Source organism: Aedes aegypti, chromosome 1, assembly GCF_002204515.2.
Source record: "Aedes aegypti strain LVP_AGWG chromosome 1, AaegL5.0 Primary Assembly, whole genome shotgun sequence".
NCBI classification, from domain to species: Eukaryota; Metazoa; Arthropoda; class Insecta; order Diptera; family Culicidae; genus Aedes; species Aedes aegypti.
This window is the reverse complement of record NC_035107.1, coordinates 173,701,035-173,989,392: the sequence shown is the minus strand read 5'-3', so window position 1 is coordinate 173,989,392 and position 288,358 is coordinate 173,701,035. Positions and strand designations below refer to the sequence as shown.

At 38.4% G+C, this 288,358-nt stretch overlaps 2 protein-coding genes across 4 annotated transcripts in view; both read left to right on the top strand.

The window, feature by feature from the left end:
- LOC5570605 overlaps window positions 1–22,287 on the top strand; it is a 291,060-nt gene extending 268,773 nt beyond the window's left edge. The window contains exons 7-8 of the mRNA XM_021853699.1: window positions 11,352–12,302; window positions 19,615–22,287. Coding sequence (XP_021709391.1) covers window positions 11,352–12,302; window positions 19,615–21,126 — 2,463 coding nt within the window. The 3' untranslated portion in view covers window positions 21,127–22,287. The remainder of the gene's footprint in view (window positions 1–11,351; window positions 12,303–19,614) is intronic.
- Window positions 22,288–86,730: 64,443 nt separating this feature from the next.
- Window positions 86,731–277,268, top strand: LOC5570610 (proline-rich protein 36). Of its 3 annotated transcripts, XM_021853685.1 has the most exons (4): window positions 86,731–87,966; window positions 148,386–148,438; window positions 229,395–229,433; window positions 272,003–277,268. In XM_021853685.1, exon 4 carries the CDS (start codon window positions 272,021–272,023, stop codon window positions 276,146–276,148), a length of 4,128 nt encoding a protein of 1,375 aa, XP_021709377.1. In that variant the 5' UTR covers window positions 86,731–87,966; window positions 148,386–148,438; window positions 229,395–229,433; window positions 272,003–272,020; the 3' UTR covers window positions 276,149–277,268. The 3 variants fall into 3 exon arrangements, with proteins under 3 accessions (XP_021709377.1, XP_021709382.1, XP_001653274.2); XM_021853690.1 differs by lacking the exon at window positions 229,395–229,433; XM_001653224.2 differs by lacking the exons at window positions 86,731–87,966; window positions 148,386–148,438; window positions 229,395–229,433 and adding an exon at window positions 271,760–271,877.
- The last annotated feature ends 11,090 nt before the right edge of the window (window positions 277,269–288,358 follow it).

Genomic DNA, 288,358 nt, shown 5'->3' with positions numbered 1-288,358 from the left:
GAATTAGTACTGCTAGATATACAATATAATAAACTTCATTTGTCTAGTAACAAACTGTACTACTGGTAGCACTTTTATTACCATTGCATGTCCCTTTATCATAGATGTACTGGAAAAAATATTTCCTACATCTCATAATAGACCGGACTGCCAGAAGGACTGAAATGGATCTCCTACATCTGGTCTTCTCAATTGCAGACTGGAATTTTTCGTTTATTTGGTGTAGAACATACTTTTCTATTATTTTTATCGTTTTCTTTATAAAGATACGGACCGGATGACACGTTTCATTCCTACTGTTCTCTTTCGAACAGGGCCGAATTTTCACGACCTCTCTGCGTTCTTTTACCGAAAATGGACCAGGATTATTTCATCCTCTTCATTTCGTATGGAGAAGTAGACCAGAATCATTCAAAATGTTCTCTTTACTCTCTTCTTTTTCTCTAAGAGCGGACCGGACGATTTGTTTTGTCCCTTCATTTATTTTTAGAAATGGGCTGAATTTCAACAATCTCCTTACGTATTTGTTACAGAAATGGACCAGGATTTTTCATCCTCTTCATTTCTTATGGAGAAGTAGACCAGAATCATTCTTAATGTTCTCTTTACTCTCTTCTTTTTCTCCAAGAGCGGACCGGATGATTTGTTTTATTCCTTCATTACTTTTCAGAAATGGGCCGAATTTCAACAAACTCCCTACGTTCTTGTTACAGAAACGGACCAGGTTTATCCTCTTCGTTTCATAAGGAGATGTAGACCGGAATTACTTAATGTATTCCCTTTACTCTCTGCTTATCAATATAAATAACTTGCTCGTGTATTATATTCCTTCATTTTATTCTTGAAATGGAACGAATATTTTCTTCCAATCTTTCATTTCGTTTTCAAAAATGGACTAAGTTCATAATATATATGTAGCCTTGAACTACATTTCAAATCATATATGTTGCAGTAATCTTTTAATTCTTAACAATTTGTTATTGTTTTCTAATTTTGTTTGACCATAGACAGCATAATTATTCCGTTGTCAAACTAATTTACATCTGTCTCGTCATGCTCTGTATTCGCAGGCTAGTTCACTTTTTTTTAACGCCAATTTGCGAGTCAAATTTATTTTACATTTTTAGAAATCAACTTTCTTTAAATTCTTAATTTTTAAATTTGTTCTTGGTAGTCTCATGCACCTTCTTAACGTATTCACGCGTTTACGAACTATTTATAATCACATGATTTGTTCATGTACATTTCTGTTAATTGCATTTAAGTTTATTTCAATTATGGTCCCAATTAATACCTTCAGTAGATTTGATAAAAATTGTAAGCCATTTTAAATATTAAACTTTCCTTCCTTGAATGACGCAAGAGTAATATAATGAAAACTATTGAGGATTTTGCCCTCAAATAGACTTACACCTAAATAATTTTGTCAAATCAAAATATTCTCCCACCATGTTAGCCATATATTGGATGGCGCCGTAGCTACCAAAACAAACATATAACGCATTTGTGACGCACACTGTTGGATTGTGCATTGAATTCAATGTGCTTCTGCTAAACTGCCATATAAACAGACGTGTGAATATTTATTTTGATGTTTTCCTTAGTCAACAGATTTTTTTTACAGAAATGCTGTTACTGGCAATCAGACTATTGGTTTTTTTTCTACTGCTTCATTTACTTCTAAATGCAAATGATTAAATGCTTTAAATAATTAGTCGTGTTGTTTTCTTTTATTCTGATGTAATTCCAGATGCATATTTTTATAACAACTCATATTTTCTTCGGAACACACATGAATTTTAATGAAATAATAATAAAGCTCATGATTGAAATGTAAATAACATTGCTTTAATTTAATAAAATATATAAATACTTCTTCACCAAATAAGTGACGCTAAAACACGCAATAATGGTTACTATGCAAAAACTGTGTTGCATGAAAAACTTCCATGAGGAATGCTTTAAATTGATGCAAAATCATAAATCACACATTGAAAATATTCTTTCGTTGTTTCATGAGTTTATCGTCGCAGAAGAAGTAACGTTCAAATGAAACTGGTGCCTTTTCATTACTTTTATGTTCATATCAAAACCATTCAAGTGTTTTCAACGTATCATACTACAAAAACCTCCTTCTTTGTTTATTTATCGAATTGATTCATTTTACATTTTTAAATTGAATTTTGATTAATGGCTATTATACGCCATTCTCTATGGCTTTGCTTTATCTATTTCAAAGCCATACAAATGTTGTTTGTACGAATTTTTCAATTATTAACTAAATTTGCTAGATTTCAAGATAAAAAGCACAAACCAAATAGTTTGTCTTTATTAATATAAGAAACCCAAAAACAAGGAATAATCAAGTAATTTTTCATGAAATTTAAAACTAGATATTGCTTGAAAATTTGTATATTTTGTTAATTTTTTTCTCTCTCTCCCTTCACTTTTTAAAAATGTAAATTTTGAATTGGATAACTTCGTGATACATTGAATAAAGCTTTCTTAAACAAACCTGGACTATTTTTTTTAGTTGAATTGATGAAATTAACTGTAATTGTGATCGCAAATCACGACAGGAAAATCATTCAAAATAAACTGTCTGAGTGTTTTTAAACTACCGCCGGCTGTCGAAACCACTCAAAAGTTAACACGGAATAAACAAAACTGTGTCTACCTACATGTATTTCCGGTTCCAGATACGTTCCGATCATAGGCAGCACCAAAATCTGTATCGCAATAATTTTCCTCTTTCCTTTTTCCGTCATTTCGTCAGGCGTTTTTCCGAATAGCATACAGCCAATTTTTAAGATTTTTGTACACAAATCTATGAACCGCGTACTCGAGTCAAAATGGGATCCGTTCCAACAATCGTCGCCAATGTAGCAAAGTGAAAATACATCCTCCATCTTCAGAGTGATGAATTACAATGTTTTAAGGCCTTTTGGTGCGTCATCACAAAATGGCTTCTTCCAAAATCATTAACATATTGTTATGATAGTATTGGTATTTGCAACATCGATGAAATATAACTGCTTATCACCTGATTAAATGGATAATTTAAGGTACCGTGGGGCAAGTGGGTAATGGAATTCGCATAGTTGAGATTCTTACAATTCTAGAGACATTAAATTGAAACAAATGAGGATGTGTATATTTTTTTAGCTTGACTCCCACCATATATAAGCAGCATGCTGAAATTGATTTTTATGAAAAATCAAAGAAAAAAATACAGAAAAGTTTTTGAAAAATGTCTCCTTACTTTTCACTTGCCCCAAAAGTGGGGCAAGTGAAAAGTTTACCGTTTTGAACAATAAATTCAAAAACAAACAGTTATATTCACTAGTTCTATTAGCTTTAACACTTGTTTAGGCTTCCCAATGAACAATAACATAAGTAACAAGTAAACAAAGAAAATGTTATTCTTTTAACTTCAATTTACTTCTGTTCAGTTATGTTAGTTGAAATGATTCGACAACATTATAACTGCAAAATTTCCAATGTTAGTTCTTACATTATAGGACAGCAATTGCATTTCTGCTCTGTAGAATTTCCACCGCTCGTTATTTGTTTTTGAGAAAGTCGGATATGACGTCGGATAACTCTTCGGGATAAATCAAACGGAATCCTTCAATAACGTATTTAGGGTCTTTTTTATGTGGATAGACCTATACCCCATTTTTATGTTTTGAACTAGCTTTACATAGACATTCCATGAGATTTCCGTGTGTTCTCTAATATTGCAACTTTTCAGTCAACGTCTTCCTTTTAATTGGCTGCCAGAAGTAGACATATTGATATTGTAATGTTTGGCAACATCTTTCAGAGAATTTCCATGATTTCTAATAGCTTTTAACGCTTGAGTATAGTGTTTCTTGAATTATCAGCACGTTATGTTTTTCTATGATAATTCCGAACCATGTTTATTTATGGCTACTTAAAGAGAAAACACAAATTCAATCTCTAATGATAAACTTTTCACTTGCCCCACCTGATAAGAAAATTGACGGTGTTTAAATTTAGTTATTTTTAGGTCTACGTCGAATTAATTCTAAAACTTTTTTTATTGCAGTTTGAAACTGTCACAGAGGGGACAACTAAGAAGTGGTATAGGAAATTATTTTCCGCAACTTTTTTCCACTGAAAATATTAATATAAGATTGTACGCCGCCAACTTGCTACGGAGTAACAGTTGACAGGTTAACAATTTTTCACTCTATTATGCAATAATGGCTGAAAAATTTCAGAAATCTCTTACCTATCGTAATGTTCTCAATGACCTCAAAGGTCTACGCATGAGTTTAAAACGTTAATTCACATATTCAGTAAAATATATCTATTGTTTTCACTTACCCCATTTACCCACTTGCCCCGCGGTACCTTATGCGAAGAAAAATGCTTCAGGTGGTATTTCAATATTTAATCAACACTTTCAGATACAGCATTATCAATTTAGCGACAATATACATGAGATTTATATTCTCAAAAAAAAATCTCCGATTTCATGCCGCATTTCATTGCCTCACACAACTACACTTGTAAATAGAAGGTGCTTACCTTTTCAATTGTAATTCAGGGGCAAGCATTTGTGTTTTGGATTCCATATTGCGTTCACTACACTTCCACTAAACAAATCTTTTATTCACTTTCCTTAAAGGAACACATTTCCACCGGAATTTCAATATTTATAAAGTTTTATCAACCGCATCACTCAAAACAATTATGGCGATGGTTTTCACTTGTTGCGAATCGACGCCGCCGCCGCACACTGAGACATGCCTGTGTTTATAGTCTAAAATATTCAACTTTTTTTCTGTTGTATTAATTTTCAGTGCGGAAAGGTTGGGCAAAGCATAGAAACTTGAAACTCATACGTTGTTTGTTTTTCGATTCTCTCAAATTACAGAAACCATCTATCTCTACGAGGCATAAAATCATACCAAGTGTTTATCAATTTGGACCACCCAAAATAATTGAAAAGCTCCACAGTGTGATGCGTCGGGACGCGTCTATCGTGTGTGCACAATCATCGCGATCGTTGAGCGCAGTGCTGTCAGAGTTGCTTTCTGTAAAATCATAGCATTTAATGTGGATTGATCACAAAAATCATTACAACTTTATTAAATCAGTGATCTTGTGATGGCAAACTATTTGCAAAATGATAAGTTTTTATAATATGTAGCAAATGTTCCGAAAACAAGCATATAACAATTGCTAGAAAAATCTGTCACCAATCACCTGGCAACACCGTCATCCCTTGCAAACATAAACCATACCGATGCATAACAAAAATATGCGATAAATCCAATAAAAAACAGAGAAATTCCATTGCCTTTCATTAAATTGTAATGTTTCCTTTTGATATGTACTATTGAACAGTTGATTTTGATTTCCAGTACTCGTCAATCTACTAAATTTTCCATGTGTTTACATAAAAATATGCTTAACACAAATGTTATATTTTTTATTTGTTTGTTTTGAAAATATACATGGAAAGGCGACACTACTACTGCTGCATCAATGATGATTCTAGTGATTCTTTGAGTTACACGCCGCTTCACCTTAATCTGAACCTTCCTGTCACAATTCTCAAGCATGGCCTACTCTAATCTAATCCATTAGCACAATACTACAAGATAGTCATGTGTGATAGAACATGAATGTCATGAGACTGAAAGAAGAAATTTGATAGAAGAAATCTTGCTCCCCAAAATATGGATTCGAGGCTCCTCTGCTTGTCGCAAGCTCACTTGAATGTTTTTTTTTTAACAAGTGAGTCAGCAACAGGCGGGGCGCCGCAAATCCATAATTTGGGAAGCCCGGGATTAGCATATTTCATTTTATTCGAAGCTGAAAGCAAGGAAAATCTGTTAGTGGAATCCGATTTTTCTCTAACACCATACATTATATCCAACGCTGGTAGTAATGCATTTTATTTATAGAAAATTAGAATGAACTTCTCATATTCACTCGGGCATCTTCACTAATAGAAAAAAAAAAACGAATCCGCAAATTTTCCTCTAACACTTCCAGCTTCAGAATTTGCCTCTTCTCTTTGGAACATAATGATGACTGTCGTTCGACACTAGGTCCATCCGCAATTTAGTTCGCTATGGGTTGATCACTAATAATTTAGAAATTTGGAACACGGAAATTGACAGCAAGCTCATCGATTTCAAATCGACCAACTTGAACATGATGATCATGACACAAGATAATCATAAGTTAAACACACTGAATCCGTGTTGGGTGATGGTCCATAGCACCCATAGGTTGACGTATACGAATTTGAAATGGAAAACTTTAGGAACTTATGTGGAAAACTATGGAATTCATGTTGTCGGTTGATGAATCAGTCCATGCAGCAAAACTAAAGAATTGATTGTGTAATACACACGAAGTTTGTAAGAAAATCACAACAAATCGACATAGACGTTCATGCATCGATCCATAATTTTAAACACACGGATCAAGCGTGTGGATTTTTTTCAGTGTACCGAACGTTCACACTTAAACGGTTTCGCCGAGAACCCAACAGCTGACATCTCGGTAATAATTTGACGATTCTCGGTAAAAAATTTACCGAGATCTCGGTAAATGTTTACCGAATTTCGGTAACGTTCGCCGAGATCTCGGCAAAAAAATTGGTTTACCGAAATCTCGGTAAAATAAGTACCGACAGCCGTGGGCCCAGATAGCCGTAATGGTAAACGCGCAGCTATTCAGCAAGACCAAGCTGAGGGTCGTGGGTTCGAATCCCACCAGTCGAGGATCTTTTCGGTCGTTCTGGTTTTTCTTTTCCTTTTTCCGGATATCAGCCTCAGCAGGTTAATTCGGGACTTCCATGCCGACCGGACATTAATCAAGTGGGCTTTAAAAGAGAGATGCCGATCTAAGGTGACGCCAAGGATCTTAACGGTTTTCTTGTTTGACATGGCAGTACCGTTGATCGTGATCGGTTTTTTGGTTGATGATTCGAATTGCAGATGTGGAGTCTTGCAATAGAAAAATCAGAGCTCACTCGCTTGTAGTTGTGAAACATTTTGCACCGTACACGGATGTTACGAACACTAAATGTATATAAGGTATATACAGGCTTCTTCCTTGCTCTTGACTTATCCTCTTTCTCCCCCTTTTAATGATCAACTACAAAAGAGAAGCGATTTTACCCACACACAAACTGAGCGTACGAGCTCTGCGAGATGAAGAGTTGACACGTTTGTGGTTGGTTATTTTCATTCCCACAGTGGTTAAGAGTTTGTTTTGACAACCTCAGTGCTTAACAGAGAAAGAGATTATTTTCTCCCTTTCTCAGTTAGAGGGAGAGCATGTTTTCCCATTTCTCAGTTCGGGGAAGAGCATTTCCAGACAACTCTTCGTTGTCTCTTTGTAGCTCTTTGCCCAAAAGGGCAAAGAGGAAAGCGAAATCATGCTCTTGCGTTGACGGAGAAACCAACCTCAGTTCATCCCAAAAGCAATGATGATGTGTTTGCAGAGCCTCGCAGTAAGCTAGAGCTGTCAAATGGAAGATGTGCGTTTGGATAGAGCCAACGTTTCTCTCCACTCTCTCAGCCACGGATTATTCAACCAACATCGAATGCTGACTCATAATTGTTGTGAGCGTACGAGGTCGCTCCATCTATCAGATCAAGATGAGCAAAATAAAGCCTGGGTATATATTCTCATTGGGCAGGCTCTTTACTGGTGTAAACATCAAGTTTGATTGTAAACATGTGACGTCACTCCTATCGTACCATATACCAACCGGACCACTAGATCATTTTTGTCGAAAATTTGGTCGAGGTGGATAGGAATGACGGCGTCAAGTCGCTGTCAGTTTTCGGAATATATCACCGTGTTCGGGTGAACCCCTGTGGCTAGCAGCAAGATGTCGTCGGCGTTGACTAGCACATATACAGCTTTCGGCAAGGATTGGAAGACACCATTCATTCCAACCAGAAAAAGCGTTACGGCGATAACCGATAACAGCGGAACACCATTTTTTCGATGATTTCTTTAGATTGATGATTCCCGATGCTGACCCGGAAACAACGGTTGGTTAGAAAGTTTTTTCACGAAACTGGCAAGATTCCCGGTAACACCCCAGTCCATAAGACACTTCAGTATCTCCGGAGTCCAGGCTCGGTTGTAGGCCTTCGCTAAGTCCAAGGAGGCCATTTCAACGTGTTTAATGCTTACTAATGCCCCATTGAGGATGTCCCCAAGAGCCGCGAAATAGGTTATAGGTGCCGAAACCTGCCCGAAAAGCGTGTTGACGGTTGTCCAGAAAATCGTTTTTCTCGAGGTACTCCACCAATCTGCGATTTGCCATGCGCCCCATCATTTTTGCCAAGCAACTTTTTAAGGCTATTGGGCAAAAATCGCTGGAATCGTAGTTTGTACCACAAGCCTTCGGGATGGACACTACCAGGCTGCATTTCCAGATGTCGGGTAGGGTCCCAACTAACCATTCGCTGTTGATTAGGTCTAGCGCCTTTCTTTTTCCTATCGGGGGTAATTTTTTCAACATTGGGCAGCCAATCTGGTCCGGGCCGGCAGATTTTCCTTTAGCCTTGATTAAGACAAAAAGGAGTTCGTCCCTGTTGAATTCCTTGTTGAAATTTTGAAGGGGAAACCTGGCACTTGTGTCATAGCCAAAGCGGCGTTGGTGGGTTGATTTTTTTCGGAAGTCAAGCGGGTATCGATAAAAGGACGAGAGGTCTCCAAAGTAGTCGGCCAGGGCATCAACGACCGTGGTTGGATCCTGGGCAGTGCTGGAAAAGTTCGCATCACGAAGCAGCTCACGAGTGTATACCAACGCATAACAAACATCACAGACTCGGGATCTGGCTAGGTGTGAGTAAGCCCGCACCCGTCTGCTCGGGAGAACATGTCAAAAGAAGTAGCAACAAGCTCGCGAGCGTTTACTCGCGAGTAGCCGAGCAAGGTGTGATTTATTATGGTTTTGACAGACAAATTAATTGTATAACCATCATATCGACAGTAAACTACTAGTTTGTAGTCAAAAGCCCTTGAAAACCATACATCTCGGAGGGTAAACAGCTTTTTTCCCAAAAGCACAATATGACTCTGAGCAGCTCCGAACACGTTCGCGAATCACTTTTAGCTTCAGTTACTCGGGAGTCGACAGATGCGAGTAAGCCAGCGCTCTGACGCTCGGGAGCGTTTGGTTTTGTTTTTGTTCCAGTTCAGATGAAGCGTTCGCCACTTTCCATCACTGATCCTGGGTCGTTTGTTTGCCGTGTTTGAGTGAAAGACCTCAAGTTCCGCGCGAACCCTGGATGTCGTTCACCCTGCTGTATAGTTCCGCGGAGGACTGGTTATCGTTGATTTCGCCGAGGAAAATGGTTCACGATTTCTCCTTGGCTTCCCGGCTGATCAACTTGCATCTATTGTTCGCGTTTTCTCCGGATCGCCGGACGGAATGCGATGTTCGATGACTTACTGAGGCTGCTTCTTCCGACGGGTCTTGAGATTGTTGGCTTCGCCGACCATATCGCCTTAGTGAATGGATGGAGGAAGTAAAGTTGACAGCAGCACTCTCTATGTCCATAGCTTAGGAATGGAAGAAGCCTAGGAAACTAGGACTGGCCCGTCACAAGACTGAGGTGATGGTGGTCAACAGTCGTAAGTTCGAGAAACGAGCGCTTATCTCGGTAGGTGATTGCACCATAGATTTCAAGCGATCCCTTAGGTATCTTGGGGTAATGATCGATGACAAGCTCAACTTCGCTAGCCACGTAGAATATGCCTGTAAAAGGGCATCTACGGCAGTATCGGCGCTTTCGAGGATGATGTCTAACAGCTCTGCTATGATCGCCAGTAAACGCAAGCTCCTGGCAAGCGTGGCACTATCCATACTAAGGTATGGAGGACCAATCTGGTCAAAACGCTTAGAACGAGCAATAACCTAAAGCGGTTAGAAAGCACGTACAGGATCATGTGCTTAAGAGTAGCAAGTGCATACCGAACGGTATCTGAAGAGGCCATGTACATCATAGCAGGGATGACGCCCATCGGGCTCATCATTCCGGAAGATGTTCAATGCTTCAACCAAAGAGGTACCAGAGGAGTTCGCAACGCGCGTAAAGAGGCAACGCTCAGAGGTTGGTAGCAGGAATGGGATAACTCTACTAAAGGTAGTCCATTATTCCATATCCATTATCCATATTCCAAGTGATAAATCTTATTTTTTATCACCACACTTAATGGTTTACATTTTGACATTGCAACAGAATTTAAAATTTTAAAAATATCAGCCTACCAGATGCATTTGATGTCACCGTAACCTTAATCCTCTAATACCCAACCCCGCCTTTAGACGGGGTACACTTTGGAATTTTGTGTATTTTTTCGTAGCTCGGAAATCAAAATTATTTTATTTTTGGCTTAAAGCTTGACTCATAACACGCATATGAGAAAAGTTTTTTATGACTTTTGAAACTTTTTTGTATTTTTGAAAATTGTTTGAAAAATTGTATTCTTATATAACTTATAAATGCCCGGGGTTAATTTAACGTGTAATATAAAAAATCGTACCTTTTATATTTTTATACGATCGACCTATCACAAAAGAAGAGCCAGGAGGTATCAAAATAATTTCAAACCTGTTTTTCCGTTAGTTACACGGAAAATAAAATACGCTCCGAAAAAAAATTAAAAATGTAATATTTTTAAAAGTACCACAAAAATTTAAATTTTTATTATTGCCAAAAATCAACAACCAGAAAAGGCTTCAAGAAAAAGTGAAAAAAGTTAGGGATGTTCAAAAATAAAAATTATAAAAATCAAAAACCAAAATTCAAAAATTTGCGAATAAAAATGAATAATTGCCCAGAACGTGTTTTATAACGATTTTAGATAACGAAAAATAATATTTAAATCGAAAATAAAAATTTGGGTATTAGAGGGTTAAGTGTTCGGAATATGAGTCAAAACGGTACTTGCTTTCGACCTAAATATTTCCTTTCATGGAATTTAAATCGATATAAAAGCAATCACTGTTTTACTCGATTTTTTTCCTCACAAATGCGCAAATTTGGTTCTAGAAGCACAAAATATGGTGCGCACACTTATGGACAAAACAATTTTGTATATTTTTAGGGGGTAACCCTAAAATTTTGCATGAGAGTGTAAGCTGACCAATAGTGAAACTATTGATTACCAATCAAGTAATTATTAACTTCATTTTGATTTATTTCGAAAAGCTAAGCGTATTGCCAACAACTTTTATTCAAGCATATTCTATAGACATGCTTTTTCAAAAGTCGGAAATTCGAACAAAGCCGTGTAGTAACATTCAAATTCATTTATATTATTTTTCGTTTCAGTATGATCCAAAGAGTCGCCCCACGTTTACCGAGTGCGTCAAAAAGTGCACGTTGTTGTCAGACGTGTGTGAAGACAGTTATAATCAACAGCAGCATAGGCATAGTATAAGCAATGGCACTAACTCTAACACCGTCCTATCCTCGTCATCACCCGCTAACGGCAATGGTCAACCCACACTAGTGACCTCTTCCCCTGTACATATTAGTAGCAACAGTAGTAATGCGAATGGTACCAGTTGTAACAGTAGCATTAGCGGTACCTCGACGGCACCGATTGTAAAAAGTGTAATTGGAAAGCGAAATTCAATAGATGTAACCAACATCAGTCCTACGAGTGAAGCAGCTCAACTGGGCAAGGAAAATCTTAGCCGTGAAAATAGCTTAAATGGAGACCGCGACGGGGATAACCCTCTTCACCATCGGAGATCCTTATCCGAAAACGTTATCGTGTTTCCACCTCATACTACGCCTAGCGATAAGGCGCGCTACCACATGTATCAACGAGCAAGTAGTAAATTGGCTGAATCCGTCATTCCTGAGTCGCCTACGTATTCGAATCAAACGCTGCGGAAAGTGGCAGAGACGATGCTGCTGAAAGATCCACAGTACAAGCTTCGAGCTAAAACAGACCAAGGTGGAATTCCCAAAGCGAATCCATTCAGTGCGCTGTCGCAGCTAAAGGGCGTTAAGAAGATTCTTGGGCCTAATCCGGCGGTCACGACATACAGTTCGGGAGATTTATTCAGTTCCTGTTTCGAAATTTCTGCACCCTTATTGCGGGAATGGAACATAGTACAAAATCGGAACGCAAAAAATCGTGATGGTTTGAGCAGCGGAGGTAGCAGCATCGAGGGCCAGCCAAAAAGCTTACCAAGCTCACCGACATCGCCGCGCAAAGAATACTGCGATGAAGAGGAAGAGGACAGCGTAACGATGAAAGCTAAAGGACCGGTGAGTATCCTTCATTGTTATGTGGGGTTCCTTTGAAACACAAACCGCAAATGCAGCTAGAAAACTTTGGTCCGTGGTCGCTACTCCAGTATCGCCACATCAGCTGTACTTACACAAATTGACGGCTTGGGACTAACAGACACCTTCAGTGTATAAGGTGAAACAGTTTGAAATCAGCTTCTATGATCGCACTGAAATTTCAAAGGCACAAATCTCGCGAAGGAAGTTTCCAACAACAGTGCACTTTTTATTTTGGCTTTGTGAACTAGCAGAAAATTTAAAATAAGAAGATCAGAAACGTTTGCTAATTATTTCTCCAATAAACGCGATAGGAAAAAATAAAATATTTCTCCAGTTTAGTGCTGTTGAAAACGTGAGTAGGGGCATTGTGACGGCCATCTTTGTATTTCGAGATGTTTCACCATAAGTGATGGTGATCTTCTATTTTTAGGCAACAATGGCGCCTGTCACATCAAACCGATCTGATTAGGGTAATAATTGATGATGCATTTTAACGAGATTATCACAGATGTTCGAATCACAAAAGGTCGAAGACATACTAGCCTACCACAAAAGGCCGAATTACAGAAGGTCGAATCACAGAAGGCCCAATCACAAAAGGCCGAATCACAAATGCCGAATCGCAAAAGGCCGAATTGTAGCTGAAAATTACTAACAAGACGATTTCTTTTTAAATGCGGTTATGCCAGTAAATAGTGCAAAATTGAGGATAGAGGAACTGAGGCGGCAGAAGGTCGCTGAAGTCTCCGATATCGGTGTGCAGAGCATCGAATCGGTGTCATGCACACTACAAACCGAGACTTTTGCAAACAGAGGATATTGTTTCCCTTTTTAGGAAAGTAAGCGTTTGCCCGGTATAATGCCAACATAGTCTTTTACGCAACAAGTAAGGAGAAAGGTTGCTGCTGGAGTAGGGTGTAACAAATGTTCAAGTGCTCATAAAATCACTAAACTTACTAGGAATACTTTTCATTGTATATTTACCCTTCCAGTTGTTGCGAGGTGTCTTCATCTGTATTTTGCAAAATACAACAGCGTAACTACTTAAGTATTTGATAGGATAGCAAAATGTTCCATTTATAGGAAATTATGAGGGTCTTTTCTTAGACGACACACCCAAAAAACACAAAGCATATTTCAGCTGGATAAACTTTTATTCAGCTAATAATATTACTTGAGTATCTTGTCCCGCCTTACCCTCCTGTAAAAATGTTCTAAATATTGTACTGAATGTTTGCGGTTTACAATACAATCTGCCGTTATACGTATAATTGTCCCATGTTACTTTTTGTGCGTTTTGACTTTTTGTCATAAAACAGTTTATTTTTACGTATATTTTTAGAAAACACTTACCAACAATTAGCTTTGTTCGGGAACTCAATGAAAAGCAAGCCAAGTCAATTTGTCCCAATGTTAAATTTCCACGCATAACTGTCTCACTGCTGTATTTCTACGCATAACTGTCACACTATACAATTCGCTGCGCTGATCTCGAACAAAATATTCAGTAGGCAGTTTTGATTTAGCTGGTCTTTGGGATAATCGTTTTGAACATCTTCTTACGTTGGCTTTACATCCCATGTAGAACACAACCTGTTTTATGTGTTATGTCCCAGAATGTATGAGCACGACTTCGACATACTTCCATTTCAAGACTAGTTAAGATAAAAATCTGATTTTTATACATTTGATTACTGTGCCCAACAATAGGTGATTGCAATTTTTTAATGAATAATTTAATTATCAATGTGTTGATTACGTAACATTTCTTTGAATCATCTCTTATCAATCTTGCAGAAATCGCATTATTTTTGAGCGACTTCGTTTAACAAAATTTGTTCTATGTCAGAAAGTGCGTATAACAAAAATCTGAAAAACAAAATATCAGCGATGATATGATAATTGATCGGTCTATCACTTATTCAAATTGAAATTTTAAACTTAAGCATGTAAATTTTTATTGGATCTAAAAATCAGATTCCATCCGTGGTCGATTTGAAAATGGTCAAAAAACAAATCCTTATGTTTACATAAAAACATGAGTAAATCAAAAATTAAAGTTGTCTATTCAAGAGAATAGGGGTTGACCTTTCGTAAATCTAAAATGTATTATTTGAATTACTATTCAAAATGCCTGCCGAGTTATAACTTCGTTGTTGTGATGTTGTCTCATGTGGAGGGAAAAGTTCGTGATTTTTCGAGTTCACCATGGTTTCAAGTGTTCTTTAACAAAGCCAAATAAAATTTCAAACAAATTATGTGGAACATTCTCGATACAATGTACTTGAACTCATCATGATGAAAGATTCTGATGAAAACATTTTTTACTAGTTATTTTTCAACAAAAATAAAATGTAGGGTGTGTGCTGACCAGATAAGAATTGATTTTCTTAAATCAAAATTTTCAATGTAAACGATTATAAAATCAAACAAATTTATTGCAGATGCTGGTTTAGCCTATAGACAATACAAACATATAAAAATAATTGATTGTTTGGAAAAGTACTGTGATTTTCATTATCAAAGTCGTGCCCATACTTTCTGGGGCACCCTATATTATTTCTCATCTGTTTTTCAATTAAATTCAGTTGAATTTTCAGGGTCCATCACAAAAGTTTGAGGAACCGCGGTCATCGATTAGAAATTTACCGTAATTTTGGTTTCATCACGGGGAGTACTGAAATACTCCCACTTGAAGAATCAGTAACCACTTTAATTTCGAGTCCATGGCTTGTGACAAATCAACTTCATGATTTTGCAAACCAAGTCTAAATAAAAATAGTTCGACCGTTTTTGGATGACTTGGCCACATGCTAGGTTATTCACCATTTCACTGGTGGAAGTGGCCGTTATACGAATCTAAAACCTGGCTTGCAACATATCAATTTTCATGAATTTGCAAATCAAGTCTAAGGGTGGTTTAAATGTATTTGAATGACTTGACAAAAGTCGGATTGTTTCGAATTCCCGGTTCCCTGGGGGAAATGACCTCTAAACTGTCGGTTCTGAAACCTAGCAGGCAACATTAAACTTCATAAATTCCCAAATCAAGGCTAAAGAAGGGTAATTCAAAGGTTCTTGGATGACTTGATAACATGCCAGGTTGTTTTGGATACCCTGTTCCCCAGAGGAATTGGCCATTATATTGGCGGTCCTGAGACCTATCTTATAAACTCTCTAACTTACTCATCAACTCTTTCTTTCATCACTTATACATTTTCTCATCACACATACAGAAAACTTTGCTTTCTATCCCAAAATATAAAATCGTATTTTTTTTCAGTTCCCACGCGTGGCTCCGTTTGGCACATGTCACTTGAGCCTTCATTAGGTGCCTTAACATAGTCTTGAGGATATACGTCCTCTACATTCGGTACAATCTAAACGTAGAACGGTCATCAACAGCAGGATGCTTAGCACCAGATTGGTCACTACTATCAGTGGGACTGTTATGCGTAGAAATTCACCAAAAACCCCGTATTTCTAGGCGTAACATTCCCCCTTTGAGTTTCGTAGCTAAATTTACTTTATTCCCTCAATACAAACACTTGACTCTAATAAACACGGTATTCTTTATACTATTGAAAAGATTTCAATTTAATTTACCACACACCTGTTCAATACGAGGCCTAAATGTGTTAAAATCTTTAAACGCGCTTTTCTCGATTGCATATTTTGGAACATGGGACAATTATAACGACAGACAATTGATTCTAAAATTCCTTTAAGGGCTGTTTGGGCACATCAGGAGTTAATCATCAATGTTAACTTCCTTTTCCCGATCAGCCTAGATAGCCGTGTAGTGTCGGTAGCGGTTGTTTCAATTGGCTAAGAATTAACACTACGGACTGCCTGTTCCGGTGGTAAAAGTCCACCTCACAGGTGACCTCTAATTCATGCAGCTTTAAGCTTACCGTGCCTAAGAATGAATGGTTAGGGGGGTCTAAATAAAACCTAATCGCAAACGGAGCCTGTGGAGTACCAGGGCGCCCTCTACAGTATAATGCCCTTCCTGTGCTACCAGGAGCAATGGTGCAGGTGACCTTGTGTTTCTCCGAGATAATCGGCTGCCCTTCTTCAGTCTCAAGCCTGAGGCAAAATAAGGGTGGGATTATTAATACGTTGTACTTTAGTTTAAATTTTCACCTTTATGGTTCCGCATTATGCGTTTTACACAGTGTATTCTGTGCTTTTTGCCTTTGGCGACTTTTAAGAGATACCGATCAGTTTTTTTTCGCTGCTGGTCTTTTTCGTTCTGAGATTGCGAAAAGCTTAATCCTGCCTAGTTTGGGTAGTGGCTACGGTTAGGATAGCTTAGTTAGACCAATCTTCAGCATAAAATATCAGAAACGATTAATCTTTTTAGACTCATGTAAATGGTACAGCTCAAGTAGCGCTAGTTCAAAAACCTTACTTTTGTGAACTTTTATCTAGGTAACCTAGTGGACCCAGTTTTTGTTACTTTCAGAAACATTAAATGGCAAACTCGCGTACCATACCTTGTGCATGCGTGCTCGTAAATAGCGCTGACGTTGCTACACTCATTTCTGAGTTAACAACCAGAGATGTATGTGCTGTCACAATTGATATTTCTGTTGGTGACCTCAATAGGAAATACGTCTTTCGTTTTGTGGTGTATTTACCACATGATGAACCATCCCAATGGATGATTTCAAACGAGTTGTTGTTTACTCCCAATAAAAGGCGTTCTGCTGATTGTGGGCAGTGATGCTGATACTCATCACATCATCTGGAGCAGCTTAGATATCAATTTGAGAAGCTCCAGTCTGATGGAATGCTTAAGTATTTCAAATCTTGGATTACTTATAAAAAATCGCCCAACCTTCATGGTATCTGCTAGAGAAGAAGTGTCAGACATAATGCTCTGCTCGAACAGAATCAGTCACGAGTTGACGAATTGGCATGTATCAGATGATGAATTATTATCTGATCATCGCTACATCTCTATATGAACATATGAATGTAAATTCGCAGACTTTGCATTTGTTATACTCCATAAACTGGGAATTGGTTGTGACCAAATTCCATGGATTCTCTCCGTCCATTGGAAATCCTAGTGATTTGGATGTTTCCACTTCCGGTGAATTGAGACACAATTGTCCTTGCTTCGAGTGTTCTCACAATGGCTTGTTACTTTGCTTATAGGTAATGTTCCTCACAACTCCCTTCGCGGGACGATGTCTGGCTATTTGTAAAGGAATATGCCAGATAGTCAGGCTGATTTTAAAGCTTTTGCTTCGGCTATCTCAAGGTCGAAGCTTGTTATCGCATGTCGAACTCAAATTGAGGAACTGAATTCAGTCAACTCTGTGAACCTTGTGTGGGTACCTGGTCATTCTTCCATCGCTGGAAATGAATTGGCTGATAAGCTAGTTCGCGATGGAGCATCGCATGACTTCATTGGCCCTGAGCCGGCTATTCCAATTTCGAAGTGCTGGGTAAAGCTTCAGATAAACTCTTGGGCGGCAACTCAGCACTAGCAATATTTGAATAGTTTGAAGTCAAACAAAATTGTACATTACTGAGCCATCTCCAAGGGTGGCGAAGTATTTAACAAATCTGTCAAAGCAGAATTGCAGTCTCTTGGTCAGAGCGTTGACAGGCCACTGCCGACTCAACTATCACATGGCAAATATTCAGCGTGCTGACTCATTTGTGTGTGATAGTTGTGACTCCGATTATGGAACTTCGTATCACCTGATATGTAACTGTCCAGTTTTTGCGCGAATGCGATTCCAATTACTTGGTAAACACTTATTAAGTGAAACTGAATTCAGAAGCCTGAATCTTCAGGAAATTCTGTTATTCTTAACCCGCTGTGGTAATGATCTATAGGCTCTCTTTACGCTCATGCGTTTTACAGTGCCCTTTTTAGGGCGCTGTTCGAACCCATTGTGGTATGGAGCTACATGCTCTCATTTCGCTTTTGCGATCTTCCCTCATCAAGGGAACCCACTCCTATTTCCTCCCATCTTTCCCTTCCCTTTCCTTTCCCATCGGGTAGATGATGAAATAGGCTCAAATATGGCGATGGCACAAATCTCCCAACTGGTGGGGAACGTGCCTTTGGAGTCGGCCTTCTGATACCTGATAATACGACCTAAATGTGTTAAAATCTTTAAACGCGCTTTACTCGATTGCTTATTTTGGAACATGGGACAATTATAACGGCAGACAATTGATTCTAAAATTCCGGCCGTCTGTGATTCGGCCTTTTATGATTAGGCCTTTTGTGGTTCGGCCTTCTGTGATTAAGCCTTTTGTGTTTCGGCCTTTTGTGATTCGGCCTTTTGTGGTAGACCCTTTTCAACTTGCTCTCAGTAGACCGAATATACCCCTGTATCTGCGCCAGTTCATGTGGGAAGGTATATTCGATATTGTCATCGAACTTTCAACAGCTAATCAGTGCGTTAAAACTTTAGTGTGTAATTGTGTGATCAAATCGTTATTTTCTAAAATGCAGAATATGTGTGTTTAAATATGTTCATTTTAGCTTTAAATAAAGAACCCTTTCGACTTACAACTACACAATGATCGACTTGCTCCCCTTATTACTTCTTCAAAGTAACTAAATTAAAGAAATGTTAAGCTTTCTGCTTTATTATTTTTGTATTGATGTGTGCTTGTAAAGCCAAAGTGTGCGAGACTTACAGTGAAGCCGTCGCCCTCGTCCGGATTATCTGCTGAATCTATTATTAATATTTCTTTTATAAGCGGTTTCTTCACCACCGCTTAGCCTTAAACCTAGTTTAACCATATTGGTAAACGTGGTTTACGGCTTAAGCGAAGGTGAAGAAATTGGCCCTTAATAGTGCTACTATAGGAACAATTGCTCCACAATAGGTGCAAGGAAGTTTAAATTTTATGCGAAACTATATATTTAGATCATTATTTGAACAAAATCGAGCTGTGAATCAGATACATAGCTCCTGACCTTCATGACAGAAAATATGTTGCAATAATTTATAGCAAAACGGTAGTAAAAACCCAGAATTCCACTATAGGGGATTTTCTATTAAGGGAACACCAAACCTACTACTTAAAACGACTGATCATATATGTGATAAGTTGGATAACTTTCTAGCTTCTTCTAAAAATATGTTTGAACAGTAAATAAAAGCTGTTGATTTGATTTCTCTTGCTATTGTTGTTGCCATAATTTTGAAACTTTCAAATGAACTGAATAACGTGCAATATGCGGCGGAAGGAATCTTACATTTACATACTTTGTAATCTAAGGATTGTATTGATATTTCTTTTCCAATTCCAGTGTAAATCCAAACCAACTGACCAAAACGAAAACTGTTCAACGGATGAAATGGTCAACCAACCAAGTTGCACGTTCTCTCGTAAAGTGTCCCTCGGAGGTGGTTCCGGAGTCAAGAAATATCGCGCTAATTTCACCGAACTCTCTAGTCATCCGCTTTATAAAAGTGGAGCGATTGAGACTGAATCGAATAGTCTGGGCGAATGTGTTGTAAATGGCGGAAGCTCTGCTGGCAACAACACAGACAGTGGCACCGAGGAAGGTGGAAACGATTTGATACCATCGTTGATAAACAGTGGCACAGGAAGTATTAAAAAATCGTCGTCTAGCGTGATTGGGGATGGTATTTTAGAAACTCCTAGAATATTGACAAGGAGAGGTTCGACTGAAAGTGGGTTCTTTTCTTGTTTGAACGAGGACTTCAGCACGTACAAATCATCCCAGTGTTGTTGCTTGGAAAAAGTAAATTTTGAATCGGCAGATCGATTATCCGTTTGTAGATGCGTTTACGGAGGTGTAAATAACATTGCTGGCAAACTGGATGATTTGGAGGTAGCCTCCAACCAAACCTTGAACGATAGCTCAAGTATTCTACTATATGACGAGTCATCGACGAATGTTAGCTCTTTGAGAAGTATGGATGATCTTGAGCTATCGGACTCAATCAGGAAAAAGTTCAATTACCGACACCAAGTGCTGAGTAACGTGGACATCGATGCACGATCAATCGATATGGGGCTAATCAATAGGCTTGCATTGGACTCGGAAATCAATAATATGATTCAAAAGAATCAATTTGCCAATCAGCTGTTGTACTGTAAAAATAGATCATCGTCAATTTTCACTGATAGTTCAGATGATATTAGTTCGCTGGCCGGTTCGGATTCGTTACTCTGGGATGATCGGTCGTTTACAACGATACCGAATGCACGGTCGGCACAAATTGCCAAAATAGTTGAGTATTTCGAACGCAAAGGTCAAACCTTCAAACCATTCACCGTACCTGATTCGGCTCTCGGATTCTCCGCGGGTCAAACCGGCTCATCCGCTTCGTCAACGTCGTCGTCGTCAGCTTCCGGTTCTCATCACCCATATCAGTATCCCCTTCTACACAGAGGCAACGCAGTTTCTGCCACCGACTCGGCCCGGAAGTCATCTAACGGATATTGCAAATATAGTCCTGCGGAAATCCGGCAACGAACAGAGTATGAAGCGTTTTGCTTGGACTTAGAACGAAAGACCTCGTTGACTGGCGTGCAACAGCAGCAGCAGTTTCTACATCAGCAGCAACCCCAACAACATCATAGACTGAATAACATTTGCGAAGGAAACGTTAGATCGAAGCTTCAATTGTTCGATAAGATGAAGCAACAAAACGGTAATGCGGCGGTTGCATCGCAGACCACAAATTCAGGAAGTAATAGCAGTATAAACAGTGTCAATGGAGTGACGGCATTGGTTAGCAGTGGAAGCAGTTCCAATAGTGGTATCAATACTAGTAATAGTGGACCATAATGGTCCCCGGTGTGAGCATAAATGTTTGAAATCAATATATGGCCAACGAATTCTTCACCACGATTCGGTTTCCCTTTTCACCTTTTAATTTAGACTTCCACGTTATAAATGCTAATCAGTTGCAGATTTAGCAATCAAACTGATTATTTTTTATTTCCCATAAGCAGTGCTGGTAGCAGGTCTCTTTTTGAGACTTGGTCACGATTTTGATGCGAACATGTAAAAAGTTTCTAGTGTCTGATGAATAGCCTTCAAAATTTCTTCAGGAAATCCAGCAGGGTTGTATCTTGATTTTTCCATGAATTTATATAATGTCTTAAAAAAATCCATTCACAATTTCTTGGAGACAGCCTTAAGAGAATCCCTGAATATTTTTTTTTTTTAAGGAGTGAGTACTGAAACTTGAGATATTCCTCAAATTGTTTTTGGATAAATTACTGAAGAAATTTGAGAAGAAGTCGTCGGAGTAATTTTTGCAGGTATCTTTAGAGAAATCTCTGATAGAAATCTAAACCCTCTTTTTTCCATGGTATCTCCAGAGCGCCATTGATTTCTGACGAATTTGAGGCAAACCGAATCAGATGAATACTAGGCAATAGTTACTAGAATAGGAACCAAATGTATGAGATCAATCCATGGGTCAACTAACTGTTTTAATAGTAAAATTATTGAAAAACAACCAACAATTTTAAAACTGATTTCAAAAAATTTTTCTTCAAAGTCGTGGGAAAGAAAGATTTAAAGAAATCCTGAATGGCAGTGTTGGTAGAAAATCCCTAGAAATCCCGGATGCATCGCTGGAGAAATTACTGGTTGAATTCTTAAAGGTGGCCTTAATAAAAATGTTGAAGCAAATCCTAGGGAGATCGATGGAAGAATTACTGGATAAATTCATGGAGGACATGGAAATTTCGGAAAAAAAATTCTTGAGAAGTTTCTGAAAAAAAAACTTGGATGGAGTCTCTGATGTAATTTCTGGACTTATCCTTAACTTCTGGTTGAATTCATTAAGGAAACTTGAACGAAACAGATGGAAGAAATAATAAAATGGACTCCTCCTCGCTTCGGAATTAATTTCTGATGAAATTTTTGGAGGAAATCTTTAAAAAATACATACAGTAAAACATTGTCTAACGCCACACGGAATTGAAAAAAAAAAAACAAAATAAATATCCTTAATGCAACCTGGTCACCGCCTGGTCGGATTCTCTGACAAATCCTTACGAAAACTTTTATCTCCTAATCAGTCTTGGGAACTGTGACCACAATTCACCACAGTTCATCGATTCTGCCATTCAACCAAAACACAAAGCAGCAGCAGCAGCAATACCATCAGGCGTTGCGCTGCCAACGGTTCACACACTGCTTGACTGTTATTGTCTCTCCACTATGTCCGTTTTCGGGCAGCCATTCCAAGGTGAATGATTGAAAAAAGTATTAAATCATTCAATCGCTAATATTTCGCTAGTGTTTTCAACCAATTGAAATCTATTAGCTCTAACAGAAAGAGCACAATCATTCCGTTGCAATACATATAAACAAGTTCAATTTCATGCTACCTTTATCGAGCAAAAATGCAAAACCCCGAAAACCGCAAAAATCGTGTCACCACTGTGCTCGAGTCATTTCGCATTCGGAGTTGAAAAACGTTAGGAAGAAGAAGATTACACTTTTGAAGAGCCGTGACATTTTTTGGTTTCGAACGGTCATGGTTTGCTCTGGATTTTGATGGTCGTGTAGAAAGATGTAAATGTAGAGGCGGTAAATGTTTGCTCCAGTACTTTTCTCATCACTGCTCCTAATTTGGTATCGTTTGGTTTCTTCTTATTGTCTTGGCTCCTGTTTGGTCTATTCTTTCTGGCATTAGGTCTCGAATGTTCCTATTTTTCAGACACTTAGTCGCTACCAGCCCTGAAATGAATTAATTGTACCGTGATTTATTCGCGATTTTTCATGCTTATGACATTATAACACACGCATTATAATTATAATGCAACTTTTATTCTATTCTATTCCAAGGCAATTTCAATCATTAAAACATTATTCTCCATAAAAAAGAATATGTATGATGAGGTGCCATAATCTAACGCTACTAATGCCAAACTGAAGCATAGATTCACAGCTTGACATAATGAAATCACGCTGAACAATAATGTTCGAGAAATTTTATTGATTTCTATTTTTTTTTCTAAAGGTGAAGAAATTCAACTCGGATAAAAAACGAAAAATGACCAAAAGTACTGAAAGTTGTAGTTCAAAAAATTGACTTCAAAAATTAATATTTGGATAAAAGTAATCTACCCTAAATATTGATTTTGACTGTTTAAAGAAAGTTAATGTATGAGCAATAAAGCATTCAGTCAAGTATAAACTGTTAATCGTATTACAATTTTGACTTGTAAATGCACAAAAGAATCATTTCATTGTGTAATCTCCATCATCATCAATAAAAAAAAGCAGATGTAAAAGATCCTACACCACGAACATTTTACCAGCCAGGAATACTAATCTGCTAGTGTTTTACTACTAAATTGCAAGAAAAATGTTGGGGAAATCGTACATAACATTAAAGGCCTTATATTTTTTCAAGAAACTACAAATATTGAATTGAAACACACCATAGAAATGAAACTCACATGTTTACTAAAGTGCAAATAAACACAAACCACACGGTGTACATTGTAGATAAAATATACATTTATCGGTTAGGAAAACAGTTTTGTTTTCTTTTGTAGACAAAATTATACACATTAACACAATCGGAAGCAAGTAACGATAGAAGGAATAATTTATCACTCAATTATTAGAGTACGATACCAACAAACATATGAACATACGTTTGAAACTTTTTGACGTCCATTTAATAAGTAAAAAATAAATATAATGATCATGTAACATCTAGTGATAAGTTAGTTGAAAATGATAAATGTAGTTGCAGCAAGTTAATTGAAACAATCGAAAAAAGCAACTAAAGCCAAAAAATTCTACCCAGAAAGTTCACATCCAGTTTTAAATCATCCAATCGTCTTCCCCATCCTTCACAACTAAAAGGAAGCCAAGTCTTGTATTGATTAAGCTGTTAAATCAAGTTATCTTCTTCCATTTCCAGATGCCAATTTTCAGTATGACTTTAGCAAACTACCAACCTTATCGCGTGAAAAATTATCATCAGGAACATACAAACCTTGAATAGCTTTAACAGTATTTTACGTTCCTAGATTTTCGTATCATAGAACCATCTCACTATTAGTAGTAAAGAAAATCAAACGGCTCACAACGACGTTAATCACAATCAGTGAACTAAACTCATACAGTTCTATACAATAACACAGAAACGCAGCTTTGTTCATCATTATCAAGTGAGTCTAGAAATATTTCAGTATCACAACCGTATTTTTAATCTTATCGCGTAATATTCTTCATCGTTTATGTTCTAGTTGACTAATTAGGTCTACATTAGGTAGATGCACTTGAGAGTCGTGGGTTCGAAACCCACCGGTCGAGGATCTTTTCGGGTTGGAAATTTTCTCGACTTCCCAGCGCATAAAGTATCTTCGTACCTGCCACACGAAATACGCATGCAAAAATGGTCATTGGCATAGTAAGCTCTCAGTTAATAACTGTGGAAGTGCTCATAAGAACACTAAGCTGAGAAGCAGGCGCTGTCCCAGTGGGGACGTAACGCCAGAAAGAAGAAGAAAGAAGAAGGTAGATGCACTAGTTTTGGCCATAGCATATGCTGCTGAAGTGGATTTACAGCAATTCACGAAAAGATTCGAATTAGAATAAAAGTAATTAATTTTTCCTTTTTTTGCATCTAATTTTCTTAATTGTTGCTATATTTTATGGAATTAAGGTGATTGGTCGATTTAAATACCACACACAGGTATTTCGATATTAACTATTACAATTTTATTCCCCTAAGCAGGTCGAAACTGGTGCATCTACCTTACTATAAATGTGGTTAATAATTTGTGTGGAAACTTGGTCAAAATTCATCGAGGCATTTGTGTGCCCAAAATGCAAGGTATTATATAGAGTAAAATTCTACATGCACACATGTTTAGTAAAATGAATCATCATTTTAACCGTGCCTAGTTCCTTTCACGTAATTTGTAATTGTGACAGATTGAAGAGTTGTCGAAAGGGTGAATGGAATCAGGGCACATCTAGAAAAGGGTTCGATGCAGATAAATAATCCGTTTGCATCCGAGGGTTTATTTAGTCATTTTCATTTTTTTTTTTTCCAAGAGGAAAGTTAATTGCACTATTGTTGAGAGGTTGGCGGGGCCCATATGATGTAAAGTCGCATGGAATAAGGTCATTTGGCATATAGGCATTTGGCAAAAATCCATTTGGTATATATATATATATATATATATATATATATATATATATATATATATATATATATATATATATATATATATATATATATATATATATATATATATATATATATATTTATATTAGACACTGGCCGTTTGGCATAATAACTGTGATTAAAACATTGTTATGCTCCTCTTGTTACATAGAAATGGCCTTATGTCATTTGGGGTATCCCCATTCTCAATTATCTCCGTTCAAGTGCACAGTAGTGTATTCAACAATGACTGAATATTTTTTTTTAAAGAAGCCATATTTTTGGCTATGCAGATTTCTGGGTCTGGGTCATTTGGCATAACGCCGTTTGACATAAATTACATTTGGCATAACAGTTATTTGGGTTGAAGAAATTTCATCAAGAACAGGCATATTTTGAAAGAAGGGATATAATTCTAGTTATGTCAAATAATCATTATGCCAAATGACCCGCTCTCCAGATTTCTACGAAGCGATGCAAAAACAATAAGACTTCACAAATATAATTTAATAAGCCGAACAAAATGTTGAAGGCACTAGAACCAATTGACATAAACCATTTGTTATTATCTTTATTAACGAGATTTGCAGCCCGAGGCTGGCTCATCTCGGACATAAACCATATTGCCTTTGTATAAGATCCTAATTGTAAAATAAATCATTTCACAATCACAGAAAAAAAACTTAGGCTCACTCCCTAATTCGTTGCTAAACGGGAATTGATCTATCGGTGATTATTTTCCCATGTTTTTGGTATTTAAAAACATCTTTTTTACGAAAATTGTGTTTTTTTAAGGATTTACTATGAAATAATAATGAAAAGGGATAGTGAATCATATGAAATGAAAAAGATGCTGGATTTTGATAAGGCACTGATTTTCTTTTCTGCAATGTCTCAATTGGAAAAATGTCTTGAAATTCATTTGGAATATTCACATATCTTGCTTAGACATGTAGACCACAAGAAAACCAACAATACCGCTTTTTCCATTCTTTTCTCCCTTCTTCAAATCAGTTGGCTTTCAATATCTAATCTTGCAAATAGGTACCACCTCAACTTTCCCTTGCCGCATGATAAAATAGAAACAAAAAGGGCATATTTGCAATACTAGTTTTACCTGTATTAATTTTACAATTAGATTACTAGCGTTATGCTGTTTAGGATGTTTTCTTGTTGTAAGCATATCTTCCACTGAGATTAATTTTGCTGTCAACTAGACTATTGCTTATAGGCATAGTACAAGCGTGCTTGTCATTTAGTAGTATATTTTAAAATGTATCATCTAAAAATCTAAGTAGCTATTTATTTTTTACAATCACTGAAGTGTGAGTCCTGATTACCATAATTGACTTCTGTAAAATAATCTTTGTTTTTTATGTATTATTTACGATGGCAAAATTAAGGTAAATCGCACAAAACAGTTTGGAAAAGCAATTCATTAAATACTTTAAGCGTTCAAGTCTCAGTGATTCCTATTTATTTTTTTCCTAGATTCTCCTATGTTATTACCAACCTGAGCAAACGAGAGTAGTAAAAAACAATTATGCCAAGTAAAAAATATCTGCATTTTAACTGTAAAAAGAGATGAAAACTGTAATTCAAGCCAAAAAAGTGAACTATCTATTTCTATTTCTTCATCCCTTTCCATAGTTCGCGGGAAGGGAATATTATTTTTGCCAATGACGTAAATAAAGGTAACATGTTTCATTCTTCAAATCTGAGCTGTGTCCTTCCTTCTTTATTCATTAAAAGTGAACTTTCTCTGTTGCCAATAAAAAAACAACAACAAAACTTGCAGTCTTTTTTTGTACAATTGAAAAGCAAAACTTACTAATAAGAGACATTGTCACTCATGCTAATGACGGTTTGACTGAGCAAATAATATAACGGAACAGATGAATTGTATATGTACATAGAACTATATAAACGCGATGGTTGATATACGGAGAAATATGGAAAATATTTATAATTTGAGAAACGAAATATAAAGAATAAAAATGATTAATTTGTTTATTATTTAATATCACATTTCGTACATGCGTTAAATTGTTGTGTTAAAGCCTGAAGAGCTATTATTATTATTTATATTTATTTAAGTGGCTTTTCGCCCTTGACCAGATCGCCACTTTACGCCTGCAGATCCAACAAGTACTCTTGTATCCATTTACTTTTAGTCTACAACTGAATAAAAAGCAACAGAAAAAAAACAGAGTACATGGAGTAAAAATACCTGAATTTTGTGTTTACTATATTTAAAATTCAGTACAGGTATGTTCCGTTTTTATCACGTTCCGATTTTGTCACGCTCCGATTTTGTCACGTTCCGATTTCGTCAACAAATTATTCCGTTTTTATCAACACACAAAAAAATTTATATTTTTATTTTTTAAATTACTTAAAATACAAACTTAAAACTTATTCTGATGCAAATCAAATGTTTTACAATAGCCTCACGGTTGAATTTTCGACATTATGTTAGTGTTGAGCACCTACGATACATGGTAGGTGTCAAGTCATGTACGATTTAATAAGGTTTGACATCTTCCTATCCGAAAATTGATTAGAGTTTTCAAACTAAGCATTGACTGTTGGACAGAACTGGCACATGCTTCAACAGTCTAGAGTTGCTCTGGCCACGTCCAAGCAACAATTTGAATTTATGACTAGTTGAATACCTATTTAAGAGAGTTGCTTCTCCTATTTAAGAGAGAGACTTCTCTTTCTTATATCACATGGCATCATAGAATTTTCTATATGAATGTTATAGACATATCTGTTAAGTTCTTTGTTGTAAGGTGCACCTGGGAATGCACTCAAGAATGTTTGGGCAACGACAAGGGACAGGATCTAGTTTATTTTATTTTTTTATAAGACTGTCGACCCCCTAATATTTTGAACATTCACCCTCATTCTTGTTTACGGAGGATCCAATTTTCGATTGAATCCTATTTGTGTAAATCCATCGTCAACTTGATTTTGCTGGCGTAAACGGGAATGCAAAACGGTTTTCGATCTAAAGCGCATTCAAACGTAAACAAGAATAGGGGTGATTATCTTCAATATCTCAATAGCATTGTAGAGATTATAGCAAACAGCTATTAGGTCCTGTTCAAAGCTATTAAGTCCTGTTCAAAGAGGTACGGGGAGAAATCCAGCAAATCTTAGCAGCAAATCTACTGAAAATTTTGGAATCTCAATACAATAAATTTGCATCCAGGAGGAGAGAAGAGGGTGAAAATTGCTGACAATTCGAGAAACTGTTGATACTGGACTTTACAACGTCACGCACGTTCCTATCCCAAATGTGCTAGGATCTTTATCTTTGAGCAGACACGTATCCCTTTTCTCCATGCAGGCCAAAAGGTCAATTAAGAGTCTAATACCAACTGTCATACGCTTGTTCATGAAACTTGACAAAAATTTCTGACCTTTGATGCTTGTTTTGGGGCTTTTACACATTTATTATTTTGATGAACTTATTTAATATTAGTGATACTTAACAAAAAAAAATTGAACTTTAGCTGGCAGCTTATTCATGATCTAACGCAAAGCTAAAGGCGAAGGTGGCGCTGTTCTAGAATGGTATATGGTGCAATCCCAGTCGTAGATGATAGTGATAACTTTAGAAGGAAAACCCTCACAATCATTTTACTGATTAGTTTTGGCAATTCAAAGCACAGGAAACCGCAAATATTCATTTGAGTTTGCAAAACTTTCGCGACATACATTTAATCGCCAATCGGGTGTGGCCAAAAATTCAAAAAATGTATTTTTACAAAAAAAAAAACTCTAAGCTTTCGGACTACTAAGCTAAAAAGAAGGCTCTTTCTCAGTTGGGATGTAATGCCATAAGAAAAAAAAAAGAAACAGAAGGATGAGGATGAAGAGATGAAAATAAAGTTGTTTCTTGCACAAGATTTCACAAAAAAAAAGCAATAGTCAGCTTGACCTACTTCCTTATAGTAATTTTTACAAATATAACCCATCTCATGATACATTTATTTGAGTATCGTGTTAATATTCCATATTCCATTTATTGAAATTCTGACCAAGAAAACTATGTATAACAATTAATGACTAATCGCAGAATCATATTGATTGATTGGAATCTGCAATCAACATTCATTACCCATACGAATGAACAATCTAAATGCTCCTCAAAGCTCCAAATCATCAATACTGTGCATTTATATGATAAAAATGTGTAATATCCTGACGAAACTGCAATTTTCTTTTCAAATTTGTAAAATATTTTGTCTAAGATAAATTATTCCGTTTTTGTCACGGTTCCGTTTTTGTCAACTGAAAATTGCAGATCGTTTTGATAAAAACGGAACATACCTGTATATCGATTTAATGGGGGTGCTTTGGCTCAATAATCCAAATTTGGGTAAGTGCAACTTTTCTTATGCTTGGGTTAATATATTTTTATAATGGAATTAAAGGCTAACTACCTAGTAAAATTTGGTCAAACTTGTGTAACTGGGCTCAACTACTACGGCCATCTTGCTAGATTCTTCAAGGGGCCTGATAGAGGTAGTTTATGCAGAAGGTGCGGAGAAGAAGGCCATAAGGCGCAAGCCTGCCGGAAGCCTCCAAAGTGCATGATCTGCACTAACGGAGAGAATAACAACCACGTTACAGGAGGCTTGCGATGCCCGGCCTTCATAAAGGCGACTGCTACCAAACCACAGTGGAGGTAATTCAAATTAACCTCAACCACTGTGACACAGCAGAATGGGGCAGTCGCTTCACCAAATCAAGAGGGAGCAGTCTACTGGAGGCCTTGGCAAGGCTAAACGTCGATGTTGCCAACGATGATACCACCAGCACATGCCGTCGGGATGGTCGAGAGTCAATTATTGACGTAACTCTCTGTAGCCCTGAGCTGTCAGGAAGTTTGAACTGGCGAGTGAGTGAGGAGTATACGCACAGTGACCACCAAGCGCTTCGATACAATATTGGTAGCGGACGACAGATGGAAGCGCGTGCGATTCCATCAAAGCAGTGGAGGTGGAAAACGTCGCAGTTTGACAAGGAGGTGTTTGTTGAAGCGTTGAGATTGGAGCGCAATGCTCAGCACTTTACTGCGAATTAGTTGACAGCGGCATTAGCACGAGCGTGCGATGCAACTCGACGATTGCCGATCTGCGTACAAGCTGCTTACGGGCTAGGAGAATGATGCAGAGATCCCGCAACGACGCTGAAAGAGCAGATCGAAGACCAACGTACAAAGCGGCAAAAACCGCTCTCAACAGGGAAATCCGGCTCAGCAAGAAAGTCTGTCTGGAAGAGCTCTGTCGCAACGCCAATTTAAACCCGTGGGGTGACGCCTACAGAGTTGCAATGGCAAAGTTGAGGGGTTCAGCTGTACCACCCGATAGGTGTCCGGAGAAGATGAGGACCATCATTGAAGCGCTGTTCCCCCGGCTCATCCACATCTTACGGAGCACAAGATGATGACGAAGAAGAAGCCCAGGTAATGAACGATGAGCTGATCGCGGTGGCAAAAGCCTTAAAAACCAGGAAGACTCCGGGACCAGATGGTATCCCCAACTTAGCTCTGAAAGCAGCTGTTCGTGATATTCGGCAGTCTCGAAGCAAAGTCGTTCGTTTTGAATTCTGGACAGCTCAAGCTACAAATTTATTAATTAATTAATTCACGCTCTCTTAGCATATTGCATCACTTACAATTTAGTGTCCGAACAGATTTATCAGCGAACAAAAACGGTTAAATCAATTTCCTGGTTATAATATTTACAGCCGATAACTAATTCAATTTGGCTAGTTCATAAAAGTGTACTTCATTTAGTTTTAGGTAGTATTGTATTGAGTTAGAAAGTGACGTTAAACTAATTCATCTCTCTCCTCTGACGTTCGCCGTATTGGTGATTTTTGGGTCTCAGTTTTGGCTCTCTAACCGAGGGGCTTGCTGTTAAAGCAGCAATCCAAGAAAACCCGGATATGTTCAGGACCAGTGCCGGATTTGGGCTTCGGGGGCCCGGGTCAGATCTCATAAAGGGGGCCCTTTTATACGAAATTCAGCACGATTTTCCACTAACCAACGTGATGAAGTTGAGTTTTGAGCAAGATGGTCGGTCCAAAGATATGAAGGGCCCAAATGCAAAGTGGGTTATAAGCTATATACATTAAAAAATTCAACTGTTTTCAAGTTTTCCAATAGTGTTTAGTTGATTTTTCCGTTTAATGGGAAAAATATTACATTTCATAGAAGACTGTCTCGTTTTTTGTCTTCTACATAATTTATATATGGTGAAAAATTGCTGGAAATCTACAAAGTCGTTTTTCTCTGCAGCTCCTCCTGATTCTATTCATTACAAGTTTCTAGTATGTCTCCGGTACCAATGCCATGAAACGATAATTAAGCTACCCCGATATATCTCCTAGATGAACAGCAGAGAACCCTGCCATGTCCTCTCTTCAAAAATTGTGACCACTATCCTCGAGTTGGCATGATTACCCTGGCTCCATCCTGTATTATTAATAGATTGCAAAAGTCAATGAACTGTATACAATAAAAATGAATTTCGGCTCCATAAAGCGTTAAGGCCCAAACGCAATGATCGCGGAACGGCAACGGAATGCGGAACCGGTTCGCCAGTATGAACTACAACAAGCTTGTCAACTCAGTGTTGGTTCAATTTCATTCGTTGTCAGCTCAGTCGAGATGGTGTGATTCATGCTGGCGAACCGGTTCCGCATTCCGTTGCCGTTCCGCTATCATTGCGTTTGGGGCTTTAATCGTGATTGAGCCTCAAATAAACGAACTAGTAATGTAAAAAAAGTATTCACAGTACTGGCAAGAATGAAGTACACAAAGGTTGATTTTCTTCCAAAATGTTCAAGTTTGGCGACTTCTGCTTCTAGCAAATCTGAAATTTGAACTGCATGTTGAAAATAACTTCAAATAAGATATGTGAATAAATCATCAAATTATATGCAATAGCATCAAAGTTTTAAAAATTCACCCATTTTGCCAAAAATGTTCAAATTTTGATACTGAGATATTTTGAAAACAATAAATTTTCGATAAGTATAATCTTCTACATAGTTTTGCATTGCATCTAAGTGAAAAAAATTGCAGAGACATGCCTACTTCTAAATATTTATAAACTATGACATACAAAATAGAATAGAGCGTCACAAATGAATTTCCTTTACACTTCAAGTTTCTGATAGAATTGCATCTGCCGCCTCAGCAACCCCGACCCTCTGGAACGCTATGTATGATAGAGTGTTGAAGCTGAGCTTCCCTCGGGGTGTGAAGATCGTCGGTTTCGCGGATGACGTGGTGCTCGTAGTAATCGGCGAATAACTAAAGGAAGTAGAGATACTTGCTAGTGAAGCAGTAGACACCGTGGAAGAATGGATGCGAGGGAAGAAGCTTGTGTTAGCCCATCACAAAACCGAAATTGTAATAATAAGTAACCAAAAGGCACTGCAGAAGGCGAGAATATCGGTTGGACAGAGTACCATCGAATCAAAGCGGGACGTCAGACACCTGGGAGTGATGATCGATGATCGGCTGAGCTTCAACAGCCATGTCGATTATGCATATCGTACGATATCATCGGAGGCAGTTTGTGTGATTGCAGGATTGATCCCTATAAGCCTTCAACTCGAAGAGGACAGCGAATGCTACAGGGATCGACACACGCGGGGAATTCGGCAAAGAGCCCGGGATGAAACCATGAGGAAATGGAAACAGCAGTGGGATAGTGCTGAGAACGGTAGATGGACCCACCGACCAGAGTCTATGAATGGAGAGTTGCGCGAAGAGGCTTCTTTGAATGGTTGTTCTTCTTCGTCTTCGAAAATAGCCCCTATCTGTTTTGCTGGTCTGCTCGATAGGTAGACGGTTTGACAGTTCGATAGGTAGATTTGGTTTCACTCTTCGCGCAACTCTCCATTCATAGACTCTGCCACCGACTAATTCCGTGCCTGTCGATGTGGGTAAACAGAAAACACGGAGAAGTGAATTTCCACTTGACGCAGTTTTTGTCTGGTCATGGCTGTTTCAAGAAATACTTCAATAGGTTTGGACACGCAAGATCGCCGTCCGGTGCATGGTGCGGCGATGTTGACAAAACCCCTGAGCACGTGGTCTTCGAATGTCCGCGCTTCGAGCATGAGCGAGCCGAGATGACATCCGTCGTCGGCAATGACGTTAATGTGCACAATATAGTCCAACGAATGTGTGCTGACGAAGAGAAATGGGATGCGGTAAACAGGACAATCGTCCAGATGATGTCTCTTCGTCTCTTCGCTGTAAAGAAGATGGCGAGAGGAGCAGCGGCACTCAACACAGTGGACAGCACATGGCTCTGAATCATTGGGGCAGCCAGAATCGTCGGACCCACCTTGGAGCTTGACAAGTCAGCCTGTTGAAGCGAGTATATGAAGGAGACCAACGGACGCGACCGGAGTAGGCAAGCACTTACCGACCAACATCGCGTCGGAGTAGGCTATGTCCTTCCGCCAGGGGCTAGCCGAGTAGATCGCGAAACAGCTCCGGAAAATGGTCGTCGGGGCGCCTGTGAACCGGAAGTTTTCCTCGCCCGGAATCGCAGGACCGACCTCGGCATCTGCCAGGTCAGCTTCGGAGTAGGTTAAGTTCACCGTCGGGGACTAATTGAGTAGAACGCGTAGTTGCACCGGCAAATGGTCGTCGGGGCGCCTAAGAACCGGAAGTTTCCCTCCACCGGAATCGCAGAACCGATCTCGGCATCAGCCCGGAAAGCATCGGTTCGGGAGATCTTTCGCCGTCGGGGAAATCTTCGTCGGAGTAGGATAGATCCACCGTCGGGGACTATTCTGAGTAGTCCGTAGCGAGTCACCGGCTTAAGTCGTCGGGGCGCCATTGAACCGGAAGCTACCCTCCAACCGGAATCGCTGGACCGACCTCGGCTTCCAACTGGTCCAACCTGGAGAACTCGAGAATCGGCGGATTAGCAGGAGGCGCAGGACTCTGGCGAGATGCCAGCCTCAAACACGTAGCAGCAGAGCAACGAAGCATAGCATTGACAGAAGCGGCAGGAAAACATGGCCCTGGCGCGATGCCAGCAGTACGAAGAGAGCAAGGGAAGTACAGGAGCGTAAGATGCACGTGATTCACACGCAGAAAGCGAAGCAAGGAGCAGTGCAGCGGTTAGCACAATAGCCTCCCCCATGAAGTAATGCCAAGAGGCAGTTCCGGGGGGAATGGCTCGTGGGCGAAGGTGGATTTTAGTCGGTATGGATTCGAGACCGACACTTTGGCGCACACGATGGACGAATTCGATATGACTAGCCTCCATATCGTACGTGAAACGCTGGGTTAGTTCGTAAATTTAATTTACCACGTTCTAAAACCAAAAAAAAAACACACACGCACACACAAATTCAAGCTTTCCGAACCGCGATGCAACGCTGCATAGATCAAGGAATCTTGCCGGATGTATGGAGGCGAAAGAAATTGGTACTATTGCCAAAGGCGGGGAAACCACCAGGTGACCCGTCTACGTATAGACATATCTGTCTACAAGACTCGACGGACAAGTTTTTGGATAGGTTAATTCTCAACATAAGGGGCCTTCCTTAGCCGAGTGGTTAGAGTCCGCGGCTATAAAGCAAAGCCATGCTGAAGGTGTCTGTGTTAGATTCCCGGTCGGTCCAGGATCTTTTCGTAATGGAAATTGCCTTGACTACTCTGGGCATTGAGCATCATCGTGCCTGCCACAAGATATACGAATGCGAAAATGGCAACATTGGCAAAGAAAGCTCTCAGTTAATAACTGTGGAAGTGCTCATAAGAACACTAAGCTGAGAAGCAGGCGCTGTCCCAGTGAGGACAGGAGAAGAAGAGTTCTCAACATACTAGTACCGTATATGGAAGGTGCGAACGGTCTGTCTAACAACCACTTTGGATTCAGGAGCGATAAATCAACTCTGGACGCTATCCAGTCGGTCGTTTAGACAGCTGAGGTAGAAATCGAGTATAAAGGACCGGCATCCGATCCTGAGCGGTTGTCACTCTGGTATTGAAGGATGCGTTCAATAGCGCAAGCTGGGAGGCGACGCATTTCACTGCCAATTTGTTCCATGCTAGTCCGTTGTCTAGTGTGGTGTTTCCTTCCAGGGCAAATACGCCACTGGAAACATTAACGTGCCGGTGTTCATTTTCTAATGTAATAAAATTACTTTGAAAAAAGTATTTTTTACGAGGGAGAAATCTGCAAACAGACGCCTGAGAAGGTAACTCAGGGAGTGTGGGGCATTAGAGACGACCCACTAAAACCAGCCCATGCACTGTACATGAGCAATTCTCGATGAACTGCTAAAGTGGTGTACAGAGTGCACCGATATGACCCTTAGCCTTAGACTCTCATCTTCCCGGAACCACCTTACGGTATTTTTTTCGGAGAAGGGCCAGTGCATATAGCATATGTAAAAGAAGTAGCCTAGGCAAACTGCTGCAATTCTAACATAATGCAAATGACAGCCGTTGCTACTGCATTCCAGCGCTCGGCACCCGTATAGACCTGTGCGCCGAAATATTTTCGATCAGCGGCGGCGTCAGGGCATTTTTGCACCGGCGGCGGCGGCGTCATCGGCGTCACGCCGTTGACCATTTTCGGCGGCGGCGGCGGCGTACATCGGCGTGGGGAAAATTGAACAAAACAATTTTCATATGGGTCGAACAACAAAAAACCAGAGGCGTCGCGTCCGCATGTGCAACATGTGCACTGCACAGGTGGCAATTCGTTCATCCAAACCACCTACAATATGTACTGCTTTTATAATAATTCTTCCAACGAAATTTACCCCATTACATGTTTTTTCTATTGCTGTTAGGTTGCAACACAATTTTCACCTATCAATTATTAAATTTTTGCTAAGCAAATGAAACCTAATTTTCCTAACGCGCTTCGCGCGATGTAGGTAGTCGATGCCGGTTATGGACCCTTTGCGTATTATGGACCCCCTACAGAAAAACATAAAATTAACACTCAAAGCAACTTTATTCCTATGAAAATCCACCGGGGGAACTTCGATTACATTGTTAATCAGCAGTTTCAGGCAAAATATTTGGTTTGAGACACATAAATATTTGATATTTGAACAGTTTTGTAAATGAAACCACACAAGAGGGTCCATAATACGCATTTCCAGGTGGGTCCATAATAGGCTAGTCGGCAGCGAGCCGGATTACATGGGAATCAAATGGAGGGTCCATAATACGCAACGTCAAATTTGTAAACAATCCTATAATGGACCCAGGGAGGGTCCATAATAGGCATTCGGACAACAGTTTTTCAAATGCATATTTCGCTGGAAAAATCGAATGATTTTGTATGTTTCATAGACGTACTATGAAGTAAAGACATTGAATCATTGCGGAAAAGCGTCTAGAATGAATTTCAGCTACTAAGGGGTCCATTACTAGCATTGAAACCCTATGCTCCGCAACATTTTGTTCCATGCTACAGTTTGCTGCTGTGACGATGGAAACCAACGCGTGCACTCTCATCGGGAAACGCGCTGCCTTGTATCGTACACGCAATCCTGCATATGTGGTAGAAAGCTTTTTGAACTACAAATGCCAATGTGTTAGTAGCCAATGCGTCAACTCTGGCCGGTGCACAGTTTTGCTACATCAACAAATTTGATCAGTTCGAGCGTGCGGATGGCGAGACAAGAGAGAAATCAGTCCACGAGAGAGATCCATTTTGCTTGCTCTCACGCTTGTGGTGTGAAGTGCTGGCGTGGTTTTTCTGGCGGCTGGCGGTAGGAAGTTTTTGCTAGTTGGCTTGGCACTCAGTACTCACGCTGTTGCTTTTTGTTGTATACAGGTTAAAACCCGCGCTGATAACATGCAGCATTAGCACGGTGGTACTTACGGTGGCCAATCAGATGACAACCAGAAAACTAACTCAAGAGCGGTCGCGTCCTTCGTTGACGCGTTGGCAGCATCTTCACGCTTGTATTATGTTTTAAAAGTCAGCATATTTCATGATGCGTGCACTAAGTAGGGTAAGGAGGGGCAATATGGTCTTGTATTGTATTGTATTGTATTGTATTGTATTGTATTGTATTTCAAATAATCCATCTGACATATTGTAGTCTTAATGAATAAACTAACATAAACTAGTTATAAATAACACAAACATAAACAGTCAGTTTTCACCAAAGTACTGCACAAAACGATTCCGAAGTGTTGTAATCGAAACGTTGAAATCAAACAGATGAAAGACTTCGTTGAACTTTGCACTCATGAATCTTACAGGATCATGCTGTCCATAAAGAGTACTCCGACTTCCTAGACTAATGAAGTGACGCCTACACAATGTTCGTTCTGGTGCATAGACATTTACATCAGCCAATAGGGAAGGAGAGTCGATTTCACCTTTCAACAGTTTGGAAACAAATGCTGTTTGAGCAACATGTCGCCTGTTCTCCAAGGTCTCGATTCCAATTCGGCGGCAACGGTCGTGGTACGGTGGCAAGTTTCTTGGATCGCGCCATGGTAGGTTTCTGAGAGCTCGGCGTATAAATTTCCTTTGGACAGATTCGATTCGCGTGATCCAGCTAGTGTGAAAAGGGCACCACACAACTGCAGCAAATTCCAAAATAGGACGTACTAGAGCACCGTACAACGACTTTAGGCAGAGCGGGTCCCTGAACCCATCAGACACCTTCAACACAAAACCAAGTTGTCTATTTGCTCTGGAGATGACATCGTCATAGTGGTAGTTAAAGGTTAGTTCCTCGTCTAGAACGACACCTAAGTCACGAACTCGTTGTACACGTTCAAGTGTCGTCCCTGAAAGCTTATACGGAAATCTGATTGGGTTAAGCTTTCTACCGTACGAGATGACCTGACACTTCTCAATGCTCAGCGTTAGGAAGTTTCTAACACACCATGCTTCGAATAAGTCCAACATACTCTGCAGTCTAATACAGTCACTCAAGCCATTCACGATCATATAGATTTTAGCATCGTCCGCATAGAAAAGCCTGGTTCCGGGTGGTAAAATCAGTGAAGCATCATTGATGAACAAAGAGAACAACAAGGGTCCAAGGTTGCTGCCTTGTGGCACTCCAGAGATATTCGTTAACGATGCTGATTCGCATGAGCCTATCTTTACACAAAGCGATCGATCCGTAAGGTAAGAATCGAACCAATTACTGAAACCGGTGGAAACTCCGCATTTTCTAAGTTTCTGGAGAAGTATTCGATGATCGACACGGTCAAATGCCGCTTTGAGGTCCAAATAAACAGCGTCTACTTGTTTCCGGCTGTCGGGGTGTATGTGGGGCCTACCAGCCAAACGCTTCCGATTCCAGGTAGAATTCCAATCGCCCTTCCTGCGATCTAATGGGTTTGATGTGGACTGTATGAGGATACACAGTCCCGACACTGGCGAATTTTCCACAAAACCGGCTCTTCCTTTCTCAAGATTAAATATAACTTCACACGCGACGTACAGCAATTACACCATTTATTTGGACGGAAACAACACTCTACAGTTCACTTTTATTGCAACTTAAACTCTAACATTGAAACTTACGACTAACAGTTTAAAACTTAGACTCTAACATCAAGTTTATGTGACCGCGCGATCGGACTATATGGAGCTAACTAACTGCCTCTACATCTCCCATCAACCCACTACCTATTTGCACAACCTCGATCCTAACTCCGACACCCGAACTATTGACCCGACGTCATTGATTTGAAACGGTTCAGGTACCGAAGTAGTTGTCTCGAAGTAGCTTCTCCACATCTCTCAACTACGTAGGTCCAAAGATCTCTCTCAGCAGACCCAGTTTCATAGGCGTAGCTAGGCATCTGATTCCTCTTTAACATGCTCGCCTATCCTGAAAGCGCGGTGATTTCTGAAAATATGAAACCTCTTCGACCAGAATTGCTGCGAGTTGCGTAAGTAACTTATGGTTGGACTGCGACGTCTTGGTTTGGTAACGGGAGTAGGCAAATCCTTCCAACAGGACGTTTCAAATAGCCATTGCTAGTCTTGAGAGTGACTACCCTAACTACCCCATCATCACTAGAGTGAAGCTGATGAATCCTAGCCATCTTCCAACGTAAAGGGGGTTGATTATCATCTTGGATAATGACTAGTTTTCCAGTCTCGATCTCTACAGGTGCTTTCCACCTTTTCATCCTGCCTTGCAATTGAGCTAAATACTCCTTCTTCCATCTTCTCCAGAAATGTTGAAATTTTTATTGGACAGCGTGCCATTGTTTAAGTCGGTTAAAGGGGATTTCAGTGTAGTCATACTCGGGAAGGCCTTGTAGTGATGACCCAACGAGGAAATGAGCTGGCGTTAAAGGAGTTAAATCTTCAGGATCTTCGGTTAACTGTGTTAAAGGCCGTGAGTTCAAACAACTCTCTATTTGAACAATGAGAGTGTTCATATCTTCGAAGGTCAAAACGTTTTCGCCAACCACCTTGAGCAGATGTTTTTTCGCGGAACGTACTGCGGCTTCCCAGAGGCCGCCAAAATGTGGCCCACTGGGGGGACTAAAATGCCACTGTATACCCTCTGCGTTGCATTCCTTGGATATCTTCTTGTGGCAGTCTCGATTCTTCAGCGAAGCCATCAATTCGGTCAGCTGATTTCTCGCTCCAACGAAATTGGTTCCGTTATCGGAGAAAATGTCGCTTGGTTTCCCTCTGCGTGAAATAAATCGTCTCAAGGCCTGGAGAAACCTCTCCGTGGACAAATCTGTCACCAATTCCATATGGATGGCCTTGGTGCAAAAACATACAAAAAGAGCCACGTATGCCTTTTCAGCGGGTCGCCTTGGACCAGGTCTTACATAGACAGGGCCAAAATAGTCCACTCCAACCCGAGAAAATGGTCGCGATACAGTCACCCTTGACGATGGTAAATCTCCCATAAATTGTTGGACAGTCGATGGTTGCGACCGATAGCATCTAAGGCATTTATGTACCAACTGACGAGCAAGACTTCTTCCACCTAAAGGCCAATAATGAAGCCTTACTGTTGCTAACAACAACTGAGGCCCAGCGTGCAAAAGTCTCTCATGGAACGACTGAAGTAGTTTCCGAGTAAACACATGACGGGCCGGAAGAATTGGTGGGTGCTTCTTATTTTCAGGCTCTTGTGAATGGTTGAGTTTTCCTCCAATGCGCAGAAGTCCATCCTCTTTGGAGATGTAGGGGTGGAACCATCTTAACGGTGATTTTGCAGATACAGACAACTCTTTCGACAACGCCACTTGAACACGACGAATGAGAACTTGTTCGGTCCTTTTCCTTTCGACGATAGTCAAAAACTCCCCGTTTTTCCTAAATCTTTCGATTGCTTGAGTAGTTCCATCATTCTCAACCAATAAGCGGTACGCCGAATCAAATCGTCGTACGAATCAAACTTAGCAATGTACCACTGGTTGAACTCATCACACGTTGACACGGTATTAGCTGTAGCACATCGACGTCGTTCTTCCTCTCCTTCTTCGTTGGTTCCCGCATCTCTTACCGGCCACTGTTCCTGGGGATATTGAAGCCAGAAAGGTCCTGACCACCACAGAGCATTATCGATGATATTGGAGGCGTTCAGCCCGCGGGAAATCAGGTCCGCAGGATTCTCGGTACCTTTCACATGTCCCCAATGACATCCATCAGATAGAGCTTGAATTTTGGACACCCTATTAGCCACAAATGTTGTCCATATCGCCGGAGTTGCGGCTATCCAGCGCAAAACACATGTTGAGTCGGTCCAAAAGAAAATCTCTCCTTTGAAACGAATTGCTTCACGCACCTTCTGACAGAGTTGAGTTCCAAGTAGCGCCCCACAAAGTTCTAACCTTGGTAGAGATTGGGTTTTTAAAGGTGCCACCTTGGAACGTGATGCCAACAGCCGTACAAGAATATTTCCTGACGAATCTTGACTCCGCAAATATATGCAAGCCCCATAAGCCTTCCAATGAACCTCTACAATGACTGCAGCTGGTATGATTACACACCGATGGACTTCGACCTCTTGCAACCGTGGTAGATGTTCATAGAATTTGCACCATTCCTCGCCCACCTTCGGCGGTACCGGCTGATCCCAATCCAGTCTTTGACAGTGCGCATCGTACCTTCGTGCTGTGCGTACACGAATTCTCTCTGCTCTTGGAAGTTTTCTTAAAAACTACCTAAAGCAATAAAACAGTACTTTTCAGTGCTACACAAACAGTACTTTTCAGTGCTAAAATTAAAAACGGTACTTTTCAGTGCTACTTAAACAGTACTTTTCAGTACTATTTTTTCTACTATTGATCCCTTTACGATCCTTGTTTGGACCCGTGCCTTCGATTTTTCGTTGGACCCGTTGGCGAAAGCTAGCGGTGGTAATCCTTCTTGGACACCGTCTAGGGAAAAAACCTCTCGAAGGTCACGTCTTTCTCGTTTATTAACTAAACATGGTATCAACAACTAACAAAAGGAAGGGTGAATCTCTGACTTCACTACTTCCTTCCAAAAAAGTGGGTTTTAAAACTGTCACTACACGTGGCAAGAATGGAAGAAAGGACGCTTCCCCGGAATGCGAAGTTTCTTCCAAGGGTGAAATGAATAATTGTATTGAAATGAGCAATCAGTTCGATGCTCTAGACAAATTTTCCGAACACCAAATCGAAGCAGCCTCTAGCCCAGGCTCTTTGATTCAAGTGAGGAAGCAAAGAGTGCCGCCTATCGTGGTCAGTTGTTCCGAATTTGGGGGATTTAGGCAGGAGATCTTGAACTCCATTAGGGGAATCAAGGTTTCCTTCCAAATCGCAAAGAAAGGAGACTGTCGCGTTTTGCCGGAAACTCTTAAAGTTCGCGAACTTCTTCTCAGATATCTTGAAGAGAAGAAGCACAAATTTTTTACTTATGACGACAAAACTGAACGTTTGTTCAAAGTCGTCTTGAAAGGTCTCTCAAGTGACTATAAGTCACCTGAAGAGATCAAAAATGGAATAAATGATTTACTTGGATTTTCCCCAGTCCAAGTAATCATTATGAAAAAGAGAACCCAATCTGGCATTGTTCGGAAAGGGCTTTCTCAAGAATATTATTTAGTTCACTTTAACAAAAAAGAACTAAATAATATTAAAGCTTTAGAAAAAGCTAAACTTATGTTCGATGTCCGTGTGACGTGGGAACATTTCCAGAAACCTGGAGGAAATTACCAGAACCCCACTCAGTGCCGTCGGTGCCAAAAGTGGGGTCATGGTACAAAAAATTGTCGCATGGATGCTAAATGCATGATTTGCGGAGGTTCTTCTCACGCTAAGGACGACTGTCCTGTGAAAGAAGATACCAGAAAATTTCAATGCGCCAATTGCAAGGGCCCTCACAAAGCTAACTTTTGGGAATGCATTTCACGCAAAAGAGTCGTTGAGGCTCGTGCCAAGCAGATGAAGGATAATATCCGTTACGATAACGGTCGTTTCCGGAATTTGCCTGGTAGAGTATCGAACAATGCTCATTTTTCAGTTAACGATCGCTTGATTAGGAATCATACCCACCAGCAAGATCATAATCATGCTCATTCACAAACAAATTTTAATCCGTCGGGTAGCCGTTCGAATCTTTCAATTTCGAATGTATCTACCCACGGTAAATCCTTTGCCGATATCGTAGCAGGTAATTTGAACTCTTCCCCTGTTCGTTCCATGAGTACCCATTCTACTTGTTTCAAATCAAATGGAAAAAACCATACCGCCACAGGTAACTCCTACCCCGCTTCTTCGTCTACCGAAAATTCCAATGGGAAATCATCAGATGATATGTCTGCCTCTGATTTCAATTTTCTAACTGAACAATTGAATCTAATGATTGATGCAATGTTCAAAGCCACCACTATGACTGAAGCAGTCCAAGTAGGTGTAAAATTTACAAATAAAATTGTTATTGGATTACGTTTTTCTAATGGATCCAAATAATAATTTAAATATTTTAAATTGGAATGCTCGTTCTCTGAGTGGTAAAGAGGACGAGCTGTTTAATTTTCTTACAGCTAATAACGTGCATATAGCAGTTACTACCGAAACTTATTTAAAACCTGGATCCAAATTTAAAAAAGATCCTAACTTTTTTGTTTATCGTAATGATCGACTTTATGGGGCATGTGGGGGAGTTGCAATCATCATTCATAGGCGTATAAAACATCAACTGTTTTCGTCATTTGAAACTAAAGTTTTTGAAACTTTAAGTGTTTCTGTTGAAACACAGTTTGGTAAATATACTTTCATAGCTGCCTATTTGCCTTTTCAATGCTCTGGACAGCAAGTTAATTGGCTTCAAACTGACTTGCGAAAATTAACTCGCAATAAGTCAAAATTTTTTGTCATTGGTGACTTTAATGCCAAACATCGGTCATGGAATAATTCTCAAAGTAATTCCAACGGCAGAATTTTATTTGATGAGTGCTCTTCAGGATATTTCTCAATTCAATACCCTGATAGCCCTACATGTTTTTCCTCTTCTAGAAATCCATCTACGATTGACTTGGTCTTAACCGACTCTAGTCATCTTTGTAGCCAATTAGTTACTCATGCTGATTTTGATTCTGATCATGTCCCTGTTACATTTCAAATATCGCATGAAGCGATTCTCAATCCTATCAGCTCCACTTTCAATTATTTACGAGCCGACTGGAATATATATGAAACGTATTGTAAATACTCGACAATCCCAAATAGGGAGACTGTCAGCCATCTTATAACAGTGTGGAAGAATCACCCGGAATGTGACTTACTTCACCGGAGATCTAACACTGACTGATTGAGGAGGCGATTGGAAGACTGACGGCCACATCACGCACACACTAATATTGCGATCATAGCATACGCATGCATTACCGTCTCAGCTGTCAGCCAGTAAGGGGAAAGGATTAAACATACGCATGTAAGGGGAAAGGTATTAAGGACATATAGGAAGGAATCCCTGTCATGGCAGTGAAAATGGCTTCCTCACATATACAAACACATTTCTGGAAGTCCACATTATTTCTCAAAATATTTCACTTACCTACACTAAGTTCACCCCCAAATTGCTAACGAGACATCAGAACACTATTGCCTCACGATTTCCGTAGTTTTAACACTAGTAGCTGGTGGAAATTTCATGAACCGTGCTAATTTCCAACGCGGACGTTTAATTTTGCTACTATTGTTTACACTTATCCGCCTGCGAACGAAGAACACTTTTCGCCGAATTTTACCACTTTCACTAAACGTAGAACCTCCAACACAGTTTACTTTTACTACCTGTTAATTGAAGAACAATTACTGGTGGACTTCTGATGAAAACAACTTAAAATTTCACCAAACCGTGCTAAAAACAATCACTTGATCACAGCATTTCGCTTTTTTTATTTTTCTAATTTTACGCCGGCTGCTCGCTTGCAGGGCTGTCAGATACGTTGATGGTTACGTACGACATCAAGCAATCTTATTTAGTCGAAGGGGAAAAGACTCAAATTGAGGTAGCGATTACTGGCAACAACATCTTATCAATTATAATTTCACTATCACCAACAAATAGGAGAATATTTTTTGTGTACCACTACTTTTGTACAGTTATTAGTGGATTTAAAGGAGTTTCACCTTAAACATACACACCCCACATTCTCCTTCCTTTTCGAAAAAAAAATCATTGGCGCCGTTCTAGTGTTACCAATATTTATATTCCAATGCGGTTAATTATATAGTTATGTTCTGATTTATTTGTTTTACCTCTTTCACGATATCCTATTATTGTATATTTTGCTAGGTTCTTCTTTCTTTCTTCATTAAGCACATTATCTGCCAAAAACAATATCTTCAAAATCTCCACAACTTTTGTTTTGGCATTGGAAAATGTTTCTTGGTCAAAATGATCTGAACTCAAGCAATGCATCCATATTTGGAGTATTTGACTGTAAACTTCCATTTAAAGTACAACACTAAGAATGCTGTTTCGCCTATGAAAAGTGAGTTTCCCTGACAGCCCAACTAACATTTAGTGCAAATGTAAACATTCTCTAAGCTCTCTTTTTACGGCTTTATGCTGAGTGAAGGCGCTGTACATACGAACAAAAGCTTCTATGCGATCCTTTTACCAAAAAAACTGGCGAATCTACTCAGCTATTTTTAAGCTGTGTTGGCAGGTCTTATTCAAACCTATAATTGGCTTGTTTAAGGGTATCCTGTTTTTTTTACATATTCTGATTCTACGTTAAAAACTGAGCCAAAATTCAAAGTTTCATAATTTTACGTGCCCTGGAACTATTTTTAAAACACGTTTGAATTTAGTATGGAAATCACGTTTGAATCACCCCTCGGCAAATTTTACTTCGGAACGAACTGTCATTATGTAAATTGAAATGTCATTGAGTCGATGGAATGAAATCTTTTTTGATCGTTTATTATATTAAAATTAAGATGTGCTCTTTTGATCAAACTACAAAAAACTGTGAATTTTGCATCACTAAACAACCCAATTGCTCTATCTCTTCAGTTGTACGACAAGTAGCCTGGTAACATCTTCGGAAGGCGCTTTCTCAACCATTTCGCAACTGTTTAATAATTTTTATACAGTTTTGCTGCATTATCGATTAAATATTATTTCAAGCTGTTCCACAGCTTCCGGAATTAATGTCATAAGTATCTGAATTTATTGTTCCCAACGTTACACAATTAAAGTACCTGCCACCGCTTTCGATCGAACTCACGATCTCTGCATCCACAAGTCTCGACGCTATCCTTCCTGCCACCACAGTATATATCGAAAGGCAAAGAAAATACACCGTTTTCTTCTACATGGAAAACAATACATACAATATTTTATGATGATCTTAAAAGATGTTATAGCCATGCTTATACCACATCATCAGGCTGTAAAAAGGGGTGTGAAGCTTCAAAACGCAATGTTTACATCCAGCAAGCTGTGTAGATGCGCCACAAGTCGTTGTTTTACAGCTTACTGCTGTATGCTCTCTGTATAACTGACAACAAAGCGCTTTTTAATTATATATTCAGCAGCATAACAAATCATATTGTATAAAAGCAGCCGGATTAATGATGAAGAGTTTTATTCCAAATCAATAGGTTGCTATATTTTACGGTGTTGAGTTACAGCTGAGTGAAAGCACCAAAGCGATAACCTACGACATTTTTTTTTCAGCTTAGATATGCAGCTGCAAAACGTTTGCGTTACAGCTGTAGTAACGCTGTTTGTTCTATTTTTGACAGCTTTTCATTTTTTTTTGCTGCGTTCGCTACTTCAATTCAACTGTTATACAGCACAAAGCAGCGCTAAATTGTTACTTGGGAGAAATGTTCAAAAAATTTTCTACAGCGAGTAAGGTGTGAAGCGCCATACTTTCTCAACGGCGTACTGTGATTTAATAAAAATTGATTTTCTTGACCATTTCTTGCAAGGAATTTCCCACGCATGAAGGAAGGCGACTATTTTTGTTTTCAGATACATAGTTCCCATTATTATACATTCTTAAGGAGATTTTCACGCTTTTAACTGGTTCATCTCCGAACTGCTATTAACTTTGAGCTCTATAGTTAACACAAACTTTCAACACTTTTTGGTCACTTTTTTGTATTCTGTACAACATATGAGGGATAAAAACCAACACTTTTCATGCACAACTTCAACGTGGCGATGGTCATTCACGTGACAGACGTGTATCTTCCATTTTTATGTTCACCTGTTATTGATGTTGTAATATTCCATATTCAATAGGTAGTAGTAGAGTATTCACATCAGCAGCCGTTGAAATATATTTAAACATTCCCGCCTTTAAATGGGAAGTTGTCTGACTCCATGGCCGGCTCTCCTAATTGGACAATCACTTCATCCTTAAAAATATTTTCACGAGTTACATCTCCAGATGCCCGAGCTGTGTCATCAAATACTTGTACTCGAATGATCTTAACTTGAGAAACGATCTTTCGTTGTATCTGCAACTTATTCAAGATTAACTATGGTAGTATCAAATAAAAACCGAACTCTAACCAACTTTCAGGATCACAACAATTTCTCGTATATTTCTAGATACTCATCTTTTATAATCCATTCAATTCAAAATTCAACAAAATATTACTTGCTTCTCTTTTCATTAACGTGATAACTCTGGCCTTATTTATCTCGAGTTTAATGCCCTAATTTCACTTCCGAAGTAAGTCGATCATGTAACCTTAGTTATCTCAGCTGAAAGTCTCTTCAATAAAAATAATAATAACTGTAACCTTAACGTCATAAGTGACTATACCGGGGTTGGAATACAATCCTAGATTTTTGGTATGAGAGATATGTGCTCTAACCACTACACCAGGCCAGTCCCCAAAGATCACTGTTCCGTATTTCTGATCCGTTTTATATGTATTGTTTACTTAGCCAGTTTCTGAGATCGAATTTCGTTAATACTCTAGATGAACAAAATAAACTTCTGGGTGGGTTTTCTTAAACACTACAGATTCCAACCTTTCCTGTTGTCCCGACATACCATTTCACTCTATCCACACGATTCTCATTACGCATCAGATAACATTATAGACTTTTCTCAGACAATTTTCATTACCTGTCTCTGGGGGTTGTCCCGACGTACCATTTTCTTTAGAGGTTTTCATTACACATCCATTTTCCATTTTTTTACACATATTTTTTCAGGAGGTATCCTTACACCATTTTTTTCGTGATTTGCATTATTTCTCTCAGGAGGTCATTACCACACCCAATTATTCTCAGGTAGGTTTTCATTATAAACCATATTTTCCCGAGTGGTTTCTATTACAAACGCATCCTATTTCGTTCCGGGTTATCTTGTAGTACATACCCTTCTTCTTCTTTCTGGAATTACGTCCCAACTAGGACAAAGCCTGCTTCTTAGCTTAATGTTCTTATGAGCACTTCCACAGTTATTAACTGAGAGCTTTCTTTGTCGATTGACCATTTTTGCATGTGTATATCGTGTGGTAGGTATGAAGATACTCTATACCCTGAGAATCGAAAAAAAAAAATCCTTTACGAAAAGATCCTCGACCAGCGGGATTCGAACCCACGACCCTCAGCTTGGTCATGCTGAATAGCTGCGCGTTAACCGCTACGGCTATTATTTTCGAATAGTTTCCATTACACACCGTTTTTTTTTTCAGAGGGTTTCCAATACACACCTTATTTTATCAGGTGGTTTTTACTACATACCCTATTTTCCGAGGGTTTGTCATTACACACCCTGTTTTGCATCCGGTGGTTTTCTCCACTTTTTTCTGGGTGGTTTTCATTACACACTCTTTTCTTATCAGGTGTTTTTCATCACACTCCATATATTTTTTTCGGGTGGTATATTACTACACCCCATTTTTCCCGGGTGGTTTTCATAACGCACCCTATTTTATCTGGTGGTTTACATTACCCACAATATTTATTTTCCCGGGTGGTTTTCATTACGCACCCCTTTTTCAGGTGGTTTTTATTACACACCCTATTTTTCCTTGGGAGGTTTTCATTACACACCCTATTTTTCACCGGGTGGTCTTCATTACACACCCTATTTTCCCCCCGGGTGGTTTTCATTACACACCCAATTTTTTCCGGGTGGTTTTCATTACGCACCCTATTTTTCCTCGGGTGGTTTTCATTACACACCCTATTTTCCCCCCGGGTGGTTTTCATTACACACCCAATTTTTTTCCGGGTGGTTTTCATTACGCACTCTATTTTTCCTTGGGTGGTTTTCATTACGCACCCTATTTTTTCCGGGTGGTTTTCATTACACACCCAATTTTTGCTTGGAAGGTTTTCATTACGCTTCCATTTACTCTACCAGGGTGGTTTTCTCTACGCACCACAGGTTTTCTCATACACTTTTCCATCGGTCGTTTTCGTTGCACACTGCACCTTACACACTCAATCACAATTTGCTAGCTGTATCACCATTTTTCTGAACCGCTCCTTCAATTGATCTGCCATTCCGAGTGATTCTTCACACCTGGCTTACCAATAAGCAAAGTCAATACTAAGCTCCTGGCAGGATCGCCAATGTACAGTCGACTCTCCATAACTCGATATTCAAGGGACCATCGACTTATAGAATTATTGAGTTATAGAATGTACCGAAACAAAAAGTCACAAAATCGATGAAACAAAATCCTGTATTTCTAATGCATAAATGATCACCTCTGTAAGAAAATAATATTATTTTGTTGATTGTACTTTACAAACTATTATTTGATTTTTTTTTCGAAATGCTCAAAAAATCATATTATTTTGACTGACAATATATTTTTTTATTTTCATGTTTTTCAACTTTTATTACAACTTGCATGTGTTTTTTCATCTCCAAACAAGAATTGGACCACGTTTCCCAAAATAAAAAAGATTTTAAAATAGATATCGAGTTATGGAGAGAAATTTCCCTCTCACGTGACATCGACTAGTGGAGATATTGAGTTATAGAAATATCGACTTATGGAGAGCACGATGTATGGAAAATTGAAGGGACCGAAAAATCCATCGAGTTATAGAGTATATCGAGTTATAGAACATCGAGTTGTGGAGAGTCGACTGTAAATACTCGACAATCCCAAATAGGGAGACTGTCAGCCATCTTATAACAGTGTGGAAGAATCACCCGGAATGTGACTTACTTCACCGGAGATCTAACACTGACTGATTGAGGAGGCGATTGGAAGACTGACGGCCACATCACGCACACACTAATATTGCGATCATAGCATACGCATGCATTACCGTCTCAGCTGTCAGCCAGTAAGGGGAAAGGTATTAAACATACGCATGTAAGGGATAAGGTATTAAACATACACACCCCACACGTATGTTGACTCTAATCTTGATGTTAACATTTCTTTAGAAACTAAAATTGATATTGACAATGCTCTTGAAACTTTAACAAATTCCATTGTTGAAGCCAGAAACATTGCAATTCCAAAATGTGAAGTAAAATTTGAATCCGTGATTATAGACGATGATCTTAAACTCTTGATCCGTCTTAAAAACGTGAGGAGAAGGCAATTTCAACGCACTCGTGATCCTGCTATGAAAATTATATGGCAGGATTTGCAGAAAGAAATCAAGAAACGTTTTGCAGATTTAAGAAACAAAAATTTTGAAAATAAAATTTCTCAATAGGGTCCTAAAGCCCTCTCTCAATTTTAGTACCAAACGCTTAAGTTTAGGGCAGAAACACATGTTTACTCAATTTTTAATTGATTTTCATTGGTTTAAGTACAAAAAACATTTTTTTATGATTTTGTCACACCTTTTGGTTTAAACTCAAATGTTGGGTATATTTTGTTTTCCGTGTCCCTTCCGAAATGTCAGATAGGAACAACCCCAGTGTTCAAACTATATGCCCTGTGGCATTTTTGTCGAAAAAGTGAATGTCAAACAAGATCACAAGTGTCAAGGTTCATATTCGAAACCATTTTTAAAATTGAAGTTTAAAAATGTTATAGCCGTTATTTGAGCTGGAAAACTTGCTAAAGTAGTTGCAATAACATGCTCTTTCGTATTATTAAATAAAAACAAGAATTCATTAAACATTTTAGGACCCAATTGGACCCCGGCTCTAAGCCCTTTTGGAAATTATCTAAAATCTTGAAAAAACCTCAGAAGCCTATACCGGCATTGAAAGAGGAAAACAAATTATTACTAACTAATTGCGAAAAAGCTCAAAAACTTGCTATGCAGTTTGAAAGTGCGCACAATTTCAATTTAGGACTTACTAGTCCAATTGAAAATGAAGTTACTCAGGAGTTCGAAAATATTCTCAATCAAGAGAACGTTTTCGAAAATGCCTGGGAGACTGATTTGGAAGAAGTGAGAACTATTATTAAAAAATTCAAAAATATGAAAGCTCCTGGCGATGATGGAATTTTCTACATCCTCATCAAGAAACTTCCAGAAAGTAGCTTATCATTTTTAGTTGATATATTTAACAAATGTTTTCAATTAACATATTTTCCTGACAAATGGAAAAATGCTAAGGTTGTTCCAATTTTAAAACCAGACAAAAATCCTGCAGAAGCTTCTAGCTATCGTCCAATCAGTTTCCTTTCCTCCATCAGTAAACTTTTTGAAAAGGTTATTTTGAACAGAATGATGGCCCACATCAACGAGAATTCAATTTTTGCCAATGAACAGTTCGGATTCCGCCATGGACATTCGACCACTCATCAACTTTTACGTGTAACAAATTTGATCCGTTCCAACAAATCTGAAGGCTACTCTACTGGTCTTGCTCTTCTAGACATAGAAAAAGCATTCGACAGTGTTTGGCATGAAGGTTTGATTGTAAAATTGAAAAATTTTAATTTTCCAACATACATTGTTAGAATAATTCAAAGTTATCTGTCAAATCGTACACTTCAGGTTAATTATCAGAACTCCAGATCTGAAAGACTTCCTGTAAGAGCTGGTGTTCCCCAAGGCAGCATTTTGGGACCAATATTATACAATATTTTCACATCTGACTTACCTGAGTTACCTCAGGGATGTCAAAAATCTTTGTTTGCGGATGACACAGGCCTCTCCGCCAAAGGACGAAGCCTGCGTGTCATCTATAGTCGATTGCAAAAAAGTTTGGATATTTTTTCTTCATACTTGCAAAAATGGAAGATTTCTCCTAATGCTTCCAAAACTCAACTAATAATATTCCCACATAAACCAAAAGCTCTTTATTTGAAACCTTCAAGTAGACATGTTGTCACGATGAGAGGGGTTCCAATAAATTGGTCAGATGAAGTTAAGTATCTAGGACTCATGCTAGATAAGAATTTAACTTTCAAAAATCACATTGAGGGCATTCAAGCCAAATGTAACAAATATGTAAAATGTCTCTATCCCCTTATTAATAGAAAATCAAAACTTTGTCTTAAGAACAAGCTTTTGATATTCAAACAAATTTTCAGGCCAGCCATGTTGTATGCTGTACCAATATGGACTAGCTGTTGTAATACCAGGAAGAAAGCTCTGCAGAGAATTCAAAATAAAATTTTGAAAATGATTCTGAGGCTTCCTCCCTGGTATAGTACCAATGAGTTACATAGGATATCCAATGTTGAAACATTGGAACAAATGTCAAATAAAATAATCAATAATTTCAGGCAAAAATCGTTACAATCTTCTATTGCCACGATTAATGCGTTATATGTTTAGGTTAAGTTAGGTTAAGTATATTAAAAACTTTTTTTTTCTCTTATAAGCAGGTGAAATCAACTCACCTGTAAAAAATCTGAACTGCTACGGCAAATGAAATGTAATATGTTGTTAACAAAATGTTAATAAAATCTTAGATTTGTTTTACCAAATTAGGATGATAGTGTTGTCTAATAACACAGAACACCTAGATATAAGAAATAATGAATGTAATGTTTGGAATGATACTGGCACCCACACCAGGCCAAGTGTAGTAACCGATGGATTCGACTCGAGAGTGATTTCTTCGGTGTTGGGAATAGCCAAATTTTCGACGGGGACGCCCTCTAACACCTTTGAACAATTGGACGCCCATTTTCGGAGATGAAAACCACCTGCTTCCATCATATCTTGTAGTTCGCAACGCAATCTTGTTGCATCCTCCACGTTATCCGCTCCAGTGATTACATCGTCCATGTAAGTGTCTTCTCTCACAGCGACTGCTGCCGATGGAAACCGACGACCTTCGTCGGTGGCAAGTTGCTGTAGAGTCCTCATAGCCAGAAATGGAGCAGGTTTGGTTCCGTAGGTAACCGTATTTAGCTCATAGGTTCTGACGTCTTCCATGGGTGAAGAACGCCAAAGAATGCATTGAAGATGCCTATCTTCCGGACGTATCCAAATTTGGCGGAACATCTTCTCCACGTCTGCCACAACCATGATCTGCCGAGTTCGCCCACGAATGATGATCGCTCGTAAATCCTCCTGAATAACCGGACCAGCATAGAGCGCATCGTTGAGTGATATGCCATTGGACGTCCTACAGGATGCGTCAAACACGACCCGTACCTTGGTTGTCGTGGACGCCTCCTTCACTACAGGATGGTGTGCTAGGTAACACCGTTTGCTACCTTCGCTTGCTATTTCCTGAACCTCCTTCATATGTCGTAGCTGTAGGTATTCGTCCATGAATGCTACATATTGCTGACGTAAATTGGAATCCCTATCCAATCTTCGTTCCGTACTATAGAAACGACGCAAGGCGATGTCCCTTGACTCGCCAAGTCGCTGCAGTTTAACACCGTCCATGGGAAGACCAACGATGTATCTACTGTCTTCAGCTCTTTTGACTGATTCCTGATATTGTTCCTCGCAAAGCGTCTCTTCAGGTGAAGATTTGATTTGATCTGCGACCTCTTCGCATTCCCAAAACCGTGTAAGTAAGTTTTCAAGACGATCCTTCACCGAAAGATTACAGTTGACCTGGGATATCGCCTTGGGCATTACCATGGTGTCGCACACCACCCAACCAAACACCGAATCGATCAACGTGGGCATATTGTCGACCGAGCGAATGATGAAACCCTTGATCGAACCTTGATCTGGACCTGATGTTTCACCAGTGATGTAGTTTGACCGATTCCTTGTACCCTGACGTCAGTCTTTGATCGAACCACCTTGAGAAGCTGACAAAGCCTTTCCGAAACAAAGTTGCATTCGGATCCAGAGTCCAAAAGCGCACACGCTCCATATTGGTTGCCTTCGTTGTCCTCGATAAGTATTAACGTTGTAGCCAAGAAAACTTGCGATGCTGCCCCTGCCGCATTGCATACAGATATCTCCGAAGTCGCCACGCTCGCTACCGTATTCGTTCCAGGACATGATGGCTCTCCGTTATCTGGAGGACAATTTGAAGCACTATTTCCAACCGTAGAAACAGTGTCCGCATTTTGCTTGGAGCAAACGAGTGTATCATGTCGCCCCTTACATGTTCGACAGGAGTACTTCGACCGACAATCCTTCCCTTGGTGTCCAAATCTGAAGCAGTTTCGGCATAACGAGTGCTTCCGTAGCACACCCTCGCGATCCCTAACTGACAGCCCTTGGAATTCCGGACAGCTATACAAAAAATGGTTCTCCGAACAGCATACGCAACTGGTAAATGATTGTGACGCAGAATTGAAGCTAGCCTTCACCACGGCCCTCTGCCGTGATGCATTGGTTGATGAAACCTTGGAGTCCGATGATCGTGCCGGTATCGATGCCAATACTTGTATACGACGTTGCAAGAAATCAACTAAATCCTTGAACGTATCCTTGTCCTTTGTAGAAGACTGTCCTTCCCATGATCGACGAGTAATAGGGTCTAATCGACTAGACAGCATATTGACCAAAAGTAAATCCTTGTATTCCGCTACCTCAACAACCTGGTAACGTTTAGTGATCAGGTTCTAAGCAACGTCGTAATTGGCTGCGGTAATTGCTAGAGGGTCGATTAATCCTTTGGGTTCACCCATCAAGCACCCCTTCAAATAATGTAACTTCTCGGCATCAGGTAAATCCGTACGAGAATGAATGAGCGAAATGAATAAATCTCGAAAACTTATCCATTCGTCTATATCTCCCTTAAAGATTTGCAATTTGATCTGCGGTAACCTAACGTGTTCCGATATGTTCAACGTAGAGCTGTCATGGACATTAGTTGAATGATCCATTGCCGCTCGTTGGATCTGCTCTAATTTATCCAAAAGGAATGCCTTAATGTTATAATACTGAGCGCTAAACTGCTGTCTTTCCTTAGCATACTTTTCCTCATCTGCTACATAATCCTCATGCGACATAATCTCAACCAAGGTATCGCTAAACATTCTCCACAACTCATCTACCTTGCTTAATCTAACCTGAATCTGAACTGCGCTAGTATCTGCTCTATATTTAGAGACGAAATGCTGAATATCATTGAACATCAGCAGGACCTCCTTGAGCTTGAGCTGCAATGCTCGTAGGCTCGGCGACTTCCCAGCTCCAAGCATGATGATTGTTGGTTCTCACACGTTCGGGGTAAATCGAAAAAAGATTCAGGTGTAGTAGCAAAATAAATGTCTAGCCTCGGCTAGACATATACTCAGTAAGACTGACCTGACGGAACAGTCACTTCGACCAAAAGGTTTCGAAATGCTGAAGAAAATCCAAGTCCAATTCCAAAATATATCCAAATCGCATTAGCAGTCCAACCGATCGGTCAAGTGTCGCATCCACGGTGACGACTCGAACAGCAGTGATCAAAGATTGCAAAATAAGCAATGTAGTATCCAAAATAAACCTAACTTCGGCAGGCCATATACTGTAGCACAAACCTTCACAAAAGCTACGGTGCGCTGTTGGCCTTCTCACGAAGTATAGTGCAGCAGTATGGTAGGTAAAATCAGTCCAAATCCAATATAATCTCGATCAAGCAAACATGTGTAAGGGGAAGATTCATGTAGTATCAAAATGAGTCGGCCTCGGCTGGCCATATACTGCAGTAACTAACCTTACAGGAAAGTTGTCTGCAAAATAGCAGAATAGGTACCGAATCTAGATCCAGACGTAAACAAGTTCTTTGTTCTCAGGGCTCATGCAGTGTGCAAACGGTCAACAACAATACCGATCGAAGAGGATTATATAATTAAAATGTGTATATAGTCTGCAATGTCCAGGCTGGCTGAACACATACTATTGTTCATTAACCTGACAGACCATTTACGCTGGCCTCCTTCTCGATCGATGTGTTGTGCAGGCCTTCCGTATGGTGTTTCACTCGCCCGACACCAATAGCAAGCGATATCTCGATAGTCCGACGAAGCCGTTGCCGATGTAGATGATATGCCAGAGAGCCTCTCTCGGTGACCACGTTGTAATGATGACGTCGTACCAAACGCACGTGCTCGATGTCCCGAAGTAGTCGAATGTTGTTGTCTTCGATGACGAATGATGATTATGCAAGGGTATCACCGATGACGTAATCCTTGTTGCTTCCAGTGGTTCTCAACGCATAGGAAAATCGAAGTGTGGTGTTAGTACTTGCGCGAATTGCTCCGGCTGGACATATACATAGTACATTCATGCAGTTACCTTAGAAAATGTTACTGCCAACAGGTCCAGCGCAAGTCCGAAGTCCAATGATGTCTTCAAAGCGGTCGAATGTGAACCTTCCAATCCGAAAGAGTGTGTTCCAGGGCATAGGGTTGTTTCCGATGCAATGAATATTCCAGGGGATTTCCAGGTGCTTGTACGTCGTTGTCGTTGGATTCCGTATTACCAATAGAGAATAGTGTTAGAAGGAGTCCGGAATGTCCAGCTTCGGCAGGACATATATAGTAGCTATACTGACCTACACAATAGCCAACGGTGCTGATGTCCAAGCCAGATGTAGCGTCCAAGATGGTGACACCGTCCTATGTTCCTTACAGATGATGGCGTTATCCTTTGTATCCAACGACAATAGGCGACAATTGATGCGACAATTTGGCGGTTGCAAATGGCGTTCCAGCGGATGGCGTTTTAGTGATAATGAGCGGGTTTGTGGGTTCCAAAGTCCTACCGGGGGTCCCTAATCCGGCTCGAAGGACCAAATGTCAGGGTGTATGTGGGGCCTACCAACCAAACGCTTCCGATTCCAGGTAGAATTCCAATCGCCCTTCCTGCGATCTAATGGGTTTGATGTGGACTGTATGAGTCCCGACACTGGCGAATTTTCCACAAAACCGGCTCTTCCTTTCTCAAGATTAAATATAACTTCACACGCGACGTACAGCAATTACACCATTTATTTGGACGGAAACAACACTCTACAGTTCACTTTTATTGTAACTTAAACTCTAACATTGAAACTTACGACTAACAGTTTAAAACTTAGACTCTAACATCAAGTTTATGTGACCGCGCGATCGGACTATATGGAGCTAACTAACTGCCTCTACATCTCCCATCAACCCACTACCTATTTGCACAACCTCGATCCTAACTCCGACACCCGAACTATTGACACGACGTCATTGATTTGAAACGGTTCAGGTACCGAAGTAGTTGTCTCGAAGTAGCTTCTCCACATCTCTCAACTACGTAGGTCCAAAGATTTCTCTCAGCAGACCCAGTTTCATAGGCGTAGCTAGGCATCTGATTCCTCTTTAACACCGGCGTCAATAGCTTTAATGCAAAGCGTCGTGAATTCAACGAGATTTGATTCGACGGATCTTCTCGGAAAAAATCCATGTTGATCGGTGGAGATATAATTTTTGCAGCAATCGAACAAGGAATCATTAATAATTATTTCGAATACTTTTGAACAAGCGCATAACGAAGTTATTCCACGGTAGTTGCTCACACATCGTTTGTCACCCTTCTTGTGAACCGGGAAAAGAAAAGATTTTTTCCAGGATGCGGGAAACTGTTGTAGTCGAAGTGATTGATTCAGAAGCTTAGGACGCAGGAGTGTAGCGGAGCATCGCTTCAGCAGCGCAGGTGGTATACCATCCGGTCCAGGATTATACGAAAGTTTAAGCTTTGAAATTGCTCTAGTTACTTCCTGTTCTGTTACGTAGAACATTTCGTAACTAAAGACGTCATGAGGGGTGTCTTGTAAGGCATGATCGGCTTGATTTTGTTGAGAGATACTGTAATTGAAGGCGCGCCTGAATTGCATAGCAAATAGCTCACATTTATCACCAGCAGATTCAGCAGACAAATCGCCAAGGTACATTGATGTTGGAAGTCCATCCTCATTTCGTTTGGCGTTGACGAATGACCAAAACTGTTTTGGATTTGTTCGGAGATTCTGCTCAGTTCGACGCTTATAGCGAGCATACAGGTATGCATTATAGCTCCTGTACTCGCTGCTGGATCGGTTGAAGTGCAGTTTCGATTCTTGTGAACGATGAGAACGATACAATCGGAGGGCAGCAGAGCGGTGGCGCTTAAGAAAACGCAACCGATTATTTGACCATGGCGGTTTGCTAGGCGGCCTGCGTAGCGGAACATGTTCTGCAACTACTTGCATCACGGAGTTGGTGAAAAATGCAACAGATTCGTTAACATCATCTATACAATCGAGATGGCTCCAGTCAATTAAGTACAGGGCAGAATTCAGTGACTCGAAGTTTGCTTTCTTGTAGTCAAATCCAGTATGATCGAATAATGCTTCATAGGTTACGGGTAGTGAACATGAAACAATTAATTCAATCGGAGGGTGATGAATGTCGATTACCGTAAGAGCTTCTATTGCTTCAAACAATGAAAAATTTTGCATAACGACGTCATTAACGAGAACAAGGTCGAGAGTACGATCACCTCCATTAACTAATGTGTTTACCTGCGAGAGACCGTGAAAGCAGAAGCCATCCAAAAGAGTAGAACTGGCGGGATTCAGGCGTGAGCGAGTTAGATCGATGGAAACATTGTTGTTCCCATTCGAAGACCAAAACACATTCGACAGATTGTAATCGCCGAACTGCAGTGCCATATCGTTTTCTTGAAGAAGACTTTGAACGGCTCCAACAGAGTCAATGTGGCGATGAATGACGCCAATGTCGTTTTTCTTATCAGGCGGTAGATACATCACTCCTATGCTCACATTATTACGAGGCAAAACGATTTTCACCCAGAGCTGTTCAAGCTCGTTACTAATGATTGCAGAATCCAAAGAGCAGTTTAATCGCGATGATACAGCTATTAACACACCTCCCCCACTTCTTTTGTCACTATTCAGAGCACTTCGATCCGTTCTGAACACTGAGTAGAGGTTTCCGAATAACTGTGATGATAGGATGCGATCATCTAACCAGGTCTCACAGAGTACGATGACGTCATAGTCCGAATCGCTGACAGCAAGGAAAAGTGAGTCGATTTATGCACGCAAACCACGAACATTCTGGTAGTAGATGCGCAGACTGGAAGGTGTAGAGATGTCAGGAAGTAAACAGTCAGCATTTTTAACGTACTTGCCTGATTGCACAGGCTGGAAGACCCCTTCACCACACCCTACAACAGGATCGGGACGGCTGAAGAACGCTGGCTGGAGAAACTCGACTGTCGAGGGGGGCGTTGGGGCTTCCATTGTGCTAGATGCTGTGCGTCCCGAGTGAGGAGAAAACGTTGGTCGCATGTTCGAAGGATGATCCCAGAGCACCGAGGGCGTTGTTTGTGGAGGTCGATTGCACGTGCGAAGTTCGTTTGAAGCCGAAAGGTCAACATCATAAGCGCTATCAAACGAGACAACTTCAGTGCAGGAATCACAATCAACTTGAAGGTACTTGCCTGAGTGTAAACGGTGGAAGACCCCCTCGCCAGAACGGGGGTTTTACGGGGTAATATGAGCCACCTTTCATTTGAACTTAAAAACCCGATTTTGATCCTGATAACTTCAGGACCTCTTAAAGTATACTTCAATTAGTCATCAACGTAAAAACCGTGTGAAAATCTGATTTTGTACTGTTACTACGAAAATCTTATATGATTTTGGATGTATAAATAAGCTTTGTATAAAGTTTTGTTTATTGTTTCTAATTAAATAAACAGAAGAAGCAGGGCGAATAGAAAAAAGCGACCTATAGTTAGGAATGCTACTATTATGTTAAAACAATCTTAAAAAAAACCCTGAAATATTTTTGTTTGATAGAAAAAAAAGTATGGTTAATTTTCAAAATGAAAATTTTACTATATTTCTTATACAAAGCAAGAAGAAAATAATAAAATTTGAAGTATGTTTGAAAGATCAAACATTTTTTTGAGTATCTTATTTATTTATTTATTTTTTCACATTTGAAATGTGAAAACACATGACTTTTCTTCGGGATGCACTTAAAAAGTGTTTATTTTTGAATTGAAATGAACAAAAAAAAATACTGATCGTTACTGAACAGTAATTCTATTCGTCAGTGCTGCTGAAATCGTTACTGATGACCCGCATAATTAAAATTATTTTTATGTTCAAAATTACAATTTGCCCATAATTATAAAAATTGGTAAAATAGAAAAACTATTGGTGTAATTGATAAATCAAACTCAACAACCCGAATTGCATATGTTATCTTGAACGTTTTCAAACAACTGAAAAATTAGAAGAAAATTATATTTGAACACACATTTTTATTAAAAATAGTTTGAATCCAAGGTATACCTAATAATGACAGAAATAAAATGATACTAATTTAGAAGTGCACAGGTTGACAATGAGGCCACGTGACGCCTCTGCAAAAAACTATGAAAACCAGATTTCCATTTCTTTACGAAATAATTTATTAAAAAGGTTTGGACATTTTAGTAAGAAATCAAAGGTGGCATTCATGATTTCTTTATAATGAATCTTCGGCTATATTCAACTATAAATTTATCTAAAAAAGATACATTACAAAACCTTAATACTCAATATTTTATAAGCAGAGCTGCTGAATGAATAATTTTATATTGTGCAAATTTTGTAAAGGATTTTGTAAAAGAATTTTACATGATTTTTTTTAGAGTTTGCATTATATTTTGCGTTTCTTTAAGAATCGCCATATAATGGCAATGGTCAATCCCTACACAAAACGTCAAATTTATGTTCTCGTTTTTCCAACTTTTCCGGTGAGTTTTTCGCAATTATTATTCCACACATTCACGTCGCAACCCTTGAGAAACGCAATTTCGGAGGAATCACGTAAATCGGTTGGCCAGTTCTCAAGCCATTTCGTGACATACAAACACCACTTAGTTTTTATTCATATAGATAGAAGATTAGGAATTCAGGCTAATTTTCTTATTAAATTTCTCAGTCTAACCTTATGAAAACTGCTCATGTTGTAAAAAACGCACTAATAGAGTTTTGCAACTAGACCAATACAAACATTTTTACACATGTGAAAATATTTTCCACTTATTTTCCTTCTTTCATAATGTTTTTCTGTTTTATCGAATAAAGTTTGAGCAAGAGAAAAAAAATCATTGTTTAGCAGTAAAATTTGATGGTTTTCGTAAAATTTTACATTCATCTCGGGAAACCCGGGATTCCCGGGATATAAATTTTGTCATCCCGGGAATCCCGGGTTTCCCGAGATGAATGTAAAATTTTACGAAAACCATCAAATTTTTCTGCAAAACAATGATATTTTTCTCTTGCTCAAACTTTATTCGATAAAACAGAAAAACATCATGAAAAAAAGAAAATAAAGAAAATCCTGAAATTTCTCAAACCCCGGAATTTTTTGTCCCGGGATGGACACTCTAATGGTGAGGAAGGAATTATAGATAGAATTTGAGGAGATATCTATTAACGAATGCTTGAACATTTGATTTGTAGAAATCGCTTAAGAATTATTTGTTAGAATACTTGTAAAAACTATAAACTGTAAAACTGTAAAACAATAATGAAAACATTCTTTCTGAATTTCTTCAGTTTTCTGAAGATTCCAAGAGGTGCTTTTTTTCCACAAAAATTCTTTGAAGAAATTGAATAATCCTTCATTCAAGTCATACTTGGAGGAATTTGAAGTTTAGAAATTGACGTCTACCCAAGAGCTTGCTAGGAATTTCAAGGACTTTGCTCAGAGATTTAAGATTCTGCAGCGATAATGCTGAAAATTCTCAATAGTTTCCAGGACTTCCCAGACTACGAATAGCAATCTCCACATTCCGCTGGAAACCTATTCAGAATCCTCAAGATTTTGCTAGAAATGTTCAGAATACAACTAGAAAATTACAACATTCCGCTAGAAACTTACAGGACGTTTGAGGCCTTAGGAATTTACAAAGAATCGACCGATTTTGCACAGCGTCTAATTATATCTCTTAAGGATCCCGCATGAAACCTTTAATGATTCCACTGGAAATTCCCAGAATCTCACTATAATTATCCCGTTAGGATTCTCCAGAATACAGTTAGAAAACTTCCAGACCTAGCTAAGGATCACCAGGACAGCATTAGGAACCGACTTTTTACTTGGCTTGCTTCTATTGTTATGGCTGCTTTTACAAACGCTATGCATGTAATTCCACAATTAAAGGAACAGTCTGCTGAAGAGGCGAGACGAAATTTATTATAGAAACTCATAGACATTTTGTTGCTCTTGTGTCGATGCTTCTGCTTTGTTCAAAAGAGCTTTTCCAAATTCACCGATTTAATCGAATCCTCTGAATCGATGTTTTTGAATCGATTCGAATCGAATTCATATTGAAAATTATGAAGTTTAAAATTAGACCAAGTGCATTTGCTTTCGATTTTAACATCCTTTAATTTAATCAGTTTTGAAATATTATAGAAAAGATTTACTACAGCATGACTAGTTTAAAATTAGATTTATTTCCATCAGCTCGTTAATAGATAATATCCTTCAAGTTCAACAAAATGAAACGAATTAAAAAATCGAATGAAAATAATCGATTCATCCGATTTCAGATGCTTCAAACATCGATTCAAAAAATCGATTAATCGGAATGAAAACATCGATTTTTGGAACATCGATTCAAAATCGCCCAATGCTAATTGAGATTGCAATGCGCACGCACAGAAGCACAAAGCGAAGGACGCAGTGAAGTATTCAGAGAAGCAAAGTTAGCTCTCAAAAAGGAAATCAAGAGTCGAAAACGGGCATGCTTTGATAGTCTATGCCAGAGTGCCAACTCGAGTCCGTGGGGTGATGCCTACAGAGTGGTAATGGCTAAGACCAAAGGTGCCATAGCACCCCAAGAGAAGTCGCCCAAGTTGCTGCGATCGATAATCGATGTACTCTTCCGGCATCACCCCACAAGCCCCGTAAGCGGCAGATGAAGGAGAAGAAGTGTCGATGGTGACGAACGAAGAGCTGGTAGAAATCGTAAAATCATTCGCGTCAAACAAGACACCGGGACTAGCGTTGGGGGCTTGACGCAATAGGTCATATGAATAAAACCGAGTACTTGCTCATGCTCAACCCCATTCGGCCAAAGTAAAGTCTCTGAGCATTTACTTGAAACCGTATGAATAAAACGATATTTTGCTCAGAGTAAGTTCGAATTTCGAACTTAGCTTTTACTCTGTCAAAAAATGTTGTTTATGTTTTGGCTAGCTGATTTTTGCGAGGGAGCAGAATCCGAGTGGTGCAAAAAGTATTGGTTTTGCAGATCTTAAGGGTTCATTCATTTATTTCATAACGCTGAAATTGGCCATTTTGGGCACCCACCCACCCCCTTGTAACGCTTTTTGTATGAATGTTATTCAGTTTTTGTAAATCCAATTGATAATCAGTGTAGGCTGCCCATGGTTTCGTGCAGCTTTCAATATTGTTGGAATTTTACCACAGTGGAAACACTACACAACAGTGGGACGAGAAAGGAATTTACGGACCGGAGTAGAAGCAAACACTTGTGTTCTCTTTAACGACACTCGAACGAATAAATTTATTCAAACAAAATATAAACAATAGGCCTATTCAAATGACGTCTCAAATCAGCTGATCGGGAAGCACTTTGACATTTCTTCTATGAAAATGACAGGCCCGTGTTAGCACCGGTCCTCCACCGATGTAAACAAATGCATAGACGGACCTGTTAAATGAAAAGGCCTATACCATCGACAACAGACAACATGACCATGGTGTGTCCACTATACATAAATGTTGTCTCGAGTGCGAGAGGTGTCAATTGAACACACTGAAACAAATATATTCAACACCCCCTCTCAAGTCGACAACTCGAGTATCACAGATAAACGTATCACAGATCCTATCATCGATAGTCCACATAACAATCGTTGTCGTAACATTCTCAAAAAAAAAAAAAAAAATCTGCTCTTACAACAGATCGCCAAATCTTGGCACAATGACTTTTCTACACGCAAAAAAATTGTGCGGTAAAAACTACCATTTTAGGGGGTTAACCTAAGCGCTCGCACTGGCAATTTTCAGCAGACCAGAAATGCGCTTGATTTTACCATGTCTGTAGTCGAAATCAGATTGTTGTAAATTATTTCTGTCAAACGTACCAGTAATGTGGTGGGATGAACCGTAAACATAGTGTCGAGGAATGAATCAAAATACCCATCCACTTTCCCCCCGTTGATACTATTTGGAGCTGTGGATCATATTCAGCTACCACGGTGTGATATGGTTACCAAACACACCAATACTGATAACAACGACGAATAGTGTAGAAGTAGCAGGAGAAATACACTTTTTGAGGTCGATACCCGCCAATGAAAACCTTAGTTCAGTATAGAGAGAAGACGATCAATAGGCAGATCGATAGGTGGTCAGAGACCAAAATTGTATTTTAGTTTTTAAGAGTTAATAAAGTGTTTTATGTCTGTAAAATAATAATGTGATTAGTGCAATAAACTGTTTGTGTCGTGTTGTGCCAAAAGGAAACTTTTCACTTACCCGTGCCGAAGAAGACCAAAGGAGGGTTGCCCATCTTTTCCCGAGGAAGTCTACAGCCCACTCCAAAGGCTATCCAATGGGAAGAACCAGTCGCCAGGTACAACATTTGGTCCTTCGAACCGGATGACTTAAGGATAGTTGTCCAGAAAAGGTGAAATTCGGGTCCAAGCTCATCGAAGAAATCCGCCATTGGAGGCATTATCGGACCGCCGGATTGCGCCATCACGATATAATTCATTGTCTCGATTACTATTCTGTGGAATCAACCGCCATCATCACCAATTTCCATCCGTACCGATCGCCATCACATTGACTCGTCCATTTGGCAATTATCTCCCACTTGGATGAGCTGGGATTAACCATCAGCCTACAATACGAAAAAGGGTTTCGTTAGAAGGAATTCGTTTCGCGCTGGATAGGAATCATCAAATGGTCCCACAGGTGGGTACACATTAGTATAATGTCCAGCCGAAGCTAGGATTTATGACACTGCTAACACTATTCATTCTCTGCACGAGCACTACACGTATACGCTATCGACATCAGCAATCGGAAAGGATAAGGATCCGTTCTATCATCATTTCCATCGAGAGGCACCAAAACAGTCGATTGACCACCGGGCAGGCCGCCCTGGTTCGTCCAGGTAACTTAATGAACAGATATGTGTCCAGTTGTCGCTAGGTTTACCGGACAATCTACACACCGAATTCTTCTCGTATTATCTATTGCATCCCATTCGACATCGGAGAACAACCAAAACAAGCCGCTGAGATCATTAATCGCGATCAGCAGTATAGTCGCCTACCAATACCAATCAAACGAGCGCCATCCGCAACCACGTGACGTCACCACAGAAATCAACTTATCCAATGGACATCGAATTGCACATCACAGTTGTTAACACTATTTTACCGATTCTCACCCGCGTTTGAATACATCACGCTGCATCTCTGGTCATCGAAGGACGTAATTAGTCGCACAGGTTAGTGAACAAAAACACTTTTCACGCTATTTAGTATATGACCAGCCAATGCTGGATTTTTCGGATACTACATGTGTCACTTTATACCTCTTTGAACACTGATGTATGACTGGCGTCCGTATGGACTGATCGATACCATTTGATTTTGTGGAACGTGTTTCCGAGGGGCTGACCTAAGCATTCTCTACACGTTTCACGTATTAAGAAGGAACAGTTGTGATTACCGTGAACAGCCGGCACTATGTTCTTTGGAATACCAGTACCATAAATTGGTCTCTCAGGTCAGTTTAAGACAGTATATGCTCTGCCGAGGCCTTGGATTTTTTGAATACTACATAAATGCTTTTCCCTCATGTGAACCCATGGTACTGGCAACCTTATGAATGAGATTTTCACCTATGCAAATTGATATCAACCGTTGATTGGAAGCCGTACATACCTGTAGAGGAGAAAGTGATATTTTTTCGTGAAGGTCAGTAGCTCTACAGTGTATGTCTAGCCGAAGCTAGACAGAAATACGGAATATTACACCTGTTTTCTCTCATTCATTACTGGAACACGCCCTGCCGTACAATGCCGCCGAAGACAACCGCCTCGACGAAGAAGGAGCAATCACTACGGGTTTTGCAAACTCGTCTCAATTCATCACTGGCAATGTTCGACGAGATTATCAAATTTTCTCAGTCAATGAATGAAGATACCACAGCAATTCAGGTGTCAGTAAGGGTTGATAAGTTAGAGGAGTTATGGGAAACTATCAGTGAGGCCATTATTGAAGTAGAATCTTATGAAGATTATGCAGATGACGATGAAGAATGCACAAAGGTTAGGGCAAAGTTTGTACAACGTTATTTTTTGGTGAAAACGTCGTTGCTGGAGAAGGCCAAGGAACTGGAAGATGCCGCCTTGGACCAATCACGTGTATTGGACGCCTCGCAATCGCAATCAACGCTGGATCACGTGCGACTCCCACACATCAAATTGCAAACTTTCAGTGGCAATATTGACGAGTGGTTGAGCTTTCGGGATCTCTACACATCGCTGATCCACTGGAAAACCGATCTTCCCGATGTTGAGAAATTCCATTATTTAAAGGGATGTCTCACCGGTGAAGCGAAAGCCCTGATAGATCCATTGGCCATCACTAAGGCAAATTATTTAGTGGCATGGGATACACTAACAAAACGTTACAACGATAGCAAATTGCTAAAACGTCGACAAGTTCAAGCTCTATTCAAGTTACCTGCGTTGAAAAGGGAATCAGCTTCGGATCTTCAGTCATTACTGGAAGGATTTAAGAGAATTATCCAAAACCTTGATCAGCTTGTCCAGCCTCAAGATTATAAGGATCTGTTATTACTGGATATCATAGGTTCCCGCCTTGACCCAGTAACACGCCGTGGATGGGAAGAATACTCCGCATCGAAAGAGCAGGATTCCATCAGAGACCTCACCGAGTTTCTTCAAAAGCGGATTACAGTTCTAGGATCACTACCATCTAAACCAGTCGATCTTAAGGGAAATTTGGCCGGTATTTCCAAGAAAAGGTTCTCAATCCCACGAACGAGTCACAGTGCAGTTCAGGCTTCTGGGGTTCGCTGCGCAGCTTGATCAGAATCTCATCCACTATCAATGTCCATCCTTTCAACGTCTTACAGTTTCTGCTCGAGATAAGCTGCTTCGCAACCATTCGCTGTGTCGCAATTGCTTCCGACGTGGACATCAGGCCTCCGAGTGTTCTTCTTGCTTCGTTTGCCGGAATTGTAAGGCGAAGCATCACACCATGGTCTGTTTCCGTTCGGACAAGAATGATGGAGCTAAGGGCAGCACATCGCAAAACCGAACGCAACCTGAATCGACTAATGCAGCTACAGTGGTGGACCGTAATACTCAGCCAAGTACATCCGCAACCACAGATTCGGTTTCCTCAAATACGGCATTCCAACGTGCGTCTTCGGTGCTGTTAGCTACAGCGGTGGTTTTGGTAGAAGATGAGACAGGTATCAGTTTTCCAGCTCGGGCCTTGTTGGATTCGAGTGTAATTTTATGACAGAAGGTTTGTGTCAGCGGTTGAATATCCAACGAAGGCGTTCGGATGTATCCGTTCTGGGGATTGGACAAGCAAATACGCGAGTTAAACACAAGGTTACGGCAAGGATCAAATCACGGGTGTCGAAATTTTCTCGTGATATGGAATTCCTCATTCTGCCAAAGGTTACGGCAGATCTACCCACCACAAGTATTCAAACGGCATGTTGGGAGATTCCTGAGGGTGTGGAATTAGCGGACCCAGCATTTTTCAACTCCAAGGCGGTGGATATGGTTCTCGGAATCCAATATTTCTTTGCATTTTTCAAAACCGGCAAGGAAATAGGTTTAGGAATTGGACTTCCAATGTTGACAGAGTCAGTATTCGGCTGGGTGGTATCCGGTTTGGTGAATGCTGATCGGCCTGGGTCAACAATTTCCTGTAACAAGGCGGTTACAGACAATCTGGATGAAATATTATCTCGTTTCTGGGCCTGCGAAGAAATCGAGTCAACCAACAATTACTCACCATCGGAAGCAAGGTGCGAAGAGCACTATAGTTGCACGGTGAAGCGTGGTACGGATGGACGGTCTCTCTTCCGAAGGATGACATCGTTCTAGCAGGGTTAGGCGAATCGAGGGATATCGCTTTCCGACGCCTTCAAGGAATAGAAAGGCGATTACTACGGGAACCACAGCTACGAGAACAGTACGATCAATTCATGGAGGAATATTTGGAGCTGGGCCACATGCGCAGGGTGAATGTGAGCTCAGACGAGGAAGACAATAGGTGTTATCTTCCCCATCATCCCGTTGTTAAGGAAAGTAGCACGACCACCAAGGTCAGGATGGTGTTCGATGCGTCCTGTAAGGCGAGTACTGGAGTGTCGCTAAATGATGTATTACTGGTTGGGCCAGTGATTCAGGATGATTTGCGTGCTATTATAATGAGGGCAAGAACCAAACAAATCCTCATTGTGGCTGATGTCGAAAAGATGTTCCGTCAGATTTGGGTGGACCAGAAGGATCAGGTTCTTCAGAATATTCTGTGGCGTAAGGATTTCAATGGAAAGGCTGAAATCTACGAGCTCCGTACTGTCACGTACGGCACCAAACCGGCTCCATATTTAGCGACCAGGACACTAAAGCAGTTGGCACTGGATGAAAAACAACGGTTTCCCATGGCGGCAAGGGCAGTCATGGAAGATGTCTACATGGATGACGTTCTGACGGGTGAGGATGAAACCGATACTGCAAAACAATTGCGAATCCAACTTGATCAAATGATGGAAAGCGGAGGATTTCATCTGAGAAAATGGGCCTCAAATTCTGCAGCAGTATTGGAAGGAATTTCAAGCGAGAATCTGGCGTTGACAAGAGACGAAGGAGTACAACTCGATCCAGATCCAGCCGTGAAGACCTTGGGATTGTATTGGTTTCCAACAAGCGATATTCTGAAGTTTCAGTTCAAGATTGGCGGAATTGGTCCGAATGAAACCTTCACAAAGCGGAAGCTTCTGTCAATGGTAGCAAGCAATGTTTGATCCGCTTGGATTGATTGGTGCGGTGATTGTCACTGCCAAAATTTTAATGCAGCGTCTGTGGTGCTGGACCGATGGTGAAGGAAGGAAATTAGATTGGGATCAACCCATTGAGACGAATGAGTGTCAAAATTGGATGGAACTCTATCAACAGATCCCACTTCTAAATAAAATAAGCATTCCACGTTGTGTTGTAGCCCCAGGAGCAACAAGCACTCAAATCCACTTCTTTTCCGACGCATCTAAGATGGCCTACGGATCTTGTGCTTACGTTCGGAGTATTGATGCCTCTGGACGATGTTGCGTTGCACTGCTGACCTCGAAGTCTAAGGTTGCACCATTAAAAACACAATCGATTCCGAGACTAGAGCTTTGTGGAGCACTATTAGCAGCACAATTGAAGGAAAAGGTTTTCAAATCCTTGAAAATGGAGGCGGAAGCATTCTTTTGGGTTGACTCCACTTGCGTACTCCAATGGCTGAAAGCTACCCCTACTACTTGGAACGTGTTTGTCGCTAATAGAGTAGCTTAAATTCAACGGGCGACAGAGGACTGTGTATGGAACCATGTCCCAGGAGTTCAGAACCCAGCTGATTTGATATCAAGAGGATTGCTACCCCAGGAAATTCGGGAAAATCAGCTTTGGTGGGAAGGCCCACCGTGGTTAAAGCTGAAACAAATTCATTGGCCAAATCAATTACCAGAGGTGCAATTGGAGGAAATAGAGGAAGAAATACGAAAATCCGTCGCTCATAGTGCAGCACCTGAAGCAGAAAATTTCGGAAAATGGTACGTTAAAAGGTTTTCGTCGTTAACCGATCTGATTTGTCGCTCAGCATACATTTTACGCTTTATGGAGATATTGAGGAATCCCAGGAAAAGGCCTAAATTTCCAGCATTCCTTACGACAGAAGAACGTCACAAGGCAGAAATCGCAATTATTCGTTGTGTGCAGAGGGAGGAATTCGATAAGGAGTGGTTGGCGCTAGTCAAAAGGGAACCGGTGGCTAGAAATTCGCCGCTTCGTTGGTTTAATCCACAGATGTCAACTGACCATGTGCTTCGTGTTGGCGGGAGGTTGAAATTTTCACTGGAGTCGGATAGCACTAAACATCCACTGGTGCTGCCAGCAAGGCATCCACTGACAAGACTAGTGCTACAACACTACCATCAGAAACTTCTGCATGCTGGACCTCAACTTATTCTAGCAAGTGTAAGGCAACGGTACTGGCCATTAGGAGGCAGAAACGTAGCTCGTCAAGTTGTGCATGAATGCATGCGATGTTTCCGAACTAAACCGAAAACTGTTGAGCAGTTCATGGGAGAATTGCCATCCGCTCGGGTGACAGTAGCCAGGCCGTTCTCAAAAACAGGAGTCGACTATTTTGGTCCCGTGTACTTTCGACCAGGTCCTCGGGGAACTGCGATCAAGGCATACGTTGCACTTTTCGTTTGTATGTGTACAAAAGCAGTCCACTTGGAACTAGTGACTGACCTGTCGACTGATCGATTCCTGCAAGCGATGAGAAGGTTTATCGCTAGACGAGGACGCTGTACAGACATATTCTCCGACAATGGAACCAACTTTGTAGGTGCTCGGAACCATCTTAGATAACTGTTGGACCTTCTACGCAGCGACGTCCATAAAAGGGAGATGATAAAGAAATGTGCCGAGGAGGGTATAAATTGGCATTTTAATCCGCCCAGTGCCCCGCACTTTGGTGGACTTTGGGACCTGTCGGATCTAGAGCCGCTTACACCCGGTCATTTTCTTATCGGCGCACCTATTCAGCAACTTCCAGATCACGATTACACCGATGTACCCATGAACAGGTTGCGTATGTTCCAACTGATCCAGAAAAAGCTGCAGTTGTTTTGGAATCGTTGGAGGACGGAATATCTTTCCCAACTGCAAGGGAGGGTAAAACGATGGAAACCGGCTGTTCTGATATCAATTGGAAAACTCGTTGTAATCAAGGAGGATAATACGCCGCCGCTTCGGTGGAAAATGGGTAGAATTCAGGAGGTCCATCCGGGGGCAGACGGAGTTTTTAGGGTCGTTACACTGAAGACCGCTTCAGGATTGTCAAAACGCGCAGTTGAAAAAATATGCCCTTTGTCCCCTTCGTCCCAGCCTTCTGAAGTACCCATCCACATTAGGTCCATCACATGCCACCCATCCTGTGTTCGAAGAGGTTTTATTTCATTTCAGAAATTCCGGAATTTCAGGGAGGGGGAGTATGTCGAGGAATGAATCAAAATACCCATCCACTTTCCCCCCGTTGATACTATTTGGAGCTGTGGATCATATTCAGCTACCACGGTGTGATATGGTTACCACACACACCAATGATAGCTCCACACCATCAATACTGATAACAACGACGAATAGTGTAGAAGTAGCAGGAGAAATGCACTTTTTGAGGTCGATACCCGCCAATGTAAACCTTAGTGCAGTATAGAGAGAAGACGATCAATAGGCAGATCGATAGGTGGTCAGAGACCAAAATTGTATTTTAGTTTTTAAGAGAATAAATGTAGTGTAGTGTGTTGTTAATAAAGTGTTTTATGTCTGTAAAATAATAATGTGATTAGTGCAATAAACTGTTTGTGTCGTATTGTGCCAAAAGGAAACCTTTCACTTACCCGTGCCGAAGAAGACCCAAGGAGGGTTGCCCATCTTTTCCCGAGGAAGTCTACAGCCCACTCCAAAGGCTATCCAATGGGAAGAACCAGTCGCCAGGTACAACACATAGTAAATAGGTATAAAATTCCATGGTGGTTTCAAGAATGGGCGTAGTCAGCTAAAATAGTAATTTTAACCACGGATTTTTTATCCGTGTACACGCTCACAACGTCAAACAACAGTCACTCCAAAACAATTCATTTCTGACTAGCACATCAAGATAAACATCTCTAAATCGTCAACTACATTGTCTACACACACTTCTTCTTACGACGATTCCTTCTTCGCCTTCCTTTCGCTCGAGTTCTTGCATCAGTCTTGCTCTGCATAATCTGTTCTACAAATTTACCTAACTTCATCGCATTTTTCTCATTTTCTTCTCCGTTGAATGGTAGCTCCGGACTCCTCGCCGCCATGTTGCATCACTCCGCTCTTGCATTTCTTCCAGCCAGCATGGCCTCTACCACTTTTCGTCGGTTACATTTACACCAAGCCTCCAACTCACACAGTCTTCCTGTGTAGTGCCCGACAGCCATTATTGCCCCATTTTTCAAAATTTCAGCTTTATCACCGGCGAAGTTCACCTGCATACCTGATCTCGCCACACGGCTCATCGAAAACAGTACATTCCTTACTTCACATTTCTTCAACTTTTCGTCAGGTCAGACTGATTGACCTAAAACTTTTCGCTTCTTCATACGACGCACGTCTTCTTTTTGGGGATAAACTTAACAGTAATATCTCGCCAGGATCTGGGAATATACGCGGTAGCAAAACTGCTTACAAGTAGCTTTTTCAAAACATGTTTGATAAAATCAAATCTCTTCTGGAACAGCACAGAATAAATCTCATCTGCTCCTGGAGATTTGAAGGCTATTGAGTGCTAATTGAATTAATTCAGTAGTTACGATACTGTGAGCCTGAGCCAGAGACTCATAAGGACTGTTCATTAAAGAAAGTGGACACCTGATTGTTAACATTTTGGTGTGAAAATTTCAAGGAAAAAATTCAAATTTTGTTGCAGTGTGTACTCAAGTGTTTATTTTGACAGCAGAAGAAACTTGACATCGAACAGTTGTAAATTCCAAGCGATAGGTCGGTTTAACATGGCGACACGCAGATTTATTCTGCACAAATGGTGTTCAGAAAAGCTGTCGTTCCGAGGTTTGGCTTAAATCGCGAAGTATCCAAATTCCAATTTTTCAACACTGTATCGAAAACAGATGCTTATGACGACGTGCAATACATCCGAACAGAAAAAAATGGGAAAAAAGTTTTTTTATGGCAAGCAATTTGCTCCTGCGGTATGAAAATTACTACATTTTTCACAACGGGTTCAATCAACAGCGAAAATTACATAACTGAATGTATTTAAAAACGTCTTCTGCCCATCTACCGAAAGTATAACAAGCCTCCATTGTTTTGGCCAGGGCTGGCATCGGCTCACTATGCTTCAGCTACTTTGGAGATGTTCAAGAAGGAAAAAGTCGAATTTGTTAAAACATGGCAGATTCTACCGAATTGCCCATAACTACGCCCCATTTGGAAATATTGGGCAATAATCAAACAACATCTTAAGAAAGATGGAAGATAAGCAAGTTCCATGGATTTTTTTAAAGAAAATGTGGTAAGCAACACAAAGAAAAGTTACGAAGAAAGTTGTGCAGAATTCGATGGGAGGCATCAAGAGAAAAGTCAGATCATTATCCAGGAATGCTCAATAAATGTTCAAACTTATGTGAATTTGGTCGAGATTACTTTGATTTCCATATATTTTAAAACAACTCATGAATTTGTTCGAAAATAAACAGTTTGCTTTAAAAAATACGTGTCCACTTTCTTAAATGAACAGTCCTTAACTACATGAAAAGACATTTGGTTCATTCGTATTTGCTATGTCCATCCAGGGAAGTGTGTATTGAATAATCCTCCTAAACCTTCTTTATCAGAAAAAGTAAAGCCCCATTCAGATGAGCGAATTTTGTTCACTTGGAAATCTTTAGATTTTGCAAGAATTTTATTCAGTCGACTGACCTTACTCACACTGGAAACATTTGTACAAAGATTTTTCCAGCCGGATCGTTCAGCAGATCGAAGAGCCTTCTTATAAGCCTTGCCAACTGCTTCTACATTGTTTCCTTCACCATGGGGTCCCTCTTGTAGTCTTCCTAGACCGCTGAGGACATACTTCTTCAATAGCTTTCATAATGTAGGATGTTGTAGTTTCAACGGCATCATTCAAATCACTTGGATTTTTAGTATATAGAGAGATGCCCACAATCAGCAGAAGGCCTTTTGTTACGCAGTGTACGTCAACTCGCTAGTTTGCTATTTCAAGTTTGCTGAATGTGGCAAAAGTTCCCCTTACGAAAGTGAGGTTCTTCGAAGATGAGACAATTGTTTTGCCGAAAAAAGTGCTGAAAATCACGATGCTTTCAGTACCGCTGCAACACATTCATAGCATCGAAGCACAACAAGATTCCTTGTTGAAGGTAAAAATGTACTAATTAAACATAAAGTTGCCCATTATATTATAATATATAGTAAACGTATGTATACCATTACCGGAAAAATCATTTTATAATTGATTTCAATGAATTTTGTATTGATATGGTCAATTCAAATAAAGTTGTACGGGTTTTGATTCATTATAGTGTTCGGCATATTGATTCATGTGTCCGGGTTTAACGACAAGACATGTTACATTATTTTCCACGATTTCCATGTTATTTTTCTAATTTTTATTGCAATATTCTTCGTTTTTTTCAAGATATGAGCCTACACTGCCGTTCTACGCATATTTGTCCCGTGGTCCATAAGCTTTACATAAAACATGGGACAAGTAGGCGTAGAAGGGCAATTGTATAAAAATCACTCTATAATTATATTAGAAAATAAGGTGGTGAAAATATAGCTTGAACATTTGGTGCCTCTTAATCGTCCGGATATCAATGCAACACGGTAGTCCTTATAGGGTATAGACCTTATAAAGCGAGTTGAGCCTAATTGGGATAGTGTGCTACATCAATCAATGTCTATCACAGGGGTTTTCAGCCTTTTTGGCTCGTGGAGCACTTTTTGACATGAAATTGCTGCGCGGAGCACTTGTTCGTCATAATCACTTCGTTTGAAATCTGGACTTATTTTCACGCTTTAATCAACCCTATAACTCCTACGAAAACCGTGTAATAAGATTTATGTTTGGTCAAAAATTATGGAATCTGGAGATTCAAACGATCATTTAAGCTGCAATCTTGATCGATTAGTCACTTGCTAATGGTGACTAATTGATCAACTCAAACGGAAAATTTGGTGAAAACCAAATATATGTTTGAAAAAATTTGAGGTTTGACATCTTCTCCTTTTATTTTATTTTGATCTTTCAATTCTTATCTAAAACTATTTATTCTACTTGTTTTAATTATGAATCGTGGTTTACGGCTAACCAGCCGGTAGTTGTTAATTATTCTATTTGTTGCTTTTTTATTAACTAGTGACAATTAGACATCTTAGCGAAACTGTATTTGATTTTTCGTCATATATTTCAGAATTCGTGCCTTGAAAACGACAGAATCGGTTTGGTTCGAGCAACTGAGCAAGTTTCTGTAACGAAATATTTCTTTTTGAAGCCTTCACCAATGTGTTTGAATGGATTAACTACAAGTTCAACACACACGGAAATATTTTTAAATTTGGATAGATCTTGTGAAATATTCTTATATTTTTGATCACGGTATCAACATTTTATAATTATTGAAGTTGTATGTTACTCAGAGTTTTTTTGGCGTGTAAAAGTATTCCGACAATACTTTCAAATCTTGAAAATGTCTAAATATCTTGTGAGGGGATTTCTGAAACTTAAAGAGTTGTTTTTCATCCATCCATTTCCAGAAAACCCAATGTATGGAAAAATTTTCCCGTACAGAATTTTATGAACTTTCCAATTACAAAATCTTCGCCCAAATTTTGAACGTTTTCGTTAAAAAAAAAACAATAATGATCGAAATCCATCATAACGTCGAAAACATCCAAAGGTAAAGATGAGTTAAGACCAACTCTAAATTTTAAATAACACAAACTTAAAGAAAAAATCGGTTCTTTTATTCTGTAAAATTGTAAGGTGCAGCATTGCTTGAATACTTCCATAATTCACTTTGGCGTGGGATTTTTTGTTTTTGCTCGGCTGAATTGAAATTTTGCTTTTAGAAGAGCTTCAATATGACTCATAATGTAGAAAAATAAATAAATAAAAAAACTGCCGTAGTGAATCAAAAGTGACAAAAATAGGATCCTTTAGGTCTCCTTAATCTTGAAAATTTGAGGCATGGCTTGGGTTGGTATAATTAAAAGCGAATTGATAAGCAAAATTCGAGATATTTCAAGACATTTCAACCAATTTTAAAAACTGTCGCGGAGCACCTGTTGAGGCGTGGCGGAGCACCAAGTGCTCCGCGGAGCACGATATGAAAACCAGTGGTCTATCACATCTCAATTGTGAGAGGATATAAAACGAGGAGAAAATAGTAGTTTACGCAACAAATTGCAGAATGATAATTATTACAGCACGAGTCGTATATCTATCCAACGAGGCTTGCCGAGTTAGATAATTACGAGAGCTGTAAAAATCGAGTTCCGCAACGAGTTGCGTACAACGTTTTTTGAAAGATCACATCACTTAAAGGTACCAGAAACCATATCGGAATGCATTTGCCATTATTTTACAATTTCTGAAAAAAATGTTGTGTAATGATTTATTACGCAACCCAAAACAGTTGCGTAATGAGAAAGTTTTGCGTAATGAATCATTACAGCACTGGTTTCAGTTGCGTAATGACTATTACTACACTGCAAAATTCAGTGGTGGAAAGTAGGCCATTTCATGACAGATTATCGGGATGAAAAACAGTCTATTAGGATGAGAAATTGCAAAAAAAAAAATACACTAAATACCGCCCAGTTTTCCGAAAACATCATTGCTCAATAGAGATTTAAAAAGCATGCCTTGAAAATTTTCATTTGCTTATGATGAATTTGAATCCTTGCAGTACATTTCTTCTATGATCATTTGATCTAAAATATTGCATCATTTATGCACATCATTTCAGCTGCTTTGGATTCGAATATTTCTGACGTTGGGATATTGCTATAGTAAAACGATTGATTATTGATTTAAGTGATTCAGTAAATGAGGGTAATGATATTTGTTGATGTCCGTATATCAATCCCATACAAAGAATTAACTACTTATTGGTTAACAATTGACCTCCAGGAAGATGCTCTTACTGTTATCTTTAGGAAGGTCTCCAGAAGGAAGAATTTTAAGAATGATAAATAAAAAATGAATAAGAAGGGGGAAGAGGTTCCCAAACAACACAAATCTTATAATAGAGAAATTACAAGCATTAGCGTAAGTTGACCTCAAATCTAGAGGGAGCTATAGTCATTAATTAAAAAACCCGTAAGCCAAGTGCATACTCATCACAAGAGTTTAAAGTTTCTGGTAGAGTCTTAAACTTTTCTAGGGAGGCTAAGACCTTACTAGCACCTTTCTGTTTCCGCCAATGGTTACAAGTTAGTTAGCTGAGATACAGTTAAGCCTTATAAAAATGATATTCGGTGATAATGTCCCCGTAATAAGTGAACTGTTCCCTGGAACGATGCATAAATAGAAAATTGATGCCAGGATAGATGTTACTCGTCAGAAAGAGCTTTATACTGCATGACCTAATCGTATTCAGTTTGGCTTATGCTGCGAGTCTGGTGAGGTGAGACGAGCCAGAAGTGATATATGTCAACTCGCTCTCGTGTAATTGAAGGTTCTTTAAGGTGTGCATAAAACAAAGCCAATTTTTAAATTTTTAAGTGCACAAGTCTGCAGAATCATTTTGTTTGAATATTCTTAAAATTTTGTATAACACCTTCATGACACCCACCCATAAGTCGTCTTATGTCACCCGAGGTGCAATCAAATTGCCAACCTAATGAAATTGAAATATGTATTATCATAGCCTCGTTTATCGTTCGCTTGTGTATTACATAACTTGGGAATGGTAGTATCAGGATGTATTACGGTCATCCCTCCATGAGTCGATGTTCCATTACTCGATATCGACTCATGGAACCATACTTAAAAAGTGCTGTTTTAGTAGCACTGAAAAGTACCATTTTTAATTTTAGCACTGAAAAGTACTGTTTATGTAGCACTGAAAAGTACTGTTTTATTGCTTTAGGTAGTTTTTAAGAAAACTTCCAAGAGTAGAGAGAATTCGTGTACGCACAGCACGAAGGTACGATGCGCACTGATTGAACTGACATTTCTTTTCAACTGCGTACTGCGATCAGAAAAAAGCGCTTACAGGAACTTTCCATGCAACAATATAGGGCAGTAAATTTATTTTCAGCAGCAAATCAGGCTTAATTTATTATTCAAACCAACGCGATGCAAAGGATATTTTTAAGACTAGGTAGTACCGCGTTGCGGGGTGACATTGGGCCTAGGGTGTGACTTTGAGCGCCCTTTTTGATGCAAAAAACTAATCCATTACCACAAACTGGCTATTTATAACGTGTTCTTGAAGCTTGCCACATTGTGTTCATTATTCTGGTTTTAATAAATCTTCGAGCTGTTTAGTGGAATACCTATGAGTAGTAGTACACGACATTGAAGACGGCCTTACAGTTGAGGTCGAAATGCGCATATCTGTCAAAAGATACAAACTATAGTGAAATTAAATGGTATAGTACTAAATTCGTGTTTTTCATCTACTTATTCTGGTTTTAGTTTGCTGTAAACATGTTGGCCCAAATTCACCGTTATAGCCCAATGTCACCCCACATGACGGTATATGATTGTTTTAGCCAGGCTTATTCCTTGCTCTTGATTTAACTTCTTTCTCCCCTTTTCAACGATCAACTACAAAAGAGAAATGATTTTACCCACACACTCAAACTGAGCGTCCGTACTCTGCGGGATGAAGAGTTTACACGTTTGTGCTTGCTTATTTTCATTCCCACAGTTGTGAAGAGTTTGTTTTGACAACCTCAGTGCTCCAAAGAGAAAGAGATTGTTTTTCCTCTTTCTCAGTTTGGGGGAGAGCATTTTTTCTCATTTCTCAGTTCGGGGAAGAGCATTTCCAGACAGCTCTCTTCGTCGTCTCTTTCCAGCTCTTTGCCCAAAAGGGCAAAGTGAAGCGAAAGCATGCTCTTGCGTTGACGGAGCAACCAATCTCAGTTCATCCAAAAAGCAATGATGATGTGTTTCCAGAGCTTCTCAGTATGCAAGAGCAGTCAAATGAAAAATGTGTATGCCAGCATTCCTCTCCACTCTCTCAACCACGGATTATACAATGCACATCGAATGCTGACTCATAATTGTTGCGAGCGTACGAGTTTGCTCCATCTATCCGATCAACATGAGCAAAATAAAGTCTGGTTTTAGCGGTATAGGGCGTAGGTAGAAAAGGGGAGGGGTGATAAAAGAGGGGTGGTTTTACACATTTAAGTTTGATATTACGTAAGATAGGTTTTCGGGGCTGCTCCACATATATAATTTCAATTATTAATTGCAAACGATATAAATTATGCATTCAAATGACATTGTATTTCAATGTTTGTATATACGGTCAATTAATTCCTCTACCACCAGCTTCATTTTTCACCGCAAAAAAAAAAAAAAAAAATAATCACGATAACTTTCTTGGTTTTCATTATGTTTCTACCATTTTTTCAGAAGTTCTCAAAAAAATCTCCTAGTTTAAGTATCCGTGTCGATAATTATTATTGGTGGTCTGGTTTTGAAGATACTCCGATATTTATTGGGGGACCTCTTCATATAAAATGACTGTGGCGGCCGTATTGTTTTTGTTCAATTTATCAAAAAAAATAAAATGTAGATTACGCAATGCCACAGGTAATAAGGAGCTACTCTGAAAGTCATACAAATCGGTTAAATTTTTTTGGAGATATCTGAAAATTACGATATGAGATTCTCATTTGATCTGCATTGTACCAGAAACCTAAATGCTCATTACTCAATAACCGCTACACCAAATGCCTTTTTTTATTTACACTTGTCATTAATGTATTGTTCCGAAGAGTGAATATCCGACAAAACTCTGTAGCCTAATAAATTTACGTGGGTTATGGCTACGCATCGGTCCCCAAGGAATTTTGTAATATATCCGGATTCAGATGAAAATGATCAATATCGTCACAGATTTTTAAGCTTGAAGAGTTTTTTGAGAACTTGTGAGAAAATGGTGCAAAAATGTCAAGCAACAAAAAAGTTATCGCAATTTGAGAATTTTGTTAGAGGTAAAAAAATGATGCTGCTAGTAAAGGGGTTAACCCTTCTACCGGCAGCTTCATTTTTTCACCACAAAAAATATTCAAACAGCGATAACTTTTTCGTCTTTCAATGCTTTTGCACCATTTTATCTCAAGCACTCAAAAAACTCTTCTATATTGAGAATCTGTGTCGATATTGATCATAAGTCATCTAGATCCTGAGATATTCCGAAATTCCTTGGGGGACAGACTTTTTTTTATAATCTACGTAAATATCTCAGGCTACAGATTATTGTCATGTTCGGTCATTCGCTGTTCGAAACAATACTTCAATGGGAGTTTGTTGTGAAAAAATGAAGCAAATTGGGGCAACCGTTTTGGAGTAATGAACATTTATGTGTCTGGTACCAACTTCAAAAAACATCTTTTTGTAATTTTCAGATTTCTTGAAGACTACTCAACCGATTTGTATGATTTTTTTAGTGAAGCTCCTTATAACCTGATATTGTATAGCCCTCATTTTAGTTTTTTGATAAATAGAATAAAAGAATTTTTGCATGGGAAATGTCGGTCCCCAAGGAACTTCTGAATATCTTCAAAACTATATGACCAATGATCAATATTGATACCGACTCTTAAAATAGAAGAAATTTTTGAGGGCTTGTGAAAAAATGGTGCAAAAATATCGAAAAACAAAAAAGTTATCGCTGTTTGAATATTTTTTGTGGTGAAAAAATGAAGCTGCCGGTAGAGGGGTTAAGCAAATATGAACGTAACAGCGGCTTTTGTAATCGTTTTAGCTGGCGGCGTTTATTATGACATTAATTAATATTCTCTCAATATATCCGCCAAAGATTGAAAAACGAACAATTTAAAAATATTGACTAAGAAGTGAAGTGATAATACTAGGGAATTGCTAGCTTTGCTTTGATATGCTAGGGATTTCGAAAAAAATTGATCATCTTAGAATTTTGAGTGGAAAACATCAATGAATACTCATAACCACCACTAATGGTTTCGTCATTGTTGATTGTTGATAAATCAAAAGAATAAGCTTATAATTTCTGAAGTAACAGTTTATAATTCCCAGGGTTCTGAATTTTCGTATCAATGATACGAAATCTACGATTTTTTGCACGTAAGAAGAATACTTTTTTCGCTTCCTCACGTGAACATCTTTTATCGCTCACACTAATTTTCCCTGGAGCTACGATGGTGGATAACCGAAAATCACTCCACTCCGGGGATAATATATTTTTCACTCCATCATATTTTCGCTCACCAACTGCTCCCGAGAATTATCACTATGTGGATAAACAAAAACTAGTGCCGGCGATGGGATTCGAACCTAGAACATTGCTAAAAACAACCGCGATGCGTGCATGCTAACCATACTACCACACCAACTTGACGAAAGGAGTGGTTAATTTGGTGCATAAAAGCAACTGCTGCTTGTGGCGATGCATACAGGAAAAGTTCACCATGGATCGGAGAAAGAGAAAACAAACTTCTCACAGCTGCGGAAATGTGCAATTATCTATTTTCGCTTTGTTCTGTGGCCGGATAAAATCGTAAGGCAGCTAATCGCTGAAAATTACTGTGAAGGATAAATCCATTATCGTGAGAGTGAGTGAGAATTCGGAGGCCTGAATGTCTCAAGTAACTTCCCACAAATACGTCATGGATTTGACTAGAAGCTTAACAAGGGATATCCCACAAGGATCTTATGACTGATACCTGCTGAGGAATCCGCAAAAGACTTTTCATTAGATTTAGAAGTTGGCACAAGCGGAAAACATTCCACGCAAAAAACTTTCCGGGCTGAGGCGGAAATCGAACCTATCCTCTTTTATGCATGAATGCCTACCCGAGCAAAGCTTGAGATCATGTTGAAAACTAATTTTGATGTTGTGATGTCGCGAATTTTGATAACTCAGTTTGCTGTCATTTTGGTCGTTTTAACGGTTAAAATATCAAAACTGAGAGCAGAAAAATGTTCCTATGAAATGAAATTGAAAACTAATTTTGTTATCAGTTACTGCAAGTTGAAAACTGTTTCTGCTATCATGGAGTAAAATGAGAACTCATTGAGATGTAAATATTTTCGATTGATATTGAAACGAGTATGCGACTAATAAATGCTTCATTTTTATATTCTCATAGTGTTTATACATGTAGCATGAATAAATTTATAATTATATAAAATGAAAACATTACCAAAAATTTTAAATGATAGCAGAACGAAAACAAAATATGTTATCTAATATTTCAATCATAAATTGATATCAAATTATGATATCAACTCGATGCTGAAAACATGATATTTTTTCGACTTTCTTTTTTTTTTTGGTGTTGGGCTTTGCTCGGGTAGTGACCATAAGGCCTGGAAGGCCATCCGAAAAGCATTGTATAAGGCAATGCTCATAAATTGCTATGATTGTATTCGACACAAAAAAAATATGAGAGAACGTTCGTAAAAAAACCGTTCTTCATGTGACACACTTTTTGTATGGATTGGATACTACGATATATTTTTTAGATTATCACGTTCCCATGGATTCCTCTCCCCTTCGCCTTAGTGATGTGATTTACTCTATGGACGATCCCTTAGTTTAACCCGAATAGGCCTGAGTGCATGCAAAAATTCTTAAAAACAAATTCTAAACCTAAATTCTAAAGCCTAAATTCTAAAGTTTTTTTTTGTCAGTATACTGGCACACATATCTAGTTTCTAGAAGTGGACAGAGAAACGCGGAAATATTCTTGTGGCCAGAGTTATTTCTATGGGTCACTGGGTCAGGTCAGGGGAAAAGGGTAATGTTCGTTTGTGCCCCTAGAGGTAGGCAAATTTTAAGTCACTGACAATTTCCAGAATCGGATATAATGTGGTCACTCAGTGCCGGATTTGGGCTTCGGGGGGCCCGGGTCAGATCTCTTTACGGGGGCCCTTGGTACAAAATGATCGGGAAAGCTTAGTATTACGAAAATAAGATATTTGGAAAGCATGTACATGAACCCCGTGCGTAAATCGAGCTTGCTGCTCTAGTGCACGCTACATGGGTATAAACAGCCACTAGTTACACATTCTCCTGTGCGCGTTGATAGTCATCATAAAAGTATATTTCCTTTGTAATTGTGAATGTTATATCAACTATCTTTGTTCAATAGATTTTTATTGTTTAAAACAAGTTATTAGTTTGGCCAGTACCACGTAGTAGGGTAAATGTTGACAATAAAGAAAAATAAGGTTATTTTTACCTGATTTGACAAATTGACAGGAACTTACTTACTAAAATAATATTTTATACTTTGTACATCTTTATTACAGTGCACGCTGACATAAAATCAACAACTACAAAGAAAACAAACGTAGTCACGAAGCGTACACTAGAGCAGCGAGCTCGATTTGCGCACGGGGTTCATGTACACCTGATACCTTTAAGGCCTTTGGGGGACTACTTAGCGTCCACGTAGGGACTTCAAAATTTTACCTGATTTTTTTTTCTTACCAAAACGAGCACTTTACAATAACGAACTGAAAACATTTCGCATTTTCGAAAAATAAGGGATGGCCTAGTGCCCAAGGCTAAAGTCTGCTTTATAATTTTAATGTTCCCAATATTAACAACAGTTTGGAAGAACTATGGACACTTAGATAACTTGCAGATGATGCTCTAGTATCTGTAAATAGCCTATCAAGCGAAAATCCTGCAAAGACCATAGCAAAATTACCTTGATAATCTATAAGCTAATAATTTAAGAATCGGGGAAAATATAATTGTATAAAAATTCTGTAGATTATGGCCAAAATTATGATATATTCTAAACTCTTAGTGAATATTGCTATATTCAAACGAAATATGTGGATTTGGGTCAAAACTGTAGTTAATTCTAAGCTTTTAGTAAAATTTGATATATTACAAGAAAACAAAGAAAATATTAATACAAATATATACAAGTACAAATGGAAAAGACTACAGAAGAATATGGAAATATCGAAATTCCGGTAGGATTTCAGATAGAATAGCTGCTTCAGTATCGTGATAGCGTAATTTTGTAATTTTGACAGTTTCTCTCCAAATAGTTGCGACAGCTTGCTATTATTAACCCGCGAAAAGTTTTAAAGTTTTTGATATAACCTTGATGATTTTCATCAAAAGGATTTTCATTGGAACTGGAAAAATGAGACAAACATCGTATTGAATTAGCTACTCACTTAAAAAAAAAAACATAATCTCATGTCATAATATCTCTGTTAGAAATGTAATCGGATTTGTATTTTCAATTTAAAATTTTTAATCATTAATGTAAAAATAATTCATTGAACAGTATTCACTTCTCGGGGGGGCCCCTTCATCGGGGGGCCCGGGGCATTTGCTCCCTCGGCACCCCCCCAAATCCGGGCCTGTATATGACGGAATTTTGAGAAAATTGCATCAGTGTAAACCTTTTGAGAAACGATTGAATTTGATAACTATGAGTTTTGCATTTGATTTATGATTCAAATGACCATTTTCGGGTCCCGGGACGCCTCAAACTTACGATAAAGTGGCCAATTTGTATCTGAACATCTGTGCCAAGCTTATGAGTACGCATTTTAGTGCACAATTATGTTTGATTTCTTCTTTTCAAGAATTGAAACGGTTCAGTATCCAACAAATCTATAGCCGGATCTTCCGGGCATTACATCCGGTATATTTTAAACGGTGCAAAACTCTTCATTTATTTTGTTCAATATCTGATCTTAATAATTTATGCAAATTAAAATGATTGTCATTGCAAATAAATAAAGATAACTTGGCATGTCCCAAAAAAATATCCTTTTTTACCAGACTTGACCCAGTAACCCACCGGAATAACTCCGGGCACAGGAATATTTCCAAGTTCCTCTGACCACTTCTAGAAACCAGATATGTGGGTCAGTATACAGACATAAAATAATTTGAATCCGCTTAGAATTCACTTAGCGGTGAGGGTTTTGGTACTTTTGCTTTCACTCAGGCCTATACGGGTTAACAGAGCTTGTAAAGTGTAAGTCAATTTGAACTGTACATAATATATTTATTTTCTATGCGGGTCGACATTTGTTTCATGATTAATTCCTGACGTGCCCAAGCAGCCATCAAAAATCTAAATCGATCAATTAAAAACTTCAAAAAAAAAAATTATGGCAAAGTTACTTGAAATTGAATTGTTTACAACTTCGCTAAAACATGCATATTATAATTTTCACAAATAAGGAAGTTGATAATTTCATTTCTATGAAAATGTGAACCACACTAATTTTGAATACCGTTTTGATTCATATTACGGACACTTAAGGCCTCAGTAAAGTATTACTCATCAAAAGCATACACAATAAATTAGTTAGTATTATTTTTACGCGTTATCGAGCCTTGAAAACTCTTAGTTCTCGAATGGTATGTGAAGATTTTGATTCCGCAACATGAATAATTTTAAATAAATGAAAATGTGTGGACTTCCCGTGATTCTTATTCTAGGCACTTCCTTACCTTTGCCTCGAATTCCGGACAGCTCATGAAAACCATGAAAAGAGAATTCAAATAATCCATTGAAATTGCCAAACAACTAAAGAGACGTCTAAGGCAGATGGGCAATGTATATTTCCCCAGATGCTTATTAAAACAAGCTTTGAAAGTGCGAACTTTTGAAAGGCAAAAATTGAAACATTTCGTGTGAAATGTTTCCCATACAAAGAAGAGTGTCCGGAATCAAAAGCTGTCCAGAATATGAATCAAAACGGTAACACCAAACAAAGGGGCTTAACACAAACAATTTTGTAGAAGACAGTTTTTATCTTAAGTTTCATTCTAAAGCACTGAATGCATATTTCCGTATAAATCTACATTATGAACCATTAGTGCATTGTAGTTTACCTTATAGAACAAGATTATTGGAGGTGCAGTTAACAATTAATTATTTTGTTAAATGTTTGTTGGTTGATTTATGGACATAAATTGGATTGTAATATGTTCAAAAAAAAATCAAAGATGGCCAAATCGCGTACACGGAGGAATTGCTGTATTCAATTATTTTTCAACTGTTCACTGAATGAATTTTATGCAACCACAATGTTTCTCTTTTACCTCAACTCACCAAACGGATCTAATTCACTCAATATACCAGCTGAGTGAATTTTTATTAAGCCCCAAGCAACATCACCGTGAGCATATCTACATCGTGTTATCATCTTTCAGAGGTTTATCTAAGCCCAGCTAGGAGAATCTTGGTGGCTGATCGCTCGAATGTCATTACTCTCCATCTACTTCATAAGATAATATACGCACGCGCCAGGCACGCCGATTGTACTGTACGATCGTGACCATTGAAACGGAGAGGTTCACCGCGCGCGAGAGAGGCCCCAAAAACTTTCTTTCTCAAGATTTGCTGCGCTAACCGACCACGTTTGTGGGGAAAAGGTGGACCTCAGGAATTTCTTCGCCTTCATTCTGTCTAGTGCCGTTGAGTAGGACGGACGTGGAAGGTCTTAGCTGTTGTGGACCCTATAAGGTGTCTCATTAGGTGTTGTTTGGAGAAATCCTCAAGCGGAAGAGTGTATCCCAGCGAAAGCAGTCTCGAACAGGAGGAGATACTAAAAGCAGCCGACGAAGAAGAGGAAGCGTAAGAAAATCAAGAAGGTTGTGATCTGAAGAAATCAAAAGCAACTCTTGGAAATTTCTTCCAATCTCTTGTGGTCTCTCGGTGTAGTGTGACTCTCAAGCTTTGGATGGTGTGGCTAAGTGTGAGTTAGGGAAACAGTGGACACACTTCGGAGGGTGAAAGAAAGTACGATAAGCTCCCCTTCTTTGGTCCGGAGTTTGGAGTGGCGCATTTCGAAGATCAGGCAATGGAGAGTGAGAGATGAAATCGTGGCAGCACAGGTTTTGTTTTTAAGGAAAATAAAATATTGGTTAATGTGTGTCAGTTGGTTGATAACTATCAAAACGGAATCTTTCTCTGCACGGCGCCTTTCATTTGGCTCGAGAAACTGATGAATTTTATATAAGATTTCGAAAATTAAATCAGTAGAAACGAAGCGGAAGGTGAAATCGAATAAGTCGATAACGACCGTGAAGTGACAATTGGAAGGATCCGGACTAAATGAATTGGCATTGGCAAATTTACGAGATTTCACTGAAACATAAAGTTTGTCATATAAATATTCCAGAAAGACTATTCCATAAGTCTTCCAGCATCCCGGTTTGAAGTAAAAGCGAAAATATAAAACAGGAAGTGCTAAGTAGTGACGACAAAACTCGTACAGGTTGGAAAATCAGTGAAAGCCTATCCTTCTATCAATCGACTCTAAAGAAATCGAAAACGCACCACACCGAAGAAAACAAGTTGACCGAGAAAACAAGAACAGGTTCGTCGCTTACTGCTGGATGACAAATTAAAGTCTCTCTCACTGTGTCGCGTTTCGCTTGGGTGGATCTGTGCAAACATACCACTGCCTGTAGACATTGAGCCGTGCAGGGCAGTTGGTCAAGCGTAAGGCCTGGAGATTTCCCCTTTTCGGATGAAAAGAAACGACTAACGTCAGCAAACGACATCTTCAGACTCAACGGCGGATGGCAGAGGGCTCATTTGCTGCGACGAATAAACCTTGAAAAGGTAAGAAAACTTGACCGTACCAACTGAGTGATTAGTGATGTTTTTTATCTATTGCTGAATGGAATTCAAATAGACGTTCGATAATTTCTCTGCATCTGGAAATGAGGTGTTGGGAAAAGTTATTTTTTGTCGATTAGAATGTTGTTTTTAATTTGGATATCAGCATTACCTAAACTAATAATCGTGTTATAATGACTGTCAATTAAGGTGATTATAGAACGAAGCCACACCTCAAATTTTCAAGAGCACAAGACTTGAGAACCAAACAGCGCTCCGCATTGAAAATTTATCCCATTGGTCACCACAAGTAAGCAAGTAATTTGATTGATTTTCTACGCCAACTGTTGTCAGATTATCCAGTCTTGTGCACTTTAAAATTCAAAGTTTGGCTTCGTTTTATAATCACCTTAAGGAAGCCACAACACAAGTTTTCGACAAATCTCGTGATAAATCCGATATTTACGATGTACGTGTTTTCCGATATGACTGTAGTAAAATCAGTAGATCATTAGAACTCGGACTCCTGGACAATTATTATCCCTTCAATATTAGATCTTATGTAGTTGACATGCCTGTTGAGGTTTTGCAAATGCAGTAAAATGTAGCCTCTACATGCTTTAGAAGTATTCATGAACTTATGTAGATTCTGAAATTCTGGGAGGCATTAGAACTAATCAAGTTTAATCATACATTTCTTAATCCCCTAGTTTATCGTAATTTATCATAAATCACAGGTATGCTTACTTTTTGTGCTTACCTTTTGTGCGAAAATAACAATTGAATTCATTGAAACATGCACGTAATTATCGAAAGAGAGTCCCTCTTTTGCCTCTCATTTGACTTGTTCATACTAAAAGCACATCTCGTTTTTTTATATAATACTCTAATTTAAAAATATTTTTGAATGATTTTCGAAGATTGTTTGTGTTTGCCCCAGCAGAGATGTTAAAAAAAATTGTAAGTATGTTTCAGAAAAACTTCAATTACTCTCAATGATTTGACTCAAAGACTCAATGATATCAGAATTTCTGTGAAAATGTGAACCATCTTCATTTTGAAGATCAGCAAACAAAAGGCCTAACTAATATAAACAATTTTGTAAAAGATAGTTTGACAAATTTCCCCGTTTTAAAACAAAAGATCGACTTAATTCGCAAGTCATTTGGAAAGATAGGACTGTTTCCTGTTTGCATCAATCGTTTGTAATAAGACAATGTCTTTTTGTCCAAATGTACTTCACTACATCTGAACATCATCAGCAATCAAATAGAGCATTTAAATTTAGTTTGAATGTTGTACGTTTGAATTTTGGTAGGTGTACGAATATGGAATTGGGTGAATTTTAGACATAAATTCAATACTTTTCCATCAATCCAAAGATGAATGTAAATGGAAACATTTTGTGATTGCCAAATAATAGATGACACCTTTTACCTTCAATGTGTTCAAAGTATTTGAACTCAATACATCATTTAATAGTTTTTTACTAACTTGATGTGAAAACAGTATCCTGTACGAATATGAAATTGGGCCACTGTATTTGAAAAGTTTTGATAACTTCTGATAGTTCCGAGGATGAGTGCAGGAATTTGAACGATAGCGACCGACGATAAGGATGGCTGTGACAATGCTGATGGCGACGGCAGCTTTCAGTTTCCACCGAAGACGTACCCTGGGCATTGGGTAAGCTATTTGAAATCGTTAGAGGACACTGAATATGTGACGGACTCAGACGGGCGTTTTACGACCGTTGATGAATTCTCCAAAAACGCAAGAGGACAAAAAAAAAAATTGAAAGCGAGATACAAAGCCAAGAAGCGCCGTTTATCGCATCAAGAAAAGCTTGTCGTTTATGGGTGTATAGTGAACTGCGGACTTAAAATCTTGAAGGAAGACCGTATTCGTCTTAACACGGTGTTCTGGGCATTGGATTCACGAGAGCAAACGAGTACGAGGAATACGATCTAAAGAAATCCAATGGGCTTCTATTTTATCTGGCTGAATCGAACGGTTCTTCCGTCAAAGAGCGTCGGAGATTTTTTCTGAACACTCTGGGTAACGGCAATAATGGTGGATGAGTATATTTCCTTTACTTTTCTTCCTTGTCAACACAATTTGCCGCAAGTCCTTATCATACAACTCGCGACCCTGACATGCGTTTATTAGTAACGTGGGACAGACCAAGTTCGATATTGTTTTTAACATTTGTAGAACAAACGTATTATTTTCTTATAATACTATGAAAGTTCATACAATTTGATGACGTTTCCCGTAATTAACTAAAAATTGACGAAAACTCACGTGGGACTATTATGCATTTATAGGCAGTATAGGTTAGACCCAAAGTAGATTTAAATAAGAGTGGCGTCAAAATTGGAACAGCGGTGAACTGTCAGTTCCATACAAATCCACGTTCCAATCGAGCAGGAGACCTGTCAAACTTGGAATATGACGTCAATCTTGTTTACAGGCACTCTAGTTAGACTAGGCCTGCCCAACCTTTTCGAACCGCGGGCCAAATGTCAGCAACGAAATTTGGTGGAGGGCCTAACTTTTTGTAGTCCACAAAAAATCCTTTCAATATTATCGAACATAATCAGCCAAAGCAGTTATTTTAATTTGAAAAACACAGCTGAAAATATGTTGTAAATAAACCGATAAACCGCTTATTTTTCAATCAAACGCGTTTTAAATTTACACGATCATGTAACATTCAAGCATCTTTGGTTGAAAACTAAACGGAATTCCGTTACAATAGATGAATTTGGTTTACTTTTACTCTATACCTCAGTTTACACTACATTGGAATTTAAATATTTTATCTGTGAAGATACTTACAGCCTGCCACCATTGTTATAGGACAACTACTCTGATTTGTTTCAGAATTCAACTTGTCCCTGGTAGTCCTGAACAGGATTCTGCAAAAATGGGTACTGGATTTTTCGAGAAAGCTGCCCAAGATTTTGCCTAGGATTTAATGAGAGCCCTGCGCAGGATTTTGTAAAAATTTTACATAGTATTACGCTGCCCATAAAAGCATAACTGTCCCATAGTGATTTTCGAGCCAACACCTTTTTTCGTCGCAACATCCATGTTTTAATGCATATTTTACTACGCATATAAAAATTAACAAACTTTGTTTGAAAATTTTGTGGAAAAATATGAAGTTGATGCAGTCCCATATTGAAAAATAAAGGCATAATAGTCTCTATATGAACTTTCAACCGAAATAACAACCACAAAACGTGAATTTTGTTCAAGTTTATATTTTTCGCTAATAAATAGAAGCAAAATGAGCTGTCTGTGCGGTTGTGTTATTCATTTATGTAGAAATGTACTAGAAAATTCTGAATATTTGTATGAGAAGGCAAAATTCAACCTTTGAGTGTCATTTTCTCAATGCCTACTTTTTTCCATATGGGACAGTTATGCCTTTATGGGCAGTACGTCAGAATATTGTTTAAGATTTGTTTTGTAATCCTGTCCATGAATATGTTAAACTGCGTTCTACTATTTTATGTGATACCTACTCAGAATCCCATGAATATGTTTATTCAGTGTTTATTTTAACGAGGATACTGCTAAAGATTCTGTATGAGCCCTGTCCAACACACATGAAAAATTTATTAACTCATTACGCGTGGTAAAGATGGACAAATTATGGGTGAAATTATGAAAAAAATCCACGTGCTCGGCTGGGATTTGAACCCAGGACTCTTGTATGCTAGACGAGCGCTTTACCAACTAAGCTACCGAGTTGGTAAAGCGCTCGTCTAGCATACAAGAGTCCTGGGTTCAAATCCCAGCCGAGCACGTAGATTTTTTTTCATAATTTCACCCATAATTTGCCCATCTTTGCCACGCGTAATGAGTTAATTAATTTAATAACCATGCGGATTGGATTACCGAACAGCTCAATATAAGCGTCAATTTACACATGAGAATCTTGCACAAGTTTTCCATACAATTCATGTCAATGATTTTATAAGAATCATGCCTAATTTTTTTTCGAAAAATCTCTCTAATATTTTCAATAATTATGCCCAGGTTTCTGCTTGATTTTTTAAAGAATTATATAAAATTAACGCCCAGAATTTTGTGAGAGTTTAAAACTTATGTTAAAGTTTAAAACTTATTTTTTCAAAAAGTTTACTAATAGTGGAAAGCTCGGAAAGTTGATTGGACGATTGCTGGAAGCTTCTGCAGGATTTTTAGTCTGGCTTCAAAATTGGAATACTAAGCCTTATTTTTTTGTAAAAATAAGTTAGAAAAAGTACATTTTTGTTTGAGGGTTTACTATTCACGTACTTTACGCATATAACTTTCAATATTTATTAACTAAAAAAGGGCGTTTTTCATAAAGCTGCATATGTACGCTCCGTAATTTATTAGTGTCTTCAAACTTGCACTGTAAATACAACATAGGTATAATTGTTTTACTTAAACAGAGTTAAACAGAAAACAACGTCTGTGATCATTATCATGATCATATTTCAGTTTGCCCTAATTGGGTCAAATAAGAAAATCGAGAACCCGAATCTGAGAGAGAGAGTGAACATTTGTGTATTTTAATCATTTGCACATATTAATTCCGGAAAAATTGGAGACGTTCCAGCTGACGAAGGCTGTGCCGTGAAGCGCGTCAAAACGATCGGCTGTCCGTCCGGTCCCGGAGGTCGCGCGCATGTCTCGGGTTTCGCGCATATATGTTTATTTATTAATCATCGCATTGGAATTAAGAGAAAGTGCCGCGCGGATGGTCGTCGCCGTCGTCGTCGTGTGTGAAACGAGAGTGTAACTTAGCTCTTTCCGCCAACTTCTGAACGTTGTTGAAGAGTTGCTGCGCTTGGAACCACAAGCTGTTGGTCAGTGGTTCGGATCAGACATTCCGTTGTCACGGGAATCGTCATCGTGTGGTGGTGATAACAGGAGTCGGAATGTGCTGCTACTACGCGGTAGTAGCAAAGCACCGGCAGCGGAAGATAGCCAAGCAGCAGACGTGGTGATCGTACGCCACACGCTGTGTCAGAAAGGGGGTTTTATGCAACTTGCATGTAGCTCAGATATAATTTTGCAGCAATTTGCTTTTGATCATAAAAAAAACTAGTAAAAACTGCAAAATATTATACCTTAAATTGTTTGAGAAAACGTCTTTTTAATCAATCCATCTACGATTGATTTGGTCTTAACCGACACTAGTCATGTTTGTAGCCAATTAGTTACTCATGCTGATTTTAATCCTGATCATGTCCCTGTTACATTTCAAATAATCTCATCTCATTTTGAGAAGCGATTCTTTCAATTATTTTCGAGCTGACTGGAATATATATGAAACATTTCTTTACAAACAAAACTTGATATTCACAATGCTCTTGAAACGTTAACAAATCCTATTTTTGAAGCCAGGAGCATTGCAATTCCAAAATGTGAAGTAAAATTTGAATCCGTGATTATAGACGATGATCTTAAACTCTTGATCCGCCTTAAAAACGTGAGGAGAAGGCAATTTCAACGCATTCTCGATCCTGCTATGAAAATTATATGGCAGGATTTGCAGAAATAAATTAAAAAACGATTTTCACAACTAAGAAACAAAAATTTTGAAAATAAAATTTCTCAATTGGACCCTGGTTCTGAGCCCTTTTGGAAATTATCTAAAATTTTGAAAAAAAAAACCTCAGAAGCCAATACCGGCATTGAAAGAGGAAAACAAATTATTTCTATCTAATTGCAAAAAAGCTCAAAAACTTGCTATGCAGTTTGAAAGCGCGCACAATTTCAATTTAGGACTTACTAGTCAAATTGAAAATCAAGTTACTCAGGACTTTGAAAATATTCAAGAGAACATTTTCGAAAATTCCTGGGATACTGATTTGGAAGAAGTGAGAACTATTATTAAAAAAATCAAAAATATGAAAGCTCCTGGCGATGATGGAATTTTCTACATCCTCATCAAGAAACTTCCAGAAAGTAGCTTATCAATTTTAGTTGATATATTTAACAAATGTTTTCAATTAGCATATTGGTTGTACCAATATTAAAACCAGACAAAAATCCTGCAGAAGCTTCTAGCTACCGTCCAATCAGTTTGCTTTTTGAAAAGGTCATTTTGAACAAAATGATCCAATGTTGAAACGTTGGAACGAATGTCAAATAAAATAATTAATAATTTCAGGCAAAAAATCGTTACAATCCTCTATTACCGAGATTAATGCGTTATATGTTTAGGTAAAGTTAGGTTAAGTAAATTGAAAACATGTTTTTTTCTCTTATAAGTAGGTGAAATCAATTGACTTGTAAAAAATCTAAACTGCTATGGCAAATGAAATGTAATATGTTGTTTAGAAAATGTTAATAAAATCTTAAATTTGGTTTACTAAATTAGGATGATAGTGTTGTGTAATAACACAGAACACCTAGATGTAAGAAATGAATTTAATGTTTGACATGATACTAAAAAAACGTCTTTTGAATTTTTTCATAGTTGCCCATAGAAGCTTATATATGGAAAACGACGAAAATTATTACAACTGTTATAAACACAGATTTTGTTAGTGTTAATATGAAATTTAAACCATGATTCATAATTTTTTTAGTAATCTTATCCACCAAGCATATATAATAGGACTTGAGCTTTTATGTGGGGTATAGTTTGATTCAAACTGAACGATTAAACTTTCATTGAATCGATTTTTCAAGCAAATTGGTAGTCTCCATACAAAACTCTTCATTTTATATGGCAAGATAGAATACCCAAATTGCGATATCTTCGCGAAATTCAAACGAATTTTCGATACCGTATTCCGGAGTAACATTGATCAGCGGGGTAACATTGACCGCAATGACCCTCATCGTAAAAAGTTCGAATCAACGTTTGTCGATGCAATATTTTTGAATCATAAGCTAATAAACATTAAGATTTTTGCAAAAATTGAGATGTTTAATGCCGAGTTTTTTCAACTTTTGGAAAAAATGAATTTCATGATTATGGATGACGCGATCAAGGAATGTATCATGTATAACATGAGTTCTGAAAACGATATGAGCAAGAGAAATGCGGTTGTTACTAAAAATGACATCAACTAAAATGATTCCATTGTCAAAGCTTCCATAAATATGATCAGTAAAGCATTATTCACTAACTACTATTAGAAGATATAATTTCTTTAGGAAATTGCATACATTTAGGCGTATTTCAGAAGTAAAACTGTTTTAAGTTTTAATCAACTCAAAAAGTAAATGACTTGTAAGAGTTTTGCCTTCATATTCGGCTTCAGGGATCATGATTTTAGTAAAAAAATATATTTTAATATTACCGAACGTTGTTTTCATGGGTGATCAATGTTACCCCATATCAGCTTAATAAGAAAATCACTTTATTTTTTTTACAAGCTTTAAACATTCAGAAAAAAGTATATGGACATGAGCAATGGGTGTCTGTACTTGTTTTAAAAATATAACATTTGCAACAAATGCATGTTCAAATGAAATTTTAAAGAAATTTAAAAAATATCAATATGTGAGGGGTTATAGTGAAAAAAGTTCCAAAAACAGCAATTTTTTGAAACTTTAGACGCTACTAATATCTTACAGTTCTACATAAAATCATACTTTGTTCGGTGAAGATTTGCTACAGGGAAAGGGCAGTTTGTTGAGTTAAGCAGCCATGTGGCCTTTCATCATTCTTTTCCTTTCATCATTACCGAACGCCTACTACTGGAGTTCTAGCACAACTACTGGAACATATGTACCAATAGTGGCTCATGCGATTTTATGCTCAAGAATTAATTTGATAACTCTTTTTATATTTTTACTTTATGGTAGAGGTTGAAATCTTTCAATTGATGCCAAAATATCGCAATTTGAATTTTTCGTGATTATGTTATGATTGTTTTTGTTCAGGTAATCCACTATTGGCACCGGTACCCTACAGATTCAAAAATAGATTAAATATCCGTTTTTCTCAATTTATAAGCTTCTATGGGCAACTATGGAAAAATTCAAAAGACTTTCAAGATCCATGGTAGAATATATTTCGGATTTTCTGTAAGAAATGCTGAGCCACGTGGAAGTTGCATAAAAACCCCCTTTAGACAAAGCGTGCGCGCCACCATGAACGATCGAATGGATACAGATGGAAGAAACTGACGACGGTTGAGCACGGCTCGTCAGACAACACAAGATCGGCGAAAAGGTGAATGTTCGCTTACTTGTGCTTCAGGCGCTCAACCACCAGCCAGCCACCATGACGAAGACAATTTTTCGGAAATATTTTGTGTAACTGGTCAAAATTTGTAAGGCTGTATTTAGATGGGGTCTATTCAAATGAAGTTTCAAGCGAATCAATGTTGTGTTTTCACTCCTTTTTGGGTATCGATTGTCTTTCTGTAGGCGGCGGCTAGCGTCACAAATGTCGTTGATCTCAGCAGGAAATTGAAATACGCAAAATGACGGCGCAAAAGATAATCGAAATTTTCAGCGGCGTCCGATGTATGAATGGCATTGTTTTGGATTGTATAATCCAAAATAATTAAATCGTTTTTACCTGATAACGAACGGTTGAATAAGCAATTGATGATGGTAACCTTCAATCTTTGTTCGCTGTGATGGAATGATCCGTCAATATTTTTGGCATTAAATTTCAAGGCAGAGGAAATTTACGAACATCAGCTCAACAGTTATCAGATTGAAAATTTTAATGCTCTGTGAGGCACTGCCTGTCTAAACAATTTAAAATATATCGAGAACTTGTATTGGAGTTTATTTTATTTATGTATTTAACAACAATGTGGATAATGGATAGATCTTTTTGAATGTTTTTCACTCGAAATGTTTCTCAAAGAAGCATAAAACTTTTCATATTTTTATAAACGTTAAATCTGAAGAGCGTAGAACCAAGAAGCAGGATTGGGAAAGTAGCCAAGTAAAGCAAATCACAGTCAGTCACACAGTCGCCCATCGCTTCTGTAGGCAAAAAGCCTTGAAAATAGCAAAACAAATGTTGCTAAGGGCAACCCAAAATTACTGTAGAAAAATATTCTATTTCCCGCATTTTAGAGCCTTCAATGACTCTAATGATTTAGAAAATTCATACACCCAATATGGATCAATGCACGAGTTCATTATTTGACGTTTGAGCGGTGCCGTGTTGTTTATGTGGCCATAGTAACCAGTGAATTTGGCACCGCTCAAACGTCAAATTAATGAACACGTGCATCGGTCCATAGTCTACTTGATGAGATTCACAAGTTTGAAATTCACGCCTACTACTATTACCATTCTCAGCACTGCTAGGAAGCCGCTTTCCACAAAAAGAAATATTGTTTTATAATGTGCATAGCTAAGAACAAATATTCGTATAAAATCGAAAAATAACGCTAGCGTCATTATTTTTATATCATTTGAAAGCTTTTTATCTTGGTTTTGAGGGAAAAATATGAAAACTACGAAAACTCATATGTTTGTATTTATTATCGTTTGTGCCACTGTTTATAGTAGGGGAAGTGGTGGTAAAATTAACAGGGGTGGTAAAATGAACACCGTGCGTTTTACCGAGAAAAAACAAATTTCGATGAATTTTTATCACGCAAGGACGATTTAGATCATAAATCTTAGTGTTCAAGTTGATACGTAGGTCAATTGAAGTGAAAATATCAACGAAAACTAAGATTTAAGACAACCACGTTTGAAAATCAGAACTGACGTAACTTTTAGCTCGGAAGACTTGAGGTTTTTCAGTGAGGTGAATATCGTTATGATATGATGTCAAATCTTATACTTTTAGAATTATACCTTTTTGAATGGGTTACAATCATTATTGGATGTATTTTCGGTGGGGCAATGAAAATTTACAGAAATTATTGTTTTGCTCACGTGTTTTGTATGGTGTTCATTTTACCACCAACCGCTGTTCATTTTACCCACATAGGGCAGGTAAAATGAACAATTACATCGCTATTTGATAGCGATGAAAATATGTGAAAATTTAGCCATTTTAGTCTGATTTTATGTAGCTGCTATAGATTACATCCCTATTTTTTATGTTGTGCGATTGAACTATACAAATTCCTCATTTTTCTATCAGAATAAAGATGATTTCCTTAAGGTGTTCATTTTACCACCCCTTCCCCTAGTACTATTTCTAATTTCTGTTCCTATAGTAGCACTAGCATCATGGCGTTGGCAAAATACTAATCAAAATAATTATATCGATCATTTTTTGAACAAAATCAAGCTGTGTATCAATGGTACTTAGAAAAATAACTCCTGACCTCCATGTCAAAAAATATTTTGAAACGATTTATAGCAAAAAGCCACTAGTGCGACTATAGGGGACTGTCCACTAAGGGATCATTGACCCTACTACTTTTTGATGCACGAATGACTTCTACTAGCAAGGCAAACATATCTTTCGATATATAATACCTTATTGTGATAATGCCGACATTCAGCAGGTGGAAATAACCCAATCTAATAGGACACTACACATTGATATGGCATGAACAAAGGCTTGAACGAAAGCAAATCGCAATAGATCATCAGACCAAAGATTAGTTATAATGATATTCATCATAAAAAAAGCTTAAATCTGAAAAAAAGAAGAAGCACATAATGAAGTACCCAAGTAACCATGGAGCATTATATCATTGCTTATATAAAGCAGCTGCAAAAAGACCCTGATATAGTCGAACTAATGCAAGAATGTTTATAAAGCAACCAAGCAATTCATAAAGTAATATTAGTGCATTGATACATTTGTAATGTAGCGTTAATGCTCTTTTGCTTGACAGTGTCATGTAAGTTGAATCTAATGCACGATACTGAAGATAGCCTTACAGCCTGAAGACTGCGAGTGGTAGTAGACATACGCTTAGGGGGAGTAGGAGCAGTGGCGTCGCTAGGGTGAACGTTGTTTAAATGTAAGGCGCCGCTAATGTAAAATCGACTGTTGAAATAAACGATGAACAAATAACTTTTATAGAATTACTGAAGTGATGGAACTTACGTTGATATGCAGAGTAGCTTAATATCAACCATATCAGCTGATGGCTGATGCTCTAAAACTATCAATATCACTTGCGAGCTATCGATATCACTTTGATTTGACCAGCAACAGCAGTGATGCGACAGCGCACTCTAGATCATAATGACTGCAGAATGAGTGATCACGTGGTAATTTTCCACGCTAATAATGTTTTTCAATGACCAACATATAGTTTCAATCTATCTGCAGCACTGTCAAAAATATCGTACTGATAAATTACCATTTTATTTGCTTTATTTAAGGCTAAACTTAATCCATCAGTGATATCCATTGTCTATCGCCATCAATGCACTGGTGGTGGAGTAGACAGCATGATGTTGATGTGATATAGATTGATCCGAATTGTATCGCAGTCGGCCTGTACAAATCAGCAAATTTTAAGCGTTGATAGTGACAGTAAGCAACTCTGTTGATATGTTGTGTAAGTAGCTTACTGGCATAAATGTCAATTAATGAGCCTACAGTTCTTCTTTCCTACATTATTGTTCATAAATACATAAGTTTTCTGAAAATTATCGAGAGGGCTTCCAGTGAATTACCATAGAAGTAGAAATATACACTGGCGAAGTAGCTCTGGAAATCTATGATTCGCATACAGCGTATTCTAGGAATATTTTGACATTTCCTAAATTTTGTGTTTTTGAAACGAGATTGATTTTGACATTCTTGACGAAAGAAATGCCTTAAGAATTAATAAATTTGCCCAAAGCCGCTTCAAATAAAATTCAAACAAACTCCAAACATTTTTTTAGAAGTTCATTCTGTAATTTTTTCGAACTTCCTAAGAATTCTGTTGAAAAATTAAACGCAGAAGTTACCTTATGAATTCTTTCAAAGATTCTTTCACATTTTTTTTTTCAAGAAAATCATAAGTACTCCAAGATTGTACTCAATTTAAGATTGTAAAGAGATTACAAGATTGTACTCGATTTACCACAGTTTTCTTAAAATTTATACCAAAGTCCTGTTTACAGCATCTTCAAGACTTCAACAAGTATTTTCTCCAAGGGTTTTCTAGAATTTCATTCAAAATTATCGTTCAGATTTTATTCAGAGAATTCCTTCAGGATTTACTCCAGAAATTGTTCCTAAGATTGCTTCAGGAATTATTCTAGAAGTTCTTAAATAAATTTCCCAAAGATGTCATCGAAGAATTTTCCCAATTATTTTCCCAGGAATATCTCCAGAAAAAGAAGATTTTTTTCAGGAATCACTTTGAAATTTTTCAAAAATTCAGGAGATATTTTAAAATAAATCCTAAAGTACACAAAAGAAATGGGCTGTAAAAACTACCATTGAAGAGGGTTAACTTAAGCGTTCGCACCGGCAATTTTAAGCAGATTTCAAATTCGCTTGATTTTACCATGTCTGTAGTCGAAAGTAACCCTTGATGAACTTCCACAAAGTTGTCTGAAGTTACTTCAGGGCTCTTGAGGAAGTCTTGCAGGATTTCGAAGATAAATTTCTTAGATGATAGAAATTACTTGATTATTTACTATAGCTGGTTCCATCTGTGGTTCCAGTTGAACTTTTAAAGAAAATGAAGATTTTACTCGAAAAAGTACACGAGAACTTGTTTGAAAGAACTGCTGGAGTAATTTCGCATGAAATGTTAGAGGAAGCTTTAGATAAATATCTGAAAGAGCTTCATGAAAAATCCAAATTATCAATTAAAGAAGTCAAATCAAATCAAATTTAAAACGGAATCCTGAAAGAGTATTAAATATATTTTCTCGGATAATCCCTCGAAGAATTTCAGGATCAATTACTAGGGTAAATTTGAATGAAATCATAAGGGAATCCAAATAAAACTGCTGAAAGGATAACTAGATAAACTGAATTTTTATCTACTTGTTAATGTTTTCTAGTTTTCTTGCTAGTTTTCTAGAAATCAAATTCATAATATAAAATGAAATTCTTTTCATTTGGGGGCCCCCATGTGCTCGGGGCCCGGTACGGACCGCATCTACCGCGTCCCCTAGCTATGCTACTGAGTAGGAGCATAATGATCACACGGGACTAAATGGATACCCGCTTCTCTAAGAACATGTATATTCCATAAAAGTTTTATACAATGTATGAAATCTTTGTTGTACATGTACTGTTTCACAGAATAAAAGTGTTTTCCTCTCAGCTTGAAATTTAAATATAAGCAAAGCGATGGGAGAATCTAATTTTTGAGGGAATTAGGGAGCCCATAGAAGTTTTGCTGGTGTATGAGAAAAGGCCCTTTTACATATCAGAACGATTTAAACATATTTACGAACCAATGTTTACGAAACAATTTGCTATCTCGTTTTTCTGAAATTTGATATAATTGAATCGATGAATGCAGCCCGTCTTACTTATACAGAACTTAAAAACTATCCGCGGGTAACTGGAAAGTATTGTTATTTTCTTTTTCTTTTTCTTCATCCTGACATTACGTCCTCACTGGGACAAAGCCTGCTTCTCAGCTAAGTGTTCTTATGAGCACTTCCATAGTTATTAACTGAGAGCTTACTTTGCCAAAGTTACCATTTTCGCATTAGTATATCGTGTGGCAGGTACGATGATACTTTATGTCCAGAGATGTCAAGGAAATTTCCATTACGAAAAGATCCTGGACCGAACGGGAATCGAACCCAGACACCTTCAGCATGACTTTGCTTTGTAGCCGCGGACTCATACCACTCGGTTATTTTTACAAGTCGCTTGATTCGTACACATGCACCTATAGTTTACGGTTCCACGTTGACAATTCGTAGCAAAACAGACAAAAAATATCACTAGTATGACTATAGGGGCCCGTTCACCAATCCTCATGAAATAAAACATAGTGGGCTTCAAAGAAAACGTGGATCAAAATTGATCAAGGTCACGCATATCTTTGTAACTTCGCGTTATATTTTTCTGGCAACATTCTTTGCTTTAATGCTTTAGAGAACTTTTTTTGATGTGTTCGAATCCTCTGAGCAGAATCTCAATAGAGAAACAAAAAAAAAAGGTAGCTTGGAGTATCTTGTGCCTTTTAATTTCGTCCTAACTGCTTATCTTTGACAGATACGCGTATTTCGACTACCACTTGTGGCCTTCTTCAGTGTCAGTCGCTCGTATACACTGAGAGAAGTAAAAGTGGATTCGCATCCACCACTAGACTGTTATGAGTCATCAGTTGCCAAAATCCTTTTATAAATATGAATATCATAATCGATGTTGTAATTGAAAAAGCTTCCCACATATCTCTAAAATGTCTTGCAACAGTGTCACGAAATCATGAGACATAAATTAATGATTCGGACCCAAAATGCCTGAAGCTCATAAAGCAGCTAGGATAGTAGTAATTTTTGCACTAATGATGTGCCGTACTGATAAAATTTGCTCGCTTCGCTGACCATGCGCGTGAAAAGTAATCTTTCTTTTCCGACAATGTCCCCCGCACAATGTGAAAAGGAAAAGATAAAAACGTAGTAATTACGGAAAGGTCTCATTAAATCTGCCGTTTGGCGCGTGTTTCACCAAGTTGGCCTCAAAGTCTGAATATGGAGGATGGAAACAGGCATTGGTAGCTGCAGTCTCTCACTAAATGCACCGGGTCAACACCATTTTATCACAAGTGATGACTTGCGAACATACTCAAAAGTTGACGAATAGAAAACGAATCCCATACTGGAAAAAATGTGGCATAACATAGGAAACTGTTTTTTTTTTTTTGTAGTTATAATTTATATAGTGGATTGAGTATTTCCTTTTCCTTACATAAAATCTAAATTTTACCTATTTATTAGTAAAATGTTTATACCTATTCGTTCGTAAACATAATACAAACATAGTTTGTAATTTTCTCCAAGAGGAAGCTAACTTATTTATTCTTTCAGTCATCAAATGTTTCGAGTAGTTTTGATCTAAAATTGTAAAGTTGCTCTAAGTTCGTAGTCACCGTGGGGAAAAAGTTCGCATTTGAGGTAAAATGACAAATGTCGCTATGCTCATGTTATTCATCATCATTCGGGATGTTAGCTACACACGGTTGATTCGAACTGGTAATGTTCACCCGTTTCAATGATATTCACGCAAATTTCTTTTTTTGTTTACAATCTTTACGGCAACATGCTACACTAGTATCGCCGAAAACTAAGTATTGTCGCAATACAAGCGGTAAAGCAACGAGCGACCGTTTTTTCCGAAAGTTGGTGTCCGTTGACGCATAAAAGTGAAACCCCAAACGACCAGCTGATCTTGTTGTCGCACTTTCGTTGTCGTCTATTCCTTGCTTTGAACTTTCATCGCTGCTATCTTAAACTTTATTTCGTATGTTGTTTTCCGAACACAATAAACGTTGCATCTCCAGTGCCATTTAATGTCAGTTGGGTACTCCACCATTCGTGTATGCATATGCTACCGTAAGTGAAATGTTGGAAAAACCTCAACTTAGGTGCAGCATGGCTACGTACGATCAAACAATTAAGTATTTACCACAATGCATGGCGTGATGTACAACCATATCTGTTTTGTGTAGTGCATAAACCAGATACACCATTCCTAATTCCTCCATATAAGTATACTACTTTGGTTTGGTCAACCTAGCAGTCAGAATCAAATAATACCCATATAGGGTAACCCCCAGTACCGGACACCTAAGCCATAAGGCACTAAATTTATAGCTGCAAAATTACTATTTTCTTGCTATCATATTACCATAGGGCAAGTGTACCATTAGTGATGTACCTAAGGTTTCGGCCAGGGTAGACGCGTCACGCGAAGCGATTCTACCCCATTATCCCGAATCCCATTTCCCCGAATGCCATTAACCCGAACGCCATTATGTCGAATACCAAAACCCCGAATGACCCATCACCCGAATGCCATTATCATGGGGAAATGTCATCAATATCATCATGTCAAGATAATTGTAAATTCGAAGAAATAGCATTCGGGGTGATGGCAATCGGGGTAATAGGGTAGAATCGCAATTTTCGCTTCGCTACGCAATTCGCGTCTACTCTGGCCGCGCCGTAAGGGAAACATACTGATCAAGTCATAAAACATGTGATTTTAACTTATCAGTCGATTGATCTCAAATCCTGCTATCATTCAAATGTAGGATGTTCATTGATGTATGTACGGTTTATTTGAAATTTATCTGCAAAAACGCTTGTAACAATAATAATAGGAACGCTGTTCTTTTAGTGGATGTAAGTTTTAGCCTGGTTCCTTTAATGGCGCAATCCATTGACTTCCTATGGGAGCCTCAACAATTGCGACAAGTCTAACATCAAAACCAAAGCAAGTCGAAAACATATCCTGTTTTCAGCATCTAGTCCATATCTACCTACATTGTACCTTGATGGCTATAGCGTAGCGTCTCGCCATTGCCAGGCGTTTTGTAGAACTCCATCGCCGCGTCGTCGGCGATACTTTTTCAGTTGCCCCGAACTTTTAGAGTCGGCAGGTCCCCTTCCACTACGTACAGCCAGCGTATTCGTGGTCTTCCATGAAGCGTATCCGTGGTCTTCCATACTTTTTCCATTATCTAGTTTCCCACTGAGTATGTCTGCAGCACTTTAAGGTCGAGACACCGGTCGTGCCTGTAGAGAGCCACCTGAAGAATCAATATTTTATACAGGGTAAATTTTGTTTCCGTTTGCAAGTTGCGGGACCTAAGCTTGTTACGTAATAGGTAATTACGTAATAGGTCACATGTGACAAATGTTCCATGGTAAACAAATTATTCAACAACTTTAAGGTGAAGATGAATCGAAGCCAAAGTTCAAATTTTCAAGAGCACGGATCTGGAGAACCAAACATCCGTTTGAGCTGAAAACCTAATCGATTGGTCACCACCAGCTAGTGACCCTTAAGGCTAAGTAGCCCGTCTTTCGTTTTGGCAACAATAATGACTTTTCAGCTTGCATTTCAAAGTGATAAAACTCAGTCTTGATAGTTTATATTGACTAGAAAAAGTATCACTGTACGCGCTAACACGCATAAAGTATGCTGATACTTTTTCAGCTGTGTCAGTGCAAAACCAACTGATTTTCTTTGATTCGAAGTCGTAAGATGAATTAGCAACAATCATTATCGACGCGTACAAATTTCAATGACGGCCTACTTCGCCTTAACGCAAAAAATCTTTACAACACGCAATTCGACAATAGTAACATAGATATTTGTACTCCATTAAGAATAAATAGAACCGTGTGATACGGTGATCAATTTGACCCGAATTAACGGTACATTTCGGATTCAGTAAGTACAGCAGTCGGTTTTCCTCTAGTGGCAAGCCACCTTAGATAATTAGTGGGATTAGATGGTATTAATCCTTATGGAGTGTGTTACCAATCGAGTTTGCCATGATTTTAATTGTTGATGCATCAAGGACATAAGACATTATTCATACAGGAAAAAAAATAGAACGAGGACGAACGCCGATAAGCACCGCACAATGGTCGGTATAAAGTGAAGTTTGGCCAAAACTAGTTGTATCGCCTTAATCGATGAAATATGTAATCTGAATATGTTGTTTGGCGTTTTTATTGTTTCAGAAGGGGTTATTCACATATTACGTAACTTTAGAAAAACAAGTTTGTTTTTATTAAAAATGTTATCAAACTGGGCATACAGCACAAATATTGTATGTATTTGTACAAGTTTGATCAATTTGAAGTGATTTGGAAGAAATTTGGTTGCACACAGGCCATTTGAAGTTTCTATGGAAATTACTATGGAAAAGACCAACCTTTTGTGTTCAGTCCTCTAACTGCTCGTAATGATAATTTATGAAAAAATGAACATACTCCACTCATGTGAAATCTTTCCAGCTACAACTTTGCTGAAGACCACATTTTGGTGGGACGTAAGGATAATTTGTTATTAGTGATAACAAAGTCTAAACCATGCTGAGATGATCATTCAACTACTTTCAGAGCAACACTGCTGTTTTTCTGTAGAACATAGTAGCCTGGATTACTTTGATCTATTCTACCCGCCAGGAGCACCACTGTTGCCTGCTGAGCAGTTGGTTAAGCATGCAAAATGCAAACCCAGTTTATGATTAAGAATAGAAATTTATCCTAAATTCCTATCAAAATGTGGCATTGAGCAAAGTTGTAGCTAAAAGGATTTCACATGAGCAGAGGTTGTTCATTTTTCCATAAAATATTATGTGGAATAGATAGAGGCCTGAACACAAAAACTTGGCGTTTTCTATAGTTATCCCCATATAAACTTCAAATGGCTTGTGCACAGTCAAATTTCTTCCGAATCATTTCAAACTTTGGGAGGATGCAATTCACCATAAAATAAATCGTTTAAGCATAGGGGAGCTGACATTTCAAAATTTGCACCACTCTAATGCGACATATTTAAAAAAATAACTACAATGAAGTGCGTCAAGCTGATCATTGTTTTTTTTTTTGTCAAGAAAGATTGAACAAGAAACAACTTCTTTCTACTGTTCCTCATCTATCTGCTATTTCTTCTTCTTTTTTGCATTACATCCCTACTGAGAAAGAGCCGTCTCAGCTCAGTGTTCTTATAAACGCTTCCACAGTTATCAACTGAGAGTTTTTTTTGCCAAGGTACATTTTTTTGCATTTTTGGCCATACCCGATTGGCGATTAAATGTGGAGTTATTTTGCGGAAGTTTTTCAAACTGAAATGAATATTTACGGTTTCCTGTGCTTTGAATTACCAAAATCTTTTCAGTAAAATGATTGTGGTGGTATTTTTTTTTTTTTTTAAGGCAACGACATGTTAATGCTTCCAGTGGACGAGTTGTCCTTTTCTTCTAAAGTTATTACCACCAACTTCGCCAGGGATGCACTGAATTGCCAATCTAGAATAGCACCACTTTTAGATTTACGTTAGTTCACAAATAGATTTGCAATAAACTAACCTAAAATTCTAGGTTTTTGTTAAGCAAAAATAATATTGAATACTAGTGGTCCCGTCAAACTTCGTTTCGCCATCAAGTAATCTGATGCAATCTCTCATATAAAACGACAAGAGTTTTCAGTTGTGTTACCAGTTGTTGCAGAGAATTTTCCGAATCGTTTATTTTATTCAAACACGTCGGAACACTTGACCAATGCAACAATGACATAATCATATAAGTCTATTAGCCATATGTGTGTGTGTGTGTGTGTGTACAATCCATCTCCCACTGACCGGCAGTGCTTTTTTTGGAAGAAAATTGTATGCATGTATTTTTGATACCCTTCGATATCTTTATATCTGCAGACAATTTTAGCCCGGGAGATGAAAGGTGATAGCTCTACTGAAATTCCAACGACCCATTTCAAGAATGGCAGTAAATACACACACATTCTGAGGTCATTTTCATATACAGTAAGCCCCGCATAAAAACACCCAGATATCAAATGGATATATGAAATGTTTTTACACTTCCCGAATCGAAAATTAAATTTTCGACCCTGGCACGTATTTAGTTTCAAATGGTAAAAGGTGAGTAAATAATAATAATGAACGATTTTACCTGGATGTAATGCTCCTTTTTTTTTTCGTCGCCACACTGAGCTATACACTAAAGCTATACGCCAAATACTATACACTTTTTCACTCCATATAAGTCTATTAGCCATATTCATCAAAAATACAAAAGTGTACGAACTATAGAACAAGCATACCCATATTAGAACTATAGGCAAGAAACTCTTTTGTAAAGTTTTTTGAATATTATATGGAGATTCCAAAATTTTCTATAGGTTGTTTAGTTTTGCTGAACCACTTCCCCTACGTAGGCCTACCTTTTTGAACAGAATCTAATCAATGACTGTTTGCCATAATTAGTGAAATGTTATCGAGTTTGAGAGATAGAAGATGATATTCAAAATATGACGGGGTCGACATTTTAATCAATAATAAAATAAAATCGATCATGTGTCTTGCCGTTGCCCAAACATTCATGAGTTCAATCCTAAGTGCAATTCTTATAAAAAAAAGAACAGAACATATGTGAGATCGTCCATCAATCACATAAGCGGTTATGAGAGGAGGGGGGGGGGGGTTGAAACGTGCCATACAAATTATTTTTTATGTTCATACAAAAAATCATAACATAGCTAGAAAGGGGTCGAAAAACTGCCAAAAATGTTTTACGTAATTAATGGACAGCAATCAAATTTACATAGAAAGTTCTTTGACGCTATTTCATATAAGAAAATGGAAAGTTCTCTGCAACTCTCTTAAGCAAGTATTCAACTAATCACAAATTCCAGTTGTTACTAGGACGTGGCCAGAGCAACTCTCGATTGTTGAAGGATGGGTCAATTTTGTCCAACACACTATGCTAAGTTTGGAAACTCCAAGTGATTACTGGACAAGAAGGAGTCAAACCTTATTGAAGCGTATATGAGTTGATACACCCACATTAACATAATGTCGAAAATTCAACTCAGATGCTATTGAAAAGCATTTCAATTGCTTCAAAATAAGTATTTAGTTAAAAAAACAATTTTTGTGTGTTGATAAAAACGGAATAATATGTTGACGAAATCGGAGCGTGACAAAATTGGAACGTGATAAAAACGGAACATACCTGTATATGCAAAATATTGAATTATTCTAAAAGCTCTAACTTGCAAATCAGCAAAATTTCTGCAAAAAATTTAAACGTTTTTTGTAAGATCTAAGGATGCTTTTTGATGTGCAATACTCGAAATGGCGGCGACATGACGCGACAAGAGTTGTTTTCCATGTTCAAAATCATAAAAGTTACTAAAGTGTAATGTTGAATAGTTTTAAAACTTCAACCAAATATTTTTTTCCATCTTTTTATTATCACTGCGTCGGTATATCGACATTTTCAGATAATCGCATTACGTGGATTTATCATGCAGAGCACAATATTTTAAAAATTTTAAAACTGCGTAAGCTTTAAAGGAAGGTTTTCAAATTGTTAACATCTGACAGTTGACCAATCCAAGATTCCTTGAGACGTTCTAGCAACTGTCATAAAAGATAAACAATCATAATTCCAATTAAGGAAAACACAAAGTTGTTGGAATTCTTGTTTCGTGTATTTAAACTATGTTTTTATCAGACATGGTAAACAACCGAAAAGTGATCCTGAAAAGAGGATTTTTCACAGATTCGAGAGCCCTTTCGAAAGCGGCATAAGAGTAGTAACTTTTACAACATTTTAGAGAGTGGTAGTTCTTCAAGAACAAGAAGTTTGGAATCTTCCTCCAGTTTATTTTCTGACAGGCAAGATGTGTTATTTATTCCGGATATTTATTACCCTGTTCAACTCACAGTGACGAAAGAAAGATATCATTTGGTGACAGAATGATTCTTCTAAATTCCTACACAAATATGTGCAAATAAAGATTATTCATCAATTGTTCTTATTCTGTGCGGCGTGTGAGGTGAGACTAGTCGAATGAGGTGACAATTGTTGACTCGCTTCCATTGGATTAACATTAATCGTCTAACGTCACTCGAGGTGAGAGTGGCTCGTCTCACCTCACACGCCGCACAGAGTAAGCAATGATCAAATTGAATGCAATAAATTACGAGTCCGACAGAATTCTATCGAATTTGATTCAGTCAGTGGAGGCAATCCGCCTTTGTCCATTTGAGTAGGGTAACAGTCGTATTTTGGACCCCCTAAGGAAGTGATTTTAGTTTTTTGTCCCAATGAATTAATTGCACAGCGTAACCAAGTCAAAGAACATGCCAAAATGTAGAGAAAAACTTACTCTACGAGATAAAAATGCCCATACGGCCATGTAGGATTAAAAAAACGTCGAATATAATCAAATTGTGAAACACTGTTTTTCATTATTTTGGACACACCAATACATTTTGGACCCTCAAAGTATATATTTTGGACCTCCGGCATTTTTTATTGTTTGACGATAAAGTCCACGACACTGGTTGTATAATATACTTGGCCATAGTCTAATCAATCGATTAATAATGGAAAACCGAAGAAATTCTACGCCTTTAGTTCAGAAATTTGAAAAAAAGTTTTTGTTTACATTTGTAATATTTCTGACGGCTTCGATTTCTGTGTGTAACGTGTTGTAACGGTTGCATGGATTGACCGAATAAATTAAATTAATTTCAGATAAAATAAACACATGTTCTATGTACAAATGGTTGATGCTAGTGCGGAATAGTTATATCTTTACAAATGGCATGCGAATTGAGTTGGTCTTTCGATTTAAACTGGTAAATTTGCAGGAAAATGCCCCAGGGGGTCCAAAATATATAGGGGTCCAATATAGGGTAACCAATATATTTTGGACCTCTATATATTTTGGACCCCCTGGGCCATTTTCCTGCAAATTTTCCAGTTTAAATCGAAAGACCAATATAATCCGCATGCCATATGGAAAGATAGGACCATTCCGCACTTGCATCAAGCGTTTGTGCATGGAAAATGTGTTTATTTTATCTGGAATTAATTTAATTTAATCGGTTCATCCATGCAACCGTTACAACACGTTACACACAGAAATTGAAGATGTCAGAAATTTTTCAAATGTAAACAAAAACTTTTTTCTAATTTCTGAACTAAAAGCGTAGAATTTCCTCGCTTTTCCATTGTCAATCGATTGATTAGACTATGGGCAAGCATATTATACAACCAGTGCCGTGGACTTTGTCGCCAAACGATAAAAAATTGCCGGGGGTCCAAAATATATACTTTGAGGGTCCAAAATGTATTGGTGTGTCCAAAATAATGAAAAACAGTGCATCACAATTCAATTATTTTCGACGCCTTTTGAATCCTACATGAACATATGGGCATTTTTATCTCGTAGAGGAAGTTTTTCTCTACATTTTGGTATGTTATTTGACTTGGTTACGCTGTGCAATTAATTAATTGGGACAAAAATGTAAAATCACTTCCTTAGGAGGTCCAAAATACGACCGTTACCCTATATTGGTTCATTCTAAAGCTAAGTATGCTATTTTGCTCAAGTAAAGTAAAGAATTTCCTTGACTGAATTGGACAAGAAATTTCCTACAGAGAGCCCCATTTGAAATGACATTTCTTCTCAGCTGCGTACTGCGATCAGAAAAATGAGATTTTCTGGACCATTTCTGGAAGAAATTTTCCACGCATCGAGATAGGCGATTCCTTTTCTTGTCAGTAGCAAACCAGCCTTAAACGTGTAAAACACCTGATTTTGAAAAACTTTTAGTCGCCGCCGAGAAACAGACCACGCAACAGACACTTTCTATTAACGATAACTTGCAGATTTAGTAGCTCTTTCAAGTTTAGAACAAATTTTCAATCATTGGTTATGAAGCGGGAACGATTCTGGGTACCGTGAAGAAAATGGTTAGGCAATTTTCAAGCGAGCTGCACCAAATGAAGCCAAAATTGTGTACTCTGACGTTATTATTGGCTAACTAGATCATTGCATTGAACCAGAATAGGTATATTTAATTTGAAAGCTGTAATTTTACGCAGCCTCAAGTGAATACCCCTAATATAATGTTGATACATATGTAATTATACCGTTACTGTCAATGACGAAATCCATATGTCTATCACACTCGAGTCATGTGGTTATCCTTGCTGCGCAAATCAGTAAGTAAAACACATGACCTTTAAATATGGTTTACTTTCAGTGTTTTATTCTGAACTTTACCAAACTTTTGCTATATTTTCTGGACGGTTTAAACTGAATTGTGAATCCATGAAAATAATACTTCGAAGAGTTGAATCATTTATTAAACTCACCAAGGCCTCCAAAATTTGAACTTTTCAACATCAGTTTGAAGCAGAGTTGCCTAATATCAATCATATCAGCTGATGGCTGATGGTCTAAAACTATTAATTTCACTTGCGAACAATCAATATCACTTTGATTTGACAACCAACAGCAGTGATACGACATCGCACTCTAGATCAAAATCACTGCAGAATGAGTGATCACGTGGTCATTATCCATGCTATTAATGTTTTTCAGTGACCGACACTGGTGATGGAGTAGACAGCATGATGTTGATGTGATATGGAATGATCCGATTTGTATCGCAGTCGGCCTGTACAAATCAGCAAATTTAAAGCATTGTTAGTGACATCGAGCAACTCTGGTTTGAAGACATTTTATGCGAAATGTTTACAAATACATACATACAAAATAGAGTGTCAGGAATTTAATCCTGTCCGATTGCTTTCGTACACGTTTGTTCTTAAGATTTGATTTTTTTTTATTTTGCGTAGATATTCCAACTTTCAATCGATATGGCAATTGCATTAAACAACATTTGTTGATTAGTGACGTGAGTTTTTTTTTGTCAAGAATGTGTCCATGCACTGAGAACAGCGTTGCGGTTGAAAATACTATATTAGAGGGTTAAATTAAATACACAACGCCACTTTATTTGTGCAGACTAAATTTGCATTTATATAAAATATTTTGTGCATTTAATTTTACCATGGTACCATTTCGACAGTAAAATTTACTATATCATGGTTAAAAACTTGCAGCAAGCCAGAATCGAACCGAAGATCTCGCGATTGTCAAGCGTGAACGCTTACCGCTCGGCTATCGATGCGGTTTAATCGAGAGGGACCAAAACGCAAATAAAAAGCGTTATTGGTAGCTCAATCGTGATCAGAATAGTAAATTTAAAAACTTGTTCATGGTTCTCATTACTTCAACGCTTGTTTCAGTGTGTGCTCAATGGCGCATAACCTCGCTGATCAATTATTTACATTTCACTTTTTGATACAGGAAATACTTCACCAGCGAAAGCTGAAGTTGGCGTAGGTTGGACAGAATGGGCTAAGTGGGTCAGCACGATCACACCTGAGTGCGTGATGAAATTTGAGTCATCGTTTACTTTTCGGGTGATTCGTTCGTCAGCTAATAAAATAAAAATCCGGTTGTGAATTTCGGCCGATTAACGTGACTGCAATCGACTGCTGGAACCCAATAGGTAGCTTTTGATTTGTTTTAATTTCAATTTTAAAATCAAGTTAGGACACAACTTTTCTAAAGAGCAAGACGACTTTTGTGATAAGGCAGCGTTCATAAATCACGTAGCATTTTTTGACCAATTTTTGCCACCCCCTCCCCCCTAAAATGTTACGTCATTTATGGACGGCCCCTAAGGCAGTGTCCATAAATGACGTAGTATTTTTTTGCAGATGGTTAAAAGGAAAAAGATAAACGATTCTTTATTTTGCCATATATTTTACCGGCGACACGCTATTCAAGTAACACTATTGCCATCTGTTGAGTGAAAAGTGCGTAAACATTATTTTCGGCTACATTCAAATAATCGTGCTATTCAAAAACGATGATGAAAGAGGAAGAAATCAAAACAAACACTTTTAAAAAAGTCACACAAAATTAAGAATGACTTACAAAAAATCAGGCTCTTATGAACCAACACAAAATTTGTGTTATTTTACACATGTGTGCTCCTGTGCTGATTTCTTATTTTTTTCTAACATGTTATGGCATTTAATATCGAACAAACCCGTGTTAGCCGTGTATCTTTTTTTAAGCGTGAATGTCATAAACGAACATTTAGCCATCTAATTTTTGTCACGCCCCTTCCCCGTCGTTGCCTTTTACCCATATCTAATAGATGGCTTGTCACAAAGTCGTAGACTCCCTCCTAAAATGCTGCGTAATTTATGGATGGTCCCTACAGGTCCGTCCCACTTGGGCTCAGATTGGGTACCACTTCTAGTACTGCATTTGGTCCCTCGGTAGTGCAAAAGGTACCCAAGTTTGACAGATCGCAGTACACTTTTTACGGCATTCTAGATTACTTTAAGAGCCATACAATTTTGGGCAACTGCAAGGGACATGGAGGTCTTCAATTGGTCTTTGGTCCATATGCAGCTGTAAAACGCCATTGGGTCAATTCATTTGCATAAGAACATGTGTCACTTTTTCTAAACGCCTTAAACATATAAAAAGTATTACTATATGCCATTAAAAGAACGAAATTTAGAGTATTTCAACGCAATTTATAACCTTTGAAAGTAAGGCCATTTTTAATTGTCACTTCCAGGTTTCATATAAAATTTCACTTTGCTTGCATACTAGTTCATCGTATGAAATTTTCAAAATTGTTCGAAATGTCAAACGGTTTTATTTTCTTGTAGTTTAAAAAAAAAATCAGAAATTTAGTCCCTTCTCTTTTTTTTTTCGAAATTTTATATTTCGATCTTCTGTTCTTTCGACATTTTGTCTTTGACCTTTTTGTCCTAGCTCATCATATAAAATATTCAAAATTGTTTGAAATGTCAAACGGTTTTATTTTCTTCTAGTTTAAAAAAAACGCACTTTTGTCTTTTTTTTTTCGACATTTTATATTTCGATCTTCTGTTCTCTCGACATCTTGTCTTTGATATTTTTGTCCTAGTTTCGTCGCATGGTATTGTTTGTACTTCTTCTCTTCTTCTTGGCATTAACGTCCTCATTGGGACAGAGTCTACTTCTCAGCTTAGTGTTCTTATGAGCACTTCCACAGTTATTAACTGAGAGCTTTCTTCGCCAATGTTGCCATTTTCGCATTCGTAATCGTGTGGCAGGTACGATTATACTCTATGCCCAGGGAAGTCAAAAAAATTTTCATTATGAAAAGATACTGGACCGACCGGGAATCGAACGCAGACACCTTCAGCATGGCTGTGCTTTGTAGCCGCGGACTCTAACCACTTGGCTACGCAAGACCCCTTGTTTGTACTTATAAAGTTTATATCTCTTGATAGCGTGAGAACCGATACCCGGGAATCTGGAACTGGCTACAATAGTTTCAGGTGATCCGAAAGATTCCAATTAGGGTCGTCGGGATCGAGGATGGATCATATTTTGATTGTTGGATAATTCTAATAATTTGACTTGATGATATACTTGATATATTGATATAAAGTTTTGCAGTAGTAATGCTTTCTTAGTAATCGCATCATATACATCATTCTTACTAATAAACACATAAGGGTAAAATATATTAATTTTAAATTAGTTTAATTTTTATTGAGCTTTTTAAAATTGAATTAGAATAAAGATGACATCAAATATATGGAGCTGAGGACAGCAAAGTGTAGAGTAGTTGGTTGTGAATTAACAAACTTGGTCATTTTGAATCTAAGTACAGAATTACATCTGAAGTTATACCAATACAGTTATCTAAAATTAAGAATGCTTGTGATTTTTGTAAATGGAATTCATTTCAATGTGTTAGATAAGGGGGCCCAGATAGCCGTAGCGGTAAACGCGCAGCTATTCAGCAAGACCAACCTGAGGGTCGTGGGTTCGAATCCCACCGGTCGAGGATCTTTTCGGGTTGGAAATTTTCTCGACTTCCCAGGGCATAGAGTATCTTCGTACCTGCCTCACGATATACACATGCAAAAATGGTCAATCGGCAAAGTAAGCTCTCTGTTAATAACTGTGGAAGTGCTCATAAGAACACTAAGCTGAGTAGCAGGCTCTGTCCCAGTAGGGACGTAACGCCAGAAAGAAGAAGAAGAAGGTAAAGCTGGGCAAAAGTTTGACCTTAGTGGAATAATCAATGTTTCATGAAAACAGTGCCCTATATGAATGCGAAATTTAATCCAAAAGCGACTAATCGATTTAATTAAATATATAAATGTTGTTTGTTTGTTTATTCATTAGGCAGCGTAAGGAAAGCCCTTTTCAAATACTACCTCCGTGTCGTAAAACGTTCCATTACATACAATACTTATGTCTACATGTTGTGATGTGTAAATATTACATTGGAAGCGGTTGAAATATCCCGACCAACCAGTCTTCAGAATTTTTTATAGATCTTTGACCAACGATGGCGATCGCTAACGGTTCAAAACGAATCTATATCGATCGCTATCGAAAATCACTGACTGGTTGACCGGGATTAGATCCAATTCACACTTAGATTTTTTCTGGTTGTTCGGTAAATTATCTTACCGAAACGTACTGTAATAATTTAACTGAGGTTTCGGTAATGCAGACGAGATTTACCGAAAAACCTTAAATGTATAAAAAATCAAAACAATATTCCACTATTTTTACCGAAATCATCGTTTCATTACCGAAAAAAACTGTAACTCATTTAGATTCGCCGTAGACTGTAAGTTTTTACCGTACTTCAGTTCAATATGCTCAATGCTTTACCGAACAAATGGTAATTTGAAAATTTTGAGGCCACCATGTTTGTCTCTAAGTGCTAATCAACAAGATCAGATAGCATCTATTTTTTTTAACTACAGCATCGCGATTAGCGTCCGGTACGTATTTTACGTGAGTATGACCAGAGTGTTTCTATGAAAAAGCTTATTATTAAGATGTAAATAAATGTTTTCGTTGTAGTATACAATCGCCAATTTACGTTCCCGGATTGCAGCATCGCATTACGAGCTCAACTACACATGACGGAATCTCACCGGCAGCGCTTTTCTTCATAGGAAGTAAACAGCCAGGATAGTTGTCCAATGTTCCACCAGATCCCGCTGACAGTATTCAACAGCAGAATTCGCGAAATAAATCGATTCATTACATTTGATTCCAATATAAATTCCTTTGTTTTTCTATGATTCTATTCTATTTCGCCTGCTGTTACGAACAAAGCGTTCGGTAAATTATTTAACATTTCGTTCGGTAATATTTACCGAACATACTGTAAATTTTTGACAGCTGTGTGTCGATTAAAGTTACAGATTATTCGGTAATTCTCAACTTTACCGAAAGCATTACCAAGCGCTCAGCGGTTTATATTTCGGTAAAAAAAATTACCGAAGTCGATGATATTTTCTAAGTGTGAAAACAGTACAAAAACTTAGTTGAAGACAATTCGTCAGAGTCGCAAAAGTTAATATTGCTGAAGTTATTTCTGTAACTGGGTGTGATCCGCAACTCGATGCAGCATGATTTAGTCGAATTCCAGGAAATTATGTGGCAACCATGGATTTTACTTTCACAATGATACACTGCCCATATAAAAAAGACGAGAAACAACTTTCGCTGATCGCACCCACACTCGAGAAGACATTTCGTACGGTTCGTCTCTCGATTGTGGCATTGAAAAAAAAAACAGAAAAGATGCTGTGCGAGTTCAGGTCGTTATTGTTGTGTAGCCAATTCCTTGCCGTGACTGCCAACATGCACTAGTACTGTGTAGGCATGACTAACCTTATGCCACGGTGAAGTCATGAACTTTGCGAGGCGAATTTTTACCCGATCAAAACACAAAGATGCGCCTCTTCGTAACCGAAGATGTCCCACGACGTCATATAGCATTACGAATGAAATTAATCACTATTTATTAGCAAAGACGTATATAAAGGCCTTTGCAACAGAATTGTACTGCAACCATCGCATCGTCGGCTTAGAGGAAATGATAATGAAAGAGTAGGCACTAGAAAAAAAACTTTCCTCTTTGAAGCATCCAATTGCCGGCGTTTTATTTTCTCTCATGCTATGTCTGCACATAAAGCACATAAGCCGTCTAGTCGTTATGAGTAGGTGTTTTGTTTTCCCTTTCAATTGAGTCTTTCAGAATTAGTTTGATGATATGGTATAACAATTTATAAATTTATAACTTTTTCCGTCGATTTCCGCCTAATTTTTTTGAACTTAACGAAGCACAGAGACGCTTAGTACTGTGAAGCTTTTTTATTGTGTCATAAATTATGGTAAAAAAAAGAAGAAATCGTCTCTGGATAAACAGGATAGGAGACTGGTCCATTTTTTTTGTTTCTATAAATGTTTTCGTGGTCTCGAAAGATAATTATTGTTAGTGATTGTCGCACCGCCACCAAACCGGATCGCGCCAGATTTTGAAATCAGTTTTTTTTAGTGTGGCGCTGTATTCTTACGATTTTTATGAACACAGCGCACTATTCACATATTAGCTGCGACGCACGGGGCCCGAGAAAACAATAATTATAAATAAATGTTGGTCTTGATTTCTACCGGATACATAATATATCCATGAATAACGAATTGTTGCACGAATTGCACAAATCACAACAAAAAATGTATTACCAAAATCTAACGGAAAAACAGTTAAGACATAACCTGCGTATGAATGTAACGCCAACAAACTGAACAACTATGAACATGTCTTCCCAGTTTCTCGATCGCCCCACACTTTCAAGATTCCGCTTCCCTCCGAACCACCTAGCTCGTTGCGCTTCTTATTGTCTTGAACCGGCCGGATTTGAGGTGAACACCATTTTTGCGGGATTGTTGTCTGGCATTCTCACAACGTACCTCATCCATCGTAACCTGCCAGCTTTGGCGATTTCTGGACACTGGGTTTGGTTCACTGTAGAGTTGCGTATGCTCGTGGTTCATTATTTTCCTCCATACGTCGTTTTCACATTCTCGGCTAAAAATTGTCCTAAGCATACGTCGTTCAAAAACTCCTAGCGCTTGCAGGTCCTCTTCGAGCATTGTTCACGCATCATGCCCGAAGAGGATTACCGATGTTATCAACGATCATGACTTCCGGCAATGGTACGTCTTCGAATTTCTCTGTTGCAGGTTTTATCTAACGTTACGAATTATCCAAGGTAGACAAATACATCTATCACCTCAAACTAATCTCTTTTGATCATCACATGTATGACAATGCGAGCTAAATCGCGCTCCTGTCACTAAACGTGGCTAGAATGGAAGAAAAAACGTTTCGCCGGAATGCGAACTTTCTTCCAATGGTGAAATGGGTAATGTTGATAATTGCATCGAAATAAGCAATCAGTTCAAAGTTCCGAACACCAAATCGAAGCAGTTTTAGCCCAGGCTCATTGATTCAAGTGAGGAATCAAAGAGCGCCGCCTATCGCGGTCAGTTGTTTCGACTTTGGGGGATTTAGGCATGAGATCTTGAACTCCATTAGGGGAATCAAGGTGTCCTTCCAAATTACAAAGAAAGGAGACTGTCGCGTTTTGCCAGAAACTCTTAAAGATAGCGATCTTCTTCTCAAACATCTTGAAGACAAAAAGCACATTTTTTTACTTATGGCGACAAAACTGAATGTTTGTTCAAAGTCGTCTTGAAAGGTCTCTCAAGTGACTATAAGTCACCTGAAGAGATCAAAAATAGAATAAATGACTTGGATTTTTCCCAGTCCAAGTAATCATTATGAAAAAGAGAACCCATTTCTTCGGCATTCTTCGGAAAGGACTTTCACAAGAATATTATTTAGTTCACTTGACCAAAAAAGATCTAAATAATATTAAAGCTTTCGATAAAGCTAGACTTATGTTTGATGTCCGTGTGACATGGGAACATTTCCAAAAACCTGGAAGAAATTTCCAGAACCCCACTCAGTGCCGTCGGTGCCAAAAGTGGGGTCATAGAACAAAACATTGTCGCATGGATGCCAAATGCATGATTTGCGGAGGTTCTTCTCACGCTGAGGACGTCTGTCCTGTGAAGGAAGATACCGATAGGTTCATATGCACAAATTGCGGGGCAACCTTAAGTCTAACTTTTGGGCTTGCCCTTCGCGCAAGAGAGTCGTCGAGGCTCATGTCAAGCAGATGAAGGATAATATCCGGTACCATAACGGTTGTTTCCGGAATTTGCCTGGTAGAGTATCGAACAATGCTCATTTTTCAGTTAACGATGTCTTGATTAGGAATCATACCCATCAGGAAGATCATAATCATGCTCATTCACAAACAAATTTTAATCCGTCGGGTAGCCGTTCGAATCTTTCAATTTCGAATGTATCTACCCACGGAAAATTCTTTGCTGATATCGCAGCAGGTAACTTGAACTCCTCCCCTGTTCGTACTATGAGTACCCATTCTACTTGTTTCAAATCAGATGGAAAAAAACATGCCGCCACAGGAAACATCTACTCCGCCTCCAGCACTATGACTGAAGCAGTCCAAGTTGGTGTAAAATTTACTAATCAAATTGTTATTGGATTACGTTTTTCTAATGGATCCAAATAATAATTTAAATATTTGAAATTGGAATGCTCGTTCTCTGAATGGTAAAGAGGACGAGCTGTTTAATTTTCTTACAGCTAATAACGTGCATATAGCATATTAATGATCGACGTGATGGGGCATGTGGGGTAGTTGCAATCATCATTCATAGGCGTATAAAACATCAACTGTTTTCGTCATTTGAAACTAAAGTTTTTGAAACTTTAGGTGTTTCTGTTAAAACACAGCTTGGTAAATATACTTTCATAGCTGCCTATTTGCCTTTTCAATGCTCTGGATAGCAAGTTAATTTGCTCCAAACTGACTTGCGAAAATTGACTCGCAATAAGTTAAAAAATTTTGTCATTGGTGACTTTAATGCCAAACATCGGTCAACAATTCCTTAAGTAATTCCAACGGCAGAATTTTATTTGATGAGTGCTCTTCAGGATATTTCTCAATTCAATACCCCGATAGCCCTACATGTTTTTCCTCTTCTAGAAATCTATCTACGATTGATTTGGTCTTAACCGTCATGTCATGTTTGTAGCCAATTAGTTACTCATGCTAATTTTGATTCTGATCATGTCTCTGTTACATTTCAAATATCCCATGAAGAGATTCTCAATCCTAGCAATTCCACTTGCAATTATTTTCGATAATTGACTTCGTATATTGACTTTAATCTTGATGTTAGCATTTCTTTACAAACAAAACTTGATATTGACAATGCTCTTAAAACTTTAACAAATTCCATTGTTGAAGCCAGTCTTATTTCTTATTTGGCTTTACATCAATTATCTTGATAAAGCCTCGCCAACAATATTTCGCCAATTCACTCGGTTCATGGCCGCTTCTCTCCATCCTCGACTGTGACCCACGCTCTTCAGGTCCTGGTGCACCTGGTTAATCCACCTAGCTCGCTGCGCCCCACGCCTTCTTGTTCTGAACGGATTCGTAGCGAACACCATCTTTACAGGGTTGTTGTCCGGCATTCTTGCAACATGCCCTGCCCAGCGTATCCATCCAGCTTTAGCTACCTTCACGATACTGGGTTCACCGTAGAATTGAGCGAACTCGTGGTTCATCCTTCGCCGCCACACGCCGTTCTCCTGCACGCCGCCGAAGATCGTCCTTAGCACTCGGCGTTCGAAAACCAGAAGAGCTTGCACGTCCTCCTCGAGCATAGTCCACGCCTCATACCCATATAGGACTACCGGCCTTATGAGCGTTTTGTACATCGTGCATTTGGTGCGGGGGTGAATCTTTCTCGATCGCAGTTTCTTCTGGAGCCTATAGTAGGCACGACTTCCGCTGATGATGCGCCCTTCGTATTTCCCGACTAACATTGTTGTCAGCCGTCAACAAGGATCCGAGGTAGACGAACTCGTCCACCACCTCGAAGGTATCCCCGTCTATCGTAACACTGCTTCCTAGGCGGGCCCTGTCGCGCTCAGTTCCGCCAACCAGCATGTACTTTGTTTTTGACGCATTCACCATTAGCCCGACTCTTGTTGCTTCGCGTTTCAGGCGGGTGAACAAATCTGCCACCGTTTGCCGCGTACCATGCTGCAGCATTGCAGGCCGCGCTGCCTTCTTCTCCTCCAAAACCTCCTGGCACTCCTCGTCGAACCAATCGTTTCTTGAGCTCCGTTCCACATATCCGACAACACTTTCGGCAGCGTCGTTAATGGCTGCTTTGACTGTCGAGCTCGCCCTCATCCGGCAACGCTGCCTCAAGATGCTGCGCGTACGCATTGGCAACATCCGGTTGTTTCAGCCGCTCGAGATTATACCGGGTCGGGCGTCGGTACCGTACATCATTGATGACGGATAGTTTTGGGCGCAGTTTCACCATTACCAGGTAGTGGTCGGAGTCAATGTTAGCGCCACGATAGGTTCTGACGTCGGTTATGTCGGAGAAGTGCCGTCCATCGATCAAAACGTGGTCGATTTGTGATTCTGTCTGCTGAGGTGATCTCCAGGTGTACCGATACGGGAGGCTGTGCTGGAAATAGGTGCTACGAATGGCCATGTTTTTGGAGGCGGCACAATCTATCAGTCGTAGGCCGTTCTCGTTCGTCAGCCGGTGGGCGCTGAACTTTCCAATCGTCAAAAAAGGCTTGTTCTTAGAAAGCATCATCAATCAGGAGCCTGATGGAAAAAATCAAGTTATTTTTGGAACAAAAAATTACAGATATAATAAAATCATTTTCACCCTATAGTTTTTAGAGAAAACTATTTTAAATTTGGAGGGAGCTGATATAAGTAGAATTTTTTGGTTAAAAGTATGTTCTTACGGAAGTCCTAATATAGTATTAATATGGAAAATAACTTACGCCTTCATTAAGTTACTTATTTAGTCCCTACGTCACATTTAAAGCACAATAGAAACACAATTGCTTTATTCTTAGAAGACCTTTCAAAGTACATTGACATTCATCAAAATTAGCAACACTGCTGTAATAAACTCGATTTAATTTTCCACATATTATTTTCATAATATGTTATTCTGAGATTACCAATTGAAATATTTGGAGATAACCATTTATAATTTGCTGTAGAGCGATAAATATGCGTACACGGTTTTAAAAGTATGAAATTTTTTATTAAAACTACCATAAACAGTAAAATTTGTACTTAAGACTATGGTTTAAACGCACGATTTAGCTCTCGTTTGTACAAATATATTTTCTTTAGTAAACCAAACTAGTTTTGAACACGCTTTTTACTTTTCTCTTTTGCTGGGAGTGGAAGGATGGTGTATCAGCAAATTTAGCCTTAAATGGTTAAATCGCTAAAGTTAAAAGAGACACCGACACGTTAATGCTTCCAGTGGACGATTAGACCTTTGAAGGAAGCACCACACTAGACAACGGACTAGCATGCAAAGCCCAGTGGCACAGTCGAAATACATTTCTGACGAAAAGTTTTCCGGACTGAAGCGGGAATCGAACCCACACCCCTTGACTCGATGCGGCTAAATGCATGGTAACACTAACCGCACGGCCACGAAGCCCAGTTACCTAATGTCAGAGAATGGTGGAATATAATTATTTTTTTTTAAGCTATACCTTTAGTAGAATAGTAAAGAACACAAACATACAATTTGTTCAAAAAATTAGGATTTTTATTTTGCGAAAAATAATGCTAAACTTTGACGAAAAGCTTTTCTAAGGAGCTTTTGGAAAAACTATTTAGATCTTCAATCAAAACCCAAGTAACATTAGTTGCTGAATAACAGTTTATACCACTGAAGTTAGCTTGAGAGTGATTTCTTCAACACTTATTCAGCAAAAATGTTTGTTGGGAAGCATTTTCTAAGATCTTATATTTTCATAGCATTGTAGAATAATAGTTGATGGATGCACAGAAAACCGATTTCGATTTTATCAATAAATAGAAAAGATATAGAATAAACAAAGTGTCCACTTTATAAATCCTTACAGGCTCAAAACTTTTTTCGTATGATTTTTCAAATACTTTCGAGGCTCGTTATTTATCAAAAATTTGTTTTTGTAGCCTGTTTTAAACTAAGAATCTGGAAACGAAATAACTCGTTCAGAAATTCTTTTACAGGATTTTGAATTGGCTCTTTTCTCCAGTATTTGCTAGTGAAAACTAACGGAAATGCCCTCAGTAATTTTTACATGGATAACTGTAAAAAAATTAATTCCTCCAGATTTTTGCATTGATTTTCTAGTCATTAATAAAGTGATTCCTCTAAGAATTTATCCACAGTTTCTCGAGAGATTTTTCCAGGACGACGGGGTTGGTGGTCTGATGGCTACCGCTTCTGCTTCATATGCAGAAGGTCATGGGTTCAATCCCAGGCCCGTCCCTTCCCTCGTACTTTGTAGTTGTATATCTCTCACTTGCTTCTATCTTCCATTCTAAATATATCACTCTCAAACTATTCGTTCATAGCAAACGCTAGAACCAGAGACGGACAAGAAACCGTTTCTCTAACGCTTACTACTTCCACGCGCACGCCTTTCTTACGCCTGATACATAGGCAGTCTGCTAACCACAAAAGCAAACCTCTCTGCCAAGCCTTTCCCCCAATCCATACACTCCCGCATGAACTGACGTGAATGCAGTGGAATATACGGTCTACGTGGGAGTCAGTTCAATGCATCATCAATTCCTCCCCCTTCCCCACATTGGTCTGCATTCTGACGTGGCAGGCGCCATTATAGCCTAAAAATAGAAGATCACCAGCACTTATACACTGAGGATGCCTGTTAGTCCCAAGCAGTCATTCAGTTGGTTCCTTGTGTAAGTGCAGCTGATCTGGCGATACTGGAGTGCATCCACGGGCGGCCAATCAAGCTCAAGCTCAAGTTTCTCGAGAGATTTTTCCAGGACATTTATTAGGAACTCCTAAACAAACTCGACCAGGGAATCCTTATTAAGTTCCTTCAGCAATATCTCTTAGAATGTATTACTAACTTGTCCTATGTTCTATGTACACTTTATGAACTGCGGGACAAATATGCGTAGAACGGCAATGCAATTCTTCCAAATTTATCTCGATTGATTTCTCAAGTACAATTTCATGGGTTCTTCAGTATTTAATGATTGCCTGCTTCCCAGCTAATTGTTATCATGGGCACTTATCGACTTATGCCCCTAATCACATTCTTTCAAGTCACAAATCATACAATATTGCCAATTAAAAATAGAAAACCATTATTTCATGTTTTATGGTAGTTATTTACATATCATCATCACTTCATGATTATTCAATACATTGTAAGGTATTTTTAAAAGTTAAGTTGCTTCTAGGTTCAACTTAATATTTTTGTGATTATTTTAAATGTTCACCACTTCTTTTCGATCCACTCATTAGTTCTAACATTTGAGTAATACCCACTTCTTTCAAATTTTTAGCTCATTTTAATGAAAGCTGAGACTGCACTTCAAAGTTTGTATGGGAAAAGCATGCAAGTCATTCAAACGGTGATAGTGTTCATCCTTGTGCTGAGCGGTTCCACGCGAAATCGTCTATAAAATGCTGAAATCTGACATGTACCATTCCGATTTGAATGAAACTGCGCAGATGTATTAAGTATATGAGACGAAAATTATCTCATATAATTGGGGATCGTTCAGAATCGAGAGTAACTTTTGATAAGGGCGTATGTATTTTTGGCCTACTTATAATACTTATATTAATACTATAATACTTATATTAATTCTCAACAATATTCCTACAATCATCCTGTATCTTTCGAACAGTTCATCCAACCGTCTAAATGTCAAAGAAAAAGTAGATGGGATATTAATGTGGGAAGAGATTAACGTAACATTGTTGATGCAGCATCTGGAATAATGTAAGAAACGGGCGTATTTTCTTAAGTTTTATGATATTAATATAATTCAATCCCAAATATCTTGAAGCGGTAACTTATAGGAAGATCATTGTTATTAGAATTTTGAATTGTTTTCGGATAAAAAATCATATTGCAGCATCAAAACGCCTTTTCTATAACCAGAAATTGAATTTTCAGAAATACACCAAAAGTTGCCCTTAGAAAAAAAAAAATATTTTAAATTGCACCATGTTGAAACTGCCCTTAAAACATGGGATATTAATGTGGAAAGGATAAACGTAACATTGTTGGTGGAGCATCTGGAGTAACTTATGAAACGGGCATATTTTCTTAAGTTTTATGATATTAATATAATTGAATCCTATACATCTTGAAAACGACTAGTTTTAGGAAGATCATTGTTATTAGCATTTTTAATTGTTTTTGGATGAAGAATCATATTACAGCATCAAAACGTCTTTTCCACGGCCAGAAATTGAATTTTCAGAAATGCACCAAAAGTTGCTCTTAGAAAAACTTTTTTATTTTAGATTGCACCATGTTGAAACTGCACACTTAAAAAAAATACGGATTACGGTGAAATTTCACCGTAATCTCAACAGCTGAAGGTTCGGTGAAAAATCACCGAAAAATCTGTAAAATCGTTGAACACAATCATAAAGAAAAACAAGAAAATGGTTCAATCGGGAATCGAACTCCAGACCTGCCGATTAGGAAGCAGGCTTGCTACCACTAAGCCAGCTTACACTGCTTGTAAATGGTGTGCAAAAACTGGAACAAAAGGAAGCTCATGCCTGCCAGAGCGGCTGTCACACGATTTCACAGAAGTTCGGTGAAAATAATGCTTTTACCGAACTGTTCGTTAGTATTTCACAGGGTTACAGTAAAATGGTTTGTTTCACGGATTTTTTCCGGTAAAATAGTAGATTTCACCGATTTTCTCCGGTAAAATAGCTGATTTCACGGATTTTGTTGGTAGAATAGTAAATTTCACAGGAAAATCAGTATTTTTACTGTTTACAGTTCAATTTCGGTGATTTATTTCACAGGATACTGTGATTTATTTTAGGTGTGTGTGCTTAAAACATCTGGTTTTACATTGAAATTTTACAGAAAAAAATTTGAAAAAAATAGAAGATACCTATTTTTTGCAATTTGTGTTTTAAGGTTTAATTTCGATTTTTTCATGAAAATAAAAGTATTTTTTTTCAGTGTATATTTTTTTTACAAAGCCTATTTGATTGTCTACCATCCCTCCTCAGACACTATTTCTCTATAACAAACAGTTTCCGAGGTACATTTTTTTTAAAATGGTGATGCTAAAAATACTTACGCCCTTATCAGAAGTTACTCTTGATTTCAAATGGTCTCTACACCAGTGGAAAAAACTTATTCTATTATATCGAAACTATGTGCAAAATTCCATTTGAATCCAAGGTAGTCGAGTTTCATCGTTAACCGATTTGGCGTGGAACCGCTCTGCTGCTACTGTTAGATACATTCGTCAGGTACAACTTTGACGAAGACCGTTCTGCTATCTTTCGTGCCAGGTGAAGTAATGTTTCCTCTTTATAAGATAAATGAGCACTGTTGAAGAATTTCTATTTATATACAACTTCTTCTTTCTGGCGTTACGTCCCCACTGGGACAGAGCCTGCTTCTCAGTTTAGTGTTCTTATGAGCACTTCCACAGTTATTAACTAAGCGCTTACTATGCCAATGACCATTTTTGCATGCGTATATCGTGTGGCAGGTACGAAGATACTCTATCCCCTTATTATATATACGGATATGGACTATCTGTTGTAATACTAGGAAGAAAGCTCTGCAGAGAATTCAAAATAAAATTTTGAAAATTATTCTAAGGCTTCCTCCCTGGTATAGTACCAATGAGTTACATAGGATATCCAATGTTGAAACATTGGAACAAATGTCAAATAAAATAATTAATAATTTCAGGCAAAAATCGTTACCATCTTCTATTGCCACGATTAATGCGTTATATGTTAAGGTTAAGTTAGATTAAGTAAATTGAAAACGTGTTTTTTTCTCTTATTATTTTATTTAGTTGGTGTTACATCATTCAAATTGATAAAACCTCGTTAACGATGTTACGCCAATTTACTCGGTCCATGGCTGTGTCTCTCCAACTTCTATTTTGGCCCACGTTCTCCAGATCTTGTTGCACCTGATCAAGCCACCTCGCTCGCTGTGCTTTCCGCCTTCTTGTGCCAACCGGATTCGACGCGAACACCATCTTTTCAGGATGGTTGTCCGGTAGTCTTGCAACATGCCCTGCCCAGCGTACCCTTCCGGCTTTCGCAACCTTCTGGATACCTACTGGGTTCGCCGTAGAGCCTAGCGAGCTCGTGATTCATTCTCCGCCACCACACACCGTTCTCCTGCACTCCGCCAAAGATCGTCCTAAGCACCCTTCGTTCGAACACTCCAAGAGCTTGCAGGTCATCTTCCAGCATGGTCCATGCTTCATGTCCATAGAGGACCCCCGGTCTTATAAGCGTTTTGTACATGGTACATTTGGTGCGGGGGTGAATCTTTCTCGACCGCAGCTTTTTCTGGAGCCCATAGTAGGCGCGACTTCCACTGATGATGCGTCTCCGTATTTCACGACTAACGTTGTTATCAGCCGTTAACAAGGATCCGAGGTAGACGAACTCATCAACCACCTCAAAAGTATCCCCTTTTATCGTAACACTGCCTCCCAGGCGGGCTCTGTCGCGCTCGGTTCCGCCTATCAGCATGTTCTTTGTCTTTGACGCATTCACCACCAGGCCGACTTTTGTCGCTTCACGTTTCAGGCGGGTGTACAGGTCTGCCACCGTTACAAATGTTCTGCCGACTATATCCATATCATCTGCGAAGCAAACAAATTGGCCGGATCTTGTGAAAATCGTACCTCGTTTATTGAACCCGGCTCTCCGCATGACACTTTCTAGCGCGATGTTGAACAGAAGGCACGAAAGTCCATCACCTTGTCAAAGTCCTCGGTGGGATTCAAACGAACTGGAATGTTCGCCCGAAATCTTCACGCTATTCTGCACACCGTCCATCGTTGCTCTTATTAGTCTTGTGAGCTTCCCGGGAAAGCTGTACTCGCCCATGATTTTCCATACCTCTTCGCGGTCGATACTATCACAAGCCGCTTTGAAATCGATGAACAGTTGATGCGTTGGGACTTGGTATTCACGACATTTCTGGAGGATCCGCCGTACAGTGAAGATTTGGTCCATTGTCGATCGGCCGTTTATGAAACCAGCTTGATGACTTCCCACGAACTCATTTGTTATTGGTGATAGACGACGGAAGAGAATCTGGGATAGCACTTTGTAGACGGCATTCAGGATAGTGATCGCACGATAGTTTTCACATTCCAGTTTGTCGCCCTTCTAGTAGATGGGGCATATGACCCCTTGCATCCACTCCTCCGGCAGCTGTTCCGTTTCCCAGATTCTGACAATCAGCCGGTGCAGACAGGCGACCAACCTCTCCGGGCCCATTTTGATGAGTTCAGCTCCAATACTATCCTTACCAGCGGCCTTGTTATTCTTGAGCTGGTTGATGGCATCCTTAACTTCCCTCAATGTGGGGGCAGGTTGGTTTCCTTCATCCTGCCGACTGACGTAGTCACTTCCTCCGCTGTCGTGACCCTCGGCGCCTGTGTTCTCCGTGCAATTCAGGTGTTCATCGTAGTGCTGCTTCCACCTTTCAACCACCTCACGTCCTTCTATCAAGATGCTTCCGTCCTTATCCCTACACATTTCGGCTCGCGGCACGAAGTCTTTTCGGGATGCGTTAAGCTTCTCGTAGAACTTCCGCGTTTCTTGCGAACGATGCAGCTGTTCCATTTTTTCACATTCCGCTTCTTCCAGGCGGCGCTTTTTTCCCCGGAATAGGCGAGTTTGCAGCTTTCGTTTTCTTTTATATCGTTCCACGTTTTGTCGCGTTCCTTGCTGCAGCATTGCAGCCCGCGCTGCATCCTTCTCCTCCAAAACCTGCCTGCATTCTTCGTCGAACCAATCGTTACATGTCCTCCTTTCCACGTACCCGACGATGCTCTCGGCTGCGTTGTTGATGGCTGCTTTTATGTTGCTCCTGCAGTCTTCAAGAGGGGCTTCGTCAAGCTCGATCTCTTCCGGCAACACTACCTCGAGATGCTGCGCGTATGCGGCAGCGACGTTCGGTTGGGCCAGATTATACCAGGTTATACCGAGGCGGGCGTCGATACCGTACATTGTTGATGACGGATAGTTTTGGGCGCAGTTTCACCATCACTAGATAGTGATCAGAGTCAATGTTAGCGCCACGATAGGTTCTGACGTCGGTAGTATCGGAGAAGTGCCGTCCATCAAGCAAAACGTGGTCGATTTTATGATTCTTTCTGCTGAGGTGATCTACAGGTGTACCGATACGGGAGGCTGTGCTGAAAATAGGTGCTACGAATGGCCATGTTCTTGGAGGCGGCAAAATCTATCAGTCGTAGGCCGTTCTCGTTCGTCAGCCGGTGGGCGCTGAACTTTCCAATCGTCGGTCTGAACTCCTCCTCCTAGCCAACCTGAGCATTCAAATCTCCTATGATGATCTTGACGTCGTGGCTTGGGCAGCGTTCGTACTCGCGTTCGAGCTGCGCGTAAAATGCGTCCTTGTCATCATCAATGCTTCCGGAGTGAGGGCCATGCCGGTTTATGATGCTGAAGTTGAAGAACCGGCCTTTGAGCCTCAACTTGCACATTCTTTCGTTGATCGGCCACCACCCGATCACGCGCCTTTGCATATCACCCATCACTATAAAAGCTGTTCCCAGCTCACGTGTGTTGCCGCAGCTCTGGTAGGTGGTATGATTACCTCTAAACGTTCGCACCTTCGAACCTGTCCAGCACACCTCCTGCAGCGCTACGATGTCGAAACCGCGGATCTTCAGTACATCGGAGAGTATGCGTGTGCTTCCGATGAAGTTGAGAGATTTGCAGTTCCACGTACCGAGTTTCCAATCGCTAGTCCATTTTCGTCGCTGTGGTCTTTGCCGACTGTTCCGGTCCGTATCCTCTAGTTGACGTTCCTGTGCTGGTGTATTTTTACGGCTGGCTTGCAGGCAAGCGCAAAAGCAAACCCCCCTTTTCCATGTCAGCATACGATCAAAGTTCCCACCGGGGGTTGGTTACCCGATCTTCCCCAAAGTTACTCGTACCCCGGCCAGTACAACGAGGAGGTAGGGATAGGAGTTGCTGGGCAAGAGGCTAAGGACCACACAATGGAGTCTATTTTATTCCTGTAGGTACGCCATGCCCAGCCATTTACCGTGCTTTTCTTATAAGCAGGTGAAATCAACTCACCTGTAAAAAATCTGAACTGCTACGGCAAATTAAATGTAATATGTTGTTAACGAAATGTTAATAAAATCTTAAATTTGTTTTACCAAATTAGGATGATAGTGTTGTCTAATAACACAGAACACTTAGGTATAAGAAATGAATACAGGTGGGACTCGATTATCCGGAGACTCGATTATCCGGGGACTCGATTATCCGGGATTCGATTATCCGGAATTTTAGACTCGATTATCCGGAGTTTGTTTTTTGATATTCTTGTTTTTAAATTTTTATGCATAAATCTGAGATAATTTGGTATTCCAATATACAATATGAATGGTTTTGAAGTTTTGAACGTATTTAAGAAAAGGGGGGTTTAAAAAAGTGTTTTTTTGTGTATGCTGGTCAAATTTTTTTTTCTTGTAAAGACCCCTACTGTTTCTAGAAATAATTTCTGGCTATACCACCGCATCATATAAATAAAACAACAAAAAATATATTATTTAAGTTCTTTTATCGAAGATTTCAATTTTTTGCTTAGTGATTCGATTATCCGGAGGATTCGATTATCCGGAGTGAAAAAAAAATCTGTACTCCGGATAATGGAGTCCGACCTGTACTAAAATAAAATAAAAATAAAGCTCAATCGCGCTCGGTTTCTCAGCCAGCACATATTTCTTCTTCAACGTGTTTACCTTCAATCCAACCCGTTTTGCTTTTTAAGTCATCAGTTAAACAGATTTTTAAAGTCGTCAGTGAAACAGATGAGCTGGCTAGATGTATTGAAGATCTTACGCGAAGATATTCAGCAAGACCAAGCTGAGGGTCATGGGATCGAATCTCACCGGTCCCGGATCTTTTCGGGTTGGAAATTTTCTCAACTCTCCAGAGCATAAAGTATCTTCGTACCTGTTACACTATATATACATGCCAATAGACAAAGAAAGCACTCAGTTAACTACTGTGAAATCACTGATAAGAACACTGTGATGATAAGCAGGCTTTATTCTAGTTGGGACGTAACGTCAGAAAGGAGAGTATGAATATTAATGGGTTTCAGAATTAATTACGGGGCTCACGAGTACTCACAAAAACTCGTAAGTATTCACGGATATTCGTCAGAACTCATGGATTTTAACTGTAATTCACAAATTCTCACCAGTATTACAGGGTACTCCAGGCTATTCACGGTTGTTTACGGAAACTTATATCAGTCATATTATCAATTTCTATGTGCGACATTTTTCAATATCAATTGCGAGCTGTCAATATTGTTTTTTATCTGACAACCTAATTCAATACAAAAAGTGCGATCACGTGCCTATTTTCTATTATATAAGGGAAACGAATAGTTTTGTATGGAGACATGCAAGCATGTTGAAAAAGTCGATTTAAACTAAATTTTATCGTTCAATTTCAACCAAATTATATCTAAAATTAAAGTTGAAGTCCTATTTTGCATACTTGCTGGATTGGATCACAAAAAGGTTTGATAAATCATACTTTAAATTTCACGTAAACATCAATGAAAACAGTGTTTTATACAACTTTGGCAACCTGTGGCCAAAAATTGTGACGTGCTGGAACATTTCTGAGAACGGCATCAGATTCAGCAAACCAAAGTCTACTAGAGACACATAATTTGATCTTAGAGACACGCAAAAAAGTCAATTTTGTTATGCTGTGTTATGATACTCCATGTATACTATCTGTTCCCAAACAACCACGCTGTTAGACCTTAAAATCATCTTTCCTCAGTCATCAACTATGCTTTTAACATCTATACGCTTGTTTTTACTTCAAGCTATTTGTTTGCTTTGGGAACATACTGACTTACTAACTCAGTTTTAGTGAACTCACTTGACCAAAGGGGAAGCCCTTGGCTGAGTGCGTGAAAGAAAGTGAATTACACCGTTTGGAAACAGGTTTACGTTATCTGATGAAGGTTCGTTTTTAGAAACCTTTTTTTCCACCGTGTTTGTTGAAATCAGCTGAGAAAGACTGAATTAATTTTCCTTCGTGTTTATGATGCCTATATCCGTGCAGCACTTGACCACAAATTGTTTTGCCGCCAGGCTGGTCAGCGCGTGATAAGCCGTCAGCGAATGCACACGTGAGAAAGAGTTCCGTTAGAGTAAAAATGGGCTATATTTGCCGGTCTCAAACTCAGTAGCGCAGAAAACGGACAGTCGTAGCCAGTGGCCAGTATGCACCGTTTTGTGGTCGTCTTGAATGATCATTATAAAGCGGAAATTATTAGGTCAAATCATATGTTTTTGTTGAAGCTTACATGTACCTTTAAGATACTACAGACGTCTAGCGTGGAGGATGGGTAGTGAAAAGTTCATGTTGAGCTATGATTACTTCTGCCGCGGGAGTACATATGATACAATAAAAGCAGAAAGCCAGCTTACAATTTTCCCTCGTATTATGAAACAAAGTGTAATAAGGATTTAATGTTGATATCGTAACCAATTTCGATCTAGAGAAAAAAAATATAAAAAAACAGTCAACCCTTTATAGCTTGATATTCCATTTTATGTTGTAGAACCATAGTATAAGTAGGTTTCATGGCTACCTCAATACATGTGCTTGCATCAGTGCAGTGTGCTTACCACCTGATCATGCCAGCAAATACACTTACGGCTCCTTTTTTTCAATATGCTGACAATAATATATCTCAAGGTAAAGTTGAGGCTAAGGTACACATATGGTGACTTCAATCAACGCATTGCTGACTTCATCCCTGAATTTGAACATGAAGGTTTTATGCTTCCAATGGTCTGTAAAAATGAACGTTACAATTAATTTTCGAAAAATATTCATATAAGAACTAGGCAACATTGTTACCTACGAATATGACGAAGTCTTAGAATACGACAATGCAAATGATGGAATCATCAAGGGAATCATAAATAGAATAAATTGTATTAACTGGCAATCACTGATAGAAGAAGACGTTTTCAATGTGTTGAAAAAGCTGTTGATATCTTTTACAGTTTACTTTTGGAAATTATTCGTAAAAAAGTGCCTCTTAAAAGGGAAACCTTTTTGCCAATTCGAAACATCTGATCTGGTTTGATAGAAATATCAGGAATTATAGGAATTGAAAGCAAACGGCTCAGAAAATTTATGAACACCATTAGAGTGATCCCATCAAAAATCCATAAATGACGATAAGGACGACAAAAATCCGCAAGAAATTTGCCATCTTTAATGAACTTTACACGACATTTTACGAAAAGGATCGAGATCAAAATTATTTTTCGTTCTTTTCTGCTCCCTGTTTTTTTTGTTCGGGTGCGCCACTACGACCAATACTTAGATCGGTTGGGTGACAAAATGTCGAATTGGCATAACTCATCGAAGGGATAAAACGTCTAAAAGAAAATTAAAGCGAAAGTTTGACTAAATACCGTGGTACATCAATACCCGGACGCTTAAGCTGAGACATATGTTCAAACTCCGTTTTAAACCATTTTACATCGAATAAGAATTGAGTTCATTTTTGCTACATATAGTTTTATACCAGAACTTGATAATAAAATTAAATTTTATGATAAAAGTTATGATAACACAATAAAAATCATCGAAATAATCAAGCTTGTCTTGTCCTTAAATCCGGACACCAGAAACACAACTTGTTTATAAATCCGGACACTAGTGAATCAAAATCCGGACAGCGCTCTTGCAATATGGAAAACTGCACCAGAATCCATAAAAAAAGTGTAAATTCGTTCAATTTTATGTCACATTTATAAAAATTTTGTGCAGGAATCTGATCTATAATGTTTATAATAATGAAATGTGTTCGCGCACATTCCAGCGTCTGTGGGGTCAGTGCGATGGCTGATCCATTTGAAGGCATCCTTTTCCTAATTAGTGGCAGTGGATCCAGATCCAGATTAATGGATGCTGGATTTCACTAAGTTCTGCGGGCTTATTTCACTTGCACAATGACGGAAACAGGAACATATCAACGAATGAACGGTCAGTTTATTACAAACGAAACTTATTTAACTTAATTTCTGGTCTAGTACGTAAAACGAATATATTTCAGAATTCGAACTCTATTGAACTAGCCTGCATTCATAGTGTGCTGCCGTTTTATAGTTCTCCGAGGTAGCTAAAACCCGAATAGTGGCCGAATATCTATAAAATGGCCCTTATTTACTTGCAACTACTATTATATCAGCTGATAATAGCTTCTCGATAACAGTGGAACTTCCCTTGACTGAATTTACACAAAATAACCTAGATCGACAAATATTGGCGTCAACACACCGCCCGCCTTGAAAGACTTTCAATATAAATTTCCCAACTACTTTGCCTGAAATTCCACTCTAGTTTTGATTAATGCTAATGATCTTAAAAACCTACTCCAGCTCCGAACTTCTGGAAATCATTGACGATCGCATATCTTCTTTTGCTGTATGTTCTTTTTAGCGCTGTTTCAATTATCACTTGATGCATAGGGTCGGTCATATTGTTGTTTCCTATCGATCTTGTTGATGCAGAGTGGCTCACTGGTAAGTTCCGATACCGTCTAAGTTCTTATTAGTATCTGTAAATTATTGGATAAATTATCACCACTTGTTGGTTGACACTGAATGTGAAATGGAACTTCGATACTTAACTGACGACACCTTTGTGCTGGAACCGCCACTCGATCGCTCTGTTGCTGATATTTTGTTGGCTTCGCTCCATTGCTCCGAGTTTTGGTGATTGTTTTGTTGATTTGGATTCCGTTGTTCATATTGCCTATATATCTAGTTGGACGATTCGCCTCTTGTCGAACTTGCATTGTAATGTGATTCCCGATTCCGAGCTTTTGCTGAACTGTATTCTATATTCAATTTCTGCTGATTTGTTTCGATAGCTACATCCACGCTGACAACTTCAACAGAACAAGACACGATGTTTGTATGCACTCTTCTGAAAACTCTCACTAAGCCAACCTTCTGACGTCAAGGTGTAGGCTTGGCCCTGGTTGAACTGAGACTCCACGGTTGTGAAGTATGTCCCACTGTAGTTAGCTGCTTTCACTCTGTTCAAGTGGATTGATTGATGATAACAGTACAACGTGCCTTTCCTCGCGCCTCAGCAACTCCAATCGCTGAACTGTTGGCTAAATACTAGCTCACGAGGCACCATTGGACTTGATACCAATGGCTCGGATACTGTTTGACCCCCCTGGCCAGTCAACAGTGAACTTCAAACATTCCTCGTGCCTCAGCGATTCCAATCACTGAACTGATGGCTAACTGCTAGCTCACGAGGCACCATCGGACTTGATACCGATGGTTCGGATGCTGTTGACTCCATGGCCAACAGTTTATGTTGAATATCATCGAGTGCCGGTGCACTAAAGGCAGATTGAGTCATTGAAATTGAATAAAAAATCAGTGTGCATAATCTGGGAGTCCTGGCTTCGACAGGACATATACGTGTTCGCATTTACCTGAGAGAACGGAACGATGTACTGACGACTGTAGATGATTTGCTTGATTTGTTTGATGTTTTATCGCATGACAAGGTTGCGCATGAAACAGTATCATATCGTTATGATCTCCGAATCGTAACAGCTAGCTCTTCAACTAGATGCTTCAATTACCGTCGAATATTGTGGATCGTATTGCACGTAAACATTTATCCATGGTATCAACAATCAGAGTCGTAGCGTGGTCTTATGGCGCCCTTGGCGAACCCCAATTTGAGCGCCCCTTATACGTTTACGAGCAACATTTCAGAAAAATTTCAAGAGTTCTTTTTGAAAGCCCACCGGAATAGGGTCCTAAAATGATTAATGAAATTTTGTTTTTATTTAATAACACGAAAGAGCATTTACTGCAACTGCTTTAGCAATTTTTCCCGCTCAAATAACGGCTATATCATATTTAAACAATAATTTCAAAATTGGGTTCATAAATGAACCTTGACACTTTTGATCATGTTTGACGTTCGCTTAGTCGACAAAAACACCACAGGGGTTTTAGTTTTAACACTGGGGTTGTTCCTATCTGACATTTTTGAAGGGACACGAAAAACAAAATACACCCAAAAATTTAGTTTAAGCCAAGTGGTGTGACAAAATCTCAAAATAAACATAAACAATGGTTTTTGGGTTTAAATAACTGAAAAATATTAAAAAATTGAGTAAACATGTGTTTTTAGCCTAAACTTAAGCGTTTGGCACTGAAATTGGGACAGGGCTTTAGGACCCTATTCTCACAGGTTTACAGCAAAGACGAAATAAAGAGTCTGCTAGAAGACATACAGAACATTTCAAATCTCTTTCAAAGAAAAATTGTTTGATAATTCGGAAAATTTCAAGAGTAATAAACTGAAGATGTTCTGAATAAATTGCTACTAAAATTACTATTCACATGACCAGAGATGAATTCGAAAAAAAACTACTAAATTTCTGCCGAAACCTCTAATGAAATTTCAGTTGAGGTGACACATTCCGGAATCTAAACATGGCAGGCACAATGGCCGGTTTGTGCCCCTACTCACGATTTCAAAGGCACTAATCTGCCGAAATAATGAGCGTACAAAGTCCATTTTCTTATTTTAAGCTTTCTGCTAGTGCACAAAGCTAAAATAGAAATGGCAGTGTAATTTGATGCTTCTTTCACGAGATTTGTGTCTTCAAAGTTTTGGTACATTATTGAGTTTTGATTCCAAGATGTTTCACCTTAAATGCAAACTATTAATCTTTCAATCGTCGCGCGTGTGGTAAAACACCACGCTGCTGTTGTGTACCGGCAGTGACTTTTTTACACCAGAGTTGCACGAAAGACAACAGTGCGACTACTGGTGTTAAAGAGATTATTAAAGACATTGTTATATTTTGTTGTGATATTTTTAGTTCTGAAGATTTATGCAGTTACTTTCTATAATGGCAACTTCAGAATATGTGGAATGATTCTTTGATCAATTTCTTCAATAATCGAGAATTTGCTGATTTTTCGCATTTATTTCTATAATAATTTTAAAAATATTTGTGAAAGTAGTAGGTATAACGAATCTGTGTAAACTATTAGAGAAGCTTTTGTTTTAGTTTAGGAAACACTCAAAGACATCTAAAGTGGGCTCCTAAGGAAATGTTGTCATGATACCCTCTAGAAATTTTACTTAAAATGGCAGGATCAAGAATGGAAATCTAGTGATCATGACAAAATAAATGATGCATCGTGGTTGTTCTTTATCCTGCGCTCAAAGCAACAACGATTAACCTTTTGTCGTCAAGTTATCACAACAAACTACGCTCCCCGAATGTGTGTTGCATGTGTGCTAACGATTAATTGTTCGCGAATCATAGTTCCATTATTCTGAAGATTTTTCCACTTTTGCTTATTGATTTAGCTCCGGACATGCTGTTTGTGATTCCGAAATCGTTCGAACATTGTTTGAGCGATAAATAATAGCGCGAATTCGGCATGATTAAAGTTGATCGCGACTTGTAACAACATCCGATAAACTCTTTGTCTCACGACAAACAGTGCATCGGATGCTTCATATATCCGTTCTATGTGCGCGTAGTAAGCGGTTAAAATCATGCTGCTGCAAGAACGACGGCCCTCTTAGATCATTTAAATACTGTGTTGTTTGTCACTAGATACGATATTTTTTCCATCCTTGGGCAGGATAGAATGAAATTGTGAATTTTGTCACAAGATAATAAATACATTCCTGAAATGTAAAATGTTCTTTACGGATTTATAAGATTTTTTTATGGACTAACAATAATATTTTTTTTGATTCAAAAGGATAGCAGTCGGTCCAGAATATTACTTAAAAGAAACAAAACAAAATATTCTATTGGTACAAATAATACCCTATCACACAGCTTTTTACTCATGGTCTAATTTAAATGTATTACAAGTAATCCTATTCGAGATTCTGTGAGAACTACACTAAGAATTAAATCAAAATTTCCGATAAGATTCTATGGTATTTTTTATGATATGAATAATTTGAAAAGTCTGTCCAAGATTTTTTATAGAGATGATGTGTAAAAATCCTAATTTTAAACTACCAGTTACCAGAGTCTACACATTCGTTTTGTTCGTTTTATAGACACTATTTTTTTTAATTCTTAATTTACGAATCACTCAACATCTTCTGGAATGCTTCCCAGGAAATTATTCCAGTTTATGATATTTATGACTACAATTCTTTTTCAAGAAACTGTGACCTCAAAGGCACTTTTACAAAATAAAATATGCATCCCAGAAATTGTACCAAGTATATCACGCATTTTGGCGCCCCCCTGAAGGCTGGCGCCCTTGGCGGTTGCCTCCCTGGCCAACCGCACGCTACGGCACTGTCAACAATCGAACAAGATAAACAACCATCATCGGAGATCAATGTCAAGGCCAAATCGGTAGCTGACCTAGATTGTGGATGTAGGTCAGTAGGTTAAGCCGGTTACAATGTCAACAGCAGAAAGTTCGAACAATAGCTCTGGATTGTTTTGCTTTAGGTTTACTTTTCACTTTCACCTTCATTTTACTGATTGTTGTCTGTGTTGGTATGCTTTTCACTCAGTACAAGGTTCTTATAGTGTGGAGTAGGAAGTTTTTAGTACACTTTCGATTCATTTTCGCAGAGTTTCTTGAAATTTCCGTTGCAAATCACACATTTCAATGTATTGAAGTTTAAGTGAAGATCTTTTCAATTTTAGAACAACACCAATACCACTTTCGAAACTCGCCACTAGTCTACTTCCAAAACGTGTTTACTGATCCTTTTGGTAAGGATTTCTGTCCACTTGTTTATGTTTAATTAGTTCTCGTTAGTTCACAGTTTTATTGAATTTTCTGACAATAATCCGGCGATTCACTTGTCGCGCACATATTTCGAACATCAGTGTTGCACACGGCATATGAATGGCTGCCGATCGTGGTCGTATCAATCAGTGTTCCAACCATCAGTAGAACCTTCAATTCCAATGCAATACACTTCAATATGGACGTCATGTATTTCTTCGAGATATAGCACCGACAAATCCGGCTCGAAGGACCAAAATGTTCGCGCACATTCCAGCGTCTGTGGGGTCGGTGCGATGGCTGATCCATTTGAAGACATCCTTTTCCTAATTAGTGGCAGTGGATTATTGGATGCTGGATTTCACTAAGTTCTGCGGGCTTATTTCACTTGCACAATGACGAAAACAGGAACATATCAAAGAATGAACGGTCAGTTTATTACAAACGAAACTTATTTAACTTAATTTCTGGTCTGGTACGTAAAACGAATATATTTCAGAATTCGAACTCTATTGAACTAGCCTGCATACATAGTGTGCTGCCGTTTTATAGTTCTCCGAGGTAGCTAAAACCCGAATAGTGGCCGAATATCTATAAAATGGCCCTTATTTACTTGCAACTACTATTATATCAGCTGATAATAGCTTCTCGATAACAGTGGAACTTCCCTTGACTGAATTTACACAAAATAACCTAGATCGACAAATATTGGCGTCAACAAAATGGTTGTAAATTTTTGGTTCAATTACCTCAACTGCATCCGAACATATGGGGTTGGCCACTTGTGGTTAGAATCTCTGCAATATGTGAGTCACACTGCTTTTCTGAGCATAAAACTGCATTCTTATCACTGATAGCATCTGATTGATAGTGTTTACAAGATTTTTTTCAGTTTTATCTTTCGAATATTCACTCACAGAAGTAAAATACAATGCTTTAGAATGTTGTCCGGGTTTAAAACCACCTGCTTAGAATCCCGAATAGCCTCTTTTACACCGTTATATGCATATCCACACGAACTTTACGATTGTAGTACTTCCGAATACATGAATTTATGTGTATTCTACTGTTATATTCAAAATACGTTGTGAGTAATCAATATTTAAACACATGACTGTCAGCTAAATGTAAACATACGTTCCTCGCCACTTCTACCGAAATGATCCACAATGCAAAAAAAAAACACGTCCGAAACGAAAGACTTTTTTGTTTTGATTATTATTAATTTTTAGGCAATAGTAACTAGATTTCGAATGATAGTAAAATGATCAACAATAATGTTAGAAGATATGATGGATACAATTTACCAGTATAATACTAAATTTAATTATTAATTAATGTATTTTACCAGAGTGTCCGGATATTGGTACCGTCCGGCTTTTGCTTGACCACAGTATGTAACATAAAATGGAAGTACTAAACACTGTTTTGAACAATTGGTCGGGGTTCTGCTAAACCGCACCAAGTGCCATTTTTTCCCAAATTGAGATTTTTATACCATTGGACTCAAATATCCATAACCTTTCTACCATAAAAATATCGAGTCATTTGAATAGTCCCTTGTAACCTTAGATCACAATTTTCTCAGGAAGGACATGTAAAACTGTAATTTTGTTCAGCCAGAGTGAACCATAAACCAACTCACGTCATCAGAGGGAGTTCGTTTTTCTAATATACAGCAAGATTTTTTCAATTACGTTTACGTTTACGTTTTATCCATTCCAAGCAACTCATAGAAACAGAAACCAGTGGAATTGGGCAGCAATTGACTATTTGAAATTAAATATTGTTTCGGCGCCGTTAATCTATTTGCTTTGAAATTTTATCCAGCCACACCGCACCAAGTACTGTTCATCTGAAAATCACATTTTGACATGATGTAAAGACATTCACATGCAATAAATACTTACATTTGCTTGTTATATAATGTATTAGTTAATTTACACAGGAGCCGTATCGAAATAAGGAATTAATTTCATGTGATACTGTATGAACAACTGAGGTGGACTTGGTGCGCTATAGCTGTTCAGAAAATAGCAGGCCCCTGACAACCATATATCGATACACAGTGTTCTTCGTAGCCAGGATGTCCCGGGCGATAAGTGAATATTTCAGTTGTAATAACTGTGTAAACAAAGACCATTGTTTTGTTTAATTGTTTGTTATGGTTTGATTATCAATTTTTGATATTGTTAAATCAGCTAATAATGTGCCAAAAAGCTGAAGCACATTCAACATTTCGATAGTTTTAAAAGGAGAGAAAACATTGACAGGCATCCTGCAAGCCTCCAAGCAAGCAATCAGTTATTTTATTGCGACACTTGCTCGATTACGGATCATAAACATTAAACAAAACCTCGCATCCCGATTTCACTCTCGATTCAATTTACCCGAAAATGGGTAAACACATGGAGATGTTGACTACGCTAGAAGTCGTCCCGTGCCATGGGCCTGGAAAATAGCGTTATTGCCATCAAACCCCGTCAGACAGAGTGCGCTTGACTTGTTCCAAGTTAATCATCCTTCATTCAAGAGGTGAAGATAACTTAGCGTTAGCATACTAGATTACCACTCAGAAGGCACAAGTTCGAATCCCGATGAAACTTTTGTTTTTGTAGAAATTCGATAGTAATGGAAATCAATCAACTTTTAGATTCTGTAGTTATTTTTATATGGCAGTAAGACATTGGCAGGTTAATGTACTGCAGAAGTGATGGCCATTTCTGGTGTACACTTCACGCATTGAACTGCGAACTTGATCAGCAAAAGTGCATCAAATGGGAGGAACTTGGTGCGCTTTGGCAGAGCATATTCATGGTTTTTTTCGATCATCACCATTTTGAAACACATCACTGTCGTTTTGTTAGAATCTATGTATGAACGCGTGAGGACCTTGATTCAATACATATTAATAAGAATTTTGTGGAGCAATCGACTGTATATTTTAATTGTGGAATTTACGGCTAAGCAGTCTTGGAATGATTAAAACGAGTTTTGTTTCAACCCAACGTTTCGACACGGGGATTGTGTCTTCCTCAGGGGAGATTAATTTGTCGTTTTTTGTCTAGTGTTTGGTCTAACTTTAACTGTCTTATGTTTATGTCATGTACCAACGACGATTTAAACATAAGACAGTTAAAGTTAGACCAAACACTAGACAAAAAACGACAAATTAATCTCCCCTGAGGAAGACACAATCCCCGTGTCGAAACGTTGGGTTGAAACAAAACTCGTTTTGATCATTCCAAGGCTGCTTAGCCGTAAATTCCAAATAGTAATAAGTTCTATGAAAATGGATAACTCGCTTATTCAAAGATATATTATGGAAAGTGCAAGGGAGCCGTAGCATTAATTGTCCACATAGATGCACAACACATCAATATTTCCAGACCTTTGAATAGCAACGAATCCTTCCCAATCATAGTACATACACATTTGTGACATGGATTCCAACATGCATGGTGATGATAAACATCATTTGTCTTCAATTTCACTTGTGCTGTTGAAAACTACGAAACACATCCAACCATACCGAACCAAGAACCATATTTTTCGATTTTTGTTCAGCCAGAGTGAACTGAGTGCTTCATATGTTCAAATAAAATCTAATTACATCGATAATTTATAATGATTTACTTGTATATTTAATCTCGGGTTACTAATTGGACACTAGTCATCGCATGTAAGCGATACAAAAATAAAATTAATCGTCCGCGATCAACTAGTACACGATAAGAATTCAAAGTCAAATATCTCAGAATAAAGTTTTTGGCACTTGGTGCGGTTTAGCAGAACCCCGACCAATTATGGCAGTGAAAAATATTTTTTTGTTTGGAATGTTATCATCGTCATATCGTAATTTTAGTTGGTTTGGAAGGAATAGTGGAAAACATTAAATTGAAAAGTTCCAGAACTTGTTGTTATTCCCACGTGTAAACCACGATTTTCCATCAAAACATGTGTCGTCATTCCTATCGTCAAGCATGAGGCCTTGAGGATAGTAAAGGAGAGCAGGCCTTGCTTTCTTTTGCATGACGTCACTGCCAAATGTCATTTTTCGGAGTATAATACATTGCTTCTTTTACCGTGGTATTACCCGTATCCTGCATGTCGCATTACTCCATTTCCATTGATAGGTAATGAAGCATCGATTTCTGTACAGTTCTTGTTTTGATTCCTCAGAGACTGATAAAAATCGAACGTAATGAAAAGGTCCCGCTATTTACACCTTTCAAAGGGACTTACATTTCAGAGAAGGTGCGCCCCTTAGCAAACATAATCGATTTGATTTCTGAGGAACCAAACCGGTTACTGATATTTGATCATGCAACGGAACTCTAGTCGCATCCTTGTTTCGCTTTTAGTTTAATCTCAGAAAAATATTAGAAAAAAGGGTGCTTGGTGCTAGCAGCGAAACCGTATCAAGCTAGAAAATCACCGAGGCTTTAACCATCTGCTAGGTAAAATAGATGCAATTTCAGAAACTGTTGCCAGTAACAAGGACTTTGTACCGCGAACCCTTGAATCACCAGAACATATTACCCTATAGCCCCAAGGGTGGAACTGGCGGCTCTTTACTGCTACCCCAACGTGTCGCTGGTTCTAAAAAGTAAACAGCCATACAAAATTCCGAGCAAACAATAGTGAAGGCGTAATCAATTTTTTAGAAAACATCCATTTTGGGAATTAAGCCGAATTTGCTGATCAAATTGCCTACAGCGCACTGCAGTAGCACGTAGCAAATAACTGCTTGCAAACAAAATCTTACAAGTGCATTGATTACCTGGAATTTTGCGAATAATATTTTTTACTTTTCCGCGTTAAGCCTTAAAACTGGTTCTGGACTTAGGTTGGCGGCTTTTTCATTTTACTCCCATTTGACAGCCGCCCCCCCTTGTATAGCCCGACATACAAGATGAGACTAGGGTTTGAATTGGTAGAACTTACCCGGTAACGCACCACGAAAAGGTGATCTACCCACGTTACGGGTATTCTGCTCCCTTAAATGACAATAAAGTACGCCAGATAAATGTACGAGACATTTCATTAGGCTTGAAAGGATTAGATGCCACGAAGAGTGCCGGATCCGAAATAATCCGTATTTATGAAAAAGTTTGCGTTAAGTTACCGTCAGTGCTGTAAACATTCGACAGTTTGCGCGACGTTCGTTTTGATGCCATGGTCAGCAGTCACAGCACGAGCATTAGAATGAAAACACAAAAAAGTGTCAATTGAATGTCGTCTGACATGATGGCTTTTGAATTAATCATAAGTTTTGCATAGAATTCAGACATCGGATCATAAGCAACAACAATAGTTTGATCTTGTCTGTTATGTCAAATGTGACACTAGGGCGATTCAAATTTAAAAAATGTTTGAATATCCAATCTCCCATATGTTCCTTACTATCCTCACCATAAACATAGTGTTCTGTGAAATTTTCAGCTTTCTAGGTGGTGATTTAAAGGTGGCCCAAAGACAATGTAGGTTTATATGAAAATTACTATGGAGAAATTTTGAAAAATGTTCCAAACACGCTAGTACTGTAATGTAAGTAGAAACTTATCATCTCATATTGAAAACTCATACTTCAAACCTTAATGAAGAATGTTGCTGAAGAAACAAATCACTTTTGAGCTAATTTTGTTTGGGATTTTTGTACATGTTTGCAAGGCTATAATCCCATATCAAACTAAATAATAGCATACAAACTCATGAATATGTCTCTTGCTATCCGTCGGATTGAATTTCTCTCTTCAGGAAATTTCTTTATTATGGTTTGAAGATTGAGTTTTGACTATGGGATAATGAGTTTGTACTTACATTCCAGCACTAGCGTATTTGGAACATATCTAAAAATTTCTCCATAGTAATTTCCATATAAACCTACATTGTCTTTGGGCCACCTTTAAATCACCACCTAGAAAGCTGAAAATTTCACAGAACACTATTTTTATGGTAAGAATGGTAAGGAACATATAGGAGATTGGATTCTCAAACATTTTTAAAACTTGAACCGCCCTAATGTGACACACATACAATGAAAGAAGAACAGAAATAAACAGAACCGTAACGTTTACTAGCGAAGCTATCGTGATCAGTGGCATTCAATTGACATTTTTCTTTTAGACATTCGTTTTATCGCTCGTGTTGTGGATGTTTAAGGAAAGCGCTGCCGAATATCAGCAAAAACGTGTCGACTACCGTGATTGCTTACAACACTGGTTACCGTACAAATCAGGGGAGAAAGCTGACGGTTATCTCATTATCGTGGAAATACTATTGAAAGTTCTTTGAAAATATTGTTAATAAACGTAAACTTCTACAAAGCGGTGAGTCGACAACAAGGAAGAAGTGTCCAACACAGCTCTGGTCCTCACAAGTTCCTACCCTACGCTTCCACTGGTCAAACGATGACAAAGACCGGCAACTAAGGGTTGCGTACTTAGCTGGTAGTGCAGCCTGGGTACTGTCCTTCTGACATCAGCTAGATTAATGATGATAAAAGGTCGTATCTTCAACTACAGCACTGTAAACGTACACTGTCCACACGAAGGGAGACCTGACGACGAGAAGGAGACGTTTTACAGGAGCAGATATGACGGATGCTCAACGCGTCAAGTGAAAATTGTTGTTGGTGACATGAACGCACAGGTAGGACGAGAGGAGATTGTACAGACCGGTGATCGGGCGGAACAGCCCGCACGCCGTATCTAACGACAACGGCCAACGATGCGTCAACTTTGCAGCCTCTCGTGGTATGGTAGTCTGAAGCACCTTGTTCCCCCGAAAAGATATCCATAAGGCCACCTGGATAATCTAACCGTGAACCAAATCGACCACGTTCTAATCGACGGAAACTTTTTCTCTGACATCATCAGTGTTCGTACATACCGCAGTGAGAATATAGGTTCGGATCACTACCTAGTTGCTGTATACGAGTGGTACGACGGCGATTACGAGCAGTTGAAGAATGAGAAGAATGCAGCATGGGCGAGAATGTTGCAACAACGCACGAAAGCGAAAGAGGAACGGTATAAACAGGCACGGAACAGACAAAACTCGATCTTCCGAAGAAAGAAAAACGAGACCGCGTAGCAATGAAAGAGCAGTTCCGCGTTAAAGACACATTGAAGTTTTACGAGAAGCTGAACCGTTCGCACAAAGGCTTTGTGCCACAAGCTGACATGTGCCAGAGACTGTGACGGGAATCTTCTCACAAACGTGATGTGGTTGAAAGATGGCGGCAACACTACGACGAGCACCTTAATGGTGATGTGGCCAGTAGCGAAGGTGGCACGGAAGTAACTTTGGGAGCGCGCGCAGAGGACGAAAGATTTCCGCCTCCAGATCTCCAAGAGGTAGAAACAGAGATTGGACGGTTGAAAAACGACAAAGCCGCTTGAGTGAACCAACTACCGAGCGAGATTCGTGCCTACTTTGAACTCCGTACTGACCGATCAAGTAAAATTTGCCATCGCACAAAGTTAACCATCTACAAGACGATGACTAGCCCGGGATCCCTCTATGGCTAAGAAACATAAACCCTACGTGCAGAGGATCAACGCGCGACTGCACATGGAAGACGGATGAACCATGAATTACACCATCTCCTGGGAGAACCAACCATTGTCCACCGGGCATGTAATTAGAATATTAGATAACAATCTGGTGAAAATAGTTCTTCAAAATAACCCGACCGGCACAAGACGACGTGGAACGAAATGGGTCGATCAAATTGAGGGCGATCTGCGGACCCTTCGCAGAATGCATGCCTGACGACAAGCAGCCATGGACCGAGTCGAATGGAGACGTCTCCTACGTACATCAGAGGTCACCCAGGCCTTAGCCTAACGGGTAAGTGAGTAAACTTCTACAAATTTACTAGAACTCACCAATTATACATTGAATGCAAAAGACAACTATGTCGAAGCTCTGTATATATACTGATTTCAATAAGGCATTTGACCTTATTGACATCTCTATGTTACTCTTCAAGTTAAAAAAAAGTGTATTATCTTTAACTGCATACAGTCGTATTCAACAAATCAACAATAAATAGTGAATAATAGTGAAAAATATTATCCTAGCCATCCAACTCTCAAAGCTCACATCTAGAAACTCTTCCACCAGTATGGTGCATTAGGGCAGTTCAAAATTTATAACAAATGTTTAAAAATCCAATCTCTCATATCTTTCTTACCATCCTCATCATAAAAATAGTGTTCTGTGCAATTTTCAGCTTCCTAGGTGGTGATTTGAAGGTGGCCCAAGAACGACGTAGGTTAATATGAAAATTACTATAGAGAAATTTTGAAAAATGTTCCAAACACGTTAGTACTGGTAAGTAGAAGTAATCATTCCATAGTGAAAACTCATTCTTCAAATTCTAATAAAGAACTTTGCTGAAGAGAGCAAAGAAGATATGGGGGATTGGATGTTTGAACATTTTTAAATTTGGTCTTTGTCTTTTCAAAAAAAAGTAGCAGTGTCTCAAAACCAATAAGAAGTTTACGTATCGTCTTGAATTTGATTGTTTTAATTAATAATGATTTTAAGACAAAATAAATATTTAGAATATAATCATTATTTGAAAGTATTTTGCTACAATGTTGTAGTAAATGTGGACAAACTACCCCCAGTTGTGGATAGCTTGATTTGTTACATGATGTCTTAGTATTTTTTTGGAAAAGTGTCTCAAAATATAATCATTTTTCATGGGTTTCGTAGATTCGGTATCAAATATGCAAAAAAAAAAAGTAATGAGAATGAGCTTTCAGATTGATATTGGAAAGCCGCGCCCCCAAGTTCTTCACAAGTTGGCGCCTATGGTTATAGAAATATAGGAAGGGAAGTGAACGATTTCGATAAAAGAGATAAAGCAAAAATATAACGAATGAAAAATAGGACATATCTTTCCAAAGAATACCATTCAGAAAGCTTAGTCTCATGCTTAATCTAAAAAAACTTATACAATACATTTTAACGTAATCTTATTATTATCTTATATCTGACACATCTTATTACAGTTGAATAATGGTATCAATCTATTTTCGTTTTTTTTTTCAGATCGTTCCAAAAGTGATACTTTAATTGATTGCAGTAATCTATTTGCACTAAAGGTAAGTACAAAGCTAATTGTTTATGTTATAGAGATCCAACCATAAATGAAGAATTATTTTCGGGAAAAGCGGTAGGAGCATCACATAAATAAAGTAGAATGAGGTTTTGAAATCGCTTGGATAATGCAACATCATTTCAGGGTGCTCTTTTACACAGCGGAGCACTTTTTTGTTTAAAGCACCAACATAAACCAAAACAAACCAAAAGCAACTGAAACTAACTACTTATTTTAAAATTTGCTGAATTCATTGCCGATTTAAAAAATGTCACAGCAAGTCTAGTTTTTTAAGGTATTGGCTGTTTATAATGCAGAATTGACGATTTTAGACAACTTGCATGCAAGTTTCTTAACTTGTATAGCAATTTATTTGCTTGATTTGCCACAGAATTTTAAACTTTGTGTTTACCAATGCTTATCAACAAAGTTCATAATACATTCGATGCTCAAAAATAACTTTTTTGATGGTTTTGAAAAGTATTGTATTTTTCAATATACATAAGAGAGACTAATAATTTTGTACGGGAACTGCAAGGATGTTGTAAAAGTTGATTTAATCTAAATATATGCAATTTAAACAAAATTTTATCATAAATTAAACTTGAAGTCTTATATTTCATGCTTGATGGGTTAGGTCACTTGTTTGATAAATCATATCTCAAATTTAATGTAAACATCAATTAAACCACTATTTCATACAACTTTGGCAACCTGTAGCAAAAAATGGTGACGTGCTGGAACATTTCTGAGAATGGCATCATATTAAGCGACCCCAAAACTACTAGAGACACATAATTTGATCCTTGAGACACGCAAAAATGTCATATTTGTTACGCTATGTTATTAGCTCTGGATTTTATCCTTGATTTTCTTTAAAATGAAGATCAATACGTTTCTATCATACTTTTTCTTTCAGCTGCATTCAAATGTTAGTTCATCCGTCGTTGCTCCAATCATCTTGTCTCGGAGCTTGTGTGCTACAACTTGTGTGTTTGTTGAGAACGACTCAGCTTTCCAATTGATTAACAGAACTCCTCATCCAAATCAATTCTAGCCAACCCAAATGAGAAATATTTGAACGACCTGCAACAAATTATACACTGAATCCTCTATTCAGTCGATGGTACGTAAGTAGAATTTAACGTTAATGGAGTTTGTTTTACGTGAACAATTTTTTTGCACATAGGATGATGTGTGGATATGTGACACTGCCAGATTTGCGTAGCTTACGTAGGCTTTGCACAGTGAAATGTTCTTACGTACGCATCATTCACCCCGGTAAACCAGCGCGGTTCAAATTTATTGGCTGTGTCTAGATGAGTCGTCTCCCTCGATGGGTGAAATTTAATTCGGTGTATGTCGCCGCTCAGCTCCACGTAGTTGTTCATGAAGCATAGAACCCTCGCGATGACTAGTTGCAGCTGAGCGTTGCTTCACGAACTAAGCTGGTTTCTACTCTGGGTGCTCGTTGCTCGTTGAAGAATGGAGAATTGTTCCATCGCAGACCTCTGGTGACCTAGTTGACGGGAGTTCTTCCTCTGAAAACAATATCTGCTGGTTTGGATGATTGTCAGACATAGTTCCACGGATGGTCTTCGTTGCAACGATTGTAGACGAAGAGTTTCAGTTGGCCGGGCTCGAGCATAAAAGCTTCGTTGACGATTACTTGAAGTAGTATCGGAAATCTTCAACAATCGAAGCGAATGATTCAGTCTGATCCACTGTTGTTCGGTGTTGTCATCGGGTATATCGTCCCACCCCTTCGGAGTTCACCAAAGTTGCTCGGAGTAGTTGATTTGTTACGTCGTTGGGCGTCGTTGATTCAAGCACCTTGTTGATTGGAACGGTGCAGAAGCATTTCTGTACGTATCCGTTGTCAGTTCAAGAATTATAAGCGGGTCGTCTCTCCAGAATTTAGTCAAACTTGAACTGCTAGGGCGGAGAACTACGTGGTTTTACTAGTAGAACGTCTTCTGGTTCACATTGTCGTTGGTTCTTTAACCTCTCGGAAGTGGCCAAGATCTTGATATTCCTGGATAAAGTTGAAGTAGTCGGGATTTAGTTGCAGCTTGTTCTCTAGCATGTATAACCGTATTGATGCCAAAGAACGACAGATATTCAATTCAGCGATGTTGTTCTTCATCGGTAGTCGGACTGTGAACCTGCCATTAGGTTCTCAGTAGTACGTCGAAATGAAATGTTTTCCGTACTGTTGCTCTTCGGATGACATCGCTCTAGCGTGTAGTTCTTCATTCACTTCCCAATGTTTGTGGATTGAATCAGCGATATCCGCTATCGATTCTTCTCCTTAGCATGACGTCCCCACTGGGACAGAGCCTGCTTATCAGCTTAGTGTTTTATGAGCACTTCCACAGATATTAACTGAGAGCTTTCTTTGCCAAAGTTGCCATTTTCACATTCATATATCGTGTGGCAGGTACGATGATATTCTATGCCCAGGGATGTCAAGGAAATTTCCATTACGAAAAGATCCTGGACCGTCCGGGAATTGAACCCAGACACCTTCAGCATGACTTTGCTTTGTAGCCGCGAACTCTAACCACTCGGCTAAGGAAGGCCCTGATCGATGCCACTTGCGAATAGCGGATGTCCTCGGATGATGCGTCGATTGGAATAGCACTTGATATAAGCCACCCAAAGTGTGACTCTCGTAGCTCTGGCGGGTGTTCGTCGATGATGATATGCCCTGGCTTCAATAGTCGGAAGAACAACTCTGCTCCAATCAGCATGTCAATGCTATCGGCCCGGAAGAAATTTCAATTTGATGCGTCGATGAACTTGCACGGGATTGTGCCTGTTACTTTTGGAATCACCAAGCATTCCAGCTTGGCGTGGAAATCGATGAAACGAGATTGTATGCTCACCTCTATTTTGTCATGGACAGCTAGAGTTACTGCGCACGTGCTGTAGGCTTAGGTGCAGGAGCCTCATTGCTTGCCAGCGCACGGGCGCTCTGTACATTGTGGAAATATCCTTGACTTCCTTGGGCATAGAGTGTAATCGTACCTGCCAAACGATATACGAATGTGAAGATGGCAACTTTGGCATAGAAAGCTCTCAGTTAATAACTGTTGAAGTGCTCATAAGCTGAGAAGCAGGCTCTGTCCCAGTGGGGACGTTAATGCCAAGAAGAAGAAGACAAAAGTTTGCAATGAGGATCGAAATTGTAACTCTTGGATCGCGAGTCTTCAACCATATCACGTAGACTATCTGGACACCTGCATAATAAGGCGAAAATAGTTGGATACCGATGGCGAGCCGTAGCGCCGAGCAGCGCATGAGACGAGTCTCCCCGAGAGCACATCACCTAGCGCGCTTTTAGAATTTTAGTGAGCCTCCGTATAGCACAGCACACTAGGATTCCGATGAGCTGAGAAACGGTTTGGTTGGAGGCTTGTCAGTACATTTATGTGCTCCTGAGAAATATGTAACTCTATGGACAGCCGTCCGGATGTTGTTGATGCCGGCTATCGACATACCGGCGGGCTGTCTTCAGATGCCAAGGGAATTGGCCATTTTCTCGCTGATGAAATTCACCTGGGAGCCACTGTCCAGGAGAACGCGGCACTTCTGCTGTTGTCCGTTTTCATTACTCACCAAGAAGACTGCTGTGAGGAACAAAACTATTTTCGGTGACTGCAATCCATGACGTGAGCAACTGGCGGAAGTGATTGCTCGCTTTTCGGAATTGGATTCGATGCTAAAGGAATAGGCGCACTAGCCTGCTTCGGCTTGTCGGGAATCGCTGAAACTGAATTCGGGTTGGACTTCGTCATGTTGGGGCTATCGTCATGAAATTGAATGTGGTGTCGTCGCTGACACTTCCGACAGGTTTTCGACGACCGACAATCCTTTGGTCGATGCCCCTTTCGCAGGCAATTGAAGCAAATACCAGCTGCCTTCACCTTCTCAATTCGTTCATTGGCAGACAGTGCGTCCAACTTGTTGCATTGGAAGTTTAAGTGAGAACCACTGCAAAAGTCGTAAATGTCCTTCGTTTCCTTGCTCGATGTTGCTGCTGTATGCGCTTGCTGGCTGACTTGCTTTGGCTTCGCCGTTTGGGCGGTTTGGTGATGGCGTTCGTATTGGTTGTCGTCAATGAATGGGCGGCTTCCCATCTTTCCAGCACCTTGCATGCACTGCGATATTGAGAAAGACTACCGTTTCTTAGAATTTCTGAAGATCGATCGTCGTCGCAAGAGATTCCTCCTATTGCAACCTCTTTATGTTAGTTTTGGTTTCCAAACTCTCTACGTGCTTCGTAGATTCGTCGACCAGTTGTTGCAGCTGCTTGCTGGATTGCGATACCATCTTCTTCAGCCATGATAAGAGACCACGGATGAGTGTCTCCACTATCATTCGTTGATTCTCGGTAGCGGTCGGTTATGATTCGCCATGCGTGGGCGTAATCTCCTTCGTTCAGCGTCTTCGAGGCGAGTACTACAGCAGCTGGTCCTACCAATGCCTTGTCCAGGTGGTACAGCTTCACTGCATCTGAATCACGAGAAAGCGCATTGACACCTTGGAACATACCTCGAACTTTGTCCAGTTCACATATTCGCCATCGAAAGTCGGAATTGACACTTTCAGCGGCTGCTGAGGGATGATCACTTGCGGCGCAGGATTGGTTTTTCGATCCTTAATACGGAAACCGTTAGGTTGTACAGAGCTCTGAATCGTACATAAGCTCCTTCTTCCTGTTCCATTGCTTCGTCCGGGACGATCGCATTATCTGGCTGTGGAAGCCAGATAATTTCGTTTACGCCAACTGCAAATTGCACAGCTATCTTTCCAGTCCTGGCAAACCGATGTGGCGATCTAAAGATTCCTGGATGCAGAGCACATTTTTTAACACATGATGTCGTTGACGTGACAATGCTTTGATTCGCACCATCATTTTACAGTCGGCAGCAATCTCCATTTGATGCTCGTTGGAATTGCTCTGACTTTGCTGCTGTTGTTGCACTCGAAAATTCACAACGTCGACAGGATCGGTCACCTTCTTTGCAGGAAAATGTGTTCTAGCGACTTTTTCGTTCTGGGTTTTTACACTCACTGCCTTCCGAGAGGCCTTAATATTTCTTGACTTCTTTCGCACAGTTTTCTGCTTCAATGATCGGTGATTCGATGCAAGCAGCATTGCTTGCTGGTTGCTCGGCAATTTCTCCTCACACCATCGGGACAGCAATCGGGAACAACAATCCGTCTCGAAGGAGCAATGTTCGGGGCATTTCTGAACTCGAAGGACTGTAATTTCGGTGAGTTGCTCAAGTTGCTGTATCGGGCGGAGAATTCAGCGTGATGAGAGTTCTTGGGGGTCGGCTAAATGAATCGGCTAAGCCAAGAAAAAAAAACCTGTTCACTTCTAGTAACAGTATTGAACTAAACTTAACATCAATTCATTTCTCTTCTATCGGTGTTGGTTGTTCTAATGGTTTAAAAATACTGATGCGACTGTCCTTTTTGTTACGTGCTGGAGCCTGTTTCGCAAGACGAGTCTCCAAGCGTCTGCGCGTAGTTTTGGGAAACTTCCCATCCTACTTTCTGCTCGCTTTGGGCTCCATCTTGCGCACATGATGATGTGTGGAGATGTGACGTTGCCAGATTTGTGTAGCTTACGTTGGCTTCGCACAGTGGTCTCGAAGGATGTTCTTGCGTTCGCAACGACATCCATATCTATATAGGATCATATGTTCTGTCAAGTTTTGGCTTTAAAAACCGTTTAAGGTGATTATAAAACGAAGCCAGACTTCGAATTTTCAAGTGCACAAGACGAGAGTGTCTGACAACATTTCGCGTTGAAAACCAATCAAATTGTTTGCTTGCTGGTGGTGACCAATGGGATAGATTTTCAACGCGGAGCGCTGTTTGGTTCTCAAGTCTTGTGCTCTTGAAAATTTGAGGTGTGGCTTCGTTCTATAATCACCTTAAGGTTATACAAGAACTCTTTTGAGTATATGCCTTTAAAGCCACAATATAGATAGATGCGAGTAATAGATTTAGAGTGGAAGATTGAAGCATGCAACTATATAGTACGAGGAAATATCCGGGCTTGAACCCGGACCTTTTGCTTGTAAAGCAGAAGCGACAGCCATTAGATCACCAACTCCGTCACAAGTAATCTCCCGAAGGTTTACAAACAACATGTATAGTATTGTATACCCATTTAAATCCTGCATAAGTACGAAGCTCATTCCAAAATATCCAAGAGAATTTTGGTAACACCGGTAGATTGAAAGTTTTTTTGATAAGTTCTTAGATAACCTTACATATTCATTACACTCAAAAATTTTAATATTATGTATTTTTTTGAGTTTATTTGAGAGTGAGTTTAATTTATAAACCTGTAAAAGATCATTTGTTACTATGTATATTTAATCGTTAAAAAATTCAATTCGCTATAACTTTTTTTGTTTCTTGATAAGTATGTTTGCACCATTTTTTCACAAGATCTCTTCTAGTTTAAGAATCCGTGTTGGCTATAATCATTGGTGACCTAGTTTTGAAGATATTCCGATGTTTCTTGGGGGACCGACATTCTCCATATACAATGTCTTTGGCAGCCATTTTGTGTTCGGTCAATTTATCAAAAAAATAAAATGTGTAGGGGAACTGGGGGTAAAATGAACACCCTAAGCAATTTTCATGTTTTCTTGCTTATAAAGCTGTCGGATTATTTTTCAATAGCTCAGAATTGAAGAAGGATTTTATGCAATGTAACAAGTTGAAATATTGTGATGGAAATAGAAATTTATCATCAATAATATAATTTTGAAAATGTCTTTCCGCAGAGTCAATGTTCCAAACATGTGGGTAAAATGAACATGTAACGGGGGTAATATGAACATATACTTGGGGGTAAAATGAACATACAATGGGGGTAATATGAACATATACTGGGGGTAAAATGAACACATGCTGGGGGTAAAATGAACATGCGGTGGGGGTAAAATGAACACCATTTGAATTGAACGGGTTGCGTCACGATTCTCGGCATCTGGTACATGATCAATGCATATCTCAAGACATTCTGGAATCGATGGAACGTTTAGCTGCAACCATTCGGATGGCTCTCGATGTCTGTCTTTGTATTTTCTCCGGAAAACTCTCGGCATCTAAAATAAAATCCCGAAGCATTCGCCCTGCCATGGTGTTCATATTACCCCCATCTCTAGTGATCCATTTTACCCCCAAAGAATCAGCATCATCAAATCATTTGTTCTATGAATTTAGAAGATAAAAATACTTCCAATTTCCTTCTATTTATCATAAATACCTTAAAGATATGATGTGCTACGCAGTTCAAAAGATTTTTGATGATTTTAGTCATAGGAACCTTAAATTCTACGAATGGAAATTTACATCATGTGAGAAAATGGAGAGGCGTACTTTGTTTTTGTTTACTTTTCCAGCTTTTGACAGTTCTAGATCGCGCTAGAGTTGTCGAAATAGTTTCTTAGTCTGAGTATAAGCCATTTTACGAGACGTTCCGGAAAAGCTGATCGCCGCAACCGCGTCAATTGACAGGAGACCTGGGATTAAATACAGCGTAATTTTTAACAACGCCTCATCTTAACAAACGGGGACATGGAGAAAATGACACAACAGAGATCCAAAAATGTTCGTTACTGCAACATTACACCTATTTATTTTATCAGCTACCTCTTTGTTACCCATGTTTCACATAAAAAGGCACTTTTGTGATCAGAAATATTTTAATAATTTGGCTCCATTTCTGTTTTCGCCTGTATGAAAAGCTACGCTAGAAATGCGCACAGTCATCAACCATCATCATCGCGAAAACTGACGACGATGATTGAAAAATCCCAGGTCTCCTGTCATTTGACCTGCTTCGTAAAATGGCTCATTAAGGATGGTGCTATGTTTAGTTTTTGGGGGCCCAGATAGCCGTAGCGGTAAACGCGCAGCTATTCAGCATGACCATGCTGAGGGTCGTGGGTTCGCATCCCACTGGTCGATGATCTTTTCGTAAAGAAAATTTTCTCGATTCCCAGGGCATAGAGTATCATCGTACCTGCCACACGATATACACATGCAAAAATGGTCAATCGGCAAAGAAAGCTCTCAGTTAATAACTGTGGAAGTGCTCATAAGAACACTAATCTGAGAAGCAGGCTTTGTCCCAGTTGGGACGTAACGCCAGAAAAAAGAAGAAGAAGAAGAAGAAGAAGCTATGTTTAGCATAGATTTATAGCATAATTACCGTAAAACACAAACCTGTTCATTTAACCCCCCCCCCCTGCTCATTTTACCCACAGTTCCCCTACTATACCATCAGTGTTGTGAAAGACTCAATTTTTCATAACTCACGCTTGAGATTTTTCATGCGTGAGTTGTCAATCACGCAACTCAGCAGTCCAAAAATCATGAATGAGTTGGCTCACCTTTTTGACTCATTGTCTCGTATTTCCACAGTTGCATACAATACCATGTAATAAGGAGCTACTCTGAAAAAATCATACAAATCGGTTCAGTATTCTTGGAGAAATCTGAAGATAACGTATATATTCAGTAGACCACATTCACCTGATAGATTTACAATTATTTACTCGTTCGGATTGATTTGAAGTTTAATTTTAAACTATAGGAGAAGTAATCAATTTTCCTTATAATTTTGAATCCCATGCACTTAATCTGGCCAGGGTATTCCTTATGTAGCCAGTGGCCACTCTCATATGAAAGCAATGGAATTGGCCTGTATTGACCATCCAGAAGAAAAGGTTTCTGTTCAGTTTTATTTTTATTTTTCATACATAATATGGATTGAAAACTTCCGTTTGAAATATTTGCAATCAATAATGTCTTACTTTTTTGAAAACATATATATGGGCTGGTTAAAGTTAATACTTCTACCCTTTGTAGCGTATGATATGTTTTAACATAAATGCAAATAAACGTGTACAATTTGGTAATAGTGTTATAATAAATATTACACTTTCTAATAAATTTAATGAAGTTTACGCATTCATTATTTGAAGTTTATGTCATTTGCCACAATCACAATTCATGTCGTATATTGATCAAACATGTTAAAGTAATGATCCAAGAGAAGATATTTATCATCCGACTCTCGATTGGTTTTTATATAATAACGAAGCGTAAGGCCCTCCAATTAGACTCACATTAGCACCGCTTGAAAGTCTGAAAGCATTACTTGCATCTGGCACTTTCTCCTTGTCGCGTGGAGGATCCGTTCATTTCCATATAATTAAAGACAATCAATCTAGACACCTTTTTCCTCTGGACAAGACAGACATCTGGCTGCTACCGTAGCCTAAGGCACGAACCTCTGACTTGATGAATTGAACGATGGCACACGGCAAAGTTGATGAGAATGACAACGAATAAATTTAACACGTCACATGCTTGAAGTCGAATTACGCACCTTGACGACACTATCTATAAAAGAGATTCTTCTAGCTCGCATAGCTGATAGATACCTACTTGATCGAAAGCATAAACCCAGCAACTGTGCTGTAAGATTAGGTACTATGGTCGTCATTGCCTGTACTTCAATAAAACTCCATCAGGAAGGCATTCCGCAAACGCATAGCAGCAGTGTCGTTGACTGGTGAGTTATTACGTTGAATGACCATCGACTATCATCAAGAAATTCATTGATCATTGATCCAATCACTTTCGGTTTAGCTAAGCAGATTTTTGTTCCAAGTGATGTACCTCTAGGTATACTGTTGTTTTCTGTTTGGAAAATTTCCTTCCCATGTTTTCTCCTTCATCGGTGATTAATCATGTTATTTATATTAATCAGTATCGTGTTTCAATTCATGTACGACTATCCCAACTTTCTGGTTTTAACCCGCTGCATAATAATAATAATCATAATATGGCTGATATAAATTTATCTTGTGTTTTTTTCCACCACGGAAAGATTACAAATGTCGTTTTCGTTTTTAGGAACTGAGTCGGTGATCAATACATAAACAAACCAACGTCAAGCAAATTGTAGTTCGACCGAACCTGAATCGGGTTGGGGTTGGAACTGTGATTCAGAACGGGTTGCGCCAGTTCCAACCTAGGTTCAAAAACGAATTCGACAAAAGTTTACTGACCCAAAACTTGAATTTTAAGGAAGCAAATCGATTAATGCACAATGATCCGAATCCACAATTTAGCATGAAAAAAGCTTTTCCTCTGTTTTCGTTGACTTTAGACGTTCAATGTATTCAGAGAAGTTATTCGTAATGAGCCATTTTACGAAGCAGGTCAAATGACAGGAGACCTGGGATTTTTTAATCATCGTCGTCAGTTTTCGCGATGATGATGGTTGATGACTGTGCGCATTTCTAGCGTAGCTTTTCATACAGGCGAGAACAGAAATGGAGCCAAATTATTAAAATATTTCTGATCACAAAAGTGCCTTTTTATGTGAAACATGGGTAACAAAGAGGTAGCTGATAAAATAAATAGGTGTAATGTTGCAGTAACGAACATTTTTGGATCTCTGGTGTCTCATTTTCTCCATGTCCCCGTTTGTTAAGATGAGGCGTTGTTAAAAATTACGCTGTATTTAATCCCAGGTCTCCTGTCAATTGACGCGGTTGCGGCGATCAGCTGTTCCGGAACGTCTCGTAAAATGGCTTATTGAGTTTTGCATCTTCCAAGAAAGTTGAATAGGGTGGTCCTTATTAAAATTAAAATTTTGACTCAAACTTTTTTGGTTGATGGAATTTATGGCTGCGCTCTTCTGCAAACTTTTAGAAAATGTTATTTTGATCAACTTTGTCGAGGACACTTTTGATCTTTTTCTTCATTTGGGCTAAATAAATTGATTCTGAAAGTTTTAACTTAGTGTGGACCGGAAAAATCAGTTTATTTTGGTCTTTCAAAAATTGACTTAAAAACTCGAAATTCGCCTGTAACTAGCAAGATTTTAAAGTTAACAGCGTGCTGTTATCAGCAAAATTGTGGATTTCAGCTAGATCTACAACTTTTCCATACACAACTTCATGGATAAATGTGAAACAAAAAAATGTAGAACTTATAATACATTTTACTATTAGTTAACACAAAATTTCTTCAAGTAGCCGCCATATAATTTTACTTTATTCTATCAATAATTTTCCAAACCTGCACATTTTTTGGTAACCTTGGCTTCTTTAATGATCTTAGATTATTCCACCACTTCCACAGTTCTATATCACAGGACACTATTGTATGTATTCAATCACACTGAGAAATAAAACGAATCACAAAATTACTAAAGTTTATGCATTAATGACTATTTTCTATCTGCCTCTCTTTCATTCTGCTGTGAATTTTCACACTAACTGTCATTTCGACTGGGTTGAAGCTTAGCGATGCTTCAACCAGGGTGAATTGACAAATAGGAAAAAAAATTCCGTGCAGGGTAAAAGAGAGGCAGATAGAAAATAGTCATAAATTACTAAAATTTAGTCATTTTGTGACTTCCCGCGTTTCTGAGTGCACAATAATAGCAGTCACAATGACAAAACACTTAAGGCTTCTTAAGTTACATTGGCACCCTTTACCATTTTGAATTAAATGTAAATTATATCACTGAATAAAATAATAAAAAAATGTAATACCATACAAAGTTTACAACAACAAGTATATGGATGCGAATATTTACTAAAAAACTAAATGTTTTATAGTAATAAATATATGGTGATTTACATCTGAATCATCATTTCTACATTTTGTTCAACATTTCTCCAATATGCATATGGAAACGTTGTAGATCTAGCTAAAACTTTGTAGCAGTACCATGAATTTGTAATTATAATTTGTAAATAAATAGCATTAGTAGCAAATGTAATGAACTTCACCATTGAACTACCCCTTGAAATCGACCGCTCAGTTTGAGTGAATATTAGCATAGAACTCAATGAACTCACTGAGCTCATTTACTCCACACCGCAGTCCATAAACTAAATGAGTTCCAACTAGCCTTCTGGCGCCAAACCTCAGCAGCCATACGAACTTTGTTGAAGCGACCATGTGACGATCCTCGGACATCGACCTGTCGAGATCGTATTGAAGAATCGTTGACCCGGCCTTTCCTATTCATAATCTTCGGGAGAGCAGCGATTTGGAAGATCTATCTTGGGGAAAGGGGATGCTTTCACCCGACGAATTTGGAACGTTGGTGTGCGTGAAAGCGAAGTCTTGACCTTCGCGAAATTAACTTCGTTAATTTCGCGTAATATCCGGTGACGAAGACCTTCACATCTCGCGCCTTATCTGAGGATCTTCAGACTTAGCTCGTTCACTTCGTTCAGGTCCGCGGAAGAGGCGAGAACGGTCCGAATTAGTTATCGCGCCGTGGTGTGTTCCAAAAGGTGAACTTAGAAAAAGTGTGAAAGTGCTTTGAGTTTACTTAATTAGATTTTCTTTCGTTTCCCTCGAATAGATTAGGTAGAGTTGCTAGCAGAAAGTGCGTATTCGTGCGTTTATTGCGGTTTAAGTGCGAGTGTAGACTTGCGGATTAAGCGGTAAGACCTTTGTGCATAATGGTGCAGTGTACAGTGTTCAACACCCGCCATCAACCTTTTTTTAATTAGATTTGTGGCACGTTGCGAGCCCGTCGCACCACCCCCATATCGTTAGAGACCGTTTTTGACCCCGCTTTCCTGCTGCGAAGGAAGTCCCGGCGGTACACGTGGCCGGAGAGGGCAGCGTACGTTACTCCCGCGCCCTTGGCAGGGCGCCAAGCAACAAGGCCGGTTTCTACCGGCGAGGTTCTCAACTCCGACGACGTTACGTCCGAGTGAGAAACAGCGAAGGAAAAAAGTTCCCCGACCGGATTCGATCCGATGACCACCAGCGTGAGAGGCGAGGACCCTATCCACTAGACCACCGTCAGTGTCGATCGTTGGTGAGACGGCCGTACCCCGTCGGTGAAGACCACAAATCTGCGTGGGATGCGCCGTTGAGAACGGCAGGCAAGACTATCATCGAGCGAGCGAGCGAGCAAGTAGCATCCAGAGTCGAGCACCGGAGAGGAGACCGCGTGTAGTACACGTGGTACTAATAGTTCGAGTCAGCAAACCGCAGATGCCCCCACGACAGTAGACAGCGTCCAAATCGTAAGTAGCATGCATGCTTTTTGATTCCCATGCGCATGGTGAGATTTGCCCCTAGCCTTAGCCAAATCAGCTAGTGTGGCCGCTGCAAATAGCCGTACCGTTTGGCCGCGCGTGAGCGCCGGTAGCAGGCTTTAAGTTTTGAATTTGAGTCGCTCATCGAAATGAACACCGCACCGCACAAGAATACCGCACGATATTAGATTTATAGTTAGCTAGCGAAAGAGGGAATGAACTAGAATGAATAGTAGATAGATAGGCCTATAAGCAAATGAACTCGATGTCGATAAAGAAGAAGTGTAAATACAAATGTTGAAATGGAAAGTTGAATTAGTTGAATAAATGGGAGTTTGGGTTACACGATAGATCAACAGTTTTTGAACAGCATTTCGTATGAGAGAAATCTGAAGCGGTAAATGTAGAAGTATTTTCACACTTCGGTCGTTTTTTTTTGTAGTCTCTTTTGTAGTATTTTCTGGGAAGGTTGGTCCTGAATCCAACCAAGGATTTTTCTCTCATCGAACGTGGCTTGTTCGAAGTGTTTACTGGTGAAGTCTGCCCGTGATGATACCCCTCGCGACAATTGTCTAGTTACCGGCAGAGTTCGCTTTTTCACACACAAATTTTCTGATTCGCACGACCTCACAGTCGTGAGGCATCTTGTTTCCCTAGGTCAGCCAACTCGTTTCCCGCCCAATAACTTTGGGAAAATCTTTAACCCTCCCCTGAAGGGTCTCAAAAGGTCGGGCAACCTCCAAAAACGGTTAGTGGTCTCCAATCGGAGTGGCGCATAAGCCACTTTAACTTACATCCGGGAAACTCGTAAGGCTGCCGGGTTACATTTGGCGCCCAACAGAATTGGCAAAACACATTTTCATTTTTTTGATTGTATATAAATAATTTCTGGTGGAAGTTTACCTTTAAGTTTAGTTTTTTTTTTCTTTTCATTATTAAGCGTTTTACTACATATTTCACTACTCCAATTTTTTTTTGTAATTTTGTTTAGTTTGTTCAAATATTGAACTGATTGAATTTGTATTGAACATTTGGTACATCGTTTCTTACCATAAAAGTATTAGAAGAAACTCATATACAAAGCATAATAGCCAGTTAATCCTTAAAAATGGAAAAGCTACCTTACGCTGAACATTTGAACCAAGAAGAGGTTGACTATGAACTTCTTATTCGTGGTGAACTAGGTGAGGAAAATAGTAATCTTGATCTGGCAAGCAAGCAAAGGCATCTAAGGGCTCTATTTAAGTCCGATGTCAAGAATATGAAAAATTATCCGTCGCCATACAATATTACGGAGGAATATGATTATGTTGACGGTCGTGTATCAGATTTGATGAATGCACTGAAACGAGGTGTAGAACAGAGATACATTTCTCGCTTACTTCATTATTACTATCGTGCAAAACGTTGCCTTTCAGAACAACCAGAGGAAAACAAATTAAAAAGAAACTTGATTCGTCGAATTGAAGGTTGTATGAAGGAGTTTAAAATAGAGCCACCGGTTTCACCGGTTGACCAGCAAATGAACAGCAGGTCGAACGAGGCTGACAAGGTCGATTTAGCTCAAGCTCTTCCAATCGCCATGGGTAAAACTTCCTTTGAACAGATGGTAGTAAATCAGGACCAGCCTATTGGTACTCCGCAGGATACATCCAAATATACGGGAACCACGCCAAAAGCCCAAGGGTTTACGCCTGGAGACGCACATTTAAATAAATTTGCAAATATTGAAAAGGTTGGAGAAGATCAGAACGCAATGCAACAAAAGATAGATCATCTAGAACGAATGCTTCAGAGCGTAACGAAGCTCTTGTTGGAGCGAGAGTCGCAGGACGTGCAACAGGAGAGAGGACAGAGAGTTCGACCCTCGATAGGTAATTCACGCAGTTCTGGTTTGTTCACACGGCCTCATTCCGATTCGAGCGGAGACGAGGATCTGAAAAATGTACACAAGAGTAGAAGACATTATGCTGTAGCTCGCGACCAGCAACGAGTATTTGTAAATAGACAAAGATTTCAGGATCCTTACGATTCTGAGGAAGAACGTAGCACTGGATCGAGTGTAGGAGGGAGAAGAAGTACTGGGTGGAGAAGTTATCGTCATGAACGTAGGCGAGACGACGGAATTAGAGATCATATAAACCGAGTAGAGAAATGGAAGTTGAGGTTTTCGGGGGACTCAAGGTCAGTCACCGTTGAGAATTTTCTATACAAACTGAAGAAAATCGCAGAACGGGAAGGCGTTTCCGAGCACCAACTCTTGAGGGACATACATCTTCTTCTAGAAGGTCCAGCGTCCGATTGGTTTTTTACCTTCGTTGACGAGCTGGAGGACTGGCAGACGTTTGAGAGACTAATTAAGTATCGCTTTGGAAACCCAAACCAAGATCAGGGAATTAGACAGAAAATCCATGATAGGAAACAGTTGCGTGGCGAATCCTTCATTGCATTCGTAACTGAGATAGAGAAGTTGAACCGTATGCTTTCGAAACCCTTATCGAATACAAGGAAGTTTGAAGTCATATGGGATAATATGCGTCAACATTATCGGTCAAAGATATCGATAGTCGACGTTCAGGACCTTCAACAACTGGTAAAACTAAACCATCGAATTGACGCAGCAGATCCGACTTTACATCAGTTGGGTGAACCAAGGCGGACAATAAATGCAGTTCAAGCGGAGGAGTCGGATTACAACAGTGACGAATCCGCTATGGTCAATAGTATGAAGCCACATCAGATCAAGCAGAACCGACCTCCACCATTACAAAATCAATTTCAACAAACCCGGGATTCAAATCAACCAGGGGCAGATAACACGGAACCAACAACACAACGATCTTGTTGGAATTGCCAACAACAGGGCCACAACTGGAGAGAATGTAGAAGACCAAAAGTGATCTTTTGCTACGGCTGTGGGAATTTGGGACGAACGGTTCGTTGCTGTGAGCGATGCTCGGCGATGAATCGTCCTTCTTCTAGTCAGGGAAACTAAACAAGGGAGGTGGTAGCGGGGATCGAACCACCCCTCATTATAAGCAGATTCCCAAACCGACGACCATGGTAGCAGATTTTGACCCTCTAAGGAGAATACACCATATAAGGGTCAGTGTAACAAAATGTCCACACATTCGAGTGAAAGTTTTCGAAACTGAGATAGACGCGCTACTGGACTCAGGGGCCGGAATTAGCGTAATTAATTCACAAAATTTGGCAGAACAATATGGGTTGAAAATTCTTCCAGCTGCAGTTCGAGTCAGCACAGCTGATGGAACAGAATATAGGTGCTTGGGCTATCTCAATATTCCTTTTACATATAAGGGGATAACTAAAGTAGTACCAACTATTATAGTTCCCCAAATATCAAGATCGCTCATTCTAGGAGCTGACTTCTGGGAATGCTTTGGCATTCAACCCATGATCGATGTCGGGAATGGTCCAGAGAAGATTGAAACATTACAGGCATCTGACGGATCCCACATTGTGTTCAATATCGAACCTACAGCACACCTACCGAAGGTTGAAGAAAAGGAACCAGACGACACTCTAGATATTCCAGCTTTCGACGTACCTCCGGAACCAGTTCCGGAAGATATAGAAACAGAGCATGAATTGTCAGAAAACGACAGACGAAAGCTAATTGAAACGATTAAATTGTTTGATTTTACCGCACCCGGAAAGCTAGGGCGGACTGATCTCATTCAACATGAAATCATTCTTAAAGAAGACGCAAAGCCAAGGAACCAACCGGTTTACAAATGTTCCCCTTTCATTCAAAAGGAAATCGACGCGGAAATTGAACGCTTTAAAGAACTGGATGCAATTGAGGAATGTTACAGCGAGTGGACAAATCCTCTTGTACCAGTGCGGAAGTCCAATGGAAAGATTAGAGTTTGTTTAGATTCGAGGCGAATAAATGCGATGACGGTAAAAGATGCATACCCCATGCAAAATATGCAAGATATTTTTCACAGGCTAGGTCATGCAAAATTTTATTCAATCATTGACCTAAAAGATGCGTATTTTCAAATACCATTGAAAAAAGAGTGTAGAAACTACACAGCGTTCCGTACATCAAAAGGTCTTTTTCGTTTTAAAGTGTGTCCATTTGGACTCACAAACGCGCCATTCACGATGTGCCGTTTAATGAACAAGGTTATTGGGTTTGATTTACAACCTTTTGTTTTCGTGTATCTCGATGATATCGTGATCGCTACAGAAACTCTCGAAGAACACCTCCGTTTACTTGCCATAGTTGCTGAACGACTTAGAAGAGCCAAACTAACCATCTCTCTAGAGAAATCACGATTCTGTAGAAAGAAGGTTATGTATCTAGGTTACCTCTTGACGGAGAGAGGGGTTTCCATCGATCAATCGAGAATTCAGCCAATTTTAGATTATGCCCGACCAAAGTCTGTTAAGGACATTAGAAGACTAATGGGTCTTGCTGGATTCTACCAGAGATTCATTAAAGATTACAGCAGAATCACAGCAGCAATAACTGATCTGCTCAAAAAAGAGAAGAAAAAGTTTACGTGGACGGAAGCGGCAGAGGCATCTTTTAATGAATTAAAATCTGTACTGACTTCAGCACCCATCTTGGCGAATCCAGATTTCACACAACCATTCGTAATTGAATCGGACGCCTCGGAAAACGCTGTGGGTGCCGCCTTAGTTCAGAATCAGGGTGGGGAGACTAGGGTAGTAGGGTACTTCAGCAAAAAGCTTAGTTCCACTCAAAGGAAATACTCGGCCGTGGAGAAGGAATGCTTAGGCGTTCTGTTAGCCATCGATAACTTTCGACATTATGTGGAAGGGACAAGATTTAAAGTCATAACAGATGCAAGAAGCTTGTTGTGGTTATTTAAAATAGGAGCGGAATCGGGAAATTCGAAGCTGCTACGCTGGGCGCTCCGAATTCAATCTTATGATATTGAACTCGAATATCGTAAAGGTAAAAATAATATAACGGCGGACTGTCTTTCAAGGTCCATTGACACAGTAATGGTAGTTCAACCCGACCCAGATTACGAAGAACTTGCAGCAAATATTTTGGCAGACCCCATCAAGCACGGAGAATATCGCGTGATAGATGGACAGATTTGGAAATACGTCAAGGGTTCAAGCCGCCAGAAAGACCCAAGATTTCTATGGAAACGTTTTCCCATAGAAACGGAAAGAGCATCTATCGTTCAACAAGAACATGAGAAGGCCCACTTCGGGTTCGAGAAAACTCTTGCTGCGGTTAAAGAGCGATTCTTTTGGCCAAGAATGGCCCAACAAATACGAAAGGTTTGCAGGGAATGCCTAACATGTCAGACGAGCAAATCAGGGAATAGAAATGTAACTCCTCCTATGGGTTCGCAGAAACCAGTGGAATATCCCTGGCAGTTTGTCACACTGGACTTCATCGGACCACTACCAGCGTCAGGAAAGAAGCAAAGCACATGCTTATTGGTTGCGACAGACGTTTTCAGTAAGTTTGTACTGGTCCAGCCTTTTCGAGAGGCCAAAGCGGAACCATTAGTCGATTTCGTTGAGAATATGATATTCAGATTATTTGGAGTCCCTGAGATCATACTAACGGACAATGGTACTCAATTTGTATCGAAAGCGTTTAAAACCCTACTGCAGGAATACAATGTTAACCATTGGTTAACCCCCGCGTACCATCCGCAAGTAAATAACACGGAACGAGTGAATAGAGTTATAACAACGGCAATCAGAGCGACCCTTAAGAAAGAACATAAGCATTGGGCCGACGACATCCAAGCAATTGCGAATGCTATCCGTACGGCGGTCCATGGCTCCACCAAATATAGTCCTTATTTCGTCGTATTCGGACGAAATCAAGTTTCCGACGGAAGAGAATACTCTCAAATGAGAGACGTAACACAAGCGAGCACAATGGATGAGACAGAAATATCTGCTTCAAGGAAAAAACTGTTTGAGGAAGTAAAGGCGAACCTATCGGCAGCATATCGAAGACATGAAAAGAGCTACAACCTTCGTTCGAATGCTGGCTGTCCACGTTATGTTGCTGGGGAAAGAGTCCTCAAGAAAACTTTTGACCTTTCTGATAAGGGCAAAGGTTTCTGTAAGAAACTAGCCCCTAAATTTGAACCTTGCGTGATTAGGAAAGTACTGGGTTCCCACACCTACGAACTAGAAGACAATGCAGGGAAACGGATTGGGGTTTTCTATGCAGATCAGCTCAAAAAGCTAAATGCATCGTCTCATCCAAACTAATTAAACTAATTTAAAGCTATGTGCCTCTTTATGAGCAACAATGATTACGATGAGTACGAAATCCAAATAAAATACCTACGGGGTAAATAATTTTTCGATTAAAAGTCGAATTCGACCAGGGAAAATGGAAGGTCAGTTTGCTAGCAAAACCTTGTTTGCTTGTGATGAAACCCGTCATCAACATCTCACTTCACAAAGCAAAAAATGAGCCGGACGATGACCTGTCCAAAGTAGTGGATCACCACGACTGCATAAAGCGAGTACCGGTAATGATTTCTTAAAATAAAGTAGTGAAGTACTAGAAGGGAGGAGCAAGCTGCTAACATAACGACTTGCCCAAGAGTACTTGAGTAGAATCTTCAAAATCGACAAAATTTTCCAAAATTGATCAAGCTATGTACAATCTCTATTGAGTGACAATGAGGAGAAGTCCCCTAAAAACACCAACTACGGGTAGACGCAATTTTGTTTGATTGAATAGGACGTGAAGTGATTCATTCTATGATGAATCCCTTGTAAATATCTTTGTAAATAGTTGAATAGGTTAGTTAGGTAGTAATAAGTCCTACACTTCGTCCTGAATTATAACTAGATTAGTACTTAGATTAGGTTAGTATTGAAAAATTGAAATTACTCACGATTTTCCATGAATTTTTCCCATTTTGTTTCCTTTTTTCGAATGAATTCTTAGTTTCCTACGTATTTTTTTCTTTTCGTCTGTCCTTCGATTTATTTAGTACCTAAAAGTCGAAAGGTGGCATTAATAATTTGCAAAGTAAAGTAAATTTTGAAAATTAGAACAATAATTTACCTTTTTTTCCTTTAGTTGGTAGGCTCATTGAATAGTTGAACTCGTTTTCGAATTTGAAGATCCCTTTCCTGGCAGTGTCGATAAGTTCTTTGCAGCCCACACGATCCAGTCCAATTGCAGTCCTTCTTTACCGATCCATATAGTTTATTTTTAGTCCTATCCGTCCATCCTTCCATCTCCATCTTTGTTTACCTTTCGGTCCATCAGAGCAGTTTTCCTTCCCGTGCAATTCGATGGAATTTCCGGAGCCGGTATGGGGTCGCGCTCATTCCATTTCTGGGCAATTCACGTCCAATTGCATTCCAATCCCCTTCAGATACTTTCCGTCACAGCAATTCTTGTTGGAATCCTCAGCAACACCTCCCAGACGGCGACTGCACCGCCCGTAGGTTGCGGCAGCTGCGAACAAAACAAAAACACACAAAAAGCTCTCTTCAAACTCAACACCATCAATCGAACGACAAATTATCACTTCCCTCTGGTTCTGGCACAGCACTAAAACACCTTTTCCATCAATTTTCACTGTTTTCCGACCGTTTTCACTACTTTTTTTACAATTCCGATTCCGCGACGTGCTTAGTTTTCCGCGACGAACTGTCAAACTTTGTTTTGGTTCTCGCATAGGGTTCATGATGTTGGCAAGAGTGAGTGACTATGAATGAATGAAATGAGTGGGTGGATGAATGTTTCGCGCATACGAGGGGTGTTCGAATGGAAAATTTTGTGTTGTGTGTTTAAAGAACAATTTCGTTGTCGGTGTTCACACTGACGGTCAGAAATGTTCGGATATTTACGTTCTTTGAGTTTCGGCTACATGGATAGAAGTTTCCGGATTAATTTCCGGGTGATTATCTGTGAGTCGAAGCAGACCCCCACATTTAAGATGGAGACTATCAGATCCGCTATTCTCGGGAAGATCCTGAGGTTGGATTTCGATATTCTTCGTCAGTTTATTTTTTCACTACGGTGATAGTATACCGAGAATTCTCACCCGTTGCTTAGTTGATATACTGAGGTTGGTGCAGATTTCTTTTTAAGTACATTTTTTGTTTGTGTTGTAGTTCTTTTTTTCTATTTATCACTATAATTTGGAATTTATTTTCAAGAATTTTTATATGTAAGAATGCGTTGCCAACAATCTGAATGTCAGTTTATTTTTTCACGTTTAATTGCCTGATCAAGATCAAAACTCCATAGCCAGTCATTTTTGTACATAGACGTTTTTTTTTGCTGTAAATATTTTTTTTCCCTTCTTTGTTGCTTTGTATATAAATAGTTTATAAGGTCTGATTGATTTTTCATTTACTAATTAATTCCTGCTGGAGACCGGAGTTGAAAAAACACTGATGGTCAGTAGCAGACGTGATTGGTTGATCATGCGCTGTAAATTGAGGGAGAGTCTGTTAAGGCGATGAAACCATATGACCCCAGGATTTAAAAGTGAATACAAAATCAATCGAATGACCTTCGAAAATTTGATTGATCTTCGAAATTCCGTTTTCGATTCTCAATCAAATTTTCGAAAATTTAGTAAGGAATGATGTAGCAGTACCATGAATTTGTAATTATAATTTGTAAATAAATAGCATTAGTAGCAAATGTAATGAACTTCACCATTGAACTACCCCTTGAAATCGACCGCTCAGTTTGAGTGAATATTAGCATAGAACTCAATGAACTCACTGAGCTCATTTACTCCACACCGCAGTCCATAAACTAAATGAGTTCCAACTAGCCTTCTGGCGCCAAACCTCAGCAGCCATACGAACTTTGTTGAAGCGACCATGTGACGATCCTCGGACATCGACCTGTCGAGATCGTATTGAAGAATCGTTGACCCGGCCTTTCCTATTCATAATCTTCGGGAGAGCAGCGATTTGGAAGATCTATCTTGGGGAAAGGGGATGCTTTCACCCGACGAATTTGGAACGTTGGTGTGCGTGAAAGCGAAGTCTTGACCTTCGCGAAATTAACTTCGTTAATTTCGCGTAATATCCGGTGACGAAGACCTTCACATCTCGCGCCTTATCTGAGGATCTTCAGACTTAGCTCGTTCACTTCGTTCAGGTCCGCGGAAGAGGCGAGAACGGTCCGAATTAGTTATCGCGCCGTGGTGTGTTCCAAAGGTGAACTTAGAAAAAGTGTGAAAGATTAGGTAGATTTGCTAGCAGAAAGTGCGTAGTAGTGCGTTTATTGCGGTTTAAGTGCGAGTGTAGACTTGCGGATTAAGCGATTTGTGGCACGTTGCGAGCCCGTCGCCACCACCCCCATATCGTTAGAGACCGTTTTTGACCCCGCTTTCCTGCTGCGAAGGAAGTCCCGGCGGTTACACGTGGCCGGAGAGGGCAGCGTAACGTTACTCCCGCGCCCTTGGCAGGGCGCCAAGCAACGAGGCCGGTTTCTACCGGCGAGATTCTCAGCTCCGACGACGTTACGTCCGAGTGCGAAACAGCGAAGGAAAAAAGTTCCCCGACCGGATTCGATCCGGTGACCACCAGCGTGAGAGGCGAGGACCGTATCCACTAGACCACCGTCAGTGTCGATCGTTGGTGAGACGGCCGTACCCCGTCGGTGAAGACCACAAATCTGCGTGGGATGCGCCGTTGAGAACGGCAGGCAAGACTATCATCGAGCGAGCGAGCGAGCAAGTAGCATCCAGAGTCGAGCACCGGAGAGGAGACCGCGTGTAGTACACGTGGTACTAATAGTTCGAGTCAGCAAACCGCAGATGCCCCCACGACAGTAGACAGCGTCCAAATCGTAAGTAGCATGCATGCTTTTTGATTCCCATGCGCATGGTGAGATTTGCCCCTAGCCTTAGCCAAATCAGCTAGTGTGGCCGCTGCAAATAGCCGTACCGTTTGGCCGCGCGTGAGCGCCGGTAGCAGGCTTTAAGTTTTGAATTTGAGTCGCTCATCGAAATGAACACCGCACCGCACAAGAATACCGCACGATATTAGATTTATAGTTAGCTAGCGAAAGAGGGAATGAACTAGAATGAATAGTAGATAGATAGGCCTATAAGCAAATGAACTCGATGTCGATAAAGAAGAAGTGTAAATACAAATGTTGAAATGGAAAGTTGAATTAGTTGAATAAATGGGAGTTTGGGTTACACGATAGATCAACAGTTTTTGAACAGCATTTCGTATGAGAGAAATCTGAAGCGGTAAATGTAGAAGTATTTTCACACTTCGGTCGTTTTTTTTTGTAGTCTCTTTTGTAGTATTTTCTGGGAAGGTTGGTCCTGAATCCAACCAAGGATTTTTCTCTCATCGAACGTGGCTTGTTCGAAGTGTTTACTGGTGAAGTCTGCCCGTGATGATACCCCTCGCGACAATTGTCTAGTTACCGGCAGAGTTCGCTTTTTCACACACAAATTTTCTGATTCGCACGACCTCACAGTCGTGAGGCATCTTGTTTCCCTAGGTCAGCCAACTCGTTTCCCGCCCAATAACTTTGGGAAAATCTTTAACCCTCCCCTGAAGGGTCTCAAAAGGTCGGGCAACCTCCAAAAACGGTTAGTGGTCTCCAATCGGAGTGGCGCATAAGCCACTTTAACTTACATCCGGGAAACTCGTAAGGCTGCCGGGTTACAACTTACAACTTTGCTGAAGGAAGCGCGCCGATAAGTATGAAATCTTATGACTTACAGGCGAATTTCGTGTTTTTTAAGTTGATTTTTGAAGTGAATTTTTGAAATTCATAAAAATTACGTTCTCACAGTTGTTGCACCGAAAAATGCCTAATGTATGGCCTTTCGAATGCCGCTAATAGAAGAAAAATTGAACCAATCCCATGAGTTATGGGCATCCAAAGCATTCATAGTTTTCAAATAAATTTGCTTATAACTTCAAAATCACAAGAATTACAAACTACAAAGCAAAAATGTGTGTCATTACTTCCTATACAATTCTCCTGAAGACCACATTGAAAAATATACTCCATCATTCATGGCCCAACTATGAATTTTATTTAGGAACGTCTATAAAATTTATGTTTTTACTTTGTTAAGATCATAATTGATCCATGGTATAGTAAGGAAGTGAAAAATAAGACAATTTATTTTTCGATTTTTGACCTATGGGCGGTACCACTGTGCGATGTAGGCCGCCATTGAAACTTGTAGGCGTCATTGATAATTGTTTCTAATAATTCATCTCACGATTACAAAAAAATGGTTGTTTTTTCTCTGTCGAAAATCACTTGGTTTTTCTCTGAAATAGCTAGAGAAGTATTGAGCATTTTGCACCTTATTAGACTTCTGTGCAGACATTTTTTTTTCACAGTGAACATTTGCACGCCTCACACGAACATTTACTTTACAGTTTGACAGCGTGCTTCGTTATTAACTTTTTCGTCTCCGGTGAACCTAATTCACTCGGTTACGAATGCTATCTGATCATTGCCAAAAATGCAACCGGAAGAATGCTACAATGTCTATTGCAGAATTTGTACCTCAAGATGACGAGGCAAAAGTTCGTTCCTCGACGTGAAGTACTTGTGAAAACTGTTTGACAACGACGAAGATCAGGTGCAGAAAGCTCTTCCGCTAGGAGGAATGCCGAATCCCTAATCGATTATGTCCTGAATCTGCGGGAAACGGCTCTTATTCCGAAGAGCTTTTCGGCTGCTGGCTATTGGTTTCCGTTTGCGGCCGTTCAAGGACCAGGAAAAAGGGAAAGGAAAAAGAAGTCAGTTAGTGGGATGTAACTGGCAATCCGGTGGGCACTTTGTTATACCAATGCTGGTTGCTATCAAATAAATATAACTATCAAGAAGTTCTCATGCAATCTATTTGACTACTTTGAATAACTTTTAAGGTGATTATAGAACGATGCCACAGCACAAGACTTAAGAACCAAACAGCGCTACGCATTGAAAATCTATCCCATTGGTCACCACCAGCAAGCAAGCAATTTGATTGGTTTTCAACGCGAAATGTTGTCAGATTCTCTCGTCTTGTGCACTTTAAAATTCAAAGTTTGGCTTTGTTTTATAATCACCTAAAACGTCATAGCTTTCAAAGCACACGCCATGATAAATTACCCGAGCAGAAGAAAATAACTACTGAATACCAAATTAAGGTATTCCATACCAGATAATTTCCAATACTTACAACCTGAATGAGGTATGAATGAGCCCTGCATAAGAGGTAAAATACCTCAAATAATACCTTCTGCATATTCTACAAATACCAAGCTGATAATTGGATCAGGTATTGTAATACCTAAATAATACGTGATGGATTTTCATATAAAAGTGTATTTTTTCAATAATAGTTCAATACATCCAGCAGTCCTCAATACCTATCGAATACCAAAATGTAAAAAAAAGTATTTTTACTTGTTTTAAACATTTTTTTCAAATACCACTATAATACCAAAATGAGGTATTGACAACTGAACAATACCTAATTATGGTATGATACCAAAATATGGTATGCATAAGTTATTACGAGTTATTCTTTCCTCCTCGGGATGTAATGAATAATATTTATGTTTCATTTACATTTTCCATGTAAAAACTTACATAAAACAATATATGACGATTTTCACATTTTTATATGGGCCATACTGTAGTGGAATTGAATGGTATAGTAATAAATTCGGTTTTTTTTTTCATCTACTTATAGGTATTCTACTAAAACAGCTCGGAGATTTATTATTAGAAACACAGACAAATTCGGAAAGAGTTTTAAAAATTTGACTAGTGCAATAATCTTTCTGGTATGGAATCAGAACGTTCAGCGGACGTCGAGTCAGCTATTTTACTTCCAAACAAGTCTGATGCTTCACGAGACGGTTCGTTTGGCCTGAAGAAGACTGCAAGTGATAGTCAAAATACTCGTATCTGTCAAAGATAAGCAATTAGGGCGGAATTAAAAGGTACAAGGTACTCCAAAAATAATGACGTTTTCATAATGTTCGTGTCTGCCCCTGGTTGTTTTTAAAATATACTTGAACATTTTGCATTTTTTATTTAAATATCTAATCCAGTGAACCAATTGTCACCCAACACGCACCATGAAGACATTAGCATATACTATTTTTGTTACAACAATTTTATACCGCAACATCAGTTTGTCACCACTTGAATAGAATATGACAATGATTGATCACCACGTGCGCAGCGATTTCTTGCCTTCGCATTGCAATTTTCGAGAACCTTTTCTGTGTTGGTAAACATTGAAACATTATCGATAAACAATATGCTTTCCAGTACTCAATTTGGTTTTCGCAAGGGTATAGGAACAAATGATTGTCTAGCGTTGCTTTCATCAGATATTCAATTAGCCTTTGCAGACCAGGATCAACTGGCTTTAGTCTTTCTGGTTATTAAGGGCGCTTATGATTCAGTTTCCATAGAGATATTGTCAGAAAGCCTGCACAATAGTGGACTACCTGAAATATTGAATAATTTCTTGTACAATTTGTTGTCAGAGAAGCACATGAGCTTCACTCTAGGCCAACTGACAACTTCCAGAATTTGCAATACGGGCCTTCCCCAAGGCTCATGTTTAAGTCCCTTGCTTTATATTTTTTTATGCTAAAGATATTGACAACTGTATACTTTAGAATTACTTTGAAAACTCCTAGAAAAAATTTTGTTTTGAAATTTATGATGTCAATTAGTGAAATAATTGCAAATATTTCTATGTACGATTAATGAATATTATATAAAATCTACTTATTTTTTATTTTTCAATAAGAATCATATCTTTTTGTTACAATGCCATCGCGGACCCCCTGAGTGATCATCATGGCCTCCGTGGGGTCCGCGAACCACCGGTTATTGGAAACATTGCTTTAAAGCAGTGATTTCCTAAGTGGTGGTTACCAATCGATAACATTTTCAGTTATTGTCAGATTGTCTAGATTTGAGCTCTTAAAAATTCGAAGTTTGGCTTCGACGCATCTTCACCTAAACGGGTGAACGAATCTAATATGTGAATCGTAGCGTAGATAGGGGGTGCGGTGGGTGCGGTTCGCACCGGGTCCCGGAATTCAAGGGGCCCCAAAATCGTGTTTAAAATCCTCCCAGTAAAATATCGGTTACTAGCGAAATAACATGTAAACCATGAAAGCTAAAGCCGATTTGAAAGAGGCCAGAATCGACCATTTGTAGGAGCCCTTCTATCAACTTGTACATAGTTTCCCAAACTTTGGATCGTGAGCTGTTCTCTGGTGGGTCGCGAAAAGAAAATCGAAATTTGAAATTATCTCTATAGTGTTTGAATGGGTGGTTAAAACAAGGTGTCATTAGAATCGTAATCTTATATTCTTTGAAGAGCACTCACGATTTTTTTGCGGAAAAGTCTGAAAACTATTCTAAATCAATGAAACAGTCATTCAAACCATCGTGCAAAAGTTTGGGTTCACCTGAGCTATACGCAAATCATTTTGTCAATATCGCTGCCATGTTCAACCGATTTCAATGGTCAATTTCAATAGCTTTTCCAAAGCTTCCATAGAATTTTAATTTTCCAAGTAAGTCCAGGTGAACTCAAACTTTTGCACGATACACCATACTGAGGGGTGAAGCCACGACACGACATTAGAATAGTTTTCAGATTTTTCCGCAAAAAACTCGTAAGTGCTCTTCATAGAATATAAAATTACGATTCTAATGACACCTTGTTTTAAAATTTTGGTCGATTCAATGCTGAGGAAAATAGCTTTGTTTTTTCAGCGTGTTTTATGAAAAATGTCACAACTTTGAATAAAAATTTAGTATACAAAATACGAAAAAATATTTTTGTAAAAATACATACGAACTAAGAATAAATCTTTGTCATTCGAAAGCGGCTTAGAGAGTTTTAATTGGAGGTGTAATCACAGAGATATGGAATGAACACTTTTGTATGTTTTTGAGGGGGTGAACCCAAACTTTTGCACGGGAGTGTATGTGTTTGTATGAGTAGAAAATTATATTTCCTGGTATGATTGCGGAATTGTGGAAAGTCAAATCATGCATGTTACGATCATGTGTGTTACAATCGATTAAGTTTTCAGCTTAAACGGATGTTTGCTTCTCCAGATTCGTTTTTATTGAAAAGTTGTGGAACGGCTTCAATTCATCTCCAGGTCTGTAGGATTTGAATTATGAACTTGTAACCAACTCAGTTATTGGGTCACCAAGTGGCTCGGTAGCTTAGTTGGTAAAGCGCTCGTCTAGCATACAAGAGTCCTGGGTTCAAATCCCAGCCGAGCACGTGGATTTTTTAAATAATTTTACCCATAATTTGTCCATCTTTACCACGCGTAATGAGTTAATTAATTTAATAAACATGCGGATTGGATTACCGAACAGCTCAATATAAGTATCAATTTACAGTATTGGACAAAACATTTGCAACTTTTTTGATTTTCCATACAAAATGACCAATTTTGATAAACTATATTTCACTTATTTATGGACCGATTTGATTGAAATTTTCACAGAACATCAGACATAACTTGAATTTTAATATATATTTTTGAATGATTTTTCCGATCACAAGTTGAAAAGCAGTAACGGTTTGACTGAAGTGAATTTTTTGACGTTTTTCTTATAATTGGCATAACTAAACATATTGAAGGAATAGGTTCATGTATCTTCAGCAAAGTTGTATATCTTGAAGAGATGAATAAGTTTGCTGAAGACAGTTTTTGTGTAGGGGTATCAGATTTTGAGATAAAAAATTTTGAATTTTTCGTCGAAAATTACACTTTAGTCAAACCGTTATTACTTATAAACTTGTGATTGAAAAAATTATTCAAAAATATATGTTAAAATTCAAGTTATATCTGATGTTCTGTGAAAGTTTCATTCCAATCGGTCCATAAATAACTGAGATCTAGCTTACCAAAGTTGGTCATTTTGTATGGAAAATCGAAAAAGTTGCAAATGTTTTGTCCAATACTGTATATTTGAGTGTTACTGCCTCTCTGTAGTAGTCATTAGAGTGGTTCGAAAAATCGTTTTTGCTCCACATCGCTCATTCGATTCTAGATCAAATTCTGAGTGTCCTCCCAAAATTTGAGCTCATTTGGATGAAAACTGAGACTGCACAAGCCTTTTAAAGTTTATATGGGAATTACTATGAGAAAAGCAACCAATTCATTCAATCGGTCATAGTATTTGCCCATGTGCTCTTGGAGATTTGAACTACGTTGATACTGTGAGATACATTCATCAGATACACTATGACCGATTGAATGAATTGATTGCTTTTCCCATAGTAATTCCCATATAAACTTTAAACCTGGGAGGGAGACACCGATACGAAATTTGTGTACGTCATAGTGAGCCGAGATTATGCTGTCACAAGCTGTCACTGTGAGCCCAGATCTTAAACAATGGACTAATATGAAGAAAGCGCGTAATTGATCAAAATGTACTTTTGCATTTCATCAAATGTGACAAAGAATCGATTAAGAAGCTATTCATGTTTATTCAAAAGTAATGTCACGATAGCACCTCCTATTCTGATTGAATATGAAGTGTTCAAATACGCATTATTTTATTTTTTTCAATTAAAACGGAAATGAAATGCATAGAGCACTTTGGCCATTTTCTCATGTATGTCCGGAAAGATCGCAAGTACAGAACAAAAGAAAACGAGCGATTTTCATTAAGTCTGCCTTAATTCTCGTTGGCATGCTGGAGTTTTCTTGCAGTTTGAAAAAACTTTGAGTCAAATTTCGTGTGTGGTATCTGTGCCTCCCTCCCAGGTTTAAACTACTTTTGAAATCACAATTATTTTGAACTAGTGTTCCCGGCAAACTTTGCCTTGCCTTCAAGTAGGCTGTTGAAAAGCGCCATGAAACGTTCCGTACAAAATGACAGTTTCGTTCACTCCCGTTTTTCCGACATTCCCGTTCAATATCCTTTACTTTCTACATACACAAACGAACTCTTTAGGAACATAACTATGCACGAATTTTCAAAATTCGATAGCCCGTTCGCAAGCCATTTCGTAACATACAAACACCAATCCATTTTCATTTATATAGAAGATTTAGTGGACTGCGTAGCCGTGCGGTTAGTGTCACCATGCATTTAGTCGCATCGTACTGAGAATCGTGGGTTCAACTCCCGCTGACTCTACAAAACTTTAATTTTCAAGCTATCGTAATGCTAATGTCGAAGGATGTTGATAAACTGTTTATCTTACATGGCATACAAAAATAACAAGGCAGGCTCTTTACTGTTGTTAACATCAAGTTTGATTGTAAACATGTGACGTCACTCCTATGGTACCATATACCAACCGAACCACTAGATCATTTTTATCGAAAATTTGTTCGAGTTGGATAGGAATGACGTCATCAAGTAGCTGTCAATTTTCGGAATATATCACCTTCTCAATGTAGTACACCGTGTTTATCTTAGAGATATGCCGATTGACCATGACAGCATTAAATGATTGTTATTTTCCTAGAAACTGTTCAGTCAGAGTGAACCAAATCACTGAACGAGGGTCTTTCGTTCAGTCAGAGTGGACCAAGTACATATAGTCCATCAAAAAATCGTTCTAGTAGAGATAATTTTTTTTTTTATGATTATCCCTTCACAATATATTGTTTGAAAGTAACACAAAGATGTGTAGAAATAATGAACCAAAATTTTGAAATATTCAAAATGTTACTTGGTCCACTCTGACTTAACGCCAACCATTTAAGAGTTGGATTATAAAATTGAAATAAAAAGACCAATAGAACCATTTTATAAATTACGTTAGCAAGGGCACTAGATGGTTCTGGGATATCTATACCTTACTTTTGGATTTTGAAATTTCTTTAATGCAGTAAAATACTTCGACATACAAACTAATAGATGAAATTTTGTTTTTTTTTTCAGGCTTAGTGTACTTTTATATTCTTTAACTTAGTTTTCAGTTTGCACTCTTTTACTCTTTTAGTACACTTTCCGGTCGGGGCAAACATGACAACTCTTTTTGTTCTTAGAATAAAGTCATTATCTCTTTCTATATCCATTGCATGGTGTCATCAGACGTCATCATGCGCAAACACATATGATGAAATTCCCTTGTCAACTAACCGATGTTACCGGTTTTTCTTTTGTGAAATCATGCACATAATTTCATTAAGATATGCATACCCACTCGTACAATGGGGTAAATCTGCGTAACACCATGACTCAAGCTCTTGTTGTACTTTGCTCTTCGCAGGCCTCCCGCCGCATTCAACTATCTTTTGTAATTATCCGGTCGATGACGCTTTCCGTCTGTTGCAGCATTGAGAGAGCTTAAAGTTTGAGCACGAATAAGCGTCGCAAACACAAAGCAGGGCAGGCAAAACTTGCGTGATCCGTTATAGTCATGGAAGCCACGAAAAGAGGAAAAGACTGCCGGATCCGCAATTTGACAATGAAAATAACCAAAAAAAAAAAACTACTGTATGGCGCATAAAAAATGCGGAAATTTTACTATCAGGAATTTAGCAATCACAAGCGTTATTTTAAATCTTTTCGTAGGCGAATGTAATATTTGATTATTGTAATACATACTATCATGACTTTCCTATATAGGACAATATTTGCAATATTTTTTACTAACCTAGGTAATGTTCTAAAGCAAAACAGATTCAACATCAGAAACATATTTTAGGTTGTCGCATACTTTGGTGAAGCTATTCGAAAACTGCATCTAATTGTTAAAAGAAATTGAAATATTAATTTGTTCCTCAGCTCAGAATTAAACCGGCTCATAGTTTTACAGCAATACAACCTAGATCATGATTATGTTTTGCTGTTTAAGTTAAACTGTGTTCGTGTGTGCAGTGCTTCAGATATAAACGTTTTCTATCATTTGACAAATGTGAATGTTCGAGACAAGGCATGTAAAGAATTTAGCCAGATCATTTACGTTCTAAAAGCTTTAATCACAAAGTTATTGGATTTGATGTCTACATGACGAATTTAAAAGGTATGGTTCCAATTCCTCTTTCGTAATAGGAAACAGGCAGATAAATCATACCCAAAACAAATACATAGATTTGAAATAGATTAAACAAATCATTTCATAAACAAACTATACGATACGTTTTCATTTTGCATATAAAACTACCATAGAACGCATTTTTATGGACCATACTGTACAACCCACTACAACAGGGAACCACCAGGCAGCGTCAACTACTAGACACGGTGTAATTGAGATGGTGCTTCGCTCTTAGACATCAATGGGACTTTGAGTGGGCAAAGACAAGATGCCGATGATGGGAGGCAAAAATGCCGTTGAAAGTGAAACTTTCTGTGCTGTGTGTAGTAATTTTTCCATTTGTTGAGCCTAACATTTTTGGCGATTATTTCACCGATGTTACGTGAGCCATTTCCGTGGTATTCAAGGTGATATATTTGGCACTCGATTGGTTATGTTTTGGAAAACCATGGGGAACTATTATTGAAATCATGTTTGTTGCAGAAATACAATGTATTTATTTTAATTGTTGGTAATTATATATAGCTACCGTAAACCGGGGCGAAATTATTAGTGTATAAAAACTTTGGGTTAGTCCTTGAGTTTGCCAAACTAATTTTCACAAAATCACTACTTCGTCGATATCTGTCAGCTTAAGCTATATAAATAAAAATGGAATGGTGTTTGTATGTCATGAAATGGCTTGGGAACTAGTCAACTTAGCTTAGCTTAGCTTAGACTGACTACACATATCAATGGTTGCTATTCCGTGATTGACCGAAGTCAGTGAAAATGCAAAAAGAATCAACTAGAAGTTCGGCTGGGGTTGGCCATAATCTTCTTCAGTGTGCATAATTCAGTGCCTCTATTCCCAGACAACCAGAAATCACATGAAAGTTCACGTTACAACTCGTTTATTCATACTAATTACATCAAACCCGCAAAGCACTGTGGATAAACTCGTCAGATTGATGAATTTCATCGCATAAAACACTTCTTTTCTGAGTTCATTTGTACATTTTGTTTCGTCTCGTACACACGTACAAAATAAATCGAATCAATCCGTAGCAGCTGTCAAATCAACATTTGTTATCATACGTTAAGTCGCATAAGATCACAGGTTAGTTCGGTAGAATATTTATACACTCGCATTGTATGTTATTATTCATCACATAATATATACACGCAAATCGCCTCCACTTTTGTACGTAGAAAGCCTTTTCGCGACATCTTATAAGTGAAATTTTGCACATACAAAGCCTCCAGGTGATTTCGTTATACGTACATTTTGATTGTCTGGGTTTATACAGGGTCAATAACGGCGCCGGCCACGTCCTTGCAGTCAGGTGGGATTGGAGGAAGGAATGTTAGTGTGTAACCTTTGCTATTTGGAGACATTGTTTTCCTCTGCATCTCCACAAAGGTTACTGGGAGGGAAGTTTGTTAATGGGAAGGATCGTTGGTTCACAGGATTCACTTTGATAAGCGATTAGACCATGATAAATAACACTGTTCGACAAAAAAAGTCGATCTGAATGCACAGAGACCGGACAACCCGGGTTTGAAAGTATAAAAATAAACAAAAATAATGGCGTTTTCAGAATGTTCGTGTCTGCCCAGGTCATTTTTAAAATATACTTGAACTTTTTGCATTTTTTATTTAAAAATCTAATCTAATCAATAAACCGACACAGTGTTTTATATTCAGGACAGCGGAATTCATGTGCCATATAATGTTTAAAACGTTAAGTCCAATATGAAGAGTTGTAATAAGATTTGCAGGAAGCCCTCCCCCTTTTTTTGCACCCTCCCCATTTTTAAAGTATCGCAAATGATGGAATATTTGATGTACAGGGGGTTGTCAAAATAACTGGGACAGGCAAAAATTGGGCCAACTTTGGAATGCTGTAACTTTGACAAAAATTGACCGATTTCAATTCTTTAAGAAGTAATGGACGGGTCAATTAATCTAGTTTTGAGGTGCATCCACGGAGATGAACTATGACCACCGGATACCGGTGATAATCCGGATTTCCGGAAGCATGTCTTATGCAGTAAAATTATGACATGTTTTTTGCAAAGGTCTCGGCTAAAAATTCAAAATTTTATTACACATGAAGATAGAAGATCAAATTCTGAAGCGATTGGTGCGCCAAGTATTAAGATCGATCCAGAAACAACCAAGATATGGCCATTTCCCCGGAATCGGTGCCGGTAGTGGATCCGAATTGGGATCAAACAATTTATTCACTCAAAATATGTCGCGCAATATTGTTTTCTCCCTAGCTTATCATAAAATATCCTATTATAAATTAAAAAAGAGTCTTGTACAGATTTGGCCACTCATGGCGCCGCCAAGTGCCCCGAGGGAACCTTGCATAGGGGACATTTCGATTTTGACACCAAAGCATATTATGCGACGGCTCATTCTTCATGTCTTGTCGTAAATAGGGCAACTGTAGACTCAAAACGGACCACCGGATGTTCCAGAGGGAACCTGTAATTAGGGACAATTGAAATTGAACTCCAATACATATCGTGCGATGGTTCATTTTTCATGTCTTGTGCTAAATAGGGCTATTGTAGACCTTAAGTGGATATTTGACTACAGTGGCCACTTTTGTGACCACCGGAATTTCCCGGAGGAACCTGTCATTGGGGACATTTCTGTTCTTACACCAAAACATATCATGCGACGGCTCTTTCTTCATGCCTTGTCGTAAATAATGTAACTGTAGACTCAAAATGGGAATTTATTTGAATTGGCCAAATCTGCAAATCTTATTACAACTCTTCATATTGGACTTAACGTTTAAAACATTATATGGTACATGAATTCCGCTGTCCTAAATATAAAACACTGTGTCGGTTTATTGATCAGATTAGATTTTTAAATAAAAAATGCAAAAAGTTCAAGTATATTTTAAAAATGACCTGGGGCAGACACGAACATTCTGAAAACGCCATTATTTTTGTTTATTTTTATACTGTCAAGCCCGGGTTGTCCGGTCTCTGTGCATTCAGATCGACTTTTTTTGTCGAACAGTGTAATTTGCAAAGGATCAAACAGTACTACCTGCTTCGCGATCCGCGCCACTACCCGAGGAGGAAAGAATAACTCGCAATAACTTATGCATACCATATTTTGGTATCATACCATAATTAGGTATTGTTCAGTTGTCAATACCTCATTTTGGTATTATAATGGTATTTGAAAAAAATGTTTAAAACAAGTAAAAATACTTTTTTTTACATTTTGGTATTCGATAGGTATTGAGGACTGCTGGATGTATTGAACTATTATTGAAAAAATACACTTTTATATGAAAATCCATCACGTATTATTTAGGTATTACAATACCTGATCTAATTATCAGCTTGGTATTTGTAGAATATGCAGAAGGTATTATTTGAGGTATTTTACCTCTTATGCAGGGCTCATTCATACCTCATTCAGGTTGAAAGTATTGGAAATTATCTGGTATGGAATACCTTAATTTGGTATTCAGTAGTTATTTTCTTCTGCTCAGGATGTATTGTTCAATCTATTTAGAATCAGTTTTTCGTTTTGGACATGATTTTATCTGTTACTTTCACCTTACCAGAGAGGAATTGGAAACATCCTTTAAAATTTTATCATGCGGACGTCGAGTTCAATATCTGTGTGATGAAAGCTTCTAAATCATCAACGATGGCATGAGATTCTTCACAGGCCTTGTCTTCAGCATACGCCCATATCAAATGATATAATTGGTTCATACCTGGGTCATTGGAGACTTACACATATTTTCGAAAAAAAAACGGCTCATTTTGGAGAGCTTTGATTGAACCTTTATATAAATGTGATAAGCGGCTCCGTTTTGCTCAAAATCTATGAGCTAGTATTGATATAAGTTGTCTAGAACCGAAGGAACAAATTTCATCCTCAAAAATCTGTTATATGCCTCCGTATTTTTTTTTATTCAACTTTAACAAAAAAAAATAAAGGCATATCAAACCTATAAGACACAAATGCCCTCAAAACTATGACCATAGTAAAATATTTTATTTTGATCATGAAAAACACGTTCCCTAAGAACTCTTTCATCCACTAATACCGAACAAAATAAAATTTTCAACAATAAAGTGTGATTTTTGAAGGTGGAAAGTTTATCACCAGAGTATACGACAATCAAACGCTGTTTCTAGCTTTGGGCGGACAAAACCTTTGAATTTCTTTGCTTTATTACATTATTTAGGACAGCATGAAAAATATGACAACAATTGTCCTGGATAGCGAAGTTATGTCAGAATATACTACAGTAATCAGAAATTACATTCACTAGCAAAAACAATGAAAATAACGCTTGTGGATGCTAAATTCACGTTCAAACAATTTTCGCATTTTTTTATGGGCCATACTGTACTGTTGAGGTCGATATACGCGTATCTGTCAAAGGATACAAACTCTAGTGGAATTAAATGGTATAGTACTTCGGTATTATAGTAATTCGGGTTTTTCATCTACTTGTGTTTCTAATATTTTTATGGGAATTAACTCTTGCAATTTATTAAAAAAAAACGACAATTTACACCGTCTTCAGCACATAAGCTGCACAGACTGAACGATCACTAACATTAGGCAACGGACCACACGAAACACCCACTGGGCTACTAGTGATGGATTTTTCGTTTGACGAAAAGTTTACATCGACTGGAGCGGGATTCGAACCCACACTTCGTGGCACAATACGCCTAGACAACTGACGCCGCTAACCGCAAGGTCACGAAGCCTTTATATCTTTTAAAACATCAAATAATATTTTCATTTTTTTTAATCAAATATATAAATCGCAACTATAAAAGGTTCGGCAATTTTTATTAAAAACATGAATTATAAACTATAATAAACATTCTTCAAGATTCAAACACCAACCAATACTAAATCAGCGTAATGCAGTATACGCTATCACTGAATACAGTCATAAATCGATATAGAGAGAGAGGTACCAGCTCAATTTTAAAACCAACATTTTGTCATTGCTGTACATTTGTATGCATCATTCTTCTTCATTTTTGTTGCATTTACGCTCCTTCTGGAGCCAAGCCTGCTACTCATTTCAATTGTCTATGAAAACTTATAATTATTGATTCAAACTTTGCATTCAAAAATACTAGATCAAATTCGGATTGGACTTGTGTGTTGACGGGCCACGCTGCCATCGCTAATCCATGTAACGTATATCTCATAATATTTTTTCTTATAATGCATAAGGAAATATTCGTCTAGGATTTTTCTACGGATTATTTCAAAAATATATTCAGGAAAGTTCTCCAGATCCCCAACAAAATTCTCCTAGAATACTACCAATAATCCCACTACGTATTGATTCAGAAAATCCATCAAGAATAGTTTTTGTTTTAAATTGAAATTTCTAGTGATTTCTTCATGAAATCTCTTATATGTTTATTGAAAAATTATTGGGAAATTTATTCTAAAATTCTGTCAAGAAGTTATTAAAGAATTTGTCACGAGTTCCTCATGACAAAATTTTGGAAGTTTCGTAATGGCCTGCTAGAAATATTCATGGATTTTTTTTAAAGATTTCAGAAAGATCTCATTCTTGAATTTCAATTAGGGTTTCGGAGTGTTCAAAGATTTTTCCGAAGTACATTTCTTTAAGGATTACTGCAATAGGGACGTGAGAATTAAAAAAAAAAAAGAAAAAACATAAACACGAACAATATTGAAAAAATATGTAAGAGAGATTGAAAATGCCTGCTAGGTCAATAACATCAATTTTAGGTCCATTTTGTTTTCAAACAATAGGGTCGATGTACCAATAGCCGCATAGCTAAGAACAAATATTCGTATAAAATCGAAAAATAACGCTAGCGTCATTATTTTTACATCATCTGAAAGCTTTTTATCTTGGTTTTGTGGGAAAAATATGAAAACTGCGAAAAGTCATATGTTTGCATTTATTATCGCTTGTGCCACTTTAGGAATACATGTGCCTATAGTAGCACTATTTCTAATTTCTGTTCCTATAGTAGCACCAGCATCTCGGCGTTGGCAAAATACTAATCAATACCGTATTTTTTGTGGATCAAAAGCTTTCGTTTGATGTAAAAACAAGTCCTTAATTCATTAATTATTTCGTATATTAAAAATAGTTTCTCTCAGTATTGCTACTATAGGAACAATAGGTTAACTATAGGCGCAAGGGAGCTCAAATTTTAAGCAAAACTAATTATTTCGATCATTTTTTGAACAAAATCAAGCTGTGTATCAATGGTACTTAGATAAATAGCTCCTGACCTTCATGTCAAAAAATATTTTCAAAAGATTCATAGCAAAACGGCCGTAAAAGCCACTAGTGCGACTATAGGGGACTGTCCACTAAGGGAACACTGACCCTACATGTTGAGCGAAATTAAGAAAAAAATATGTTGTTTCGATATAACGTAACCTCGATATAACGTAACGAAAATAAAAATCGAGTTACGTTATATCGCGTTTACTGTAAATTCTTTTTCCATTTTCTATTGTTTTAAACTGACATACATCCTGTATTGTGATGACCTCTGTGGTTATTGGAAGTAAGAAGGACCGTGGAGAAGAAATCGATGAACAGACACTGCAAGATAACGGCAAGAAAAAAATAATAAGAACAGTTATGCTCATCCTGCAGCCAACGGCTACAGGTCGCATGTGACTTTCGTAGTCCTAAAATTCAGTTCGTGGACGGTTTTGGGTTTTGGAAATATCTAATTGATTAAGCAAATCAGACTTACAGTTTTACAATATTCTATAACTGTTACATGTTGTTTAGGATTCTGACGTATATTGTGTTATGATATTTGTGGATATTCACCTAAAAAGTTGAAAAACGATAAATACAAATTGTACATTTGGTGTACGAATTTTTGTATGGTGGGTTCTGGGTAATACAATAATTACTGTGATAACTAGTTTTAAATATTTACACAAATCATAAATTTGCAATACAAACTTCAACCAAACAACCATTTCATGTATGATTGGCTACTTATAGAAGTACTTTCTATTATTCAGTTTCCAACTCTGTATTGTGCAGGTTGCGAGCGAAGCATAATTTAAATTTCAGACCACACAATGCCTGAATTTCTTTCCATTGCAGTAGGCAATAAGGTATTGAATAATGGCTAGACACATGGCGACATCACTTTCACTACGTGTGGTATAGTGGGCGCATTAATATTTCTGCTTATACTTTTATTGATTTATTACAGTTTGCTTAGAAGGACTGTTCAAAAATATATAGAAATTTCCTACACACATCAAATTATAAATTGCCTTAAATAATTATGCTGCATAACAATTAGAAACGAAGTTTATCACGCTCAATCATCAACTGACATGAGAGCACGAGGTGACTAACAGAAGCGGTAACCCTACTATATTGATGAAGTAAAGAGTAAAACAAATCGTTTCAGTCATAATGTAGCGATCTGCTAAATATTTTGCGGAAGCAAACATTGAAGTAGTAACACGTAGAAAGACGGAAGAGGAAGAAATACTTTTCAATAGTCTTGAAGCAGTCTGCTCAACAATAGGCATAGCGGGGTGTGAATGAAAGGGAAGCTTTATTATACGCTTTCTCGTAAATGAATCTGTAACAGATGTCAAAAATATTTGAACGTCGATAATACTTCGCGTTGGTTTTACATAGAATATGCAAACAGTCTAGAGGATTCAATGCATTAATTGTGATAATATGACACAATTTGTTGCAACTTTAAGGACCAGGTTGATGGATATAATAAAAATTATCAAACAGCCATAACCCAAAAACTCAATAAAAAAAATAACACAAACATGTATATGCGTACTAAGGGCATCATTAGCGGCGTTACTAATCGTATGGTGAGTTTTTATGACTCGACATACAATTTGTAACTATGCTAAAGATACCTAGCATTTCCAGCACAGCTAAATATCATATAATGCATAACAGAAAGGATTTCTAATAATAAAAGAAACAGACTAACGGACACCGTCTTCGGCCCCTCAACTGCACATACTGTAACTTAACACAAGTATGCTCCAATGGTTCAACAGAGAAGCATTCATATTTCTAACTCGCTGTACGATTTGTAAAGTTGTTTAAAAACCGCAAGCTTGCTAATAAATGTGTTTGCTTCACACTGCCTAATCGATTAATCTGATAGCTCTCCAAAGGTTTTGATGAAAACTGAGACTGCTCAAGTCATTCAGGGTTCATATGGTCGGCGTTAAGTCAGAGTGGACCAAGTGATATTTTTCATATTTTGAGAAAAATGGGCTTAAAGTCTAACGCTTTGTAATGTTTTAAATCGTTAAAATTTGGTTCAATATTTCTACACATCTTTGTGCTACTTTCACACTTTATAATGTGTAGTGATAATCATGAAAAATCATAATCCAAACCTATGATAGAACGATTTTTTGATTTTATTAGAAAACGAAATGATAGATACAATCGGTCAGAGCTTTTGTCCATATGCTTTGAGGGTTAATATGTTCCTGATACTCTTTATATACCTATATTAAAAATGAAATGGTGTTCGTATGTCACCAGATCGCTTGAGAAAGGGTTAATTGAAAACTCATTGTTCATTTTGTATGGGACATTCTAGCAATCCTTTATAGGGTAAAAGCAACGGTTTTGGCCAGCTTAAGAGAAAATGTCAATAAAAATAATACTAAAAGCCGTATGTGTACGACAAGTATGTCAAATGCAAGCTTTCAATCTATTTTATGAATGTAAAATATTGAAACTGAGCTAAAACCATGTTTTTGCTTTGAAAATCTCGTTGGTCAATATAGGCCACCAGAACCAGTTTCGGCCAGAGATATAACTTCGGTTCCTAAATTGGCCAATCGCATTGATTTCTTATTAGAGTGGCCAAATTAGGAGTACCCTGGCCAAATTAGGTATATGTGAGTTAAGAATATAAGGAAAATGAATTGTTTTTCTCATGTTTTGAATCGATTTGGACGAGTAAATGAATGTAGCTCTATCATGTGAATGTGATCTATTGAACACAAAAGGTTTCATGCTGATTGGCTATGTAAAACGGTGTATAATCCACTGTGGCTACAATTGGCGTATGGCCAAAACCGGTGCTTCTACCCTATGAGAGATTCGTGGAAACTGGAACTGCTGTCATAGTGTGAGCAAATCGAACAGCGAGTGCTGTCAAATCGTGAGCCACACACACATGCGTTATGTTTGTTTTGAGCTTTTTCATGTGGAGTAATGTAATCTTATTTTTTTTTTTAAATCGGTATAGGTTGTCTTGCATATAGAAAAATATGAAATAGGGTAGTTCACGACATAAAACACCAAATTCACAGTATTTTTCCTATCAAAATACCTACCTTACCTTGATACCTTGATGGCTACAGCGTAGCGTCACGCCATTGCCGGGCGTATTGTAGAGCTCCATCTTCGTCGGTCTTGGGCGAAACTACTCCAGTTGCCCCGAACGTTTAGGGTCGCCAGGTCCTCTTCCACTGCGTACAGCCAGCGTATTCGTGGTCTTCCCCGAAGCCGCCGACCTCTGCCTGGTTCCCTGCTGAATATTATTTTCGCACTAAGTGACCAGCCCACTGAAGTCTGCCGTATTTTACACGATTGATAATATTCGCATCTTTGTACACTTGATACAACACGTGATTCATGCGTCTGCGCCACACACCATTTTCGAGTTTCCCACCGAGTATTGTCCGCAGCACTTTACGCTCAAAAACACCGAGAGCTTTCCGGTCTGACTCTTTCAACGTCCACGCTTCGTGTCCGTAGAGAGCCACCGGAAGAATCAATGTTTTATACAGGGCGAATTTTGTTTCCGTTTGCAAGCTGCGGGACCTAAGCTGGTTACGTAGTCCGTAAAAGGCCCTATTCGCAGCCGCAACACGTCTTTTCACTTCGCGGGAAACGTCGTTGTCATATGTCACAAGTGTTCCAAGATAAACAAATTCTTCAACAACTTCAAACACATCCCCATGAAAGATTACCTCAGCACCTACACCACCGTGCCTGATTCTATCTCTACCTGCAACCATGTACTTCGTCTTGGTAGAATTAATAGTCAGGCCTATCTTCGCTGTCTCCCTCTTCAGAGGCACGAAGGCCTCTTCCACTAACCTGCGATCAATTCCAATTAGGTCTATATCGTCCGCAAAGCCAAGGAGCATGTGCGATCTTGTGATAATAGTGCCATTTCTCTGCACGCCAGATCTCCTAATAGCACCTTCCAGTGCAATGTTGAACAGTAAATTCGAAAGTGGGTCTCCCTGCTTCAATCCGTCTAACGTCACGAACGAGGTTGACACCTCGTCTGCGATCCGAACACTTGATTTCGAACCATCCAGCGTAGCACGTATCAGCCTAATTAGTTTCGCCGGAAAACCATTTTCAGACATTATCTGCCAAAGCTCATTTCTTTTCACTGAGTCGTACGCCGCCTTGAAATCAATAAACAGATGGTGAGTCTGCAAGTTATACTCCCGGAATTTGTCTAGGATCATTCGCAAGCGAACGGCCCTCACGAAAACCAGCTTGGTATTCGCCGACGAAGGACTCCTCGAGCGGTCGCAGTCTGTTAAACAGGATGCGCGACAGAATTTTGTACGCCGAATTCAGCAGGGTAATTCCTCTGTAATTGGCACACTCCAGTATGTGCCCTTTCTTGTAGATAGGGCGGATGATACCTTCAGAAGTACTCGGTGGATCGATTGGTAAAGCTGCTCGCTTCCGTGCTTAAGAAGCTCGACCGGGATCTCGTCCTTCCCAGCAGCCTTACAGTTCTTCAGCTCGCTGATAGCCTTTTTAACCTCTCCTATGGTCGGTGGGTCCACAGCTTGATCGTCGTCATCTATGTTCATCCTGTTCCTCGCTTCATTTCCATTTCCACCGTTCAACAATTGCTGAAAGTGCTCCTTCCACCTGGCAGCCACCGCCGTTTTATCGGTCAGCAAATTCCCTTCTCGATCATTGCACATGGCGGGCACGGTATTGTGCCACGCACCATTGACCGTTGCATAGAATCTCCGCATATCATTCCGGTTCATGTTTTCTTGAGCGTCAGCTACCACACTTTCTGCGTGCTGCCTTTTCTTTCTGCGGTGGATTCGCTTTTCGTCGGCTCTCGCTGCCCTGCACCGCTCTCTGTTCTGTCGGGTACCGGCCACAAGCATACGGCTTCTGGCGACATTCTTCATGTATGTCACTCTCTGGCACTCTGCATCGAACCAGTCGTTTCGTCTTCGTCGTTGACCAATGCCGATCACTTCCCGCGCCGTTGTTGTCACAGCTTCGTGGATAGGGTCCCACAAGCTGTCGACGTCTCCAGCAACGTTGATTCTTCCCAACTGCTCGTCTAGTTGCTGACGGTATTGCGCAGCTACCCCGTCAGTCGACAAGCGTTGTATATTGAAGCGCAGCGTTCTGTTTGTTGTGGAATTCGTGACGCTGGATAACCGCGCCCGAATTTTAGCTACAACGAGATAATGATCCGAGTCGATATTAGGGCCTCGGAAGGTCCTGACATCCATGACATCTGAGAAATGTCGCCCATCAACCAGCACGTGGTCTATTTGGAAGCAGGCATCGCCACTCGGGTGTCACCAGGTGTGTTTGCGGATATTCTTTCGTGCGAAGTAGGTACTGCTGATTGCCATCCCTCTAGCAGCAGCGAAGGTTACTAGCCGCAGGCCATAATCTTTGGTAACGGAATGAAGGCTTTCCGTTCCAATGACGGGTCGGAAGAAATCTTTCCCGATCTGCGCATTTGCGTCGCCGATGACTATCTTGACGTCTTGTTTTGGGCACTCTCCGTAGGCCTTATCCAGGCTCTCATAGAACTCATCCATCATGTCATCGGGCTTATCGTTCGTTGGCGCATATATGCTGATCAGGCTGTAGTTGAAGAACTTGCCCTTCATGTGTGTTGAGAACACAGATTCGGTCGCTTACCGGTTTCCACCGAATAATTCGCTTCATCTGCTTCCCAATCACTATGAAGCCAACTCCACGTTCTGCTCTGTCGCCACCGCTGTAGTAGATGTGGTACTTGAATGAAGTGTTTGCGATGGGGTCCACCGCTCGGAATTCGCGTTCTCTGGTTCTCGGCCAGCGTATTTCCTGGATAGCTGCCACGTTCACACCAACATTCCGCAGTTCACGAGCCAGGAGCCCAACACGCGCGGGTTCATTCAAAGTTCTCACGTTCCAAGATCCAACTTTCCAATCGTTGTCCTTTATTCGTTGCCGGGTCTGTTGCCGTAAAATCAATCCGTTTGCTCTACTTTTGCCTTTCTTGGTTGGTGAAGAGTCTTCGATAGGCCACCTAACCAGGGTTGCGCTACCTACATCGTGCTAGAGGGGCTGCCTCCTCGGTGCTGACACGATACAGCAATGTCCGTTGTTCTTTACATGATGACCACGGTCATAGCCATGGTGAGCCGTCATGCGCTAGCGGTGTTAATCAAGATCAAAATACACCAATGAAAACATTCAGATGATTCTTTGTTCTGTCAGCTTCCCATCGACAGATTTCTGAGACAGCACAAATAAATTCGCCAAATAGATAGAGGATTGAGAAGTGTATAAATTTAAACAGACAAACACATAGTTTGTCGACTCAGGTCCGAGTAAATTACAAAAGAAGCGTGGCATCGGCTCAGACTGCCGAGAACACGTAAATTCCCTTATTTCGTTTTTTCATTAATGTTATTGCAATATTAAATGATTGATTTTTTTTTGCTGTTTATTAGTTTTGAAATGCAGCTCAAAGATCTATAACGGAGCAAATAGTAGTTTACGGAACAAGTTGCAGAATGATGATTTTTGAAGCACGAGTTGTAAATTTATCCTACGAGGCTTGCCGAGTAGAATAATTACGACGAGTGTTATAAAAATCGAGTTCTGCAACGAGTTACGTACAAATGTTTCATGATACTTTTTATCAACCTTTTTTCTACATGTATTGAACAACGAAATATTTAGTTTTGGTTGGTGATTGTCTTTAATGTTCTTCTGGATCTTTTTGTCTTACTAATCCCCAACAATATGTTCCCATTGCAATGACGTTATTTTTCCCTTTAAACCGTTGATCGATGTCCTTGAAATCTTGATGTGCTCGCTCGCCCTGCTCGCTTGAAAAATTTCCAAGGTTTGAAGGAAATGTTTTAAGGTAACAAATCAGAGAATGCATTCTCAATGTAGCATTAATGTTTAGCTTTTTATAGCTAGCCATCATGTTACTCATAAGTTCTTTGCAGTTGTTAGCTCTATGGTTTCCCAGAAAACCAGCACAAACAAGTTGCAAATTTTTGTTAGCAGATTTTTCATCAATTGTCAATATATTATCAAAATCAGTGCTTTTGAACATATCTCGAATTTCAGGCCCATCGAATATGCCCATCTAAACTTTCATGTCACTTAATTTTGGAAAAAGATCCTTCACATGCTCCTTCACTTTAGAATATTGATGAACAAATTTTTTGAAGAGCTGTGTAACAAGTCCAAGCTTAATGTGCAAAGGTGAATGAAGGATGTGTTCTGGGGCGACTATTGGTTTTAATATAGCACTGTATAAATCTGGTTGATTGTCTGGGTACTTACCAAAACAAGGACGTGGTGGCCACGCTGATTCAGAATATTTATTCTTATCATTGTTTCTGTCCCATAGACAAATAAAACATTTGGAATATATTTATATTTATAATATTAATCATAATAATAATATTAATAATAATATTAATAATATATTTGCTATGGGAGTACTTGTGTGTTATCATCAGTTTTGTTAGCTTCTTCATAAAGGTATCTTTTTCGGTCATACCGTCTGACAGTAGGATACGCTTGCATGCAAACAACTCTAGTAAATATCTAATGGACGTTCAAGCCAAATGTGAGTAGTGTTTGATCCTTCGACTTTGACGCTTGCTCCTGCGGGGGCGGGCGATGAGGGCAAGATCAAACATATCGCGCGTCGTGTCTGTGTCGTAGTGAAAAAGGACCGCGGTCGCTCAGTAGTGTTGGATCTATTTATCGCGCCGCTTGCTCTCCCATGTTCTGGTCAATCACGGAGTAGCAAGTTCGAATTGTACGGTCATCTATGCTTATGCTTATGCTTAATGGACGCTCAAGCCAAATGTAACAAATATATAAAATATCTTTATCCACTCGTTTATAGAAAACCAAAACTTTGTCTTAAGCACAAGCTTTTGATCTTCGAACAAATTTTCAGGCTAGCCATGTTGTATGCTGTACCTCTATGCACTATCCGTTGTAACACCAGAAAAAATGCTCTGCAGATGATTCAAAAAAAATTGAAAATGATTCTGAAGTATTAATAATTTTGTAATCTTCTTTTGCCACAATTAATGCGTTATATATTAAGGTTAAGTTTACTGGAAGCTTTTTTTTTTCTCTCATAGGCAGGTGAAATCAACTCACATGTAATTCTGAACTGCAACGACAAATGAGTAATGATATATTGTAAACAAAAGTTTAATCTAATTTTACTTAATTATGATGATAGTCTTGTCTTACATAGAACGCCTAGATATTACAAATGCATTTAATGTTGAAGGAATTTAAAAATATATCTTCTGATGGAGAAAATAAAACTGTTAAAAATAAAAACCTCTCTATTATATACACTTAATGCTTTATGAATTCATATTTTTTTCTTCTTTTTCATTTCAGGTAAATTATAATTTATGGTCATGATGAAATCAGGTAACATTTAGATGTATGAAATACAATGTAGATGTGATGCCGTGTACCCCTTGTATGTGAAGAGATATGTGGGTATATGTTTAGTCGTAATATTTTCCACAAGATAATTATTAAATAACAAGAACATAAGGCCCACTTTCTAAGACAAGTAATTTATCAACATATAACCATAGACAAACAGACGTCATACCTGGAACAAATTTCTTCCAAATTCCACGTCCTGTGGATGCGTTGTTCGGATGCGCCACTGCGACCATTATTTAGATATATTGTAGCATTACCCGTATCCTTAATGTATAGTGCATGTCGCATTACTCCATTTCCATTGATAGGTAATGAAGCATCGATTTCTGTACAGTTCTTGTTGTGATTTCTCAGAGATTGCTAAAAATCGAATGTGATGAAAAGGTCCCGCTATTTACACCCTTCATAACGACTTACATCTCAGCGAAGGCGCGCCCCTTAGCAAACATATTCAATTTAATTTCAGAGGAACCAAAACGGTACTACTGATATTTGACCATGCAACGGAACTCTAGTCCCATCTTTGTTTCGCTTTTAGTTTAGTCCCAGAAAAATACTACAAACAAGGGGCTTTGTACTAGCAGCGACACCGAATCAAGCTATAAAATTTGTTTAGTAATCAGCATTCACGTGAGTCCTTGAATTACCAGTATTTAGCAGTCCTTGTTGAGTTATTACTCATGATTGTTATTCTGGCTTCAAGTGTAGTCTCTGGGACTGGCAAACTCCGAGGCTTTAACCATCTGCTAGGTAAAATAGATGCAATTTCAGAAACTGTTACCAGTAACAAGGATTTTGTACCGCGAATCCTCGAATTACCAGAACATATTACCCTAGCCCGACAAACAAGATGAGACTAGGGTTCAAATCGGTAGATCTTACCCCGCAATGCACCACGAAAAAGTGATCTACCCGCGTTACGGGTGCCTGTGAAGATTAGTCAATACTGTCTTGCATTGTTATTGTTTTATAAATTCTTGCATTACCTGGCTGTATTTATTACGTAATGGTAAAATTTAAAATTTTCAACACTTTCCCTCCTTCGTAACGCATTTTGCATGTTTTTTTTTTATTTTGTTTCGGCCATGACGTTTTAGGCTACACCTCCCGCGTTACGTAATTTGTTGATGTCCTTATTTAGAATGGTGATCGCTCGAAATTACTCACAATCTAATTTATCGCCCTTCTTGTAGGGCATATCCCCTTCCTTCCACTCCTCCGGTAGTCGTTCTGTTACCCAGATTGTGCCTATTAGCCAGCGCAGACAAATGGTTAGCCTCTCCGGGCCCATCTTTTTGAGTTCAGCTTCGATACCATCCTTACCAGCAGCTTTATTGTTCTTGAGCTGGTGAATGGCATCCTTAACCTCCCTCGAAGTGGAGGCTGGTTGATTCCATCATCCGTACTGACGAAGGCGTTTCTTCCATTGTATCGACTTTCATTACCTGTGCTCTCAGCGCCATTCAGATGTTCACGGTAATGCTGCTTCCATCTCTCGCTCACCTCACGCTCGTCCGTCAAGATGCTCCCATCCTTATCCCTGCACATCTCGGTTCGCGGCTCGAAGCCGTTAAGGGATGCTTCGAGCTTTTGACAGAACTTACGTTCTGAGAACGGCACAACTTTTCCATCTCCTCGCACTACGTCTACTCCAGGTGGCATTTTTTTCCCGAAAGAGGCGAATCTGCTGTTGCTATTTCCGTCTATAACTGCATTCTTCTCCTCCAGAATCTTTCTACATTCCTCGTCGAACCAATAGTTCCGTCGACTTCGTCCCAACGTTACTCTCAGCTGCATTGTTGATGGCTGTTTTCACTGTTCTCCAGCAGTCCTCGAGAGGGGATTCATCCAGCTCACCCTCTTCCGGTAATACAGCCTCGAGGTGCTGCGCATACCTAGTTGCAACATCCGGTTGCTTTAACCGCTCAAAGTCATACCGGGCGGCCGTCGGTATCGTACGCTGTTAACGATGGAGAGTTTTGGGCGCAGTTTAATCATCACCAGATAGTGGTCAGAGTCAATGTTTGCGTCACGATAGGTCCTGACGTCGATAATGTCGGAGAAGTGCCGTACATCAATCAGAATGTGGACGATTTGTGATTTTGTCTGCTCTGGCGATCTTCAGGTGTCTCGGTAGGAAAGGCCATGCTGGAAGTAGGTACTACGAATGGCCATATTCTTAGAGGTGGCGAAATCAAATAGTCGTAAGCCATTTTTGTTCATTAGCAGGTGAGCGCTGAACTTTCCAATAGTCGGTCTGAATTCCTTCTCCTGACCAACCTAAGCGTTCAAATCTACTATGATGATGTTGACGTCGTGGCTTGAGCAGCTGTCGTAGTCGCGTCCGAGCTGCGCGTAAAAAGCGTCTTGCTCATCATCAGTGCTTCCGGAGTGAGGGCTTTGCACGTTTATTATGCCAAAGTAGAAAAACCGGCCTTCGAACCTCAACGTGCACATTCTCTCAATGATCGGCCACTACCCGATCACGCGCCTCTGCATATCACTCATCGCTATAAAAGCTGTTCCCAGTTCGAGTGTGTTGTCGCAGCTCTGGTATGGTTACCCTAAACGTTCGCACATTCCAACACATTTTCTGCAGCGCTACGATGCCGAATCCGCGTTCTTTCAGCATATCGGCGAGTATGCGTGTGCTCCCGATGAAATTGAGAGATTTACGATTCCACGTACCGAATTTCCAATCGCTAGTCCCTTTACGTCACTGTGGTCTTCGCCGATTTTCTCGGTTCGTATTCCTTCCGGAGAGTATTACCTCTAAATTCCGTAGGACCATTCCCTCTAAATGTCATCCAAAGTAACTGTAATTTCTGTGTAACAGCATTCTAGGTTATGGTACATTCGGGGTAGCGGCATTCGGGGTCATTAGGTAGAATTAATCTGTAAACCATGCATCTTACTTTCTTGCAAAAATACGATAGCTCTGGTCGAAATATCATACAAGATTACCATTGTATGAGTCCCGTCGCATTGCTTAATTTATTATCCTGGAGCAATTCTCGCTGAAACCAGGCCGCCGTCGGCACCCATCGTTAGAATTCCAATGTTATGTCACTGATCGTTGGTATATGCTAAAACTGAAGGGTGGTCCTTCCGGTTTTCTAAAATTGTTGGACCCCTCGTACGCCAGCTAGCTTGACAGTTTGCGAAAAACTCCATTTTTTCGATAAATCTTAGGTACTTCTTCACGTGTTATGTCTCATATATCCCTTGGAACACATAGCAAACTTAATGGCATCATATAGAGGAAGGATATAGCTTTCAACTGAGACTAAAAAAATTTTAGCGGTTGATTTGAATTTGACCGCCATCTTGAATTTCGTTAGATAAATCGTTTTTTCCACCTTTAGTGCATCGCTCGTTTAAAATTCTGAGGTCACCATCAGAAAGCTGAGAGAACTGAGTAACATAGGCTATAAAAACTAGGTGGGCAATGGTATTTACCCTATGAAATGAACGATTTTCTAAATCATGTTCTACGATTTTGACATACATATATGGCGAGTGCAATCATTTTTTGTACAACAAAGAAACAAGTTTTCTATCGTTGATGTTTTCTTCGAGTGGAGTGAAGAAGAAGAGCATTAATTTAAGTGAAAAAATCTGGCGGCCATCTTGGATTTTGACGACATCTTGATTTTAAGTAGTAGAATGATAATAAATCTTCGAGCTGTTTAGTAGAATACCTACACCCAAAATAATTCGGATGGCGGATTTCCCTCCTAGCGTATTAGGTGCTAAATCCACCTATTGATGGTAAGATTCGCCTCCTAAGCGTAGACGGGCAAACCCGTCAATTGAAATCGAGCACATTGGACTTGAAAATTCGAGCAATCTAAATGTTTACGCCCGACCCACACAATTGCACAACCAATCCGAAGCCGAATGATGGCATCGGAAACGCACACTTAGGCAAATGGTCACGCGGCAAATGGATGGTGGACATGTCAGAGGAATGAAATGAATATTGCAATATAAAACGCTTTATATATTGCTTTTGTCACTTCGCCCATCAAGCCGTCGATAGGTTAGTGGAGTTAGTACTGGTTTATGAATCGGGAGGTCCTTGGTTCGATTCTGAATAAGCGCGAGTATATATTTTGTTTTTATTTTTTGGTTCTTCAGGCAAATTTATGAAATTCAACCCGAATTCTTGTGGCGAATTATCATAATAGATTCCAGTCCCTGTATTTAGATAATCATTTTGCTTGAGTGACTATCGAAATAAGGTACCGTGTGACAAATGGGTAAAGGAAATCGTATAGAGAGGGTTCTTAAAAAAATAAAATGAATAAGATCTACTATATTTTTCAGAATGTTTCCTACTAAATCTATGCTATATTTAAATTTAATGTTTGTGCCAAAGTTCAAGGTAAATATTGAAAATTTTGGAAACTAGTGGGACAAGTGAAAATATTGTCGTTTTAAATGACTGAACTGAAACTAAAAAAATAACAGTCAGATCTGTGATTTCAAATGGCCTCATTTGTTAGTGTATGAATACACAAAAAACCACACATAAATAATAAACATTTTGTTCTTTTTAAAACAATTTTCTTGAGTAAAGTTATTTATTTAGCAACAATGTTACTTTTATTGAAAGTAATAACATCATCGAAAATCAAACACCATTCTATTTTACCGATTTTCTGCTACTCATTTTCAATAAAGTTAAGTTATCTCTTTTCTAAGTAATGTATTTATTGCCTTTATCGAGCGGATTTAACCCGGTCAAAAGTGTTAACATTCTTGTACCTACTGAATAAGTCATTATTTGAACCTAGTATCCAAATTCATGCGTCATCCGTTGAAGCCATTCAGAACATTACGATGTACATGTTTTTTTTAAATTTCTTTATTAGTATCATTCCAAACATTACATTCATTTCTTTTATCTAGGTGATCTGTGTTAGACAACACTATCATCCTAATTTGGTAAAACAAATTTAAGATTTTATTAACATTTTGTTAACAACATACTACATCTCCCTGGCTCTTCACCCGAAAGGCTTTGGGGTTTCACATATTTCGACATGTTGAATCCAACAAAAATACCCGCATAATCAAGAACTATATTCGTACTGTATCCCGTAATGTGCACAACAATTTGCAACAATACATCAATCATTCCGTACAACATCCAAAATAACAATAAATCGACACTACGGCGAACGGTTTTTACAATTTAGTGAACGGTGATCGGGAAAATAACAATATGGGGAATAGGCGGTTAAGTTATGTCACCATTTGAAAATTACGATTTTCTCGAACAAAATTTTTCGTTTACAGTTTGCCAAGTTGTAGATATACTATCCATTTTTTGTCTAGCCCACTATAAAACAAGCAGTGCAAGAACAGTTTTACCATAAATATCCCTTGAATAAGAATAATGTATGTGATTCAGTTGATTAATAGTACCATATTGTATTTTAACCGTTTACGGTTTTGTTCTGATACATTTAAACTACATGATTAAATATGATGAATAAATATAATGTATTTAAGACAATGAAACAAGAAAATACACGCAATGCATCTTACTTCATTTATTTTTCTTCAGAACTAAGCAGCCACGGCAATTGTTAGCATCTCAGAGGATGGAATACCTAGGCAGGTGGACATCGGCACAATCAGTGTACTGGTGTTGAATGGCCCGAGAGCAAGGTTAACGGTGGCATTCCGCATCTTTATGCTGATAACAAATCCTGGAGGAAAAAAGCACATATTATTAGAAGATTGCTCCACGGTACAATAATTTTTTTATGTTACCACTTCTTCCGTTGTTTGAATGCAGAATGAATTCGCACATCCATCCCGCGAGGAACCGAATTGGTAGCAATAACTATCAGGTTTATTTTTCACTCACTTTTTCACACTTTTTACAAAAAGAAAAACAAAACAAACATGACAGCACAGCTGAACGGCAGAAATTTGAAGAAAGTGCACATCGCCACATACACCAATTCGTGCAACAGTTTGCCAAACTGTTGTTTATTGGTATTACAATTTGAAATGTACGTGTGTGAGTGTGTTACGCAATATATAAACTTTAACCGTTTGGCAGAATTTTCTAGGTTCATATCATTTTACAATGTCTGGATGTTATACTGAATTGTAATTTTTCAGTGTTTGGTACACAAACCGTTCTTAATAGTCTGACGGTTTAGGGTTCATATTGTTCAACATAAAGCAAACAATTTGGGATACAGTAACATTAACGGATAGAAGAAATTTATTGTTTTCAATGTAAAACAAAATGTTATTTTCTATGCGGGTAGTCCGGTTGAAAACCCCGTGTAACACATCGTGACCTTCCCTTGTTAGCTACCCCATATACCCGATTGCTCCAAGGCTCCGCCACAAGAAATTTGCCTTAGACACCAAAATATGAAAAACAAAAAAATAATAATTAAACCTGGATTCGAAACCGCAACCTTCGGATCCTTAAACATAAACCCACACCACTCACCTATCACAAATTCTCATGTGTGGGGTTCTCTACATCACACAACATGGAACCATCTTGTCACGGAGGACAACCTGCAAGAGGAGCAAAATACAACACCCGTTGGACAGCCAAGTGCGAGAAGGGGTGAGATGATATGTTCTATAAATATATTTAAAGTACCAACGCGGTGCTGCGGGAATTGCTTACTTATACCAGAGTCAAAATCTATATGTTTGTATATCTTTATTATCGGCAATGACTTATACATTTGCAGTGGAAATAGAATTTCATGCCGTGCGTGTTGGATTGGGTAATATATTAGGGAGAAACAAATAAACACACTTGACTATAACAGTCGGGCGCTTTATAAGCAGAATTTTATCGTTGACGTTTGCTGATTGATTTACTTTTCATTTATTTACATTTTGGTCTCCTATTAGTCGCATGGTTGGGGACGGTATGAGACTCCTCGAAGTAGGAGGGATTCGATTCATTTGACGATGTAATATTGTAATCAAACATCTAAGTGTGCATACAGCAAACTGGATTACCGTAATTCTTTTAACAATTACTTATCAAAAAAGAGGCCGTTGATAAACTATGTTATCATTTAGCGGGGAGGAGGTATCTAGCCAAAGACCACGGTCCACCCATTTGTGTTTCAAAGAAAATTCCACCATCAACTAAACCTGAAAGGTTTCATTAGCAGTCGGATGGTTCAAATTTAAGAAAAATGTTTTAAAATTCAATATTTCATATCTTCATTACCAACAACGATTAGAAGACGATTAAGATTTCTATGGAAATTATTATGACAAAATTTGAAAAAAAAAATGTTCCCCACATGTTAGTACTGTAATGCTAATACAAAATTATCTCTAAGTGAAAACTAATTCCTCAAACAATAATAAGGAACACTGCAGTAGAAACAAATCTTTTTTGAGTCAATTTTGTTAGGGATTTTTGCAGAAGTTTGTCACACTATAATCTCACATTTCGCTTAATAATAGCAAACCAATTCATAAATATCTCTTCTCCCATTTTTCAAATTTCTGTTTCATTCATGAACAAATGAAACACATGATCATTGGGCGAGCGGGGGGTTATTCGTCAAAACCACACAAAAGCACGGGGGGAGGAGGTGACTGAAAAGTCAGGAAAAATGTTCACGTGGTTTATGGACGACCCCTAAGAAAGATATGGGGATTGCACGCAGCGAACTGGACTATCGAAATTCATACATTTTGCCTTATGAAAGGTGGAACGATTATTGCAATGCGAGCGCTTTATGTACCGTTCTAGCATCAATCCACATCAAGGCGTGGATAGGCGCGTGGTATACGCACGGGCCTACCGATCGCAAGGTTCCTGGTTCGATTCCAGGTTGCCGCGTAAACATATTTTGTTTTCAAATTTTGGTTTCATAAGGCAAATTTATGAATGTCAACCCGATTCCTTGTGGCGAATTTTCATAAGGGATTCTTATGTATTTCCATACTCCATTTGCCTGAGTGTGGAATTTCCAACCCGGGAGCATCATGACAGCTGCAGTACAACGTCAGTGTACCGAAAAATTTTGGTCCGTGGTACTGTCAAACTCAATGAAATCATGGAGTGTGCTCAAAATAGGGCGTAAACTAGAATTATGCTTGATGGACATAAAAATGTTTTACAATATTTGTTCAACATTTATAATATCATTATAAATGAGTGATCACCAAATTGCGATTCTCTGAAAGGATTTGTACGGTCATCGGGAAGATTTTGTATGGCTCACGAGTGAGTTTTGAATAGTGGTGTGATGTGGTCCGCATGCTGTAAGTTGCTTATAGTAACCGATCTTTTGTTTACGAAATTATTTTTTGACCGCTTGGCAATTCAAAGCAAGACAAATTTGTTAGGGATCGTTCAAATATTACGTAACACAACATATGGAGGAAAGGGGTCTTTTGAAGTGGTAAAGTCCATACAATAAATTGAAATTTTCCATACAAGATCTGATACTTCAGGAAGGGAGGGAGTTTAAATTAGCAAATTTCTTCGTTACGTAATATTTGAATCATCCCTTAGATATTTACGAGGATCGTTAATTTATAGGAAATTGACTGTAGTTATAAGCATGAAATCAATCTGAGATCATATCCAGCTTTTAACTCGCAGTACATTTTTTTTGCGGATTTGAACACTTTTTTTCTCATACTCAACATCACCAGATGTTTGGGGGGTCTGTAGCCTTGAGGTTACGCTTCCGCTTCATAAGCGGAAGGTCATGGGTTCGATTCCCAGCCTCTCCACAAAAAATCCGTCCAGCCACCAGAAGACGCCTCACGGAGCACATCCATCCTCCTTCAGTATCAGATGGTGACTGAGACAAACTGACCCTCTTCGCAGGCAGCTAGCCTCACTAATAGCAGAGCTCTCTCCTACCTGCTCGGTGTGAGAGTAAAAGAGTAGGAGAGAGTGAAATTAGATGTAAATATAGATAAGTTGAAAATAGATCTGTATCGATAAAGCAGCTACAGATCAACTGAGTCCGGCGCAGTAGTGGCCACAAGCACGGAGTGCCTATAAATTTAAAAAAAAAATCACCAGATGTCTAAGTTTCAATCAGATAAGCTTATTGGATGAACTATCCAGCTTTTCACGAGCGCTAATATCACCAAAAATTATCCCACTTTTTCAAAAAAGGGATCTAGTGATCTGACATTTGACTTGGGTTACTTGATTGACTGTTAAACGATAAACTTGCGATGATCGACGCGCCACCATATTTCATATAGGGTAACCAATATATTTTGAACGCCTATATATTTTGGACCCCCTGAGCCGTTTTCCTACAAATTTCCTAGATTAAATCGAAAGACCAAATCAATTCGCAAGTCATTCAGAAAGATAGGACTATTTCGCACTTGCATCAACCGTGTGTACAGTTGTGTTCAGAATAATAGTAGTGAAAGCCGATTTTCATACAAAATGCTCAACTTTGGCATGCTGTTACTTTGTTTCCATATGAGCAATCGGCATGAAATTTTGTCAGTGAACTACAAATATGCTCAATTTCATTATCACAAAATTTGAAAATTTTCACACTACCGGCTAAAAATTTAAGCACCAGGTGAAATCGCTCAAAATAATAGTAGTTTTAATAATTTCAATATCTGCTGTATTTTGAGTTTTTGAATTTTTCTTTACTCATTGTTTCAACCATTTCCACCCAAGCTTCAAATGTATAAACAATACATTTTTTTACAAAATTGTTGCTGAACAAAAATTTACAAAAGAAAAACTACTATTATTTTGAGCGATTTCACCTGGTGCTTAAATTTTTAGCCGGTAGTGTGAAAATTTTCAAATTTTGTGATAATGAAATTGAGCATATTTGTAGTTCACTGCCAAAATTTCATGCCGATTGCTCAAATGGAAACAAAGTTACAGCATGCCAAAGTTGAGCATTTTGTATGAAAATCGGCTTTCACTACTATTATTCTGAACACAACTGTACATGGAAAATGTATTTATTTTATCTGAAATTAATTAAAATCAATCGGTTCCTCCATGCAACCGTTACAACACGTTACACACAGAAAAAGAAGCCGTCAGAAATTTTTCAAATGTGAACAAAAACTTTTTTCAAATATCTGGACTAAAAGCGTAGAGTTTCTTCGCTTATCCATTGTCAATCGATTAATTAAACTATGAGCAAGCATATCGTATCCAGTATCGTAGACTTTGTCCCTAATCGATAATAAAGGCCGGAGGTCCAAAATATATACTTTGAGGGTCCAAAATGTATTGGTGTGTCCAAAATAATGAAAAACACTGCTTCGCAATTCTATTATTTTCGACGTATTTTGGATCCTACATGACCGTGTGGGCATTTTTATCTCGTAAAGGAAGTTTTTCTCTACATTGTAGCATGTTTTTTGACTTGGTTACGCTGTGCAATTAATTAATTGTGACAAACAACCAAAATCACTTCTTTAGGGGGTCCAAAAAACGACTGTTACCCTAACGGAGGGTATTAGAACTAACTTGGAGGTGATGATTTGGAGGTTATTTGGCAATTTGGAGGTTGAAATCCCCTCCAAACACTAGCGATTTTGCGGTGGGATGTTGACGTTTAATGACGAATATGGAAAGCGTGCTCGTTAAAATGTCAAAATTCTTGGATCGAGTGAATTTGTCACACCGGTGGACAAATCAATTGATCGGATCCAAGCCAAACGTCAATATGTTGGATCCCTACCAGAAAGTAAGCTAATTTTTAGCTACCTCTTTAAAGCTTATCCACGGTTTCCTTTTCTTGTCGTTTTTTTTCGATCTAAATATGTTTACATAAACACGGATGTTCACCTAATGAACAATGCGTGGATGAATGCGCAACGAAATCGTTTATTTTTCTGTATACATCGCCCGCAGTAAAGGTTTTCTTCTCGCTGGAAGTTGCAACGTGACGTCATCGTGTATCAGTTCGTAGGCTTATTTGATTGAAACTTATAAAAAAATCTGCAAATAAAAAATGTATTACTTTTTGACTTGATTCGATCTCATTGAAACCCGATCAAATAAGAAGACAAGGACAACGTCTTCAGCCATTTAGCTGCACAAACTGTAACTTAACACTAGATAACGGATAAGCATGCTCCAGTGACATAGCCGAGAAACATTCCTGATGAAAAGTTTCAATGGCTGAAGCGGGAATCGAAACCACCCCACACTCCATGACACGATGCGGTTAAATGCCTGACGACGCTAAACGCACAGCCACGAGGCCCACAATATTTTATTTTATTTTAAGTTATGGTTGCACTTTTTTATGAGGGCATAAAAGAGATCCACAAAATCAGTTAGGCTGTATTGTAACTAATTTCTCAAGGATTACGCAAAACAAAGCACTAAAAGGACATTTAATCTTTTCACCGAATGAATTGGTGCGCTCTTAAATTCATTTAGTCTAAAACTTGGATTATACTAAATTTATTTCCATTGGAAGATGAAAACATCAGACTCGCCCTTATTTCATTTCATTCCATTCGTTGTTTTGCACCCGTCAACAACGAAACAAAATTCCGATCTGCCATAGTGAAAAATCGTGCCGGCAGCGGTGGATGGCCCCATTGTTTACGATGCAAGTAGGTACGTGAAAATTGCGTTATCTGTCACTTCGCGGGGGGGTTGGGAATTTCAAACTTTTTTTTAAATTTAAAACCGCTCTTATTAGCAGTCATTTACATTTACCGTTATATTTTTTTTTGTAAAGAAGATGCAATAGTACCTAACTGGAATTTACAGAAATTACAATAAGGTTTAATTATCGCACTCAACATTTTACACCAAAGCCAGATTTTCCATATTTTTGGAATTGATATACATAAATAATAATTCTCAAAAAACTTATGTGCACAACATAATCGCAAAATAATGATGAACGCGTCACGAAATGATTTCTTATACCCTTAAGTGGATTTTTTGGTGTTGGTGTTCGTTCAGAGGTTTGCCAAGCCGCATAACTATATAAAACTCGTGAAGATCTTTTCCGAACAATATTTTTTCTACATCCCAGAAAATTTACTTATAATAATAATGCTCAACATATTGTCGATTTAAAGTCATGCTTTAGAGCATTCATGATGACAAAACTATGTATCATTGCTTGACAGTTATCGAATGAGTGCAATAAAACTTATTTTAATCTGCATTTTATTATGCATATAAAAATAAACACACATTGTTTGAAAATGTATTGGAAAATATGAAGTTGGTGCAGTCCCATATTGAAAAATAAAGGCATACCAGTCTCCATATGAACTTTTAATTTAAATTTCAGCTGCAAACGTGAATTGTGTTCAAGTTTATTATTTTTTGCTGATCATTAGAAGCAAAATTAGTAAGCTATGCGGTTGTGTTAAATATGTCAGGAAGAAATGTAAGGGGTCATCCATAAATTACGTAGCTATTTAGGGGGGAGGGGGATCTTTACGGGGCCCATAGAGCCGTAGTGGTAAACGCGGAGCTATTCAGCATGATCAAGCTGAGGGTCGTGGGTTCGAATCCCACCGGTCGAGGATCTTTTCGGGTTGGAAATTTTCTCGACTTCCCAGAGCATAGAGTATCTTCGTTCCTGCCACACGATATACGCTAGCAAAAATGGTCATTGGCATAGTAAGCTTTCAGTTAATAACTGTGGAAGTGCTCATAAGAACACTGAGATGCAGGCTCTGTCCTCTGTTTTGTTTGACTTATAAACTTGGTTTATAAAATGATGATTCAGCTTCAAAACATTCATCAAGATTGAAAAGAAATCTGAGAAATTTTAGATTTTCTTGATAAATGCAATCAAACAGATTTTTCAAAGCTTTAAATGGTTATGTAAATATTATATTATATTCGTGTTTTAATTGATAAATTTATAAATAAACAAAATCAAAGTTTAATAAATAAATTAAAAATCAATGCTTTAACTACTTGGAGTACATTGTTTTCTCATTTGTTAACAAGTCATAAAGTCAGCCATTTTCAAAACAATAAATTATGCTCTTTTCGGCAAATATTACATGAAACAAGATATTTATACCGTGTATTATGCATTCAATGTTGCAGGAGATCTCACTCAATCAACTCATCGATTTGTTTTGATGTATCAATGCTCTTGATGGAATAGCCTGAATATTAATGAGGACAACAGATTCGAGTGATATCGAAATTGCCCTATCATTCAATTTTATTGATAACTTGGTAATTTGATAATTTTTTATCATTTAACTGTTTCATTATAGGTTGTGTAGGTTTATTTTATAATGAAGAAAGATAATGAAGTTCAGCTGAAATATTAATAGAGATAAATAATTTGTATAATAATCGCTAAAATTTTCTAAACATTCCAAATATATCAAGTGTAATCTTTTCTATATCTGGCCACTGATTGCCAAATGGATTTGAATTTGGATAATAATTCATTTCGAATTAATATATTGTATTGTTCATTTTCATTGAAATCTATTTCCTAACAAAGAATAATTAAAAAAAACAATTTAATAACGAAATTTTTGTTCTAACTAAAAATAAACTAAAAATATATTGTACCCTAACTCAACAATAACGAGCTTCATCAATCCAATCATTTTTTTTCACATTTTCTATAGTAAACTTGTTTGGCTTGGTGACAACAGCAAAAATAATACAATTTAGCCTATATGAAACTAGATACCAAAATTATGTAGTAGGAACTGTGTTTATTTGAAACTGTTTTCCAAATTACTTTCGAGCGCTACTGTATATCATACTGTTAGATTAGATTATCCTTACATTTTAGTCAGTAATTAATATCAAATTTTGTATTGAACTTCTGAATTCTAATTTTTTGTTTCAACCCAATCACTGAGGAAAATTAATAAAAAATGCAAAGGGGGGGCCTTCCTTAGCCGAGTGGTTAGAGTCCGCGGCTACAAAGCAAAGCCATGCTGAAGGTGTCTGGGTTCGATTCCCGGTCGGTCCAGGATCTTTTCATAAAGGAAATTTTCTCGACTTCCCTGGGCATAGAGTATCATCGTACCTGCCACACGATATACGAATGCGAAAATGGCAACTTTGGCATAGAAAGCTCTCAGTTAATAACTGTGGAAGTGCTCATAAGAACACTAAGCTGAGAAGCAGGCTTTGTCCCTGTGAGGACGTCAATGCCAAGAAGAAGAAGAAGAAGAAGAAGAAGGGGGGGGGGGTGCTTGATATGCTACGTATTTTCCAAGGAGAAGTATCAGCATTTGTGACGAAACGGTACGAGAGGGAAGGGGGGTGTAAAAAATCAGTGAAAAATGCTACGTTATTCATGGACGGCCCCTAATAGAAAATTATAAAGATTTGTGTGAAAGAAAAACTTCAAAGTTTGAGCGCTATTTTCTCAGTGCCTACTTTTTTCAATATGGGCCTTTATGGACAGCATAAGTTGTTCTTAGAAAAAGTTTCTTATCGAAAATGTCTCTGAAATTTTGTCCTGAACAACTAATTCTTATTACAATTCATAGATAGTCAAAATTAAAAATGATAAAAAAAAAGATTATTGCGTTATATAAAAATGAAATTTTGTTTTCATATTTTTCATGATAAAAAAAACCAGTATATATGTTCTCTTGACTTCTCCAAACGGTTTACTACAATCTCCCCACTGAACGTTAAAATAAATTGCTTGCAAAAACTAATAGCCAATTTGCAGAAGTTGTTCTTGAGTCAAAATGATCGATTCATCTATAGAAAACTCTTTTACTATTATACTAAAACCATGGTTAAAATTTAAACCCATATATGGGGCACGGTTTCTTATAATCGGCTCATTCTGGGTAGCGTTCATCAGCATTGGATCGATATTTTTTTATCAATGTGAAAGTAGAACCGTGATCTTGTTTTCTTTGAATAGCACCAGCAAAAGATTCCACAGAGTTTTCATGTTTTAAAGACTATTCATTTTATAAAGAGGACACCTTGTTTATGCTATATCTTTTTTATCATGTATATAAAATCCCAGAGTTTTCTGTCTGTCAGTAACGCTTTGAAAGGTTTCATTGAGCAGCATACAACAGCAATTTAAGAGCACAACAACAGTCAAATTAAGAGCACTGCAAAAGTCCATTTGAATGTTACAACATTACAATAGGGTCCTAAAGCCCTGTCCCAATTTTAGTGCCAAACGCTTACGTTCAGGCCAAAAACACATGTTTACTCAATATTTTAATGTTTTTCATTTGTTTAAGTACAAAAAACATTTTTTTATATTTTTATAGATTTTGTCACACTCCTTGATTTGAACTCAAATTTCGGGTGTATTTTGTTTTCCGTGTCCCTTCCGAAATGTCAGATAGCAACAACCCCAGTGTTAAAACTAAAACCCCTGTGATATTTTTGTCGACTAAGCGAACGTCAAACATGATCTCAAGTGTCAAGGTTCATTTATGGATCCAATTTTGAAATTAAAGTTTAAATATGATATATCCGTTATTTGAGCGAGAAAAATTGCTAAAGTAGTTGCAGTAATATGATCTTTCGTGTTATTAAATGAAAACAAGATTTAATTAACCATTTTAGGACCCTATTGCAAATTGTGGAGCACTATAACAGCTATTGCACAGGGTGTTCTAGAGTTTTCCGGAGCTTTGTCCTTCCTAATTCGTATAAAAGTCACGATCTTTTTATCATTGTAGTTTTCCGGTTTCATGAACTTGAACGGTAATCAAAATGTAAACAAACCAACTTTATGTTGTTCGACCGCATTCCGATGCAAGTTGAAAATGTGATTCATTACGGGTTTCGTCATTTCAATATAAGGTTCAAAAACAAATAAGATATTTGCAAAGGAAAGATAAACATGATTGTGGGCCGAATATTCTAGTTTATTTTTATTTACACAACCTTCTGGAGTCGATGTTCCATGGTTCGATATCGACTTATTAAGGCAAAATAAAAATATTTTTTTATGGTAACTATAATGGTCCCCTAAAAGAGCTTTCCAAAGCATTCCTGTTCGATGACTCGATATATTCATTAGTCGATAGTCCCCTAATTACAATTCGATTCGTTGTATATCGTTGACGATCGCCATCGCAGCACAAAGATCTATACAGAAATTGTAGCACTGGTTAATCGGGATTCAATAGAATATTCTAGAATTTTCAGTCAGATTCTTCTCTCTAATTTATAGAAGCTTCTGGAACTTTTGAAATATTTCACAACAGCATTTAAGGCTGTAATTATTTCAGATCAGAATAACGGCACTATAACAATGGAGTATGGTTAGAGCATAAATTTGGGCGATTTTGCGTTCATAAATATCATGCGTGTCTCAGCTTATTATTCATACACCAATGGCATATTAATCAACAGAGAAATTTCTCTGTCCATGTTATCATTTTGCAATTGAACATAAACATTATTAATCTTTGAAAGAGGTTTTTGCTTGAAAATTCTTATGGAACGTGACTAGCCACGCTGGGTTAGCTAGTTTATCAATGAAATCATAATCGGTTTTCTGTGCATCGTAATACTATTATTTTCCTCTTATATGGAAATATAAAATCTTACAAAGAAGAACAAAGAAGTTTCGACAAAAACTTCCTAGAAAAGATGTTCTTCAAACTTAAACAATATTTTTCACATACCAAAAATCCGAATTTTTATGAATGAATTGTTATACTTGGCTCCAGACCTACCAATCTTTGACCATTCTAAACATTGTTCCTTATTCGTGTGAATTATAATTATTTTGATGGCTTTTTTGTTATAACACCATCGTGCAATCATATAATAGTCTAACGATACTGTATACAGAAAACCGATTACGATTCTATTGATATATTATAAAGATATAGCATGCACAAGGTGTCCACTTTATAAAATGAACAGTCCTTAAGTAAGTTCTACAATAGAGAATGTGGCTACTCTGGTAGGTGATAAATTATTATGAATATACATTAAACTTGTTCAACATACGATGATTAACGCTTTAAAGGAGACTTGACTGTATATCTTTATTTTGCTGGGGATAACACATGTTCACATGTTTATCAACTGCATGAGCAATCATGCATATGAAACGTAAAACCACATCGACTTTGGTTACTCTTCATTTCAGTAGTAAGTTTAGAGCAGTAGATACACAGTGTGCTAGTCGATCCGATGATTATGGTTCGAATCTGGTTTGCACCGTCTCGGTTTTTTGCGTATTTCCATACTTCCAATACATGCACTTAAAAGAGGCATATGTGTGGAAGTTTTATTTTTTAATACATGTGTTGGTGATGCACGCACATGAAAAAAATACACATGCGACATCAACCAGGATCGATCCACGGTCATGAGCGTGAGAACCAAATACTATACCACGGCACTAAACCCGCTTGTTGGTATGCGTGGTTCAAAAAGCATATCAAGTTGTACTTCCCCATTTGTACCGTAAAAACTGCTCGACTCAATGACCGGATTATCTGCCTATCAATAGACGCTCAAAAACGTCATGTCGCTCAGAAGAACGCTTTTCCGCCATCAATAGACGCAGAAAACGCCTATAATGACGGTTTCAACTTTTGGGTGTATAAGTAGATGAAAAAACCGAATTTAGTACTATACCATTTAATTCCACTAGAGTTTGTATCCTTTGACAGACACGCGTATTTCGAACTCAACTGTAAGGCCGTCTTCAGTGTCGTGTACTATACTCGACTTACAAGTGGAATTAAATGGTATAGTACTAAATTCGTTTTTTTCATCTACTTAGTAGAATGAGTTTTCCACCTTGTTAGCACTCAATGTGTTGAAAATCGAGGCTACAACAATAGATTATGCATACTCTTACTCTTTTCACTCCTGGCGTTACGTCCCTACTTAAACCGAGCCTCATTAGCTATCAAAACAAGTTATTACAGTGACCCGGTTTTGTCAGCCCCTTGATGAATTTTAGTCTGACAAAATGGGGATCATAAATTAAAATCATTTTAAACGTTTTCAGTAAATTTTTTTTTGTTCGTTACAATCACTTTATTACTTGTATTACAATCTCAAATTTGACAATCTAAATTTTTATATAAAACAGTTATAACAACGCCTATTAGAGTTATGACAAAATCATTTACTTAGTATATACGTATTCTAAATATTAAAATTAAATTATTGTAAAGTAATTTTTATAAAATGTTCAATAAATTTATTTTGATAACTTTAAGAACTTCTTTAGGAATGTTCAAATTAAGAATATTGTTTTTTATCAACTAATCAGGATCTTTTACAATTTTCCACTGACATGTGTACGATTTTTTTTTTAAATTGGCACTCTTATTGAATATGTCTCTCCCAAAATTTTGTCAAGTGCATCACGGATTTTGACGCCCTCTAAAGGCTGGCGCCTTTGGTGGGCGCACACCGCACGCTACAGCACTGGTTCTGAAGTCGATAATATAAGATAATAAGAAAAGTCTTCCATCAATCAACACGTGGTCGATTTGTGATTCAGTGTACCGATACGGGAGACTGTGCTGTATAATCGTACTACGTATGGCCATGTTCTTTGCGATGATGAAATCAATGAGTCGTAAGCCGTTTTCGCTCGTAAGCTGGAAAGCGCTGTACTTCCCTAGAATCGGTTAGAAATCCTCCTTCTGGCCTAACTGAGCATTGAGATCTCCGATAACAATTTTGACGTCATGGCTTGGGCAGCCGTTGTACTCATGCTCCGGCTGCGCGTAGAAAGCGTCCTTTTTGTCATCATTCCTTGCTAGGTGAGGGCTGTGCACCTTTATTCTCTACTTGCACTTTCGGTTGTCTATTGGCATCACCAAATCATGCGCCTCTGCATTTCGCCCATTAAAATGCTGTGCCCAGCTCGTGTCTGTTCCGGCAGCCCTGGTGGATAGTACAGTCATCTCTCCCTTACTCGATATTGAAGGGACCATCGAGTTAGGGAGGTATCGAGTGAGAGAACACAAAAACAGTGCAACTGTTTTCCAAGGGACTATCGAGTAAGCCATGAAAACCATCTTTTACTATGGTTCTTTAACTCGATATCGAGATACGGAATATCGAGTAAGGGAGAGTTAACTGTATAACCAATTCAGCCTGGGACACGGTTATATGAAAAATTTAGATTCTCGCTCCAGTCCACTTTTTGGATTGCATTTAGGTCCCATTACAACTGTACAAAATTTCAGCTCGATCGGAGAAACTATATTTTAGTGCCAGCTGTTTAAAGTTTGTATGGGATTTACTATGGGAAAACTTACTTTTGCAAAGAAAAATCGCCAGAGATCGCCCATTGTCCTCTTTAAAAATTCTGAACTCAGATCTCGATAGGTATTTCTACGATGAACAACATTGCAGAAGACCGCAAAGAAATCCGATGCTTGTGAAAAAAGTTATTAAGCATAGGCTATTCGGAAATTTTGCCCGATTTTGTTATTATTGTTATTCCTTTACGTGTTAATCAACGTCGCCTTGCCAATGGGTTTTCATTGAATAACTTTTTTCACAAGTGTCGGATTGTTTCGCGGTCCTCGGCAATATACTTCATCGTAGAAATACCTATCGAGTTCTGTGTTCAGAATTTTTAGAGAGGTCAATGAGCGACCTCTGGCGATTTTTCTTTGCAAAAGTAAGTTTTCCCATAGTAAATCCCATACAAACTTTAAACAGCTGGCACTAAAATATAGTTTCTCCGATCGAGCTGAAATTTTGTACAGTTGTAATGGGACCTAAATGCAATCCAAAAAGTGGACTGGAGCGAGAATCTAAATTTTGTCCCACACTAATAACCATCCCTATACGTATGTACCGTCAACCCTTTCCAGCAAACCTCCTGCAGCGCTACGATTTCTAAATTGCGAATGCTCAATAACTCGGATAGAATGCGGGTATTTCCCAAGAAATTTAGAGACTTACAGTTCCATGGTCCGAGTTTCCAATCATTAGTTCGTTTTCGCTGCATGGGTCTATGCCGATTGTTCCGGTGCGAATTTACATTGTATGCTTCCTGTACTGATAATTTTTATGGCTGAATTGTAAGGCCTGCACCAACTCCCTGTCGATTCTATACCATTACCCGGAATACCATTACCCGGAATGCAATTTACCGGAAGACCATTTACCGGAATGTACCATTATCCGGAAACACCATTTACCGGAATGTACCATTTACCGGAATGCACCATTACCCGGAAAGCCAAATCATCCATTTTCGACGACCTTTCATTGATACGCAGCACAAATTATGTCACGCTAACCACGGACATTCTAGACTCTCTCGGTTTCAATAAACACTATTTCAAAAGACATCTCCAAACATCTTTGGACCAAATATGTTGTTCTTATTGATAGCGTTACGACTCAACTGGGACAAAACCTGCTTCTCAGCTGTTCTAGGAGCATTTCTACAGTTAATAGCTGAGAGTCTATGTCAACCGACCATTTTTGCATTCGTATAGTTTGACAAGTATGTGAGTACTCTAGCTTTGAAACGTTGTCAAATTTGTCAACCAGAAATAATTTTGAACCAGCGGTATTCAATTCTACCAACCTCAGCTTGATCTTTCTGAATAACTTCACTTTGTCGCAACGTAAGCCTAAAACTATAAACGAATATCACGATACCAAAATTTGATTAAACCTGTTATTTTATTGGCGACCTAATTAAAAAACAATCGCCTGAAATAGATCGGAATACTGTCTTAGGCTATAAAACTAAATATTACAGGCAATGATAGAAAGAATGAAAAGAATTATTAATTTGTCCAAGACCACTTGGAAGGTATCATCATTATAAATCGAAATCGAAAAAGCCTAACAAATAAGGTAGGTTGCTTTTGAGTAAATAGAACATCTCAGCATTTGAAAATGTTTGGAATTATGATGGTTTTCTTATTCTTTTACGTTAAAACAGATTAGAATCCAATTTTGATGTTGTATCAAAATATAAAAAAAAACACTTATCTTGCGAGGGAAGCAACAGACAACAGTTAAATTCTCATGTCAGCTCTATGGTTTGGGAAAAAACTAAAAAAAAATCAAGACAAAAACTAAGAGTGCCTAGGTGAGTGAGGGTAAGGACACTATTCGCCATTTGTAACGTCCATCTTTGGAACCTCAATAGATCTACTCTTCCTTTGAATTTGATTGATTGTGCTATTTTTCTCCGAATGTCATAACTCTGAATGTCTGTACCCTGAATTCAATGCCAGTGTAATAAACAAGAAAGAACAATAAGCAATCAAAATAATAAGATATTTGGTAATTTTCGACTAAACACATTTTGCCAAAAATGCCGAGATCGGTGGAACTCGAAAGAACCACCAACCAAATAAAGAAGGGTGAATATCAGATGACCCGAAATGGGTTATTCTGAAAATGGAATGTACGGGGGATTCAAAATCGGTTGATTTACGTTTGCGGAAACGACATTCGGCGAATTGGCACTCGATAAAAAGTATCAAAAATTCTAATCATTGCTTATTTATTAACATTTGGAAACTTGGAGAATCGACAGTCGAATATTAAGTAACAGAAGGGTGAATCATTTATGAAATGCAGATATGGTGCATATTGACATGATCAAGTATGAATATATCTCAGACTCCTCTCTGGTGCTTATGTATTTTAAAATAAGAACAACAAAGGGAGCCGGACCCAATTTTTGGCTCTTTTGATTCACTTCGGCAGTGGGGTTTTTTGAAAGCTACACAGCTCATATTTGGCCACAATATGCGTTGCTGTGAAGTGCTTCTTATTGCAAAGTTTCAAACAATTCGGCCGAGAAAAACCCCTCATGCCAAAGTGAGTCATGGAAGGGTTCTCCGACATTACCCGGAAAACCATTACCCGGAATGCAATTCACCGGAAACCATTTACCGGAATGAACCATTTACCGGAAAACCATTACCCGGAAGGACCATTTACCGGAAAATTATAACTCCATTTCTCGACTTTTTTCATTAAAGTCCTTTTAACCGTTTTACGATCATTCAGGACAGTATGTTGACATAAAAATATTTAAAATGACCACCAACGATAATGGACAGGAGAAATTCTTCCTTCGATTCTATACCAATACCCGGAATACCATTACCCGGATTGCTATTTACCGGAAGACCACTTACCGGAATGTACCATTACCCGGAAAAACCATTTACCGGAATTCACCATTACCCGGAAGACCAAATCTTCCATTTTCGACTACCTTCATCAGTACATTTGTATACTTGATGGTAAGTTTGTTTGTTCTCTTTCATTGCTGCATAAATTATGTTATGACATTCTCGACACCCTCGGTTTCCATAAACACTTCTTCAAAAGACATCTCCAAACTGCTATGGACCAAATATGTTGTTCTTCTTACCGGCGTCACGACTCAACTGGGACGAAGCCTGCTTCTAAGCTGTTCTAGGAGCATTTCTACAGTTATTAGCCTTATATCAACTGACCATTTTTGCATTCGTTTATAGTTTGAAGAGTATATAAGTACTCTGAAGAATCGTCAATCTTGCCAACCAGAAATAAATTTAAACCAGCGGTATTTAATTCTACCAACTTCATCTGAATCTTTTTGCATAGCTTCACTTTGCCGCAACGTAGGCCATAGGCTATAAACGAATATTACGAATTTGATTGAACGTGTAATTTATTTCTGATTTAATTAGAAAAGAATCGCCTGATATAGATCGGAAAACTATGTCTTCAAATTTAGGCATTAAAATTAAACATTACAGGCAAGGATAGAGAGTATAAGAAGAATTATTTTTATTATGCATATTTGATTCCAAATAACACCGAACTCATTTTAGAAAATATCGCCTATCAAATAAGATATGGTGCATTTGAGGAAATATAACATTTCTGCAACTAAAAATCTTCTTAAGTTAAAACAGTTTAGAATACAATTTTAATATTATATCAAAACATTAAAAAAAGACAAATTTAGCGAAGGAAGCGACATACAACAGTGCAATTCTGATTTTAGCTTTGTAATTCAAAGAAAGCTAAAAAATCAAGTATTACTTTGGTACCTTGGTTATCGAGAGTAGGGACACAATTCGCCTTTGTGACGTCCATCTTTGGATTCCGAGATGTTGCACCTCAATAGATCTACTTTTGCCTAGAATTTTCTTGATTTTGCTATTTTTCCCCGAATTTCATACCTCTGAATGTCTGTACCCCGAATTCAGTACTAGGGTGATAAACTATGTCTTCAAATTTAGGCATTAAAATTGGGGCCCAGATAGCCGTAGCGGTAAACGCGCAGTTATTCCAGCATGACCATGCTGAGGGTCGTGGGTTCGAATCCCGCTGGTCGAGGAACTTTTCGTAAAGGAAATTTTCTCGATTCCCAGGGCATAGAGTATCTTCGTACCTGCCACACGATATACACATGCAAAAATGGTCAATCGGCAAAGAAAGCTCTCAGTTAATAACTGTGGAAGTGCTCATAAGAACACTAATCTGAGAAGCAGGCTCTGTCCCAGTTGGGACGTAACGCCAGAAAGAAGAAGAAGAAGGTGATAAACTAGAAAAAAACAATAAGCAATCATAAGAGGAAGATATTTAGTCATTCTCGACTAAACACATATTGCCAATAATGCTGAGATCGGTGGAACTCGAAAGAGCCGCCAACTAATAAATAAGGGTTAATATCAGATGACCCGAAATGGGTCATTCTAGGAAAAGGTATATTTGCAAAAACGACATTCGGTTAATTGATTAGAGAAAGATTAGTTGAAAGAACAGCTTATTTTTAAAGGAAGGATGAATCATATAAGAAATGCAAATATTTCAAATATTTGAAGATGGTACATATTGACAAGATCAAATATGAAGATATCTTTTACTCCTCTTCGATGCTTATGTAATCTCCCGGTCCACTATTTTTAGGTCTACAAACTGACCTAAATGGCCGTAAAATGGTTAAAAAGACGTTAATAAGGAAAGTAATCATTGTAGAGAAATAATTTTCCGGTAAATGGTCTTTCCGGGTAATGGTCTTCCGGTAAATGGTTCATTCCGGTAAATGGTTTTCCGGGTAATGGTCTTCCGGTAAATTGCATTCCGGGTAATGGTTTTCCGGGTAATGTCGGAGAACCCTTCCTTCACAATACATAAGCGTCGAAGAGGAGTCTAAGATATGTCCATACTTGATCAATTCTATATGCACCATCTTCATATATTTGCATTTCATAGATGATTCGCCCTTCTTTATAAATAGGCTGTTCTTTCAACTTTTTTTCAGCTTGTCTTGGCTGAACTGGCTAAATTTGGCTACGACTATGTAACTTTACTATTCGACCGTCGGTTCTCCAAGTGTCCGTATATCCCTTTTTCTAGAATGAACCATTTCGGGTCATCTGATATTCACCCTTTTTTATTTCGTTGGTGGTTCTTCCGAGTTCCTCCGATCTCGGCATTTTTAGCAAAATGTGTTCAGTCGAAAATGACCAAATATATTCTTTTTTTTATTGCTTATTGTTCTTTCTAGTGTATTACCTTGGCCTTGATTTCGGGGTACAGACAAATAGCACAATTAAGCAAATTCAAAGTAATAGTAGATCTATTGAGGTTCAATATTTCAGAATCCAAAGATGGACGTCACAGTGGCGAATAGTGTCTCTACTCTCGATCGCAAAGACACTCTTAATTTTCGTCTTGAATTTCTTAGCTTTCCTCAAACCATTAAGCTGAAATGAGAATTGCACTGTTGTATGCCGCTTCCCTCGCAAGATAAGTGTTTTTTTTAATATTTTGATACAATATTAAAATTGGATACTAAACTTTTTGAACTTAAGGGAATAAGATAACCATCATAACTCCAAACATTTTTAACTGCTGAGATGTTCCAACCACTCAAATGCACCCTACCTGATTTGTTAGGCTTTTTTTTCGATTTTCGACCTCGTTATTATTTGGCATCAAATATGTATAAGGTTGATTCAAATATTATTTTCTTTTATGTTAAGCCAGCATCACGTCCCGCATCCCCTTCAAACAGTCCAAAATATTGGAGGCGAAAAAACAAAAAATCTTCTTTTTTTTAATCAGTTAGATATTATTTTCTTTAAAGGGACAATGGCGATTCAGAGGACGATTGAAAAAAGTTCAACAATTAACGTTAAATATAAAAACTTTACAAATAACTTGTTTTTTGTTCGTTTCTCATATTTTTTTATTCCCTACGTTGCGGCAAAGCTATTCAGAAAGATCAGGCTGGTGTTAGTAAAATTGAATACCACCAGCTTAAAATTATTTCTGGATGGCAAATTTGACGACGTTTCAGAGCTAGTTCTTACATGCTTGTCAAACTATGAACGAATGCAAAAATGGTCGGTTGAAATAGGCTCTCAGCTATTAATGTAGAAATGCACCTAGAACATCTGAGATGCAGGCTTTGTCCAAGTTGAGTCGTATCGCCAACAGGAAGAACAATATATTTGGTCCATAGCTGTTATTTGAAATTGTGTTTATGAGAACCGCGCGACATGATTTGTACCGAGCATCAATGGAAGAGAATAAAAATTGTATACAAATGTACTGATAAAAGTTGTCGAACATGGAAGATTTGGCTTTCCGGGTAATGGTGCATTCCGGTAAATAGTTTTTCCGGGTAATGGTACATTCCGGTAAATGGTCTTCCGGTAAATTGCATTCCGGGTAATGGTATTCCGGGTAATGGTATAGAATCTCATGGAAGTGCCCAAGTGGTTCTGCACCCTACTGATATGAATGACCGTAAAACGGTTAAAAGGGCTTTTATGGAAAAAAAGTCGAGAAATGGAGATATAATTTTCCGGTAAATAGTCCTTCCGGGTAATGGTTTTCCGGTAAATGGTTCATTCCGGTAAATGGTTTTCCGGGTAATGGTCTTCCGGTAAATTGCATTCCGGGTAATGGTTTTCCGGGTAATGTCGGAGAACCCTCCCTGTCTCGCTGTAGGATCATCGTGCACATCACTGTCATATCACATCGCTGCTAACATGGAGAACAGACACTGTTTTTAGTAGCCCCTTACTAAGAGTACAGACTAGAGTGTCCATTTGCTCGTCCCGGGATTCGGGACAAAAATCTATGCTTGTCCCGGGAAATCCCGGGATCCCGGGATTTATCAAGTTTTCATTAAAGCTAGCATTTCGGTTGAAATGGGAGTACAAATTTAACTATACATTTTTTTTTTCAAGTAAATTAACAGATAATGTAACTTTTCAAAATAATATGTTAATCATAGCAAATCACATTTCAGATAAAAAAGTGAAGTAACCTTAAAAAATCAAAACTAAGCTTGACTAATTACGGGTTTGCCATGGATTTTTTTTTTTCAAATTCTTTGTAACACTTATGAATAGAAGTATGATAAAATAGTCATAATTTTAAAGCAATTTCTTCAAACATTTGAAAAGTCATAAAATCTTTAGAACAAAAGAAACGATTAAAGATCATTGGAGTTATTGTAGATGATTCTATGACATTTCCCGGAAAACCATTTCCCGGAATGCCGTTTCCCGGAAATCATTTCCCGGAATAACACATTTCCCGGAAACCCATTTCCCGAAATGCCACTTCCCGGAATGCACCAATAATAAACTTTTGCGGATTTTATGTGTTTTACGGTGTGAATGCCAGAACTGAACGGCTTACAAGAGCTCTAATATTTGTAGCGATTAACGCGCAACTATTCAGCAAGACCTCAGCTAAGTATCGCAGGTTTCAATTTCGCCGATCAAGGATTTTTTTCGGATTGGAAAATTCTATCTTCGAGGGCATACAGGGTGATTACTATATCCTGTCAGTAAAATAAGTAATCATAGAAAAAAAATGGTTAAATGTATTTTAATTACCAGTGCATATCTAGTTTAGGACATCTATAACATTTGTCTTTGCTATACATAGATAACAATTTTTTTTTTACCTCAATTTCCAGCCACAAGCATTGTTTCAGAAGCATTACAGTTAACACGCACGTTATTCAAAAGCATATATTGTAATCAAAAAATACATATTTTTTTCGCTAAAATTTTCCATAATCAGTCTCATTCTATTCCCTAGTAAGTCTAAAAGATTGTTAACAGTGTTGTGAAAAACTCAATTTCTCACAACTCACGCTTGAAATTTTTCATGCGTGAGTTGTCAATCATGCAACTCAGCAGTCAAAAAATCATGGATGAGTTGGCTCACATTTTTAACTCATTGTCTCGTATTTCCACAGTTTACTCAAAAACGGCAATAATTTCTTGTTAGTCTGGTAAAATTATGTTAATCCTTTCTAGTGTAAACAAAAACATTCTGGTTTCACGAGTTTTTGCCGGGTTTTGCGACTGAATAATTTTTTTACGGTTTGAGTTGATTGAGTTGATTTTGCATCAAAATCTCAAGCGTGAGATTTGCGAAGCAGATCTCTGATGAGTTTGCTCTCACGGGAGAGCGTATTGATTGAGATTTTGAGTGTGAGTCTATCAACACTGATTGTTAACATGCTGTTTCAATCAGGCAATTTTTTCAGCGAAGTTTGGTCAAAAATACATATCTGTGGAAAATGTGCGTGCCAGGTGCAATGCCTTTAAAACAACACATATGACTAAAAACAAAGGTAAATGAAAAAAGATTTAATCTTTACTTTGTCAAAACAAACTTTATAGATGTGCAAAACAGGATGTACACCGGAAATTAAAATTCATACATACATCTTTTATATACGAACATTTACTTTACTGACAGGAATTAGTAATCACCCTGTAGAGTTGCTTTGTCAATAGGCCATTTTACGAGACGTTTTTGAACAGCTGATCGCTTATTTTATGAATGAAATTTTGACACGAGGCGGTGTCGTAACGTGTAAAAGTAACAGCAATATCATCAGTGTTGTCAGTTCGTAAAATGGACTATTGGCGAAGATTATTCTCAGTTAATCAATGTGGGAATGCTAATATGAACATTGAGCCGAGAAGTAGACTTTGTCCCAGTTGAAACGTCATGCCAGAAAGAAAAAGAAGAAGATGATAACCAACTGAAACACTATCACAGCATAAAATTCAAGCTAGTGTCTTATTTCAAAGGTGCGGAAGGAGTTAAGGGAAGCGTCACAAGCATTACAAAATTGACAAGAAGGGAGTTGCTCCAATATGTCAAAATTGTGCGTGACATAATTTTTGTAAAATTCAGGGTTACGAAAAGTCATGGAATTCACGCTACAGTAGCCAAGCAGAGCAAATCGCAGTCAGCGAAGCCAGTGAAATTCATGCCTATCGCTGCTGTAGGCAAAATGCCTAGAATGTAATAAAACACCCGTTGCTAAAGAGCAACCCAAAACTACTATAAACAAATAGAACTTCCAGAGAATTTCCAGCATTTTCAGCCTTCGATGACACTAATGATTTAGTGCACTCAAAATAGGCTACTTAGCGAGATTCAAGTTTAATCTAATTACTCAACAGAATAACCTTAGTTTGAAAGAAGGGAAAATTTATGATGTTTATAGCAGCCTTCTCGCCAAAAATGTTTCTGTTGGTATAATTTGAAAGAACGGCACATTTTCAGAAGAAGGGTGTTTCTCTTAAAATGTGAGTAGCTTTGATTGGAATTCATGTTGATGGATTTGTTTATCAGTTTGAACATTATTATTTGCTCGAAAGAACAGCCTATGTATGAAAGAAGGGCAGTTATAGAATGAAGATAAAGCAAGTGTACATAAGAATTACTATACCAGATCAACACGAAATGGACCGGGCAAAAAATTGCTCACAGACTGCACATAGATGGTACTTAGGTTTAAAATGTCTTCAGATTATTTAGTCTTAAAGTAAGTCTACAGTTGGAAACCTTTCAAAGGAATATGAGACCTAAAAAATTGGTTATATATAAATAGACTAAATTAAGCTTGCAATCAGATTGTTTGAAAAACAAAATCCCAACCGTTGGAAATTTCGAAACAAAAAGGGTATAGAACTAAAAATTACTTATTTTATGTAGTAATGAATAGTTTTCCGGGAAGCGGGTTATTCCGGGAAATGGTTTTTCGGGAAATGGGTCATTCTGGGAAATGTCTTTCCGGGAAATGAGGTATCCGGGAAATGATTTCAGGGAAATGTCTTTCCGGGAAATGGTATAGAACCATTGTAGATCATTTTAAAAGTAAATTACTGAAAATTATTGACTGATGTTCACTGCCGTGAAGCCAGTCCCATCTGCATTTTGGTCAAAATTTAGTTGATATTAGTTTTCATTATATCTTCTAATGATCTTTCAGCTGCGCTAACGATAAATCACTGAACAAAAGTAAAATTAGGAAAAACACTAAGTCGAATTGTCCCATAACAAAAAGTAAACGCATGTCAGTCCCACTTGGTCATCTTTATATTTTTCTTGGGAAGGTAACGGAGTGAAAAGCATATTATGAAAGTTTCATTGAGATTGAGACATATTCCAATCTCCTGGAAGTTTTTGAATATTTGTATTGAAAACGGGATTGAAAACTTCTCAGCAAATTTTCTCAATACCTACTTTTTACAGCTGGTACTGACTTGCGATATGCGGCAGTTTACACCTAAACTTTCAAATTTGTTATCTCAGCATTGGCATATAAAAACGGCTAATGTTGAAAAGAGAAGCATTAAAACTTTGCAACTAGACAAATAAAAATATGTGTTTCTTACTTAGTAAATTGATCTTTTCATAAAAATAGTGACTCGTTTATTCGCTTCTTCATTGTGCTTCTCTACTTTATCAAATAAGATTGATAGTGAGGAAAGATGTCATTGTTTTTCATTGAAATTTAGTGGTTTTCATCAAATTCTACGTACATTTCGGGAATCCCGGGAATCCCGGGATTCCCGGGATGTCAGAAAAAAATCCCGGGAAACGAGAAATCCCGAAATTTGTCAAATCCCCGGGATGGACACTCTAGTCGTGATGAATTTGCATGATAGTTTCACATTTCAGCTTATTGTTCTTTTAAATTGGACATATAAAACCTTCTTTACACTTATCCGATAGCTGTTCTGTATCCCAAATCATGATTCTCAATCGGTACAGACAGACAAGTAGACGACATATCCGGCCTCATCTCAATAAGTTCCGCTCCAATACCATATTTAACAGGTCTCTTATTGTTCTTAACCTCTATGAGAAGCAAGTATACTAAATAAAGGCATGATTCTGTGTCCAATCTTTGCAGCGATAAAACTTAACATGACACAATAATTCTAATGGTGAGATTCAGAATTAAATACTTTCACTTTTCGCCATTGCAGTTGAGCAGCATCATCAAGGTTAATGACCGAAGCTTCGTACGCCCCTGACACGTAACCGACCTGCTCACACTCTAAAAGCACATAAAACGATGGTTAAAGCGTAACTCTGAAAAGGTTAATATTTCCCAGGGAAGCATTCCAGACACGCATTCCCGGACTCGGGAATCAACTTTCACCAACAATCCATCCATCTATCGTTCAAACTGAACAATGGCATCAACCTTGAGTTCACTCTCATCTACTGTTTTTTCCAATGCACTAGAGCCAGAACGAAGATCTCACCCAACCATTTCGTAATTAACAGGTTACTCTCCATTTCTTGTCTACAAACTTGATTCCCCCAACAAGTTAAAACGTTTTCATTTTCATTTTACCTCACTCCTGGTGATGGTGCATCACTATAATCATCTTCACTGTGGACAATTCCGGAGGAATGGGCTTCAAAAGAACCAAAGAAAATTAAACCGGTTTCATACAATCATGAGAGCCCGTGAAGTGATTTGCTCCAGAGTTTCAAAGCAGGTGCTCCATGAGGATCTGTATGTAATGGGGGATCCACATCACAAACAACGTTTACCTTGACCTATTTCTTGGCATATTTCCGTTCCAGTGAGTGGCTAACCCGTCTGGCCGGCTACATGAGTGTTGGGAGCTTGATAGAAGAACGAAGCAAGGAAAATGAAATATAAAAAAGCAAATACCTTTTTATGAGGTGTATGATTAGTTCATCGACAGCGGAATTGAGTTGAGGTCAGTAGAGTAAGTTTGGTCATTACTAATTTCCCAAAAATAGCTTCAAAACCAATTAATTGATAAAAATAATCTATTTTTTTTCTTATTCAGTTAGTATACAAACATAATTTTCAATGTATGTAGAGTAAGGTTGGGCAATGATTTTTTTAGCTCTATTCAAAACAAATATTTAAAATTCATGTTGCTTCGAATGCTATGTAAGAATTTATACACCAAAAATGTTATTAATTGATTGAAATTTAGTAAAATTATGGCCATTGGACATGATTATTTCCGTTTTAAGGCAAACGTCACTTGATAGCTGGTATAAAATATCGTAATTTTGGGTGAAATTGATATTTTTTTACGGTTTTTCAGACCGAATGCAGGAAAACAAGTACATCGGTGAACTTCATTGACTGATAAACCGAAATTTTTGAACAGATTTTAAATTAGTGCTAAAAATCATGTTTAAAATAAAAAGTGAATCCGCCTAAAGTAAAAGCCTCTATAATAAAGAAAATCATCAAATCAATCTATATGGAAATTAACAAATCTAATTCTAATTCTAATTCTATATGGACTTCAACAAATCTTTGAATTGGTAACTTGGAATCCTGGAACCTGTTACGGAACCGCTAGGTGCCCAATGTTGCTTTAAATAACTGAAAATATCTTTGATGAGTTCGGTGTGGAATTCTACAAATATTGATGTGCCACACTGCTCTGTTCTATCATATGTTTGAATTGGCCACTTCTCCGAGAATCCCGGAACATGTTCCGGAACCACTAGGTGACCAATATTGATTTAGCTTACTAAGTGCATATCTCATGAATTCTGTATGAAATTCTGAAAAGTTTGATGTGTCGCATGATATGTTTGCATCAAATGAAAAAAATTAACCACTACTCCGGGAATCCTGGAATCTGTTAAGGAACCAATGAATGGCCAATGTTGCCTCGGATAATTGAAGGCATCTCCTATGAATTCTGTATGAAATTCTGAAAAGTTTGATAGGTCGCTTGCTATGGTTCCATAAAATGATTGAATTGGCCACTTTCCCAGGACCCCCAAGGAAACCTAAGAATCTGCCATGGTAACCTGTTGGCGTAGTTTGGAGGATTAAAACACAGTCCTGTAGTTGCCAAACTGGGCAGCTTCAAAGCTGCAAATATATTTACTTCATTTTAAAACTATTAGTTCATGAAGTGCAGATTTTTTACATTTCTGTGTACTTTTAGTTCTTAACCTGCGCCAACTAATTCTTTTAAACTAATTAAACTATTTCTCCTTACTACAGAGAGCTCATTTGGTGTACATACTACGTAACCAACGGAATGAAAACTAACTGAGAATGCATGAGCTGTGTCAATACTTTTGACAAATGTTTCGATTGTAAACTATTCTCAACCAAATACAATAAAAGATTCATCTTAGGTGTACATGTAAACGTAGATAGAGATAGCTGAATTTTGTTGCTTCACCACTTCTATCTATTGCGCACAGTGGTTGCGGCAACAGTAACCCATGTGGACAATATTGCCATACTCAGGTGGCAACATCTTGGATCAATTTCTTATAAAATTCTGCAAAATCGTGGTGCCGCACGGGTTGGTTCTACTAAAAACATAAATTGACCACTAATACGGATGCCGTGAGAACCGTTCAATAGCCTCCGGAATTGGCCCCTTGACCACTTGGTAACCGGTAGTGCTCTGAACAATTAATCAAATGATTGGATACCATTTTCAATGCATTTTACATCAAATCCTATGTTTCACAATTGACAACAAATGCATTTTGCTCTCACAAATGCTCTTTCAAAAAATGGCCAAACCTTGGTCTCTTCGGCACCGGTTCTGAGCGGCCAATTCCATCCACACCAAGTTTTATGGCTAGATTCACAAAATATAAGCCTAGACGATAATTTTGAGTATAAAAACATTTATATTTGGTTATAAAACGGCTGCGAAATTCTTAGGTCAAATCCGGGTCAATATAACTCGAACACCTTAAACTTATTTTTTTTTTGACCAGCCCTTCAGAATTGTCCTAGATTTTTTTTTCAAACGTGAAATTCTTATTTTCCACAAAAGTTTCAAAGTAACCAAATTTGATAGCAATAGGAAGTAACAAACAAAAGTTGTGGCGCTTTGAAAGTGCGTTTCGGGTTATATTGCTACGGTTAAATGAAAAAAATCGAAGGTTTCGGCTTGAAATCGATCACTTGCCAATTCGATTATTGTAAGTTTCGAAAAGAACTGTACATACCTATTTTGGGCTCCCCAAACTCGAATAAGCTTACTAAATTCTTAACAATACACTATTTATGAAAAAAAATATTATAAAATTCAAGGAAAACCGTGGAAACCACCTAAATTTAGGCAATTCACAAAGAAATTTCTGAATATATAACAATTATTTCTACAACATGAGCAAATTAATACTTATTTTGATTATCTAATCTGTTTCAGGGATATATTTTAAATATACTTACAAGCATTCAAGATTATACTATGCCAAACCCTTGTTTATGAGCACTTGCAAAATTTTGGCGGAAAACCTGAAAACTATTTAATATTCATAAACTATCCTAGGTATCATGTCATCTGTAAAATATTGGGTTCATCTACGATGCATGCTAATCTTATTTTTGTTAAAATTTCTGCCACTTTTCGACCAATTTCAATTGTCTATAACTTATTTCAAGGAAAATAATTGGGCGTACATAATTGGTATGAGTTTTCACAGAATTTTCGTGTTTTGCGCACGATACACACTCCTAAGTAGTGAACCCAAACTTCTGCACGATTCACAAAAGAGTTAGGTATATGGGAAAATCATGGCCAAAATTATTTGCTGCCTTCAATGATCTCCTTATGTCCTTATATTGATATAAAACTAGTTTTAGTTTACAGATAATTCATTAAAATAAAAAAATGTCATTTTTGAATAATAAATGATTTACGATTGATTGTTAGAATGCTGTGAATTTTCTGTTTAAATTTAAGTTGTATCTGAGCTGTGTTGAAAATTGATATATATTTGACTATGTGATAAAAAAATGCTCATGAGTTCATTTATATTTAAATGATTGAATTGTTACTCTTTTCATATTTTGCAGGTGCAAACTGTCGAGGACGACGCATAATTTATCACCGAGGTGAGACAATTTATATTTTTCATCATAATTGAAAAACTTTGGTAGATCATCAAAGACATTCAAGACTCAATACATTGATCCAGCAGTATGTTTCAACTGGTGGCATAAGAATTGTAATTCTGCAGTCTTTGAAAAATACTTGCAAAGTTCTAGCGTAAACATATGTAATCTACTCAAAGTTAATAAAACAATTATACAAGTCATCATGTGAAAGTTTGGGGTCATTTGCGACATAAGGTCTACAAACATGATAGACGACAATAAATAAATAAATATTAAGAGATGATCCAGTCTCGGGCAACATATCATCCGAATAGAGATATCTGGCTATCTAATTGCACATAGTTGTTTTTTAATAATGCTATTATTGTTCATCTTATTTCAATTATAAATCGTGTAAAACCCAAAGGAAGAATCCGAGAAAAAATATGTTTGGTATAGTGACCGTGCACAGGGCATCTACTACTTACAGAAACCTGGGATACCAAGGAAAGAAAAAACTTAGCATCTTTATTGTTCTTTAATGAATGTTCGAATCCTCTGAGAATCTCAAATAGAGAAACTTAAAAGTAGATGGAGTACTGTGTACCTTTCAATTCCGCTCCTAAATGCTTATCTTTGACAGATACGCGTATTTCGACTACCACTTGCAGTCTTCTTCAGTGTCTCGTATCCACTGAAGAAATCGTCGCATTAAATACTAAACACTACCTTAAATACTAACACCATATTAGTACCTACACAATCAATCTACCTAGGAAAAATTTCGACAGGAGTATACCTGCCATGTCTTGGTCAAAAATTGAAAAGGGGGATAATAATAACTATACAAATATTTTACCTCAGCAATATGTTCTTTGAATATTATTTCTAGAGTTCGTTTTGTTTGTCCTATATAGATTTTATTACAAATGCGCGTATCTGTCAAAGATAAGCATTTAGGAGCGGAATTAAAAGGTACACGGTACTCCATCTACTTTTAAGTTTCTCTATCTTTATTGTTTAAAATAGGGATTGTTCACATACAACTGTGTTCACTGAATTTTGTTCATCAACAGACACACAGTGGAAAATTTTTCATCAATGTTGATTAAGTTTTGAATCGAAAAACTGTTTTTGAATTTTGGACGATATCGATGATTACGACGATGGATTTTTGAATGTTAGTTGTCTGCAAAGTCTCTTCAAATTATTACAAAAAAAAATAATAATCGAAACAAGCTCATAAGCAAAAGACAGGATTGATGAAGAGAGATTGCTCATGTCGAATCCAGCAATATAACAGCTTCTTTTTCTTCTTGCATTACATCCTCACTGAGGCAGAGCCTGCTTCGCAGCTTAGTGTTCAATGAGCACTTCCACTTTATTAACAACCTGTAGTTTCGTTACTAAACAAGTAATCTGAACCGTCTTTTTATTCTTGAATAGGTATTCACGTGGACTGTGAATAGAGATTCTCAAATCATCTACTTATTCATACCCGGCTCCGGAAACCCGGAACATCCGAAAAGTATGTTGCTATCACAGTTTTGTTTATGTAATTCATATTGGTACTATTTGGTTGATGGATATTTTGGCATAAAACTTATCTGTAATAAGGAACCAATTACTGGAGCACTTTCTTGGAAAATTGGGTCCACTGTGGCCCATGAGGAACCGAATCCTGGAGTGCTGGAAGGTGGTCAATCTGTACAATTCGATGAAATTGTTCAGATTTATGCCTCAAAACCAAATGAATTGTGTCCAATTCTTTACGATTTTTGTATGCTTAGATAATTATTATTATTATTATTATTTATACCCAACACTTTATGTTTAGATGTATTTTGCCAACAGGACGAAAGGATGGTTATGCTGCTCCTATTGGAGCACCGGAATGGTCACCGGAAAACCCGTCACATGTAGGACTTCAACTTTCATTTTTGATATAATTTGGTTGAAATGGCTCGTTTAAATTTAGAATAAACCTATTTTTTCAACATGTTTGCGGTCTCCATACAAAACTTTTCGTTTCTCTTATATGAGAAAGTACAAAACTTTTTAAAACCACTAAAAAATAACTTTTCCACATCGAAATTACAGTCGCCTCTCCACATCTCGATATCGAATGGACCATCGAGATAGGGAGAGATCGAGACAAAGAACAAATTTTTGATGAATACTAGATTGAAAAACACATTGCCAAGAAAGTAATACACAAAGAGACGTCATTTTGCGCTCCTAATTTGTTTTGAATCCCAAAACTTTGGTCTAGTAACCTTTGATATTGATCATATCGACATACGGAGAGAAAATTGAGAACGAAAAATCAAAAGACACACATCGAGATATAGAGATATCGAGATGAGGAGGAATCGAGATATGGAGAGCGAAAATGTATGCAGCAGTGTTGCCACAAGTACAGATTTATCTGGAAAGGTACAGATTTTCGAATAGTTTTTGGTACAGATTCTGTACGGTACAGATTACAGATTTTCACCGAAAAGTACAGATTGGTACAGATTTTTGGAATTGGCGATTTTTGTAACACAAAATCCAAAAAATGCTTGAAATTTGAAACTAATTTCCACGAAACTTTTATTAAAAATACTATTTTCATAGAATTTAACATATAAAGAGTGAATTTATTTCAATAAAAACTGTGTTACATTTCCAAATAAATTAGGATTAAAGTTTCTTTCAACAATTAATGTTGTGTGTGGTACAGATTTTGGGTACAGATTTACAGAATCTCTGGTACAGATAAAAAAGATTTTTGAGCCTACGGTACAGATATAAATGTGGCAACACTGGTATGCAGACTGAAGGGACTGATGAAATCATCGACATAGGGAGAGATATCGAGATGTAGAACATCGAGATGTGGAGAGTCGACTGTAGTATAAACTTTGTCGATAAGTATTGTTATACACATAAAGTTTGAATTCTGTAACAAATTAGGCAAATCAATTACCTTACAAGCTGGCAAACTTGCATGCAAGTTGGCTAAAATAGTAAATTTTGCATTTTCGACAGCCAATATCTCAAAAACTAGACATGCTATGATATTTTTGAAAATGGCCATGGATTCAGCACCCCTTAATTGAGTGTATAGCGGTATTTTGGTGTTTGAGACAAAAACGTGTTCCGCAGTGTTATAGACCACTTTGGTTCTTCTGAATCACCAAAAAACCAAGAATGACCACCGGAAATACCCTTATTGTGGAACAATTCAGTTTTCAACAATCTCAAGGCTCATACGATTAAATACATCTTTCTTGTTGTTCGAGTGCTGTGTTACATTGACGGAACCCCCGGTCCAAGAATCCTAATCGAGGAAGAAATGGTACACCCGAGGACGAGAAAATCGAGTGATCGCTCAATCAACCGAAAGATCAGTGTGAAAAGGATCGGCAAATGGCTTAGACGGAGCCAGGAATTATCAATCCCAAATATGTGTATAATTGTTAGCTAGTATAATAAATGTAGTTGTTTTTAAATAAAGTGTTTTGTAATGTGTAATGGACTTGTTAATAAATTGTCAAGTGTTAAATGAGTGTGTTGAACGTACAAACCCCAAAGGAAATCCCAACGAAGTGCCCAAGAAGGTCTGCCGACGGCCTTACTCAACCGCCGATTTGTCCACTTCATCCACTCTAAGGAACGGCTACTTCAAGTCACCAAATACAGTCCACTCTGGAAGGAAGGTAAGGACCAGCTCCCAAACACTTGTAGTATCTACAACGAAAATTAGTTGAAATTATGAACATTTTGATACTCTAACGGTAAAATGAATTTTGTGATATTTTGGCTTTTCTACTAAGAGTTTGAAAAAACTTATTATTGATCAGAATTCACATGATTTTGACTACATAAACTAAGTTTTTAAGAATGCATTGTGACAAAACTTACTTCATTTCATCAGTTTTACCTTATTTTGCAAACAATTCAATTTTGTTTTACAAATTGTATGTATATGCTGTGGGAATCTATATATGTGCACGGTAACTGAAGGTCGACAGTACCTGTGACTGTGGGGCCCAGATAGCCGTAGCGGTAAACGCGCAGCTATTCAGTATGACCATGCTGGGGGTCGTGGGTTCGAATCCCGCTGGTGGAGGATCTTTTCGTAAAGGAAATTATCTCGATTCCCAGGGCATAGAGTATCTTCGTACCTGCCACACGATATACATATGCAAAAATGGTCAATCGGCAAAGAGAGCTCTCAGTTAATAACTGTGGAAGAAGAAGTACCTGTGACTCTTCTAGTTCAATTATAGGTAAATGACCACTTTGGTACTTTTTGATCAACGAAATAGCGCAGCAATGGCAACCGGAGATACCCGTGATGTATCCTTGTGCCTTAAACACAGAAATAGACCTGGAAAGGACACTGGAGAAACTCATATAGTGAAACATTTTCGTTTTTGTACCAAAACTAGATAAGCATTCGACAGCTCAATCTCTCAAATTTTTGAACATCATGTCAGCATTGAGTCACATGGAGATTGAGCCGTTGAATGCCTTATTTTGGTACTTAAACTAAAATTCCCCTCAATACGTATGAGTTTCTGCGGTGATCATTCCTGGGGTATTTCTATGGCCACAAATTGGTCATCCACTCTTCATTGTGTGAGATGAGTCACATGCCCAATACACTAGAAAGATTGAACCGTCGTTTGCCTGTATTTAGTATAAAAATAATTCCCAGGAAACATTTTGACTGATATAAATTTTGTTATGCATCGTTCTATATGAATCAATTCTATCGTATATAAAGCATGAAAAGGCTATATACATACTAAAGTGCAGGCTATATACACCATTGGCATGACTTTTTCAGACTTTCTGTGGCCAGCAATACGATGCCACAAAATTTGTATGAAAATAAAAAAAAAGTTTCCAGCGATATTCAAACACGGGTCCTTTGGATTCAAAAACCTACAGTTTACCACTGCTCCACCAAGAGATACTTGGCAAGAGTGTAATTATTTGCCAATATGAATACATGTTTTCTATACAGCGCGACTTGCTTTGTTATTCTTTGGGACCCATCCTCAGAAGATAGCGGAATTTGGGGCAAGTGTGCCACCTTAAGCAAATTGGTCTCTAGCTTTGCCTAAAGCTTATAAAATCAATTTAGCCAATCAAAGCAGATGCTAATCGATAATTTAAAAAAATATTGTAAGTTTACCGTAATAAGGGGTTGTTTTATAACAAGGTTCAAAACATGCGTAACTCTCTATCAAAATGAGATTGAAGAGATGATTTGAGAATCTCTATTCACAGTCCACGTGAATATCTATTCAACAGTATAAGGACGGTTCAGATAACTTGTTTAGCTACGAAACTACAGGTTGTCAAAGCAAGGGTCCCTGAAGGGACTTTTTTTATTAGATGTAGCAGGTTCCCGGTGGCCCCAGTGACCAAATCCGGATCTCCTGGAGGTCTTCTGAAATTAGACATGTATGCTTTTCATTTAAGCCCAACAGAACTGAAATCGGTCAACACACTAACTTTTGCGAGCTGTTTGAATTTTCGGGTCGAAAACGATCACAATTAGGCGGCATCCATAAATTACGTAACGCTCTAGGGGGAGGGGGGGAGTGGGCTCAAGCGTTACGGCTCATACAAAAATTTAATTTTTTTCATACAAAAAGCGTTACGGAGGGGGGGGAGGGGGTCAAAAATTTCCAATTTAAGCGTTACGTAATAAATGGACGCCGCCTTAGTAACATTTTGTTAGAGACTGTTCCAACCGGAATCCTTGGAATTCCAACCGGAATCCTCGGGATTCCAACCGGAATTAATTATTATAAAACTCCTAAAACATCAATTGATTTCAAAATAAATGAGACGGAATCGAAAGGTTGTAAGCCAAGAACCAGCTTAAGCCTCGAAACTCCATAGGTACAATAAAAAAAACATTCCCCCGATGCCCGTATTTTTTTTTATTCTTTATTAATTTATTTAAAAATTAATGGAATAAAAGAGGTTTAAAACCTCTAGTGTATGTGATTGGTTCAATTTTTCAAAAAGAATTCGTCATAGTTCTTATTAACAAAACTGTTTTACATGTTCGGCGTCGCGGGTCATCAAACTTTTGCAGATTTTTTTGCCAGTCCGATATGGGGAAATTTTATCGCAAGCGATAGCTAAGATCGGATATCTTGATCTTAGCTATCGTTTGAGTTAAAATCCATAAAACTGATCCATTTATAAAACTTTGAATTAGAATCAACTCTTTTGATTGAGGTTCAAACAAAGGCAAAAATCAGTCCGGCTCGCGGGCCGCACGAATGTTTGTACTCAGTTGCATCGGTAAGATAAACATAAGAAAAGTTTGAGTTTACCTCATGGGTTAGAGAAATAGACAACAGAGCTTTCGTTTGAGGTAGAAATTTCTCATATCGGGATATTATTGCGGCCACACCAACCATTTAAGTCAAAAATAAGACAAGAAGGTTGGGCAGCCCTGGAAAAAAAAATAAAGAAATGTCAGAAAATATTCATATAGCGATCTCTTGAGTAATTTCTAAAAAAATCTTAAAAATTGCTTATTTAGTTCCTAGAATGTTTTTCAAGAAACTGTAGGATGGATTAAAAAACAGGTACCGTTTTGACTCATATTCCGAACACTTAAGGTCAACAGTGACTTCAAATGCATCTGATAGGCATAAATTAGCTGATATTTGTGAAAATTTAATTTCTTCACAAACCCTAACCGTTAGTTGTTGGGTGTGTCGCTAAAATTTTTTATTCAAACTTGTTTATTATTGTTTTATTGTTTTTAGTTTTGTTTTTTTTTTTTAATTCCGAACACTGCAGTGTTGCGATGGATCTTCTTCGTGAACAATGATCGACGCATCTTCGCGATCCAACATTCGCCAAAATTCATTTTTCATTTTTGCGTCACGAAGAGCATCGCAAAAAGCGAACGGATGCAACGCCGAAGAAGCAAAATGAACACACCGATAAGTGGTTCGTGAAGCCTTTCTACTCGCAGGATCCATTTATCCACGCGCTGTTCATTCTCGTGATTTATTGCAAGGTTGCTTCTTCTCGTAAAGTCAAGCATACACTCCACGCTAAGCCAGCTCCACGCAGCGCATGTGTTAAAACTACACAGAATGAGGCAACCAATGCAGAACTGGCTGGACTGAGTGAAAATTCTGAGTAGGTCGCACTCATTCTGTGAGTTGCCGTCGTTTTGGCCTTCGGCTGTCCGCGATCGATGGAAACGGAACTGTCAATGATATCCCGCGTGGCAGCAAACAGTTGGCCGTCGGTAAGATGGGGAGTTTTCTGAGATGTTTTCTAGCGAAAAGCCGGAAGATGGTCGCAAATGCGAAAGTTTTTTCCCCATTTGCTTCCGCTTCGGCTATTCACATGAAAAACACTCCGGAAAAATTGGAATATTTTTGTATGTTTTCAGAAGCAAAACAAAAATGGAAGCAAATTCCGTAAGCGTTCCTCCTCTGCGCGCATTTCACTAATTCAGTTTTGTTTACCACCGTTTGCACAAAACTGTGTACAGCCCCTTTGCACAGAATCTGTGCTGCACGAAAAGAGGTCAATTTTGGGCACTCGGCACTGAATTTTGAGCGGAGCAAGTTTAGCGTGATTGTTGCGAGCCCACATGAAGATGATCGAAACGAATATTTTCCTGCTCTTCGCGAAGAGCAGGCAGCGTGGATCGTAGCGTTCACATAACCGAGCGATGGAAAATCACCCGATGATAGCGTCGGGAGAAACAGCGATCCGAAAATGAAACACGAACGAATGAAGCGCCCGAACGGTTGTTTGTGTTTATTCGCAGATTCTGTTTTGATGCCTACGAAAATTCATCGTGCCTCGCGTTTCCGATCGTTGTTCAGCAACATTCGGCGAACAGCACGAATAAATTCAAATCGTTTTCAAATGAATAATTTTGCAAACAAATTTATCTGAGCCAGTAGCGCAACCAGGATTTGACTCTAGGGGGGGTTTTGTGAACTTTAAGGTAATGTGTTTTTCGGAAAGTAAGACGTGCGTAAAACATTTTAAATATTGCTTAATTAACATTAAAGAAAAAACGTAACAGTTTATGCAAAAATTAAGCTTTTCTCATCCACCCTGAGCATCCATTTTTATATGAATTCACAACGCTCCTCTAAGAAAATCTGTTGCATCAGGTGAAATTTTCCAAAAGTATTACGAAATACTTTTTTGGGGTTTGGAAAATCCTTCAGATTATCTACAAGCATAAGACAAAGCCTTTAGAAAATGAAATATTTTTTGGAACCTGATTACATTTTTTATATGTTAATGGCTAAACGGGATTACAATATTCTGATATCGATTATATCTACATTTTTCGTAGTTTGTTCGAAAGTTTATCCAAGCTGCATTTGTATGCACGTGTCCCAGGCTAGGGACACGGTTATATGAAAAATTGAGATTCTCGCTCCAGTCCACTTTTTGGATTGCATTTAGGTCCCATAACAACTGTGCAAAATTTCAGCTCGATCGGAGAAACTATATGCTATATGAATAGCATAGACTATTCGGAAATTTTGCCCGATTTTGTTATTATTGTTATTCCTTTACGTGTTAATCAACGACGCGTTGCCAATAGGTTTTCATTGAATAACTTTTTTCACAAGTGTCGGATTGTTTCGCGGTCTTCGGCAATATTCTTCGTCGTAAAAGTACCTATCAAGGTCTGTGTTCAGAATTTTTATAGAGATCAATGTGAGAACTCTGGCGATTTTTCTTTGCAAAAGTAAGTTTTCCCATAGTAAATCCCATACAAACTTTGAACGGCTGGCGCTAAAATATAGTTTATACCAGTGGTTCTCAACCTTTTCGGAGCCGCGACCCCCTTTGAACCATTACAAACAGCTAGAGGACCCCTAAAGATGGATGTTCTTAAAACCAATGTTTACGAACCAACCGAATCTCTCAAAATGGTTTATCTTTTCGGTCGTCACGCAGTATCTGATGTACTGGGCAGGCACTCCTACAAATCATGCCTATAATCCACAACAAATCTTAAGAAATCGTCAATGCAAGAATCTTCTTTCGGAGGAATGCACTAAGAATTGAATCAGGAATCTACCTAGTATTTTTCCAATAACACGACAAGGAACTTCCATAAAGGTTCTTGAAAAAATTCAACAATTCATGCAGGGCAAGTAGGAACAACAAAAAGTTGCATGTATGTACGGGTAAGAATAAAGTTAAGAACTTTGAAGGATCCACTTTGATGGGAGGAATTTTCGCGGCCGAATCGTTTGAAACTTAGCAATAAGAAGCGCTTGGAAACAACGAATTTTGTGACCAAATATGAGCTCAGCAATTTAAAACAAACCTCGAATTGAATCAAATGTGCAAAAAATAAAATACCTCACATACAAACATTTTTAATTCCGCTAATAAATCGTCAAAAATATTCCCAGGAGTTAACTGCAGATTTCGTAGGTTCCTTAGAAGCCAACTGTCTGCCGTTGGGAGAATTGACAAAAAAAAATTGTCAGGAAATCTCCGAAAACCTTGGATTTCGTCAGTGAGCTGGCAAAATGTACCAAGGATTATGCCACAAATATTACAGAAATTTCCTATGGATATCTCCAAGAATTCATTGTTTTCAATTTCCAAGATCTCACTGGATAGAAATTGAATGGATGTTCAGTAATAGTTGATGTGCAATCCTTAACTGACAGGATCACATTGAAGGTATTTCTCAGTACTTTCACAGTTGAAAAAAAAAACAAAATACAAAATTTGAAACTCGGTTATAATATAAGTAGGCCGCCATTGAAATTTGTACTGGGCATCGATGATTGTGGCTAATTCGTCTAACGATTGCGATTTAATGAAAACCACTTGGTTTTGCACTGACATTGCTGAAAAAGTATCAGCATAATTTCTGCATGTAAGCGCAAGTAGTGATAATTTTCTGAATCAATATTACTTAAGATGACTGAGTTTTATCACTTTGAAATTGCAAGCTGCAAAATCAACATGGCTGTCAAAACGAATGACGGGCTACTTAGCCTTAAGATTCCTCACATTTATTCACCAATCAGGAGATACTTGCTCTCAATGGCTTCGCGGACCCCCTGATAGCTCTTCACGGCCCCTTAGGGGTCCGCGGACCACCGGTTGAGAACCCCTGGTTTATACGATCGAGCTGAAATTTTTCACAGTTGTTATGGGACCTTAATGCAATCCAAAAAGTGGACTGGAGCGAGAATCTAAATTTTGTCCCACACTTACGCACACACATTGGCGTGATAGCGTTCAATCTCTCTTCCTCTGTTCTAATCTATTCCTTACATACGTTTTCAAATTTTTCAACGAAAAGAATGATCTTTCAGTGTAAGTCGCGGTAAGAAGCATTGTGACTATCATTAGCAGTTTGTCGAAGGCAAATCAGCATTGCAAATATTAAAGCATTTTCAGATTGTAGACGAAAGTTTGTGAATTTTCGGCTTAGCAGCTGAACCACGGCACTCCATTACTTCATCCTATGGAAAGCAGATCCCGGCCGTATTTTTGCGAAATTTCAAAATTGAAAAAAGCGTATAGACATAAATGTATGTAAATAAGCCCAAAACACACATGGCAAGTAATCTACTTAAAATATTCAGCTACTTAGCAAACGGCTTGAGTTTTAGTATAAAAATATGTTTTTGGTATGAGGGTACTATAAATAATCTTAAGTAGAGTAGAAGCGAAATTCTTGAGAAAAAAATAAATAAAAAGTGATCGTAGAACAGTTACGACAATGATTTGATATTAATTGTCTATTTGACGGGAAACCACTTTATAAAAGAAAGGAACTCGTTTTTTATCATATTGCATACTTTCTGCAGTCGTTACATATAGGAGACTAAAGGCAATCTTTATAGCAGACACACAAACACAGAACAGTACAAAATGCAAGTAATGGAAAATAAAAGCAAGCATAATGTCAAAACGAAAACAAAGCAAAGGAGTACAACATCAGCAATAACCAACAAGTGTATTGCACGAAATGAAGTGGTTGATTCGCGTAAAAGCATTTCTCGATTACTTTTTCAAATCGACGTAAGTAACTTTCATACGGTTTTGAGAAAATTAATTCAGAAGAATCATAACCTGTCTTCTAAAACTGTTTTAAAATGAATCACCTTTTTAACATTTTTTCGCAGTGTACACCACTTAAATTTTGCATACAATCAGCTCGTGTTCAAAAACTACGTAGTTTCTATTATTTCCCAAAAAAAATAATTACACAAAATGATAAGCCGTTTCATCAAGTTACTTTCGACGTTTTTCTACCAGTGTAAAATCGGCTCAAGTTGTGTTTTGTTTTGATTCGTGGTTAAGTCACTTTGTCTCTCCATACAGCGGGGCGGCGAAAGTAGTGGTTAGGTTGCGAAAGTTGAAAATCTTACTTTCGTCGTTTTGTAAATCCGGAAATTAAACGTTCTAAAAGTGAAAAGTTGAGTTGGTACAGGGCGGAACGTGTAGAATTCCGCCTGCTTAACACGTAGGATCGATAAAGTAAGTTTGTATACTTTTTTGACTTGAGTCTGTATGAATAATTTTTCGAGATTTGTAAAAATGGCCTCAATAACCTGTTGCCCTATCATTTGATTGATTGCACCGTTTCTTCTAAATGGTTCATCATATGCTGTAATATTGTCAATCAGATTCAATTACTAATGCGAGAGGACTTCAGTTTCTGTACCATTGTTTCTATTTCGTACATTTTCCAGCGCTCAAATGTCTAAAATCTATATCTGTACATGCATCATCAGCGCATTCTTCGCAAAAACCGTTGTTGTGTTGCTGCAATAAAGTTTCGACCAATTTTCCGACAAATGTAGGTATCCGGCGAACCAAATAGAGAAAGAGAGAGAGAGAAAATTGATAGATTGCATACCAGCACATACATCACATTGAGAGCATTGTCGGATCGAGATGTAGAGCACCTTGCATAACAACTAACTGTGTATGCGACGAGGTGATACCATTCTTTGCCGGTTAATTTTTCTCACTGAAATAGAGTAGCGATATAATAACCACATAAATGCACCCACACACTCGGAACGATCGTTATCATCAAAGATATACCAACAGTGGCACGCGTACATGCAGTGTAAACGTGCAAAATATGCAGATAAAAGTAGATAATGGTTCTTTGAACCATTAAAAAGCGACAGTTTATGTGCACTCCGAAACGTGGACTACATATGCTAACACTCATTATGGTCTAGGATCTTTTCAAGCTGCAAGTATTCTTGACTTTTGTGTCCGAAAAACTCTTTACATGCCATATGATATACTAATGTGAAATAGAAACTTTTGTGAGGAATGCACTCATTTGATAATTGTCTAAGTGCTCTTAGAACATTAAACAGAGTGTTATTCTCTGTTCCTGTTGGAAAGATGAACCTAAATAGTTTTAAGTATCGAAACGTCCTCAAATCATTGCGCTAGAATTGAAAAGTCACGTGCAGCGATGATACATGGTATATAACAAAACATACATACGCGATCGCGGTGCGATGGTGCGTCAAAAATAGGTGAATAAATTTCAAACACGTTTGTTTTATGGAGCTCTTTTTCGCTTATGTCTAGGTATCTTCAAGTTGATGTTTGTCCTTTAGTTTACACCTGACTGGGTGGATCAAGCAGTGGCAAAAATGAAATTCAATGATTGCCCATTTGGCTATATAATTTGCATACTTTTCCCGTTGCGTTGTGGAATTTGACCCCCTTTAGAAATGGGTGTGTATTTTGAATGGCAAAGGAGTGAACAATAATACTGATCAATGACAACAACGATGTCATGTCACGCCAAACTTTTTATTCAGGTAAAATTAGTAGCTATCTTACTCTTAAACGTAAGTTTGTGAACGAAAAAATTGTATATCAATAGATTTAAGATGAATTACAGCAGACAATCTTCAATTTTTTTAAAAATAATAATAAAAATGCCTCAGTCATGAAATATTGTACTAAACACCTGTTCCCGTCCTCTAAAGTAAACATTTTAAATAGAAAAATATTGTTTTTTTTTGTATGATTTGAAATAGGTATAAGGTTTATTTTTCAACTTTCCCATGATAAAACAAACATTTTTTCAGTGCATACTGTTTCATCTAGCCCCAACAGTTACGTTTCGATGTTGGGAACGTTTTTCTCTAAAATTAACAAGTTTCTATCCTAAAGATGCATTGAAGATTATTCGCTTCTGCTTAAATGTCTAATAGTCATTTTTAGGCAGATCTTTGTGATTTAAATTTGTGGGGCGACAGTTTGAAACATATTTTGACTCAGGGAAAAATTGAAAATTTCCTAAAATGACTCAGGGAAAAATTGAAAATTTCCTGAAATCTTTTGAAAAAAAATACCAGAATTTTATGTTTTATCTCAGTTTTGCGAAAAATATCTATATTTGGAAAAAAATAAATTCAACCTCTTTCGGTACAGTTATCCCTTTTATAGGGTAACTGGGGGTAAAACGCGCCCTCTAAGGAAGGAAGCGTTTTTAGCTATGAAGAACATTATTATAAGCCCTTTTTTATTCATTATCTCATAGACAAACATGTTTTCTATCAAATAGCAGAAACAGCCATCCATTTTCTATTTTCTGGAGTCAATAAATCAATTTTTATAAAATGCTTGCTTATCTTCATTTTTATTTTTTTGCGGTGTAAAACGCGCCACCTGATCTCGGCGTTAGTCGTTCGCTCGCACGCATGCGCAATCGTGCTTGTAAATACGTTGCATACATAAGGGCGTTTAATCAGATGTTATTGTTCGATTATAGTATACATGCTGATTCGAAAAATGTGCATTTGTAAGGTTCAAATTAGCACGTAACTTAATTTTAATTAACTTAACTACAGCTTGGCATTACGTTTGCTGGAATTTAAATTCAAACGGCTGTTTTGGTGTTATGAAATAGGAGTGGCCGTTTTGCCCCACGAGTTGATCAAAGTTTAAGTCCTTCAATACGCTTTTTAAGGACAAATTCAACACTTCTTTCGCACGGAATACTAACTATGGGAGTGCACAAGTCGATTCTCGGTGATAGTTTCAAAAGTTTTGTTATATATCGGCCTGAAAAATTGCCCAGAAAATAAGACAAAATTACAACGAAAACAGCGAAAAACGTTTTTTCGAGTTTTTCACGATTTTTTCCAGGAAAACACATAAAAATATATATATGGAGCAGTGATGCTTTTTGAACTGAACGCGAGCCAAAAGTGAACGGAGCCCGAGCCAAATTTGCACGAGAACGCAGTAGACAATGAACTTCCGAGCAAGAGCCAGCCGCTGCTCAAGAACGGCCCGTTCAGTTCACAATTTTGCTCGGAGCTCTTAAGTGAGAAATGAATGAATTGATCGTCTAATATTTTCATGAACAGAAAAATCATACTGCCCTAGGTGTTTTAAATACCTAAACATAACTTTGACTTAGATTTTTGTCGTGTATCAGTCAAAGTCATTTGGGTTCAATTTTTGGCTCGCACGGGTTCATATTTTTGAACTGCTCAATGTTCAAGCCTACTTGATCGCTGCGTTCAACAAATTGAACTGGAACGCGAACTGAACGCGTTCAAATGCATCACTGATATGGAGAAGCATTTTAATACATTTTCCATAATCTCGAGTGCAAAACAGCGTCCCAGTTCCCCTACCCAATTTTTGTTTTAGATCAAAGTATCATTTTTCACTATCTTAAAACAATTGAAATTGTTGATGACTTCCCACGAACTCGTATACTGGTGACTGACGTCGGAAGATGATCTGGGATAACACTTTGTAGGCTGCGTTTAGGATGGTGATTGCTCGAAAGTTCTAACAATCCAACTTGTCACCTTTCTTGTAGATGGGCCATATTACCCCTTCTCTCCACTCCTCCGGTAGCTGTTCTGTTTCCCAGATTGTGCGTATCCGCCGATGCAGACAAATGGCCAGCCTCTCCAGGTCCATCTTTATGAGTTCAGCTCCGATACCATCCTTATCAGCAGCTTTATTGTTCTTGAGCTGGTGAATGGCATCCTTGACCTTTCGCAAAGTGGGAGCTGGTTGATTTCCATCGTCCGCAGTACTGACGAAATCATTTCCTCAGTTGCCTCGACCTTCATTGCCAGCATCATTCAGGTGTTCATCGGAATGCTGCTTCAACCTTTCGATCGAATCATGCTAGTCCGTCAAGATGCTCCCATTCTTATCCCTGCAAATCTAGGCTCGAGGCACGAAGCCATTGCGGGATGCGTTGAGCTTCTGATTCTGAAGTTCCACGTCTATTGAGACCGGCTCAGCTGTTCCATCTCCTCGCACTCCGTCTCCTCTAGGCGGCATTTTTTCTCCCGAAAGAGGCGGGTCTTCTACGTTCTGCCGGGTCCCTTACGGGTGATCGCCCATGCTGCATTCTTCTCCAGTATCTACTTACATTCCTCGTCGAACCAATCGTTCCGCGACTCCTTCCTACGTACCCGACGCTTTAATAGGGTAACGACTGTTTATTTTGTTCTCAAACGCTAACAGTTGGCGCCAGCGGCAAAAATTACAGACAACAACCTTTCGAACATTCAGTTTCTCTTACCGGCCGCCGAGCGGCGACAATGATGTTTGTATTCCGCTCACTGATCACGCTACGCTGGATTCTCAAATTTTCAACACAAACGCATGGAAGAATGGTAGTCGGAGAACTGTCAAAACGTATGGAAAACAATTAAAATCGTAAATTGCTTGCAATTAGGAAACTGAATCAAAAAAGTCTTCCGTGGTGCTTTCTTTGCTTCAGGATTTCGTTTTTACTACCATTGAAAAAGAGCCATCTATTGCCTTTTGAGTTTTGAATATCGCCCTATTGTACTCTAGTAGTCCTCAAGATGGGCTTCATCCAGCTCACCATCTTCTGGTATTGCAATCTCGAGTTGTGATATCCGGTTGCTTTAACCGCTCTATGTCATTTATTATGCTGGCGTTGCACATCGGCGAGTATGCTTGTGCTCCCGATGAAATTGAGAGATTTACAGTTCCACGTACCGAGCTTCCAATCGCAAGTCCCTTTACGTCTCGTCGATTGTCCCGGTTCGTATTCTCTCGTTGATTATTCAATTATTCATTGTTTGATTTTAATGATTAGCTTGCAGGGCCTGACACCAACCCCCTAGATTTCCGGTGGACCATTCCTCCTAAATGTTCAGAGGGCCATAGTGCACAGTTTAATATAGAAGAGTCCTTTTCGGGCACCCGGATGATCAGCCTCCCCTGATATGGGGAACAGACGCCATTGTGAGCTTAGCCGCATAACCATGTTAGGAGTACACTGCCGTTATACGCATAATTGTCCCATGTTCCAAAATATGCAATCGAGAAAAACGCGTTCCCCGAATGTCGGTTCCCCGAACGTCAGTTCCCCGAATGCCCCGTTTCCCAGAATGACCCGTTTCCCCGAAAAGTACAGCAGTTCAAATAGTTGCTATAATAGTTTTCAGTGGCAGGATGGTGAATTAGAAAGAATGGTAAGCAATCAAAAGAAGGAGTCATTCTCGACTATACACATGTTGCCAAAAATGCTGAGGATGGAAAAACTCGTAAGAACCGCCAATCAAAAGAAGCGTGCATATCAGATGACCAGTACTATCCACCAAGCATGCAATATATGTCTTTAACTTTCATTTCAAATATAATTTGGTTAGGATTGCACGATAAAAATCAGATTGAACTAATTTTTCCAACATACTGGCAGTCTCCATTGTCTCCATGTTTCGTTTTCCTTATATGGCATAATACAATGCTTTTCGGAGCCATCAAAAAATAACTTTTGAGCATCGTAAGTATTATGAATTTTCTTTATAATAATTGTTATATACATGAAGCTTGAATTTTGCGGCCAATTAAGTGAATAAATTGCCATACAAGCTGGCAAACTTGCATACAAGTTGCCTGAAATAGCCAAATTTTGCATTTTCAACAATATCTTAAAATCTAGACGTGCTATGACATTTTGAAAACGGCAATGAATTCACCAATCTTTAATTTAGTAAATAGCGATATTTTGGTGCTTGAGACAAAAACGTGTTCCGCAGTGTTATGAGAGCCTGTTTAGTATACGATCTACAACTCTGATTAGATCGGGGGGATAATAGTGCATGATAAAACCCCTCTAAACAAACTCCAAACCTGGGGGACACAATTGCTATCGGATGTTTGGGGATTGTTTATCAAGGCAGTAAAATAAAACACCTACCCCAAATGGTAAACAAGCGAGAAAAATGGATTTTATCATCGCTCTCGTTCGCTCACTGCTCTGCTTTATCAAAACTGGTTACAATTTGCGATACATGGACCTATGCACGGGTTCACAGTTTGACGGTTTAACGGTGCCGTGTTATTTATGTGACCATGATAACCAATGAATTCGGCTCCGCTCAAACGTCAAATTAGTGAACTCGTGCATCGATCCAAAAAAAAAAAACCGATGCACGAGTTCACTAATTTGCCCATAGTTTAATTCATTGATAATTCGCTCCCAATACGACAATTCGTCCGGTGGGGTGTGCTGCTGTCGTCATGATGATGGTTGACGAGAGCAATGTCAAACTCATTCATGGTTTCGAAACATTCGGAACAAAATATTTATTTTCACCGCTTACTTCACTTATGTATGAAATTGAATGAAATCCAATGGTAGAGAATTTATTTATCTACCCAATGGTATTTTTAGGGGCAGCGGAGAACGTCCCGAAGCGTGTTTTATTCAAGCGCAAAAATCGCTCAGGCGAAAGTTCCAATGAAACTAACCTCACATATCCTGGGTTTCCGACCTCAAACTAGTGCTCCTACCAGCCGGATCTCAATTTTTATGAAAGTAGTGCAATAATACAAAAAACAAACGTATGTAGAACATAGAGAATGGTTATTCCTACCTTTTCCGCCTAACTGTTTCACTGTGAACCGTCTTATATCAGGAAAATAAAACATTTTTCCCCACAGCGGCATGTGATGGATGCGTGAAAAATCAAATCTCTCATCATCTGACTAGTTGCGCTACCAAAGTATAGATGGCTAACAGTATGTTGCGTTTTGCGATTGGAAGCGTATTCGCTCCCAAGAAGACAATTCGTCCGGTGGGGTGTGCTGCTGTCGTCATGATGATGGTTGACGAGAGCAATGTCAAACTCATTCATGGTTTCAAAACATTCGGAACAAAATATTTATTTTCATCCGGAATTTTATAACCGATGTAGCCAAACACCAATTTTCCAATTTTATCCCACTAATCGTACATGAGCACTGACCGGATCTGTACATTTTCGAAGGAAAAAAAGTTTATCATGTTTTTCAATAGGCTAATATTTTCAAAGCTAAACGATCACTTCGACATCTGGTGGCTAGTAGAAGAACCTTCAAAAAAGAGGTTGGATTGAGAACACACCGTGTGCAGCATAGGCAGGAGCACACAATTAACACTTTTTCTCGGAATAGTTATTTTGTAGACGATCAGAGAGCATTGAAAAACATAATAAACTTATTTTCCAACGAAAATGAACAGATCCGGTCAGTGCTCATGTACGATTAGTGGGATAAAATTGGAAAATTGGTGTTTGGCAACATACCGTTTTGACTCATAGGTCAGCAGTGACTTCAAATGCATCTGATAAGCATAAATTAGGCGATATTTGTGAAAAGGAGATTGGGCAAAAATGTATGGAGTTTGGTCCCAGAATGTACACGGATGACTTATATATCATTTGAAAGATCTAAATGAGACAAAAAAAAGTTGATATGGGGCCAAAAATATTCGTCGTGGGAGAAAAAAGTTATGTGTGCTGGGATGGTGTATGAAGATGTATGTTTTGGACAGTTCCTATTGAATTATATTTACTTGCGCAAATGTTTTGAATTCGTGCCTATGTATGTGCTTAGGTATGTTTTTATCTTAATTGTAAATATTTTAAAAATGTTGTGATTTAACACAGATTTCAGAACGTTTTGAGTTGCTGAAATGTGAATACTTAAAACATACGGTTATAAAAAAAATATAAAGATATAGGTATGAGCGTTTCACAAACACGTCACTTTAGGTAACAGTTGGACACAAATATCAAATCGTATTATCCTATTTAAGTGTTCTAGCAATATGTTTGTATAAACCGGCGGTTTACTCAGGAAGGATTTTCCAGACTATATCCGTTTTATCATTACAGTGGTTGTGTTGCTGTATTCTGTACTACACTGGAAGAAATACCTCGCTTGTCGACACAGCTTCAGCGTGCTGGAAATCCGCGCGTCAGTTACCTCACTAATATCTTTGATATCAATAACATTATACTAGCATGCTATTGTTTCTCAGAGAAGGAGATCATATGAACTAGTAGTAACTGTTGTGATTGACTGTTTGCTGTGAACAAACTGCCGATAATTCGAGCAGAACCATTTCGGTTTGCTATCAATGTCAGCTCCATTGGCGACGCCTGAGCACATGTGGCTCCACAAATGCTTCGCTAAGAACGCTAAATACTCATGAGGATGTCAATAATGTGAATGTTTAGAAGTAATCATACCATCTTCCAGAGCTGCGCGACACACTTGAGCTGGGAACAGCTTTCATCGTGATGAACGACATGCAAAAACATGAGATCGGATGGTGGTCAATCAACAAAAGAGTGTGCATGTTGAGGATCAACGGTCGATCAACGGATGTCAAAGTCAGCTGGAACACAATTAGGACCGCCACCCATGTTTCCACGTTAAGATCATTGTAGGAGATTAGAACGCCAAGATAGGGAATTGAGATGGACGATTGGGAAGATCAGTGCTGTCGGACTGGCAAACATGGATGTCCAATGCTTGACTGTTTTGCCGCCTCTAAGAATATGGTCATTATGGTCTAGCACCTACTTCCAAGATAACCTTCCGTACCAATGGTGATCGCTAGTTATCCACAGCAAATGAAATCTCGAATCGGTCAGGTATTGCTTGATAGATTGCACATCTCCGACATAATCAACGTCAAAATCTATCGTGGTGCTTACATTCACTCTACCCACTACCGTAAATTCGGGTGAAATTGATCAGTAGGGTGAAATTGATCACCGTGTCACTCGATTTTATTTCTTCCTAATGGAGCACAAATATCAATGTAACCTGCAGTGAATGAACGTTTTTTGTCGTAACTATTGTTGAATTGTGTGTTGTTAAGTGTTTTGCGTTAAAGAATGTTTATTTCTATGAAAATAATGTAAAATTCCAATATCATGTACGGTGCAATATTGACGAACATCCATAAACTTCTAGTTCTAAACAAGGATTTGAACATGGTATAAACCTTAAAGTTTGTGAGGATGTTTGAGATACATCCCCAAACCAGATTTCATAACCAAAACTCGTACCAATTTAGTCATTTGGTGGAAATAATTGAATTTCTGTTAGATATCGAGATATTCCTTAGGAAATTGCATACATTTAGGCGTTTTTCGCGTAATTCTTGAAATTTAACTATTCATTATTTCTATAATTATTGTATTGTTAAGTATTTAGCAAGCATATTCGGATTCAGGGACCTCAAATTTATTATATAGAGTTGGTTTGAAAACTAACAATAATCGCATTGACAAGTGATCAATTTCACCCCGAAATGAGATTTCCCGATTTTTTATTTTAGAGATATTTCTTAGCACTAAAATTACATTTGTTAGAAAATTTCGGTACATGAGGCAATGAGACTCACCTTCGTACTTGTTTTCCTGCATTCAATTGTTTGGCATTGTCAACATTATAGAAAACGGACAAGAAAAACTGTGAAAAATGATCAATTTCACCCGAAATTACGGTACCTGATAATTATAAAAATGCGCTTCAAACTTCCTGTCGTTAACAATGAACGGTACCGACGCCCGCCTCAGTATGACCTTCAGCGTCTGAATTACACGGATGTCGCCACAGCATCGTTCTACATCTCTAGCAAGCGTAATCGGAATAGGTTTTGCTTGCTGAAACCCTTCTTGGCTATTGTACTACAGTAAAAATAGCCATCAACTCACAGGTGGAGTCGTTGTGCGTTGAACGTAGTCTATGGTACGATTGGTTTGCTGAAGAGTTTAGAATTATTCTAGAGGAAAAAAACGTGAAGCACCATACACAGAAGCGGAAGCAGCAGACTTATGTTGATGACACAGGACCGGAGGTTCAAGGCAAAGGAGAGCATTTCGACGTTCGAATGTTGGACAAAAGCAGCCTACCAGATCCCACTTTGAGCGAAGTTAAGGATGACGTTCAACAGCTCAAGAATAACACAGCAATTGTTGAGGTTGGTATATGAGTGGAACTCATCAAGATGAGCCTGGAAAAGTTGATCGCTTGTCTGCATCGGCTGATAGTAATTACTATTTTTAAGAACCTGGCAGTTATAACATCTGCAAAAAGAGTAGAGCCAAGGGGTTAAATACTCTGCCTACAGAAAACGATAGTGATTATCTATCTGTCTTTTCTTCTATCTGTAAAACTTGCATAAAAATTGTCAAGGGCTTGTACACAAGTTACTGGAGAGTAACAGACGGAGAGAGATAGGAGATAATATAAGATATGCACTCATTAGAAAAAAATAAGTTCATTGGACTCCACGGCATTCGTATACCAATTCGTAAAACAAAAATGATTGACATTTCAACTTTAGACTGGTTGAATAATGTAGGAGCTCAGGTGATACTAATCATCCACGTATGCGGTATACAGCGTGAGATGGTTTATACTAGTGAGCTAGATTGCCATTGATTTAAACACATGAAATCCTTAAACTACGCATATGTTACTGCGTAGCATTTAGCAATGAGCATTCCATTTAACGTTTTTTGATGCTGATGATGTTGTTCATTGAGGTTGAGTGGGTTGAGCTGATGGTTTTATTGATCTCTTCGTAAAATTCGTCCTGGAGAAATATTTACTTCAGCAAAAACAATACAGTCAGTTCTTTTATAAGACACCACACACTTTTCTTTCACCACTGTTTCCCAATTATTTTTCATTGAATGAGGCTGACTTTTTTTTAGAATACAAGGCGTAATATTACCTTATAACGAACAAAAAATATCGTATAGGTCGGTTAAAAAACCGTTAGGAATTGTGATTAGTATAATGTGGATAGCAGGGTCTGGCATAAAACTTTACTGAATAAACATATGTATTTTAAAATGATTTTTAATGTTATTACGGTCTAACATGTAATTTTTTTCATCTTTGAATCAAAGTCCTAATTCACTTCTTTAAAACATAGAACATTTAATCATCATATAGGTGCAGAAAAATATATGTTTTCATTTTTAATCGATAAAAAATATAGCAAAAATATAATAAAATACATAAAAAATCCATCTCAAACCATGCGGAATAACTTTTTTCTCCCACGACGGATATTTTTGACCCCATACCAACTTTTTCTTGTCTCATTCAGATCTTTCAAATGACATATGAGTCATTTGTGTACATTCCGAGAACAGATTTGCCCAATCTCCTTTAAATTTCTTCACAAAGTCTAACCCTTAGCTGTTGGGTGTACCGAAAAAAATATTTATTTAGACTTGTTTACTATTGTTTTTACGTTAAAGTATGGAACAACATTTTGATTCAAATACCGAACACTGTGTTCATTCTGTCTCATATTCCGAACACCTTGACTCAAATTCCGAACAGCACGAATAAATCTTATTAATAAGAATTGAATTCAAATAAATAATTTCGCAAATAAATTTATCTGAGCTAGCCTTACTGGTCTTGAACTAGAGAATCATCACTACTCCAGAGCTATATAATAGATTTGAAGACGTTAAAATGTAATTGCAATTGACAGCCATTTCGTAGTGATTTGATGACATATTTCAGCGAAACATTTCAACCAAGTCGCCATACAAAAACCGAGTGTTCGGAATATGAGTCTGTTCGGAATTTGAGACAAAACGGTAGGTCATAAACTTCCGGATTCTTTGTTAGTGATTAAATTTGTTGTGAAATCACACGTATGGCAAGAATAATGGTACAAAATGAGTATGCCAATGGAAAAAAGTTCAATAATCGATTGATTATGAACTAATTTTTGGGTTGAAGAATTGAATTTTGGACGTAAACGAACATTTTCAGTGACATTTCACTCGTTCTTCCCCAGCGACCTCTATGACGGTGACGCATTATATTTGCTTACACTGAACGAAAGCTTCATACTCATACTGAATGATTTGCAATTCACAAGGCTGCAAATCATCATATTCCTTATTTTGAATGAAGATGAAAGAGTATGATGCATACACCGTCTATTGAACAAAAATCATCCAATTCTGTGACGATTTACAGTATACATCTGTATGAAAATAAACAGACAGTTGAATTGTGACAACAAGCATGAATATCATGCCTCTAATGAATGATTTTATTTACATCCATGTCCCAAACCGGAAATCATCCAATCATTGTCTGAAATATCATACGACAGACTAATGATGCTAAATATAAAATCATCCTTGCGAATCTTTACATAAATATGGCGGCATCTGCGTGACGGGCTCGGTATTTACTCGTAGATTTCACAGGTAATTGCATCCTATGGTTGAATAATCCAAATAAATCTTTTTTGTAGCCCCTGTTCGAAGTTGACGACACAAATTGAAGGCACCAAAACCAAAAGTAACCTCAACGCACATAGTTTGGTTCCCATGCATCCATGATGGGGTTACATTACAGCACTCTACGTATTCGCTTCAAGCTGTTTCGCTTCCGACATACCAAAGTGTGATGAATATATCCTTCAATGGAACAAATAAACAGTTATACATCTAGAAGCCTCAACGATTAGTAATTATTTACATTCGATTTGAAATATTTACAATTAATAACAATAATGCAATGTGGGTTGTTTACATGTACGAATGATAATCATTCAATTTCATACGTATTTTGCAAGGAGTAAAATCATTCTCAGACTAGATGATTTTCATTCGGTGTTGTTTGTAAACAGATGATTTTGGCAGAGATGAAAATCATCTTAGAAGTGTCTGAAAATAAGCATGGGGCTCGGATGAGGCAAAAATCATTCAATTTCAGGCGGGAGATTTTGTTCAGTGTATATGCTCTCTGATCGTCTAAAACATAACTATTCCGAGAAAAAGTGTAATATGTGTGCTCTTTCCTATGCTGCATACGGTGCGTTCTACACCCAACCTCTTTTATGACGGTTCTCCTACTAGCCACCAGATGTCGAAGTGATCGTTCAGCTTTGAAAATATTAGCCTACACTGATAGAAAAACCGTAGTATGTTCAAACATGCAATCGTTCTTATTTTTACTATGCCATAAAATAGTAATCATGACCACGAAAACGTTTATGTTTAACCAAACATTTTGCCGACAACCACAAATTGGTAACCATTCGAATAGTGGTGATTACCATGATACGTAGTTGACTATATATAGTGCTTTGAAAGACTCCATTTTTGATGTAGCTTGTAAAACATCTAGCACGAAGCATCTACTTCAATGCAATTCAAGTTGATTCTACAATGAATTTCCTCGAAACTGCGTCGGTAAGTGAATACGCATCACATTTAAGAAATGTAAATTCAATATTTGCTCAATTTCCCAGGACCTCAAACTAAAAAAACATGTCGGAATTCAACCCACCACGGACACCATATCAGTGTACACTGATATGAAAAACATAGTACCGGCAACCATATCGAGGGTGCTTTTAAAAATATGTTACTACTTGATTTCAACGGAAAATGGAACATTATTGGCAAAACTATACCGTTGTGAATTTTACCATGTTTTGACAGGAAATGTGAGCGTGGTCAGATTTACCATGTCTATATTCATAATTAACATCGAGGCATAGTAAAATTGCCCACAGTTTTGTTGTCGCATGGTAGATTGTTTATTTTGTCCATGAACTGTCAACAAAACAAAAAGAAACAGCGAATTTGTTGGTTTATTTTTCTTACATTAAAAATAAATGTATAAGTATTTGAACCTGTGATATTCAGTTGGATGGCACACTGATGAGCAGCCCTCGGCGAAATTGTTAGCAGCCGGCGTCTTCGAAGGTGCCGGATGAGGTCTACTGACATTGGTTGGTCATTCAGGGAATTTATTTCGATCTCGCCGGTGTATGCATCGATGTTCCTGCAGCTCGGGTTAGCCATTATCTCCTTGAAAGGCGAAAAGTCTTGGTTGAAATTACGTAAATTTGCGAACTCGAAGACAATTCTTACCTACAGTGCCACCGGAATGTCTGGAAACCCATTTAGATCGCGGATCCTCTCTACGTTGCACTCGACCTGTTTGTTGTTGTGAAAAATTTCGCTGGAACCATCCGCGGCCATCACGGAACTATCATCCACATTGAGTCGTCCGTGGTGGGTTGAATTCCGACATGTTTTTTTAGTTTGAGGTCCTGGGAAATTGAGCAAATATTGAATTTACATTTCTTAAATGTGATGCGTATTCACTTACCGACGCAGTTTCGAGGAAATTCATTGTAGAATCAACTTGAATTGCATTGAAGTAGATGCTTCGTGCTAGATGTTTTACAAGCTACATCAAAAATGGAGTCTTTCAAAGCACTATATATAGTCAACTACGTATCATGGTAATCACCACTATTCGAATGGTTACCAATTTGTGGTTGTCGGCAAAATGTTTGGTTAAACATAAACGTTTTCGTGGTCATGATTACTATTTCATGGCATAGTAAAAATAAGAACGATTGCATGTTTGAACATACTACGATTTTTCTATCAGTGTATGTGATTCGTACTGCCCATAAAAGCATAACTGTCTCATATGGATTTCTGAACCAACACTTTTTTCATTGCATCACTCATTTTTTAACATATACTTTGTTATGCATATAAAAATCCATCTACATTATTTGAAAATATTAAAGAAAATTATGAAGTTCATGCATTCCCCTATTGAAAAATAGAAGCATAAAAGTCTCTATTTGAAATATTAAAAAATCAATATTTCACGAAATTCCGTTTTATTCCGTTTGCAACTGAACTGCTTGGACGATTTTTTATTCAATGGGGCGTAATGAAACGTAATCAGAGAAACAATTCGCCAAATTGGATTCCACGAAACTAAATGTCCAATATAGTACGCGATCATATTACATAATAGGCCAAATTATAATGATAAATTACTTGAAATTTATAATGGAAACATAACTGTGCTAGAAATGTAGTAGGAAAAGTAGTTGTAATTATGAATCTGACAAGTTTTTGCATTATTGAGGTAAAAAAGTTGGAATAAGTAAATATCTTTATTTTTCCAAAAACTTTCTATTGGTTGTCAATAGCGTTTATGTGCTTAAGTCGCTAATCACATAAACGCTATTGACAACCAATAAAAACATAATTGAAAAAAAAATGTACAAGAACATTAAAACAAACTCATAAGTAGAAAGTACAGTTGCATTTTTTTTAGGACATGGTAACTGGTCGATGTTCAGACTGACTGGACCCAAGTGTCTTTTCATAATTTTGGAAATCATACTCAACCCAGTCAACCAAAAGGTAGTGTGGGTGTGATGTAATTTATATTAACAAACGAGTTATTACGTGAACTATTATACGACTGCTGATTGTCTGGGCAAGTATTCGGGGTAACAAAACATTTGCATTATTTTCAGTAATAAAGGAATTTATCTATTTGATGAAAAGTCAATATCAAAATGTCATAGGAAAAACAAAAATTGACGTAGTCCTTGACTGATCTTTTCAAGACCAAATTGAATCCTGTCCGGTCTGTCTGAGCACCCTCCCGGGGTCCATAATAGAAATGTTTATAAATTTGATGTTTCCTTTTATGGACCCACCTGAAAATTCGTATTATGGACCCTCTTGTGTGGTTTCATTTAAAAAACTGCTCCAATATATGTATTTATGCGTCGAAAACCAAATATTTTGCCTGAAACTGCTGACTTACAATGCAATCGAAGTTCCCCCGGTGGATTTTCATAGGAATAACGTTGGTTTGAGTGTTAATTTTAGGTTTTATGTAGGAACTCCCTAATACGTGAAGGTTCCATAACCAGCATCGACTCCCTATCTTCGAAATAAATAAAAATTAATATTTGCAAATAGGAGAATCTTAATAACTTTCACTTTTCGGTTTTATCTTTACTCTCGATATCAATCATCCATCACAAAGGTGTCTACTATTAATATACGACCTCAGCACTAGTTTCTGGGACTGCACACTGCGCAAAGTGGGACGGAGTACCAGAAAAAGCTAACGTCGCCACCGAAACGTTATTTATTTTATCTGATTCGTTTTTTTTTTTCAAATATGTCATGTGGTTTCTGGCCAACCAACCGTCGCACAACCGCGGATGATTTCAAATAAATAATGAAATATATGCATACGAAACCGACCACAGCCAACACGGTGCTGCTGGTTTACTCTTACCGCTATATCGATAAGCATACAGACAAAAATAAACGCTCAGAGAATTAATTAGCATATTCTTCCAAAAGGTGTCACCTTGTCCAGTGGGAAGAATCAAAACCGTCAAACGAGGATGGAAATTGACCTACACATACCTGTATATAAGTGACTTAAAATGCATCTGATTGGCAAAAATTAGCTGATATTTGTGAAAATTTAAATTTCTTCGCAAAGTCTAACTGTTAGCTGTTGAATGTACCGATAATAATGTCGAGTTAATACGTTTTAGTAGCGTTTTTATGCAAAAGAATAGAACAACATTTTGATTCAAATGCCGAACACTGTGTTAATTCTGTCTTATATTCCGAACACCTTGATTCAAATTCCAAACAACACGAATAAATCGTATTCAAATGAATAATTTCCCAAATAAATTTATCTGAGCTTGTTCTACTGGTATCAAACTAGAGAATCATCGCTACTCCGGCGGTATAAATTATATTGGATACGATTAAATTGAATTGCAATTGACTGCCATTTCCTTGTTATTTGGTGACATATTTCAGCGAAACATTTCTCGCATAACTTGAGATCTCGCCCTAAAAGCCATTGGTAACCGAGTGTGTAGCTACTTGATTCTAAGCAAATTAATGGACCTGGATGAAAACTATCACCATTAGAAGATAGAGGAGGGTCTTCTCTTCATTGTAGCATTGTTGAATTACGTGAAAATCCATTCGTTTGCTCGGTAGCTACAAGCTACACACTCGGTTACCAATGGCTTTTAGGGCGAGATCTCAAGTTATGCGAGATTTCAAACAAATCACCATATAAAAACCGAGTGTTCGGATTATGAGTCTGTTCGGAATTTGAGACAAAACGGTACGCATATTTGTCCCGCAGTAAGGTTTATATAGAACATGGGACAAGGGCTCTGCACTGTTTTGATTTTTTTTAGATTTTGACGTTTACTGACCTTGTTGTTTACTCATTTCATGAAGGAGTGAAAGAGAGAGATAGATTTTTGTGCAGAGCACTATATTACGTTGAAAGTTGATCGAGTAGAGGCGATTTGCGAAAAATGGTTACACATTGGCAAATAAATATGCGTCTCAAAATGATTCAAAACATGGCCAATTTTTTTTTCTTTTTTAGTGGGCTTCGTGGCCATGCGGTTAGTGTCGTCAGGCATTTAAGCGCATCGTGTCATGGGGTATGGCTTCGATTCCCGCTTCAGCCATTGAAACTTTTCGTCAAGAATGTTTCACGGCTGTGCCACTGGAGCATGCTTGTCCGTTGTCTAGTGTTAAGTTACAGTCTGTGCAGCTAAATAGCTGAAGACAGTGTCCGTGTCTTTTTCCTTTTTTTATAATTCAAAATCTTTTTCAACTCATGAGATTCCATAGCAGCCAAAAATATTCTAGGAGGAATATTTCCACAAGTTTGTGGCCCCAGGCATATGTAAATTCAGCCCTGTGACTAAGCTGGGAGAAGAGGGGGAAATGAGCACTTAGCTGGTTCAACACTCAATAATCATCTGAAAAATGGAATCATTGTATAATTTTCTTCTCTTGCTTTTTACGCATGTGTACAAGTTTATATTCACACACCTGTTGACTGCTTCCTAGTGATTTCAACAGTTCCGCATCGTAACTCTGCTCATATCGAATACCTTCGTATGTAAGAAAATAAACTAAACTCCCAAGAGCCCGCCGCTAATTAAGATATTAGGCAAGCCGTTTCATTTGAATCGAATTTAAATACACCTTTCTCACGGTGTTTATTTTGTTATCGTCTCACTGAGCTACTGACTGCGTAAATGAAATTAAACGTACATATGTTGTGAGAAATGAATGTGAATGTAAGTCATGATATTGACGCTTGGGTAATGCAAAAGTAATCATAAACGATAAATGTACCAAAACCGATGGTTATATGGAAATGCAAACTCTTATTATGATCATGTTGAATAACCCTTTTGATAGTGCCACTTCCGTACCGTGGCAGCACACAGTGCATTAAATGTATGGAGTTGCGGGACAACAATCAAAACTGGAAGACCAAGCTATTTCAGCACATTGGTATAGAAGAGAAGATTGTTCTTAATCAAAGGAACTGTAATTTGCATAGATGACATAAAATATACGCATCATCAGTAGGGCGGTTCAAAATTTAAAAATGTTTGAAAATTCAATCTCCCATATGTTCCTCACCATCATTACCATAAAAATAGTGATCTGTGAAATTTTCAACGTTCTAGGTGGTGATTTAAAGATGGCCCAAAGACAATATAGGTTTATATGGAAATTACTACGAAGAAATTTTGAGAAATGTTCCAAAGACGCTAGTACTGTAATGTAAGTACAAACCTATTATCCCATAGTAAAAACTCATTCTTCAAACCATAATAAAGAAATTTGCTGAAGAGAGAAAATGAATCCGACGGATAGCAGAAGAGATATTCTTGACTCTGTTTACTATTATTTTGCTTAATATGGGATTATAGCTCTGTAAACATGTACTTGCTGATATAAGTTTAATTTTACAGATAGCTTTAGTTCCATTGAGGCTATTCGTTTAATGAGACCGGTAAAGTACTTTCCGTAATTCTTCCTTGAAATACAATCTTCTTTGAGTGCTTTGCTGAATCATTCGTTTGCATCTCATAGTACTGCTCGATTCCGGGCAATGGAAAAGCGAACGCACTCGCCAAGTTGGGTGCTATGGATTTTTCGCCTTCAGCAGTCTTTGTTCAGTTGGCAACAAAATGGGATAGAGGGGATTTTGACCGACATTCTCCGGCAGGTGTCAAAGAAATGGTAGCTAAAAGAGATGAAAATGAGTCGTGAATTATTAAAATAATGTAGTCAACACATTGATGTCCAATCACTACTCGTTATGCTCGCATTTGTAACGAATTGAGTTCGCGAATAGTAAAGGTCCAAACGCAATGATAGCGGAACGGCAACGGAATACAGAACCGGTTCGCCAACATGAATCACACCATCTCGACTGAGCTGTCAATGAATGAAGGTGATCCAACACTGAGTCGACTAGCATACTATAGTTCATACTGGCAAACCGGTTCCGCTTTTCGTTGCCGTTCCTCTGTCATTGCGTTTGGGCCTTAATCGATTTTGTGGAGCAGGTTGCAAAGACATCAACCATGTATGTACCTTGATTACATGTTTCTTGTATACAAGTTTTGGAAGCATAATAATTCATAAAAATGCGTCCCCACAAGCTTGATACAGATGTTTAGAAACAAATTGGCTACTTTATAGTAATCTCATGGGAACTCAAAAATGGTCATTTGTAGGATTAATCAAATGCAGGGAACATGGTTCCCAACTCAATCGTTTCTCAAAAGATTCACACTAATGCGTTTTTCTTAAAATTCTTCGATGTAGTGGCCACATTATAGACGATTCCGGAAACTATCAGTAAGTTAAAATTTACCTACCTCCAGGGGCACAAACGTACAGCACCATTTTCAACCGGCATGACCCAGTGACCCACCGGAATAATTCCGTTGACAGCAACATTCCATTGGCCATTTTCAGAAACTAGATATGTGTACGATTATACGGACAATATATAATTTAATCCCGTTAAGTTTTCACTGAGTGGTGAGAGTTTTAGTTTTTATTCCTGCACTCAGGCCTATACGAGTTAATAAAAGCTCCACTGCGAACTTTTTCAGAACTCCGGAATGTTGGTTTCTTGAGTCTAGTTAGCTGAGCTTCTTGAGGTACTTGAGTCTTGTTAGTTCTTATCCCAGTACTAAAAAATTGATTAAATTTTAGTCAAGAATGAATTCCACTCCTAATTTATTGCACGGACTTTTGATAAATTTTAAAAATGTTTTTAATTTCCTCACTTTTTATAATATAAACTCCAGGTTTTTGAAGACAAACAAACATACAGATATGTATGCATATTGAGATCAATTAAAAAACTGATAAATGCAAAATTGTTTTAATGTTTTGAAAAATCTTTTAGTTGGCTCAGCATTTAGCCAAAGTTTATGACCTTTATAGAGCACGTGAGTTTGCGGGGAAGCAATTTTTTAGTTTTTAATGATCACAGGTAAAAATCTTGGGAAATGTTAAGGGAGATCGAGGTTCTATTGCTAAGCTAAAAAATCACAAACATTCTTCTACAATCTGAAAACGCTTCAATATCTGCAATGCTGATTTGCATTCGAAAAACTGCTAATGATAGTCGCAATGCTTCTTACTGCGACTCGCACTGAAAGACCTTTCTGTTCGTAGAAAAACTTGAAAACGTATGTAAGGAACAGCCCACACGAAGAGTGTTTGAAGGCTATCACGCTAATGTATGTGCGTGCATCCAAATGTAGCTTGGATAAACTTTCGAACAAACTATGAAAAATGTGGATTTAAACGACCTCAGAACATTGTAATCCCGAAGATTTTTCCATACCCAACAAACGTATTTCGGAAAACTTATGGAAAATTTTACCATGTACAACAGATTTCCTTACAATACGTTTTACATTCATATTAAATAGATTCCCAGAGTGGACGAGAAAAGCTTAATTTTGCATAAGGCCTTACGTTTATTCTTTAATGTTAATCTAGCAATATTTTTATTTTCTCTGTTCGACATTTTTTGCGCTCGTTTTACTTTCCCAAAACACATGATCTTCAAGTTCACAAAACCCCGCCTAGAGCCAAATCCTGGTTGCGCTACTGTTCGAATATAAATATCTTTTATATTATGACGTGGGCGAACATTCGAGGCAAGGAATGTAAATAATCTCACCCCATCGTTGACGTTTTGAAAGCTCCAATCACTTATATGTTGAGCTCGATAACTTCATAATCAAATTAGATGGTATGTTTCCATATCCTCTATCGTAAGGAGGAAATATAAAATAAAAAATATGTCCAAAAATAAAACTGAGTGCAGACAGATAAAATTAATCAACTGATAAAAAAAAACATAATTAGTTTTAATATTCGAAATAAAAACTATCACACAACATAACATGATATGACGATTTTCGCATTTGTTATGGGCCATATGTGTAGGCGGCACATTATCGCAGCAAAATGCTGCATATTTCGAACTGATGTAGTAGTTTACGTAACAAGTTGCAGAATGACAATATTACAGCACAAATCGTATATTTGTCCAACGAGGATTGCCGAGTCGGATAACTACGACGGGTGCTGTAAAAATCGAGTTCTGTTACGTATTGCTCCGAAATCATCACCATATCATATGGTGCTGCATGCACCATTATATTGAAAATTTACGAAAATGATTGGATAATGATTCATTACACAACTTAAAACAGTGTCATAATGAAAAAGCATCTGTTAATAGTAATTACGCAACTGATTTCGAGTTTTTTTTGTATATTTAAAATCAATTTTCTCAATTTACAAAAATTACGTTCTCACAGTTTTTGCAGCAAAAGTTACATTATGGCCTTTCGAATGCCGCATAAAGAAAAATTGTATCAACCCAACTCCATGAGTTATGGGCATCTAAAGATTTCATAGTTTTCCTTTTAAATTTGCTTATAACGTCAAAATTACAAGATTTCTGTTTCTGTTTCTGTTCGGGATGAACCACTGCGACCAGTTTTCTTTGATCTTTTGTGGTATACCCGTGTCCTTTGTTTAGTGCATGTCGTTCTACTCCATTACTATTGAGAAATAATGAAGTAGTCGTTTTTTATACAAATATCATTATATACCATTTTGCATAGCATAGAAAAAGATACCGCTATTTATACCTTTTGGAGAAAACAGTTTGTCACCATTAAACTCTCAAAAGCGCGCCCCTTAATCAGGTTCGACCACTAAGCTGGTTGAATGATACTGATTTTGACCATACATCGGTACTCTAGCGTATCGAATTATTGCTTCTTCTTATAAGGTTCAAAGTCGTTTTTTGAAACTGTGAACAGGTTTCATCCCATGCAACATTTAGATTCCTTGAAACAAAAAGCTTATTTTAGAAGTTAAGAGGTCTGCTACTCCACTGATTCGGAGTTGTTTCCCTCCTAGATATCGAAAGATAAACTCTTGAACTCGGAAAGAAATTGTTTCATGAGTTGAAACCAACCTCAGATGCTGATTGAGCCATTTTTTCACTTCGACCTCCTCATCATCTAGGACAAATAGGTGGGTCTTAGTACCTTGTTACTCTCTTATACTCTTCCGACCCTAACTTATAAGTATTCACAAGAACAGATACAACAAGAGTACAATATGGTAGATCTTACCCCGTAACGCACCTCGAAAAGGTGATCTACCCGCGTTACGGGCAATTACAAGATTTACAAACTTGTGATGTTCAGCAAAAATGTGTATCATTACTTCATCTGCAACTCTTATGGAAACCACATTCACGTAGATCTGAAAATAAAAAAGTAAGACCAAAACAACTGATTTTTCGGGTCCACCCTAAGTTAAAACTTTCAATATCACTTAACTTAGCTAAAATGAAGAGTTAGATCAAAAGTGTCTTCGACAAAGTTGTCCAAAATAACTTTTTCTAGTGCAGCCACAAATTTCATCAAACAACAAAGTTTGTTCACAATTTAAACTTAAATAAGGGCCACCCTATTCAACTTTTTTCTTAGAAGATGCTAAATTCAATTACGAATAACTTCTCTGAAGGGGCGGTCTATCAATTACGTAAGACCATTTTGGCAGTTTTAAGACCCCTCCCTCCCCCCATAGTAAGATTTTTTTTTGCATGAAAATTGAAAATAGTTTGTATGCCGCGTAAGAAATCTCAAAACCCTCCTCCCCCCCATAAATCCTTACGTAATTAATGGGTGACCCCTGAAGACATCAAACGTCCAAAATCGACGAGAACAGAGAAAACACTTTTTTCCGGCAAAATTGTCGATTAAGACCATTGTTCACGGGCCTTTAATTTTCATAGAAGAACTGCTAAAGAGCTTCCGAGTCAGCTGATTTGAACCATCCCGTGAAAAGGTCTATGTAAAGCCTAGACAATCGCTACACTGAACAAAATCTCCCGCCTGAAATTGAATGATTTTTGAACAACTCGATTCGCAGGTACCTCCCTCCATCCTCGGCTGCGGTCCACACTCGCCAGATCTTGCAGCACCTGGTCAGCCCACCGTGCCCGCTGCGCTCCTCGCCTTCTTGTACCTGCAGGATCCGAAGCGAACACAATTTTTGCAGGGTTGTTGTCCGCCATTCTTACAACATGACCCGCCCAACGCATTCTTCCAGCTTTTGCTACCTTCAGGATGCTAGGTTCGCCGTAGAGTGCAGCGAGCTCGTGGTTCATCCTTCGCCGCCACACAACGTTTTCCTGCACACCGCCAAAGATAGTCCTAAGTACCCGACGTTCGAAGACTCCGTGTGCTTGCAGGTCCTCCTCAAGCATCGTCCACGTTTCATGCCCGTAACGGACCACCGGTCTAATCAGCGTTTTGTACATGGTACCGTTTTGACTCGAAATTCGGACACTTAAGCACCGGGTTAACTTTAAGGCTCAAGAATCCATCATTCAATCATCAGCAATCATCAGAAATGAAAAACAAGTTTTTTCGTTCAAATTTAAAGATATCTTTGTGAAATGTAATGATGGATTTTCATAAATATTGCTTGAATTTTGAGCAAAAAAACTGGTTTTTAAAACGATGATGGTTATTTTCCTCTTAAGCACCATTTTTAAAATTCGTGATATTTATTTCCTTGAGTTTCTGTGATTTATTATGAAGTTAAATGTTTGATTTTTGGCATGGTGTAGTAAAAATAGCGATTTATTATGCAAAAATGTTTAAATATGCAAAAACATGAAATGTGTCTTGATTCGAAATCCGAACACTGTTAATAGGTAGCTTCGAATTCTTGACACTTTTGCTTCAATTTCTAAACACTTCTTTTTAAAGAAATATTCGCATATTTTGTATATAATTCAATACACCAACTCTAAATTTCATAATTTTAAGCAGTTTACTATATATAATCACAAAAGTCCCGAGTCAGGAAAAACGCTGAAGCTCCCAAAAAGGCACAGAAAGTTATGGCAAAAATGTTTCATTCACCTTAAGCTAGCGCCTGGATTCGTAATGCAATGCAAGTTTGATTTTTGGTAATACTCCTCATTTAATGCACCGTAAATGAATGTGACACTATTTCTCCTTTATAATGTTCAAAATTTACTGTTCGTTGATTAACTAAACACGACAGCTCCCAATGATGTGGATTAATCTTAGTTTTCTTCTAATATTCATGTGCGTCCGGCTTTCAAACCAGTCAAATAATTTGTTTCTTAATCCGGACACCGAGTATTTATCACATTTAATCACATTAATTCGAGTGTTTTCGGTTATGTCAACTTCACATCAATAGGAACACAATAGTTGGCTCTTCATTTAAAACATAAACTGGTACAATAACACTATTTTAATTTCAATTCAAATCGAATCTTTTTTCAGCGGCAACTATAAAATACAGTTTAACAAGTACTAGAATGTGTGGAGTTTTGATACGCATTTTGTTTTTGTTTTTATTTTTTATATTATGCAGCCTACTGCGATATATTAGCAACTACAACATACAGTTAAAGTTGAAGAAGAGTTTTGTACATAAGTAACATAGAAAAAAATAAATTTATATTATTAAAAGTGTAAAAATAGTCATAGTCAGAGTCTATGAATGAAGAGTTGCGCGAAGAGTGAAACCAAATCTACCTATCGAACTGTCAAATTGTCTACCTATCGAGCAGACCAGCAAAACAGATAGGGGCTATTTTCGAAGACAAAGAAGAACAATCATTCAAAGAAGTCTCTTCGCGCAACTCTCTGTATATAGACTCTGGTCATAGTGTCCGGCTTTCGAAGCGTCCGGCAATTCGAAGCAAAACGGTACATTCGGTGCGAGGACGTATCTTTTTTGACCGCAGGTTCTTCTGGAGCCCATAGTAGGCTCGACTTCCACAGATGATGCGTCTCCGTATTTCACGGCTAACATTGTTGTCCGCCGTCAGCAAGGATCCGAGGTAAATTAATTCATCTACCACCTCGAAGGTATCCCCGTCAATCGTAACGCTGGTTCCTAGGCGAGCCCTGTCACGTTCGGTTCCTCCCACCAGCATGTACTTTGTTTTCGACGCATTCACCACCAGTCCGACTCTTGTTGCTTCGCGTTTCAGGCGGGTGTACATTTCTGCCACCGTTTCAAATGTTCTTCCGATTATTGCGCTGTTCCCACCAAATCGAACTGCACACTTTGGAAGTGTGACACTTATAAGTGTGACGGCAAAGTGCAACCTCGCGATCTGACAGCATTTTGACAAAGAGAAATGTCATGCAAAGCCACGTGTTACCAAATTTGCCTTTGTTTTACTCGGTTTTGTTTTGGTTTCCGATCTTCCACCACCACCGAAGGGCGAGCAAGGTTGCCAGTTATGCGATCTTTTTCGTTTATTCCATTGAAAAAGTTTGTTTTTGAATGAATTTGCGACATGATTTTTGGCAACTCCCTCAAGCAAGAAAAAAGTGTGATCAACGAAGTGCACTGAAAATCCATATTCCAAAGCAACCTGCAATATGTCTATGTCATCAGCAATGCAAACAAATTGACTGGATCTTGTGAAAATCGTGCCTCGGCTGTTAAACCCGGCTCTTCGCATGACACCCTCTAGCGCAATGTTGAACAATGTTGTCGTATGATATTGTGTATTTCTTTCACTACTGGACTGCGAAGTGCGGCCTCATAAGTGCGAAATTGTGAATAAAAGTGCGGGATTGCATTCAATCCTGTTGGTGTCTTCACAGCACTTATTCTTTGATTTACAATGAATATGTCCCCCGAAGACACCTACCCGATTTGATGCAATTGCGCACTTTTATTAGCGTTTCCGCACTTGTAAAAACTTCTGCGATAGTCCAGTGGTGAAAGAAATGCGCAATATTTCAGACAACGATTGGATGATTTCAGGTCTCGGTCATGGAAGTAAATAAAACCATTCATTAGGGACATGATATTCATGCTTGTTGTCACGATTCAACTATCTGTTTATTTTCATACAGATGTATACTGCAAATCAGAATTGGGGAAGATTCAAATATGATGTCTATCACTTTTCGGGATTTCTAGACCTCCCCTCGCCCCTCTGTCACGCTTTTTCCAATACCTAATATATGTACTGTCACACTTTCATATACAAAAAGAAACCCCCACCCAAAAGTTGGATGACCCCTTAGATGATTTTTGTTCAATAGATGGTGTATGCATCATACTCTTTCATTATCATTCAAAATAAGGAATATGATGATTTGCATCCTTGTGAATTGCAAATCATTCAGTATGAGTTTGAAGCTTTCGTTCAGTGTACCTTGATGCATCATTACCCGGACACTTAAGCAACACCGTAAGTTCAAACGCTATTTTAAATATGTTTCTGCCACATCTAGTACAAATGTTATTGTTATTCACATACGTACACGTCTAAACTTTGAATCATTAACAAAAATATATTTAAAAATTCCAGTATAACATGTAAAACGTTAAAGTATTGTAGCATGTTGTGTTCTTAAATCCGGATACATGCACCAAAATGCCGGACTTTTTTGAATCGAAATCCAGACATAAGCGTTTGGGTAGACAATACATATGAAAAACTAATAAAAGACACATAACTTCACCCTAAAATCTTCTATATAATATATGAAAGACCAACAAGTTGAGTAAAATTACAATTGTTTTACCCACACCCCATGCCAACAGCCTGTATTTTAGTTTCACTGAATTGATCTTCAATTTCTTGGGTAAATTCATTGTCTGGTAACTAGTTTCACTTTTTTTTATGTTATTATATGGTTTCGAATCAATTCAGATTAAAATATTTTTCAAAAGCTCAATAAATATAAGGTTTTTACAATTTTACAATACGTCCGGTTTAGTGATCACTAGCCTATAAATCCGAACAGCGTTCGAGGCAGCTTATTTTCACACCACAAATGCTTATTTTCACAAGTTTTCCCCCTCTTTCGTGCACTACATTTCACTCTTTTTAGAGACGTACAATATCCAAATTAAATGACTAAGTAGCTTCATCTTAAGTCGGAGAAGCTGACGTTCTTGTTGTAAACTTCACTATTGGATTTAAAGCTTTGGAGGAACGACGTTGAACTGGTGTTAGGGGAAGTGATGGCAAAATGAACAGAGGTGGTAAAATGAACATCGTGCCTTCAGCCAAGAAAAATCGAATTTAAATGAATTCCTATCACTCACGGACGATCTAGAGCATAAATCTGAGTGTTCGGGTCAATACGGAGGTCAATTGAAATAAAAATATCATAGAAAACTGAGGTTTTAAACGTTTGGAAATTAGAACTGATGTAACTTTTAGCTTGTAGGCCTTGAGGTTTTTCAGTGATGTAAATATCGTTATTATATGACGTCAAACTTAATGCTTTTAGATTTCGTATACCTTAATGCTTTTAGATTTTCGGATACGCAATGAAAATTTTAAAAAATATTTGTTTTGCTCACGATTTTTGCATGATGTTCATTTTACCACCAACAGCTGTTCATTTTACCCACTGTTGGCGACGCCGCCCCTCATTTGGCAACCTTGCTGTCTAATAACGGCAGCCGTTGTCTACAACCGACGATACGAAGTGTCAGGGAAAAGAAAGGTTGTCAAACGAATAAGAACAAATGAATAACGTGGAGTGAACGACATGAAGTTTATTCTTTATCATAAATTGATTATATTTTCTAAGTATAACTATCACTTGCTATAAAAAAAACTTACTTATAATTGGTGAACAATAAGTTTAGCTAGTAAGTTGCTGGGTTTGGATGTGACAGTGAATTAATTCGAGAGATGCGATGATATGTAGATGTACGAATTTACCACAATTGAATTGAGGTTAGATGGTGAATAAGTTGATAAACAATGAATTTTCTAAAGATTAAACTATGTTTCCATAGACATCCCAGAAGTCACCTACAACTTAAATAAGTGCCAACTTGATAAATTTATCGCGTAAATTTATAAGTAAGACCTTCAGCTACTTATATGCTATTAATTCAAGACAAATTGCACTATGTAATTTCTTATAGATCTCCTATATACCAAAAAACCGTTTGTTCGAGGAATGGTTAGTTTTAATGATAAAACCGTATTTGTAAGTTTGGTTTAGATTAGTACATTCAACTTTTCTAAAATAAATCTATATTCTAGCTTAAGGCGAAGTAGGCGGTCATTGAAATTCGTACGTGTCGTTAATGATTGTTGCTAATTCATCTCACGATTTCGAATCAAAGAAAATCAGTTGGTTTTGCACTGACATAGCTGAAAAAGTATCAGCATACTTTATGCATGTTAGCGCGTACAGTGATTCTTTTTCAAGTCAATATAAACTATCAAGACTGAGTTTTATCACTTTGAAATGCATGCTGAAAAGTCATCATTGTTGCCAAAATGAATGACCAGCTACTTAGCCTTAAAGCATCACGCTAATAGAATCGGTGTTTTGATTCATTCCCGAACACCCACATAGTGCAGGTAAAATGACCATTTACATCGTTTTTTGCTAGCGATAAAAATATGTAAAAATTAAGCTATTTTGGTCTGCATTTGTGTTGTTGCTATACATAGCATCCCTATTTTTGATGTTGTGTGATAGAACTATACAAATTCCTCGTTTATCTATCAGAAACAGGATGATATCCTTAAGGTGTTCATTTTACCACCTCTTCCCCTACCTATTTGTTTTTATTTTTTTTATTTCTTTGGAAAGGATTACTAGATGCAACTATGAATTAAAAATGAAGAGCAATATGGAAAGCTATGAATATAACTTTTAAGTCTACATTTATTGTTTATTGTTTATTTATTGATTTCATATCTTATTTGATAAATACTATTAGAGTGTCCGGATATTGGGACGTCTGGATTTTGATTCACCACGGTACGCACGCGGTGAGCGATCATTGTCATATTCTGTTCAAGACTTGTTATGATAAACTGTTGTTGTGAGACAAAATTGTTGCCACAAAATTAGAAGAGGACGATGTATTTGTTGCTGCGTGTAGAACAGCAATTGATTCATAGAGCAAGACTCGTTGTATAAATGTACGACTCTTCATATTACAGCTTGTTTCCTAAAAAAACTATATTGAATTAGAGAGATGTCAGGTTGAAAAGCTTAAAAAGTCCATGTAAAAAGCATACATGATGTATGATGTAAATTGCTGTTTATTTATGTTTAACGATTACATGAATTTATTGAGTACGTTTCGTAAAAGTTCGTCAGAGCATATTTAGAATTGCATGCTGAGTGATTTAACACATTTTTATTTTCTATTTTCCTCTTATTTTTACAAAGTGAAGTATAAAAAATCCATTGGTTTTCATATATTTAATGAATACCTCCAAATAGTGAGAGTGTAATGTGCGCATCACTTGTTGACACTTATATAGGGAAAACTGCCCCCAAATTTTTCAACAATTGTTCGGGACCCCAAATAAAAACTTAATCTAGTTGGATTTATTCTAGTATGTATTTACACATAATAGAATGTTAAGGAAGAATTGTGCGAAAAAAAACTTCATGGAAAGGTTCTTAGAGGGATTCTTGAAAGATTCGTGGACTAACTGAATGAATTGAAGTGTTCAATTGGGTGTACCCTACGCAATTTCATGAACAATGTATTCTGAGAAAGTGGTTTTGAAATTCTTAGTTGAATGTATGTTGTCATCTTTGGCAAATTTCTTTAGAGATCTATGGTGCAGTATATAAACAAATTTTGCTAAACTTATTGAAGGAATTTGTGTATTTTAAAACAATGTTTTTGATAGAACATTTTAAGAATATCTGAAGAACGAGTACTTAAGATTGAACATGAAGAATTACTTTAAAAGTTCTTGGACACTACACACTTAAATTATTTTACGGATTCATGTGAAATCTCAACAGCTGAACGGTTCGGTAAAATGAATTAATGGAGTACGGTAAATTTTTACAGTATTCGGTAAAAAATCACCGGAATCCGTTAAATTCCGACGAGGTTACGGTGTTTTATTTCACCAAACTGTTCAGCTGTTGAGATTACGGTGAAATTCGCCGTAAGAGCTTAGTGTGTAAGCTACACACTTAGATTAAATTATTGGGGTCGGTAAAATTTTACTGGGTTTTAGAACCACCGAAAAAGTCAGTAAAATGAAAATTGTCGCCACGCGTAATTGAAAAGCAAATTTCAACATGTTTTAATTTTTACCGATAAATGATATAAAAAAAGCTCTCTGCAAAATTTCAGTAAAAAATCTCTATTTTTCGATTTCTGACATTTTTTTTAGTTTACTGACTTTTTTCGGTAGTTCCAAAACTCAGTTATTTTTACCGAACAGATTGAGTGTGTAAGTATCATGCAAAAATCGTTTATGTGTAAAAACGTTACTAAACTCTTGAGGTCACTACCCAAAACTTCGACAACGAAAGCAATGACAAAACATTGAACTTGACGCCGCGAAATAATCGGTTTGAAATAATCTTGACATGCTTGCCGTCAACAGCGATTGTGCATGCAATTGTTTTGTTTTTTCTCACTTTCGCTCTCGTCATAGCTGCGACAAGACAATTCTCATCATTCCCGCGCCACGATGCACAATGAACTTTTTCCTAAATTTTACGCCACCAGTTACCGCACACTCCAGCCGGCGAAAAGAGAAAACAATTGAACGTTAGTCCACGGATTCACATCGTCATCAGCAGGTGCTAGCAATCGCGGTTGAAATTCACACAAACTTGAATCAACCAACACGTGGCCACGCACGTAAAGACGCAATGAAAAGTCAGCTCTTGTATTTGCACGTCTGTGGTGAGTGCGAAGCAATCATATCGAATAATAAAGTTTAAACAAATTTCATGACGTGTGCATAAATTTGAAAAAAAAAAATGTTGATAGCTTTTTGATACCAAAACGTGTAGCCATGCGCTTGACCCGGATGAGATAAGAAGCGAAAAATGTTCATCAAGCATCACAGCACAGTAAGGTCGGGCATAAATGAAAAAACGTTGTGGTGCACGCTGTGTGCATAAAAAGCACGTCAATCTTTAAAAGCATTTGCGTAATGTTATAACATTGAGTAATATTGTAATATTTCTTGTTTCTTTTCAGGGCCTGCGACATCTAAGAATGGGGAAACGAAATCGGCTACTGCCGATAGGTATCGTCATCTGTTTGGTCCTTTACGCGGGATCCTCTGTAAAGGCGTTCAATTTCGACGATGATTTAGAGGACCTAATGGCAGAAGAATCAATCGTGGATGAAGAAGTCTACGGAGGCCCTATTTTGCCGTCGAACGTATTCAATGGTGGAAAACCATTTTACGTCGAGCGTGACCCTTCAACGGGAGCAATTGATTTCAACCATAAGAAAACTGTCAATCAAATTGACCTAGATGACAAAGGATCTTACGATACAAAGGACAGTCACGTCAGCGATACAAAAGATGTTATCGTCAGCCAATCTTCACCAAACTTTCACGATTTCCTAAATCTACCGGTGAAATACTCTTCCTCAAACTTCGTTTATCCGTTGATTTCAAGTTCATATGCCAATTTAAAATATCAAGGTAGCAACAAAGTGTCGAATCACAAGAACGCAACGTCCACTCCATCTACGACGACAGCTGCACCTAAATTCCAATTTACGCGTCCTCAGTACACAACTTCCAGGCTTAACACCACACGAAATCAACCAAGTCCTACTACCACCCAAGTGACACAACCATCTTCTCGTTATACTTATCCAACTACTTCAGGACGACCGATAACGACCACCACTACTACCACGACCACCGAAATACCGATGACAACCATTCCAGCTAAACAATTATTCACTAGATACCCTTACAAGAGTACTATCAAGAACAAATATTTGGAAACGACAGAACAGACACGTAAGAAGTTCTTCTTGCCTTCGACTCTTTCTATGCCGACCACGACTACTACACAACGACCTCAATCCACCGAACCAGAAACGACTCCTATCCGTTCTTCAACCTACTACTCGCCTTCTGTTAGACCGTGGTCCAGTCCATCGGCAACTCCACCTGTCACCACTACTCCTGAGCCAACCACTGTATCCCGTCCTGCAAACCCAATTCGTTTTGAGGAAACTCAACCTTTACCACCGGTAGAGGATGAAGCTCACAGGATGAAATATACCATACCAGCACTCAAATACGAGGGTAACCGTCCAGCACCATTCCGACCACTGCCACCAAGTCACATTATGTTGAACCGTAAGAATGAAACCAGCAACAAGATAGATCTGCCAAATGATCCAGCTGTAATGTCCCTTTCTGATATCTTTAACTCGCTCGGCTTGGATGACAAACAAGCTGCCGCTGAAGAGAAGGAAAATAATATCGTCTTCGAAACGACTATTGCTCAAACCACCGATCAAACAACGCCACCAGCAATTGTGCTGATTTCGGACCAACAAAAGCAGGAATCAATTCAAGAAGGTCCAAAAATTGAACAGTCCATTGACCTTACTGATCAATATGTGAAGTACGATATCCAGCAATCGAATGGCCATCGACCACAAAAACCGACCAATGATCAATACGACCATTATGAAGTTTATCAATCTAACGGACACCGTCCACAAAACCCTCCGAAAGATTCCAACTTTGGAAATCAATATGTCAAGTACGAGGTACAACAACCACAAATTAACATAGTCAAATACGGTACGGTTCCAAGCATGAATAGTGTTGTAATCAGTCCCAATCAACATTCGGCTACATTCGTCTTGGGATCTCAACAATCGGTAGGAAGTTCAAGTGATGGACATTTTGTGAGCTCAGTCTCGCAGGAACCTGCTTCTGCTGCTCTTAATGGCCATCCGACTGGCTATCAAATGGGGCAGGTGCTGGACGAACCAAACGAAAGCTCCAATGTGCAAGTTGGCACATCAGTGAACGTTCAAGTTAAGCCTCAAGATATAATCAAAACCACCAGCGTGCGATTTCCCAGTGAAAGCGACGACAAGTATGAGAATGCACCCATTATTAGTGGAACCCATAAGAGTGAAGTTTTGCCACCCAATGGACATTCTGCTCCTATTGGTGTTGGTCCAAACTCAATGGTTGTGTTCCCCAAGAACGATCAAATTGAAAGCACTCTTCATGAAGTTTCAAACAGAATCGTTTTCGATACACCAAATGCTGAAGCTTTGAACAAGAACGAAATTTCAAATTATCCCTCAGATCTACCAGAACAGCTAACTCCTCCTTCAAATCCGGACAACTCCCATCTCTCAAAACGTCCCCGACCCCCAATTCCTGCTCAAGGACCACCATTCATTTACAAAGAAATCCAACGTAGGCCATATCCAGGAGGAATTCGACCACCTCTACAGCTACCTAACATTTTACCCCAATTCAGACCGAACGCTAAAATATCACATGGTCATTCCCCTTACCATAAGGAAGCCGGTAATTTCAGAGTGCCTCCACCGCCACCAGCTAAAAGTCTCCCCGCTAATGGACCACCAAGAAAAGTTTTCGCTGATCCTTCAACAACACATGTTCAATCATCTACTCTAGCTATTCGTCGCGCACCAGGTCCAACTAGATTCATGAATCGCATCAATACCATGCGTCCACCTCAACAAATGGAAGGGCCCAATGAAAACCGCCGTTACTATCGTTTGCCTCCTCCAATGCTAAAAGATCGCGTATTTCACATCGCTCCCCCAAATCTAAAGCCACCTCCACCACCTGGCTCTTCCCCAGCTTCTAGATTTGCTGAAAGCTATGCTCCTCCCACACCTGAAAAAACTGTACCAAGCCGCAAAACTGAAGAATCCGAAAATAATGAATTCCAACGTGATCCTCCAACAATTCTGAAAAACACCATGACAGAAGATAAACCTCAGCGTCCTAAACTAGAACCCGTGGTAACTTTACAAATGCTTCAATCGAAAAAACAAACCGAACAATCGAAACATAAATTGCCATCGGGTCAAAAGCTAGACCTAGCTGTTGAGGGCCAACCTCCATCTTCTCCCGTACAGGCTGTTAGCACCGATGGAGCCCAACCAGTTTATGTAGTCTACCCTGTCAAGAGTACGCCTATGAATCTGGATTCCATTCATGCAGGAAGTAACATTGATCCCGTTGTGGTAGGACAACATGGAGAACAGTCACCTATTCCGCCACCACCCGCAAGAATTAGTCCAGGTAGTGAATATCAAAATACGCCATTTTCGATAGCTTCTCATTTCGAGCAGGAACCAATTCTTATGGCTAAGGATAAGAAAGCACTTCAAAAGGTTCATTTCCCATACAATATTGAAAAACCGGATCCACACACATTGATTGAGGTGGAAAACGAATCGAAATATCGCTTGCCGGAGATTATAGAAAAGAAACAGGATAGCATTTACAACATCGGCGAGGAACCAATCAGTAAGGAGCAACCAGAGGATTCCGTTATATCCAGCAAATTGCAACGTGTCACCGAAAGCACGCCGATTGCAATTGCCTACACACCGACAGAATCTACACAAAAGTACAACTACAACAAACATCCGAATTCTCCATATTATTCACCGTATGGTGAAACACAAACTGAAGTGTCCTATCTGAAGATGGATGATTTCGATGAATTCGGAAATCCAGCACATCGGTACGAACAAAACTTCCAAGCTCCATTCCAAGCCAGTATCAGTTTGGATCCAGTGAAAGTTACCAACCCATACGAAGGATGGGCGGTTGTGACATCTTCGCCCCAGGCACTTATCAAAGAACAGAACAAAATTGATCGGTCAGATGATCATCATTTCGAAGTAACCGATTTGTCTACAAAGAAACCTTCAGAAAAAGGAAGTTTTCAACCGGAATTACAAGGAGGTTTTCGACCTATCTACGCAGAAGATATTAAACTAAGCGAAATGATGAATCCGGACCCCCAATCAAGAAATGCATTCTTAATGGAGCGCGAAAGTGAACCCGAAATATCAATGAAACAAGAACAAAAACAGGAACAAGAGAAAGTTCAGGAACCCGAAAGGAAGCCTTTGTTTGATAGTTTGGAAGCATTTTTCGATAACTTGACTAAAGATTATGATGACAATACTGAGATGACTGGACTTGGTGATGACATGGATGATAGTACCGCCAAAATCAGCAACGAACTTGAGGGAAGAAGTAGTGATAATTCTATTACTGAAATGACAATAGACGAAGAAAACACAGAAGAGCCGTCTAGTGATAAGAGTGCAGAAAAAGAAAAGAGCGTGAAGGAATGAGTATAATACATTATTTTTCGATGGCTGAAAGTATTTTGGCACAAGTTTGTACCGAAACAAACAATTGCCAAACAAAAGCGACTATGCAAATAGTTGCTGATTTGGTAAAAAATGCATTTTGAGGTTACAGTGATAAAAAAAATCTCACATAGTAAAGCTAGATTTTACTAAAGAAAATCAACATCTTGAGTATCTAATGTTAAGTGCAAATCTTTGGGCGCGATTAAGCTTCCTGTACCCTTCATAATATTCTGAATTGTCATCCAATCCACACGTCTCTTACCAACAAATCTATTCGAATGCAAAGAAAAGAAGTATGTGCGTAAAATCATAAAAGAAGCTAGTCAGCTAAACTTAATATTAGATACTTGATAAACCAATTAACTAATAAACTGAATCAACAATTCCGAACCACCCTTCTCCAATACACTTGTACAGTTGTTATTATTTTCTAAATTACGCGTAATTTTAGACTGGTAATGATGTATAGAACACTGAACGAGAGAAAGCAAAATTATCGAAATAATAGATTTTAGGTAGACACTGCCAGAAGCATGAAACCGATAAGCAGCGCAATTATTAGGGTTTTTTGATACGGAATAAGAATAATGGACGCAAATAACACAGCATGGGCAAATCATGATTTGTGAACATGCGATCATCGCACTTCTTAACTAGATATCGTTGAAGCATCAATATAAGTAAAGAATTTGAGAGTAATGAGGTAAAATAAAAATAAAAATTTGTAGAAAAGTTAAAACTTTCACGCTCTCTTCTTTCTAGTGCTCGCACGCTACGGCATTCGATGCTCTTGAGCTTAATTGTAGGACCAGCACCATCGCGAAAATTGATGTTTGCAATTGTCGGTATCGAAAACACACGAATCATTGTGAGAACATAATTTATACTTTATTGGGGCTTAGTATGTAATTATTTAGCTAAGACCAGGAAACTCCTATTTATTTATCTATTTATTGAAAAACTATCCACTGGAATGATTTAGGGACGAAATCTTTGTTGAGGCATCAAGATCAGTATCATTAACTTACCTCATTAGTAAACTGAAAACCCAGAAGACGATTTGTAGGTTTTATTGAAAATAAAATGGTAATAAAATAAAGCTACCCTTTCAAATTTTGTATCACATCCAATTACTACTTCTGTATTATTTTTTCATTAATTTTCGTTCCTACCAGCATTACTGCGAGCAAGCGAATTCAAAACGGATCATTTTTTGTCTCAAGAATCAATTTGAGATTGCTGAATCCATTGCCGTTTTCAAAAAAAAATCAGCATGTCTAATTTTTGAGAAATTGGCTATTGAAAATGCATTATTTTTTTTTTGTTGTATTATTCAACAATTCTAGTATACTTGCATGTAAGTTTACCAGCTTTTATGGCGAATTGTTTGCTAAAATTACCATAAAAATTTAACTTTATGTGTTGAAAAATACATATCAGCAAACTTCATAATACCTTCGATGCCCAAAAGTTATTGTTGATGATTTAAAAAACCTTTGTATCTTGTCATACACTAGAAACGAAGAGTTGTACAACGCATTTACTCACAATAAAGTTGTAGAAAGATAGCTTCGAGAATGTTTACATCTGCACTAATTGTTAGTTGGGAACTTTGTATAGAAACGATAAATTTAATCAAAACTTAATCGTGCAATTAAACCAAACTTTATCATTATTGAAAGTCCTATTCTGCATGCTTAGTGCATTACAGCAACTTTAACGGTGCGCAACTAAACTAAATTACATTGCGCAGTTTCATTACGCTGAACAGTAGCGGGCGCTACTAACCGGGGTAGCAAAAAGAAAGCGCTGCTTTCGGAAAGCATCAGGACACATTCCACGCACATCTACGCCAAGACATCAAAATTTCAAACTCTGAAATAATTCTAAAGCTATGCAGAACATGAAAATCAATTTGTTGAATTGTATGAAAAACATGCATTTGATTGAAAATACCATAACAAACATACCTGAAAAGTTATATAAACTTGATATAATTTATTGTTGAGAAATTGAGATATTTAACAACATTTTTATAAATGTGTTGTATCACAATTTATCAAGTGTTATATGAATCTCTTATACGTTGGCTAGGAGGGTATTTGATAACATTGTTATGTGCGGGTTGTGAAAAAAGTTATTAAACAAATACTATTCGGAAATTTTGAACAATATTGTTATTATTGTTATTCCTTTACGTGTTAATCAACGTCGCATTGCTAATAGGTTCTCATTGAATAACCTTCTTCACATGTTTCGGATTGTTTCGCGGTCTTCGGCAATATTCTTCATCGTAGAAATACCTATCGAAGTTTGTGTTCAGCATTTTTATAGATGTCAATGGGCGACCTCTGGCGATATTTCTTTGCAAAAGTATGTTTTCCCATAGTAAATCCCATACAAACTTTGAGCGGCTGGCGCGTAAATATAGTTTCACTGATCGAGCTGAAATTTTGCACAGTTGTTATGGGACCTAAATGCAATCCAAAAAGTAGACTAGAGCGAGAATCTAAATTTTGTCCCACACTACTGTTCTCGTCTATGATTCTCCATAGCTCTATGCGGTCGATACTGTCGTATGCCGCTTTAAAATCAATGAACAATGGACCTGATATTCCCGGTATTTTTGGAGAATTTCCCGTACTGTAAAGATCTGGTCCGTCGTCGAGCGGCCGTTCACGAAACCGGCTAGATAACTTTCCACGAACTCATTTGCTATTGGTGATAGACGACGAAAGATCAGGGTGTCTACTACCTGGAAAAACCTGGAAAACCTAAAATTAACAGGAAATGTTATTCAACCTGAAAAAAAACTGGAATTCTCATGGAATTTCGTAATACATGCACTCTTAAAAATAATGGAAATTACTGTGGACGTATTTCATAGTATGACTGAATTGCACATGATGTAAATGATGAAACGACACAAAAATGTGTCCTTGAAGATGTATTGAACAAAAAATGTAATTTTACACGTTAATGTACACGAAAACGATGGCACTATAATCGGCATTTCCCGAATCAGACGCTATGGTATTCAAAATGTGATATAAATTCACGTCATTCGGCTCGCTTCTTTTATGTGCATCCAAAAGACGTAAAATCACATGATTTTTTCGGAGTGTGTGTTATAATATGTCCTTTTTATGACACACAAGTTTTTCGGCTGCGCCGCTATTAAAACGGTGTTCTGTATTTTGATTTTGAAGTCAATTTTTATTTATTCAACAGAAAACATTTTTAAACAATGAAGAGTAACATAAGAGTTCCAAGTTGGTAAATGCAAGTATAGTTCCCAGTTCCAGTTAGTTACAGTTCATGCGCTTTTGAAACATGGTTGAGAACATTCCATTTTTTACAAAAATGTTTTCGTCTATTTTACAAAGGTAGAGAAAGGCCGAAAATTTCAACAGTTACGAAATACAGTACATTACTTAGGTAAGTAGGTCTCTTCTTAGAGTCTTGGTCACTATTTTAATGCATGTCTTTTAAAAGTTTTTATATTTTATGTAAAGTCTCTAATTTAAACAAAATTTTCTTTTAAGTCACTTTTTTGCCTTTATCTGCTTGCAATCAATCATATCCTGATGCGAAATTCTTGAGAAAAATTCTAGAACCTTTAGGCTTCAGAGACTATTAGCCACTATTTCAAAAGTTCTTAATTATATTTTTTCTCAGTTCTCGAGGAATGCTTATGAAGTGTTCTTTCAGGAATTTCTCCATGAATGCTACCAGCGATTACTCGAGGGATGCTCAGAGAAATTTCTTTGAAAATTGGTCCAGAAAATCCTTCCAACGATACCTCCTCTAATATTTTTTAGAGAGATTACTCTGAAAAAATCCTAGGTATTATTCCACGATTTCCTGCAGATGTTGTTTCACTGGTTCTTTCACCAATTTCTTCAGTTGTTACTTCTAGGAGATTTCCCACAGATCCTATTCGCTCCCAATACGACAATTCGTCCGGTGGGGTGTGCTGCTGTCGTCATGATGATGGTTGACGAGAGCAATGTCAAACTCATTCATGGTTTCGAAACATTCGGAACAAAATATTTATTTTCACCGCTTACTTCACTTATGTATGAAATTGAATGAGATCCAATGGTAGAGAATTTATTTATCTACCCAATGGTATTTTTAGGGGCAGCGGAGAACGTCCCGAAGCGTGTTTTATTCAAGCGCAAAAATCGCTCAGGCGAAAGTTCCAATGAAACTAACCTCACATTTGCTGGGTTTCCAACCTCAAACTAGTGCTCCTACCAGTCGGATCTCAATTTTTATGAAAGTAGTGCAATAATACAAAAAACAAACGTATGTAGAACATAGAGAATGGTTATTCCTACCTTTTCCGCCTAACTGTTTCACTGTGAACCGTCTTATATCAGGAAAATAAAACATTTTTCCCCACAGCGGCACGTGATGGATGCGTGAAAAATCAAATCTCTCATCATCTGACTAGTTGCGCTACCAAAGTATAGATGGCTAACAGTATGTTGCGTTTTGCGATTGGAAGCGTATAGGAGTTCTTGCACAAAGGTTTATTCCAAAGTTTTTTTTTAATAAAAATCGTTTTGATATTTTTCCTAGAAAGGTTAGAATAATTCCGACGTTGGTTTTCTCTTTTATGCCAGGCTTTTTCATGAGGATTATTTAAAAAAAAATCATCTACGATTACTCTCACGAATTGCTAAAAAATCGGCATTTCTCCAGCGTTTTTTTTTTATTGAAATATCATAGGCCTCCAATCGCGAAACGCAACATACTGTTAGCCATCTATACTTTGGTAGCAGCGCAACTAGTCAGATGATGAGAGATTTGATTTTTCACGCATCCATCACATGCCGCTGTGTGGAAAAATGTTTTATTTTCCTGATATAAGACGGTTCACAGTGAAACAGTTAGGCGGAAAAGATAGGAATATCCATTCTCTATGTTCTACATACGTTTGTTTTTTATATTATTCCACTACTTTTATAAAAAATGAGATCCGGCTGGTAGGAGCACTAGTTTGAGGTTGGAAAACCAGGATATGTGAGGTTAGTTTCATTCGAACTTTCGCCTGAGCGATTTTTGCACTTGAATAAAACACGTTTCGAAACATTGTCCGCTGCCTCTAAAACTACCTTTGGGTAGAGAAATGAATTCTCTACCATTGAATTTCATTCTATTTCACTTATTTCACTTAAACAGTGAAAATAAATATTTTGTTCCGAATGTTTTGAAACCATGAATGAGTTTGACATTGCTCTCGTCAACCATCATCATGACGACAGCAGCACACCAGTAGAAGCATTAAACTAAGAACAGTGTTGCCACATTTATATCTGTACCGTAGGCTCAAAAATCTTTATTATCTGTACCACAGATTATGAAAATCTGTACCAAAAATCTGTACCACGCACAACATTAATTGTTGAAAGAAACTGTAATCCTAAATAATTTGGAAATTTACCAACGTTTTTTTATATAATTTCACTTATCAATAATAAAAAATATTAATTTCTGTGGAAGAGGTATCTGTCGATAATATTTTCGTGGAAATTGGTTCCGAATTTCAAGCATCTTTTGGATTTTGTGTTACAAAAATCGTCAATGGATTACATGCATGGCCTGATTCGCTACTCCCTACATTGTAACGCACATGCGCTATTGTCTATACACGAAAAATCGCTAAAAGGTAACGCGAAAAATATTTGTATAACAATAAGCACCTAACGCATTATTTCTCAAAATTAGGAATTATTTTCAAAAAAATATTTGGTAACGGCTGTACGTGACGATAATGACTATCACTCCTACCAAATATTTTTTGATTAATGCTTTCATTTACGATAAATTTGAAGTTAAAAGCCTTTCTCCATAAAAAATGAAACGAAAAAACTTCTGCTGATCAACTGTAAACAAGAGCAAAGCAGGTGATCCATTCCAAAAATCTGTACCATTCTGTACTTTTCGGTGAAAATCTGTAATCTGTACCGTACAGAATCTGTACCAAAAACTATTCAAAAATCTGTACCTTTCCAGATAAATCTGTACTTGTGGCAACACTGGGTACCACCGTTCATGATGCCCGAGTACCGCTCCACAGAGGGAACGTCCGTCGAGGATTATTTCAAGCGATTCTAATGGGCCCTGCAGCTGAGTCTCATCCCGGAAGCTCAGTACGCTAACTATGCTCGCGTCCACATGGGAGTAGACCTGAATAACGCCCTGAAGTTCCTCGTTGCCCCCCAGGATCCTGCCGACATTGCTTTCGAGGAACCCTGGTGAACCACTTCGATTGCAAGAAGAATAAGTTCGTCGAGAGCGTCAAGTTCAGGCAAATCATACAGCAAAAGGGCGAATCCGTCGCTCAGTTTGCTCTTCGATTGAAGCTCACCCGAACAGTGCTGGTGGATCGAGCTTCTGCAACGGCTGTGGCGAACAGCATCTACGAAGTAATTGCCGGTTCCGTAACGCCAGGTGCAACATCTGCGACAAGAAGGGCCACATAGCCAAAGTTTGCCGATCGGGGAAGTCGCAACACTCTTCCGCTGATCAGGTGCAATCGCAAGAAACGCCCGCAACCGAGGTCGATCTGGTACAGTCCCTAAGCCAAGTTCACACAGTTCCGTGCATTGAGAAGAAGATGATCGACGTGGAAATCGATGGTCGTCGCCTGCAGATGGAGTTGGACACCGGAGCACCGTGTGGAATCATTGGAGAGTCGAAGCTACGCCGGATCAAGCCGAAATTTTCACTGCTGCCAACGGACATACAATTCTCGAGTTACTCTGGTCATCGCATCCACTGCCTAGGTCGTCTCCCTGTGCATTAGACTGATGCAAATTTTGAAGTTTTTGCTCCCCTATGCTTAAACGATGTCAATTATGATGAAAATGATTCTCCCAAAATTTGAAGTGATTCGGAAGAAATTTGGTTGTGCACACGCTATTTGAAGTTTATATGGAAATTACTATGGAAAAGGCAACATTTATGTGTTCACTCCTCTAACTGCTCGTCAAAATAATATATGGAAAAGTAAACACATTCACCTTATGTGAAAACTTCCCTGCTACAACTTTGCCGAAGACCACATTTCGATGGGACTTAAGGATAATTTGTTATTATTGATAACAAAGTCTAAATCATGCTGAGATGATCATTCAATTACTTTCAGAGCAACACTGCTTGTTTGCTGTAGAACATAGTAGCCTGGATTACTTTGATCTATTCTACCCGCCAGGAGCACCACTGTTGCCTGCCGAACAGTTGGTGAAGCATGCTACATGCAAACCAACTTTATGATGATGAATAACAATTTATCCTGAGGTCCTATCAAAAAGTGGTCTTCGGCAAAGTTGTAGCTGAAAGGATTTCATATCAGAAGATTGTGTTCACTTTTCCATAAAATATCATGACGAAGAGATAGAGGGCTGAACACAAAAGATTGGCAATTTCCATAGTAATCTCCATATAAACTTCAAATGGCGTGTGCACAGTCAAATTTCTTCCGAATCACTTCAAACTTTGGGAAGATGCTATTTACCATAATTAAAATCGTTTAAACATAGGGGAGCAAACATTTCAAAATTTGCATCACTCTACTGTGCATGTATCTCTCGGATCTACAACGCGCAGACTGAACCTATACGTCGTGTCTGGAGAATCCGATTCTCTCTTCGGGCGCGATTAGATTGCTCACTTTGCAGACCAGATCAACCTAAACCAAATATTTTCGCAAGGCACGCCCATCAACTCGATAACGAACACCGAGCTGACTCAGGATCAAGAAGCACACCTCTCGAAACTTCTGAACAACTTCGAAGGAACCTTCAGCGACGTTTCAGGAAAACTCAAAGGAACACCAGCGAAAGTTCATCTCAAGCCCGGCGCATCACCGGTATTCGCGAAGGCGCGTGACGTACCTTTTGCTCTACGTGACCGGTATGCAGCCGAAATCGATAAGAAGCTGGCCTCAGGATTCTACGAGAAAGTGGAATTCTCTGAATGGGCTTCACCAACCCACATCGTGATAAAAAACAATGGAGGTATTCGGATCACCGGTAACTATAAACCCACCGTCAACCCAAGAATGGTCATTGACGAGCATCCGATACCGAAGATCGAAACGCTCTTTAACAAAATGAAAGGAGCAACTTTGTTTTGTCACCTAGACGTCACCGATGCCTATACGCACCTCCCAATCGATGATGAATTCCGCCATGTGCTCACGCTGAACACCACGACACACGGACTCATTCGTCCTACGAGAGCCGTATATGGAGCTGCTAACATCCCGGCTATTTGGCAGCGACGTATGGAATCCGTTCTTTAAGGGTTGGATCACGTTGTCAGCTTCTACGACGACGTCATCGTTTTCGCAAAGGATGGACAGGATGAAGGAAAACGGTCTACGGCTCAACAGATCGAAATGCATCTTCGCTACACCATCACTAGAATGCCTGGGTCATCGGATCGATCGTCACGGTCTACACAAGTCGGACAAGCACGTCGAAGCAATCCGTGACGCACCACGTCCGACTACCCCGGAAGAATTGCAGCTGCTCCTAGGTAAGGCAACGTACTATAATGCGTTCATTCCCAATCTGTCTTCAAGGGCAAGAAGCTTGCGAGACATGCTGCTTGCCGACCCGTTCGAATGGACACCCGAAGCCGACGAAGCCTACCGAGACTTGAAACAGGTTCTGGTCTCTCCGCAGGTACTAATCCAGTACGACCCGACACTACCACTGATTCTGGCAACGGACGCAAGCAAAACTGGTCTCGGCGCTGTTTTGTCCCACCGTCTGAGCAACAAAACGGAGCGACCGATAGCCTACGCTAGCTGCACCATGTCCGCCACCGAGCAACGGTACCCGCAAATCGACAAGGAGGCTCTCGCCATTGTGTGGGCAGTGAAGAAGTTCTTCCACTACCTGTACGCACGCAAGTTCACGCTGGTTACGGACCACAAGCCGCTCACGCAAATCCTGCATCCCGAGAAGTCCCTCCCTACGCTCTGCATTAGTCGAATGGCAAACTACGCTGATTACCTGGCCCACTTCAACTTCGACGTGGTCTACAAGCCAACCAGTCAGAACACGAATGCCGACTACTGTTCGAGAATTCCAAGTCGATCGACACAATCTGATGTCAACAGCCTGTTTCTTCACGAGGGAAGAAATACCGAAGACGAATTTGAACTATTCACTCTGCACCAAATCCAACAATTGCTGGTGCGAGCTGAACAAATTGCTCGTGAGACACGGAAAGACACTCACCTCGGGAAAATCGTTCAAGATCTGGAGCTAGGACGAAACCTTCCGCAGTCGGGCTACAAGGCACCGGAAGCAAAATACACTCTGGCTGCCAGTTGCCTACTCTTCGAGCACCGTGTCGTCATCCCACCAACTCTTCGGCAAGCGATCCTGAACGACCTTCATGTAGGACACATCCGAGTCGTCAAGATGAAAGGGCTGGCACGATCTTTTGTGTACTGGCCTGGAATAGATGCAGACATCGAAGCCGCAGTGAGGTCCTGTACGGAATGCGCACGACATGCAACTGCACCACCGAAGTTCAGCAGCCATCACTGGGAGTACCCGAGCAGTCCATGGGAGCGTATTCACGTCGATTACGCTGGCCCTGTGGCAGGTGCGATGCTGCTCATAATTGTCGATAATAGAGATAGAAAACTATAGAGGACGAATGTCGCTGCTGTTCCCTTTGTTCTCGCTCAGAAACATGTCGGGTACATAAGTGTCAAACTGCATACTTTTTCGCGTTGACATTTATAGCCCCGCCTATCTCCGCCAGCAAAAGATGTTCCTGCAGCGACGCCAGCGACATTCTTCCTCTATAGTTTATTACCTCTATTTTGTAGATGCATACAGCAAGTGGGTCGACGTCAAAATCACCCACTCAACCACTTGCCAGCTGCTTGACGGATTATTCGCTGCCTATGGAGCACCAGTAACACTTGTGTCGGGCAACGGTCCACAGTTTGCTGCTGGTGAATTTAAGTCGTTTCTCCAGAAAAGCGGGGTAAAATTCCACAAACTTTCCGCCCCCTACCATCCGGCTACGAACGGTCAGGCCGAACGCTATGTCCAGACCGTGAAAAAGGCACTAAAGGCGATGGGAACGACGGCCAGCAATCTGCAAGCAAACATAAATGAATTCCTTCAACAGTACCGCAAAGCTCCCCATACCGAAACCGGAGAATCACCAGCAAAGTTGTTCCTGGGTCGTAACATCCGAACTCGACTCGATCTGGTCAGACCGCAAGATGCCCGCACGAAGATAACGGAGAAACAACGGATAACCTTCGATTCGTCCTTTCGCTCCTTCTCACCGGGACAACACGTCTACTGCCTGTCAGGAAATCCGCGAATGCCCAAATGGATTCCAGGAGTTGTTGCTGCTTGTTTCGGAGATTTGCACTACGACATCGTTTACGAAGGAAAACATTTGAAACGTCATGTTGACCAAATTCGACGTTTTCACAACAACGAGTGCAACGAAAAGTGCATCCAGCCGTCAAGCGAAGCAAAGTCGAATGAAACATCAGGTATGGCACCTCATCGTATGCACTTTTATGGAGGCATCGTGACGTCACAAGATACGCAATCCGACCAACAATCAACTTCGTCATCGGAATCGTCTTCTGAAGGGTTCGAGACACCAGATGGACGATCAACGCCGAGTAGCAGCCCGGACCGGTCAAGTGAAGGTTCACCACCGGCTCCCCCACCAGGGTTGCGTCGTTCTGTGAGACCACATCGCCCCCCTCTTCGATACTCTCCATAATTATAGTAGTTATAATAGTTTCTTTCTTAAAGGAGGGAGGAAATATTATGTATGCACCTTGGTTTTTCTTGAATTTAAAATGTTTATTTTTCCCAGTGCATAATGCAACTTCTTGTTTGAACCTTGTACTCAGTTGAAAAATGAGACGAATAAAACCGCGCGTCGCGAACTAGCCATCCTCTATTAAATTCGCGTTTTGTATCAATTAGTTAAACAATAAAGTTATATTTTGCGGTAATCATTTCGTCTTAAGTCCTTTAATTCGGGAAACCACCCACATACACGACAGAATTCATGAAGGAATCTAAAGAGAAAAGCATGGAAGAATTACTCGTGGAATAACACCAATCAAACTTCTGAAGAGATCTTTGGAGTTATATGTGAAAGAAATCTACAGCAAAACGAGCAGTCATAATTATTGTATTATCACGAGGAATGTTAAAAAAAGTCTTAGAAATATTCTTAAAGAATTGCTTTAAATGAGGAATCAAACTCTCATGTCGTGGTTCCTGTTATGTTTTTTTTTGTTTGTTTATTATGTTCATCTAAAAGATCTCTAAAGTTGTTTTTTTTTTCAAGACGGTCAGTCACTACCAGCCCTAATTACCCCAAGACATCATCTATGCAAAAATACAAAACGGTATCCAGAGAAATTTTCTGGGAGCGATGCTGATGTCAACAAAATCTGAATCCCTTTTTAATCTGTTCCTAAATTAATTCCTGAATCTGGAACTATTTTTTTTCAAACCTGGAAAAACCTGGAAATCTCAGGGAATTTCTGTTCTGTAAATGAGTAGACACCCTGAGATGATCTGGGATAATATTTTGTAGGCGGCATTTAGAATAGTGATCGCTCGATAGTTCTCACATTCTAGCTTGGTGCCCTTTTTGTAGATAGGGCATATAATCCCTTGTTTCCACTCCTCCGGTAGCTGTTCTGTCTCCCAAATTCGGACTATCAGCCGATGCAGACAAGCGACCAACTTCTCCGGGCCCACCTTAATGAGTTACGCTCCGATACCATCCTTCCCAGCTGCCTTGTTATTCTTGAGCTGGCGAACGGCATCCTTAACTTCCCTCAAAGTGGGATCTGATTGGTTGCTATTGTCCAACATTCCGACGTAGTCATTTCTTCCGCTGCCTTGAACTTCCGTGCCTGTGCTCCCAGCGCCATTCAAGTGTTCGTCGTTGTGCTGGTTCCACTTTTCGATCACCTTGCGTCCATCCGTCAAAATGTTCCCATCTTTATCCCTGCACATTTCGGCTCGAGGCACGAAGCCTCGGCGGGATGCGTTGAATTTTTGATTGAACTTTCGCGTTTTTTGGATGCGGTACAACAGCTCCATTTCTTCGCATTCCGTCTCCTCTAGGCGGCGCTTTTCCTCCTGGAACAGATGG

Coding starts and splice junctions, on each gene's coding strand:
- LOC5570610 (XM_021853690.1), top strand. CDS start 272,021: ATGGGGAAACGAAATCGGCTACTGCCGATAGGTATCGTCATCTGTTTG.